The sequence below is a fragment of the Lepisosteus platostomus genome, chromosome 13 (genome assembly GCF_059453375.1).
Source record: "Lepisosteus platostomus isolate fLepPlt1 chromosome 13, fLepPlt1.hap1, whole genome shotgun sequence".
NCBI lineage: Eukaryota > Metazoa > Chordata > Actinopteri > Semionotiformes > Lepisosteidae > Lepisosteus > Lepisosteus platostomus.
The window spans coordinates 4367247-4655604 of NC_142623.1; the positions used below are offsets into that span (position 1 = coordinate 4367247).

General features: G+C 40.9%; 7 protein-coding genes and 3 long non-coding RNA genes across 40 annotated transcripts in view; 6 read left to right on the forward strand and 4 right to left on the reverse strand.

Annotated features, from left to right (window-relative positions):
* Positions 1–1173: 1173 nt before the first annotated feature.
* Positions 1174–5116, reverse strand: LOC148649682 (uncharacterized). Its single transcript, XR_015926228.1, has 2 exons — positions 4698–5116; positions 1174–2575 (listed from the first exon to the last, which is right to left on the reverse strand). It is a non-coding gene; the product is annotated as an uncharacterized LOC148649682 (long non-coding RNA).
* Positions 5117–6714: 1598 nt separating this feature from the next.
* On the forward strand, positions 6715–56495 carry grhl3 (grainyhead-like transcription factor 3). 4 transcript variants are annotated; one of them, XM_088602693.1, is made up of 16 exons: positions 6715–6870; positions 10916–11096; positions 11463–11527; positions 12791–13103; positions 13342–13427; positions 13623–13779; positions 14743–14854; positions 15467–15561; positions 17944–18102; positions 20579–20657; positions 21540–21679; positions 22704–22735; positions 23154–23242; positions 23781–23866; positions 24252–24316; positions 55343–56495. In XM_088602693.1, the coding sequence occupies exons 1-16, from the start codon at positions 6854–6856 to the stop codon at positions 55455–55457; spliced, it is 1791 nt and encodes a 596-aa protein (XP_088458819.1). In that variant the 5' UTR covers positions 6715–6853; the 3' UTR covers positions 55458–56495. The 4 variants fall into 4 exon arrangements, with proteins under 4 accessions (XP_088458819.1, XP_088458818.1, XP_088458821.1 ...); XM_088602692.1 differs by lacking the exon at positions 55343–56495 and adding an exon at positions 25968–27132; XM_088602695.1 differs by lacking the exons at positions 6715–6870; positions 55343–56495 and adding exons at positions 8946–9357; positions 25968–27132.
* On the reverse strand, positions 29870–86105 carry nuggc.1 (nuclear GTPase, germinal center associated, tandem duplicate 1). 14 transcript variants are annotated; one of them, XM_088602684.1, is made up of 20 exons: positions 85479–86054; positions 85317–85377; positions 78761–79229; positions 77434–77535; positions 47634–47742; positions 46567–46792; positions 44374–44574; positions 44008–44199; positions 41487–41665; positions 41232–41277; positions 40765–40866; positions 37797–37917; positions 36753–36886; positions 35289–35462; positions 34864–35018; positions 34587–34719; positions 34182–34290; positions 33229–33362; positions 32692–32779; positions 29870–31410 (listed from the first exon to the last, which is right to left on the reverse strand). In XM_088602684.1, the coding sequence occupies exons 2-20, from the start codon at positions 85338–85340 to the stop codon at positions 31343–31345; spliced, it is 2766 nt and encodes a 921-aa protein (XP_088458810.1). In that variant the 5' UTR covers positions 85341–85377; positions 85479–86054; the 3' UTR covers positions 29870–31342. The 14 variants fall into 14 exon arrangements, with proteins under 14 accessions (XP_088458810.1, XP_088458804.1, XP_088458805.1 ...); XM_088602678.1 differs by lacking the exons at positions 77434–77535; positions 78761–79229; positions 85317–85377; positions 85479–86054 and adding exons at positions 49136–49237; positions 49860–50415; positions 54017–54077; positions 54187–54274; XM_088602679.1 differs by lacking the exons at positions 77434–77535; positions 78761–79229; positions 85317–85377; positions 85479–86054 and adding exons at positions 49136–49237; positions 49860–50415; positions 54017–54051; positions 54160–54264.
* A 2556-nt stretch (positions 86106–88661) lies between these two features.
* Positions 88662–95894, reverse strand: stpg1 (sperm-tail PG-rich repeat containing 1). 3 transcript variants are annotated; one of them, XM_088602703.1, is made up of 9 exons: positions 95622–95894; positions 94585–94677; positions 94293–94414; positions 93524–93622; positions 92656–92835; positions 92156–92267; positions 91746–91914; positions 90294–90484; positions 88662–89531 (listed from the first exon to the last, which is right to left on the reverse strand). In XM_088602703.1, the coding sequence occupies exons 2-9, from the start codon at positions 94670–94672 to the stop codon at positions 89458–89460; spliced, it is 1035 nt and encodes a 344-aa protein (XP_088458829.1). In that variant the 5' UTR covers positions 94673–94677; positions 95622–95894; the 3' UTR covers positions 88662–89457. The 3 variants fall into 3 exon arrangements, with proteins under 3 accessions (XP_088458829.1, XP_088458827.1, XP_088458828.1); XM_088602701.1 differs by lacking the exon at positions 95622–95894 and adding an exon at positions 95398–95588; XM_088602702.1 differs by lacking the exon at positions 95622–95894 and adding an exon at positions 94882–94935.
* A 436-nt stretch (positions 95895–96330) lies between these two features.
* On the forward strand, positions 96331–122204 carry LOC148649686 (mitogen-activated protein kinase kinase kinase 5). Of its 4 annotated transcripts, XM_088602696.1 has the most exons (28): positions 96391–96915; positions 98006–98145; positions 101513–101700; positions 103126–103294; positions 103796–103902; positions 104610–104780; positions 105671–105783; positions 106365–106524; positions 106960–107110; positions 107329–107436; positions 107809–107858; positions 108855–108950; positions 109811–109895; positions 110333–110466; positions 111432–111559; positions 113025–113161; positions 113967–114072; positions 114157–114314; positions 114496–114697; positions 115280–115451; positions 115700–115865; positions 116220–116405; positions 116908–117013; positions 117522–117756; positions 118140–118258; positions 118930–119039; positions 119859–119935; positions 120492–122204. In XM_088602696.1, the coding sequence occupies exons 1-28, from the start codon at positions 96591–96593 to the stop codon at positions 120577–120579; spliced, it is 3987 nt and encodes a 1328-aa protein (XP_088458822.1). In that variant the 5' UTR covers positions 96391–96590; the 3' UTR covers positions 120580–122204. The 4 variants fall into 4 exon arrangements, with proteins under 4 accessions (XP_088458825.1, XP_088458824.1, XP_088458823.1 ...); XM_088602699.1 differs by lacking the exons at positions 118140–118258; positions 118930–119039; positions 119859–119935; positions 120492–122204 and having other exon boundaries at positions 96331–96915; positions 116303–116405; positions 116908–116970; positions 117522–117644; XM_088602698.1 differs by lacking the exons at positions 118140–118258; positions 118930–119039; positions 119859–119935; positions 120492–122204 and having other exon boundaries at positions 96333–96915; positions 116303–116405; positions 117522–117658.
* Positions 122205–138536: 16332 nt separating this feature from the next.
* On the reverse strand, positions 138537–142173 carry LOC148649687 (uncharacterized). Of its 2 annotated transcripts, XR_015925908.1 has the most exons (3): positions 142018–142173; positions 140026–140877; positions 138537–139297 (listed from the first exon to the last, which is right to left on the reverse strand). It is a non-coding gene; the product is annotated as an uncharacterized LOC148649687 (long non-coding RNA). The 2 variants fall into 2 exon arrangements; XR_015925907.1 differs by having other exon boundaries at positions 140026–142173.
* A 176-nt stretch (positions 142174–142349) lies between these two features.
* On the forward strand, positions 142350–205374 carry map7d1a (MAP7 domain containing 1a). 5 transcript variants are annotated; one of them, XM_088602704.1, is made up of 19 exons: positions 142350–142774; positions 168731–168829; positions 174444–174512; positions 175375–175395; positions 183497–183660; positions 185340–185448; positions 188419–188529; positions 191738–191860; positions 192190–192335; positions 193155–193285; positions 194061–194296; positions 194892–195168; positions 196463–196634; positions 198475–198579; positions 199893–199943; positions 200068–200140; positions 201753–201864; positions 202575–202810; positions 204817–205374. In XM_088602704.1, the coding sequence occupies exons 1-19, from the start codon at positions 142717–142719 to the stop codon at positions 204825–204827; spliced, it is 2304 nt and encodes a 767-aa protein (XP_088458830.1). In that variant the 5' UTR covers positions 142350–142716; the 3' UTR covers positions 204828–205374. The 5 variants fall into 5 exon arrangements, with proteins under 5 accessions (XP_088458830.1, XP_088458831.1, XP_088458833.1 ...); XM_088602705.1 differs by having other exon boundaries at positions 194064–194296; XM_088602707.1 differs by lacking the exon at positions 188419–188529 and having other exon boundaries at positions 142351–142774.
* Positions 205375–221298: 15924 nt separating this feature from the next.
* Positions 221299–228432, forward strand: LOC148649689 (uncharacterized). Its single transcript, XR_015925909.1, has 2 exons — positions 221299–221506; positions 227786–228432. It is a non-coding gene; the product is annotated as an uncharacterized LOC148649689 (long non-coding RNA).
* Positions 228433–239399: 10967 nt separating this feature from the next.
* Positions 239400–262626, forward strand: LOC148649690 (thyroid hormone receptor-associated protein 3-like). Of its 5 annotated transcripts, XM_088602711.1 has the most exons (12): positions 239400–239549; positions 239949–240070; positions 248393–248559; positions 251691–252608; positions 253913–254689; positions 254855–255027; positions 256138–256243; positions 256625–256709; positions 257967–258154; positions 258999–259182; positions 260214–260363; positions 260731–262626. In XM_088602711.1, the coding sequence occupies exons 3-12, from the start codon at positions 248426–248428 to the stop codon at positions 260962–260964; spliced, it is 2949 nt and encodes a 982-aa protein (XP_088458837.1). In that variant the 5' UTR covers positions 239400–239549; positions 239949–240070; positions 248393–248425; the 3' UTR covers positions 260965–262626. The 5 variants fall into 5 exon arrangements, with proteins under 5 accessions (XP_088458837.1, XP_088458840.1, XP_088458838.1 ...); XM_088602712.1 differs by lacking the exon at positions 239400–239549 and having other exon boundaries at positions 239648–240070; positions 260217–260363; XM_088602710.1 differs by lacking the exon at positions 239400–239549 and having other exon boundaries at positions 239652–240070.
* Positions 262627–265360: 2734 nt separating this feature from the next.
* mnmip1 (manchette microtubule inner protein 1) overlaps positions 265361–288358 on the forward strand; it is a 25299-nt gene continuing 2301 nt past the window's right edge. The window contains exons 1-14 of the mRNA XM_088602715.1: positions 265361–265569; positions 267648–267805; positions 268004–268061; positions 270225–270337; positions 271330–271414; positions 271792–271865; positions 272741–272789; positions 276115–276209; positions 276753–276851; positions 277542–277593; positions 283605–283685; positions 284610–284727; positions 286112–286182; positions 287562–287689. Of these exons, the coding sequence (XP_088458841.1) occupies positions 265566–265569; positions 267648–267805; positions 268004–268061; positions 270225–270337; positions 271330–271414; positions 271792–271865; positions 272741–272789; positions 276115–276209; positions 276753–276851; positions 277542–277593; positions 283605–283685; positions 284610–284727; positions 286112–286182; positions 287562–287689 (1185 nt within the window). The 5' untranslated portion in view covers positions 265361–265565. The remainder of the gene's footprint in view (positions 265570–267647; positions 267806–268003; positions 268062–270224; positions 270338–271329; positions 271415–271791; positions 271866–272740; positions 272790–276114; positions 276210–276752; positions 276852–277541; positions 277594–283604; positions 283686–284609; positions 284728–286111; positions 286183–287561; positions 287690–288358) is intronic.

The window sequence follows — 288358 nt, forward strand, 5'->3', positions numbered from 1 at the left end:
TGGAAGATGTTTGAGTTTGTCTTTCTTCTGAGCTTTCAGTATAAACACCCTTTATTTGATAGACTGGGGCACCTGCACAGGATAACACATGGGCTATGTTTCTTGAAAACCAGGATATGAATGCTTTGTTTTTGTCCTATTCTATTAAGCCTACCCTAATTAGCACAAGCTCTTTCAAGGCGCCGCCAATCAGATCCACAACATTTAGCCAGAGGAAGAATGCAAATATATAGCACTCAACACAGGCTATTCCTCCAGTGCTCCTTTATTTCCAACCCATGTTTTATCTTAGCTGGAAGAACAACAATTTTGGAAGGTTTACTTGGCATTGTTTTCAGAGGCCTGAGGGGTATTGCAAAACCCTGATTTAAAACCAGGAACCTGGAGCGGAGACAGCCTATGTAAAGCGGTAGAGATCCTTTTTCTAGCAGAACATGTTGAATGGGCTTCTTTGAAGTCACTTCAAATTCTGCACATTCCTCTACAATCCCACAGCACTCCTGGAAGTACAGGTGGGGCGGGAACGTGTCTTTCCCTTTTCTCAAGAATTATCTCTCTAAACAAACTCTGGCTCTGGACTCCCAGACCACTCTCTAACAGAGGACAAACACCTGTCAGAGACCAGTTTCAGCAACCCTTAAGAGGCAAAGGCCAGGCTCCAAATGTCGTAGTGTTCTGTACTGGCTCATTTCAAACATACAGGCATTGTGTCAGACTGGCTGAACTATTACAACAGGTGCTCCGCTCTGTCTTCTTAAAGACAGGCATGACAGATTTTGTCAATCTGCAGCTCTCTGCCCAGCCCACAGAGGAATCTGTGCTTTTAAATGGATTATCAGGGGGATGGAGAACATGTTCAATGTATGTCACATTTTACTTTGTAATCATAGTGCTCTGGTTAGAAAGAAGACGGTGCACTAATAGGACTCCCATGTATTTGCATACCTTTAAAATAAAAGGCCAAGCAAACAGTTTTTAATAAATGGGGGAGAAATTAAGCAGATGCTTCTCCTTACAATATAAGACAAAAAGGCAATATCACCCTACAAGTGATACAAGTTACCTCGTTAATGGTTAAATACCCTGCAAGTCACTTTTGTCACATTTGTCATTCTGTGGTTAAGATGTCATAGAAGTGCAGGCACTAGGAATTTAATCACTACAGCCAAGCCATTTGTGAAACCTCTTCTCCCTGAGAAAGGTAAAACCTTTAATGTCAAATGAAAACTGGCAACACCTTAGCTTAGGGGAAAAGTGAACAGCTAAAGCATAATCCACATATTATCAGCACTCGAATTAGCATATCCAGGCACATTAGGATACATGCAGAACTCTAACAAAGCTCCAGTACACAGTGAGTTACAATTAATCATTTCTAATGTCTGTAGATACCGCGTAGGGCAGTTTAGCAGAAACTGAAATTCTTGTTTTGGAACACCTTAACACTTCAGGTCGGCTATGCGTGTTCATCTCTGGCTAAGAACATTTTTTTTTCAATTCTGGTAAAGAAAACATGTAAATGTTTACCAAGTCAGGTGCCCCATGATTTTGCCATAGTGATACTATGAGTTAGATTTACTGTCAAAGCTGCACTTTGTTGGAACATGTTTCCACCCTGTTGCTCTACATGCCAGGATTTTCTACAAGGTAAAAAAAAAAACTGGGTTTCTTGCTTTTATATCAGTGCTCTACAGGACAGACCTAAAAAGGGAAACCCTATGTTGAGCCTTGGGAGTTTGTAAAGAAAACGGGAGCAGAAGAATTAGAAGTAAAGACACCGATTCCTCTTTCAGATTTCTTTTTTCCTGCTACTTAGCCCTTAGAGAGCTGATGATCCATGGAGACAACAGTCTCTGAACACACTGCTTCTGTAACGTAAATGATAATGAATTGCTTAATGCCACAGATAGGTTTCTTCAGCCTCACCTAGACTGTCAATGTATCCCCCATTTTGTAGTGCTTCTATTTGCTCTGAAAACAAACAGGTGACAACAATAGGAATATAACCCCAATATTGTAGTTTCTATCTGAGTATTTACCCCTTTAAGGGCTACCATTAACACCTGCTATCCATTTACAGTTCCCAGAACAGGCACTTTGCACACTGATTCTCTTAATATGTGCTTCTGGTGAGACATTTGCAAACAAATAAAGTACTGTGGTAGAGCACTGAAAATGCTAATGGTTTAGGTGGGTTGGAGTACTTTCATGGAGATTAATATATTTTTCAAAAGGCCCCCAACCTAGCAGAGCAGTTAACCATCTCATTGTGCCTCCCATTTGCATTCCAAGGGCACAATGACACTGCAGACAAACAGGTGTCAATGGTGGGGATGGTCTCCGGCTGCTCACTGCCAGACAGTGAAGACCAGCGGAGACTTAGGATCACTTTATTGGCCATATACAGTTTCTTGCATTAGGAATTTGTCAGCTGGTTTTAAGGGCCTTGCTCAGGGGTCCAACGGAGTAGGATTCCTCTGCCAGCTGTGGGATTTGAGCCGGCAACCTTCCAGACACAGGCGCAGATCCATAGCTGCTGTGCCACCGCTCCGCCCAAAATGGTCTCTTTGCAAGCCTGAAACAGAGAAAGTGGGAATATCACAAAATAATGGATGGTGTGGTAAACTCACAGGGGAAAAAATAAATGTCTTCAAAACCACAAGGGAGATCACTTCAGGGTGTTGCCATCCTGTGATCACGAGGGTTGATTTTTTTGACGTTTCGTGTCAGCGTGCTGTCAAATGTAACCTGGGAGTTTTTTTTTTCTCAGAAGAGCTTTACTGGAATTGCCCAGTGCCTAGGGTGTCAAACCATATCAGCTGAGTTTTGAAACAAATATGTAATTTCTTTCATTGTTCTTTCATTATGAGGGTGATAAGGTCTAACTTCATCTAGGACCCTCGATACAAATCACACACAAGAGTCAAGGGGCAAGATTTTCAGATTTGCAATGCAGAATATATGGCATGTGAGAAATATCCACATTTATATTCAATATCTCTATGTATTAGACAATAATATAATGCCTTTTGGAAAAAAAAAGTTTTTGCTTTTCTACGTGGAACCTGCTCTCTTACACATCAGATAAGGAATATGTCAACATTATCAAAGGTTTTGTCCGGATAAAATCCCGTGTTGCAACAGGGTGAGATTATTCACAGTATTTATTTGCATCAAATTAAACTAATTATCTTAATTCAATCCTATTTATTTGTAATTGAAGGAAACTTCTCAGTATTAAGCATTTTACATAGAAATCAGTTTTGATGAGATATACAGTGATAAAGGATCCCAATATTCGCAATGCAGAGATTAATAGTGAATTGTATTGCAAGGATAATGGTGTCTTCTTTAGAAATAGCATGCTGCTTTCTTTGATGCTCTGCCACCTTACTCCGTAGACACATCACATCTCTGTCTGTGGGCGCCCTGGCATGTATCCTTTACCAAATAGAGAAGATAAACTCAATGCAGTAGATGCCAAGGCATACATGTAAGGGGTTTCAGGTGACATCGTAAACCATGAATCTTGGCATGACTACTGGGGTTTGCTCAGCACGGGGCAGGGTACTCTACCCTTTCGAAGAAAACGAGCAGAAAAAAATCAGTCTTTACAGAGAGAGTGGGGTTAAGGCACTGTATGGCAGAGACATGGTCCTATGAGCTAAGGACATTTCTTGAGTTGTGTTACATATTGTGCGTTGCTTCCAGTTTTGGGTCATGCCAGGCTAGCTGGATCTGGTTTCAACATGAGATGATTGCCAGCATCACAAATAACTTGCGAAACAGCATTTAACACTAAAATGACAGCAATTCAAAATCGTAACATATCCAATCGTAAGCTTTTGGATATGTTGTGCGAGGTGAATGGAAATGTATTTGTGTGGATTCATGAACATGCTTGTGTTTTGTGCCTCATTTCCAGCAGATCTTGCACAGCCAAGCCCATCTGAAAATTACAGCGCATTATAATTTAATACATTGTTCATAGGATTTCAACCAAATTTGAGCAGTTTTACCCTGGAAACTGCACTGAAAATTATAATAGTGAAATCGTGCAGTTACAGCTGATGTAGTGCTAATATTTAACAATGTTTTTGATTAGAGATTTTGGAGTGCAATGTTTAGTTATATATTTTGGATGTACTCCACAGGTTTTCACAAAGGGAGTTTTCTCTATAGGCCCCTCTAGCAACATCTACTGAAGGTGAACATAGCCTGAGGTGCTGATTTAAAAGCCCTTATCAGAAAAACTGATCAGAGAGTGTCCAAAGGCATCATCGTCACAGAGCAGAAAAGCAAATCAGACCTCAGGTTTCAAGGAGAAGCTCAGGGCAATCTGGTCAGGTTATAGACTTGGAAGCAAGAAAAAAATCTATTATTCTGTGTGTGTGTTGGGGACATTGGTCATTTTTCTTATTTAAGTAGCAGACACGTAGGGAGGTACCCTGTCGATAAAATGTTGCAGTAAGAGCTGTTCCAGAAGGACAAGGTCGTAGCAGATGTAATCAAAATTACAATCCAGTGCAGGTCCTCTCAAATGGGCAATGGAAATGCTGCAAGAGAGAATGAAAGCAAAGGAAATTCGTGACAGTCGCTGGGATCCGATATAGTATGGGACAGAGCAGTAATGTAGATCCCCAGCTGGTATGTGTTTCATGTTTTCAGTGAATAAGTGTAGTGAATAAGAACCTTACCAAACCGAGAATCAGACTCCGTCCCGATCAGCGCCGTGGGAGTCACTGAAGTGGACAGCTGGAATCGGAGAGGCCACAGGTGCTGACTGAACCGATGTGTTTTGGGGAGGTGCGGAGAGAAGGCCGGTGACTGAGCTTGCCAGCCTTCTGCTGCTCGTTCATTTTGAGTGAAACAATTCTCCACTTTTGATTGGCGGGAAAGGATTATTTGTTTTCTTTTCAACTGTCTCTTCTATTTTTTTAAAGCACTTCTACTTTCTTTCCACAGCAGTTTGGCTCATTAAGCAGAGCAGTTTCTAAGAGTACAAGGACTTAGTTCCCATAACTGGTGGTGTAATAGAAATTCAGTAAATTATTATAGAAATGTGCACTTAATACTACAAAAGATCACTCATGTTGTGTTTGTCTATGAGCTACAGAAGGCCAGTTTGTGTTGACTCCATACACGATATGGCTTATTTACCCTGAAAATCAATTTCAGTTTTAACTCTTCAGCGCCATACATTCTCTTGTAAGCTCGTAAGTGGAAATCAAATGAGATATTCATATTGTTATCTGAAATACTATGAAACTTGTCTGTCTGCAGTAAACCTTTTATTCAGATGAGGTCAGATGAGAAAGAAAATAGCAATATAATACAATGAATTGCATCTGCACAAATGAGGCAGAAAATCTGGCAGGAAACATTGGAGCAAACAGAAACTTAAGACAATGGCAAAGTAGTAGATTATTATATAGCAACATACCAGCAGGTTGAACAGTATACAGTCTATAGGCTGTGCAAACAGGACAAATGCTTAGGGAGTTTTTGTTATAGGAGTAATAAGTTATTTTCATTTAGTATGCAAAATATACGGTTTACTGAAGACAGATGAGGGTCTTCCTCAATGGTAAATTCTAGTTAAAGCTTTGTTTCATATTATTTAATTATTGAGGTAATATTATGAAGGAACAAGTAATGGGTTTATTCCATACTGAAAAGAGAAGAAGGCTCCATGGCCAAAACACTGTGCTTACTTTCTTCTCTTTTCAGCATGAAATAAATCCATTAGTTGTTCCTTCATAATATTACCACAAGCATAAAATAATATGAAACAAAGCTTGTTACTTGTTCCTTTGCAGCCTATCCATGCTGACGCAGCTACCCCACCTGAACTATTAGAAATGCAATTCAGGCTTTAACTATTATGACTAAAATTATTGAAAAATAGGATATAATACTGGTGTTCTCTTATACTGTAGCTCATGAAATACAGGTTTAATAATTGCTTTGTATTATAGCTGAAAAAATCTATATTTTGCTAAACTGATTGAGAAATGTTTCACACCACTGCTTTCTGTTATTGAAACTTAAAGTCCTGAAATTAGCAAGAAAGTATTTTTGCAATTTCAACTCAATTCCTTGATATGGTACATTGACAATATGAAGTAAAAAGAGAATCAGTGCTGTGCTCCTGTTAAAGGGATACTAAAGCAAGAGGAAAGCAAATACTAATAAATAAATCAGAAAGTACTGAAAGTTAGAAAGTACACTTTTTTTGCATGTGTGATCCTGAGTATCATCTCCCAATTAGGAACCATTGATACCGAGTATCAGTTCTCAGACAGGAGCATTTAATCCAATCCAGAAGCATTTACACCTTTCACGCTTTTTGAGAAAGACACAGCAACCAGGGAACAGAAACTGCCGTATAAATGTGCCTACCTTTTCAAAAAGGGAAAAAAACAAATGCATTTCATTCATATGTTAATGTAGACTCCAGCTTTTCTGAGTCTTATTCTAAATGAGATCTAGGTAATGCTGTGAATCAAAAAAGCTGTCTTTAACAACTGGCTAATGTGATGCAAGGAGTCACAGCCCACAATTGTCCTGCAAAGTATCCTAATTGTCTCCCAGTGATTGGCCATCCAGTAGAGAAAGGGTTAAGAAAGCTACACCTGTCCTGTCATAGACCTGTCTGCAGGCACCTGTTTCAAGCTCTCAGCCAATCAGACATGTCTGGGGCAAATTTACCTGTCAGCACAAAAAAAACCTCAACACCCAGGTGAGCATAAATCAAACACTGCTCTTCCAGGACATGACTGTTTCATCTGACTAGCTGCTCTTACAAGTTGTCTGTCTTAAGGAATCTAAACGGTCTCATCTGGACGAAGCCATGACCAAAGAGATTGAGTAAGTAATCCTTCCTTGTAGTCTTTTTCTAAAACAGATGCACATTATTTTTCATACTCATGTATATACAGGCTACCTGTTGAATTATGCCTTCATGTTAACTCCTTCTTAATCCTGTGACAAATCTGTACACCTGAATCTCAGTATTGCAGGATGTAAACTGTAGTATGAGAAGCCGTGCTAGAGAAATGAAACATTTTTCATGTATTTTGTGACGGAAAAGAAGTAAAATGAAGGTCTTAAAAATCCGTAGCAGAGTTGAAAAAAAAATAGATTTGGAATATAATCACACCTGTGAAAGATTGATTAACAGCATCGTCATTAGACTAAGAGCTGTGAGATCGTAATTCCTACTGTTGGTACTTGTTTTTGTAATTGTGGTGGATTTCTTACTTCTTCTTGAATTATGGTATGGAGACCCATTCCCAAAGAATGTGCGTTAAGAAAAATAAGCAGGGTGCTGTTTCATAGAGAAATGTGATACTGACGCAGCTTGAAAGGACTTGGAAAGGGAAAACATGGTCTCACAGTTATCAGTCTTTTCCCAGACATTCTGCTCACACTGACCGCAGGGGCAAGAGAAATCCTGAACAGGGATTTGAACCTTATTAGAGTTTGAGTCTTCTCCTGGGTGAGAACGTACTGCATAGCCCCACAAGCAATAGGAAAAAAAAGCAATAAATGTATAAACATATACAGTAACCTAAATGGAAATTTAACCCTGGCCATCACAAGCACCATGAGAAAATTGAAAAAATATGCCAATGGTCTTTAGGTATCCATCTGTATAATCTTTCCATATTGACCTGCAAATGTTACAATATTGTGTGGCCATTAAGTGTTATAATGATTGTACAGAAGGAGCTCAAAAGATTCTGTTTTGAGAGCTGTGTTTTGAAATAGTTTAAGGCTCTGGATGATGCTGCAGGTGCCTCTTTTTTTCTGGCAGGTGTGCTTCCCCTACCTGCAGTGTAGGAATTTGAGTACACTTCAGAGCTATGAAACCAGTGTGCTGTAATCACCAGGCCCGAGAATATGGGACAGGCACTAAAGTTAGCATTAAAGACAGTTAAAAACAGTGTTAACTTTGCAAGAGCAGCAAATTAGTCTTTTTTTCTTCACATAAAAATTTGCCCACTAAAGCAGTCTAAGGCTCCTTTCTGTCAGCACCTTTGCATTTTAAACACCTGTAAGCCACTGAGATTGTTTGCTTGTTCTTTTTTTATTACGGGATCTTACCTTCGTCAAAGGGTGGGTGGGTGGGGGAGGCTTATCTCGGTAGCTGTGAAATTTCCAAACAAATACAGGTTTACTCTTGTATATCCAAGACTAAAGGAACCAGATCCTCAGTCAGAATCCCCTGTTTACTCTGCTCTGTATTGACAATTTTGAAGCCTAGTGCCTTTCAGCGAGGAGCTGGTGGGATGACCTCTTATTCCATGCTCGCTCACCCTTAGAGACAAACTCCCTGTGTGAGAAGAAGAGTCTCAGCTCAGCTTTTTCTAGAAATGGGTTAAACATGGACATTAAACTATACGTAGAAGTTCCCTTTTGTTTGTTCTGAATGTGTATTATACTAAGAAATAAATCTCATCATACACATTTTGCATATTATCTATATGTCCTACCATAGATCCAGTGGGATTGGCTGTTTGGTGTAGGAGCTGAAACCAGGATTTGTGCCTAGGCATTACATCAGTCTAATTTATCATGTACATTACATTTAGAATAATTTATACTGAGGCCCACAGTGTTCTCCAGTGGCCTGAGGGTCTCTAAAGTTGTCTGAGCTAATGTGCCGAGAGCTGGTGCAGTAGACAGGTAGTCAGTTAACCTCATGATAGAGTCCTTTTACATGAGTATACCTGTCTGACGAGAAAAACACAGTGACCAGTGTAACGCAGTGTCTTCTGGCTTCTGAATTGCCCTGGGCTCTGCCCTTTAGAGATTCCTCAGGCAGTGAATCTCACAGACACTAGGGGAAGACTAGGAGAATATTTCCAGTGTGAAAAAAGTGTTCTTCATACTTGTTGGTTTCTGGGAAAAGTGGCTCTGATTTAAGTGTGAATGTGGGCATTGTTGTGTATGCCCTGCGATAGACTGGTGTCCTGTCCCTGTTTCTTGCTGTGATAGACTCCGGGTCCCCCGTGACCCTGTTTTGGGTACTGTATAGTGGTTGGAAAATGGATGGGTGGATAACTGGATACCCCAGGAGCATATTATTGCAAGAGCTGGATAAAACTTTTTTTTTTCTGGATACTAGCTGTTCATTTATTGCTCAGCCTTCATAATGTATTGATTTAAAAACTCTTGCATAGAACTGGGGTGAAGGTTTGCTTAAACCTCATTAAGCTTCCAGTACAGAAAGCTAATAGTCACTTTCACAAAAGGCTTCAGAATAAAGATTTACTATGATGGAGTTTTCCCACACTGGGAAGGTTTTTATAAAGACAGACACCTCTACCCCTTCCCTGAAAGAGAGAACAGGTAAGTCTCCTTAATTGAATTGCCTTGGAAAATACATGTAAAAGACTATTAGGACAAGCGCTTTTTTAAAGTCAATATTTAAACACAAACATAATTACCAGAAAATGTCTAAATTGACAAATGTCTTGAAACCTATACATTTTAAAAAGCTACCCTATATTTTATGATGGCAAGTGTAAAGATAACCACAGCAAGACTGTCTTTTCACAGTAAAATCAGTTTAATGTTCTTCTGGATATTTAGTAAAACATGAAATACAATACAAAATGCCATTATACCCAGATATTTACCAATTTTCATATTATATTTTCACCTGCAATATATATGTTTAAATATCACTATTGCACTCATTCTTAGAGTCTAAGTTTGATTTTCTATTTAACTGACTTAATTGCACAATTCTCAGCTGGTGTTTCAGAGTGGCCTCTACCTTTGCCCTCAGAGTCCAACTTATTCACTGAATACAGTAAAATGTTAATTGATTGACTTTTGGCTAAAGAGTTTATTTAATGTTTCTGTGGAACAAACGAGATGTTTTTGATGTCCTTATTTAAATAATACAATAAGTGGTGGGTGAAGAAAAAAAAAATTCTGTATTTTAAATTAATTGTGTGATGTGATGTTAGACATACATATAACATGCCTCTGTAAATCCGATTAGTTTTATGACCAAATGTGTACAATCAGAACTGCAATTGATAGAAGGTTACAACATTACAAGAGTGGGGGTGTTGTTGCATGTAGAGCTGTGGCCATAAGAAGCTCTCATGAAGTCAGAACTTCCCTGTTCTGCCTTCATTTCTTTAATAAATGCTGCGGATTGCCAAGTATCATGTAAAAATCCTACTCTTGTGTCTTTCACTTCAAACAGCATTACGACATCCTCTACCCTCATGCGTTATTGTTTAAAAAAAAAGGTCTGTGGTTTTGCAACCGAAACCATCATAGCCAGAAGCAAATATCTCTCATGCTTAAGGTGTGTTATTATAATGCAGCTTGACTTCCAGCACAGAGCCTGGTCCTCAAGCAGAACTGGGACTGCACTTACGAGCAAGAAGCTCCATTTGGAAAGACAAATCGCACTGTCGCGGCACTTTCAGGGAAAAGGTTACAAAGTAAAATAGAGACGCTCTATAACTGTGAAGGTGCTGTTACCATGCCAACAACACTGATTTGGAATGTGATCTCCTGATGGAAAAGAATATACTTTCCCTTACAGCAAAAGAGGGAGTGTTTCAACAGCCAAATCAGTGTTTAGTCCAAGCCATTATTATTTAACACAGTCCTTTAATTATATGTAGCGTCCTAACTGACTTCTGTTTACTTTATAACTGATTTTTTTAGAAACAATCATCTAGCGGTTCACAAAAGGGTTTAAAGTTACAAATGAACTGATTCACGATGAAGAGCCGTTCACTGTTTTAATTTATTGAGCCAGGAGTAAATGCTGATTGTTTAATTTAATATATAAAACAATTGTTGCATGTTCATTCTAATGCACAGAAAACTTTTATTTTGTCAGGATCATGACATTCATAAGCAATTTTTTTCTCCCCAGCTTAAGGTCTGTGATGGTTCTTCAGAATGATAGCTTAAACTGCCAGAGGTACTCCTACAACAACCAAATGGATGCTTACTCATACGCTGACAACCAGCTGATGGCTTCGAATAAGAGGATGAAATCAAACAGTGATGACGACAGTATTGCCCTGAGCTTCTTTTACGACTCGTACAACAAGGTGATGCCCTGGATATTTGAGAAAATAAATCTATTTGGGTCATTCTGTGTTAAGGGGAATAGGAAAGGTATCTCTGTTAGAATTCTAGATAAATTACATCTACATTTTGAAATTAGAACTGCTGTTTTCATTAAACTGCAGGTGTAATAAATGTATCACAATCCTACTGTCATTAACAAATGCAGACATTTTGCCAAGCTAATTATTGAGTTTGTAAATAACATTTGCATGGGTTTTTTTAGTAGATTGTAGAGGATTTGTAGCACAAAGGAGCAACCGAATGCAAAAGTGTTAGTTGCTTTGACACTAAAACATGCATAAAGTGCTATATAAATGATGCTGATTACTTGAGATCTATATTTTTAGGCCTCAAAAGACCAGAAGATGTTCCATTCAAACAGAGGAAATGGCCTGTACGAGCCAATTAAAAGGTAAGGCTCTCTTCAGCTGACTTGTTTGTTTAAGCCGTGAATGTCAGAGTAGCATTATTCTGTCATCTTTTAGAGAAAAGATTTATGGGCTGCCTTGCATTTATAAAGAAGGGTGGGAGAAGTTGAGAATTAAAAAAAAACACCTCTTAAAAGAAAGTGGGAGAGACACTTGACAGCCATTGACAGATAAGACCTCACTGAGACGAGAAAGAGGCGTGTGTTATTTTAGTGTCCCGAACAAGAAAGGCTGCCATTACTCTGCTTTCATTCAGCACGAGTATGGAGCAATTCAGCCAAGGCTGAAGTCAGGGTGACTGGATAATCCACAGTGCAAACAGGGCTTGAGCCGAAGTAGAATACCTCATCCCTGTGCCTATGTGTTTTTCGCAAGAGAAGACGCCAATTTCAGTAGATGAATTCCAAACACATTTCAAACTGACCTCGCTCTTGCTCTTTTTTTTTAAACAAGATCACAAGGAAAATCAAATGAAAAATGAGCAAGGTCTTTCAGTGAAAATTCTGCACAATGGAGTGCTGTTTAAACAACTCAAATGCTGTATGCATTGTATATATTGATATATAGATATATAGATAAGTCTAAATAGATTCTGGAGCACTGCAGCAAGCTGTGGCCATATTGAGCAGGTGGAAAGGCATCATTTGACAGCCACATCAACATAGTTATCAAACATGCCTGAGGCCTGCCAGTGAAGACTTCCTCATACATGTTGAAAACCACAAGCTTACTAAACCACTAGCATTTTTGCAGTTTTTACCATGAACTGTCTATACTTCTCTTATTACTTTACATTGTTTACTTGGCTTTACCATGCTTTTACCATCATTTACGTTATAAGTATACTGGGTGGCACAGTGGTGCAGTGGTTAGCATTGTTGCCATGTAGCCCAGGGGCTCTGGGCTCAGCTCCTGGGGTGCTGTCTGCACGGAGATGGAGTTTGCTTGTTCTCCCTGTGTTTTCCTTGCATGCTCGGGTTTTTTCTCGAAGTCCAAAAGCATACTGCTAGGTTATTTGTTTTCTGGGAAACACATTGGGTCCTGGTGTAAGCGTGCATGTTTGAATCTGTGTGTGCCCTGTGATGGACTGGCATCCCGTCCAGGGTGTATCCTGCCTTGCACCTGTTGTTTTCCAGGATAGGCTCCAGTTCTCCCACAGCTCTAAATTGGATAAATCGATATAGCATATGGATGGGGATTTTTTTGGGGGGGAAGGGAAGGAGGTCTAACGCTTTAATCTCTTGTAGGAGTTGCAACGGAGCTGTTCCAGAGCTGACCAACCTGGAGAATCCGAATCACCTCATGAAGTTTCTAGTGCCTGAAAACATTTCTGCGCCTCAGGAAATTTCAGAGCTGAATAAGAAGCCTCAGCTGCTGTGTCTGGAGACGGAGAAAATGGAGAGGCAGCGCGTCGCTCCCTGCCCTGTCAAGCAGTCGCACTCTGAGGACTTCCTCATGACTTCCAGCGAAGTGTATGACAACTCCATCTTCGACTCCATCCTGCTCTCGCCACAGCAGAAATGGGCGGCCGAGACGACTTTTAAAGAAGGTCCCCACGAGGTGAGACACAAACCGGAATTCTGCCATGCATAACATTTAAAAAACCACGTTTCAGTTTTACAATGCCATATGCTTGCTGACAGACACCCTTGTCCTCCATTGGTTTCTAAATCTATAAAACAAAAAAGAGGGTGTTGACTTCAATTAAATGACATGGAATCCCAATAAACAAACACTGAATAATTATACGGCTCCTGTAGGGTGTTTCTTCTCTGACATTTTTATTGTTCCTCTGCAGCCTCTGCCCTGCAGCGATTTGTTCGGAGAGCCAACCAGTCCAGTTTACTCCGAAACCTACACCAGCTCTCCTTCAGACAAATACAGGTATGCTGTAGCTCTCAGCTCTAATCTCAGCTCTGAAAAGATCCAATTCATTTTTAGGAACCTAAACAAGGAAGGTGCCTCTATATATCAGTTTGATTTTTTTTGTCTAAGAAGTTTGCACTGGTTAGAAGCCTTTTTAGGGCTTGACCTGAAAACCCAACCTTTCTCTCTTCTAACGTCTGCGCTTTCGTTCAGGAATGAATTTCAGTACACGCTGGGTACTCCCCAGGCCTCCCAGCACAAATCCTCTGAGATTCCAATGGCCTACCTCAACAAGGGACAGTTCTACCCCATCACTCTCAAAGCCACAGGAGGAGAGGGCTGTGCAGGGCTCTCGTCCAACAAAGTCAAGGTCAGACTCTCAACCATTCTGTCTCTGCTTGCTGTGCCGTACCTCCGTCAGGCCAGCAATTACACTCACAATAAACTGGGTAGCGATTGTCATTACCCATCAGGCCGTGTTTACTGGTGTAATGCTTGAACTGGTGTTGTGGTCATTTTGGTAACCTCAAATTATACCTCAAATATACAGTACCTTCAGAATTTGGGTCTTTGGTGGCCTGACGATGATAGTGGATACCTGAGGGCATTTATACCACCTTCACTCAATGATGTGTGGGTGTCCATTTTTGAGATTTTAACATCTCAGTAACTGAGTTTTTATGGAACTCAAGAAAAAGAAAAAAACAGGCATGTATTTATTTAGACAGAGCAGCCCTCGGTGGAAACGTACCGTCACTCTGGGGTCTTGAGGTAAGCGATTGATTTGGCCTAAACCCAAATCGTGATACAGGACAATGGAGTTCTTTAGGCAAATCCATTCGTGTCTGTCTGTACGCAGCAGAGCTCCGTAACACGGGATGCTTATGGGTAACCCACATTTCTCTAATCAGCAATGCAGGGGTGTGGTGTCTCAGCTTCATGACAAATTCTCTTTGCAAAACAACAGAATTTTACAAAGAATTTACCAAAGTTGTAACCAAAAGAGGGCTACAAACCGTTCTGTTACCCTCCAAATTTAACGGCTCACTGTTTTGTCCTTCAATCTGTGATTTCACTATTATTCAGTTAATTTTTTGATCAAGTTTAAAAATCCCGATCGTAAAAGCAGTACGGCAACCGCTCCATGTGTCACAAAGACACACAGTTACCCAGAGCAGCAGCAGCTCTCCCAGTGCGATGTGCAGCTTTAACATGGCTTCTGAGCGTGAAGCATCGTCACAGAGTCTGGGACTGCTGGAAAGAATGGTGATTTTTTCTCATCCACTTGGGTCCCATCCCACTAACAGCGGGTCCGGTGTCTCTTTTTCCGCAGACGGTAGTCATGGCCGTGTTTGAGAATGAGAAGAACGCAGAGACGCAGCTGAAGTGCTGGAATCACTGGCATTCCCGACAGCCTACCGTTAAGCAGCGGGTCATTGACATAGGTATGATGTCCTCTGGCATGAAGCTCCTATTCCCACAGCTCTGTAGAGAACTGGGCTCCAGTACAGGGTCAGGTCAGGAATGAACACAGTGAGGGAGATGTCAATCTTCTTAAACGCCGTCCTGCAATTGCTTACTTTGCTGCGCAGACAACAACCTCTGCCACCTCCTTCTCTGAATCGCGTCACTGCTGACTTCTAGAGAGTGCTAAAAGTCATGCCGTGCAATGACAAATTCAGCTGATGTCTTCATTATTTAAATCTTGAGCCCTCTGCTCCAGCTGATATGAGTCATTCACAGGCGTGATCTATTTTACCTTTATTTAGGTATTACCTATGATAAAGATTTACCTATAGGTTACTCATACCAACTCCCATTGTAATTACTCATTTTTGAAAAGCGTTTTTCTTTTCCATATGCTTTATCCAATTGCTAATTCCAATGAAACCTGCAGGCCAGTTGCCCCAGTTAGATAAGAATCAGTCCTCTGTCACCAGCCTTTCAGAATCTCTTTAATTTTTATTATGGTATAAAAAAGTACCAGCGAACCAAAGTAGTGAACAGGAGGCATTCCTGCAAATCAGGATAACAAGACATGTTGCTTTCTCCTTCAGCTGACTACAAAGAGGTCTTCAGCGGTGTGAGCAATGTGGAAGAAGTGGCATTCAATGCCTTGTCATTCATCTGGAACACCACCGAGGAAGCAAAGGTAAGGCCAGTTGAATAGATAAAGGGAGCAGGGTTGTCTGGCTGTCGAAACACTGCTTTTACTGTCGCGGTGTCATGACACCGCTGGGGTTATGCGGTACATTAGCCGTTTATCTTCGTTGGTATGTATTCAAATGTCCAGAGCCTCCAGACTCAACCTGTCCACTCCTGGCTCTCCTGAATGCTGATCTCTGGCACTCCTGTCACTCTGGCTGGTTTTAATGTGGTGACACCCCTTGGAAAAAAACCCAACGTCTTAACTATTCGCAATCCCACCGAATGAAAGAAATCTGTGCCGGGTTCACACAGGCTCTCGCCGGGATGCTGTTTTCATCTTGTAGCCTGCCAACATACCGGGAAATCTAATAAAGAAGAATGTCCTCATTGCAGAAAAAAACACCTGACTGAAACCAAATGTTAAACTCCCTACGTGGAGTTTTTACTATGGGGTAATTTAGAAATCTTCAGCCGAAGCAATAAACCTCTTTTTCAGGATGATAATCAGCATTTTAAGGTAGAAGGGTGTCAGTGGGATTTAAAAATTCTAAGCACGTAGCACCCTGAGGCGACTGTCATCAGAACACACTCTTTGAACAGCACTCAGTCAATCTGATCTACAGTTCGCCTTGGGCCTTTCACGGGTGGGGACAGCGAAACTAGGAGCAGGTGGAAAAAAAGATTGAGACAGAGAGAATTCTGCCTTCGTTTTGTCCACAGACACCTGCTCCCTGAGCTGTTATCGCAACAAATCTACACAACCAACCAATTGGCTGAGCTCCAACATTTCTCATGCTATGCCGGAGTTTCTGAAAGGCAATACATCACCCTTAGAGCCTGTGACAGTCCATGAGAGAGAAATATTAAAGCAGCATGAAAGGTTGATTGGCCCAATTGAGTCTGGTGACTTCTGCCCCCATCTTTTTCCTGTACCTGTGTCACTGGCTGAATGCAAGGCTTAATTCCTAAGGGGTCAGATGCTCAGGCATGTATGTTTTATTTTAGTAAGTAGATTAGTAGCTTCTATTGAACAGTGGATATTTTATTCAGAGCATTAAACTACCTTAAAAAGCCTTAGATTATGGATATATTTACTGCTATACATTCAAGATTTGCAAGCTTTCCTATGCAGCTAATTCTTATAGGTTTGATCTCTAACTGCTTTTAATTAGCTTTTAGCGGATGCATTATTTGTATTTTAATTACCTTAACTCCTGTTAAAGACTGGTTTTCACTCCCTTCATCTACACACACACAAACCGTTAAGCTCAGTTTGTTTCCATACTGACTTCCATTATGGATACTGAGGGAAATGGAATATTCCCCTTGCACAGACTGACATTCCCTCATGATCTGGTTTTGCTCATTTCCACTGAAACTGAAGACAAAGCCGAACGGTTTCCCATTAGGTCGACTCAGCAGCCACGCAGTTTCAGCATGGACAGGTCTCTGCTTGCTCTTTGCAAGTGCTCTAGGAACAAACTCCCGTCCAATCACCCCGGTCAACGAGACAAGGAGCCTAATTAGCGGGCGGGGAGCGGCAGGGCTCTTTTGTGCTCTGATGGGTGATGCATGCGAGACCTATTGCTCGACAATGTCCTGCCGTTATGTCACACCTCTCCTCGCCCACTCTTGCAATTTCAGATCATTAATAACAGGTGTGTCCTGATCTCCTGCCAGGGCTCCCTCTCATTTTTTACAGCACCGTTAGGTAAAAAAGAGATTTAATTAACATATTTCCAGGAAACTAGAGGCCATAGGTTGCCCAAGGCTTCAGATGGTTCACAATAAATGCCCTTTTGGTTAAACTGAGCCATATCTTGGTTTTCAGCATCAGATATATATATATAAAATATTAAAATAATGCTTTTTGGTATGATGGGGGTTGGTGGATCAAATGCTTGTAACATTTATTGGACACCTGAAATTCTGTAAGGAGAGTTCCATAAACACAGGAGAGGAATGGGAAGTGTTTGAGCACTTGAGAAATAATAGAGCTTCCTACCTGGTGTGTCAGCTTTCACCTGGTTTTTACTGCGTCACTCTTGTATTTGGCTCATATTTTTATTGCAGTTTTACAAGTGGGACACTTCATCAATATAAACAACTGAAAAAAAGTTACTCAGTTCTGCATCTCCTAAATTACGGACCCTAGTCCCCCCTCCCAGCCACACCATAAAACCACAGAGCCTCAGAAATATGGCAAAAAGTCGCGAAAGTACAGGTAACACCACCTTTTAAACAAAACGAAGCATTAACAGAGATAAAAATCAAAGGAAAGATACATCAACTAAAATCAAATGAGGATAAGAAAGCATAGCAGAAAGTAAAGTAGTGGCTGCCTCTCTAGTATTACTAGTATTTAAACTCTACTTTGCTGTTCCAGGTTTATGTTGGGATCAACTGCCTGAGCACAGACTTCTCCTCGCAGAAGGGAGTAAAGGGGCTCCCCCTGAACCTCCAGGTTGACACCTACGACTACGGCACAGGGACCAACCGCCTCATCCACAGGGCAGCCTGCCAGATCAAAATCTTCTGTGACAAAGTAAATATGCCTTTCTCTCTCCCTCCTCTCCACCCCCCCACTCCCCCACCCCGCCTTTACGCTGGTATCGGTGGAAGTCTGCGAGCCTGTTCACACACGTTTAAGAGCTCTCTGTTTCCAGCAGCACACACACAAAAGCAAGGAGGACCCACAGTGGAAGAGCTGTCGGTCTGCACGGTGCCTCTGCTCATGAGCGGGCACTCCAGTAAGGGGGCTTGTGAAAAACATGGACACGTGCAGTACATAGGAAACCCAGAAATGTTTTGAGCAGACATGACTGGAGATCCTTTCATTTTCATAAAGATGCTTATGTCTGGTAAGGGTCAGGACAATCCAGGGCTTATTCCAGAAACAAAAACACACACACACACGTATAGGGACAGTTTACTTAGCTATCTGGCTTTGGAATGTGGGAGTAAACTGGAGCACTTGGAGAAAATCCATGCAGACATGGATGCAAACTCCACACTGAAGACACACGACCCAGTCCAGAAGCAGAACCTGAACCGCAGAGCTGTGAGTCAGCACTAATCACAACAGCACTCTGTCAGCCTTAAGGAGAGACAAGTATGGCTAAAGTTGTCAATCCCTTTTTTTAATTAAAGAAAAAGAATGCTTTGCTCAGAGCCCACAGAAACAAGGGCTTTAAATATCATGTTCTAGTCACTCGCTTTTCACATCCAATCAGTGACTAAAACCTAAAAGTGCCGCTTCACTGATTGTGCTTGTGGTATGAATATCACCATACAACTGAAGTCAAAAAGCTAGCTGATTAAATCATATCAGTTGTTTTTTGCTCCTCCATGAAAAGATGATCTCATTAAGACACCCTGTGGGCACAGAACAAGTAGATAAGAACTGTAAAAAAACACTCCATCTTGGCTACAATCCCTGCCTGTACCTTCATGACCTCCTAACTCTTTCTGTGTCTGCATTTCCTGCTGTATAGAAATGTCTCATTGTGATAATTCTCCACACAAAACAAACACTAGGTACCTTATAGTAGGTTTTATTCGAAGAGGTTTCCTTAGTGTTTTTATACTGGCTGGCTGACATGAGGAGTCTGTATTAAATTTGAGCAAGATCAGAGATGGGATTGTGTAAAACAGAATAATTCTTTCCTTACCCTTATGTGTGGGCAGAAAAACGCTTGCAAAGCAATAAAAAGCTCTCATCACGTTGTCATTCATGACTGCTCTGCAGAACTGAAGGCAGTTTTCTTTGTTTAATGTCAACTGTGAGAAGGCATAAGACCGAAAAGAAAATCAGAGTTATACTTCAAATCACCCGGTGCATCCTTAGTTGGAACTGAAAAGGGAAATGAAGATTTTATACTGTAGAGAAGAAGAAGAAGTAATCAAGCTCTATTCTTTGGAGATATAGTGGTAATGTTTGGCTAAACAGGTGTTGTGTTTGGAACTCTAAATCCTTTACCTTAAGCTCATTGAAATTCCATCTGAGGTGTATATTCAGAGATCGAACACAGCCATCATTAGCTTTACATAACTTATTGCTTTTAAAAGTGTGATGTTCTTTTTAAATTATGAAATGGGTTTTTGATTTACACAGCAGCAGTGTAAAAGAAAGAACCTGGGGACGTGTACTTGATATATGTGTGATATTTGTTACTGTGCAAAATCACTCCTAAAGTAAAGGCGGCAAGCCCATGTCTGGATTTCTGGTGGAATCAGCCATTGTGGTCTTCAGTCACTGAGCCGCAGGCCTGCAGGGAGAAAAAAAATGAAAAACTGGAGCCATTTTAGACTCCAGATCTGTGGAATTAGCCTTAGGCTGCAAAATGATTAGAGTGAAACAAAAACTAACACCTTTAGCAACCCCCCGAAACTAGGGAGTGCACCTTGGGGATAATGCAAATGCTTTTGAAGGTAAAGTATTTCTCCTGTAGGTTTCAGGCAGGTAATTTATGATGCAGCTCAAACGCCTGCTGTCCTGGGGGGCTCAGTTCGATTGTGTTCATTTGTGGGGTTTGCCATTGAAAACAACCTCAGGGCTCCATGCAAAGTTTTGTTTTAGTTAATCACAGAACACCCTGCTCCTCATGTCAGCAAATAATTATAGAACCTTACTTCCTGTTTGAGCTTTATAGTTGTTGAGTGGTAGAGTCCCAAGTTAGTCTGGGCTGAGAGAAATGTGTTTTATACTAATCTGATGATTATTTTTAATGCATTAAGCACATTAACATTAAGCAACATTAATGTTACATTAAGAACCTGTAAGCAAGTCCACATGTTGCATACCTAATAAAGTAACAACAAACATGAATACATGAATAATATTGTTTGAATATACTGTTCAGAAATAATATATACTGAATGTATTGTTTCCTGAAATATTCTGAAATGATACAACAGATTCTCATTATTTATATACCCCTGCTAAGTGTACTACTGGCATGTTTTGTCAATCTGAAAATCACAAAATTATGTGAGGTCTGATGATGTGTTTTGTCCTGCAGGGGGCAGAGAGGAAGATGAGAGATGAAGATAGAAAGCAGTCAAGAAGGAAGGCCAAAAGCGCAGATTCTAGTAACAGCGGTAAGACATCAGCTGTCTCCAGTGTACTCCATGTATTTTGAGCATTTCAAGTTAAAATAATAACAACTTGCATCGCACGAGGGGTTTACACATTTCAAGGAAACATCCAAGAAGTGCATTTAAAAAAATTCAATTGTAACATGTCTGTGCCTCATGCTGACTATTTTACTTAGGAGACTTCCTATAGACTTTGTCAGATTTACTGTTGTGCAAACAGGCCCATATTTCAAGTTAACCTTTCACTGACACAACCATTTAAGCAGAAAGCTGGAATATATTTATTGTGTTGTGAACTGTAGATGAGTTTAATCTTCCCGCGGTGCTTTTATCTAATTTCTGAGTTTCCAGTTCTGAATATGACATCATTTTCCTTAAAGGCACATTTTATATTAATCTCTCACTGTTGACTCCATAAATGATCTGGCAAGTATAAAATTATCTTTTGTCCCTTTAAATACATTCCAAAGCCTTTACATTTCTGCAGGGAGGGATAAATTGTCTGAAAACATACTGGATTGCTCCATCTCAACTAGTCAGGATAGTGAAATACCAGGCCTCCCTATGCATTCCAGCACAAATCTTTGACACAGTCTGTTATTTGATCATTATAAATGCATTGATTACCTTGTTAATGAACCATCTAGAGACAGGGTTGTACATAAATCCTATTGAATTGGGAGGTCTAGTATTTGAGTTACCCTCGCATTAGAAAACCTCAACTACCTCTTTGCAGATGCTCCAGACCTGGACAATTTATTGGTGATCTACAATATATGTAAAGCTGTACTTTCAACATAATTCACCTTTTTGATGCTCTCACGTTTTCAGACTGAAACGAAAGTGAAAAAATGCAGAGTAATATGCATACTATCCTGTTTACAGGTGCACATGGGAAACAGTCAGTGGTGTCAAGTTCAAGTGGCAGCGACTGCACCTATTTCAAGGCATTAGAAGACCTCGTCACACAGCCTGTCCTCTTCATTCCAGAAATCCACTATTCCAACATGCAGAGATGTGGCCTGGTAAGTCTTTTCGTCTGTTTGTGCAGGACTTCCCAATGGGTACACCTGAGCTAAAACATTATGGAATATTCCCCCTGGCCTGCTCGGCTCTCAGTGGACAGCCGCTACTGAGATGTTCTTCAGTGTGTTGACAAAACCCAGTAAAGACGGTCCGGGAGGTGTCTGGGAGTTTCCCACAGTCTCAGGGTGTGTGCTGTTCACCTGACTGATAAGGTCTGCATTCTTTGCATGGGACCTGATTCTCGTTGCTGTGCAAACAAACTACTGCAGGGAGGAACTGGGCAGACCTTAGTGGGAAGGGGGAAGATCATCTCTATCAACACATTACTGTCACTATCTTGACATCACAGATTCTTTTTCTGAGAGCGGCCTCTACATTCAGATTCAAATTCAATTATTTGCCAAAACATTCTTATTTCCATGTGCACTATTTGCATGTGAATCCAGTCGTCCTATTCGAGCAACTGTACGGACACACTCCCATGCATAAACCACTTTCTGCATGTGGTGGCATGCCCTGACCTCTGGTGTGTCCTGGTGTTATTCACTTGAAACTTGGGGTCCAGGTTCTTTGTGGACTGAATTTTTGTGCTCCAGTGCACATTAACTGTTGTTTAAGGGAAGTCTGTGTACATATGGACAGAAGCGATGGGAAAAAGAGATGCTTCTGATAAATTTCCATGAGCATATCAATTATATTGTTTGTACTTCTTTCTACTCACAAGCATTTGTACAATGTGCACTGCAATTCTACAGTTTGCCTGCTTTTGGGAGATAGTAGCCTTCTTAATGAAACAAAATGCACCTGGCAAGACATCACCTTAAGCACTAGTTCTTTTCCTGCCCCCTCTGTTAACACTCTGCCTAAGGTATCTTTTCAACGATGAATAAGAAGATGTTTCTGTCCAGATAAAATGGATCTGCTTGGTTTCAGATGCCTTTGTGAAAAGCATGTTGTGCAATGGTTTGTCCAGAAAAACACAGATGGTATCTGATTGCAGTGTTATCTTCTGTTTTTATAAAGGTACTTCCTGTGACTCCAGAGGAGACAGAAAGGTAACGACACTGGTTTATCCCTTCATTTCTTCTATCTTGATTTCCTTGAACTTAATTAGAAATTGGTCTTGGCCATAATGACAAACCTTCTATATAAAGAAATACACTTTAGAAATCAACTTTCTATATAAACACCTTTGACACAAACCCTTGTTACAGTACTGAAGAAATTCAGTACTTATAAAAAAGTAAAAGTATTTTAACATATTTGTATACATATGTACAAATATTACATACTAAATACTACATACAGATGCATACTAGTCTTAGAAATGTGTATTTCTGTACCACATTGCATACATTTCACACAGATAATGCGTGTGAAGAGATGGCTAGATTCTGAATTAGTGTTTCGAAAGAAAAGGTAATGTTTCATGAAAGGTATTTCTCTCGCTAAGTGTCTGTTTGTTGATTCCAGGGCTGCTCTGAAAAGGAGCTGTCCCCCATACCCAGACACATACAGCCCACCTGTCTGCAAGCAGTCCAAGCGCGAGGAACAGCAAAGAGGTAAAAAAAAGACACATCTTTTATCAAATGGTCCCAAACAAAGAGCAAAACCTGTCGGAGTGCCCTGGCAAGGAGGGGTCTGTTACGAGAAATGAAAGCCCATTCCACTCCAACAATTTCAAGCAGGAGAGATTAACAGTAGAGCCAGTCTGGATTAGTTCAGTTTAAAGAAACTCTCACTCAGAAACAAAGGCTGTCGGAGTTGGGGGAAGCTACCTTTAAAAAATAATCCATTAGAGTTAAAAATTACTAGTGTAAGGGAATATTTTTAAAGTTAATTTTTTTTTAAATGTATAATAAATTACACCAGTATTTGGAAACATTTTTTTTTAAAGTAAACCCTTACAACTGGTATCTGCCTTAGGCTGTAAATGAAATTGAAATATGTCCATTTCTCCCAGATCATGGATTGATTCTCATAGTGTAGCAATAGCCCTCTCACCTCATTACAGGGCAAAGGTTTAGCAACGCTTGTGTTTGCTGAACTGTTCTTCATGCTGCCTTCAGATCTTTATGGTCTGTGTCCCTCTTCTTACAGTTCTCCTGTATGTCCGGATGGAATCAGATGAAGTCTTTGACGCTCTCATGCTGAACACCCCAACCCTCAAAGGCCTGAAAGATGCTGTAAGTCCATTGCAGTCAAGGCACATCTAAACCACACCACTCCTATCTGTAACACCCTGTACTTTAACACCACAATTCCAGAATTATAGATATATATATATATTACACTCTGGAAGGGAGATAAAATTGAAAAGCAATACGATTTTTAATTTAACATTCTATTTATCCTGATAAAGCTGAAAAGAACTTTGTTTTTCAGATCTGTTATGTACAACATATCGCAATAGTGAAACCTAAATTAACGTAGGTCTATTTAATAACACAACATCAAGCTTGAACAGAATAGTTAAACGGTGAAGTAATACTGGTTCGTTCCAGTCTTGCCAATGACAAAATGCTGAGTGATTATATGGCAGCTGACTAAAAGGCCACTGGTTGCTTTCAGATTTCAGAGAAATACGGCCTGCGGGAAGACGCCATCGGAAAAATCTACAAGAAATGCAAAAGAGGGTAAGTGCAGTATCAAACATGAGTCCTAGCGACAGCACTACATTAAACTTAAATGACACATCTATTTTATTATTTACTGTCAAACATTTCTGTCTGGAGAAAAAGTGCTTAAGGACCTGAGGATATAAGGGGTGTATCTTTAGGAATGTGATAATTGTAGCTCTTCAAAGAAAAAAAACAGAGAACACGGATGAGTCATTTCTCGTTGTTTTTTTTTTCATAATCTGATGAACTGGAACTCCAGGAAGTGTCTTGGTTTATTCCACGGGCTGAAAAGAGATACTTGCTTTGATTTGCGCAGATTTGATTACCACAGGAGAAGGCATGTCATTGCGCAAAAGGTTGTCATTGGAGGACGTGGTGTGCTAGCTGGAATCGGTCCAAGTTGTTTTTGGCTGCAGACGGAACCACACGGCCGGCGGGGCGCTGCTCATGCGTGGCACGACGCCTGCCACTCTTGTGTGCTGCGGCTGTCCTGTCTGTCATTCACTTCTCCTGCCAGCGACTTAACTCAACCTAGATTCTTGAGGTCTTGGCCCTTACTTACGCGGGTCGGCCAGTTAGGACTTCAGCCTGGGTGGTCCAGGTGGCCTACATTATTGGCGTTCAGCTTCTGGCTTAACATACAGAGCACTGGTAACAGGTTGTCAATTTGGATGGTAGTTAGTGCAGTATTACAGTGCCCATACTGTAACGATTACAAAAATCGCCAGGAAGTGCTGAAATGGTCTGGTTCAGCTGGCTATTTAACAGCCTTGGTGAATAATTTCAGGGCACTGACGCTACTGTCCATATACTGAAATGTAATCAATTGTGTTTTGGTCTTTAAATATGACGGGATGTTTAAATATCCAAGAGAGAGGGAGGCAGTGGATTTGGAGTCTTACCAGTTCTATGAAATTTTATCTCCACCTCTGTCAAGTAGTCACTGTCCTCGAGCACTGTGAGCTGACTTCTTCAGCAGTCCAGAAGTAGCAATAACAAGAAGACTGGGGTGGAGAAATGCACTGAGACTTAAGCAAGCTGTTTACTGGCAATTGAAGGTGTGGAGAACTTCAGGCTGTCTTCCCCTTTCCAAGAATGACTTTCCTTTGGGTACTTACACCAGCTTGCAATACAGTAGGTGGGAGAAGAGCAGTGTCATTTATCACGTTATTAGACCTTTGCCCTGATACCTGCCTTGCATTTTCTTTTACTGTGGTTCACCACAATTCAGGGTTTCTGTTCTTAGCTGGGACCCAGAAATGGAAAATTGTTGTTTCTGGAATTAAGCAGAGGGCCTGTGTCTAAGTACAGCAACATGAACAATTAGCCAGGACTTGTGTGTTACACAGACCCGCAATGATAAAGAGGAGAAGGAGAAGCTCTATGGCTCTATGGATCTGAACACCCTTAAGGGCAATACTATTCCCCCCAAAACAGCCTCCCAGACTGCTTTCAAAAACTCAGCCGCTTCTGATACAGTGTGAGCCCTTTAAGCATGAGAGAATGTTGAACTAACTACAATAATAATCCTTTTATCACTCATGATGTCATTTTACAAATGATGGAGGTCGTTTTGTGCCTTCTAGTGGTAGATCAGCTGTTACTACAGTCTCCTCACACATGCAAATACAAGCCTTGGACTGACAAAATCCTTTGTCTCCCCCAGGATCTTCGTGAACATGGACGACAACATCATAGAGCACTACAGCAACCACGCAGCCTTCTTAATAGAGATTACTGACGTCATGGGCCAGTTCCAGGTCACTCTGATGGAGTTATAACCCAGACACCCCTGCCAGGAGCGCGTACTCCGGTCGCTGAGACGCACCGGGGTCCTCCAGGGCCTTCAATTTCAAGCCCTCATAGCACTGCCATGACATAGACAAAGAGATCAGACTGATCGAACCTGTATAAACCCCACGGATCCAGAAAGACTGTTGCTGAACTACACGGGGATGTCGCCTCTGTAAAAACTGTTGGTCCTCTTCAATACTTTTATGTGTTTTTTTTAGGTGTATTTTGTAAAACGAGCAATTACAGATGTTTTGAAAATGCCAAATGCTGTATATACCTGTAAATAGACATCATTAACACATGGGCACTCTGCCGGGGAGATGGATAAATGCAGAGAACTCTGCCAGAAAATGTTGCTATTTTAATATCCAAAATTGTATCGACTCACAATGTGCATTTCCTTGTTTTTGCTGTACACGCTACAATTGTGACAGACCTTACGCTTCGAATGAGTATCATTTCCTGTTTTGCTCCTGTCTAATTTCATTGAAAGTGTGGCAACGTTACTGCTTCAGAAATGTTTGCTTTCACTCTCCTGCGTGTGTTTGGGCGCTCGGTTTTTCGCCTGAAACCCTGCACTCGAGAAACACCGTGCTGATGTACCACTGCCGCGTAGCAACTTGCTACCTTAAGGATCCTGTCCTGGGTCCTGTCACACTTGACCGAGCCAGCAAGACGTGTTTAGAACCACTGTCACACATTTCCTTTTTCAAGGTATCCCGGGTGAAACCTGTTTCCCTTACAAAAACTCTGGCCAGGTTCTCCATTCTGCATTCGCAACTGGACAATTGTAGCATATTGATAGGAAACGGCCACGTAAAGTGCATTTACCTACGCAGATTAAAAATGCATTATTTCACCCACAGACATTAAGGGGGAAGTGGATTCCTGAAAGATAGTAAAGGTTTTTGTAATGGATATCAAATATAGTATTTTGCAACATTTCAAGACTTTGTATCTCTATTATTTTTAGTATATTACTAAAGCTATGCATTTTTTACTATTATCTTTGCAAAAAATAAAGATTTTAAAAATCAGAGCACTTACATTGTGTGTTCATTATTTCCACACTGATGTCAATACAGAAAAAGGAGAATCAAATTCAAACACAGGTATCCAGAAAAGGCAAACCTCATGGTTTGGGGGCTAACAAAACAATGATGATAAAATATTTTCTCAATACGTCACTTTTCCATGGGTAGATATACAATGAAGTAAGCTTTAGGGAAAAGAAAGACGTTTGTGCATGTGAAGGAGTGATTTGCATTGGAAAAGAATGGAAAAGGATTGGATTATTGTGATAATCAAGTAACTTTGTTAATGTTTTAGTACATATACCATGACTAGAAAAAGTATTGACCCTCTTTGGCATTTTTCACATTGCATTTTCTTTATTTTCTTATCATGGAATAAAAATGGATTTCTTAGTGAATTCTTACCACAGCACAAAATACTCTATAATGTCAAATAAAAATACAGACCAGCCAGGTGGGGCTATGTATTATTCTTATTCTTATTATTCAAACCTGTCTTCACACTCTCTAGTGTTCTGTCTACCTGGCTGTATAACCAACAGGGTGGATAAGGATTGGTGGGTAAGGTGTTGCCTCCCAGTATTGCTCTAAGAACACTGTCTCACTACGATGAAGAGCAGACTTTCTCCCTTCGTTTCCTAACAGCTTTACAGATCTCCTCAAACATGGAAAGAGGGAACAGGCATTCAAGAGGTCCAGAAGGAATCTGAGAGGCGCCTGGGTGACGGGGGGCAGTTTGTGTCCAAATGATTGTATCAGTATTAGTCGTCTGTATTACACACAGATCCGTTTGGCCTAGATCAGGGTCTTCAGTGTCCCTGCTGGCTTTGTGTTGGCAGCTCTGAGTGTGTGTGGCGTCGAGCGCCTTGTGTATGTATTTGCTGACGAGGGGCGAGTGTATTAAAAGTGTCTTGATGGTCTGGGTGAAGGTGGTGGTGGAGGGGAGTCCCCATTATCTGTAAAGCGCTTTGAGTGGGAGTTTGTAAGGAATTTTATTATTATTATTATTATTATTATTATTATTATTATTATTATTATTAAAAACAACTGTCCATCTGTGTACAACTAAAACATTTCAATTCATTCCAAAAGAAATACCACTGTCTGTGAGAGTGCATTTCCAAACAAGAGCTTCTTCATAAAGATCACAGCACTCAAAGACAATCTGAGGGAAGGCTCATGAAAAGCACCCGTCAGGGAAAGGATATAAGATAGAAAATGAGATATAAGATGCAATGAATATCTCACTGTACTGCACTTTTCCAAGTATACATCGCCTATATGTAACAGAACTGAATCTGGTACAGGAGTGGTGTCACTTTCACAGACTCGGCACAGGTGAATGGCACCATGAAAAGTTCCTGCTGGGACATTGAAAACTATGCTGTTACCAAAAAGCAAAAGTTGTTACTGTCTCAAATTCCTGATCTCGAGATCAGAGAGGTGCACTTGTCACACCAGACCATTTCGCTGACATTGTTCTTAGACTTCTCTATCTGTATAAATCTGTTTTGGATATTATGCTTTCTGTTTTGCTAAAGTGATACTCAAAAACCTGAATTCCAGTCAATACAGTGGAATGGGGGACCACTTTCTTGGGGTGTTAATCAGTAAAGAACCTTTCATTTATCTGTTCACCTCTGTTTACCTGTTTCTGCATTTATTTCTTGGTTTCAAAAATTCCTTCCGACAGTTCCAGCATACAGAATATTACTGTCTCTCTTCAACTTATTTATTACGATTTTGCTCTCTCACCCTAAAGTACTATGTTTCTGGTGAAGAGACGAGGGTGGGAATGAGCAAGTGTCAGACACTTCCAGGATTTCTTTCCTAAGGCTGAGGACCAGTTTGTTACGTTTCAGCAACGTGGTTAAATAAGTGAAGGGACAACACCAGTTTAAAAAAGAAAACAACTTCTTAGGATAGAAAATTGACATAAAATATTCTACAATCAAAAATGTGGTTGTGTCTTTGTTCAACATAACCAGAAGACGTGGGTTGGTCAGGACCAGGATTTGGAAGAGTGAACTAGGATATAAATATTAATAGGGGTAGTGAAATCTGGCACTTCCATTTCCTGGGATTACAGAATTGTGATCCTTCCGATAAATTGTTTATTAAATTGACCCTTAAGTGCCTAATTATCACTTTGATGGTTCATGATTAGCTGTAGGAAAGTGTTGTCATAGCCAGCCTGGAATCCAGGTGCCAACTTTTGACCTTGTAATAGTATTACAGAAGAAACATAGAACAGCAGTTCCACCTAGTGGTTACATGCTGTACCTTGAAAAAGTATTCAGCCCCTTACACAGTTCTTACATTTTGTTGCTTTAAAGCCTGCTGTTATCAGGACACTAGAAATATATATTTTAATATTTGTTGTGTACACAACACCACACATTTAAAGCAAATAGAGAAAAAGAGAAGTAAATAGGCAATATGAAACACAAATGGAAAAGGCATGATTGCATAAGTATTTAAACCCTTTACTGTCAAATCTAAAATTATTTTGGTTGCACTAAACTACTTCAACTAACTGGGTTGCTTCTTTGTGAGCAATTATATATTGTACTTCACAAGATTTCAGAATAAAAAAGAATTGCGCTATAACGACACACAACCAGGTACTTTACAGATGAAGGAGCTTTTTAAAACAACTCAGGGATAAAGTGGTATAAAGACACAAATCAAGAGCACAGTGATGTTAATAATTAAGAAGTGGAAGACGCTCAGACACTGCCTAGATATGGAGTATTTTATTATTTTTTAACAATCTTCTTTATGTTAACGAAATGAACAAAGATGAATGAAAATATTTAACATATTGAATAGAACAATTCATAAGTTCCCATAAAAAAATCAACATAATGGTAAATAACAACCTTAGTTTACACTTAATTGGACTAATTGCTCTGATTACCTCCACTAAAATGTTATTTTATTCCTAAAAACAATAAAGTTGCATATTAAAAGATTTATTATAAAACACATTGATTAAAAAAATATTCTGATTTTATAGTCACTCAGTTACCCATATAGTCACCAAGTACAGTAATTTCTGTATTGCCACGTTTCACTAGGAATGACAACGCCCAAGATCAAAGCGTGATGAACTGTTATGGAGCGGAATTTGTCTTAACCCGCTTGGCTGAGGACCAACCTCCTGGCCACAGGACGAGGGGGCCAGGACCCAAACGCTGGGCAACCAAGGGGGCGCCACAGAGGTGGAGTTGGGGTGGAGGTGGGATGCAGAAAGTCGCACGCGAGGGAGAGAGATATCATGTTGGTATTTATAGCATTTGGTGGAGGAAGGATGAAGGGCGTGATTGCTAATTACTGACGACTGGGAACGATCGAGCGTGGTTGTTGTCACCCCTCCCGAACTTTCGTTAGATAAACTCTATATATTGTTTTGTTAATTCTGACTAAAAAATACAGGAAAAGATCATGAAAACAAAATACATCTGCACTTTATCTAATATTGTTTCAGATTGTAATTAGCTGCTTACTCTAAAATAAGAAAGTACATTTATTATGACCATGAATAATGAGATCTGAATAACTAATCTATTTTAATCAAAAATAAAAAAAACAATTCTCCGAGGTGTGTGTAGATAGTGATTGTTGTGTAGCACACTTCAGTTAAAGAACACACTTTAATGCTCAGCAGTGACACTAATGTGGCAGAATAATATAGAGAACATTACATAGCACTGATGCAAAATGTAGAATGAAACAAACTGAAAGATTGCAAAGAGAAGTATTTAACTGGATACTCAATCTTAAACTGGCCAGCAGTCATATCACCCTGCAACTCACAACTAGCAGCCCACTGAAGCTCAGCAGGTGTGAGCCTGCAGGTGTGAGCCTGGTCAGTACCTGGATGGGAGACCTCCTGGGAAAAACTACGGTTGCTGCTGGAAGAGGTGTTAGTGGGGCCAGCAGGGGGAGCTCACCCTGTGGTCTGTGTGTCCTAATGCCCCAGGATAGTGACAGGGACATGGCTGCTGTCGCATCATCCAGGTGGATCCTGCACATCGGTGGTGGTGGAGGGGAGTCCTCATTACCTGTAAAGCTTTGATTGGAGTGTCTGAAAAGCCCTATATAAGTGTAAGCAATTATTATTAAATGAAAAATACAGAGAGCACTGCTCTGTGTCCTGCAGTCATTGGACACAACACATGTTCATTGGTCTTCTCCAGGGGTATGATTTCTATGTAAAAATCTGCAGGTTCAAAGCTTTACAGGACTCCTTCATCCTCTCAAACTCTTCTGCAACATCTACAGATAAAAGCAGTGAATTATTAAGTCAAAATAAACAAAACAGATGTCTTAAAATAGATATCTAGTGTAAGTCAGCAATACTGTGAATTTATCATAATCTATATACGATAGATCAACAGATGACACCATGACATTAACTATTTTTTGACTCAGCAGCTTTGGACTAAGCTAGAATTAGGTAGTTCAGTGGGTGACCAATCTGAGATACTGTTTGATGTGGCTTTAACTAACTTTACTGAGGGAATCACATCCCAGCCATGAGGAAAAGGCTACTTACAATGCAATCTGAAAAAAAGCTGCTTTTTGTTGAAATCATAGCAATCTAGTATTAATTTTAGGAAGGTTTTATATGACTTGTTCTGAATTCCTCACCTTGTACTCTAATCTCTTTACCCCTGTCACATGTATTACATGGGTCTGACTCTCTCTTTGGTGCTCTCTCAAACTGCCAGTCTGCCACAAACACACTGGTTTAATTCCCGCTCATGGAACTCATCTCTTTCATGACTTTCTCTCTCTGAAACCTCAGACGACATCAGCTGCTTCTCTCCCTCATACAGTAGCTCCTCTCTCACTCTCCTGTCCTTCCTATTCTCAGCTTGCTGGCACTTGTCTGCCCTCTACTGTCTCTCTCCAGCGATACAGTGGAGTTCCAGGCTGCAGATCTCCCCACGGCGAGCTTCTTCAGTGTCCTCTGTTCCCCCTTCACTCTTCCTCTCTTCTGTTTGGGGTATTTTTAGCATTCACCTGTCTGACACCCTTCACTCAGAGAGCTCCCTTTTCTCTCCTCGATTCCTGTTTCCTTTCCACAGGCTGGGCGTCAGCTGGACTCTCCCAGAGACGGCTTTCCTTCCTCCCTCTGTTCCTGCTGTAGCCTGACCTGATGGTTTCTTCATCTCTTTCACCCTCCCTGAGCCTGCCACAGGCACTACAGATCCCATCCCCCTGTTCCTTTCCTCAGACGCAGTCTTTAAAGATGTGACGTACTCCACAGGCCTTCTCTTTCCTTTCTAATCCATCAGTTTATACAGTATTTCTCTTGACCTTCTTTCCCTCCACCTTCTCTTCCACTTCCACGGCCTACAATTTTACCTTAATTCCACCTCATTTTAATTTTCCTTTTAGCATATTTCCTGTCACACTCCTTTTGGGATTTTCAGTTCTTCCATGTAGCTGCCTGGTTTTCACCAGCTACCTAACGGCTGTCTTTAACTTCACGTTCAGCCTGCACCAGAGCTGGCTGTGGATTATATCAATAAATGTGATTCACTTTCTTACCTGGGAAAGAAATATCTCCTGGAATTTGTCTTAGATACAGAGTAAGTGAAGTACTCATTTCATTCTGCAGTCTGTTTACAATTATCTCCTAAAGAGAGCAGAGAAAAATCTGATGTATCTTTAAAATGAATATGATGTTATTAACTAATTTCTGTTATTAAATAAAAAACATGAATAACAATATTCCAAACAGGAGATAAATGTTTAGTCTTTACTTTGTAAATTCAAAATACTGATAGAAGGTTGAATGACTACTTCTTGAACTCATCTGGCATTTTGTAAAAGAAGTGAAGGAGGACTGGCAAAATCCAATACTGATTCAATAAATAGGAAGACAATGTGTTTTTATAGTTACGAATGGTTATAATTTTATAACCAAGTTAATTAACTCAGTTTTCATTATGCATATATGTAGAGTTAAAATATCTTCACCCATCAGTTATTTTACCAGTCTTAGTAGAACTGAGCAAAGTCTCAAACACTGCAATCTAAAAACTTAAATTGGCAGGGTGTACTGTACGTCAATTGAACACAAACCTTCATGTCATTAAACTGCCTCAGCATCTCTGTCTTTGCTTCCTGAAACATGCATGTTTTCAGTGACTCAATCTGGGTTTCAAGAACTGCTTTAATCTTTGATAAAGTAAAGGTTCCAGTAATGCATGCTCCCTCTGAAATACAAAAGTGTCGTATTATATTAGTTTTGTTAGTTTCATGTAGTATTTCATGTAAACATAATTTTTGTATAATAGCCTGTATCGATTTCATATAAATATTTCACTAGGAACAACAACATCCAAGAATTCAATGCTTGTGAATGCTTGGAATATTTGTTGCAGTAGGTATTGTAATGGGAGCCAGTCCTGAAGTGTAGTTCAGGACCCTGTGCAGACAGTGAAATCTGGAAGTAAGTGGAGAAGGACACCCAGGGAAGGTACAGAAGGATTGGATGGGTTGACAGACAGGGGGGCGTGACGACAGTGATCTGGTGCTCAGGGGTCATGGCAAGGGCAAAGTGGTCCAGACAGTCCAAAAGGGGGAATCCGGGGCGCAGTCCAAAGTCCAAAACCAGAGTATCCAACCAAGACGAAACAAACACAGTTAAAAACCTTAACAGGGATAGGGAATAAAACCAGGCTAATGAGGCCAGGCGCTCCGAGCCCCGGACTCAGACAGTCAGGACTCCGTGATGAAGCCTGTGCCGTCGGGTCTCTCCTGGACCCGCTGGTAGGCGGGCTTCCGGGCGTCCATCTCCCAGTGCTGAGCCAGGAATAGCAGGAGCACCAGCATTAAATAATGAGACACAAAACAGGTGGCAGGTGCACATAATCAACCAAAATACCAAAGGGTTGGAGCGCCCTTAAGAGGAGGGATTACGATCATGACAGGCATCCCTTAAACTTTTTTATCATCAGCTTTTGTCAATGGGATTTTATAGATATATATGTGCATCAAAGTTTTAAAAGATGCTGTAGCTGTGTTCTTCTTACCTTGGTAAGCTGAAAGCATGGCATTCTTGACTGAATCACTCAGGGAATTATAGATGTTTTTCTTCTTATTAAGAATAATCTTTTCCAAGTCACTCAGTAAATGTCTCAACTACAATAAAACCAGAAAACACTTTAGGTTATAGGATATGTGAAACAGAAAGGTCTGCTCATCTGGTCATTTTATTTGAACAGTTTTTTTAGTTTCACAGTGCATTATTAGTACAAATTATTGCAATTTGTACAAATATAGCATTTGATTTTTGTATAACATTTGCATTTCATATTTCTATTATGTAAGCAAGCAAAGGTTACTTCAGCCTAGGTGACTCAATATATCCATCATCTCATGAAATCTTTCTTAAAAGAATTCTCCAGTGTTTTGCCGTGAAACAGGCTGCCCCTCACCTCAGTCTTAATGCACACCAGACGCAGGTAAGTTGGAGAATTCTTGTGATGCTTCAGCCATTCACTTGAGACAAAGTCACACTGGAAACTGTCAAGGTTTCCCTTGATTGATTTTCGTGTGCCTCTGTCAAATCTAAAGTAATAAATACATTAGTATTATGTTTGTAAATAAAAATTAAATACCAAATTTTAGTAAAGAAAATAAAATAGTAAAATGCATCATAAAAGTTGGGAAAACAGAGCATATTATCAGTAGAGATATTCTTAACGTACTCACCTGAAGGTGCTAATAAAGATGTGATTTACCTTCTCATACATAGGTTTTGACAGAGTGTAGTTCAGATCAACAATATTTCCACTGGCAGACCTGAAACTTCCAGCATTCCTGCATAAAGCTTTGAGAGTCTTGTGATAACCTCTGGGGTCTCTATGCTGCCGGAATTAAAAAGATAAAACACTCATAATATTCTACAAAACCTAAATTTTCTGACATCATCAAGTCCAGATACCTGAGAAAAATTGTCAGTTGCAGATTAATTTTTAATTTTAAATTATGATATGCTTCATATGGCAAGAGTTAACCCAGCCAGACTGCTGCTGGAAAAAGTAATTATTAGCAAAGTCTTATTTAAAGAAAAGCTAAGGGGCTGCACTTTCACAACCTGCAGAAATCACAGGCGGTGAAAACATCACTTGTCTTACTGGCTTCAGGACTTCGTTATTGGCAGTCTTCACGCAATTTTTTTCTGCTAGTTGTGCTCCTTCCTGTAAGTGCTTCCCAAGCTCACTGTAAGAAGTGTTTAAAAACTTTTTCAGGGTGTCACACATCTTCTCCAGGTTCTTGCTTAGCAGTTTGAACAGTTTATCATCTTCATTCTGAAAATTTACATAATGAGCATTACAGACATTGGTGTGCACAAGGAACTCATATAAACTTTACATTTAAAAGATTTAAACGTTAGTAGTAGAATATAAATGACATGCTGAAATATTTACTTAGATTAGGTCATTTATGAACATAAGGCTGCAAACTAGTGGAAAAAGCTGCTTGGCACATCTAGCTCTTTTGATAGCTTTTTGATAGCTCAGTATGTAAATGAATCTGAAATCTCATCCAGCCTTTTGTTAAAGGAGTCCAGAGTTTGATCCTCAAACTACTGGGTGGGAATTCTGTTTTAGATACCAACTCCTTGTTAAGGAAATATTTTATATTCTGCATCCAATTTAATTATATTTTCCATTTGAGTCAAATGCAATGTAACATTGATCATTTCAAAGTGATTCACACAGGAAGTAAGAACATTCAGTATGTATTACATGGTTGTTTTTTTTAGTTGTCTGAAGCTCTTCATGAAAGGGATCTGGGTGCTACATGTGGAATCTTCTAAGTCTTATCAGGATGATGTGTGAAAGAAATGTTTATATCAAAGGAAGTACTGCTCAAACTTTACAAGCCACTGTTAAGACCTTGTATTGAATTTTATGCTCATTTTAGTCACCATAATAAATAAAAGAATCTAAAGAAAATGTTTAAGAGTAACAAAGATGACTCCTCGACTCCTTATCATGTACAAGTCAAAAGAATTCTAAGAGTCCAGAAATAAACGAATGGGGATGTTCAAGTAGGGAGCTGCGTCAGCATGCGCAGGCTGCAAAGGAACAAGTAAAGGTTTATTCCATAATGAAAAGAAACAACATTTCACCTTTGGAGCCTTCTTTCTGAAGAACTTGTTCTTTACTTTTCACCATGGAATGAACCCTTACTTGTTTACAGTGAAGACACACAGTGTAATTAACTCTGGGGACTATTTTAGGCTACATAGTGAAACAAGAACTATAAGGCAAGAAAATAAAATCCACATTATATTATACGTCATATAATCCATGCTAATTTCTTGATCACATTGTAAAAATAAAAATAAGAGTTTTGCACTCCCTATACTTTCTCAGGATACTGTATTTTAAAAAATTGAATAATTCATCATCTAAATGGCATAGCAGTTGTGTGAGGAAGACACATCTTTAACTGACCTGCTTGCTCATTATGGAGACATTTTTTAGAAACCTAACATGTTATAATATTATGTTTACTTGTTATTCATTTGTAACCATGAGTTACACTAATATATATCTAATAGGAATGTATAAAATATTGCACATTTGTACCTTTCTGCTGCGTTTCTCCTTTGCCAAATGCAGATATGAAACAATCCCAGAGACATCTGACACATAGTCCCTGACAGCTTTCTCACAGTGTGTCACGTACAGCTCCTTGATGTGTTCTTGAAGTAAAGGTATTTCTAGAAAAAAATTAACATATTCTAAAAGGTGGCATGTTTAATCTCGCCTTTAAGCTTTTACATTATTCTAAACAGAAAATTAATCACTGTACCAGCCTTCCACATTATTTACTCATGTTTCAAAGACAATTGTTTCTGTTTTTGACTTCTTACATGACGACAAAGTTGAAAGTCCAGACAACTGTAACCTGGCATTTCAATTTGTCTTTAAAGCAAAGTGACCATAGAAAGTTAATGATTAATGGTATATTAATGATACAATGTATATTACATTTCTTAAAGTGTCATATGATTACATAAACTACTTTGTCCAGTTCAGGGGCCAGACCCAGCACTTCCAATGCAGGGACGCTAGAGCCTATCCTGACAAGGCAGGTACACCCAAGGCAGGTACACCCTGAACAGGACACCTGTCCATCACATGGCACACACACACACCCAAGGGCAACTTTCCCAGACCAATTATCCTTTTTCTGGACAGTTTCTGGCCTGGGAGAGAAACACCTGGATGAAACCCATGGGAACATGACGAGAACATACAAACTCCACACATATAGTACCTGAGATCTGGAAATGAGCCCAAGGCCTCTGCACTGAGAGGCAGCAATGCTAACCACTGTACTACCATGCCACCCCATATGATAACAGTATTTCTATAATAATATGATAGTAATTCTGCTCCTAAAAGGTAGTGTTTGAGCTACCTGAGACAAATTGAGTTGAAAATTGTAGTTGTTAACCTTAAATTGTATTATTCAGACCACCATTATTTTTTTAAACAATGATAGGTTTCCTGTTTCCTATGAATTATATATACACACTATTCTTATAGTACAAGATGAAAATCCTATGTTACTCTAAAGTTATCAAAAAGCCTACACAACCTGTCCTACAGACTCTAAATTCCTACCAGTGTCGTTGAGATCCAGGATTGCAGATTTTCCTTGTTTATTTTTCCAGAACTCTTTGGAACTCACTGTATATATATCAAAAACATTGTCTTTTTCTCCACTTTCACCAAAGAGAAATCTCTGAAAGAAATAGGTTTAAATAATAGTACTTTTGGTTTTCAGTGTAGTAGCAGAAATAATGCTGGTCATAAAGAAACAGTTATGGAGGAAGTACAAGATTTGTTTCCTGCAATTTATGCTTGCATTAATCTCCTAATATTGTAGTTACTTCTCATTTCAAATCAATGGAAAACTGCAATTAAAGTTTAGGTCAATTGTTTACAATTGACTAAAGGTGAAATTAAGTTTTGATTTAACCTGCTCTCATAATCAATACCTTTAATAAGAATTATAATTTCGCTGTGGCACGGCTCTTTACTAGAGGCAGCAGCGGTGTTCAGGCCGAAACCCAAGAGCCTAGGGGGGCTCGGAGGGGGTTTCCGAGGTTTCCGAGGGAACCCAGAGGCGGAGGGATTCGGAGCTTGCCGGAGAAAGCCGAGGACACAGCAAGGAGAAGGGCTGCCGGCTGGCTACAGGCTGGTGTGTCTGTATGATCCAGAGACTGAATGCCGACCTGCAGCAGACTGGTTTTGCTGTTGAAGTCGCAGCGGGCTGCTGCGGACAACACTGAGCGAGGGCTCATGGTCCGGGGTTTCGCGATCCAAAAGAGTGTGGCAGCACGTCCAGTGGGAATCACTGCCTCTGGTAGCCCAATTCATTTCCAGTTGGGATTAGACTGGAAATGAGTGAATATGGATTAAGTGGATGATTGGGCCCCTGACAGGCAGGGGAAGGGAGACTGGGACCAAAATGCGACTGGACCGTGTCCCGAGAGCCACGGGACTACCCGTCTCCTGGGGCAACCACGTGCAGCCCGGTGTGACAACTTTCTATACTTTTCCTGACCCGCTAACTGTAAATATCTGTACTTTACAGTGGGTGTAAATGATGAAGTGAAAGTTACATACAGTACTTCAGGTCACTGAAACAGCCAGTTAATAAAATCGTTGCAATTTTGTTCTTGTTTAGAGGTGGGGATATTCTGACAACAATTGATTTAAAGACAATCTGTCAAAGTGCAATGAAACAATAATTATGCTGGGTGAACGTTCCGAGGTCAAATTCTTCCGCGACAGGGGTACCTTTAAAGCGCAGACACCGGCACCGAAAAATTTTGGCGCGCCCTCTCTTTAAAGCCCTGGCCAAATACGAAGACAGTACGTACAGTTATAATTCAAACTGAATTAAAAACTACTCCTGCAGAGAGTGATGAAAACCGCGCAGCGTCAGGCAAATGCACATTAATATGTTGGGCTTTTGGGTTCGGGTGGATTTGCCCCCTACAGTTCATACATGTACAGTACACAGTCCCGAACGTGTTATTTTGAAATACACCACATTATCTTCTGTGTCGCATTAACATTGGAATGTTTTTTTTTTACAAGTGTCAAAAGAAGCGATACACAACATGTCTCCTCTATAACTGTTCAGTTTACAAAGAAATTCCACCAGAGCCTCACAACATTGTCCAATAATATTCTTCTCGCGTCTAATTTTTAGTTAAGCAGGATTTGAGCTACAGACCATAACAGACCAAAAAACAGAATTCACCTGCGATTCGGGTGTTAACAAAACGTGTTTACAAAGAAAGTGAAATACAGTAATACTACCACCTATATAGATACATAGATTTGGAAATTTAGATCCTTAAATTAATATCATGATTAATTTATTTGGATACGTATTTACATATTCTCGATTATAAAACAGATAATTCCGGTCCTGGAATCTGACTGGCTGACACCCTTCTGAAGGGGTACCATAATCTCTGGTATACGGACGCTGTAATTTGACTTGTTACTGTGTGATAAATTTTAAAGACGTAAATAAAAAAGTTTGGATTCTCATGTATCTGGTACAAGTATCTTTTAAAACAGTCTTTGTTGTGCTCTTGAGGATCCTTGTGATATTTTGAGCTCTGGTTGAATGATAAGTGTCGCAGTTTAAATAATTTTCGTTGTTAGAAATTATGAAACGCTCTGTTAAAAGCAAGGGAGTTTTTATGTCTGTTATACTAAAAGAAAATGCCCGACGAACTAGGGATTGGACAGTTTTTCAGTGCTTGTACAATCGATGGAAATGTTCAAATAAATGTGCTAAAGAAATAAACAAAAAAAGTAATTTATTCCTTTATCATATTGGCTAGCTAATGTCCCGTCCTTGTTAGTTAGATCAACGAAATGCTGTGTTGTTACTTTTTGTCGATTAAAAAATAAAGTATTTTCATTTAAAATGATGGTTACAAATAATGTGGACTAGCGTAATAATTTGAGTTTATTAATATATTAATATATTAAATATCATTATTAATAATATGAGTAATATCTTTGGTAAAGGCTTTGATGCATAAAATATTTCTGCATAATTAAAATATTTACGATAAAGGTAGGTTGTGTACTTTTGCCCAACTGAGCAATCTTGCTTTCATAAAATATACCAACTTTTTAATGACTGATGATTAACATGCTGTAATACACAGTTTAAATTTAAAAGCTCAAATGCTGTACATGAGAGGTTAAGCTTTATTGGCTCCTCCTGGCGGTTTTACAAGGTGATTCCGGATACTTCCCGGTATGACGTCAAATGACGCGATACACCGCGTGATACTGCGTGATAGTGCGCTTTGATGCGACATGCTCACCGGGGTATACCGCGAAATACCCCACCTGTTTGGAATGGCTGCATCTGTAGGAAGTGTATGAATTGTTTTATCTCTGGAAGTTATAAAAATGTACGAGCTAAAACTATTTTAAAACTTGAAGGTCGTGATATTCAAAACACATACACTTATCGGCAGATTTCTCTTGAATAATCTTATAAATATATACAGCTATCTCCAAACTGAAACTGTCCCCTGAGATCTCTTACCTGAGCTTTGGAATCAAGGAGTTGTTGTAATTCTTTCTTAATCTTTTCATTGCGGAGCAGTATACACGCCTCTTTTTCCTTTTTCTCCTTTATTAAAGGGTCCTGCAAAGAGCTTGTTTGTTTATCAGTGTACTCATTTATAATTCATAGAATAATCTCTTTAAAGATTGTCATTAAACCTTCTTTATGAGGCAATTTAAGCTAAAATTAGAATAATAAAACCAAGAAATAATATCAGTGAATTAGTGAACTGTGAAGTGCATGCATACAGTGGGTACACATACACACACACTCTCAGTTAAGTTAAAATATCTAAAAGGAAGAATGCTTGATTTGGGGACTAAAAACTGACTATACACTCTTAAAAATGTTTAGGAACTGTCCTTGATTTTAGCAAACTAAAATTGTGGCACCAAATTTTTACTGGGAGGAAATATTTTTAAATAAACCACTGCTTTTATTTTTACCTCAATGTCTGTGAGTCCAAGAACTTCATCACTGAGGTCATAATTACTGAAAATAGAATATTTGGTTGTTAGAAGACCTGCATTTATAAAAAAAAAAACTTTTAAAAGTGTGTTTATTTTTGTGAGATTAGTATACAGACACTACATGTGTTCATGATGTATTGTGTCTGTATACTGATCTCACCAGTATATTTATTTTTTACATATATCACATATATATGTTTATGTTTGTATATTTATTATTTATCAGTTTACCTTTTAAATTCATCTGGCTCGATATCATCTGTTTTGGTGCAAATAAAAGTGATGTTGTGACACTCCCCCCCTCCAGCGATGTCTCGTAAACTGTTCTCAAGGATTTCAGCTGCTGTCTTTTCAGACAATGCCCGGTTGATTTCATTAACAATCCAGACTGAAGAACATTTGCTAAGATACTGTAGAACAAAACAAATCCGAGTCAATATTGATTAATTTGTGCAAGTATAAAATATAAAATGGACAGTGGCTATGTTTGCAAGCAGAATTATAAACTGTACTTAATTGAGTTTCTTTGAGAGACTTTCTGTATCAAATACGCTTAATCAAAAGCTTATGTAACACTAATGATCATTTTTGTGCTCTCATCATTTCAGAACAATTTAACTGGGTTTGTTGTCGTGTTCAACCCCGCTGCTGCTCTGTGGGGTGACTCCAAGCTGGTTGCACTTGAAACTTATCACCTGGAGACTAGGAGCATCTGGAGTCGATTTATGACCAGGCTCATTCCAGGTGTTCTTCGGAATGAATAGTGAAATCCGACAGAGCTTGTGATTCTGCCACTGACCTTCAGCCCTGACCCTCTCGAGTCTTGCTCTCATTGTGACGCCACAGGTGTGGTGGCCTCCACTACGGATATGAAACAGGCATTTCTGTTGCACCCCACAGCCTGTTGGGGAACTTTTTTACTCTTTTTATTTCTCTTGTCACAGCTGGCTGCTGGCACACCTTTCTCTCATGCCCAGTCAATACTGCCTTGACCCCGACATACAGCATCGGGGTGCTATGTTGTCACGGCATGCAAACCACCAGTCACTAATATCCAAAAAGACCCTTTGTTCTCCCCCGACACCATGCGTTGCCAGGGGGAGGGACCCTCAGCTACACCTGACACTGCAGTACACACACTAACACACTAATTCACATAAAAACTAAGTCACACTACTCTCGCTCGTCAGACTCCCCGTGCAGTTTTGTCCCTACACTTTCAAAAAGGTTGTCATCCCTTTAAAGCAATAGATCTTTTAAATCACACAATTCCCTCTGGAACTGCTGCCATCATCCTGTCTCCTCTGGAGCATTTTCTTCACAATCTCTTCCAACATTGTAGCTCCCATTTCTCTCCACTGGAGTTTCTCAAGCTGCTGCTGCTAGTCTGCTCTCACATGTTGTGTCCTACTCCTATTATTAGCAGTGTCTCACACTCTCTGCTGTCACAGCTTCGTCCCAGCAACTCTCACTGCCATGGCGTTGCATGTATGTTAATGGGAGACCTCATCTCGTCTCTGCTATGAAGCTAGCTCAGGACTAATGTGCTGGCTAGATCTCTTTCCGGCCAGCTTGGTCTTATAGTTACGCCCCTATCTGAATCTCTTTAATTCAAAGCACTATTCAGCTGTGGTCGCATACTATAGTAACACATAGCACTCTATTGAGGGCTCTGCCTCCCTGCCAAACACACCCCACATAACTGTGTTTCCCACACTATGCTTTCCTTGCTTTTTCTTTTAGCTCTGCTTTTTTCAGTACACTGACGATTGCTTGCTAATTTTCCTCGTCTCTCCAAGAACACTCCTTGGCTCTGGCCCTTGCTCATCTCTTCAACCTGTCTGTCAGATTCCCTCGACTTCAAAATCCTAATGTTCATCTATAAGGCTCTGCGTGGCTTGGGACCTCAGAACCTGTCTGAACTATTATTGCCCTACTCCCCATCTTGCAACCTTTGGTATTTTAATTCTGGTCTCCTAACAGTCCCCCAAGCCCGTCTATACTCTTGGGTAACAGGGCCTTCTCCTGTTACGCCCCCAATCTCTCTGCCCAACGATATCAGAAAGTCATATTTCTGGAGTCAGATCCAGACTCAACACCTTGTTCTTTAGAAGAGCCTTTCCTTAACTGGTTCTATTCTTTATCCCTCTGCTCCTATTGTATTTAGTGCCACCGTCTAGTGTCTGCTGAGCGCCTTCTCATCGGGTTTATCTTGTGTATTTTTTATTGTTTATTTTTAATTGTTGATGTTGCTGTTGTCATTCTGTAAAGCGCTTTGAGAAGCCACCTTTAAAGGCGCTATATAAAGTTTATTGTTATTATGGCTTGTTACCTCCCTGTTTCCTCCTGGCTTTGGAATTAGACAAATTCTCAATCCTCACTTCAGACTGAGCTTCTTCATCTCCTAGCTAGCCACAACACCACAGTGTAGGTACAGTATATGTCTGTGGTTACTCAGCTTGGTTTACTGGATGTGCCAACAGCTTTTGTTCTAAAAAGTACAAGTAATTAAAAACTATCCTTTTCATGAACTCACAGCAGCTATATCTAACTGAAAATGAACATGGTTACTGTGGAAAACTGGAACACCTTGTCAGCACATTTCACTTTGTACACATAGGATTTTAAACCTGTCCTGAGGTAAAGTGCTCAACCTCAAGTGCAAGCCTGCTCATTACTCACTTGATAACACCACAAGTCATGTTAGGCAAAGAACTACACAAATCCATGAACACTGCAACATCAGTATTACCATTTTCCACATCTCATCTCTGATTTTATTGGCGTCTCCAGCTCCAGGAAGGTCCACCAGCACTATGCGTTCCAGAAGAGCCGAAGAGCGAGGTACGTAAATCGTGACTGTCTTTACGAGAGGCCAGTACTGTGTCTGGCCCTTGCTGTCACTGCGAATGTAACAGCTTATCTCTTTACCAAGACTTGATGCCTGCAGGAGAGAATTACTGGTATTCAGATAGAACATTTACTGGAAGTCTACACAAACCAGAAATTATGAACACATGAACCTTATTTCTACACTGAAAAAACAATTTGCTTCTGAAGACTACTAGAAGCAAGAGAACAAGATTGAGAAATTGCATTATCAAAAAACTTTACTTACATCATTGAAAGAGACAACTTTCTTAAGAGAGTCTGGGATTTCTGGAATGTTTTTGGATCCCTTCAGTTCATCAATGTTTTTCAGTGCATCTGCTCCATAAACTGCTTTGATCTTTTCTGCTGCTATTTGTTGCATGTCATCACCATCATTTGTCTTTTCAGAAATTATTTCAAGCAGGAACTGTTTTTCTATCTCCCAATCCTAAAACAACAATTGTTAAAACCTTAAAGGTTCTTTTTGTAGATGACAGTCAGAAGTGTTCTTTGTGGTTGTTTGTGGGTTATAAGTACATTTAAATTCCAGATACAGGAAGCACTTTCCTTACACAAAGCTGAATTTGTCTTTAGGTTTGTGGCTCATCACTGCCTTTCTGCTATTTAGGCAAACCAATTCAACCAGTTGGTCATTGCTTTATTTTCAGGTCCAACGTTCTTCCTCCTACAAGGCCAGACTGATGTGATAACTCATGTCATAAAAATTGTTTGGCCAAAGATTCAATGCTGAGTCTGATTATACAGTTACTACCTCTTGGGGAAGAGTAATGTGCAAGCGTGGGGGAGCAGCCAGAGAAAATAGCACCAGAGTCTGAAATTCACTGAGGGGGGAATTGTATTCACAACACTGACTACATTAATACATGAATTCATGAAGAAATTGAATAGCCCTGGAGTGTAATGTTTATATCTGAGAAGACGAAGTGCATGAAAATTGTTGGCAATGTGTGAATCGTTAATGATTAGGAACAATAGTACTGGCATGTTCCAGTTAGATTTGATAGTCATCACTGGCTACATTGGGATGACTGTCTTCAATAAACCTGAAGGGGACTGATAAGGTCAATATGGCTCACACACACTCTCTGTCTATGCAGGTGTTATCTTAGTAGTAATTAGGATGTGTACTTCAAAATCCTGTCAGGCTGAGCTCTCTTAGACACTAATTTGATTCCTCATTCTGACATCTTTGGATATAAATCTGCTGGACTTCATCCCAGATATTATTCCACCATTTAATGTGGCCATGGCTGTAGATACCATCTGGATAAAGCCAGAAGTGCCCTTCCTCTAGTAATTTCCAAAGGGTACCAGTCACACTGAACGTGAAAGAGAGGATAGGAATGAATCCCCATCAGGAATGCAAACTTTGAGCAATATATTTTATATCCAGAAAAACTACAATTGTCATATTGTATCTAGAACAGGGGGTAAGTAAGCTAAAAACATCAACAAAAGAATGTCATCAACATTAAGTGAAATAGATATAGATTAATGTCACTGGGCTGTCTAATAGTGGCTCTAACGAAAGCTCACACAATAGAGGTGACAATGCACAGCCCTGTCCAGGGCCTCTGTCTCTGCCAGGGCAGATATTATAGCTCCAGTGGAACCCTGCACTGTAAGGGTACTGTAAAGAGTAAAAAACCATGCTAACAAATTACCAAGATGTGCAATAGTATTCCAAAGGCAGTTTCATTCCAAACAGTAAAATGCTGTTTCTGCATCTGAAAAGAAGACTGCAAAAGAAACTGGTTGTGGAGATGATTGGTTGGTTAAATAGAAATAACGTTACCTGAAGCAAACTGGCATTTCAGAAAGCCTGCCTGATCATAATGTGTTATGAGGGCACATGAGTGCTTCTATTTGCATACCAAAAATAAATCATTATGCTCTTAAGGTTTGTTCTGCAATGTTACCGTGTTTCATATTTATTTCCAATTTAGGACTATCAGGTTTAATCTAAATAGATGGGAATCCAGTTTCATTTGATTATGAGAGCACCAGCAGGGGCAAAGCATAAACCAGCATAATGGTCCTATCAAAGCACAGACTCCCTAGAACACACTTTACATCCAAGAAAGAGACCCGAAATCAAGGGATCGTGCCAGCATCACTCCACCTGCATCACCTGGTCCTATCTAACCCTCCTCTGGAAAGATGATGCACTGCTGTGAACCCAAGTCATCATGTGTGTAAAGAAGGAGTTTGTAAGAGGCTGCAACAGAGGAGTGTTAACGAAGCCAAGCTTGATGATTTGCATACCATAGCTCACAGCATTGGTGTTGTCTGTTCAAATTAAAACAACAAGAATGAATTGTTGCAGCACGTTGATATAACCAAAAAATCCAGTCAGAATAAACTTCTCAGGCTACGATGATGATCAATTCACCAAGACACTGGGACTCATGATGCTCACCTCTTTGCTGATGAAATCAATCTCAGCCTTGTATTTGGAGGAGTTTTCATTTATCTGCACATGAACAAAGACTGAGGTACAAGCGTGCCCACTTGCTGAAGGCACCAACTGTCTCTCATCCAGAATGGCATTTATCAAAGAGCTCTTTCCCACTCCTGTTTTTCCAAAAACTCCAATGTAAATTTTGTCTGTTGCCTTTCCGTTTTTTAAAGCTGAAATTCTTTTTCTGTAAATAAAAAACAATTTATTAAACTTTGAGCATGTTTTCTCTCTGGGCTCTGCATCTTCCTTTCAAAGATATACATGATAGATTATTATGTGTCTTTATGTTGTCCATGGTGTGTATGCATGTGTGCACTCTGACGGACTTGTGTCTGGCCCACGGTGTACTCCAGCCCTCTGATGATGCTTCTGGGATTGGCTCTGGGCTTTTCCAAAGAATAAGCAATTTTCCAATGCTTGATGGATGGTTCAAGGAAAGGACATCACATTAGGTCACTTTCAATAACTGCTTATCCAATTCTCTGTCACTGTGACTTGAAGCCTATTCTGGGAAGCACTGGATGCAAGGCAGGATACAACTTGGATGGGATTCTAGTCCATCGCAGGACACACTGTGCCAGACTGTGGGAATATGCTGGAACACCCAGAGGAAATCAACATGAAGATTGGGAAAAGTCCATGCAGATAGCTCTCCAGGAATTATTAAACACAGGATTCTAGAACTGTGAGGCAGCATTGTTAACCACTGTATCACTGAGCCACCCAGGGCAGGATATATTGAAATAAAAATAACTCACAAAATATTTGCATAAAATGATGAAATGCAATTGTTAAAAGTCACAGCATGTCACAAAAGAAAAGGTTATACATTTCAAATATATCTTTTATATATTTATATTATATTTTATGTTTTTAAACCTTTTAATTGCAATCTGTATTAATTTGAGCAATTAATATTTCTTCTGTGTGAATATAAATATTAAGTTTTGAAAAGCTTTCAATTCATTTGTCTTTAATCTACTTACAGTATATATTATATAAATAAATAAATAAAAGCTTATTACTTCAGTGTATCCAGGAAATCCATGCCTTCTTCTTCATTACTTCTCACACTTTCAAGGGCCTCAGAAAGCTCAGAAATAATCGTCCTTGCTTCTTCTTCAGTGTCATGGCCTGTGAATAAGAGTATAGAACAAATATCTGAAATTATATCATTTTAATTCCCCATGTATATTATATATAGTATTTGACTTTTATTCTCTTCCCATATATACTAGTACTGAGACAAGTTTCTGTTCAGCAGGACTGGCTGCACCAGATATCATTCACCACACAGAGGAAAGTGTTTGGGGGAGACTGGTGGCTCTGTGGCTAATGATCTGTGCCTGCAACTGGAAAGTTGCTGGTTCAAATCCCATAGCTGGCAGGGGAATCCTACTCTGGTGGGCCCCTGAGCAAGGCCCTTAACCCCAGCTGCTCTAGGGGTGCTGTGTAAATGACTGACTCTGTGCTTGGACCCCAAGCTTCTCTCCCTGTCTGTGTGTACCATGGAGAGCAAGTTGGTGTATGTGAAAAGACAAATTCCTAATGCAAGAAATTGTATACGGCCAATAAAGTGATTTTATCTTATTGACAGTATATAAAGGCAATCTTTTAATACATTGGTGTGTGTGAAGTAATCTCTTATAGATTATCTACCATCAGGGGGAACAGCACAATATTTTTGATCACCCATCAAATGCTTATGGAAAACTGTCCTTTTAGTATGACATCTAGCATTAATTAACACCGAGAGTGAGCCCCATGGGAATGTATAGTGGAAAATGTAGTCATACTCTTGATAAACTTTAATTAAAACATGATCTAGTGATGAAGATGTAGGTGTATATCACCTACACAGGTTTTTAAACAAAGAAACATAAATAAAGAAATTAATATGTGCTAAGAATGTATGAAAGGGAATACTGAATGAAACTATTGCATTGTTCCACGTTTTAACAGCTCTATCCAATTCATGGTTGCAGTGGAGCCGGACCATGTCCCGGAAAACAACAGGCACAAGGTGGAATACAAGATACCGGTCCATCACAGGGCACACACAGACAAACACACATGCACTAGCAGCAGGCCCAGCTTTCCAGAAGCCAATTAGCCTAGTGTGAGAGAAAAGAGGAGCACCCAGAGCAATATACAAATATACAAACACAGTGATATACTAATATACAAACACAGGGAGAACATTCAACATAGAACAGAACATACACACCAATAGCACCTCAAGCTGGAACTGAACCCAGGGTCTTAGTGCTGAGAGGCAGCAATGCTAGTTTATCACTAGCATAGCTCATTGAAAAACAAATATTCAAAGGTCAAATATATTCATACCTTATAAATATGTTAAAACTAAGTTCTGTGTATTTATTATTTTTGCATCAAAAATAGCATACACCTAGACTTTCCTACAGAAAATACTTTTTTTACTTTATTTACTTTTCATTTGATTCATAAAGGGTATGAATAAACTTGGATATTGTTTATGCACAGTACATATTCTTAAAACACTTACATATGTTAAGCCGGTTTTCTATTTGATGTGAAAAAACAGGGTGTCTTTTCTTTTTCTTTTTAGTTGGAGTATCTGGGCCATCCTCACGTTTACGTTTTCTCACTTTAAATGAAAAATACAAGTCCTTCATTTCACAGTACAGTGTTTTTCATATGGTTTGTTTCTATCACAGTTTCCAGCGGTTTTTATAATAATTTATGAAGGAGACGAAATCTTTCAAATGATTAACTTAATGTTTTTGGACATGTAATTTAACAATTATTTATAATCGTATTGATCATACAAATTGCAGTTTTTAATTATTTTAGTTTTCTTTCTGTCATCTGCATTATGCGACGTTCTCTCTGCTGGTGTTCCTATATTTTTATTGTCCAAGTGATTCCTGTTTCTGAAAAGCTTCCTTCACTTCATTGAGTTTGAGGGAAGCGTTCTTCACAGATCTTTATACAATAAAAAAATCTTAAAATAAATTAATTAATCATCTATCTTAACCCCTGGTCCCCGGAGCAATGCTGACCAGTCTGTGCTGTAACCTTCAGTAACATAACAGACTGAATTCTATAAAAGCTGTCGAGAGATGTTCAGCCTAAGTGTTTCTCAAAAGCAGACTTTTGGGAGCTGGTTGAGAAATATTGAACTACAGTACTTCAATAACAACACAGAAATTGTATTCTTCTCTCCATTTCATTTATCTAAATTAGATTCACCTCTATTTTCTAATTACCTTCTTCATATGTCTCCAGATTCAGTCCATCAGGCAATAGCGTACCAAGCTCATTGATCCAATGTGTCTCTCTTTCTCCCAAAGTTTTCTGATCAATCACTTGTTCAATTGGAAAGATTGACAGGTCCTCCAGAGAGTGATCTTCACTGTTGAAATGCTCAGCAACTGGCTGCTTGTATTGGTTTGTTATGTTGCTTTTATGACCTCTGAATTTTATGTGCAGGGAGCTTGTAGTCTTCCCCACATACTGTATGCCACATTTTTTACATTGAATAACGTAAATAATATTAGATGTTTTGCAAGTTAAAATATCTATAATGGGATAGTCTTTGTTTCTAGTTTTGCTCCTAAAAGTATTAATGCATTTATGCAAATAATTACAGCAGTTGCATTTGTTTGCATTGCATGAGTATACTCCTGGAGGAGGGTTTGATTGATTCTGAGGAACTGCAAATGCTACAGCACCAACATGTGCAGAAGGAACAGGCTTGCTCATTGTGACTGTTCCTTGTAATCAGCTCAGTTTGTCAAGACACTATCTTTTCTGTTGAGGAGCCTAAAATACAAAAATAAGAATTAAAGATTATATAAGTATATTCTTCAATTTGATTGTATTGGGTCTGTTAAAACTTACACTTATCAGAGTAGGAAAGAAAAAGTAAATGTTACTCTCATAATTGTGGTTCACCTTCTGCACTTGAAAAATGAAATTGAATGGTTACATGAAAATGTGAAAACAAAACAAATGCAAAACAAATATTTCTTTTATTGGATTTGCATGGTGTATATTCCCTGTTAAATAAATGTACTAGTACAACATAAATATAAATCAAACTGCAGAACTAAGTAAACAGGTTCTTGTTAGACCAAAAGGCAGTGGAATATATATATATAAACTCCAGCAAAAACTAATTTTAATAAATGTTTTTTGTTTGTTTTCTATCATAACATTCATTGCTACTTACATGTGCTGCATTACATGTGATCTTCAGACCCTATGCTATCTTTTTTCTGCTTCTGTAACATTTCATATAATGGTACCCCTGCCACCTCACTGTTTTGCATGTCTCTCCTGTAGACAGAGGAAATAACCTTTTGTGGCTCTGAAAGAATTAGTGAGACAACTGTTTTTGAGATTAGAAGCATGGCATTGCAGATATGTTTTAAAGTGTAACTGTGTACTGTCATTGTCATAAAATTTGTAATTCCTTAAATTTTATATCATTTGTTTCATTCCTGAAAGCCACTCTAAATGTAGTAAACTGTTTTTAAAACTTTCTAATAGTTTAAATTTGGGTAAGAGATGATAAGGAGCAGCAGTTATATAACATTCTATTTCTTTATCTTCTCTCATCTATGCCCTTTCTGATCAACTCAACTATCGCCAACTTCCATATACTGTACTAGAAACTGCTGTCATCTTCAGATTAGATATTCTGGGTGGTTATTACACACAATTATACTATTCTCAATAAGAACTCTCCTCCCATGACAACAGAGAAAAAGCTATCTTATCACTTCAATTTATGGGTTTGCAAACTACCAATACGAAATGTTTTCATTTGAATTTATTTCCTTCTTTTGACATATGAAATATGAAGTCTGAACAATTCAGAAGTGAAAGATTATTTTTAGTGCAACTTTTATTACAACTTTAGTTTGTGTTAATGTGATAATTCCGATAAAATTCAAATCAAATTGTGAACTCAAACTATTATGTACCAGAAGCAAGAGACAAAATAAAACAAGTGACCTGGACAGACCTGTATTGTATGGAACTATAACTGTATTGGCTAATCCTCCTCACCTCCATTAGTTAGTGCAGTTGTAACAAATAGCAGAATATGCGGTATTGTGTAACTTCCTGATACACAATATAGATTGTGAGTTAATTATTCTCTCCATTCTGAACCTGAAGCATGGGTTGAATTATTTTTTTCCAATAAAGGTGACTCTTCATAAGAACACATCCATGAAGCTTTATTTTACGAGTGAACAACTGTGTGAAAACATTTCATAATCTCTACTGTCTGTATAACCACGCCCTGACCCACACCAATTACTACTGGCATAAACCTTCTAATAGCAATTTTAATTTTTAATCTAATATGTTTTTAACACCACCTTTTTATTCAGTAGTTTGTCATTTACTAAACATGTAGAAATGTCAATATTGTCCTTAATGGTTATAATGCTACTGAAAGCCATATGCTAAATTCAACCTGTATTTATAATTCCTAAAATGTTTTGTACATACTAGAATTTAATGTGCAATACATATATAAGGTATATTCTGATATCAACGTGGAATAACATTTAAATGATCAAGCCTTTATGAAACCTGTACTTCATTTTCTCCTGCTGTGATTTGCGAGTTATGATAATGATCAGTGTTAATCAATCTGAATTGCAAATACTGAAATAAACTTATTCAAGACTACCATATAACCTGTACCATAAAAAAATAAAACACAAAAAATACAATTATTTTACATTTCTTTTACTTAATTACATAAAAACCATGTTTGCACCTTATCAGGAAAGATGCATTTCTCCAAATGTCGCTATTTTGGCATTTTTGCCTACAATTAATGTTACAGCCCAGTGTAACTTTCGCTTGAAACCTGGCTTCCAAAGTCATTTTTTCTTCCTAGCATAAAGACACTACATGTACGATAAAAATCAATTAATAATTTTACAGAACCCTCCTTAAATGAAGAAAACATCCCAAAATTGGTATTCATCATATATTTCTCACAAACTAAAATATGAAGGAGTTATAAGTTACTATGTAGAGATGTCAATCATAACTTCAAACTATACCTCAATTTTGAATGTACATACATATGTACATACAATGTATATATATATATTATACTGTATGCTTGAACTTGAACTTGAAACGTGAAAAACTTGATATTGCTGTAATACATTTCAAAATAAATGAAATATTGCAGAAGTCTGTTAGCACAAAGGAGAAAAATAAATATATTGCATATAAATGAGATCATTTTGCATTTAAACAAGATAATGCTGCTAACATATTGCCAGCAACAGGACTCTTTAGAGAAACGTATGATTCTGTTGTGACTCTGTTGGTTGTGTGACAGGCTTGTGTCATTTCCTGCAATAGGATGTGGTTTTGGTTTGCATTTACACAGAGATTTTTGTTCTTCCTGCACACAACATCTTTCCTGTCATTCTAAATTCAAAGGTATTCTTTTGGCAGTATAAGCTGAAAGCTGTTGAGTTGTTGTGCTCATATCCATGCACCTATTCACATATTGAAAGATCAACCAGCTGTAAGAGTAAGGCAACAGGGGGGTACTGTGGGTATAAGTCTTACTGTTCAGTCTTTGTAAATGTATCGTGTAAAAAACAGCACAGGGGATTAAGAACAGGCTTAACTAGTTGCCCTGTTCAATCTGAAAGGTCTTTAAATTGGCCTGTTTGTCATTGCCAAGGCTGAAGGAGAGCAATACAGATACAGCTGTACATTTGTGAATCCATTATGGTTAAGACTGTAAAATACAAATTGTCAAATGTTTTGTTTGCATCTAGAGAGAACACTGCTGTGAAGGAGCTCGTCTTGATACATGAATCAAAGTATTATTGAGTCAGTTTTTACCTTTAACAAAGTTACTCTGATACAGATGAACTAATAGAGGGGTAATTAATTGCAAACATGCTGCTAGGGATTTGCATATTATGTTAAATGTTACCCTTGAGAATAATTTTTATTCTGTTTTAATAATTCTTGAATAGTGTAGAGTTCATTGATTGAGGTAGATGAACGCAAAACAATGACATGTTCTGCCATTTAAATTATCACAGTAGATACAAGCATCCAGACAAAGTCTGCCAGGAGACATTAATTCCTGTGATTTCTTATTTTGTAAAGTAAACATTGCTATAACTATTCCATGGAAAAGGAACTTTGCAGGTAAGAATTCAGTCTTATCACCAATTTCAAAATTCACATATACTTTTCAATACTAAAGATAACAAAAAATTACGTTACAACATTATGTTCAGCTGAAGGCTGTTAACGCATCTACACTGTGTATGAAATTGTGCGTTTTTCTCCAATTACTCAGAAAGTTCGACAATATATTGCTTAATGGGTAATAGAACTCTCACAGTAAAAATGCACTTACCTGTCTGCATTGATCTTCAACCATTAACTAACAAGCTTCGCCCACTCTTTTCTTCAATGATCTTAAAAAACAAGCTACAGTAGGTCAGATTGATCAAAAACAATTATCTCTGTAAACAAAAGAAACTGGAGAACATCAGTTACTATCAGTTACTATGAAATGAAACTTACTGGGGATGAAAGTAATATGAGTCTGGAGAGGATGAACTGCTCTGTCCAAGTGCCTTAAAAGGCAACATAAGGGGTGTCTCTATAAGCAAATAGTCATCAAGGCAGAGCAAAGGCGTGGAAAACAGAAAGGGCCTGCATAGCCACACCCCCTGTAGAACAGCAGGGCGAACATAACACTGAGTCAAAAGCACGACGTGATTAAAGTGCAACATCAATACAGACCAGATAACAGCAATTGTGTCCACCAACAAACAGGGAGCACTCAGTCATGTGCTTCTGGACACTCCACTCAGAGGGATTTACAGGTAATGGGGACTCTCCTCCACCACTACCAATGTGCAGCCCCACCTGGATGATGCACCGACGGCCATAGTGCCCCAGTACACTCCCACAAACCAGCTCTCAGTGGGGAGGAGAACAGAGTGATGATGCCAGCTCATACATGGGGAGCATTAGAAAACTGTTATATGTGCAAGGAATTATTAAAGAATTACACTGACCAGAAGACTGGGGTGGAGAAATGTACTGGCATTTAAGCAAGCTGTCAGCTGCACATTGAAGGTGTGGAGAACTTTAGGCTGCCCTACCTTTTCCAAGAATGACTTTTCTTTGAACAGTGACACCTGTGTGCAATACAGTAGGTGAGAGAAGAGCAGTGTCATTTCTCAGGCTGTCAGTCCTTTACCCTGATACCTGACTTGTATTTTCTTTTACTGTCGTTCACCACAATTCAGAGTTCCTCTCCTTAGCTGGGACCCACAAATGGAAAATTGTTGTTTCTGGAATTATGCAAATGCCCTGTGTCTAAGTACAGCAACATTAACATGTGTGTTACACAGACCCGCTATGATAAAGAGGAGAAGGAGAAGCTCTATGGCTCTATGGATCTGAACACCCTTAAGGGCAATACTATTCCCCCCAAAACAGCCTCCCAGACTGCTTTCAAAAACTCAGCTGCTTCTGATACAGTGTGAGCCCTTTAAGCATGAGAGAATGTTGAACTAACTACAATAATAATCCTTTTATCACTCATGATGTCATTTTACAAATGATGGAGGTCGTTTTGTGCCTTCTAGTGGTAGATCAGCTGTTACTACAGTCTCCTCACACATGCAAATACAAGCCTTGGACTGACAAAATCCTTTGTCTCCCCCAGGATCTTCGTGAACATGGACGACAACATCATAGAGCACTACAGCAACCACGCAGCCTTCTTAATAGAGATCACTGACGTCATGGGCCAGTTCCAGGTCACTCTGATGGAGTTATAACCCAGACACCCCTGCCAGGAGCGCGTACTCCGGGCGCTGAGACGCACCGGGGTCCTCCAGGGCCTTCAATTTCAAGCCCTCATAGCACTGCCATGACACAGACAAAGAGATCGGACTGATCGAACCTGTATAAACCCCACGGATCCAGAAAGACTGTTGCTGAACTACACGGGGATGTCGCCTCTGTAAAAACTGGTGGTCCTCTTCAATACTTTTAAGTGTTTTTTTTAGGTGTATTTTGTAAAACGAGCAATTACAGATGTTTTGAAAATGCCAAATGCTGTATAAACCTGTAAATAGACATCATTAACACATGGGCACTCTGCCGGGGAGATGGATAAATGCAGAGAACTCTGCCAGAAAATGTTGCTATTTTAATATCCAAAATTGTATCGACTCACAATGTGCATTTCCTTGTTTTTGCTGTACACGCTACAATTGTGACAGACCTTACGCTTCGAATGAGTATCATTTCCTGTTTTGCTCCTGTCTAATTTCATTGAAAGTGTGGCAACGTTACTGCTTCAGAAATGTTTGCTTTCACTCTCCTGCGTGTGTTTGGGCGCTCGGTTTTTCGCCTGAAACCCTGCACTCGAGAAACACCGTGCTGATGTACCACTGCCGCGTAGCAACTTGCTACCTTCAGGATCCTGTCACACTTGACCGAGCCAGCAAGACGTGTTTAGAACCACTGTCACACATTTCCTTTTTCAAGGTATCCCGGGTGAAACCTGTTTCCCTTACAAAAACTCTGGCCAGGTTCTCCATTCTGCATTCGCAACTGGACAATTGTAGCATATTGTTAGGAAACGGCCACGTAAAGTGCATTTACCTACGCAGATTAAAAATGCATAATTTCACCCACAGACATTAAGGGGGAAGTGGATTCCTGAAAGATAGTAAAGGTTTTTGTAATGGATATCAAATATAGTATTTTGCAACATTTCAAGACTTTGTATCTCTATTATTTTTAGTATATTACTAAAGCTATGCATTTTTTACTATTATCTTTGCAAAAAATAAAGATTTTAAAAATCAGAGCACTTACATTGTGTGTTCATTATTTCCACACTGATGTCAATATAGAAAAAGGAGAATCAAATTCAAACACAGGTATCCAGAAAAGGCAAACCTCATGGTTTGGGGGCTAACAAAACAATGATAATAAAATATTTTCTCAATACGTCACTTTTCCATGGGTAGATATACAATGAAGTAAGCTTTAGGGAAAAGAAAGACGTTTGTGCATGTGAAGGAGTGATTTGCATTGGAAAAGACTGGAAAAGGATTGGATTATTGTGTTTCAGTACATATACTATGACTAGAAAAAGTATTGACCCTCTTTGGCATTTTTCACATTGCATTTTCTTTATTTTCTTATCATGGAATCAAAATGGATTTCTTAGTGAATTCTTACCACAGCACAAAATACTCTATAATGTCAAATACAAATACAGACCAGCCAGGTGGGGCTATGTATTGGTGGTGGTGGAGGGGAGTCCCCATTATCTGTAAAGTGCTTTGAGTGGGAGTTTGTAAGGAATTTTATTATAATTATTAAAAACAACTGTCCATCTGTGTACAACTAAAACGTTTCAATTCATTCCAAAAGAAATACCACTGTCTGTGAGAGTGCATTTCCAAACAAGAGCTTCTTCATAAAGATCACAGCACTCAAAGACAACCTGAGGGAAGGCTCGTGAAAAGCACCCGTCAGGGAAAGGATATAAGATAGAAAATGAGATATAAGATGCAATAAATATCTCACTGTACTGCAGTTTTCCAAGTATACATCGCCTATATGTAACAGAACTGAATCTGGTACAGGAGTGGTGTCACTTTCACAGACTCGGCACAGGTAAATGGCACCATGAAAAGTTCCTGCTGGGACACTGAAAACTATGCTGTTATCAAAAAGCAAAAGTTGTTACTGTCTCAAATTCCTGATCTCGAGATCAGAGAGGTGCACTTGTCACACCAGACCATTTCGCTGATATTGTTCTTAGACTTCTCTATCTGTATAAATCTGTTTTGGATATTATGCTTTCTGTTTTGCTAAAGTGATACTCAAAAACCTGAATTCCAGTCAATACAGTGGAATGGGGAACCACTTTCTTGGGGTGTTAATCAGTAAAGAACCTTTCATTTATCTGTTCACCTCTGTTTACCTGTTTCTGCATTTATTTCTTGGTTTCAAAAATTCCTTCCGACAGTTCCAGCATACAGAATATTACTGTCTCTCTTCAACTTATTTATTACGAGTTTGCTCTCTCACCCTAAAGTACTATGTTTCTGGTGAAGAGACGAGGGTGGGAATGACCAAGTATCAGACACTTCCAGGATTTCTTTCCTAAGGCTGAGGACCAGTTTGTTACGTTTCAGCAACGTGGTTAAATAAGTGAAGGGACAACACCAGTTTAAAAAAGAAAACAACTTCTTAGGATAGAAAATTGACATAAAATATTCTACAATCAAAAACGTGGTTGTGTCTTTGTTCAACATAACCAGAAGACGTGGGTTGGTCAGGACCAGGATTTGGAAGAGTGAACTACAGTAGGATATAAATATTAATAGGGGTAGTGAAATCTGGCACTTCCATTTCCTGGGATTACAGAATTGTGATCCTTCCGATAAATTGTTTATTAAATTGACCCTTAAGTGCCTAATTATCACTTTGATGGTTCATGATTAGCTGTAGGAAAGTGTTGTCATAGCCAGCCTGGAATCCAGGTGCCAACTTTTGACCTTGTAATAGTATTACAGAAGAAACATAGAACAGCAGTTCCACCTAGTGGTTACACGCTGTACCTTGAAAAAGTATTCAGCTCCTTACACAGTTCTTACATTTTGTTGCTTTAAAGCCTGCTGTTATCACGACACTAGAAATATAGATTTTAATATTTGTTGTGTACACAACACCACACATTTAAAGCAAATAGAGAAAAAGAGAAGTAAATAGGCAATATGAAACACAAATGGAAAAGGCATGATTGCATAAGTATTTAAACCCTTTACTGTGTCAAATCTAAAATTATTTTGGTGCACTAAACTACTTCAACTAACTGGGTGGCTTGTTTGTGAGCAATTATATATTGTACTTCACAACATTTCAGAATATAAAAGAATTGCTCTATAACGACACACAACCAGGTACTTTACAGATGAAGGAGCTTTTAAAAACAACTCAGGGATAAAGTGGTATAAAGACACAAATCAAGAGCACAGTGATGTTAATAATTAAGAAATGGAAGATGCTCAGACACTGCCTAGATATGGAGTATTTTATTATTTTTTAACAATCTTCTTTATGTTAACGAAATGAACAAAGATTAATGAAAATATTTAACATATTGAATAGAACAATTCATAAGTTCCCATAAAAAATCAACATAATGGTAAATAAGAACCTTAGTTTACACTTAATTTGACTAATTGCTCTGATTACCTCCACTAAAATGTTATTTTATTCCTAAAAACATTAAAGTTGCATATTAAAATATTTATTATAAAACACATTGATTAAAAAAATATTCTGATTTTATAGTCACTCAGTTACCCATATAGTCACCAAGTACAGTAATTTCTGTATTGCCACGTTTCACTAGGAATGACAACGCCCAAGATCAAAGCGTGATGAACTGTTATGGAGCGGAATTTGTCTTAACCCGCTTGGCTGAGGACCAACCTCCTGGCCACAGGACGAGGGGGCCAGGACCCAAACGCTGGGCAACCAAGGGGGCGCCACAGAGGTGGAGTTGGGGTGGAGGTGGGATGCAGAAAGTCGCACGCGAGGGAGAGAGATATCATGTTGGTATTTATAGCATTTGGTGGAGGAAGGATGAAGGGCGTGATTGCTAATTACTGACGACTGGGAATGATCGAGCGTGGTTGTTGTCATCCCTCCCGAACTTTCGTTAGATAAACTCTATATATTGTTTTGTTAAATCTGACTAAAAAATACAGAAAAAGATCATGAAAACAAAATACATCTGCACTTTATCTAATATTGATTCAGACTGTAATTAGCTGCTTACTCTAAAATAAGAAATTACATTTATTATGACCATGAATAATGAGATCTGAATAACTATACTATTTTTATCAAAAATAAAACAAAATCAATTCTCCGAGGTATGTGCAAATAGTGATTGTTGTGTAGCACACTTCAGTTAAAGAACACACTTTAATGCTCAGCAGTGACACTAATGTGGCAGAATAATATAGAGAACATTAGATAGCACTGATGCAAAATGTAGAATTAAACAAACTGAAAGATTGCAAAGAGAAGTATTTAACTGCCTACTCAATCTTAAACTGGCCAGCAGCCATATCACCCTGCAACTCACAACTAGCAGCCCACTGAAGCTCAGCAGGTGTGAGCCTGCAGGTGTGAGCCTGGTCAGTACCTGGATGGGAGACCTCCTGGGAAAAACTACGGTTGCTGCTGGAAGAGGTGTTAGTGGGGCCAGCAGGGGGAGCTCACCCTGTGGTCTGTGTGTCCTAATGTCCTAGGATAGTGACAGGGACATGGCTGCTGTCGCATCATCCAGGTGGATCCTGCACATTGGTGGTGGTGGAGGGGAGTCCCCATTACCTGTAAAGCTTTGATTGGAGTGTCTGAAAAGCCCTATATAAGTGTAAGCAATTATTATTAAATGAAAAATACAGAGAGCACTGCTCTGTGTCCTGCAGTCATGGGACACAACACATGTTCATTGGTCTTCTCCAGGGGTATGATTTCTATGTAAAAATCTTCAGGTTCAAAGCTTTACAGCACACCTTCATCCTCTCAAACTCTTCTGCAACATCTACAGATAAAAGCAGTGAATTATTAAGTCATAATAAAACAGATGTCTTAAAATAGATATCTAGTGTAAGTCAGCAATACTGTGAATTTATCATATCATCTATATACGATAGATCAACAGATGACACCATGACATTTACTATTTTTTGACTCAGCAGCTTTGGACTAAGCTAGAATTAGGTAGTTCAGTGGGTGACCAATCTGAGACACTGTTTGATTTGGCTTTAACTAACTTTACTGAGGGAATCACATCCCAGCCATGAGGAAAAGGCTACTTACAATGCAATCTGAAAAAAAGCTGCTTTTTGTTGAAATCATAGCAATCTAGTATTAATTTTAGGAGGGTTTTAAATGACTTGTTCTGAATTCCTCACCTTGTACTCTAATCTCTTTACCCCTGTCACATGTATTACATGGGTCTGACTCTCTCTTTGGTGCTCTCTCAAACTGCCAGTCTGCCACAAACACACTGGTTTAATTCCCGCTCATGGAACTCATCTCTTTCATGACTTTCTCTCACTGAAACCTCCGACGACATCAGCTGCTTCTCTTCCTCATACAGTAGCTCCTCTCTCACTCTCCTGTCCTTCCTATTCTCAGTTTGCTGGCACTTGTCTGCCCTCTACTGTCTCTCTCCAGCGATACAGTGGAGTTCCAGGCTGCAGATCTCCCCACGGCGAGCTTCTTCAGTGTCCTCTGTTCCCCCTTCACTCTTCCTCTCTTCTGTTTGGGTTTTTTTTAGCATTCACCTGTCTGACACCCTTCACTCAGAGAGCTCCCTTTTCTCTCCTCGATTCCTGTTTCCTTTCCACAGGCTGGGGGTCAGCTGGACTCCCCCAGAGACGGCTTTCTTTCCTCATCTGATGTACTAAACAGATCATCTTTTTTTCTTTTTAATCCATCTGTTTCTATTTCTCTTGATTCTATAACTCTCCTTTTCTCCTCCCCCTCTTCCACTTTCAAGACTCACTTTCAAGAATCATAATCTCACCTATTTTTTCTTTTCCTTTTAGCATATTTCCTTACACCCTCCTGTTGGGTTTTTCACTTCTTCTATGTAACTGCATGCTTTTCACCAGCTACCTAATTCTTCACTTTAGTCAGCACTTGAAAAGGTTATGCTGCCTGTTAGATGTCTTGATAAATCCAAACTTGAGAAATGCATTATCTAATGAGGTATTACCTGGGAAATCAATGTCTCCTGGAATTTGACTTAGTGACAGGTTCAGTGAAGCCTTCATTTCTCTCTGCAGCGTTTCTACAATCATTTCCTGAGGAGGGTGCAGGAAAAATGCAGGCACATTTGAAAATGAATATGATGTGGTTTATTTCATTTCTTGAACACAAAAACAGAATAGCAATATTTCAAATAAACGGAGATAAATGTTTAGTCTGGGACTGTACATGTGCTTTGTAAATAAAAATACTGAAGGAGGTTTGGAGGACTACATCTTGAACTCATCTAGACATTTTGTAAAAAATGTGACGGAAGACTGAAAATGTAATACTGCTTAAACAATTAGAGCATTTGCTTACAACAGACCTAAGATGCTTATAAATTGTTGCCAATGGACAATGTATGTTATAGTTATTTTAGAACCAGGTACACCCGGGTTTCATTGGGCATACTGTATACTGCATATTAAGTAAAAAATATCAGCACTCTTCAGAATTTCTACAGGGTCCTAGTAGAACTGACTAAATTCCCAGATATTGCAATCTGCTAACAATAATGGCAGGGTGTGCATCAATTGAACACAAACCTTCAATTCATTAAACTGTCTCAGCATCTCCTTGTTTGCGTCATGAAACATGTACATTTTCAATGACTCGATTTGATTTTCAAGAACTTCTTTAATCTTTGATAAAGTAGAGTGTCCAGAAATGCATTTCCCTCCTGAAACACACAAATTGTTGGATTTTATTAGTTTTTACACGTTTATTAATTCTTTCACTAGGGACAACAACATCCAAGAATTCAATGCCCATGAATGCTTGGAATATTTGGTGAGATACTATAGTGATACAAATGGGGGGTTACGAAATTGGTGAAAATCAGGAATTGAACGAGTAGTTTAGTCAATAAGTGAAATAATTATTCATAACCCCCAACTTATAAGTGATTTCTAGCAACATACCAGAGCAGCTGGTATAATTAAGAAGCATGTGAATTCTTTGTTCTCTGGCACATAAATGGGAGCCTATATCCCTATCCATAAAATACATCCTTAGCAAGAAAGATGTTTCTAACTGAGGTATCTTTTACCCAGGAAACCCAAGTTCCCTAAAACACCGAAAAGGATGCTCTCTCTAACAATGTTCAAATACTTGGCTCCAGTCAGGATCTGCTTTGGTTGATCAAGAAGTAGGGACTCTCGCCTGGCGCAAGCTTCAAGTCCCAACTCCTCTGGACTCCTCTCTCTTCTTCCTGCTTCTCTTCATCCTCCTGTTTCTTCTCTGAGCTCTATAATGTGATCTTATGTTGTCTGTTTCTGTCCTGCTCCTTTGCAATCATTAACCCACAACCTACCCAGGTATACTAGATAAACTTCACAGTTGTTTCTGCTCAAGGGATCCCCCTAGATCTCAACAAACATCATCTCTCCATGGAAGTTAGGAGTGTTTACCCTTCCCAGGGTCATAAACTTTATCGAAAATTGAAGAGACACTTCTCAGTCCCCCACAGCTGTAAAAATAGGTTAGGCTTAACCCGCTTGATAAATGGGCAGTCTCTTTGCCACAGGACAAAGAGACTGAACCCTATTCAGTGTGAACCAAGAGCAGCTCCAAGGTGGAGACAGGGTGGAGGGGGGAGGCTTGAGACAAATGGGAAGGGAGGCATTGAGTTCAGTAAAATAGCTAATTTGGTAATGATGATGAGGTACAGTTGTGTGAGACAGACTTGTCGTTGTTATCCCTCCTGAATTTCAGTTCATAACATGACTGCAACTGATAAACAACTAGCATATGGAACTTATAACCAGAGTTTCTTTCCTTATATTAAAGTGTTTTCATTTTACATGTTTCTTATTAATCATTAATTAATAAATTAATAAATACTGCTGGCATCCTTTAAAATATTGACATATTTTATTATCAACTTTAGTCAATATGCTTATATATACAGGATGTGCAAGTTTTAAAATGTGCTTTAGTTGTATTCTTCTTACTTTCATAAGCCGGAAGCATGGCAGTCCTGACTGAATCACTCAGGGAATTATAGATGTTTTTCTTCTTTTCTACAATTATCTTTTCCAAGTCGCTCAATATGCGTCTCAACTAAAAATTAAAAACAGTAAACATTTGAAACAGAGAGGTCTGCTCATTTGGTCATTTTAGTTTGAATGTTATTACTTCACAATACACTGTCAATATAGATTATTTCTGTTTGTTCAAATATACTGTAGCATTTAATTTTTGTATAGCATTAATCTCTAACATTTATATCATGTAAGTAAAAGGCTTCTTCTGCTTAGGTTCTGACTCAAAATATCCATCATCTCATGAACTCTTTCATCTAAAAGAAATGTCCAGTGTTTTGCCGGGAAACAAGCTGCCCCTCACCTCAGTCTTAATGCACACCAGACGCAGGTACTTTGGAGAATTCTTGTGATGCTCCAGCATTTCGCTTCGGAGAAAGTTACACTGGAAACTGTCAAAGGTTGCCTTGATTGATTTTCGTGTGCCTCTGTCAAATCTAAAATAATTTAACAAAATAATAAATACATCAGTATTATATTTTTGTAAATAAAAATTAAATGACAATTTTCTGTAAAGAAAATAAAGTCTTAAAATGTGTCATACGAGCTGTAAAAACAGAGGTCTTCTTAACGTACTCACCTGAAAGTGATAACAAAGATGTGATTTACTTTCTCATACAAAGGTTTTGACAGAGTGTAGTTCAGATCAACAATATTTCCACTGGCAGACCTGAAACTTCCAGCATTCCTGCATAAAGCTTTGAGAGTCTGGTGATAACCTCTGGGGTCTCTATGTTGCTGGAATTTAAAAGATAAAACACTCATAAGATAACAGAAAATCATTTTCAAGATACATTGTAAAACCTCATATTTATGACCAGGTACCTATGAAACATTGTCAGTTGCATTTTCTTTTTAATTTTAAATGTTATATTATAATCTGGTTTATATGGCAATATTTGACAAGTCTTATTTAAAGAAAAACCATGGGTTTTGCTCTCAAATCCTCCAGTAATTACATGCAGTGAAACTTGGCAGGTGGACCAGGGATTCAAATATCACTTTACTTACTGGCTCCAGAATGTATTTTTGGGCATTTTTCAGGCAGTTTTTTACTGCTAGTTTTGCTCCTTCCTGTAAGCACTTCCCAAGCTCACTGTAAGAATTGTTTAAAGTCTTTTTCAGGGTGTCACACATCTTCTCCAGCTCGTTGCTTAGCAGCGTGGACAGTTTATCATCTTCATTCTGAAATGAGATATTAACATTAACCTATGAACATAAGGCTACATAGATGGAAGAATGATTCCTGACTTCAGAGAATTGTCGTCAACTAGAAAAGTAAAGGACTACCAAGACTCCAAGACTACATCTCTGAAGCCAGATAAAATTCTATTGTGCATGGCCAAGGGACTATCTCAGACTCAATAGCGAAACAAGGACAATTAGGTAAGAAAATAAAATGTATTTTGTGTTGTCGTTAGCATTCATATTAATTCAACGTGCATTTGGATTTTGGAGTTATGCTAATATATACCGTATCTGGTATGACACTCAGGGCATGATACTTTGATAAATGTGCTTGTCAAAATGCTGTAACTCAAGGTCTGGAAATGTAATGGTGGAATTTCATTTTTATTAGTTTTAACAGCTGGTTGATTTGGTGTGGGATGGACACATGCTAAAATAGAAAAGCCAAGTCTGTGTGTACCAAGTATAGCGAAGTTATACCTTTCTACTGCATTTCTCCTTGGCCAAATGCAGATATGAAGCAATCCCAGAGACATCTGACACATAGTCCCTGACAGCTTTTTCACAGTGTGTCACATACAGCTTCTTGATGTGTTCCTGAAGTAAGGGTATTTCTAGAAAAATAAACATATCAAAGAAAAAGAAGAAAAAGAAGAATATTTTCCCCAAATTTGTTGCATTGACTAAAATGGGAATGAATATTAACATATACTGTATTACAACAATAGAGGAGATGTACTGTAACTGTCTTACAGCTTCCCGTTCTGACTTTTCTGTACATACAGTATAAGCCAAATTTAGCAGGGACCTGGAAAATATCTCATAATAAGATATCGATGTGTTTAAAGTGGAAATAGTTATAATTTCATGCAGTTGTTAGGCCTTGTAATGGTTTAACAGGAGTTCGGAAATATCCCATTCGTAGATATCTTACTTTAAGGGCTAGTCTGTAGGTGGGTTTGCTTACTGTTTAATTTTTTTATCTTAAATATATTGACATCCAAGTACAGTATCTGTCTTCCCCATGCTGATGTTGGTTTATAAGGTCACATATACATTCTAGTAGGTTAACTGCTAAAGTCCACACACTCTGGTTGGTGTCTGAGCAGTGTTATTAGCTGACTTTGACTGGGATTCCCTGAGCAGTAATGCATAACCACTCAAATGTTGAAGGGATTAAAAGTTAACCAGGGTATCCTTGGTGGCGATGAAATGGTGACCACTGTCCCCTGCAATTTTATTGTAAGTGAGAGTCAAACCATTCCTTAAAAAACCTCTACAGACACTATAGGACGCACGTTGTGAAAAATAAGTGATTGTAAATTAAAGGAATATTTCAGAGGATGAAAGTACTGAAATCATATCACTTATCTTTCCAGCCATTGGAAAGATTATACAGCCATTATACTGCCCCAGTATAGTGAGGATGACACAAGGTCCAGAATCTCCACGGTCATTATAAATCCCAGGGTGTTTGTGAAAAAAAGAGGGGTGTTACCCTTGAGTCCTGGCCAGATTTCTCTCTATCCTTTACCTATCATGGCCTTCTAATAATCCCCATCTTTGTATCTGCTTCATCAGTCTGTTCTCCTCTCCACTAATAGCTGATGTGTGATAAGCATACTGGCTCACTTTGGCTAATGTCGCATCATCAAAGTAGGTGCTACACACTGATGGTGGAGGGGAGTCCCCATTACCTGTACAGTGCTTTGAGTAGAGAGACCAGAAAAGGGTTGTTTAAGTGTAAGGATTATTTATTTATTGTTTATATGCTGTAACAAGGATCAAATTGATAAAATGAGCAGAATAAGCATTCTGGTTGGTTTTAATTTAACCTACTTTTATTTTAATACATTTAATGAAAATGTTTCTTTAGCCTCTAACTGTAAATAGCCACATCTAAAAAAATACAGGTGTAAAATATATGGTGAAAGTTCCATAGGCACTGTATGAGTTGTGTGATTTCTGAAAGTTATACAAATTAAAACAGAATAATTTTAAAGGCAGTAATTGTCACACTCATTACACCTAGAGGGTGCTCTACTTCTCTCCTGTTCCTAGTTCCCTGTGATTATTCATGTCTTTCTGGTGTGTCTTGTTGTGTAGCCTATTTATTTCCTGCTTCTGCTCTGCTACTCGCTCAGCATTGTTGTTCAGTTGCCCTGAGACCCGCCGAGCACCAAGTCACTCCTGTCCTTGGCCTGAGGACATAGGTTTCTATACGGCTTCTCCTGAGCAGCTGAGCCCGGGCTGACCCCCGTCTCGCCACTACGCATAGGGTCTGTTCGCTCTCCTGCCATTCCACGGTTCGTCCTGTCGGACTTACGTGACAGAAATATTGTAATATAGTTGTTTTCGTAAGGAAAAATAAGTAATAGGTTTATTCCATGCTGAAAAGAGAAGAATGAAAATACAACGTTTTGGCCGTGGAGCCTTCTTCGGGTGTCACCTTGAATTTTTGCATTCACTCACATCCTTCCATTTTCTAACCACTTTCTCCAATACAGGCTCAAAGAAGACACTGGAGCCTAACTCAGCAAGCAACAGGCAGGAAACACCCTAGACAGAACGCCAGTACATCGCAAGACACACACTCACACGAGGGACAGCTTTTTACAGAAGCCAGTTAATCTACCAATTTGTCTTTGAACAAGGCTGTGGTTCTCCATCCCGAAGAAGCACATGGTCCAGTGGACAAACACTGGGCCCAAAGCAGAGAGGCGACTGGAGACCTGCACCCACGCTGTCAAGTGGAGCAGGTGGTACGAGGCCACGAGTCAGCAGAGCTCTGCACCAACCACAGAGCCCTGTACAAGGTGGTGATGGGGCAACTGTTTGCAAATGAAAGGCTGTGGGTTCCGAGAAAAGTCTGGAATGCAGCCAAAGGAATTACATAAGAAGCTGAAGGACCTCATCTGGATGGCCATGCAGCAGAGGCTGGCAACCAGAGAGGTTTATAGATACTCGCTCACCAGGAATCCCCATTGCCCCCGGGACACGTGTTTCGTTAAGGAGACTCAGGAGCACATGTTCCGGTGCTGCCCATTCACTAAAGCAGTGTGGGGCAGAATGGACAACATTATTCAACTCCTGGGAGCGGGAGTGGTGCTCAGTTACCAGTGCATCCTGCTGGGGCTGGCACCGACTGGCCTGGACAAGGGGACAACAGCTCCTGCTTTGGCTATGGGTGTCCCTAACAAAGCAAGGAGTGTGGAACGTGAGGAACACTCTCATCCAGCACAACACGGAGTGGGGAACGAGGGAGCTGGAGGAGAGGATCCTTGTGGACCTCAGAGGGAGGATAAAGCAATGTCCCCAAATGGGGCTTCTCCACCTCTAGGGAGCGCTGGAAGGGAATGTGGGCTCTGTACAGGGACTAAAGTGCAAAGCCCTGCAGTTTCAGAGCCTGCACAGGGAAATGGACAAAAGCAAGTGCTAGGGCTATGTAAAGAAATGCCATATACTGTAATTAAAATACTAAAAAAATAAGTTTTGCTCCTAAATCTGAAGGAAATATCAAAATGTTTGTTTCAATGTCTAAAATAGTAGCAAATGTATTTGAGCTAAATGAGACAAATTGAGTTAAAATGTAGAGGTCATCTGTCTTATTATTCAAACGATGGTTTATATTTAAAATGTTAATATGTTTCCCATTCTATAATGCATTATATCACATCACATATTCTAGATTAAAAAAAAACAGGCAAATTCTTATGGTTTAAAATGAAAATGCTATGCTAAAAAGAGCTTACGTAAACTGTACTACAGAATCATAATTCCTACCAGTGTCATTGAGATCCAGATTTGTAGATCTTCCTTCTTTATTATTCCGGAACTCTGTGGAGCTCACTGTATATACATCAAAATAATTGTCTGTCTCTCCACTTTCACCAAAGAGAAATCTCTGAAAGAAACAGGTTTTAAAATGATTTAGGTATTACCTTTAGTAGAGAAAAAATGTTGGTTATAAAGAAACAATTATGCAGGAAAGGCAAGATATGTTTCTTGCCATTTATGTTTGCATTATTCTGTTAATTGTTAAAATCAATGGAAACTAACATTAAGGTTTAGATTGGGTTTAGAATTTACAAAGTATGACAAGTTGTGCAATCGTGTGATCATATACGGCACATGAGACTATCTCGTAATTATGATAGATGATAATAACAATAATTGCTTACACTTATATAGCACTTTTCTGGACACTCCACTCAAAGCGCTTTACAGGTAATGGGGACTCCCCTCCACCACCACCAGTGCTCACCACACACACCAGCTCTCAGGGGGAGGAGAATAGAGACATGAAGCCAGTCCAGAGATGGGGATTACTAGGAGGCCATAAATGGTAAAGGCTAGGGGAAATTTGGAAATCTGACTCTTTTCAAGAGACAACCTGAGATTTTTAATTACCACACAGAGTAAGGACATTGGTCTTACACCTCATCCAAAGGAAGGCATTTTTTTTTTACAGTATAGTGTCCCAGTCAGTATACTGGGGCATTATGACCCACACAGACTGCAGGGTGAGCACACCCTACTGGTCCCACTTACACCTCTTCCAGGAACCTTAGCTCTCCCAGGAGGTCTCCCAGCCAGGTACTGACCAGGCTCACACCTGCTAAGCTTCAGTCGGCTGCCAGTTGAGAGTTGCAGGGTGATATGGCTCCTGGCAGCATGTGATCACGGGATAGCACAAAATGACATACTACTGTATATGGAACAAGTAATAGGTTTATTCCATGCTGAAAAAAAGAAAAAAGAAAACACAACTTTTCTGAATCGGCTACGACGATCATGCAGCGACGACATCGACTTCGAGAACCAAGCCCTCAAAATGTACTCCTTTTTCATCAACAGAGAATACCCCAGCAGTGGTATCACTGACAGGGGCCTTGCCCGAGTCAAAAACACCCCTCGGACCATCAACCCAATCAGGAACTCCCACCGTAACAATCGCATTCCTTTGGTGCTTCCCTACCACCCCAACACACTGCCTGTCCCCAGGACTATTAATGACAACTTTTCCGTCCTACAGGATGATCCCTCCATTGGGGCCCTCTTTTCTGATCGCCCCATCATCTCATATCGCCGATCACCCAATCTGCGTAACCTTCTTGTTCACAGCCTCCTTGACCGCCCTCAGCAACCATCCACAATCAGGCACTTTCCCTTGCAACAGAGCTCACTGTATCACCTGCAAGTACACATCTAACACCACACTCATTCAAGGCCCCTCAGGACAATTCCGGATCACCCAGATGGCATCTTGTACCTCCAGCAACCTTATTTACTGTATCTCTTGCAGTAAATGCCCAGCCATCTACATTGGGGAAACAGGAAGGAGACTCGGAGACTGCTTCAGAGAGCACCTCAGGGCTGTGAAGATTAAAGATCTCTCCAAGCCCATTGTTTCTCATTTCACCTCTGACGGCCACGACCACTCTAATCTCTATGTCTGTGTTCTCAAAGACGGTTTTCTGAACTCATACATCAGAAAGACTACAGAAACCAAAATTATCCTGCAGCTAGGATCACACCTTCCCCCTTCTCTTAACGACAGACTACTTTTCTTCTAAATTCTCTCTGTTCAATGTAGGTTTCATTTCATACCTCTCTACACCTATCCTGACTTCACACCTCTTGGTTGGCCTCTCTTTCTGTCCCCTGCTCCCGCCCCTCTCTCCTCCTCCCTCCCAGCCTTTGTTCTCCCGCTACATTACCTTTGCTTACTGCCTTGTCTTTCTCACACCTGAAGAAGGCTCTACGGCCGAAACGTTGTGTTTCTTTTTTCTTTTTTTCAGCATGGAATAAACCTATTATTTGTTCCTTTGCAGCCTACGCATGCTGACGCAGCTACCCACCTGAACTACTACTGTATATGATTAACTGACTTTCACTTTTAAGCAGTAGGTTCGATTCCAGGGCACTCTTGTTCCTGTTTGAGTATATGTACGAGTGCCCTCCTGGTTAAAGCTGTGTTTGCATGAGGTACAAACTGAAACAATTCATTCGGAATAATCTGTAGGGGAAAATCAGTCTGTGTGCAATTCACAGCGTGCACATTGTCAGGAACACTAAACCCACAGTGCCAGCAAACCTATCGATAGCGGCTTTCATTGCATATGTAACAGGTTGTGTAAACACTGTTTTGACATTTGCGTTTGTACTTCCGATATACAAAATTATCGAGTTAAATCAAGATTTAGTTTTTTTCCGTAATGGCAGCAACGCGTTTCCGTAACTTTGACTACCTCGTCTAAAAAGGCAGGCACGCAACTCAACAGCAGATGCTCGGTGAATTCCGGAGACTGACGGAGATAGCCACATGCAAAGGGAAAAACATGGCAGAGAGGGAAAATACGAAAAGTCAGCAGGCAGCCTGGACCCAGGCAGAATGATAAACCACTGGGAAAATTCCAGCACGTAAGTGTCGAGGCAAGTACTGGTAACTGAAGCTCGGGATTAGGAATCAGGAACAAGGTTTTAACTAGAATGAAGACAGGGCAGAGCATAACAATAACTAGTAACGCAAAAGATAGAGCATGTTCCCCATCCCTGTTCAGGTGTTTTATAGGAAGTCAGTCCGGTTAATTGGAAGATGAGGAGCCGGCTTGGTAGAAGGAGGGGCGAAGCGACACGCAACCTTCTCTCGTGGCTATCGCAGGTAGCCTGGGTGTGGCAATTTAAACATTAAATTTTAAAAATGCATATTTTCAAAATGAAACTGTGCTTTGCGGTCTCATACCTTAGCTTCAGAATGAAGGAGATCTCTTACGTCGCCCTTAACCTTTTCGTTGCGGTACAGTATACATGCTTGTTTTTCCTTTTTCTCCTTTATCAAAGGGTCCTGCAGAAAGCTTATTTGTTTATCAATCTAACCCATTAACTTATTCATATAATATATATTTTATGCTCATGAAGCTGAAGATTAAAATAGAAATATTACTGTAATGAATACACTTTATTAAAGCATAACATCTAAAAACAGATTCAACATGATTTAACAGTGAGATAAATTAAGCTTAAAGAAACCTAGAAATATGATAAGTGAATTAATAAACAGTGAATTACACAAATACATGCCTCTCATTGAGGTTGATGTATCTAAATGCAAGATTTGATATTTGATTTTGAGAGTTAAGACGCACTATACAAATTTAAAAAATGTTCAGGAATGGACAGGACCCAAATCTTTAGCAAACGAAAATTATAGTTAGATTAAGTGCAATATGTTTTTAAATAGACCAATGCTTTTTTTACCTTAATGTCTGTGAGTCCAAGGTGTTCATCAGTGAGACTATAATCACTGCAAATTAAAGAATTGTTTTTTGAAAGGCCTGCAACTTTAGATCTGCACGTTACAAATTTTTAAAGTTACAAGTAGATTTTTAAAAGTCTTTTTTTATTTTCTGTTTATTTTCTGATATCAGTATACAGACACTACTGGTGTTTATCATACTTGTCATTTATTAGCTTACCTTCTAATTTCATCTGGAGAAATAACATCTGTTTTGGTGCAAATAAAAGTGATGTTGTGACACTGTCCCCCTCCAGCGATGTCTCGTAAACTGTTCTCAAGGATTTCAGCTGCTGTCTTTTCAGACAGTGCCCGGGTGATGTCATTAACAATCCAGACTGAAGAACATTTACTAAGGTACTGTAGAATAAAACAAAACAAATTAATTAACAAAAAAATTAATGATTTATTTATTTATTATATATTTATTACACTTTGTGTTTCTTTGAGTTTCTTTAAAACACTTTCTATATAAAATGCTCTTAAAAGTTTATGTTACTGATAATTTTTTTAATTTGAAGAACTTTATATAGTATAATATAACTATAAACTAACATTATAGTGTTATCTTAAAATGGGCTTGCACACTATGAAACTGAACTAAGGACTTAAGAGCTGAGGCAGTAGTGCTTGTTCATGTTATTACCTATTTTATTGGTCTTAATTTTAATCAAATATTGGTCTTTATCAGATTGTATACTAAGTTTTAAAGCATAACCCATTTCCTAACATTATTGCTAAAGGAGGAAAGGAGGAATATTACTATGAAACTACAGGACAGGATGTTCCAATCCTGGTCCTGGAGAATGTTAATCTGGATAACCTCATATTTTATCCTGAATTCGTCAAATACTTATCAATTAATGATCAGCAAGTAATATTTCATTTATTTCATAAGTAATATTACTTTAATATTAAAGTAACACTGGTCTTTGAGAGCGGAAGGACATTCTGATTTTTTGTTCTAGATTTTATTATTTCTGCATGTACATAATTGATAATAGTTAAATTGTTCCACGCTTTTAGAAATTGATGATGTAAAACTAAAAATGTAACCAGCTGGACTAGGTCTCTGCAGGACCAGGGCTGCAGACCCCTGCTGTAGGAATTGCTTGACATCACATCCAGGATGTGGTCTATTTCTCCTGTGATAGACTTGGTGTTGTAATGACAAGGGACAGTTACCAATTATTTAACTGAATATTACTTTCAGGAGCTTTGACGTTTGCTTTGCATTTCCAGACAGGGGTGAATGATCTCTAAAAACCATTTTGAAATCTTAATTGATAAAAGAGGGTTACTTATAGTGTATATAACATATGGTAGGTTTGAAAATAGATTTTAGCCAGAACAAAAATGAATGCTATAGATTTACTACAAAGGTTTACTGGATATGCCAGCAGCCTTAGTTCTGAAAAGGTGCTCAGTTTGTGAAACAGTACATGTACTTAAAGGCTATCAGTAAGTGTTTCACTCATGAAATTGTGTAGAAAAAACAGTTACTACTTTAGACTGGTAACATCAGTATTACCATTTTCCACATCTCATCTCTGATTTTATTGGCGTCTCCAGCTCCAGGAAGGTCCACCAACACTATGCGCTCCGGAAGAACTGAAGAGCGAGGTATGTAAATCGTGACTCTCTTTACGAGAGGCCAGTACTGTTTCTGGCCCTTGCGGTCACTGCGAATGTAACAGCTTATCTCTTTACCAAGACTTGATGCCTGCAGGAGAGAATTACTGATATTCAGATAGAACATTTACTGGAAGTCTACACAAACCAGAAATTATGAACACATGAACCTTATTTCTACACTGAAAAAACAATTTGCTTCTGAATACTACTAGAAGCAAGAGAACAAGATTGAGAAATTGCATTATCAAAAAACTTTACTTACATCATTGAAAGAGACAACTTTCTTAAGAGAGTCTGGGATTTCTGGAATGTTTTTGGATCCCTTCAGTTTATCAATGTTTTTCAGTGCATCTGTTCCATAAACTGCTTTGATCTTTTCTTCTGCTATTTTTTGTATGTCGTCATCATCCTTTGTCTTTTCAGAAATGGTTTCCAACAGGAAGCGTAGTTCTATCTCCCAATCCTAAAACAACAGTTGTTAAAATCATAAATGTTCTCAGGAGATATAATAATAATTCCCATATAGCGTTTTTCTGGACACTCAACTCAAAGCAATTTAGAGGTAATGGGGACAATCACCACACATCAGCTGTCAGTGGGGAAGAGAATAGAGTGATGAAGCCAATTGGGAATTTCCAATGGGAAATTTGGCCAGGACACTGGGGTTACACCCCTACTCTTTTCAAGAAATGTCCTGGGATTTTTAATGACCACAGAGAGTCAGGACATCGGTTTTAGGTCTCATCTGAAGGATGGCGTCTTTTTTACATTATAGTGTCCCTGTGACTATTCTGGAGCATTAGGACTCACACAGTCAGCAGGGTGAGCGCCCCCTAATTGCCCCACTAACACCTCTTCCAGCAGCAACCTTTTTTTCCCAGGAGGTCTCTCATCCAGGTACTGACCAGGCTTACACCTGCTGAGCTTCAGTGGGTTGCCAGTTGTGCACCAGCAGGAGCAAAGCATAAAGCAGTATCGTTGACCTATCAAATGCCAAAGCACGGATTCCCAGTGAACTCTTCACTTCCAAGAAAGATGCCCAAAATCCAAGCATCCTGCTATCACTTTGCATTCTATGCCAGGCCCTGTCTAACCCTCCACTGGAAAGATGATGCACTGCTGTGAACCCAAGTCATCATGTGTGTAAAGTAGGAGTTTATTCAGTAGATGGATAAAAGAAAGGGTTTTAGATGAAGCCAACCATGGTGATTCATATAGATCACAACATTGGTGTTGTCTGTCCATATTAAAATGTGCTTTCTCCCTGAAATAGAATAAGTTCAGCACTTAGAATGCCAAACCTCCTGTCAAAATACACATGCAGCACCAGATGTCAAATGGTCTGGATCAAGCTAAGAAGATACTGGGATTCATGATACGCACCTCTTTGCTGATGAAATCAATCTCAGCCTTGTATTTGGGGGAGTTTTCATTTGTCTGCACATGAACAAAGACTGAGGTACAAGCGTGCCCACTTGTTGATGGCAACAACTGTTTCTCATCCAGAATAGCATTTATCAAAGAGCTCTTTCCCACTCCTGTTTTTCCAAAAACTCCAATATAAAGGTCTTCTATATTTCTGTTTTTTAAAGATGAAATTCGTTTTCTGTGGATAATCAATTAAAACTTTGAATGAGCTTTCTCTCTGAAAGCTACATCTTCCTTCCAAAGACATGCATGTTAGTTTAATAGGTGTCTCTAAATTGTCCATGTGTGTCTGACTTATCCACGGTGTACTCTTGCCCTGTGATGATGCTTCTGGGATTGGCTCTGGGTTGCAGTGACCTTTGCAAGGAATAAGCAGCTTTCCAATACTTGATGGATAGTTCAAGGGAAGGACATCAGATCAATAACAATGCTAAATTCAGGGTCACAGTAGCCCAGAGCCTGTCCTGAGAGATGTTTGGTGCAAGACAGGGCTTAAATGGGCACCAGTCCATTGCAGGGCACACATAAACACTGACATGTACAATCCAATGAACATATTAGTATGTCTTTGGACTGTGGAACAAAATCTGAGAATATATAGACATATTAACAGAATATGCAAACTCCACCATGGGAATTGAACCCAGGTCCCTAACACTGTAAGTCAGCAATACTAACCACTGTTCCAGCCAGGTTAGAATATCTTCAAATAAAAATAAATCATTTAATTATTTGCATAAAAAGGAAACAATCCATTTAATGTATTGTACCTAATATGAACACAATCGCAACAGTGAGGACAATCACATTTATCCTGAAACAAGAAAAAGTGTACCGAGTAATTTATTTCACTGCTTTAAACTGAAAGTCAGTTAAGATAATGTAGTTACTGCATGAGATTTGTGTTATCATGTGAATATTATGAGAATATTATTATGAAAATGTACTATCTTGTAATTACAATATAATGTACTATCTTCTGCTGTGTGAATATAAATATTTTTTGAAAATCTTTAAATTTATTTTCCTTAAGTCCTTAAATAAAAGCTTATTACTTTAGGGTATCCAGGAATTCTGTGCCTTCTTCTTCATTACTCGTAACACTGTCAAGTGCCTTGGAAAGATCAGAAATTATCTCCCTTGCTTCTTGTTTAGTGTAATTGCCTGTGAATATAAAGTATAGAACAAATATCTGAAATTATATCATTTTAACTCCTCATATATATTATATACAGTATGTGACTTTTATTTACTTCCCATATATACTAGTACTGAGACAAGCTTCTGTTCAGCAGGACTGGCTGCACCAGATATCATTCACCACACAGAGGAAAGTGTATGGTAGCCCATATTGACAGTATATAGAGGCAATCTGTAAATACAGTGGTACATGGGGAAGAGCTTGCAGAAGTAATCTATTATAGCTTCTCTTTTTATCAGTGTTCAGAGGGAACAGCATAATATTTTGGTCACCTATCAGAAACTTACGAAAACTAACCTTCTAATAATGCAGCATTATTTAAGACCAAGAGTGAACCTGTACCCTATAAAATGCATTGTAGTGCTTTCTTTCATTTATTTTCAAATAATTTATTATTTTCAAACCACTGTAGCATTTGGTTATAGTGTAGTCTGATTATATAATGGAAAATGTAGTCATACAGTACTCTTGATGAAGTGTGAATAAGCACAAGGCAGGATACACCTTGGACTAGTCCATCGTAGGGCACACACAAACATAGACACCAGGGCCACTTTTTCAGAAGCCAATTAACCTACAGTATGTTTTTGGACTGAGAGAGCAAACCGGAGCACTCAGAGGGAACCCATGTGAGCACGAGAAGAACATAGAAATTGCACAGAAATAGGTTGGAAATGTTATCCAGTACCCCAGGTCTTCGAGGCAGCAGTGCTAACCACTGCCCCAGCATGCTGCCTTGTCTATAGCATACCTACATGAAATGCAAATATTCAAAGTACAAAGGTAATCATGCCTTGTAAATATGTTAAAAATTCTATGAATACAAAGCTATAATGGCTTTAGTCATCTGGTAGCTCCTCAACGTCTCAGAGTTTTTAAAAGCTAGGTTAAGGGAGACTGAACACAAAGGCAAAACTCTCAGCAACACCCTTAGCACCCACACCAGTTTTTAAAAACTGGTGGATTTCAAGGATATGAATTCATTTAAATCTAACTCAGAAATATATATATAACTACATTCACAGATGTTCTGTTTAAACACAATATTAAATATTGTTCATTTTTTTGCAATTTCATTTACAATGAAAAATTATACACACCTACTGAATATTGGGCAATACGGTATATGCACATTTACAGTATATTCTTAAGACACTTACATGTGTTAAGCCATTCTTCTGTTTCATGTGACAAAACAGGGTGTCTTTTCTTTTTCGTTTTTGTTGGAGTATTTGGACCATCGTCACATTTACGTTTTCTCTCTTTAAATGAAAAATACAAATCCTTCATTTCACAGTACAGCATTTTTCACATCATGTTTTTCTAGCAAAGCTTTCCACAAGCAAGCAAATCTTTTGAATCATTACCTCATGGACATTTAATGTACTTCATTATTTAATACATTATTTTTACATACTGTAATATATTTATGTGACATTTTCTACATTTCATTGTCTACGTGATTCCTGCTTCCGAAGCCATTCTTCTGATTCACTGAAAGAGATCAGGCTATTGGGCTTGTGCCCCTCCCGCCCCTGCCTAGTTCGACTCATCTCCTCGGGATCAAACCCGGGTCTTTGGCGTCCCACAACAGGGGTCTTGCTGGCTGAGCTAAAGAAGAGCTTCCTCAGCCAGGGCAGCAAAGATCCCTGTTATGTGTGTGGGAGTAGAGGGCAGGGCCATCACCACGCTGCAACTGGCTGGTACAACCTTCTGTATATGTCGGCCGTTCATTACAATTCTTTCCAGTCATATTTCCTCTCAGCTAGTTTTAATATTTTGTTTGCTAGAATGCCAAAACAAATTAAATAGAAATAGATAACTACACATTGTCACTCCCTCTGGAGCCAGAGGGCGCTCCTTCTCCTTCCTGTCTGGTTCTTTGCTGTCCTTCCGGTGTTTCTCTCTCTCTGGGGCTATATATTTCTGGGTCTTTCATTTGCCTTGGCTCAGCATTGACGTTCAGTTGCCCTGAGACCCGCCGAGCACCAGGTTGTCCCACGTCCGCTACCTGAGGGCATAGGTTTCTATACGGCATTCCCTGAACAGCTAAGCCCGGGCTAACCCCCGTCTCGCCGCTACGCATAGGGTCTGTTCGCTCTCCTGCCTCTCCACGGTTCGTCCTTTCTGACATCCGTGACACACATTGTAAATGCAAAAGTAACAATTATAAAAAGAACAAAATATAACTATATTATAGCCTAGCCTTGATTCTGGTCTCTATAACAAAGCTGACAGGTCCCTGTCGTAACTTTTAATATTACCAAATGAATCGTATTCTTTTCTGGTTCTCTTTTTAGCCTAAGCAGTCCTTAAAGGAGGAGAATCTGAGGCGCTTAGTCTCTGGTACAAAAAAGTCTGAAAAACGCTGCACTGTAGTATTTCAGAATTTCAGAATTTAACGTACTCATTATTTTTGTTATACTTGGTATTCTTAACCCCATTTAATACAAATAGATATTGGTCCAACTTCTATTTACTGATTACCTTCTTCGTATGTCTCCGGATTCAGTCCATCAGGCACTTGCGTACCAAGCTCATTGATCCAGTATGCCTCTCTTTCTCCTAGGCATTTCTGCTCAATTACTTGTTCAATTGGAAAGATTGACAGGTCCTCCAGACAGTGGTCTTCACTGTTGAAATGCTCAGCAACTAGCTGCTTGCTTTTGTTTGATATAGAGTTTTTTAGGTCTCGGAATCTTCTCTGCAGGGAGGTTGTAGTCTTTCCCACATGCTGTATGCCACATTTTTTACATTGAACAACATAAATAACATTAGATGTTTTACAAGTTAAGGTATTTTTGATGGGATACACTTCGTTTCTTGTTTTGCTCCTAAATGTAATAATGCCTTTATTAATATACTTACAGCAGTTGCATTGGCTTGCTTTACATGAGTATACTCCTGGAGCAGTTTCTGATCGATTCTGAGGAACTGCAAATGCTACAGCATCATTCTGTACAGAAGAAACAAGTTTGCTCATTGTGGATTTTTCCTGTAAGTGGAGTAACACTCAGCTCAGTATGTCAAGACACTGTGTTTTCTGTTGATAAAGATAAAAATTAAGAATTAAGATAAAAAAATAAGAATGAAAGATTCTTGGATGTATAGAAGCATATTTTTCAATATAATTGCACTGGTGTCTATCAAAACTTACACATACAGTATCAATGTAGGAAAGGAAAGTAAACAGCACACCACTCTTGAAATTTTGTTTTAATTTTGTTTCACCTTGTGTTGTTGAATAAAGGAAACTGGAGGATTAAATAAAATGTGAAAACAAAACAATCAAGTGTTTCTTTTATTGAAATCTTTTAATAATGTTTATGTCTTGCTAAAAAAATGTTACTACTCCAGTATAATAAATATAAATCTACAGAACCAACTAAACAGGTTCAACTAGATTAAACCAAAAGTCAGTAGCAGCTATAAACTCCTGTACAAATAAATTCAATTGAATGTTTGTTTTGATTCTTGACAACATAGTCAAGAAAGCACCCAGAGGATGTTTTTTCTTGGGCAACTCAAAAAACACAGCCAAAATCCAAAATTTTCTGACAACCTCTATTACAGTCTGGTAATGGGAGCTAAGATAATTATTTAAAAGGCAAACAATTGAAATAGTTACAGCAATGTTAACTTTACAAATTATGAAATCACAGGAATTAATGTCTCCTGGCAGACTTTGTCTGGATGCTTGTATCTACTGTGATAATGTAAATGGTAGGATATGTAATTGTTTTGCGTTCATCTACCTCAATCAATGAACTCTATACTTGCTCAGGGGCCCAACAAAGTAGGATTTCTCTGCTGGCCACAGAATTTGAACCAGCAACCTTCCAGCCACAGGTGCAGAGCCTTAACCACAGAGCCAGTGAAGGTGTGGCTACTGGCCACTGAACTGCAACACGACCCATTGGAAAACAGAAAGGGCCTGCATAGCCATACCCCCCTGCAGAACAGCAAGGCGAAGAGAACACTGTGTCAAAAAGCACATCACTACAGACCAGATAACAGCACTTGTGTCCTTCGACAAACAGGGAGCACTCAGTCATGTGCTTCTGGACTCCCCACCACCACTACCAACAGCAGCCAGAATGTGCCAGTATGCCCCCCATACACCCGATATCAGTGTGGAGGAGAGCAGACTAATGAAGCCAATTCATACCGTAGATAGTGATTATTAGGAAAAATATTAGTAATGGGGATTATTAGAAAACTGCTATATAAATGAAAGGAATTGTTAAAGAATAACAGTGACCAGAAAACTGGGGTGGATAAATGTACTGGGATGTAAGCAAGCTGTTAACTGGTAATTGAAGGTGTGGAGAACTTTTGGCTGTCGTACCTTTTCCAAGAATGACTTTTCTTTGAATGGTTACACCTGCGTGCAATACAGCATGTGAGAGAAGTGCCGTGTCATTTCTCAGTCTGTGTCTAAGTACAGGAACACGAACAATTTGCCAGGACTTACACAGATCCGCCATGATAAAGAGTGAACACCCACAAGGACAACACTATATATTGCAGGATAATTTACTGCAGAGGTTATGCAACAAAATGCCCCCTAAAACAACCTCCCAGACTGCTATCAAAATCCCAACCTCTTCTGATACTGTGCGAGCCCTTTAAGCATCTGAGAATGTTGTATTAACTACAATACTCTATATATCACTCATGGTGTGAATTTGCAAATGACAGAGGCCTTTTTGTGCCTTCTAGTGGCAGATCAACTGTTGCCAATTGTTACGCATTCCACTCGCGCCTCTGTTCCTTCTTGCATTCCCACGCGCACACCCTGTAAAACAAGCTCACGCCGCAAGTAAACGCCAATCACCTTTCTCTCCCGTCTCCATTTTAGTTCTCCTTTTTCCTCACTTCCCCACTCACTATTGCGGATTCTCTTCGAGCTTCCTAGTGTGCGTTTATCTCTTGCTTTTCGGTCTCCTAGCTTGTTTCGCTTTGTGATTTGGATTGCTGCTTCCTCGTTTGTACTTCCGTGTTCTGACCTACTCGCCTGCTTCCTGGATTCGATTTCGCCTAGTGTTTTTGGATTGTTGCTTCCTCCTTGTCCCTCCGTGTTCAGACCTACTCACCTGCCTCCTGGTTTTTGTTTTTGCCTAGCGTATCTGCTTAGTGTCTTTCTCTTGTCTTGAGCTGCATAGGATCCTATTGCCCTAGCAGCCTATCTTGTACCAATATGCACACTAGAGGCCCTGTGCCCTTCATATGCACATTCCTGTTGAGGTCTGTAAGGGCTTAGGGTGTCCCATTTCTAATTTGTGTTTCACAAAGGAGTGTCATGCGCTCTTCTCTGAAGTCCATATTGGAGCAGACTTTGCTGAAGGGAATTGCCCAGAATTCCTTGCAGAATGGTGATGTGCAGGGACCTTATAGTTTTTCTCACATACTGAATGTCACATTTTTACATTGAATAACATAATTGACATTAGATGTTTTACAAGTTAAAATATCTTTAGTGGGATAGTGTTTGTTTCTAGTTTTGCTCCTAAAAAATCTCATTTCCCTGTGATTATCTTTCCGGTGTGTCTTGTTGTGTAGCCTATTTACTTCCTGTGTCGGCTCTGCTCCTTGCTCAGCATTGAGGGTACAGATGTCCTGAGACCCGCCTAGCACCAGGTCGCCCCACATCCATGGCCTGAGGGCATAGGTTTCTATCCTGACATCGTCTGACCCCCTGGGCCTGGGCTAACCTCTGTTACTTGTTGAGAATAAAAGAAGCAAAGTTCCTTCTGGTTTGAAAACTTTTACTTTTTTTACATTAACAAAGGAAAAAAAACTTTGAGCTGGCTTTGAGTTGGCTTTGAGCTCAAATATATAAATATGCTGCCTGTCCTTGGTCAGTAGGATAAAGGGCTTGTATGAGGTAAGCTGCTTATGTGCCCAGAACATATGAAAGGAACTAACTTTTGTCTAGTCTGCAACTTATATATGATTAATAACCATATATGGATGTGTTGTTGTCTTATCATTCGTTCAGGATAAGGTATAAAAGACTAATTCTTGTATTGTTCAGGGAGTTTTTGTGGTTGCAAGCCGTTCTCCCATATCCCATATGCAAGATACTTCTACTACACAGACACCTGGACTTTCTCATTTGTATGACACAACAATTTTGGAACTGCGAGCAGGGTACTCCCAGTGGTTGCAAGCCGTTCTTCCATATCCAGATAAACCTGACACCTGGACTTTGTCAGTTGTATGACACAACAATATAATTTGTTTTATTTTTCTTGTAGCCTTTGTGAGAGGGAACCCCTGTGGACATCCCCACTGTACTAGTACAACATAATAAATATAAATCAAACTGCAGAACTACAGTAAGTAAACAGGTTCTTGTTAAACCTGAAACCAGTGGCATGTGTAAATTCCAGCAAAAACAAATTCAAGCAAATCGTGTGATTTTTTTTTTAGACCCCAAGCTATTCTTTTAAAAAAAAATCTACTTCTATAACATTTCATAAAATGGTACCCCTGCCACCTCACTGTTTTTGCATGTCTGTCCTGTACACTCTGTAGACAGAGGAAATAACCTTTTGTGGCTCTGAAAGAATTAGTGAGAGAACTGTTTTTTGAGATTGGACGTGTGACATTACAAAAATGTTCTAAAGTGTATGCTTATGAGTAATTGGTATCATTTTTCATTTTGTTACATACCTGAAATCCACTCTAAATGTAATAAACTACAGCATGTTTTTATTTTTTTCAAATAGTTTAAATTTGTATTTGGGTGGAAGATGCCCTTTCTGATCAACAACTGTTGCCAACTTCCATATACTAGAAACTGCTGTCAGCTTCAGATCAGATATTGCAGGTGCTTATTACACACAATTATACTATTCTCAAAAAGAGCATTTCTCCCCCATGACAACGGAGAAATTGCCAGTTTATCATTTCAGTTTATGGGTTTGTAAACTACCAATACCAAATGTTTTCATTTTATTTTTATCAAATTAACTTTTATTACAACTTTAGTTTGTGTTAATGTGATAATTCCGATCAAATTCAAATCCAATTGTGCACTCAAACTTTTATGTGCCAGAAGCAAGAGACGAAATAAAACAAGTGACCTGGACAGACCTGTACTGTATGGAATTATAATTGTATTGGCTAATCCTCCTCACCTCCATAGTTAGTGCAGTTATAACAAATAGCAGAATATGCGGTATTGTGTAACTTCCTGTTACACGATATAGATTGTGAGTTAAGTATTCTTTCTATTCTTGTCTGAACATGAAGCATGGGTTGAATTACCTTTTTTCCAGTAAAGGTGACTCTTTATAAGATCACATTCATGAAGCTTTATGTTATGACTGAACAACTGTGTGAAAACATTTCATAATCTCTACTGTCTGTATAACCACACCCTGACCCACACCAATTACTACTGGCATAAACTTTCTAATGATCTGTCATGAAAGCAATTTTAATTTTTAATCCAATGTTTTTAAAAACACCTTTTTATTCAGTAGTTTGTATTTTACTTAACATGTAGAAATGTACAGTATTGTCCATAGGTTATAATGCTACTGAAAAACCAAATGTTAAATTTAACCTGTATTTATCATTTCTAAAAAATTGTCCATTACATACTAGAATTTGATGTGCAATACATATATAATGTATATTATGACATCAACATGGAATAACATTTAAATGATGTATCCAGCCTTTATGAAACCTGTGCTTCATTTTCTCCTGCTGTGATGATTTGTGAGTTGTGATAATGATCTGTGTTAATCTGAATTGCAAAGACTGAAACAAACATATTCAGGACTGTACCATATAACCTGTACCATAAAAAAATAAAATTATTTTACATTTCTTTTACTGAATTATATGAAAACCGTGTTTGCACCTTATCAGGAAAGATGCATTCCTCCAAATGTCGCTATTTTGGCATATTTGCCTACAATTAATGTTACAGCCCAGTGTAACTTTCGCTTGAAACCTGGCTTCCAAAGTCATTTTTTCTTCCTAGCATAAAGACACCACATGTATGATAAAAATCAATTAATAATTTTACAGAATCCTCCTTAAATGAAGAAAACATCCCAAAATTGGTATTCATATATTTCTCACAAATTAAAATATGAAGGAGTAAATGCTGCTATGTAAAGTTACTATGTATAGATGTCAATCATTACTTTAAACTATACCACAATTTTGAATGTACATATATATGTACATACAATGTATATATCTTATACTGTATATTGCTATAATACATTTCAAAATAAATGAAATATTGCAGAAGTCTGTTAGCACCAAGGAGAAAAGGGAAAAAGGAGAAAAAGAAATATTTTGCATTTAAATGAGATAATGCTGCTAACATATCGCCAGCAACAAGACTCTTTTCATACAAATGTATGACTCTGTTGGTTGTGTGACGGGCTTGTGTCCTGTCCTGCAACTGGATGTGGTTTTGGTTTGCATCTATATTTGCCTATGCAAACGGACACAGAGATTTTGTTTGTCCTCCCTTCACACGACATCTTCCCTGTCATTCCAAATTCAAATGTATTTTTTTGGCAGCAGATAATTAATTGCAAACATACTGCTAGGGATTTGCATATTGTGTTGAATTTTACCCTTTCTATTCTGTTTCAATAATACTTGAATAGTGTAGAGTTCATTGATTGAGTAGATGAATGCAAAACAATGACATGTTCTGCCATTTAAATTATCACAGTAGAGTATAAGCATCCAGACAAGGTCTGCCAGGAGACATCAATTCCGGGTGATTTCTTATTTTGTAAGGTAAACATTGCTGTAACTATTCCATGGAAAAGGAGCTTTGCAGGTAAGAATTCAGTCTTCTCACCAAATTCAAAATTCACATATACTTTTCAATAACCAAAGATGTTAAAAAATTTTACATGTTACAACATTATGTTCAGCTGAAGGCTGTTACTGCATCTACACTGTGTATGAAATTGTGGGTTTGTCTCCAATTACTCAGAAAGATCGACAATATATTGCTTAATGGATAATATAACTCTCACAGTAAAAATGCACTTACCTGTCTGCATTGATCTTCAACCATTAACTAACAAGCTTCGCCCACTCTTTTCTTTAATGATCTTAAAAAACACAAGCTACAGAAGGTCAGATTGATCAAAAACAATTATCTCAGTAAACTAAAGAAATTGGAGAACATCAGTTACAATGAAATGAAACTTACTGGGGATGAAAGTAATATGAGTCTGGAGAGGATGAACTGTTCTGTCCAAGTGCCTTAAAAGGCAACACAAGGGGTGTCTCTATAAGCAAATAGTCATCAAGGCAGAGCAAAGGCGTGGAAAACAGAAAGGGCCTGCATAGCCACACCCCCTGTAGAACAGCAGGGCGAAAAATAACACTGAGTCAAAAAGCACGACGTGATTAAAGTGTAACATCAATACAGACCAGATAACAGCAATTGTGTCCTCCAACAAACAGGGAGCACTCAGTCATGTGCTTCTGGACACTCCACTCAGAGGGATTTACAGGTAATGGGGACTCTCCTCCACCACTACCAATGTGCAGCCCCACCTGGATGATGCACCGACGGCCATAGTGCCCCAGTACACTCCCACACACCAGCTCTCAGTGGGGAGGAGAACAGAGTGATGATGCCAACTCATAGATGGGGAGCATTAGAAAACTGTGATATAAGTGCAAGGAATTATTAAAGAATTACACTGACCAGAAGACTGGGGTGGAGAAATGTACTGGCATTTAAGCAAGCTGTCAGCTGCTCATTGAAGGTGTGGAGAACTTTAGGCTGCCCTACCTTTTCCAGGAATGACTTTTCTTTGAACAGGGACACCCGTGTGCAATACAGTAGGTGAGAGAAGAGCAGTGTCATTTCTCAGGCTGACACTAACTTTGTAGGTAACAATCTGGTCTTAACTGCAAATTTCAAATTCACATATACTTTATAATAACTAAAGATGTTGAATTGAAATTGTGCACTTGTCTCCAATTGCTCAAAAAGATGGAATATAATTAATGGATAATGGATTTCTTAATCCAGTAAAAACACAGTAAACAGCACTTACCTGTCAGCCTCTATCTTTAACCATTAACTACTATAACAAAGATCATCAAAGAGCTTAAAAACAACAAACAACAGTAGTTTAACATTTTTTCAAAAACAATTATCTCTAAGTCTTGGAGGATGCCAGTTGCAGGAAAACAAAACTTACTTAGGATAAAAGAAATATGAGTCAGCAGAGAACAATATGTCCTGCTCAAGTGCCAGGTGGTGCAACAAAGAGTGTCTCCATTAGTAAACAGTTACCAGGAAACAGTTACTTCGGAAAACCCTACCTACCCCTAACTACTAGCTGTACTATTACCCTTCTTAGGAAAACCTTTGTTTACATTGTTTTCAAGGCTTTCAATTTATGTCTTATATTTGTATTTATTTCAGTTTGTATGCTAACATTTTCGATAAAGTTCACATATTTGCCAAGGTCTGTTTAAAGAGCATCTCTTAACAAGCACCATCTTCTCCTTTAAGGAATTAGCTACACCTGCATGCTTTGGAAGCACTGGCCTACCTGGTCGATCCCATCAGGCCAGTCCCACTCTTACCATCTTAATTAGCCTACCGGCTGGCCGACAGGCCAACAACAGAGACTGCTTCTAGTTGTAACCCATCCCTTGCTCTCGTTAACCTTTTGCTAAGGACTGGTGCTCTTTTAAGGTCACGTCTTGTTTTTAACTGAACCGTATAATCTGTAACCTTCCAGAAACAGCAAATAATCTCACCATGAGCTCAAGTTTTGGGTCAATCCCAAAACCTAAGTAGACAACCTCTGTCTATTCTCTGATTCCTAAAAGAGGGAACCAGTGTCCAAGCAGATGAAGCCCCAATGACCTTGTGAGAATTCAGGTAATGCCTGAACTTGCTGGTTCTGGAGTGTCTCTATGCCCCGTTTACACACTTCAGATCTGTCTGCTCTGTTACAAGAAGTATTACAGTGCTGAATAATTTAGATATCAATCTATAGGTGTACTTCTGACGTTACCTGGATTTCTTCCTAACAAGTCAGTTCAAACAAGAAATTATGAAAAAAAGAGAAAAAAACATGAAAAAGTATAAATGAGAGCTAAAATGTCAGGAGAAAGAAAGAAGAAAAATGATAACGGTTCAGTCTCGGAAAAGAGTTTAGGATATACTGTATAGTACATGTGTGCTGTTCAACATTATTTGAAAATGATCAGCTTGGAGCTTTAAATCAAGCTTTTTAAAATTGCTTTATGTTTCCAGTACAAAGGTATTTTGCTTCTTTCCTGTCCTTGACCAGGTCAGGTACTGTAATGGTTTATGTTGAACTCCAAAGACACTCCTTAACTGACAAAGTTTATAGTAATAAAATAAACTCAACAAGATTTAAAAAATGCCTCACAATTAAGTCATAAACCCTGAGACACTCTGGCTCTCTTTATCTGTGATGTTATTTCCTCTAATATGAAAAGTTTTAATACAAAGTCCAAGTATTGAGAGGAAAGATGGCAGTTCAGGCCTGAACTACATCCCCCCAGAAAGCTGTGAGGAATGTCCTGCAGCCCTCAGTCACCTGACGAGCTGGGATAAGACAATTCATCAATTCATGATGCTTTAAATACCAAGAAGCTTTAAATATCAGAAGCTAAGGCTTCTAGGACAGGCTTCTGATGTTCCTGGTTGAGGTGATGAATAGCAGGGCCTGTATAGAACTGGAAATCTGTGTAACATAAGTTTATGTTTCGAAGACAATAAGTACTGTAGCTTAGCTGCCCAGTAAGTAGAAGACAGGGACTTTAAGAACCTCAAAAAGGTTTGGATTTTTTTTAGCCAAAATGTTAGTTACCTTTGCCTGAATTACATACAACTGGCCTCCACTATATCTGTATGATGACAGTTTTATTTGAACAGTACCTGGTTAACAATACTGTATTTCAAACTCATTTATATGCTCACAAATTGAAAAAGACAGACTGATTTGGACTGATAGTGTATAGTCCATTGGCTGTATAGTCCCTAATTTTGATCAGATTATAAAACCTGAAAAATGTCATTTTAGTTGTGAGTTAGCATTAAGTTTGTCATGGAACCATTTTACATCTCTAACATCTCTAGTCCAAAGCCCGGAGTTAACGTTTTCATTTGTTTTATACTGTTGTTATATTTAACAATTCTCCTCAGCTTGCGGAGTAAGCATAAATTGAAAATGATTTCAACAATGATTAGAATTATAGAGAACAATCTATAGTACAGACGGTGATCCCTTTTACCGCCACCTTTTGAAGTACAGGAACATGATGTGTCTGCATTAGTTTTGTATATTCACAAAATATCACTACTACTGCACTTAGATGTCAAATAATAACAATCTTTTGTCAAACGTTTTCTGTTTTTTTATTTTGAACAATGTTTTTTCCTGTATTACATCTTCAACTAAATACTGTACATCTCTTAAGGTTATGGTATAAAATGAACATCTTCATTCTCCAAGCAAGAACAGTTTTCGGATCTATCTTGAGATCTATATTGATCATGTGTGAAACGGGAGAGGCAGTTAGTGAAAACAGTTACAGTTCCTACTATTCTGCAATGTCATTATTTCCAGATTGAATTGTTCATAATGCTGCTATTCATTAAGGCATCAATAAATACTCATGTGGAATGGGAAGGTGACTGCATTCTGATGATGCTGAATGTGTAAAACTGTGGACTTCTGCCACCTGAATTCAACATGATGAAGCAATGGGTTCCATTAAATTCACTGAAAATTCCACACATGGTCTGTGATCTGCAAAATTAATGGATCCTGTGATCCAAATGTACAAACACAATTTTTATATTGATGTTCTACTTTTTAATTTCTTTATAAAATTGGTTACTGAAGCATATTAAGTCAGTGTTTCTTTTGTTAAAATGCAAATAGTTCTATGACCATTTTAAAAACATAAGGCTGACATTGTACTGTATATACAAGCTGCTAACTGGCACTATCACTGACTGAATTTGCACCTTTACAAAAATAAATTAACAGTGGGTTCTTACATTTAAAGACGTTAACCCACAATTCATCCTGCAAGTAACTGCCTATGGCTTTGAAGGTGAGAAGTGTCGTGTGTCAACCCTCTGATAATAAAATAACAATCCATTTCTCGGTCTTCAGACTGTCTCAGGCAGGAATCCATTTGTTAGAGAAATTGTACAAAAAGGACTGTTTGGTTGGCTTCTCTGGATGATATAAACCTGTAAAAAAAAAACATTAACTTAAAGTTTGTGTACAGCAGTTTCAATGAATCAATATACTTTAATTATAAATAAAAATAAATGTTAATTTAATTTAACACTTTTTAATTCTTATTGCTTGTTATTCCAATTTTTTATTTTTATTTTTTCTGGAAAAAAATATTTTTAGTTGACATTATTGAAGTGCAACACCTTATTGGAACAGATACAGTAGCAGCAGATGTCTTTTTACAAACGGGACACTCTGTCGTGTGCTTCTGTTCACTCTGCCAGCCCAAGCCAGGGGCCGACTCTGCCTAAATGACGGTATGGAAGACGCCCGACCAGTCGAAGAAGTCACTACTGGGAGGGGGCAGCAGTGTGGAGTAATGGTTACGGCTCTGGACTTGTGACTGGAAGACTGAACACTGCTGCTGTTGTACCCCTGAGCACGGTACTTCACTCAAGTAGCTCCAGTAAAGTACCCGTCTGCATCAAAGGACAAAAACGTAATTTGCTTTGGATGAAAGCATCCGCCAGTCCAATTAGTCATTGTAGTGTGCTGAGCACACTCCTGTACAGCTCTTCCCAGCATGGCCTGGATTGCATACCATCCCTTGTGAGCACCTCAAAACAATCAGTTAGTGGCACAGCAATGGATGTGATCCTGCAACCTTCACAATCCTCTGCACTCTAAGGGTAAGTTTCCATTAGCTGGCTCCTTGAAAGACTCCTCTTTGTGAACCGCTCGGTAGTGGTTTTGAAATCAGCTTCAGGTTTTACCAGGTCCAGGCAGGTCCTTGCTGTGGTTGTCTGCGGTCCACCGGCTTGTGTTGGACAGAAACACTGCACTGGACATGTAGTGTCTGGGAGCCCCTTCATAATTAACAACCTCATAATGGCCAGGCCCTGGAGGAGGAAGTGTCTTAGGAACTGGTATCGGGGGTGCAGAAATACACAGGTAGTGCCTCTTTCTGTAGCAAAGAAGAATTAGAAATGCAATGGTAAACAAACTAAGAAGGCTTTCCATAGGATATGATACCAAGCCAATAAAACCATCCAAAACTGATTTTATTTTCCACTCAGGGCAAACTTCATGATCGTAACATTTTTTTAATGGCCAGGTGTCTGGAATGAAAAAAATTGTATTGCAGCGCCACCTGCTGGCTTACATTTCAAATTGTTTATTTTGCACATTTCAGCAAAATTAGTTAAATGTTGTATGGTAGTGTCTCCCTTGTCCAAATAGGATTGAGAACACAATAAATACAAAATGTACAATATTTTCTTTTTTAAAAATCGACACTTTTATATTTTGTTGGCTGTTTAAACTCTGTACAGAACTATTAAAGACAATGAAAAACATTTAGAGTGATGTGTATTTCATAGTTTTAACGGTACCTTACCTTTCTGAAATCCCATTACATTGCACAACTGTGGAATTGTGGAACAACCTACTGTGGCTACCCAGCTATAGTGCTGAAGGAGATACACTGACACTTCTTTTCAGGAACAGGTGGATGTTATCCTTGAATAAGTAAGCTACCAACTATCAAATGGACAATACAGGCTGAATAGCCTCCTCTCACTTGTAACCTTTCTTCTGTTCTGAAGAAGAGTAATAATAATAATAATAATAATAATAATAATTGCTTACACTTATATAGCGCTTTTCTGGACACTCCACTCAAAGCGCTTTACAGGTAATGGGGATCCCCTCCACCACCACCAATGTGCAGCATCCACCTGGATGATGCAACGGCAGCCATAGTGCGCCAGAACGCTCCCCACACACCAGCTATCAGTGGGGAGGAGAGCAGAGTAATGAAGCCAGTTCAGAGATGGGGATTATTAGGAGGCCATGATTGGTAAGGGCCAATGGGAAATTTAGCCAGGACGCCGGGGTTACACCCCTACTCTTTACGAGAAACGCCCTGGGATTTGTAATGACCACAGAGAGTCAGGACCTCGGTTTTATGTCTCATCTGAAGGACGGCGCCTGTTTACAGTATAGTGTCCCCATCACCATACTGGGGCATGAGGACCCACATAGACCGCAGGGTGAGCGTAAAGAGTTAAAGTGCCTAATGCGCTGTGGGAGAACCAGAGAGGTACTGGATTGTGAAGCATGAGGTATGAGACGCCGATGCTGCTGGATGTGTGCTGCTCCTTCAGGCTATAGCTGAAGAACTGGAAGGCTGGCAGTGATAAGCAGCGAGAAGAGGAAGGACTCACGGAAAGATGGTCTTCTTCACAGGCCCTGGTGCCTCATAGGGGCTGTAGGCTCCCGGGCCTGGGACCTGGGCTGGCACTGTAGTCTGTATCCTCTCGGAGGTTGACCTGAAGCAGGAAACTGGGACCTTTGGGCTTTCCTTGGTGAGGGAGTCATTCACCCTGTAATGGCCTTAAACCACAGACGTAGACAGGCAGCATAAAGACAACGATGATTCAGAGAACGAAATAACAACAGGTGAAAACAATGAAGCAGTTTTCTAAGTGGCATCTTTTTCATCATCACTCAATAAATAAAATAAAAAAATAAAAGGAAGTACTGTAAAGTACTCCAACGATTTCCATTCATTTCCATTAACGTGTGTTGCATTGCAGCAGAGACGATAGGCGGGTCAGTCATAGTAAAAGCTTACATGGAGACGGCACTTTTGAATCTCCTGGAGGAGCAAACTCTCGTTGGGTTTTCGATAGGAAGACTGACTTTGCAGAGACCGTGGTGCTCTTCTCAATCCCTTTGAGAGACACCTACAATGCACATTTTAAAAATAAAGTAGCACCTCTTTAGAACAGCAACAAAAAAGAGGGGCATTCCATACAAAGACAAACCTATGGATCTGAACCAGAATGTGTCCAACAAGGAAATCTCCAACAATCAAAGTTCAACAAGACATGCTACCTCACAATGAAGCCCAAGATGGCATTGTGATTCTCATGGTAAGAAACTGTAATTCCCATAATTATACCGGAGGGTGGCAATTTTTTTCTCAGCACTCTATGTGCAATTAACACATGGTAATCACAAGGTTTTATATGTTTTCAAAATAAAGTCAAGGTACCATGCTTGTAAGAGCTCAACGCTAATAAGAAGTTTGGTGTAGCTCATGAATACATACTGCACCTGGTTCAAACCTACATTGTACTGGTTGGGGGCTGGAGTTCTGCTCTTCACATCCTCGAGCTTAACAGCGATGGGCTGCTGAAACATGCTGGAACTGCCCAGGTTGAAGCTGTGTCTCTCCAGAAGTGTGGATTGCAGCGTGTAGGCATTGGGTGCAGGGGTGGGTCTGAGGCCATTCCGGGGAACTCTGGCTGTCTGGGGAAAACAGAACACGTGCCCACTAACATTTACAGCTGGGAAATCCCGAGCACAGTAACACCGGGCATTTACGGCGCCTCTGCTCCTAAACTCTATATGTTCCTCAGCACTGCTGCCTTGGAGTGCTGAGGCCCTGGGTTTAATTTCAGACCCAGGGTGTGGTCTGCAGGGTGCTTGTATTTTCCCTCCACTGTGCTTTGCTTGGGTTTCCTCCCACAGCCCAAAAACATACTGGCAGGTCAATTGGTTTCTGGGAAAACTGGTGTGTATGTGTGGACTGGTGTCCTATCCAGGGTGTACCCCGACTTGCGCCCCTATCTTGCCAGGATAGGCACCGGCTCCCCTGTGTCCCGGAACTGGAAGGAACGGTCTAATGGATGGATTAGACTGCTTGCAGATTGTCGACATGGCTGTTCCCACAACAAATCATCTGCCCTCCTGAGCTGCTGCATGCTCCTAAAAGGAAAAATCTGATGCTGTCTGGAACAACGCTTGTATGATCTCATAATAATTCCGTCTCCACCCAGCGGGAAGTGAAATTGTTTTTAAAAAGCTGGCTCGACAAAACCGCACCACAGTTGGAAGCAAGCGTTCACAACACCCTGCAGCGTGGACTAAACTTACAGTACGTGGAACCAGGATGTGGTAAAATAATAATAATAATATATAAAAAACAGGAACGGACTCTGGAAGCGAAGCTGCCAGTCCCTTTCTTCGAGAATGAGGAGCTGTGCGGCTCAGCAGGCTTGTGGGAAATATAAGAACCGGGTCCGGGATTTTCATTCTGAAATGTTAAAAAATAAGAAGACACATGAGTCTAGCCATGACATATTACGGGCAGAGAGTATTTTTACGCACCAATGTTCTGTGTTATATAAGATGAACCACCCTGAGATAAAGAGGTAACACAGCTCCGCTATGCAGGAGCCCCATCTTCCTACAACAGGTGAGGAAGAGATACAAGGAGACTGGCCGGCTCCTCATGGGGTGCTCATTTTAATCCGGGCTATTTGATTTAGTAGTTAAATTTACTGTGCTTTTAGCAACAAGGGGGTTTTGAAATGAAAGGTCCGTGATTCAGTGAGATTTCCTTCAGAATCCTTCTTTATCTTAATGCTTCACGCTGCAGTACAGGGGTCCAACAACCCACTCAGAGTGTAGGTCAGGGCCCCCTGGGAAATTGGCAGGAGTTTCTGCCAATTTCCCAGGTTTCTTTACAGCAGCGGCAACCGAAGAGCTCAGAGCAGCTGTTAAACCGGTCCAGTTAAGCCAATAATCACTTGAATCAGGTTGTCAAGAGCCCTGCTGACACGCCAGGAATTGAGCTCAGTGAGACAAAAAGTATTGGCTGCTTACCTTGATCTCTGTTACGGACATTAAAAAATGAATTGGCTCTTTGTTAAAAAAAAATAACTCACACTTCGGATTTGCAGCTATCACATAACATCATTTACCTGATTGGTTTCGGACAGAAACCTTTTGGTCTGCGAAGAGAAGCCCTTTTTTTCTGTGTTGCAGATGACCACGGTCTGGTATTTAGTAGGAATGGAGGACACGTTTGCAGAAATTCTGCAACCTACAGTAGATGGAATAAATGATCGGAATGAAAAATCGTTTTTTCACGGAGTACTGTTTCCACTGCACCGTGAAACATTACAGATTGCAATACTAAATGAACCAGTCACACGCTGTTTAACATTTTATTAAGTCCTTAATGAACATTCAGCGGCACAAATGCCTAGATACCTCTATAGAGTTTGCCAACTCGGTCGCAGTGGGTGTTCTTGTTTTTTAGCGGCAAGGAGAGTTCAGCAGGGAGAGATTCGGCTGCCATTGAATCTGTTTTACAGAAAAACAAACAAATCACCAGAACACTAAGTACTAATCGTTATAATAATATAATGTATAATGTTTCTTTATTAGCCCTATACAATTTCTTGCATTAGGAATTCGTCTTTTCGCATACCCCAGCTTTTCTCCAAGGAATACAGTGACATAGTACATACATACATAGTACATACATAGTACATACATAGTACATACCCCAGCTTTTCTCCAAGGAATACAGTGACAAGTAACGCTGGACATCACTGCGCACTGAAGGAAAAATATGAAACTGAAAAAGCACAACCGACCCTTCGTGTAACCAGCATCAAATCTGATGCTTGGAACATTAAAGCGCTTGGAGATCTTTCGAGGTACGGTGCGCTATATAGAGATTAAAAACAATTAATTCAAAGTGGACTCTGGAGAATTGGAGGTATAATTTCGAAAATAGCGATTTGATCAAAAAAAATAACATTTATAAAATGGTGCATGTAATTAAAACAGGAATCGTGGGTCAACCGCTAAGGATGAGTTTCCCTTGTGTTTCTGAAGGGCGCCTGCAAAAATCTACAGGAGAAAAGAATAATACAACATCCGCGGTTCTGTAAGATAAATAACAGGAGCACCCCAGCGTCCTTGAGCCAAAGCGACACTAGGGCAAACGTTTCGGAGGCTCCCGTAAAAGACTGCAGACACGAAAGCGGCGTCTCCCCCGCGGAAAGGAAATCTCACCCGGGTTTCTCAGGTGTGCTGCTCCGCTCGGTCTTTCGCCCTTCGTGGCCCTGAAAGGTGGGATTGTTAAACATCGGTTGCCCTGGCAACCCAGGAACTGGAACGCTTTCGGTGACAATAAAAGCCCGGAACGGAACTCCTGGAGTTCGAGTGTTCCAATAACCCGGAGGGGGGGGGGTCAGTGTCGCCCAGTCTGCGGACTTATGCAGTATTTATTCGCTCACCTCTTGCGTAACGTAGTCTTGGAATGCAACATTTAACGTAGCTGGATAAGCGCTGCACATATGTTCAGGAAAGCCGCTTTTAAAACCCCGATTACAGTAACAAGCTCCGGTTTTGAGACTTTTTCAAAAGTAAGTTCTTTGGCGGGGGAAATTAACTTTTAAAAAAAAATCAACAGTTCTTCCGTGTGAGGGAAGACGTTTGAAATCCGAAACTCCTATAAAACTTCAGGAAAACCCTGGAGATAGAGCAGTTGACCTGAAACGGATTCATTTAAGAGGCAAGTTTTACCAGTTAACCTGCACGAATAATTCCAAGCAGCGCTCGTGCACTAAGGAATTTCGAAATCACGCACAAATGATTCATCTCCATTAACTGCTCCGGAAGACTGCAGGAATTAACCCAGCATTGCTTTGCTTTTCACACCAGGCGTTTAATTATTCGGGATATTATAATTATTGTGGGTTTTCCATCACAGAAGACGCATAGTCTTAATCTACACGTAGAGAAACTGTAATAATAGCGCACACTTCGATTTAAGAAGGGATAAGCAGAATGTTCCTAATATTACTTGCTCTCTTAAACCTAGCTGTGATTCATTACTTTTTTTTCCCCCAAAAAAGCAGATAAGAGCTGACTAGTGGAATAATGAATAAAAATATCAATCCTTTTTATCTCTTTTTAAGTGCATGTATAGTATGACATATCCAGCACTCTATTAACTTCGCTTCGCTGGGTGTGTGCTCGGAGAGACAGCAGAGGTCGCCTGTCTGTGTTAAACTTCGCCTCTCAACTCTCAGAGAGGCGGGACTGGTGGGAACGGGAACAGACGCAAGTTTAGTTTTGCCTCACCTGAGGAATTAAGAGAAACATGGCTGTGGAGGCGACTCAGGGAGTGCTGACCTGACGCACTTTTGCAAAGTACTTTTTTTCCCACCCCCCCTTTTAAGAAGGGGAGCTAGGTTGTGCGGATGGAGGCGTTTGATAACAGCACGGCTTGCGCACACGGGCTGAGGAGGGCCAGCGGGGCGTCTGCGGGGTGCTTTTGGCAAGACCCGCTGGCGATTGAAATGAGCAACTCGGTCAAGAGCGTCATCTCCCCGCGAAGCCGGACGAGGGCTGTTACGGTGGTGTACGTCGAGGTGGAAGATGCGTCCTTGCCTCACATGGAGGAGAATCTCTCGCTGGGGAGCTTGAAAGAAGCGTGCGCCGAGACCCACGCCGTCCTGACCGCTATCCCGTTTGAGAGAATTGCGCTGGGGGCGACGGAGGTGTTAGACAGTTTCTACAACGCAGGCAAGTGTAGACCAGCGGGCAGGTAAAGGTGTTTGCACGGGTTATGTCGGCTGTGAACGCTGTAATCTTCTTATTCCAATGCTATACATTGAAAAACGACTATTTCATACGCACCTTATTAAAATGGTTTCAGTAATACTAGAGTAGTTTACCTAATAGTAAAAAACTTCAAAAACGAATTCTGAGTCTTACATAGATCATTAATCTTTAGAAATGAAGCCTTGGTGCTAGTTGCACCTGAACTCTAAGGTCGTCCACTACATCGCTTTTACTTTGTGAATCCGATAGATGCACGCAAATTTATTAAACGTATACAACATTTTTTTTCCTGTAAAGCCTGGTAATGAATTATTAATAACCGGAAATCCCCTGGGAACTTACTGCTGATGTTATCTGTCAGACTGCAGTTGCAGGGATGAAACTGAGAACTGAACTGGCTTTGGATTGTATCGGTTTTGTGTGTTTGTGTGGAAGGGGAGGATATTGAGATAGTTTTGCACTGGTCTCTGAAAGTTTCTGCTTTAAAAGTAAAGCTCAGCAGATGTGACCCTGCAGTATCTTGATGGGAGATCTCTTGGGAACGCTAAGGTTGCTGCTGGAACAGGTGTTAGTGGGGCCAGTAGGAGGCGCTCACCCTGCGGTCTGTGTGGGTCCTAATGCCCCAGTATAGTGACGGGGACACTATACTGTAAAAAGGCGCCATCCTTCGGATGAGACGTGAAAACTGAGGTCCTCACTGTCTGTGTTCATTAAAAATCCCAGGGCGTTTCTCGAAAGAGTAGGGGTGTTATGCCTGCCCAAATTTCCCCCAGTCTTTATCAGTCATGGCCTCCTAATAAAACCCATCAATCAATTGGCCTCATCACTGATCTCCTCCCCACTGAGAGCTGGTGTGTGGGGAGCGTACTGGTGCACTATGGCTGCTGTTGCATCATCCAGGTGGGGGGCTGCACACTGGTGGTGGAGGTGGTGGAGGGGAGTCCCCATTACCTGTAAAGCACTTTGGGTGGAGTGTCCAGAAAAATATTATGGAAAGTGTGGAGCCCTCCGCAAAGCCCAGCAGCCCCACCAGCGTTTCTTTCTTCCCCAGACGTGGCTGTGGTGGAGATGAGCGACTCCTTTTGCCAGCCCTCTCTCTTCTACCACCTGGGCGTGAGGGAGAGCTTCAGCATGAGCAACAATGTCATCCTGTATTGCAACAAGCAGCAGGCCGATCTGCAGGCGCTGAAGGTGAGAAATGTGCTCTACAGCTGTGCTTGGGCAAAGTCTGTAGTGCACTTAACCGCTTAGCCAAACATTGACCTAATTGTTCTTTATTGACCCAATTGTGAGTATACAGGGCTCTCCAGATTTTCTTTTGTGCTTCTTGATTATAGAATTATGAGGGATAGTTGATTTGACATTTCCTGGGGAGGTCAGTCTGTAGTGTTACCTCTTCCCAGTATTTATAATTCTTCCCTTTTTTCCTAAACAATTCATTTAGTCATATACCAACCTATTTTTTCCATATAGAATTGAAATCACAGTTTTATTTTTGGAAAAATCAGACAATTTATAAACCGGTTAATTGACAGAATTATCTTCTTGTCGGTTAATTTATTCATTTATTAAGTAGGTTGCAACATGTTTAGCTCACGCTCTGGGGTTAACTCTTGATCTCCCTCAGTACTCAAGCATAGCAGAAGTACAGCATAAACTGTTACTGGAAAGTGGCAATAACTTCATAAACTGATCACCGCATGCAGCATGCGAACACTGTGCAGGAGGTCTTGCCACTGCCCCACTGTGCTGACCCAATGCACTACAGTACAATAAATATACAATAGTACCATTTGAACAAACATTGCAAAAAGCGTCAGTCGCCACTACTGTGTCGATGTGAATACGAGGTCGAGCTGTGATTTAGTGTAGGAATGAGGAAATACACCAGCCAGGGGTGAGGAAAGAACAGTAAATGTGAAATAATATCAGCAGTTTCACTGACAACAGTCAGAACATGTGACCGCCTGACCAAGGCTACTGATCTGTGACAAATTGTCATTTGGGGTTCAGTTTTAAATGTTCACAGCACACGGGAAGGAGTCACCCATTTGCTTCTTGGAAAAGGTAGAACTGATGGATGGCTTTTAGTTTACAGGCAGTTTAATTCCTCCTGGCTGGAATGTCAGTGAATGCAGAGTCATACGGTTACCCAAGATAGCTTTGTTGTTATTACTAGTCTGAAGGAAGGGCATTAAATTTAATCATACCTGTCAGTCATTATCCATATTGCTGCTATGTTTCAAATACTGCTACTTTAAACATGTTAAGTAATAGGTAGTGTTCACACCTACCTCTGACATGCATCGCGAACCAGTTCTAAGATCAATAATGTTAATTATATATTTTTTTTGTTTAGGAAGTTGAACTCTTTAGTTGTCAGTACAACTCCTAACTTATTCTAGGGTTTTCCATGGATTTCCGTATGTTCTTGCCATTTGCTGTTGATGGTGAAGATGCTTGTTTGCTTTCGACACAGAGATCGGGCAGATTTTGCATGAATGGACTCCACTGTCAGCGGAGGCTGTCAGGTGCTGTTGTTTGGAGCTGTACAGAGAGAGTGGGGGCCAGTGGCTAAGAATTGCTCAGTCAGTCCTTGTCGCACATGGATGTCAGAGATGGGAGCAGTTGCCGTCTTGGTGGTTAAGAGGCGCTATCGCTCAATCAGACCAACAGTATCATCCTGTACTGCAGGAAGCAGCACGCCTTTCTGCAGGCACTGAAGCTCAGCAGGAGGTTCCTGGAGGAACCAGTTTTGTGCTCTTATCTCTCTGCTCTTAATGCATTTCTGAAGGGCAATTTTGGGGCATGACAGCTTCTATGTTGAATGTTTTGTAACGGGCATCATGGGTAATATAACCACTGAAGTAAGAACATTAGAGAGTTGCAAATGAGAGGAGGCTCCCCAACCCATCTAGCCAGTTTGGATTTTAGGAGCTAATTGTCCTGTGGAGCTCGTATAGCCATTTCTAGAAAGTGCACAAGGTTGTCTGGTGCATTCTTTGCATGCACAGTTTCAGTTTTGCTTTATATGCGACTGTTGGCTCAAGCAGCATGAGAAAGCCCCACGACATCTTTCCTGGCCAGAGTCCCTGGATGCCAGTCCCACTGGGAACTGGTGGAATATGCCAGTCAGCATATCTGACAGACCCACACTCTATTACCCTCATCGCTGTCTCGGGTGATCATGCTAGGAGCCTGCCATGAGATCAGCCTGCAAGTATTTCACGAAGTTGTGAAAATCACACATCTCCTATACAATCTGTTCCTGCTGCTCGTAGAAGCTCAGCATGCTCATGGTAATCGTTTATTTTATGTCATACACTGGTCACTAAGCACTTCTGAGCTGTGCATTTCTGCTAAAAAGCTTTTGCTAAGTGGTTGTGCTCCAAGTCACAGATAAGATACGGGCCTGCAATCTTTTACAAGATCTGCTGGATTTACTTATACATTTATTCCAATAAAAATTATCTGATAACATTAAACAGTCAGTCATTTTTAGTACTTGCATTCAGCAAACTGTTGAGCTACTACTTTTTTTTTTCAAATGATGGAAAGACAGGAGCCAAAACCCCCCAGATGTCATTTATTGGATCTTTCAATCTAGGATTATCTCAGTAGCTGCCAGTTTGCAGACTGTGGAATAAATATTTTTATGGGGGTTATCTAGTCCTTAAAGGATCAAGAGACGTCACAGAGAATCATTAGAGGCAGTGGAGGACTTTTGATGCTGCTGTACGTCTGAAACGATCCATCTGGGGAAGTTTAATTTTAGAAACGTGCTGTTGGTTTGAGAACTTGCTAGTGCAGACGCCAAGCAGGATATATCGCTGTGCTGCCATGTGTGTGCCAATGAAACCGGGAAGCTGGGAGTTCTTATACTTTGCTGTCCGCTACTTCCTGAGGTTTTCTTGTACTAGTAAGTTTGTATTAAATTTGTGGTAAAAACAGAACTAAACGAAAGCTTTCCTTTTCTTGTTTAAAATGATGAATCCCATTGTATTGGTATTGTAAGTTCTTCAAATAATAAATGTATTTAATAGGGTGACATGTTTGTGCTTTTGTGTTTTACCATTTAAAGGTTAGTCTGCACAAAACCTGCAGAGTAAACTGTAGTGAAGCCCAGTCATATTCACAGTAAACTTTCAAAGCACACAGAAATGTGAAAGAAAATCATCATGCACATACTGTAGGAGCAGCCTTGTCAGAGTAAAAATGCATGGCATAGTCAGTGAAAATACGGTGCAAATTGTCCACAGTAAATATTGAATAAGCTCTGCAAGTCTTTGAAGTGCAGCAATGAGCAAAAGGCTAATTTTACAACATGTTCCTGAATCTCTGGTACAGTACATGTGACAGGTGTGACTGTTGTGTGGTACAGACAAAAGGGAGCTTGGACCAGGTCTGTGAGTCTGTATACATCCTGCATGCTATTACCTTCCTTTACAATGGCTGATATCGAGGAGATCTTCTTTTTCTGGCCTCACTTCAGGATCAAGTACCAGTGTGAGCACAGGCGGAAACACAAACACTGACCTGGTCTGTCTTCCCTTTTCAGGAGCAGTGTGGAAGCTACACCTTCATCCCCTACATGGTTTCTCCCCAGGGCAAAGTGTTTGCCTGTGACGTGGGCATGATGAAGTGTCTCTCTGAGTTTCTGCAGCCCAGTTTTAAGATCGAGCCTCTTCTCACCCCCCTGGTCGACTGCCTGATCAAGCTGCTGGACAGCGTACACATCCACTCCTGGTGAGCGGTGCCTTCCAGCGCCGTCACTCAGCGCAGCTTGAGTTCTGATCTTGTGTTCCACAGTAGGCCGGCTGCCCGTTCTGTCGTCAGCTGGGCTGAGGGTTTGGGTTAGATGGATGGATGGACAAGGGAATTTAAGGGCTGGTTTGCAAGTTCATAAAAACTAAGAGAGGTTACAATCGAGAGGAGGCCATTCCACCTGTATAGCCCTTTTGGTAGTTAGTTGTTAATTGATCCAAGAATTGTATCCAGCCCTTTTCTGGAAAGAAGCAAGGCTATCGGCTTCAGGAATATGGCCGGGTAGTTTCTTCAATACTATGTTAACCCATTAGGTAAAGAAGTGCCTCCTATTCTCAGTATGAAATGTTCTTCTACATCGTCTCCACTTGTGCTGGCGGGGTCACGTGTCGCTGTGCTCTGCACATTCTCCGTGTGCCGGCTCAAACCTCACAGCTGGTTTGGCCAAGCAGCTCATTACTCATAATAATAACTCATTCACTTAAAGAAGGTTTTCCAGTGATCAGCAAGAGCATTCCCAAAGTCTGGGGATGCAACATCCTTGTTTTCTGGACTCAGTGTGTCTGAAAGAGCTACAGCTCAGCTGGACACTCCCCTGACCACTGGTACAGCACGGGCTGCAGAATGTTCCCAGTCTTGACATGAATTAAAAAAATAATTGCTAAATATGGGTGCGGTTTCTTTAGTATTAACTACTCACTTGTGTGTTTAAGTATTGTTTTCAACATTCAGTTATGTAAGGCACGTGTAAAATTAAATGTATTATTATCAAAATTATTTTAGGCTGTTTACTTATCAGCAAGGAAGGTGGGACAAATCATTTGTAACCTTACATTCTTATATATTCCTCACCCTGGAGTTTACTCCAGTCAGGTTCTTAATCACAGGCTCATTTTATTTCAGTTCGAGGCGCTGTGTTCAAGATATTTTAAAAAGGCAAATGAGGCTAAGGAAAGTGAGGTTCAGGACTGCCCTCGTTCAGGTGTGCAACCTGAAATCCGGCCAGTTGGATTTAAACAGTAGGAATAACATTGACCTACAGTAAGAGGTGTCCAATGCAGAGTTATTCCCATGTGAAAAATGTCTCGGCAATTACAGGCTCCAGTTAACACTCGTAATTAAGAGATCACTTGGAACAAAACCAGCAGGCACAAGACTGCTCCAAGACCAAAACAAAGACTGAGAAGCACAGTTGTAAATTATTGATTATGATCTCCTGAAAGCCTAGAAATTCTGTTCTGATCAGTCGAGTTGCTCTGGACTGTTTTTCACTAAACCTTGATATGTTATTCCCACCTACTGCCCAGCAGTGATAAGGATACTGGGAGCTGCTGATTATTCACTGAAAGACTGGGGATGTGTTTGGGGCCGTAGTCCTAACTACACATCATAACTATCGTTTTGCAGTGAATATTTCCGGGAGACGATTCAGCATGACATCCGTGTTGCGAGGGAGAGGTACAGTGGGAGTGAGCTGAGCCAAGAGCTGGGCAAGATCCAGCAGCGTCTGGACAGCGTGGAGCTGCTGAGCGCCGACGTCGTCATGAACCTGCTGCTGTCCTACAGGGACGTCCAGGTGCTGTTTATTAGCATTGATCACTTTATTCGCCATGTACAATTTCTTGCATTAGGGATGTCTTTTCACATACCCCCGGTCGCGAGGCTGGAGTAGCGTTTTCTAATCGGCGTCGCAGATGCTGTCACTGCTGGGAAGCTTTACAGTGACAGGGTGTTACTGCTGGGGATGTACTGAAACAACCACCTGGCTATGTTCATTCTCTCTCAGGACAGAAGAGATGACGGTATCCTGTCAGTAGTGCCTTTTATTTCCTGTTGTATGAGTAAAGAAACATCGCAGTAGTCGTATTTATTTTATAGCATTTATTTACTGTTTTTGGTACAGTAATAAATGATTTCATTCAGTAGATTCATATGAAATTAACTTATATCAATTTGCCAAAGAATGTATGCCAAGAATATGGTTTTGTTTTCCATTACTGAAAAATAAATTGTTTATAAATATCTATTAGTTAATTGCTGATTTCTTTTGTGATTGTATTGTTTTTTCTGTCTATAGGACTATGATGCCATGATAAAACTGGTTGAGACCTTGAACAGCCTACCAACCTGTGTTTTGGCTATGCAGCTGAATATAAAATTTCACTACGCTTTTGCACTAAACCGGTAATTGCTGTGTTTCAAACGTGATATTTTTTACCATGTACAGGAAGCTTTAGGGTGTTTTCCTCTGTAAATCTTTATAGAGATATAGAATATGAGATGAACCTACAATCCCACATAAAGGTGCCTCCAACAGTCAGTGTTCAGCTTGTTGAGGCTGATACCAGGGCGACAGCCTGGTGCTGGAGATCCCCTGTGTCTTTTGGTCTTCATGCCAACTGAGCTCTTAACCATTTAAGACGAAAGATTCCTGTGACTGGGCAGCATTACTGTAACTGGGCACATATTGAGAACGGCTCTCTGGATTGAGGCAGAGACCTTTCCTCCAGCTGCTTATTGGGTGGGGGGTATCTTGAAACAGAAGAGTAAGTGCAGAAGCAAGTGAGCAGTTTCTGATGGAGGAAGAAATTCTGTTAACAAGGATCAGCTGGGATGAAGTGGAGAAGAAACAGGGGCCTGTCAGGGTAAGGAGGAGAAGCACTGCCTTACACAACTTGTGTGAGATCCATTTAGTTTTTACAAAATCAAGCCCTGTGGCGAATTGCCCACTTCATGGTAAATGATTTTGCTTGGCAATTTGATAAGGAGGCATAAATAGGGGCTGATGATATGTGTGCTTGTATTGGGAGATTGTTACATGCTGTAGACAGTCGATGGGTCCATTCTCTGTAGATGCCCTGGCGTGCATTCCAGTGTGTTTGTGTGTGCAGGAGGAACAGCCCTGGGGACAGACAGAAGGCCCTTGCGGTGATTCTTCCTGTGGTGCAGTCAGAGGAGCGCGTGGCCTCTGACCTGTACTGCCTGTGTGGACGGATCTATAAGGACATGTTCATCAGCTCTGGGTTCACCGACCTCAGCAGCCGAGACCAGGCCAGCGACTGGTAGGCAAAACCGCGGCAGGTCCCAGCCTGGCCAGTGAATGCTGTGCATGTTTTTTAAAAAGTAACTACTGCCATCTACTACAGCTTGCTTTGAATCAGATGGCCATGTGTTTCTTAAAGCCTCAGCTCTGAACCGAGTGGTAATATAGTATATGCCAGGTCTCAACTGTACACTGAGCGTTGTATCTCTGTTGTACTTTATTCAAATTAAGGGACATTTTCCTTGTTTTTCTTCAGGATTTAAATGTTACCCTTTAACAGCTGTTTCAGTATACTAGAATTGCCACTGTTGTGGGAAATTCTGCATCAGAGGAGCAGGACACAGTCTTGTGCAGATTCATTTTTAATTGAGCTCAATAAGTCCAACAATGCGTGCTGGGTCTGCCCCACAGAACAGACAAACTGCAAGGGTTTCCCAGCTCTTATATACAGTCAGAAGAAAGTTTATTTCACAATCTGAGTGCTTGTCCTGTTCTTTGATATGTAATAACCTCTTGTCCTACTCTGTCTTGCTTTAGGTTCTGTCCTTTGATAGGCAGCAGGCATTGGTCTGCTTTGTCCCGTTTGTGGGTGTTGTCCCTGTCTTTAATTATGTAGTGTTAAGTCACTGGAGCTGCTAAAGCAAGTCAGCTTTATGGCATCTTAGCGTGACTTTTATTGAAGGCTAAATTAACAGACCCCAGCAACACCTCTCACAATGTGCTTAAGTGGTGATATTTGCGATGCTGGGTAAGTGAGATGTATACATGTCCCACTTCATTACACTTTAACAGCTTTTTCAGTGTACCAGAATTGCCCCAGGAGAAGGTGTGCACAATGCTGTCACAATATGCAGACTAACCAAGCTCTGGGGTCTCACCCAGTTTTTTTTACTTGGCCTTTACTTTCAGGTACAGTAGAGCATTTAGAAGTGAGCCAACTCTGCACTCGGGAATCAACAACGTCGTTCTTTTAATGGCAGCAGGTCATAAGTTTGAGACTTCGATTGAACTCCGGAAAATCGGTATGTAAATTGTCAGTGCCTGAATAACATTGCCAAAAGGAATTAGCAGCTATCGACTGGACTTGCATGTACTGAAACATTAGCAGTAGACATTCAGAATTATATGCCTGGGGTCAGGAATGCATCTGATAAGACAGGACTAACAATTCCTTAGAAAGACACCAAATAGCATGTGGTGTCTTTCTAAGGAATATAGATCTTATATCAAAGAATGGGAACATCCTGAATTGGCACCAAATAGCATGTGGTGTCTTTCTAAGGAATATAGATCTTATATCAAAGAATGGGAACATCCTGAATTGGCTCCCACATACTTGTAAGAGTTAGTGTTTTCCCTGCTGTGTGTGTTTGGAATATGGTGAGCCAGGGATGCTATGCCTCATTGCCTCTGTGTGATATTTGTTTTTCCTTGCTGATAGCACGCTTATTTAGACAAAACTCGGGGTGGTTTCCGGATTTACTGGAAAATCTTGTAAATGATTTTTGTTACGGTTGTGCGTGAAGTGGACACCCTGTTGCTCGGCTCAAGTGTGCTGTGCTGTACTGACTTCCTGTCGTCCTGTCTGTGTGGCACATGACAGGGGTGAAGCTGAGCAGCCTTCTGGGCAGGAAGGGCAGCCTGGAGAAGATGCAGTTTTACTGGGATGTGGGGTTTTATCTGGGAGCCAGCATCCTAGCCAACGAGCACAAAAAAGTCATCCCAGCCTCTGAAAAGCTATACAAGCTGAAAGCCCCAATATGGTGAGAAATACCTCCGTCATTTATAATATGATTGACGTGAGAGAAGCAGGGATTTGAAGAGGCATTTCTTCTTATAGTCTTGAACCCTTCTAAGGCGTGTTGGGTTTCCAAGTCCTGCCAGCGGAAAAGGCCTATGAATTTTCAATCTGGGCTTGAAGCTTGACAGAACTGCAAACTCAAGTCAATTGATATTAGGCTGCAGGGCCAGGTGTGGACTGTGCGGCACTATACAACAATTGCATATGGACCTCAGCCAAGGTGCACACTCTGCCTCTGCGTTATTGGGGGGAAAAAAAAACTTTTCGGAGTTTCACCGCACATAAATAACATGTTTTTGTGGGCACTAAACACTTGATTCATTGTAGTTGTAGTTGAACCATTGTTCTGTCTCCTTGAAACTTTTGACTCCTGATTCTGTTGTCCGTTGCTGCTCAGGTTTCTAGGGTCTGTCATGGAGACGTACCTGATGTTCAAGCAATTCTCTCACCCTCCTGAAGAGAAATCTCCCAGTCAGGAGATAGTGGACTTCTGGATGAACTTTTTACTGCAGGCCTGCAAACCTTCAGTGAAGACTACCAGGTGCCCTGTAAGATGTTCTGATTATTTGTTTGCGAGAGTGTGGTTGAATGAGTGAGTCAGAGACACAGGGGCCCCTTCTTGGTTTCTGAAGCAACACAGTTGGCATTTACTTGTCTGTGTTGCAGTTCTGTGTTACACTTACTCTTGTCTGTGTTTCCTGGCGTTTGTTAGAAATTTAGAGCAGGGTCCAATGCAAATGGCTTTTGCTGTTTTTCTTTCTTCTAGGTTCTTATCTTGGAGCCCACTAAAGTATTCCAGCCTGCCATTGTGAGTTTGAGTGAGGAAGAAGAGAACAGGACTGTTCAGTTGGAGCATGTCTCTCCTACAGACAAGGTACAACATGCCTGTCCGTTGGCACATGACATCTAAACATTTTATATTGTGACTTGCGTAAAAAACATAATGTTGCTTTGATTGGAAAAATTGTAGACAGTCTCTCACTGTGTGTGCACAGAAGTATATGTATTTTTTATTTTTGTATAAAAAATACTACTGCATTCACAGTAGTAGAAAGAAGAGATCTTGTTAGGAAATGATGCAATCTGAACATCTGCCCTTTTCTTCTTGAATGGTTCCATTGCATGAAAATATGAACTTCCAGAATGACCAAAATGAGAAATTTCCAAGAAATTAGAAACTTAAAGGCAATCCGACATTAAACTGTGTGCAAAATGTGAAAAACATCTGTTATGTCCAACTTTCCAGAAAGGTCTGCACCACTGGCGTTTCCCAGCATCCGCAATTCGAGGAGTAAGGTACTGTATGTGCTGCAAATACTGACCGCCTTTTACTGTCTGTGTTGCTTCAGCAGATTTCTGCATCACAGGCAGCAATCTTGGGAATTTTCCAAACAGACTGAAGATACCGTTAGAATGTTTTGCCCCTTTTGAATCTTTTGAATGCTGTGGGTCATTTCTTTCCGTCATTTACAAATAGCTATTTGTGCAGGCTGCCAAGCTGGTATGTTTGCACAGGCCTGTTCAGCCCAGTCAAACCCTTGTTTTTTTTTGTTACATTAATGTGTTGTTACAAAGTCACTCCTTCCTGGGCTTCTGAGGTTGAGGTTAACCACTGAAAGTTTTGTGGACATGTTTTCATGAAACTTTAAATATCTTTATTAATTTTCCTGCTCCGTAGGTAGTGAGTGTCTTGGAAAAACATTTGATGTTTTAGAAAAATAGTTGAAAAACAGTTGCAATCAAGTTTTTGCTTTTAATTTCCTTGAATTCTGGAATTGTGGAATGAACAATATTTGTTGCTTCTTCACAGTTGATAAAGTCCCTGGAGACTAGAACCTGTACAGAACAGCTGCTGTCTCAGATCATATCTTAAGTTTGTTTCGCAGTGGATCCCAACCACCAATGTATCTTTCATGAAATGTTACATTTATGCAGCATCTTTTTATGTGCTTATTCTGGACAAGAGTCCTAGCAAACTGGAGCCTATCCCAGACACATGGTGCAGTATAACACACACATACATGTACAGGGACACTTTCTAGACATTAACTAAGTTGGCCAGTATGTCTCTGGGGGTGGGAGGAGGCTGGAGTACCCTGAGTAATGTGTTTTTTGGGAAAACACTTTGGAGCACGTGTGCTGCCCCTGCTGTAGTAGCAGATGTTTCATCCTAGTGTTTTTTTTTTAATCCAACCAGTCGTTGAAAGATCGTTCTGCCTAGTTTTCCGCAAAAGTGGAAAGGGGTCGGCTCTGATAGCTGAACAGTGGCCTTTATCCTTTCTTCTTCTCCAGTGTTTCGAAGTTTGATGAGCGCTGCTGCTTCCTCTATGTCCTGTACAACTCCGACGATTTCCAGCTCTACTTTCCCAGTGAGCTGCACTGCAAAGGGTGGGCCACCGGAAATCTTTCCTTGCCAAAGACGCGGGCGTGTTAGTATGTAAACCATTAGCAGTGCGCCACAGTCCCAGCTGTTTGCTGACTGAGGGCCTGATTCTTGTCCCCCCCACATGCAAACATTCGACTCGCTCCTCTCAATCTTGTTGTCCACGTGAGACTCCAGGGGCAAGAGGGACGTGAATGTCTGCTGTTATGCTTTTAATGTTGTAAACAAGCAATTAAAAGTAAATGTGTTTAAAGAAAATGTCGTGACAAACTATACAGTTTTAAATCTTTTTTAGTAGCCCATTTTAGTGGAAGACTCATTTTCTAGTATTCCTCCTCCCTCTGAGGAGAGCTGCCACAGTTTAGACAGAAATCGAGAGCTTCAGAGCTGGGGTTTCTCTGGTGGTGTATACCATATATTGTGGATAAAGCAGTTTGAAAATTGGACATGCACTGGGAGCAGTGAGAAAACAACTGCAGCATACAGCTGTGTTTTATCTTTAAAATTTGCTTAGTCATTGCATCACCCAATTGCTGATAAGGTTTACAATTTATTTTTGGCATTTTTTCACGTTGTAGGGTTTTGCCAGCAGGGTTTTTAGTATTTTTAGATGAACACTGAAAAATAGATATAGACTTCTTGTGTTGCGTTCTTTATGTTGGGATTGTGTGTGTCATGTTCTGGAATAGTGGGAGCAGTTCAAGGTCCTCCTTCCACATGGGCAAGGAAGCCGGGGGCAGAGGGGTTTGTTTAAGGGGGCAGGCCTGAGGTAGCAGCTCTGCAGTAGGTGTCGCTGTGAAGCGTTACCCCTGTTGCTTAGGTTTTTGTGATGTCGCATGTCACTTGACTCTTGTGTTGCCTGCAGGTTTTGTGAAGTGGTGAACTCCTTTGTGGAGCAGAATGAATCGCATCTGGAAGATCCTGGCCTCTGCTCTGGGGGTGTACTGGAAGTGAGTTGGACTTGTTGCGAATTGGCGCATCGTTTTTTAGAACCTTTTTAGTCTTTCGTAGTTTGATTTAAAACAAAAAGACTAAACTAAGGCTCTGATGATAATGGTGCTTGCATAGTTTGCAGACTGGACTGGGAATTGACTGATTGCTTATAGGACAGTGCTGGGATTGGTTGGCCAGTGCTCTCTCTTGGCTATTCAACAAAGTAGGCTTGTGGTGGCATGAGTGTGAAACTCTTCCCTCATTCGTCGATTCCAACTCTTCTGTGGGGCAGGTGGGGCTCATGATGTGTTCAAATGCCAGAACACACTCTGCCAGGGATAATAAATAATGGGAGACCTCCAACTGGGGAAATGCAAAATCTAACGTATCTAAAAGGAGAGGTGTCCTAAAAGTATGACCTGATCTACCCCCACCTCTCCCCCTCTTCCTGCAGTTTGCCTACGAATACGACGAGTCCGGCCAGAAGGTGGTGCTGGGAAAAGGGACCTATGGGGTGGTGTACGCCGGCAGGGATCTGAGCAACCAGGTTCGAATTGCCATCAAAGAGATCCCAGAGAAGGACAGCACGTACGTACCGTTTGTTCCAGTGAGAGAGAGGGCAGCGGGAGCCTCCTCTTCGCTGAACTGCATGCTCATCTGCTAATGGAGGACGAGCAGGAAGTGCGCAAACAGAACAAGACCCCTGTAGGTTTCAGCAGGTTTCGGTAATGTGACAGGAACCGGAAACCGTTCTAATTTCACGGCAGGATAGTGAGCCTTAACGTCCCGCGTGCCAGTGTGCAATAGCGTGACGATTCACAGTACTAGACCGGAAGTACGGCACTTTCAGGAGTGGGTTTCGGTTGGGCTTTTTCTTAAGCCTCCCCAGAATTTGCCCTGTCCTAAGTTTTCATCGTGTTCCTACATTTACACTTGTGAGAAAAAAGTTTGTGAACTCTTTGGAATTATCTGGATTTCTGCATGATTGGCACCTAAAATGTGTAACCATAAAGATTTAGACATGTACAATGTTATGTGTGTTATTTGTTAAATAAGGCTGTCTTTATTTATTATTATGACTTGGATGAAGATCACATCACATTTTAGGAGCCGTTCATGCAGAAATCCATATAGTTCCTAATGATAGTTTCACAAATGTTTTCTCACAACTGTACATGGAATGTAGATGTAGAAGGAACTTGCTTTTTTTCTCGGAAACCGTTTTGCATTTTAGTTTTGTTTTTCACTGTTGCATAGAAAAACAATGTAGGAAAACAGGTCTGAAATGAAAACATGTTGCGCAAATCAGCTGTCTGGGAAATGTAATACTACAGTACTGTATGTCATCTAAGCGATCCTTATATGCAAAGTGGCGTGTGCAGACTACAGAAAAGGGTGTACTTTGCCAAATTGCTTATAATGAGATCTCGGCTGTGTCTCATCTAGCAGACTCAGAAGAAGGAGGTCAAGAAACTTGCTTGGCTTGCAGAGCCTTAACCACTGCACTGCCAGCCTCCTCCAGACTCATCGGTTTTGCTCGTCTCCTCTCGCAGGTACTCACAGCCCCTGCATGAAGAGATCGCCTTGCACAAGCGCCTGAAGCACAGAAACATCGTTCGGTACCTGGGTTCTGTCAGCCAGGGTGGCTTCATCAAAATCTTCATGGAGGAGGTCCCAGGAGGTATGCCGTGCCCACACAGGGGGGGTTTGGAGTTCAGGTTAATGCACCCCAGTTCATTTCTGTACACCCATTAATATGCAGTCTGGCCTATATTGTGTAGCAGCGATGCCTGTTGTGGAAACACTGTTATGTTAGATGTGGTTTCCCTGTGGCTTAGAGAGCCTTGCTCTGTACATGCAATGTATCGTCCAGGATGCCACTCAGACAGCATCCACATTTGCATATTATTAGTACACTAATTACAAAGTTGTTGTTTTTTCCCTCTTTGTAAAAATGAAACGCAACAGCCTGGAGGTGGATTAACAGGTATGGCCATGCTTTCAAAGTGCTGGCGGATTGTATTCTTGGTTCTGCCACTCTGAGCTGGGGCTGTCATTAGAGGACTGGGGCTGAGATTTCCAAGGAAGTTTTTTTAATGTTTTTACAGTCGCTGTGCTTCCTGTCCTCCTGTGTTTGTCAGTAATATCCCATGTGGTTCTTTTTCATAAAATGAGTCATGGTTCTGTTTCTACATTTAGTCCATTCATTGGCTTTTTAAAATGTTTCCATGGTTTTTACTTAATTGCTTTTTTACTTTATTGCTTCTCTGAATCAGTGATGTCATATATTTCTTGCCTCGCCCAAGATTAGAACTGGTTTGGAGTCTATAGCTGTTATATACTGTATCGGTGTGCTTTACGTTTTTTCAGTCTAAACAGTGATTAATGTTTTTGCTCAAAAAGACGCAAAACACTTGACTCCAATCTGAACGTCAGAGCAGATGTAATGATAAGAGTGGAAAACTGTTTTTTTTTTCTAGTTCTATTTTGTGTGCCAAGTGATTTCCAAAGAGCTCTGCTTAGAGGGAGGGAAGTTAGCTGAGAAGACGTTATTGTGAAATTCTGCCCATGACAGGAAGCCTGGGGTCTTCAGTCCACAAGAAGCAATGCCAGGGGATTTATTTCCGTTTTAAACTTAACCGAGGAAAAAGTGCTGATTGCACCATTGTGCCGAATTCAAACATTGTCACAAAATTCTGCATTAAATATAATCAGTTTAGGAGAGCCCGAATTGTTAGAAGTATCATAGCATCCTTACAAGTATTTACTCATGTCAAACAAATCTCTGGGGCCTGTTGGTTTTGCCAGTTGTCCTGAAAGAAATGTGTGAAATTTATAGCTTTCAAAGCTGCTTACATTATGTGAAAAACACAGGTCCGCAGGTGAACCCCATCTAATTTTCAAACCTCAATCAATGAGTTTTAATAATGCATCATGTTCATTGTAAATTAAATTTATATATAACAATTGTATACATTTCTAAAAATATATGCTCTGTTTTATTATATCCTGTATTCCTGTTAACATTCGCTATTTTGAAAATTCTGCAGATCTTTTTGGAAAACGCACAGGCAGTGTCGTTCTGTAAGGCAGCAGCTGGGAAACCCCCCCATTCACTCATGCTCTTTACCCTCTCGTGCGTGCAGGAAGTTTGTCCATGCTGCTGCGATCCAAGTGGGGGCCTTTGAAGGACAACGAACCCACCATCATCTTCTACACCCGGCAGGTCCTGGAGGGGCTCCGCTATCTCCATGACAACCAGATTGTTCACAGGGACATTAAGGTGAGGTGCCAGCAGCCACATCACCCTGCAAACTCACCACTGGCAGCCCAGTGGAGCTCAGCAGGTGTGAGCCTGGTCAGTACCTGGGTGGGAGACCTCCTGGGAAAAACTACGGTTGCTGCTGGAAGAGGTGTTAGTGGGGCCAGCAGGGGGAGCTCACCCTGCAGCCTATGTGGGTCCTAATGCCCCAGTATAGTGATGGGGACACTATACTGTAAAAAGGTGCCGTCCTTCAGATGAGACGTAAAACTGAGGTCCTCAAAAAGAGTAGGGGGTGTTACCCTGGCGTCCTGGCCAAATTTCCCATTGGCCCTTACCAGTCATGGCCTCCTATGAATTGGCCTCGTTACTCTTCTCTCCTCCCCACTGATAGCTGGTGTGTGGGGAGCGTTCTGGCGCACTATGGCTGCCATCGCATCATCCAGGTGGGGGGCTGCACATTGGTGGTGGTGGAGGGGAGACCCCATTACCTGTAAAGCGCTATGAGTGGAGTGTCCAGAAAAGCGCTATGTAAGTGTAAGCAATTATTATTATTACTTCTGCTGTGAGGATGATGATGATAATAATAATAATAATTGCTTACACCTATATAGCGCTTTTCTGGACACTCCACTCAAAGCTGTGCCATGCTGAGTTTGAGAGGATACTTTATACTGTCCCCAAGTTTTTTTCTGCATTCCAGTAAGAGACTACTTATTTTCATTGCATTTCACCTTGATTCTTTATCTCCAGCAGACGTTTTTTCGACCACAGTGACATAATTAGTGCAGTTTAGCGATCATCCTTTTTTTTGTTTTGGGTCCAGGGTGATAACGTGTTGATAAACACCTACAACGGGGTACTGAAGATTTCCGACTTCGGGACCTCGAAGAGGCTGGCTGGGATCAACCCCTGCACGGAGACCTTCACAGGTAGGGGGAACGCGTGCGTCTGGTCAGCCCTGGAATGAAACGAACCGAGCTGCTGTGAAGATTAACCATGCACGCTCGATTTAGGCACCCTGCAGTACATGGCTCCAGAGATCATAGACCAGGGTCCTCGAGGCTATGGAAAGCCAGCTGATATTTGGTCGCTGGGATGCACCGTTATTGAAATGGCCACAGGGAAGCCCCCTTTTCACGAGCTGGGCAGTCCCCAAGCTGCCATGTTTAAGGTAAGAACATGCCTCCTTTTAAACATGACGTACCTGTTCTATGCTTGAGCTAGTTACACTGCTGGTACACGTGTAAATTATTAAAGGACATTTGCAGTAAATCCATTCCTTACAAAAGGCAAAGTTGGATTTGATGGTGTGGGAGTTTTTTCAGTGATACGGTGTTGTTCTCCTGTTCCAGGTCGGGATGTTTAAAATTCACCCCAGTGTGCCCGAATGCATGTCTGAAGAGGCCAAGGAGTTCATGCTGCACTGTTTTGAGCCGGACCCTGACAAGAGAGCCACAGCCTCTGAGCTCCTCATGGACCCCTTCCTCAAGGCGCACAGCCGGAAGAAAACCAAAACTGCCCCTGGCTCATCCCAGACTGAAGCCGGATCAGCAGGTGCAGTGTCTCTTTTTCCAGGGAGGGAACTTCATAAGATTGAAAGCATTCTAGTAGCTAGAACTTATCTAGGTGAAAGTCATTTTAGGAACTCTGAGAGAATTATCTTTTATAGCAGAAGTATTTTTCTAGAATAAAATAAAAACAAACTTTCCTCTATTGGCAAAGCTGTTTTCATACCCTGGGTAATTCTGGTTTTTAAATCCGTTGGTTTTGGGGGCTCCCTAGTGCCTCATCCGGTAAAGGTTGGAGTGTGCATTGAACCCTGGGATCCAGATGTTGACGAGTTTGAGGCTGGGTACCTGCAGGTTCATTGTGATGTCAGTGAGGGCTGCGCCTCTCCTCCAATCAGCACTCACCTTCCTGCACATCGCTACGGAGCTTGCAGTGTGTCAGAAGATGACTGGCTCCATAAGGGGCAAGATTTGTCTGACTTGTCTGTACTCATTCTCCCTGTGAGAGGGGCTGGGGTTGTCTCTGTGAGCGAAGTAGAGACACAGATGCTTGTTGCGTGTGGTGCTGAATGCAGCACTCATATAAGAAGGCTGTAACATCCAGGTGATCTGAGTATTTTGTTTCCAGGAGATTATCAGCGGAGCATGTCTGTACCCATAGCCACGCACTTGGGCGCCGGTGCCACCAAACAGCTTGACCTGTCCAGCTCCTTTGACCTGAGAAGGACCAGGCCTGCCCAGTGCGGAAGTGATACTCCCACGAGTGCCACTGCCAGCTCCCCCGGCAACGGATTTCTCATGTGAGGACCGCCCTGCCCTGCTCCGAAGGACAGCTTTGATTTTATGTTGTGTTGGATCGATTTGTGATGCAAGTAAAGGAAATGAGTCCAAAGGTGGGCTTTATGAAGCAATGTGTGTATGATTTGCAAAAGGGCTTTTGCAGTAAGCACCCTTTGCTTTAAGGGCAGATGTGTGCTGAGATTGTACGTCTCCTGCTCTCCGCACGGGTCAGTGACTGCCGGTGTTGTGCTCGGTCTGCCCTCCGCAGGGTGCCAGAGGAGCAGCTGTATGACATGGGCAGCCCATCCAATCTGGGGGAGAATGAGGGTCTGTACATGCTGAGGAAGGACAGCGAGCGCAGGGCCACCCTGAATCAGATCCTCACGGAGGATGTTAACAACGTGGTCAGCAACATCCAGCTGTCCCTGAGCCAGGTACACAGAGCACAGCAGCTTTTACACGTGCATGCATCGATAGTGTTGCACACTGTCTCTTAATAATGCTCTGTATTAACAGGCTGCACATAGCCCTTTGTCTGGCCTTCCCTGTGATCATTTTGTTTTTTCCTTTAAACCTCTTCTTATTCTCTGTTTTTGTTTTTAGAAAGGCCTATTCTAATTTCAAAGACAAAGTTTTCGGTTTTCCTTCTTTGTTCATTTTTCTTTGGGAGTACTTTAGGGTCGCCAGAGATAGTAGCACACAGGAAGCAGTTTTACGCTGAATCGCACATTATGAGAGCTTCTGTATAGGAGAACATTGTTGATAAACAACTTCTGCTTCGTATGCAGAACCCTGAGTGGCCTCAGGTCACAGCAGAGCACATCTGTCAGCTGATCACCTCCCTGAGAGAGAACATCCGCTGTCCCAACAGGAAGAACCTCACCAGCAACCTGAAGCAGCTCAGGATGAGCCTCCTGTCAGCTGGCGTTCCACTCGGTCACCTGCAGGTGGTGCTGTTCAGCTTCCAAGACGCTGTGAGTTTCCTTCTGCGGATGTACTGGGAAAATGATTATCTGAAGAAAAACGCCAGTGAAAGCATTTACGTTCAGCTTAAGAATAAATTGTCATTACAGAGTTAGAAATTTCTTGTTTGGGTCTATTCTGTACAGTACAGTTTCTGCTGTACTATGTCCAAAAACATTTGAAAAAATGAAATGTCATTACAGTTGACCAAGTAATAGAAGGGCCAATAATATCGATCATTCAGGATTGTTTAAAAAGTTGAAATAGATGGGTGGAAGGGCCTGTTCTCATTGTAGACGCCTTCAGTAATGTTGTGGTACTCTCGGTAAACCAGACTGCTTCACCACTCATGTTGAAAATATGTGTTTTTAAAGGTCAGGTAATTTCCTGTTGCTGCTGGGTTTTCTTTCTAGAAAAAAAAAAAGGCAAAACGAGAAAAGGAAATTAAACCCAGGCTCAAGCCGTGACAGAAAGGTCTTGCTCGGCCCTAATCTGTGCGGGTCTCTCCTCCAGGTCCGGAAGGTCCTGAAGAGACAGAACGTGAAGCCGCACTGGATATTTGCCCTGGATAACCTGGTGAGGCAGGCTGTGCAGGACTCCATCACTGTCCTCCTGCCAGGTCTGTTTGCAAGCTCTACTGGCTCGAGGCCATTCGCAGCTCCTGACTAATACATCGCTGCCGCTAACGCATCCTGTTTTAGAAGCACCCAGGCTTTTTAAAAATTTAATGAATCTGCTCTCATATTTATAGAATGGCCTTTGTTCGTTAAGGAGGGGGGGACTTTTCGGTTTAGTTAAATATTAAATTGCAGGGCGTTACCGTAGCTTGAGAGTAACAGTGTTTGCATTGTCAAAGTCATCCCAGTGGTCTATTTTAGAAGCCTCAGTGAAACGCCACCCACAGGACCCACCTGGGAACTATGGGGAAATGCATTTAGAGAGGCGGACAGGAAGCACTGAAGGGGTTGTAGGAGTCTGGAACAAGCTGTCCAGCCACGTGTCAAAGCTGCCCCCGATTTCTCAAGCAACAGCTGGGCGATGTCCATGGACCGATGAGCGGGATACAAGCCTTACGTGTCGAGAGTCTTGGAGACCGGTGCGTGGCAACAAAGTCTTTTGTTCCTCAGAGCTGAGGCTCCAGCTGCAGTCTTCGTTTGAGACGGACGGACAGGAGTCGACGGGAGAGGAGAGCCCCCGAGCGGAGGAGCCGGGGAGGGCCGACTCCCGCAAGGAGCGGGAGGCGCTGGGAGCGCAGGCTTCGGGCTGGGCCTCCCTCAGCTCCCGCCTGGCGAGTGGGTTCCAGTACGGCAGCAGCTGCAGTCTGGCTGAGCAGCTGACGCAGCTGCGCGTGGAGACGAGCCGGTACGACTGGGCTTCAGCTCTTGCACAGGGGAGTACCCAGAAACTGATGATGATAAGACTCGGGTCCTCTTTAGCAAAGACATTTACATAAAGAGGGCTATGAGAATCTGGACCCAACTCACAAGTCATGTGGTTCAAGAAGACTGTGAGAGATCATCTAAGCTTTATCAAGTACGAGGGACTAGGCATAGTAATCCTTCTCCCTGACAAAGGATTGGGTTTCTCAGAACAGACTAGGAACTCCATCTTAATTCCTGGACTGCTATGATCTGTTGACCAGCAGAGGGGGTTGCAACAACATGAGACCTACGCTTGCATGTGTATCTCGTAATGCAGTTCCCATCCTGAATATGGCTTTACTGTTGTCTGGATCTGTGTTCTAGGCTGCTGGCCCAGCTAAATGAGAAGGAGCAAGAGTACCTGGACCTGCTGAAGGAGTTGATTTCAAGGAAAGAGAAGGAGATTGAGGCTCTTAAAATCAGAAAGTCCTCTTCCCCAGTAGGTGAGGTCCTCAGATGTTCAGATGGGTCACATTTTTAAAAAAAGGCACTTAGGCCTCTCTATTATCGGAGTGGGGAATTTTGTGATTTTTCTGACTATCTGCTCTAGCCAAACCATGGGATTTTCCCTGTCAAGGGGAAGAGTACTGGCAGACAGATCCCTGCTTGTGCAAGAAACAGTAGGGATCAGAGTGCTGGATGAATCATCTCCTGCAGGATTAGGCGTGTGAGGAGAAGCAGACAAAACAATTAGCCCTGCTAGCAGACGTATTGTACAGTCAGAGTAGAGAGGGAAGAAATCTTCAGGTACGGGCATGTGTGCTGCGCTATAGGATGAAATGTTTTTTCCTGTTATCAACACACCTTCTGTATTACTGTACCATACACCCATCCCTGTATTGGCTGCCTCCTCTGTCCGTGATTAGATGTGTAATGCTTAGCCTTCAGGTACTTTTCAGTTAAGGTTTGACAGGCCACAGGCAACAAGACCATGGCTTCTGCAGGTTAAATATACTTCCTGAGGAGAAGCCAGGAGTTTGGCTGTGGAGCTAGAGGTCATTATCTCAGGATAATGTTTTTGCACAAGATGTTCCAACAGGCTTTTCCACCTAAAGACCTCATTTGGTAAAAGGAAAATAATCTGTGAGCAATAAAACATCTTATCTGTTTACAGATATACCTTCCATCTCCCCTCATCACCAAAACCAGAAAGCAGATGCTGAGAGTACAGCAATGATCTGCTGGTTACGGTCCATTCAGACTAATGAAGACACCATAGACAGGGTAAGGACCTCAGTAAGGACATCATGCCCTCAGTCTGTAAGCGCTGCAGCTACTGGAGTTATTAACAGCAGTGGCTCTCTTGTTTTAGAGTGCCCCTGTGTCTTCTGTTTGTTTTTATTCCAGCTGAATAATGATTCCAGTTCTTAATTGCAGAGGCTACCCTAGCTCCTTAATTAAACTACTTTCTACTACTAAAAGACCTTTATTTAAATTGTTTTGACTCGGTTCTGCAATAACACTATAGATATGTTGTCATTAAGAACCTTGTCACAGGGTGTTTCATAGTTTATTGGTTCAGAATGTTCTTTTTGAACAGCTCTTAACAGGGGAACCAGTTAATGATGTGCAGAGAGCAGGTGGGGATGCAGCTTTCTGACACCGATTAATAACCGTTGATTATTCTGCAGGGGGCCAGCTGCTCAAATTCAGACTTGTGCACGAGGGAAGCTTTGAAATTCAGAAATGATCACTGAGAGGATGTGTCTTTTTACCCCATACAAGAGAGGTTTAATTTTCTTCGGTTTCTTGGGTAGCTCAATTAAGTGATTTGTAATCCTGAGTGATAACGAGCTCATCGGGAATGCCCCTCACTGAGACATCAGGCACCTGCTGTTATTAAGAAGTTGCATGACTTGAGCTTAAGCCTTATATTATCCTCTGGAATACAATTTCTGGAACAATTAGCAAACATTTGTGCTCAGTAGTTAAAATGTAAATAACATTACGCGTGTGCCCATCTAGCTGCGAATGGCTTTCACTGCAGGATACTTTTCTTTCACAGAGGATCAAAATTGACCTATTTCTCCATTGTGTTTTCAGTTACTTGCTCATGGGTTCACTCTGCAAAGCCTGTTGTATATTGCTTCAAGGGATGACCTGAAATACTCCGGGATACGGTGGGCTCTAATTTTAATAATTTTGTTTTTCTGGATCTTTTGGGGGGCAGTAGGGGATGGGGATGGGGACCTGGGGCTCTGGACCCATCATCAGCAGGTCTTCGCATCAATGCTCTGATATAGGCACTGCTTTACATATTGAAGCCAAATACTATCCTACTGTGCTACTATACTGTGATGCCACTAATGCTGTACTACTTTACTATAAATACTGATTTATTATGGTAATCAACTTTATAAAAGTACCTGTTCTGCCAGGGGGCTAATCCAAAATCTTGGCCAGGAATCTTAGATGTTTGGTTCACTTAACACCATCAACACTAGGTTAAGATCCAGTTCTGTGAGATTCATGGGTTTGTGGATTATAGTAGCAACCCCATGTACAGTACAGCAGGTACATTATTTATCAGCACATCTTCTGTGGTTTGTTGTAACACAAACTCATCTTGTCTATTGTGGCAACTGATAATCTCAAAAGCATGTACCAATGTCTTTAATTAATAATCTGCTGTGCACTCTTGTAATGTGTAACCAAATAATATGATTCTTTTCTCAGGGGTGGCATGCTCTGTCGACTATGGGCAGCAATCTCGGCTCAAAGAAAATCTCTGATCAAGCACCATCAATGCCAAAACACTTTATAGGGAAACACAACCCACTGACACTACCTCTGGGTGACGCTACCATCTAGAGAGCCCCGATTCAGCAATACAGACTGAAAACTGCTGAGCACCATTAAGACTGCTTTCAGACATTTCCGAAGAGGAGAGTCCTCTATGTTCCGAAAGATGATCCTGACATTTGTTCCGTTTTGCTGGGCTTTATTTAAAAAGATTTAAGTATTATTTTCATGACCAAACTGAAACTGGAAATAAGAAACAGAATCCTAAAATATCAGAACCACCTAATTTCCTTTGGCAAGTAAGTTACCACGAATCAAGGGCAAACCAAGTGGAAACTACCAGTACCTCCAAGAGACATGGAGACAATTCTTTACACAAAGGTTTGTGGGACAACGTACCCAGCCACACTCCTGAAGCTGAGACCCGTGGCTTCTTTCAAGAAACAGCTGGATGAGATCCTGCCATCCCATTAGAAGAGTTTCTTGTGTTAGTATGTTCTTTCCGGCTTTGTGAACATAAACATTGTGGTCCATATTGCTCTTATGGAAAATGCGCCTCCTTAATGTTCAATTAATTCACCTGGAAATGTGTAAAAATGAATTGTGTTGTTTTGCTCATAGCATAGATTAGATTTGTTTTTCCAGGCTCTTTGAATGCATTAATGAAGCGGGTTACACACTAAATCTTTGAAGATCTGCAACTTTCCTTCTGTTGCCTGCTTTTCAAAGAGACTGACAACTGCCTAGGGCCCTGTTCAGAGGCCTTTCCCAGGAAAAAAGGGATATGAGATGTTGAGCAGTGTTAATTCCAGGATTCTGACTCCTTTAAGTGCTGCAGGTTGTTCTAACAAAAAATCTGGGATTGAAAATATGTATTGACTGTGACAAAAATAAGTATTAAGATAAAAATAGCCTCCTCAGCTTTAATGCCATTCTTTTATTCATGCATTAAGTAAACACCGATATCTGACCATAGGGGATTTAGTCAAAATTCCATTTCAATTTGAAAAGTGTTGCATTTCTACAGGATACTGAGTTTGAGGAGTTTAAAGACAGGTTTCTGTAAAGTTATACCAGACATTGCTTTCAGAACTGTAAATACCAGTCATTTTTAATTTTCTGCTGGGTTGTAGTTGATAGAGTAGAAGTGGCTCTGACCTCTGACTTTGAGTATCTTACTTGCCTGTAAAAGAGGATCAGTGTTACTTCACGAACACATCCTGAAGTTGTACTGTATGCATTTATAACTGAAACAAATTTAATGTAGATAAACTGTATCTCTTATTGACTTGTTGCTGTGCAATGCACAGAATCTAATCCAAATACTTAAATGTAGCAGGCTTTTTAAAATTAAATATATTTTGGTACTGGTTTTCTATAAGAGTATTATATTTATTTAAAAAAAATTGGGTTTGGAATTGTTCTCTCTTTGTGTGCTGCATATCTGTGATTCTGCTTCCCACCTGCTTTGTGTTTTATGCTTGGAAAAGGGAAAATTGATCCAAGCAGTTCATTTGTATTGTTAGAAAAAAAGTAGTAAAGAATACCAGGCTTCACACCTCAAATGCATGTCATGTATTGTATGTAATGAGTAACTTCCCTGTAACAACAGATAATTTTAATAATAAAAATGATTATTTTTGCACATTTTCATAGCTCTGGTCTCAGTACATGAGCAAAAAGGTTTTGTAGCAAAACACTTAATAGTACAAACACTTTACATTGTAATTACAGTGTACAGTATGACAAGCATCTCTTACAAGTTGTGTAGTTGCACGTAATTATAATTTGAGATTATTCACACTTAAAGGATAGAGTGTATTTTCCTAGTTTGTGTTGTAATTGCATGTTTAATGATGGGCTCTTATGTTTCTTATAAGGTAAATTATAAGTTATATTCCTCCTAGAGCTGAGATAACAATGACATAAGATCTCTGGAGAAATGCATAAGATATTCATATGTTATTGAAGTGACATCCAGTCTCAATTAATGTATTTGCTGTAATTATTTTCTAGTATCTCCCTCACAACGAAGGGTATAGATCACTCACCTCTTTTATAATGTGTCAACACATGACTCTGTTCTGTTTCATCCATATTACTACTTCATTTTGCTGATATATTTATCTGAAGCAGCTTACATGAGCAACCATTTAGGTGGTAATTTGGTATAGAGAGTAATTACCAGAGTAATTTAGGTGAAGTGCCTTGATCAGTGGTACAGCTGGGGATTTGAACCCACAACCTCCAAGGTACAAGTCCAGAACTCTGACTGCTACTCCACACATGTGCATGAGTGTTCACAGCTCAAACAAAGCCCTGGCTGGGTTCTGTCTACTTGAGTGGATTTTTCCTGGAAGGAGCAGACGAGCTGTGAATGATACTTCTCACGGAGCCGATCAGTTGTAGTGATTTTGGATTGTCTTTGGTTTTCGCTGGGCGGCAGTGATGTGGTTGGAAGGTGTCGATTTGATTACCCTTCCACCCGTCCTGCGTCCAGTTTCCCATGTGCGCTTGAAGAGGGAGGTCGGCCTTTCCAATATTTCCACACGGCACGGGACGGGAGAGAGAGTTTTCTCCTGGGTCCGTGCATGGCATAATGCCAGCCGAATCCTGTTGCCTGTTATGACTTCTGGGGTGGTGTAACAGTAATCGTTGGTAGGAGTCTTTTTTTTTTGCTTTTCACTCGCCAGAGAGTGGGAAGCTGGTTTGATGTGCCGAATCCAGCACTGCCCGGGGTGTGGAAGGAATGATGCGCTGGAAACCAGCATTCCAGGCATTCCTTTGGTCTGTTTCCATTCTGTTTAGATCACCTTGGAAACCAGTGTTTTCATCTTCCCGTGTTTGCCTGTGCGCATCCAGGATTACGTGTGCTGTGGCCCGGTCTGAGTCGAGAGTGCTCTTCACAGTGTCCATGGGGAGCAGGAATGATGTTTCTAGTTGGAAATGTACTTGGCGAACAGCTCCACGTCTTGCTTGCAGGGGACCAGCTAAAGGAGGACTCAGGATTGGCTGGTCCTAACCAAATGCATGTAAATGGAAAACTACTGGTTCTCTTCTGCTTTTCTGATACTTTCCTCTTCAGGGTCAGTGGCATTCCCAGTCATGTGCCCGACTCGCCTTGGATCACTGGTTTCATCCCTGTCCACACTGTCCATCCTTAGACCACCAATGTTGTGTATTGCATTGGTCTTATATTAACTAGTATATATTATATAGTTATTTAGGTTGCTGTCAACTATAAAGCCTAATTTATACCTAAAATGTTAATCTTGTCTTTTTCCCTTTTTAAGTTCCTTAGGTTCATATTTAGTTCCTGAAAAAGTATATAAACTGGCAATTAAAACAAGGCAGAATTTACGTCAAAGGTCCCTACGCTGTTAATACTTTCAGGCCTGTCTTCACTGTACTGGGTCAGCCAGAGATCAGCCCAGCAGTGAGTTATTCAGTTGATGTCAGGGTCTGATTGTTGGCTATTTAAAATCGCAAATGTATAATGTTTCAATCTGTATCTTTACAAAAATATAGGGTAGAGGTACACATTATGTTTTAACAGCTTCTGTTTGTTTGTTGAAGATATTTTCTCGTCATTGTTAACCTACAGTAAGCTGAAGAAATTATACATAAGTATATTTCAGAAATTGTAAAGGAACTGGTAATGGGTTTATTCCATGCTGAAAAGAAAAGAAAGGAAACGCTTCCTGTGGAGCTGAAATGTTGTGTTTCCTTTCTTCCTGTTTTTACCTGTTCCTTTGCAGCCTACGCATGCTGACACAGCTTCCTCCTAGAATGTTTCTTAAATTGTGCTGTTTTCCATATAAATGGAATGGTCAACCCAGCGAACCTCTTCAGAATACACAGTGAAACTTGAACAACAGGCGCCACTTTTCAACGCAAAGGTTTGTGGCCGTATGGGACAAGCTGTCCAGTAATGCTGTTGATGCCGATATCCTGACTTCTTTCAGGAAACGGCTAGAGGAGGTACTCCTGAATCAACCCCACATGGTAGAGGGGACAAATAGCCTTCTGTTTGAAGACAGCCTTGTAGGATGTCTTCTGCTCTAATGGGTGCTGCTGTGATCTGAGGAGCTGATAGTAGGAGTAACTTTGTAGTTACAAATGCTTGTCAGAAGAGGGAGTGTGAGCACAGTGATCTCATCATCTACTCGTTGCCCAGTCTCACCCTGCTGGCCTGTTGTTGGACACTCCTGTAAAATGCAACTGATTTCTCCACTTGGTGCGCAGCACCTGGACATGGAAATGAAGTCAACCCAACACGTATAAAAATACATGGTTTAAAAAAGATTTAGGGGCTTATTTTAGTCTAAATATATTGCCCATTATTCATGTGAATGAGAATAGCTTTAGTGGTGATACACAGCCTCTTTATAAAGGGTAATGTCAGTGGACTCAGAAGAAGTTCACTGTCTCAACAAAGAAAGATGACGGGTAACTGTGTTAGCTTGAGTTCCTCGTGTTCCCAAACTTGACACAGGATGACTATGCCTGCTTGCGCTAATTATCTCAGGAATGTGTTTGCACTGCCTTGAATTCCCCGGATAGTTCCTGTGCTGGAAAGAGGCTTCTGAAGAGGGTTTCTTTGCTTCTGCTCTTATTGCATTTTAAAACTGCGGAGGTGGATGTATGGTTTCTGCCAAAGCAGGACTCTTGTTTGATAATGTCTGCCGTGAGAGAATTTAATTGAGAGACAATAGAGAGAGAACAGCGTGCCTGTGGCAAAACCGCACAATACCATCTGCATGCAATTATGCTGTAGATGTTTTCTTGTGACACGGGTAGAGCTTCAGAAGAATGTGTGTTTTAAATACAGAGCTGCACATGATGACGTGTTTGAGAGGGATCGAGAGCTATAGCCGTTTTTAAAATACAGAGAGATAAAACAGATGAAAAGGAGAATGATCTTCCCTTGCTTTCGGGCAGGTCTTGACTGTAAAATGAGGTGCTTCATAGGACGCAGTCTGTGTGCTGCAAGGACAGCCCAGCAGTGATATACTTGTTTTGCTGATGTCAGGGTCTGATTGACAGCAGGTTTCACAGAAAGTGAAGCCAGACTAATGTGACGGTCAAGTGGGAGGGAGATCGGTGCCTGGAAATAAAATAGAAATGTCCTGGGCTTGACATCAGATGGACTGGAAAAACAGACAACTCTCTCCATTTCTCCTGTTCATCTTCAGTAGGATGCCACTTCTAAACCCTAATTGGTGTGGGGGGTTGTCCTTACCCCTCCTCCCACAGCAGGACGAGAGCTTTTCTATTGGGTTCAGGAAAATAAGCGTCGAACAGTGATGAACCCTGATGTACCCTGATGTACAGTGCTACTACGAAGTACCTGACACATCGACCTTCTGAAGGAATGTTTTAGATAAGGGCTTCTTTCTGAGGCTCACACTTTTAGAGGAAAGGAAGTTTCAGTCCTAAAAGTTTTAAATAATATTCAGAATTTTTTAATCATGATTGTTTTTCTTAATTTCCAGTCATGAATGAGCTGTTTATGCAGATATAGATAATGGAGCTCTCTGCAATATGCTCTAAATCTAATAAAAATATGAAAAATAAATCAATTTGGAAAGTATGTATCCTAGACAGAATAATAGTTTTATTATTCCAAACAGGAAAAGGAGACATTTTTATTGGGGCTTGTTCTATGATTTGATTAAAAAAGGTACAAAATACTGGAGCAAGCAGGGTAAAAAAAGGTCAACTGATGGGAATGTCGAATCAAAATGATCGAAACCCACATGAATGAATCAACATTAGAATTAGACACGCTAAACTGATGACAAAGACGCCCCAAAGATATCCAGTAACATTTCGCCCTCGCCAGCAAATACCCAACATCCCCTCTCCTTCATTCCAAGCCAACAGCTTGCTTGAGCCACTCCTTTGCTGAAAACAGCTGGGGATTTATGGGATAGCTAAAGAGCAGATCCTCCTAACATTCCACACAGCCAGTTTAGCTCAAACGAGCTCATCTTTAAGGATACCTAAACTTTTGCTTCACCATCTCTATTGTGATCATGAAGGTTCTGAAATCTCAAGTGAAAAGTAATCTTAAAGGCTCCTGTGAGAAGAGTGTCTCACTGTTTTATTTACGACACGAGGGTGTCAAATGAATCACAGTTTTGAGAACTAAAGCATATTATATCTGTCACCAAGCTGTTAGCACTACTGGACCTTTGGAGATATGCTGACTTTAGTATATCATGATCTACTTTCAACTATTTTTTTTAAAATTTTGCTTGACTTTTGATTGCTTGACTGCAAAACAAGATTTAGTTTTTTTAGCGACATCCCATGTAGAACACAGCGTCAATATCAAACTTATTTACAGCATTACTGCTGTAGTCAATATTTGCAATATACTTTACTCATCAGTTCATCTGCAAAACATGAAATATTTTTTTTAATTCAGTCCCTCACTATCTTTTTTTGTTTTTTATTGAAGCAGACAAGCACTGTGGACATATTAACACCCAGAATGAGCAGAAGTCAGAAAAGGACAAAGAATAACTTCATTCTTTCCTCAGTGTGTGCCTGGCAGTCAGTTGTTCTGTAAGTACACACAGCCATGTGAACTGGCCGTTTACTTTATGACTTATTTCATTAAACAGAGGCTTGTGGGCAGTATGTGTGAGAGACGGAAACAGAGAGAAAAACTAACAGGCTCAGGAGTTCATTTTGCTTTCATGAAGCTGGCAGACGCAATGCACTTCTAATGAGTAGAGCATCTTTACTTGCCTCTGTAGCGATACAGCAGAAGTTATGCTGCCTATCATAATTGCATTCATGCTGGGCCTTGTTAAGCATGGTGCAATTTAAAGTTTTTGTTCTTAGTAAGTGCTAACTCTGTTAAAGTGTCAAAGTGTATCCAAATATTCACTGCTAATATAAAGCAAAGAAGATATTTTTAATTACATGGTGGACGAAAGACCAGTTTCTCACCAACATGACCCCTGAAATAAAAAAGCAGATTATGTGTAATGATGGAAAGTACTGGGATATGGCTCCCAGCAATCCTTTCTTGCAGCACGAACGTTCAAGAGAAACATGAGAAAATATCCCTGCTCCCTTTTAAATAGTTTTGCTTTGAATCTCTGGTCAGATTTCAGCCCTCGGCCACATTTGCTGTGTAATGCAGCACTGAGCAGCATTTGTTCATTCCAGGAATGCTGGAAATGTTGCGCCCGATGTGCACATTCTTCTTTTTTTACCACCCATCTGCTTGTGGTTTTGGAATGAACCAATGATCATCTCGCAGGACAGGATCTCCAGGAAGCTGGGTCTCCAGAAAGATCTCGCTGTGATTGCCACTCCTCTCCTTGTTTTAGAAACCCTGTGGGGAAATGGCTTATTGGAGTGCTAGATGAGTTGAGTTGTCTGGGGCGTCAGTGGTGACCATTCTAGTTTTCTTATAATAATAACAACAACAACATCACTTTATTAACCCTTTACAATTTCTTGCATTAGGAATTATCTTTTCACATACCCCAGCTTACTCTCCATGAGACACACAGACAGGGAGAGAAGCCTGGGGTCTGAGCGCAGGGTCAGCCATTGTACAGCGCCCCTGGAGCAGCTGGGGTTAAGGGCCTTGCTCAGGGGCCCAACGGAGTAGGATTCCTCTGCCGGCTGTGGGATTTGGACCAGCAACCTTCCAGCCACAGGCGCAGATCCTTAGCCACAGAGCCACCACTCCACCCCTAGTTAGGAGCAACTGACTGAAACTGTGGGTTTATCAATCACACCAGTAAAGTGAGGGATGGCATTAAATTCTGAACTTATTGTGATTTCAGTTCATAATGAACTGTTTATTCCCGTAACAAAACCAAAATTAACACAGCCATGAATCATTGACTGATGAGACTTCTTTCTAGTTCTTATCTCTTTTTGAATTAACTTGAATTCCACTTTTCCAAATACAGCTCAATGTAGCGTAGTGTTAGAATAACACATCCCAGTAAAATCCAGGTCTCTCTCGATCTTCAGCATTAATCATCTGAAGGCTTTTGTAAAACAATTCCAACAGAGAATAATTGAATTACAAACTCCCGATGTTTCTCTGTAATTAGAAATGGCTTTCAGTACAATTAGAAATGTGAGAGGTGCTGTCACACAGTCATCCAATTTATTGTGAAATCCTGTTTATTGTAACCAGTGACTATACCAGCTGTGGTAAACCATTTATTGGTATTAGATTATTTTGCAGTGCCTATAGAGGTGGTAGGGTTCCGGTTTATTTCTCAGTAATTGTAGAAAGAGATTGAAAGCAGCAGGATAATTGGTTAAAGAAAACGGCAATATGATTTGTGTTTTCACTAATCAGTTCAACATAAGCTTGTTTTGCCAGATGAGCTGCACAGAGCACCTGGACGACTTCATCCAGGCTCGGGACTCGGACCTGATGCATCTGGCATAAGGAAGCTGTGAGTTCCAAAGACAAACAAGAACGGCGAGAGATAATTTAAGGGAGGGTTTGCAAAAACAGAATTTGCTTTTCTTGACTGCCCCCTGAGCTCCTAATTCCACTCCTTTCGTTACAGTCCGTTATCAGACAGCGGACTCCTGCCATGACACTGATACTGGGTACTGTTCAAGCAACAAGGCGGGGAAGTTAAATCAGGGGTATGGAAGACCAGTCTTAGATAAGCTCCTATTTCTATTTATAATGGCTTGCATCTGTACAGTACTTTTCACCCCACAGGATCGTAGAGTTCTTCACCTTCAGAGCAGATCATTTTCATCTACCACAGAGTTGCAGGACCCCCTTGTGATCCATGATAGCCTGTGTTTGCCAGCAGTCCCACTACACAGCAGATGAGACAGAACTAAGAAACTGTTTCACCAATTGAATTAAGGTCATACTTTAGGTAGGCAATATTGAACAAGCCCGAAGCAGAGTTTGGTCGGGATGCCAGGGTTAACGTGCTTACTCTTACAAACGGTGCCACGGGGCTTTTAAAGACCATGTAGTCAGGACCTTAGGTTAAGGTTTCATCTTAAGGATGGCACTTCCTACAGCTCAGTGTCCCCTGTCACCATACTGGGGCATTGGATGGGAAATTCTCATCCAGAGAGAAGAGCTCCATTTACAGTAAGAGTCCTGACCAGGCCCGTCCTTCTGAGATCACTCTACAAGATGGTAATGCTGCTACCAGCATTCTGCTTTTGGACAGGCAATGGAAGGCTTTCCTTAACCTCAATTTCTTGTTTATATGTGTGCATTTTCAAAGGGGTGTAAATCGTAAGAATTTGGTTTATCAAAATGTGTTCATCTAGGTTCAAATTTGATGGAGTGGGGAGAGAGCTGTCCCATAACATCTTGTTTTTTATGAATGTTTAAAACTCAATTTATCAATTTATGGATGAATTACATTTCTGGGCCTAAATATGCTTTGCTGTTTGGCACTGAAATGCATTTGGCCTGACAGGTATGTCAGGGGCTGCGTCTGTGAATGGTTCCTGGTCTTTTTTATTTCCTCTTCGTCCTTCCAGTGTTCGGTGGGCTTTAAAGCTCTATAACTAATCCATTAAGTGGGGAATAATGAGGATTTCTGTCAGGGACTTTGCGTTTTCACTCCCTGGGAGGCCCAGTCTTCTGGGATTAGCGAGCCTGGCCTGAGCACATCCCGATCTGCCCTCATTTCCAGTCTCTCCAGGGCTCTATAATAGGATGCAAAAATGGTAATCGTGAGTCTCCTGCTCTAAATCTACTGTTCTGCCTTTCTCTGCCAGTTTACCCTATAAACCAAACATTTGATTACAAAATGGTATCACCCTCCCACTTTCCTATTACTTTGTGCACTTTACATCTGTTCAAAGGCTTTTCTGTACCTTCATTCACCATCTTAAACCCACTTGTGAAGAGTAATTTCTCATCTGACTACTTAATAGCATGGAGCAGTCTGATGGTAAAACTTGTGCAGGATTTAATCATATTCAGGATTTAATCATATTCATGTCTGCTCCCTAGAATCTTGTGGAATTCAATAACTTACTTGGCATTTCTGTACCAAAAGAATTGGGTTTACATTTTTAGCACAAGGGTAGCACAATCGTTTTTCAGTTGATTTCCAGACCTGACTTCTAGGTACTCGGCGCTGATTTCTGCAAGAGATGAGAAACGAAATCCTAGCAGTGTCTTTCCAGATGTGATGATTTTCTCCACTGTCACAGAAATAAAAAATAGAGTTTGCAATTTACTGAAAAAACGGTTTACCTCCAAGAAACTCATTCTATTATCCAAACCTTTCCAGTATGTTTTTCCACACTGTTGTCCTCAGTTCTGAGGAATTAAATGCCTTTATGTGTCTGGCTGTTTGGAGTCAGTCATTGGTTGGCGAAGCTAGCTCATTGTTTAGACCTCGCAGATGTGAAATAACACACATCCATTTTTTAATTTCACAGACCTGCTGCAGAATGTAGAATAATGCTCACTGGGAACCTCAGTGAGGGCATATATATAGAATCTATATGCTTTTCCACCATCTTAACAGTGAGGTCTTACACACGAAAAAGAGAAGCAGACAGCTCATGTAAAGACATCTAAAGTCACCTGAAATCTTATATAACGTTTTAACAGGATTCAAGAGAAGCATGAACACTAATTTAGCACTGAATGCTAATGTGAATTTACCTGATTCATCTGGTGATTTATTGCCCATGGAGTTCTGTTGCTGTTTGACAACTATTTGATTATATACCGAAGATCATAAATATCCTTCAGTCTGTGAAGAATTTCCATCCTCGAATCTGAGCTGCTCCTTGATTATTTTTTTTATCTGGTCTTAGGGGATTTTTGGACCAGGCAGATATACTTAATTAATAATATTAATCATTAGAGTAATAATAACAATACTACTAATAATAGGGAATTTCCATCACCAATGTGTAGCATAAACCTGGATGATGAATATATACTCGGCAGGCAAAAACAGGAAAAAAGTACTTCTGACAGTCTTAAGATCCTCTTTGCTTCTAAGCATGGAAATGTTCTTGCTCGTTAAAAGTAAAGAGATGGAGGCCTTCTTTGGGAGTCTCATGCCGTTGGAAGGCAGGGCCTGACTCCATCAGGGGGTCCCTTGTTTGTCATGGTAATGAAGGGGTCTTGGCTCCTGTGGGTCGTGCAAGGCTGAACAGCAACAGGAGACGTGTGCGGGGGGCAGGAGCGTGTCTGCGTCACTGGGGCCGGAGAGGCGGCGGTCTGGAGCCTGCCTGCGCCCCACACAATGGGCCCCCAGTCGCCCCCCGCGGCTCCAGCCCGCGCCCCTCTCTGACTCCCCGTGAGCTTCTTCCCCTCCTCTTCCACTGGGAGCTCGGCGGCGGGCTCCCTGCGTCTTCCACTTGTTTGTCTCTTCGTGCCAGAGGCCGCCAATCGCTCGGCCAGAAAAGAAACCCAAGAGGCTAGCAGGAGATGGGAGGAGCAAAGGCAACAGCCCGGGGATGAAACCCTTCTTATTTTCAGGCCAGGAAAAGAAAAGCCATGGTCCATGCTGTGGGGCAGTTGCGCCTTCATGGGGGCAGCCATCTCAGCCAGGCGTTTCTCAATGAGCTGAGAACATTGACTCCCTTAGAGCAACTTCAGGGCGTCATCAGTTCTTCTATAAGTGGCAAATGTGAATCAGCGTCTTGGTTGTTCATTATTGGATATACATCTGCAACGTTAAAGGAATATATGCTTTTTAAAAGCTGTCAATCTATAATGATTTAACTAAAAAATACAAACAACGAAAAATGTGCCACAACAAATCAGGACTTTTCAAAGTTAATAAAATCTTCCATAAACCAGTCTCCACTCAGTTGCCAAGACTGGTGTTTGTTCACTTATGTGAGACATCCAGACCTTGCCAGAAGAATTCCCACAGTGACATGCATGACAATGCCTGTGTAGCAGAATTGGAAACTTTTCAGAAATTAAGATTCTGCGTGTGCTGATGAGCACAGGCGACCGGCCACTGACTGCACTGCTGGGTGGACAGGGAAGGGCTTCAACATCCCTAGAGCTCTTCTGAATTCTGCAAACACAAGAAGGAAATGTAAAAGAAAAGGAAATGTAAATGTTCACTTGCAGAAACAGCAACGCCAATATACATGATTCAATTTCCCAAAAGGATTAATTTTACATTATTTTGAAGTTTCTTTTCTGAAGGTACCATTTTTTTGGAATTTAAAAAATCCTTTGATTCACCTCTTTCAATAAACATCTTCCTGAGATCCTCAGAACAATGAGCGACTAGCAACCAAACAAGACAGATGGGTTGAACAGCCTCATCTCCTTTGTAACCTTTCTGATATTTTTAACACAAAGAAGGGGTTTGTCTCTGGGCCGATTAATACCATCAAACTGATATTCCATCCATCCATTCTCTTTCTGCGTTTTCTAATGTGGGGTTGCAGGGGAGCCAGAACCTATCCCAACAAGCAACAGGTGCAAGGCAGGATACACCCTGAATGGGATGCCAGTCCATCGCAGGACACACGCACGCACGCACGCACACACTAGGGACAGTTTTCCTACAAGAACCTACCAGTATGATTTTGGACTGTGGATAGAAACCAGAGTACCTGGAGGAAACTCATACAAACCCAGGGAGAACATGCAAACTCCACGCATATAGCACTTTGGGAATTGAATCTCAAAACTGCATGGCAGCAATGCTAACCTCTGCACCGCTGTGCAATCCCACCAAGTTGATAGTGTAACGCATAACGCATCAGGGTGTGTAAGAGCCGGCTTACCAGAGCAGTGACGTCACCGCCCTTCCCTGTGATAGCAGGACCACAGCCCCTGGGCTGGAGAGAGATCTCTCTTTGGCTCACCGGGCTGGGTCCCTGTTGAGTGACGCAGGAGTCCCGGTTTCGAGCCCCCGACGGTGCGGGGCCGACCTAATCTGGCAAGGGCGCCCGTCTGAACCCCCGTTGCGTTACAATATTAACTACTTCAAATAAACACATACGCTGTACAGTTAAGTCACCATTAACAACACAGGTAAAAGAATAGCCTAACTACTGTTTTTATTTTCACAAAGCCTTCTAAGGAACTGTTTGGAGTTATTGTTCTGACTATTAATACTTATATTAATTAAAGAGTACCAAAGCATTTGTAACAAAGGACATCTTACACCTGTGTAAGCAATGCCTGTGCTATAAACAAAAAAGCAGAGATTAGCGAGCACTACCGCAGTAGTGCTCTGTCGCATGCTCGACACAAAGAGTGTGACCAGTGTGTTTTTAATCAGAATGAGTTGGGTATATTTACAGAGCAAAGAGCAGCACAGACATGGTGCAGCTGTTCTCTGCAATTAACAAGAGCCGTCCTGAATGAACGGGGGCAAGCTTAGCCTACTTTGTCCTGGTGGGTTCGAAAGCTCTCTTAAGCTATTTTCCTCCTCATTGCTGCTCATGAACGGTTCTTTCCTGAGCACAAAGCATAGCGACGTGAACACTCAAGTGTACGATAAGCCTCTGAACCTCTACCCAGACTGACGGTACTTTCAGGCCTTGCCCAACTAATAAGCAAAATTTGTACTCGTTAGGAGTCAACCCCACAAAAGCTTTCAGCACTCCAGTGCTTTGTTCCAGCCATGCTGGCCTTCGTATTCATATTTTGTCATTTGTATTCTGTTGAAAGTCTCTTGCTGCTTCATTCAATTCATTTTTCCAAGCCATGTTTTTTTACACAGTCGTGTTGAATTCAGAACTGACCAGTCTTCTCAGTGTCCTGCAGAGATATTGGCTCACTCTGTGAGGAACATGATCACAGATAGCAGTTTATTTCTGCTTTGCTTAATCTGGCTTCAATTGCAACTAATTGCTCTATTAACGCCAATGCAATTGACCTGACTCAACACTTTCAACACCGGACACACTGATGTTCAAGCTCGAGGAACAACTTCTTCTTTATATAAATACACTCACACCAACTCTAATTAATATAATAATTAATGACAATAAATTAGTTATGAATAATAAAAAACAAAACTGCATTGTTTAGCTTCCATTTGCTGTTAACATGATGCAACTGAAAAATCATGTTAATTTCCATTGCAGTTCCCATATCTAGATTTATATTGAGATTTTTTAGATATTTAGAATTTATGTATATTTATGTATTGATTTCTATAGTTTAATTGAAAATATACTTTGTTATCATTTCCAGAAAGCTATACTAATATTCTGCCTTTTCTGCCGTTCTCATTCTTGGTACCTAAACATAATTGTCTACCATTTACACCTCACTTTAGATACGACCTAGAAGTATGCATTTGTACTTGAATGTGCCCGTGCCTTCTGCAATTGTTTCTGCAGAGCTGATCTCAATCCATTTTGGGGAATCCCATAATTTGTGCTGGGGATGCAGGCTTTCATAGAACAGGATGACCAAATGGGGAGGGGTGGCTGGTTATACAATTGAGCTTAGAATAAGGATAATTGGAGTAAAGAGCTCCTAGCCCACATGAAAGGCATGAAAGTATGAGGATGGGAATAAAACTGGCAGACAAAGATCCTGAATGGCCCGACTAGTGAGAAGAGCTCTTTGAAAAGAACTGTGCTCGGACCAAAAAAAGGAGAAACGGGGGATGGATTTTTAGCTTTAAATAAAGAGTTAACCCTAAAAAAAACGAATACCGTGGAAGTCTTTTAAAACGCAGTTTAGTCAGCGAGGCTCTTAAGTCTGGTTTAGTCAGCATAGTCTGAAAAATAACCGTTCAGTGCTATGTTGCACTGGGCCTAAGCAAGGGTATGCAGTTTCCCTTCTCTTAAGATGTCTTTTGCGTGTTAGCAAAAAGGCAAAGCTCCAGGCTGATTAAAAAACGGCTAATTTAAAAACGGCTAATTGCTACAATATCAAGCATTTCTGAGTTCAGCTCCTCTTGCTTCTTTCTCGTGTTTGAAACAATCTGCTTTTCTCGTTTTTATCTTTCATATTTTCATACGTGTGGAAAGGGGCAACGCACGATAAACAAACATAGGCCCTTAGGCAGTGTGCGCAGAGCCTAAATTAGCAGTTATTAATCCCCACATTGACTTTTTTAAACTACAGTTCTTTCAAGGTAAAAAAGAAAAAGTCGTGTTCTTATTTTATAATTGTAGAAAGTAAATTGAAATTGCTCTATCATAGCACACGCGGGGTTAAATGTACTGGCTGCCACCACAAATTCAGTTCACATGATGTTTTATTCAAGACAGAGCTGATTATAGTATAAAACTCACAGTGTCAGGGGAAAAAAATCAGGCTGGCTATTTTTATACGCGCTCTTTAAAAAATGAATGCATTTCTTTTTTCACCGTGGTTTATACATATTCAAAAATCTAGTAAACTAACACAACTTCAGAAAACATTATATGTAAAATGTTATTTAGTAAGGAAGCACATTATACCGTACAGAAATTCTTTATTAAACTGTGAAGCAATCTAGAAAAAGCATGCTTCCTTCCAGTGACTTAGTAGTGAAGTCGTAAGTTCTCAGGCTGTATGCAAGCTAATCAGGATACAAACTGGCATAGTGTAGAAAACAAATTATGTCTTCCTGTGATAGTTAATAGGTTGTGTGCTTCTGAGTTCTGCATCTCATTTTGCTGAAAATTATGCTGTTTTCGTATGGTTGGGATACATTGTTCCACTGGTACTTTCGGCTTAACCTACTGTAGGCTAACCTTGTGTTCACTGTTCTCAAGTTGAATGTTCAGCAAGCTTTCATTGAACTGCAAGTATGTTTTATTGAACTGTTTTACACTTCCATAAAATCTTATTCCAAGAATTCAGGGAACGAAGCAGATTTATGAGGACATGAAAAGGTAGTGAAGGAAAGACCATTTTAATCAGGAAGCATCTGTCACCTTGCTTTACACAGGAATGTCTGCAATGTAATTATACGATCATACACTATACCCTTTCAGAAAATCGAATCTTTCAGCTTTCAGTGTAAGGAGTGTGTTGAACCCCACAAATCTTTAGGAACTCTTAATTTCCCTACATACAATGTCACAGCTATTACCTCTATTCCATTATGTACAGCTTTAAAATGACTATATTTCCAATTCTGTGGCTTTTGTTTCATAGATCTGCCTGTATAGAGGAATTCTGGAAAAGTTACATATCGGCCAGTCCAGCATGAGGATAGATTTCCTTCTTTTCAGCCGTTTAGAACTCCTCCGTCAGCAGTCTGCCATGAGTCACCCCAGATACAGTTGGGGCGACAGGTGGCTCTTGGGTTTGTGGGCTAACGCAGTCTAACAGCTGCACAAAGAATCCCTGCCGAGTGGAGACAGGAGAGGACATCCCCAGTCCCGATTGTTACTTTTGTGAGTGTCTTTGTGTCAGACGCTCTTAACTTGGTGGAGTATGAGGCACAGGTGGCCAGCTCGACACAGCGTCGCACAGGGGGCCGTCTTTAAAAACTAAAAAAGAACTCAAGCATGGAGAGTCTTTTATTAGACCCAAACCTGCGTCTTGAAAAGCAGAAACTCGAGCAGTGTAGTATAAATCGCTTGTGATGTGTACTTAAGGAAACACAAGTGAAGGGGTAATTCCACACATGAAACAAAATATACCGTATGGTTCAGTTTCTATATATGTTTTTGTTATATAAAATATGGACCTTTTGCTAGTTCGTGCTGCTGCTTCAAAGTACTATGTGCTCATGTACTTACCTATCCCCTGGAAGGAAAGGAGAAATACTTTGTCCAGAGAATTACCCATCCTAAAATACATAACTATGCACAATCAATCATGAAAACAGACCATGTGTTTAGTAGATGAAATCAGTATTGCACGGTAGATTTTAATTAGTAAGTGGTACCATGCAAGATTACAGCAGTAAAGTGAGGCTTTCATTATAGCTTAATGAAATTTAACTATACTGTTGGCGAAATCACCTATAGCAGACACCAGCTCTTTTTATTTCTCATTTTATTAAGGTAAAGCATCGTTTATTTGAAATCATGCTTGCGTGTGTGAGTGCCCTGTGATGGGCTGGTGTCACGTCCAGGGTGATGTCCTGTCAGCTGCTCTCATGCTTCTTGGTTAAGCCCCAGGTTGCCCTTCCCTTCTTCTGCTTTAGAATTCTATTGATAAAGAGAATCCCCTTAGACATTTCTTCTTGAAGGAATTATTGGTGATTTTTCACACCAGATGAAATCTGTCTGGCTGCTGTCCCAGAACCACTGGAATCCTTACAGATCTCTTTGGAATAATTTTTCTCTTAAAATGAAGGGTCTTGCAAGGAAATAGACATTTGGAGGAGAATTTCCATAAGCAGTGGACTAGAATTTAAAAAAATGTAGTATATACAGTACAGAAGGAAAACAGTCCCCTATAGTCTGTGAATTTTAAGACTCTCTCCTTGATGTGTTATAGAAAATAATTAATGTGTCACCCGTCTCACTTGCCTTTTTCTTAAATGTGAGGTTAACTTTGTCTTCCGTGTAAATCTCTCTTTGACATCAATGCTCCACGTTACAGGGGGTCAATGTTCTGATTTTGTGTTCCCACAGCAGAACCAGGGATGCTAAATCACACCCACCAGGGGTTTCCAAGCTTCGGGGGGAGATAAATCTAAACATTTGGTGATAATTCAAGTAACTTCTCTTAGGCTTTGTGCTCAGCCATCACTGCAGGGTGCAGAACATTAGTGTAAATCAGGGAAACAGCCCTGAGGATTCAGGTTGTCAGAATCACTCCAGCTCACTGCTGAGCCTGGAGTCATTGTTCGTCCCCTCACTGAGTTGGCATGCTGGATCGCGCATGAGGCAGCAGGAGCTGTCTCTCTGTACAGTAAGTGAGCAGGAAAGTTGCTGTTGCATCTGTGTGCTGTCTGAAAGCGTGTCTTGTGCTTCGGTACTTCACAGGTCCATGGTGTCCTTGTTAAACAGTTCAGAGACTCCAGGCTTAAACAAGATGTCTGGCACATATTACTCCAGTATTCAACTGGTGCTGTGAGAGTGTCAAATAACAGGATCTTGCAGGGAATATTCTGGGAATTTATTTCAGTTTTTTTTTTATTTTCTACAAACATGAATAATCAAATAGATTAATTTTGGTTTTAAGTCCAAAAAACAAAGACTGATTTAAAACAAAATTAGAAGACTAACTAGATACATCATCCATATTAATATTCCTTTAGAAATCTGTATTTCTATGTACATATTTACTCACTGAAATGAAAGTTAAAATCAACAATGTAGCCAGTGGTACACAACTCCGATCCAGATGTCCAATGGGTTGGCAGATTTTCACGATACCTCTGTAACTGAGATGATCATTAGCTTAATTGGACCAGTGTAACACTGTTCATGGGTCATCAGCTGATACCATTTCCAACATCCCTACATGTTACTACAGCCATTGCAAGCTTCTTTTTGTAAGAAGGAAGGAAATAAATGAAAGGAGGCCATTCAGCCCATATAGCTTGGTTGGTTCCTACTTGGATACTAGAAGCTACGTCTACATAGCTGTGTCCTGAAAGAGATGCCATCAGCCAGGACATCAGCTATGAGGCTGCCCAGCTTTATTCCAGACTCTCAAAACTCCCTGTGGAAAAAAAAACTACATCCAGTTTTAAGTTTTAAATGTGCGTCTGCATAGTTCTCACTCATCTCCTCTGGTTTGTGTTTCACTGTTGATTCTACGGTGTCCTGGAGAATTGTCAATCTTTGAGTCGGATGCTCTTGAGAGTCTTCTCTGTTCAAGACTACAAAGATTAAGATGGAGTTCTCTGTACCTGAAAATGCAGGATTTCCTTTAAGCCAAGGGATATATGCGGAGTTTATACATCTTAGGGTCTAAGTTTCAATCACTTTCAAAGCAGAGAAAAGGAATCCTGATTTTGAAAGTCTCCACTAATAATTACGAATGTAGCTTGAGAGGATCACCAAGGTTTTGAAAATGCATTGTGATAGCTATTTTGAAACAGACCTATTCAAAACATTGTTTCAAAAGCACGTTGGAAAAAGCATTGGACATCGGTCTGTTATCTTTGCACTCTATTAATTAAGCCCAATTCATGACAAGGAATTCGTAGTATTTTCAGCAACGTAAAGGCATTAGGGTTGGTGCAATGGCTTCAAGAAACAAGCAAAGGGACGTGTTAGGAGTAAGTGAGTAATTCTTTCCACAAGCTTACAGGCCTCTCCAGAGGGTGTCGAGTTCCACACTCTGTGAGGACTTTGTCGCGTGCAGTTCTGCTATCTGACTGGTAGCATAGACGTTTTATGTGAAAATGGCTTAGTGAGAAGGGCACAAACACCAGCACAGTACATATCAACACCACCAACCTGTAGGAGTGCTGCAGTAGCTGTAATTGTGTGTGCCTTGTGTACATCACTTGGCATAATGCTTACTGTTGGGTGCTTATGGGAAAAGAGGCACAACAAACAGCACTATTGTAGTAATAATACAAATAATATTATATTTAGCTTAAGAGACAAGCTTAACTTGCAGTATACCTACCAATAGTACTGAGCCATCCTTGGACACCTGGAGTAGGGTGTGTGCTAAGGGAGTTTCTTTCCTGAAAATGTCATCACATATTATAGGCAGTCAGAGTACTGTATTGGTTAAGAATGTGACGGAAACATATTAATAATAGACATCATCATCCACGACAAACTCAGAAAACGAGAGCTTTTACCTTGATGTACCAAATCCGTTAAAAAAGGACTTGTGAAGGAGGACATCCCTCTCCGTTTTGTAACAAAAAACAAAAACGTCAGCACGCTCTGCAACATTGTAAGAAGACGTCTGTGAAACTGGACATATGCAACGTTTTCCAAATAATCATATTCATCTATCAGTTGATAAGAGTGGAAGTATGGCCAGCCTTCTCGGCTTTGCAGCTTGAGGAGAGCCAGTTAAGACTCTTGGCTCGCGTTGTGAGAGACAGCAGTCTGAATTCACATGGTCCAAACTTGTAATAACAGAGCAGACACACACAGCAGGCCCAGATGAGGTAGAGCACTGAAATTAGAGCACCCCAACCATCACAACTGTTGCCAGGATCATAAAACAGAGGTTGGAAGCAACTACCAAAGTTCTCCATTAAAATTGAAACCTTACGATTTACTGTACAACAACCCGTTTTCACATTGCTGGAAGAACTTCACACGATACAGCAATAAATCCATCAACACAAATGAGAGATTCTGAGCCTTAAAGATTTTCTAGAATTTAATAATGGAAAATTAACAAGATAATAGGTTTCGTGATTTAAGCATGTTCTGTTTCTGTGAAATGAAACTGTTTGGAATGAAACCAGATTCCAGCCTTGCTCCTTCACTCTGAAGAACGGAATAAACAGGCCTCCTGAAATAAATATTAGAAAAAAGATGCAGCTCTGTGAACTACTTCATCTTGTTTCGCATGTCAGGGCAATAGCGAGAGAGAATATGCAAGAGCAGACACAAATTGATAAGAAAGGACGGACAGCAGGCAGGCAGTTGTGCTTCAGTGTGAGTACATCATTGACTTAACCTGACCCACGTGATTTGATTTTCTCCGTTATCAATAGGCTTCCAATAGCACAAGATGTCCAAATTAAATTCTGATTCGAAAGAAGGCAAAGAAATGCTGACATCTGTGTCTGAAAGATTATTTTTACTAAATCATCGCAAAATCTAAATGTGTCAGTAATGTTTCAATACACGCTTTGACGTGTGGTTGAAAATTAGGACTCTGGAATCACTGCTGGTCTTTCATTTATAACAGGAGCACAGTGCAGACTCAAACCTCCTACATTGCTTAATTTATTGGATTAAAAAAGGAAAATAAGCATTAAGAATATATATGTTTTGATATCCTTCTCTAAAAAGGCATAAAATAAAGTGCACGTTTGTAATAAGCAGGGTTTTTACTTTATTTAAACACGTTTGCATAGTGAATTATTCTCAACAACAAATCTTTCAAAAAAGATTACTTGAATTCCCAAAGCTTTGATACTATACATTAGAACAATTAAACTTTATTTTTAACTTACGTACTTACTGAAAACAGACATAAACAAGCTTCAGTACACAGTTCCCTGATACAATTTACTCTTAAATGGCAACTTTAAAGAAATTAACCACCTTCGAATTATGACGGTGCGCAGTGCTGACGCCTGGCGGCGAAAAGGAGAATTGCCACGCCTAAGTAATGAACAAATGATTCTTAAAATACTGCAATGGGTTGGGAATTCTTAATGGGATAATCGCTAAATAAATAAAGAATAAAGCAGAAAGTTAACAACACTATATGTAATAGCGATGCTGTGCTGTATACGACAGCAACACAAGTAAGATGTATTCCGCAGGCAATGCAGACGTGAACAGCAAAAATGTCCTAGAAATGACTGATAATCGCTACGACCTATGAAACATCATGAAATAATAATTATATACAATTTTCCAAGCTGTCGCTTTAAAAGGGTCGGGTTTAAATGGTCACGATCTGCTCTAAGTGACTCACCATCTGTGCACGCAGCCAAAATAATTCAACTTTCGCCAGATAGTCTCAACATGTTGGGATCCTCAGAGGACGCAACCATTCCCCCTAAAAGGGGAAAGAGTCGTCTTAGCTGTGGAGAATTACCCCCTCATCTGTGACGGTGTAAGTAGATCAAAAATCCTATGGCTCAAGTTACACAATGATGAATTTTGAAACCCAAATAAAACCTTAATTGGAGGAGTCCGAGATTTTAACTCTGTGCACCAACTATGGAGATCTCCCCAAATTCTCATGGTACAGTCTTCCTTTAGAGGCCGAGCAGGGACTGTCCGTACAATAGCAGTCCCATCAGCTGTTGTGCTGGGGGGTGAATGGGGTTTCTTTCTCCTGCGGGGTTTTCGAAGTTTTGAGAACACCACCCCTGTAACACCGGGATCCTCGCGTGTTTCGGTGACGAGCACACACCCCCCCAAAAAAAAACCACAACTGGGGGGAAAAAAAATCTTTCTTTCTTTTTTTTTCTTTCCAGAAATCGACAAATCGGTTTTTTCCCCCCCGTTTCCAGCTCGTTCCATTTGGAATTGGGGGGTAGACTGTGAGTGTGCATGCTGGTGGCGAAGCGACTGAACTGGGTCTTTTTTGGGGGGGTGGGGGGATTTCTGGAGGAATGAGCACACTGCTGGAGAGGGAAAGCGAAGAAGCGCATGGTTGAAGGAGAAAATGGAATGCAGAGAAATCGGAGCCGATGTGGAGGAAAAAACGCCACCAGTTGAGAAATGTAAGTTATCTTTTTAAAGATGAAATCCCCCGGATTCGTGGTTATCATTTTGGTGGCCTGCGCCGGAGCGATCTGATGCCCTTGGTCCAGTGGTTGAATGTTGAAAAAGAGCTCTTTCAACAGCAGTGTGTCGGTATGCTGCGTTTAAACGCTTATTAATATTGTAGGAGAGTGTGGTGAGCCGGAGATCGGGAATAATACCCTGTTTACAGATGTTTTATAAGGAAATCGGATGATAACCACTCAACGAAGTATTTTCCTGCCTTCTTATAAGTACTTGCTAGTTTTTGTTTCATCTCTTGCAACGCTTTCGATATGGAAGAATATGGAATTATATGTAATGTGGATTTACTTGAAAAAGAGGGATTATTGACCGTCCCACGGAATGCATTTGAGGATAAACCAATCCCCAGTATTTGTAAACAGGTTTAAAAGCAGTTTGAAATGTTGTTCAACGCTGATGAGTATTGTCATTTTCTGAAAACACAACCCGTGTACGTTTTTGTGCCCAGCAATACACAAGTGTAGCGAAAGGTGAAGCAGAGGAAGTCTGTGACACAACACCGGTTGGATAAATTGTATCTGAACGCTTCCGATGTTCGTCATAAACCACAACATTGCTGGTCGCTTCATCTGCTGCACCACGACTACGGTTCACTGTTTCTTTTACTTTGCTTTTTCTTAGGAATCCGATAACTTGAAATGCCCGTGATCTCACAGTCTGTTTATTCCGTTGCATTTTTTTGCCGTGTCTGAACCCCCTCCCCCTTCTGATTTTACAATAAACCTCATGGCCCGTTAAATCCAGTCTAGGAGCCCTGTGGCCTCCACACCGGTTGCTGGTGCGGCGCACTGTGGCTGAACACCTTCGTAGGGTTAGGACTCGTGAAAGCACATTTCCAGAGGTGCTGTTGAGTGTTGTTTGCCGATGAGGAGAGTCTTCATTCATTCCCAACCTTAGAGATGCAGTTCAGCCGGGAGAGGAGCACCTTCTGAAATACGTAGCTTGGTGCATTTCAGAAATTGTTAAGAGGACAAACAAATATTGATCTCTCCTACTCCTCGATGTTACATTTTAAGGGATCTGTCGAATTTGTCTGTTGTGTGAGATGTATGAGACCGAGATGACCTCAGAATTGGTCGCATTCCTAGCTCAGCACCGTATGGGTCTCTTAATACAGCAGATGACTGGTGATTGTTTTCCTGTTCCATCCCAACAGATAGGCTACAGCCAGGAGAATCTGTGCTCTGTGGGAGCCACGTTAGACCCTTTGAAAGGAGTGCTGGGGAGTCTGGTTGTGGCTGGCTTTAATTCTTGGCAATGGCAGGTGTTTTCGCCCCACAAGCTGGGTGTCTGTGCAAAGCCCTGCTCTGAACGGTGCAAGTATGGACGTGGCGTGTGGGCTGTGTGACTCAGGATGGTGTAGGCTCTTGAGCACACCAGCGGGTGGTTGCTCAGTGTTTGAAGGTGTGTGGAGGGAGGCGGTGGTGTAGTGGGTGGTTACAGAACCTGGTGAAGGATACTGCTGTGTGGCAAAAACCCACCAGGTGCATGAACCCATAATGTTCATGCACAGGCATGAGTGAGTGGGGCTGTAAGTCTTAGGTGGGTAGTCACTTGCCAGAGGTGGGTTTGATAAGCGTGCTTGTTTTCAGATGTTTTGGAAAAGGCTTTTGCCACTTTCTGACACTATTTTCAAGGGGATGGGGAATTTTATTCCAGGAAGCAAACCACAAAAACAAAAGAAAAGCCAGGAAGCATTTTTTTTTCTTGGAAACACACAGAGCAGGACAAGATGCACATATAATCAAGTAATAAAAGACCGTCTAGGCTCATCTCTGAAACCTAGTCTTCGATGTACTGTACATACCAGCCAGTTTTAACCTGGCCCTGGTTTTGCAGTAATGTGCCCTGTCTGTGTGCATTGTTAACATGCACACCAACGGTTTTGCTGTTAACTAGTTTCCATTTGGAACTGGGTTTTGTGTTATTTGTGTTACTAGTTTTATGTTTGTGTTATTTTTCAGTGTTGTTTTTTTGTGGACAGCAGCACGTGCATTTTTCATGTGACAATGTTACCATGACGGAGTTATTTGACCCACTGAAGTGAAGCTGTATGAGTCTGGTCAGGTCCTGGATGCAGACCTCCTGGACAAGACAAGGATGCTGATGACAGAGGTGTTAGTGGGGCCAGTAGGGAGTCTTTATCCTGAAGTCTGTGTGGGTCCTAATGCCTCCATATAATGAGGGGACACTATACTGTAAAAAAGGCACCGTTCTTCAACCGAGCTTCTGACTCTCTGTGGTCATTAAAAACCTAAGGGTTTTTCCTGAACAGAGTAGGTGTGTTACCCCAGTGTCCTGGCCAAATTTTCTCCCCAGCCTTTACCAATCATGGCCTCCTAATAATCCCCATCAATCAATTGGCTTCATCACTGTTCTCCTCCCCACTGATAGCCAGTGTGTGGGAAGAATACTGGAGCATCATCCAGGTGGGGCTGGACACTGGTGGTGGTGGAGTCCCCATTACCTGTACAGAGCTTTGAGTGGAGTGTCCAGAAAAGCAGTATAGAAGTGGAAGGAATCATTATTATTTAGAAGATCTGAGGTAGGATCACCTTAGGAATTTGCCACACACCTCTCCGTAGAGGTGACGCTGGTTAGAAACCTACACGTTTCTCTCGCCACGCTGCAGTTAGGCTTGTGTTCCTGTCTTCAGTCCTGGACCCGGTCCTGCTCTGCGTGTTTTCTGATGGCAATGGAGTGCGGCAGTGGGTACCTCGCAGATCTAAACCACTGTCCTGTAAGCACGAATGCTTGCAGGATCACAGGTTCAGATCCCACCCTTGTCTTTAGGCTGTATTTAACTACGTCTCTGTGGAGCTGTCTGACGGGGAAGAGCACAGCTGTAGCACTGGATTTCCAGCTCAAGGTCAAAACGGCGAGCGAGACAATCTGCCACAAGCCGCGTGTGTGAGCTCATTGTCCACCTCGTCTCCGTTCTGTGAAGCCCGCTACTGGAAGCACCAGAAGTGTGTGCTTCCTTCCTGCCTCTCAGAGGTCAGTGGGGGGTTCTGGCTGAGCGTCAGGAGCTGGGAGAGAGGAGCCCCACCCTCGCTGTGGGAAACTTCATCTGGGACTGCCAGACACAGCTGCCCGGCTCTCGGGGGAGAAAGCAGATCAGTTTCCTTGGCTCTTTTTTCCCTGGGTCCACTTTGGGCTGCTTGCCTGAGGGTCCGAAAGGAAAATTAAGTTGAATGTCCGGCGGTTTCTGGGCTAAATTCGGATAGCCTGCTTACTGGGCATCTGCCTTTCAGAGGCATTTCAGTCCCTGGTCTGTTCACAGAGGGCCTAGCCTGTCAAGAGCACGCCTGCCTGTGGCTGTCGTGTGCAGAAACCTGTAAAGCACCCCAGCTGTTGGGGAAGGTCAGCCAAAGATCGTGGCAGCCTTCCTCTCTTTTCAGGTTTATCCAGCCATCCATTTTCTAAACCACGTTATCCAGGACGGGGTCGCGGGTGAGCCGGAGGCCTGTCCCGATAAGCAACGGGCGCAAGGCAGATTTCCCTGTACGGGACGCCAGCCCATCGCAGGGCACGCACACCTCCGAACACGCAAACACTCACACCAGGGCCGAGCTGTGGGAGGAAACTGGTGTACCCCGGAGAAACCCACCCGAACATGGGGAGAACATACAAACTCCACACAGACTGCACCCCAGGAGTTGAACCTGGAGCCCCAGCGCTGCCAGGCAGCAGTGCTGACTACCATGCCACCCCTTTTCAGTTCTGTGTATGCCAACTGTAATAACACACGTTTGGGAGCGGTGCAGAAAATCCCACAAGCCATATTTGTTGAAGGCTGCAGAGTCTGGGCTGAGTGTCTTGAGATGACAGAGCGGGAGACGGATTTGAGGAAAGAGTTTGTCAGCATGTTTTTTCTGACCTGGAAGGGGAGGTGCTACAGTAGAGCTCCAGATGAATGAGTGAGTGTCATGCGGCCGTGTACATCTGCTTCTTATGAACAGTCTGGAAGCAGCAGGATGTGTTTTTCTGTTAATTTTTGCTTTGTCCTTTGGAAAGGACACGTTGTTTCTTAAAAGATGTTTAAATCGTTGTCCATTATGATGTAGGACAGTAGAGCAAGTCGTTTGGCATTGTAGCTTGCTGATGTGGACATGTGCTGTCCTCTGGAGTCGATTTTTTTGTTTCTAAAATCATTCTACCTGCTACAACGTCAGCAGCAAATACCATATCTGTGTTGTCGTGTGAATAGCATTTGCTTCTGGTCACTTGCATGAATGTAAGGTATGAGTGGAAAATGAAGTTTGAAATACTGTCAGACACCTGTACCAGTTTGTTGGTTGTAATACTAGTGTGTTATTCTGGGGTTTCAATGACGAATACTATAACTGAACTCAAGTGAGGCGTTGTGAGGGGGCAAATTATTCTCCACTTTAAAGACGAAGGATATTGAGGATCTAGGGTCAAATTCGATGGCATAACAAGGCCTGGCATTTTCTATGTTTTGTTCTGTTATTACCTCTTACGAATGTGAAGAACATAAGAAAGAGGAAGTCATTCAGTCCTTCTAGCATGTAATTATCAGCCACTTGATCCCAGCATCGCATCCAGAAGTTTCTTGAGAGAAGAGATGGTACTGGTTTCAGTGACATGGCTGGATATGTTCCATACTACCAGATCATTCCACATTCTGACGGCTATTTACCTTTCACACAGTACCAGCTATGGACTTATTAAAATCATGCGCTTCAGGTTAGTTTTTTTTTGCTTCAGTCAGCCTTGGGTCGTAAAGTCACTGGACCGGGACCACTTACTGTAGGTTCCTGTCATGACAAGCTGTGGAGCACACAACACTCATACAAAGACTGAAGAGCTGGTTCATTCTGTATTCAACAGTGGTGTCTGCTGTTGTCTCAGTTATTGTGGTGGTAGAATTTCATTTCACTCTTTTTAAAGTGCCTGGAAGAAAAAAAAAGCAATTTCTTTAGACAAAATGAAAAGATATTTGACCCAGTCATTCTGGATTTCCTAAAGAAAATGATTGAATTTGGACAACTACTTCTCCTATCTCCAAACGCACTTCCTATTATCCGAGGAAATGTATTGGTAAGATCTTCATTTTTTCTTAAATACAGCAGCAGTTTGCCAGACATTAGACTACATCTGGGTGGTCTAACTCCCGTCCTGCAGGGCCAATGTATCTATAGGTGTCCATTTCAACTTGGCTCTTAACAACCTAAAGCTCATTAGTGGCTTAATCAGACCAATTTCTTAGCTTCTTTCGGGTCTTCAGGCACAGCTGCTTTAACTAATGCCAGTCAAACCTTCAGACACACGAGCCCCCCAGAACTGGATTCAGAAAACTCGATACGTTTTCCTCAAAAATGAATTCTCTATTAGCAACCCTGCATTTTGAGTGAGGATTGTGTCATGCATTGCTGTTATCTAACTTGTCAACCTCAAACCATTGTGAGTTAATTGTGTTTGTTTTCTGTCAACACCAGCCTAGAGTGCTGGCTCTGTAAACATGAGACAAGCCATCAGCTTGTCCCTGTTCTGTTGGGTTTGACCCTGAGTAATGTTAGGAGTGACCCCCCAGTTCAATAATGAGGGAGTCTAAACTTGCCACTTTAGACTAATCTAATTCACCTGAGGCTATCTTGTGAGTGTGAATGGTACAATTTCATGAAATGAAATATTTGATTGGTCTGTCAGATTCGTCGGAGGAGGCTTGATCAGAACAGGTTAATAATTCATGTTTGTAAACATTTGCTTCAGATGTGAATTGACACACAAAAAAAACAAAGAAGTAAGCAGTAGGGAAGAAGGAGAAGCTTTTTTGTCTAATAAAGTGTAATTGTAGAACAGGTTCTGCAGTGCATGTGTTATTCAAAGCACAGGAAGTTGCAGTGCTTGGTCTTTAGGAATCATTACATAATAAGAAAGAAACTAAGTACTAGGGTTCTTTGTAACATAACATTAGTTTCTTTGTAACTTTGTGCTGGGCAAGTAACCAAGACCTTACAAGATATGTTTGTTTTTTTTTTCAAAAACACCCTGCTCACTGCAGCAAGATTTCCAGTTTTTCAGTTTTTCAGGAGGTTACATGTGTTCTAACATTGAGATGTATATCTAGAAAGCTGTAGGGCAGTTTTGAACTTTACTGTCAGTGTTGGCAACACATTGATTATTCAATGAAATTGGCTCTTTACTTTTAGTGCTGCATTTATTTGAAATATTCTTCTGTCCTGCTGATGCCAAGAGGAATAAAGTAAAAGTAAAATGTGTATTTTCTCAAAAACAAAAACTCTTTTATTCCTGCCTGTTTCAATAGAAGCAACAAGTATTCTAGCGAGTCTTTCGCCTTCCAGTGTTACTGGTAGCTATTACTGTGTCTAGTTCAACATTCAGGGTCCTTCAGTCTGGAAAGGCACTTTATAATTAAAAGTTTTTATTATTTATTATTGACATTTGCAAACCTAGGAGGTTTTGGGAACAAAGTAGACTGAAAAACGTTTCCATTAGAATTTTTTTCTTTCATCTGTAAGATCTCTATAGCCTCTCTGAAGTTCTTGGTTGACTCTTCGAATAACAAGAATTGAAATCTCAGTTTTTAGGCCTGAGGGGGAAACAGTATCTTGTCACCTTGTATTCCTTGCTTCTGTAGTCATTTGGTTTTTTTCCTGCTGAATTGAAGAAGTGGAGTGAAAAGGGATACCTGCTGGGAACATAATTACATTAATAACACAGTACACAGTTTCTTTTTCTTAATCACATTCCTTCTTTCATACAGCACTTTGTTCCAAACTCTAATCCTTATTTTTTCCTAAAAGAATGGTGTGAAAAAATATTCATTGTCAAATGAGGTTGTAAAAATCCTCTATGACTCTTAAAGTAGAATCTATTTTATTTCTAAAGCTCCGGAATGTTATTAGGCAGCACAGTGGTATGGAGGCTGCTTCCCAGCTATTAAGGCAAACCGGTTGCTAAAGAGAAGTCTTTTGGCACCTCGTGCCCATTTGGTAGTTAGTAGCTAAGTGATCCAAGGATCTAATTCTGACGTCTCTTGACAGAAGCCAGGGTGTCGTTTTCAACAACGGGGCTGGGTAGCTTGTTCCACATTCCTACGCCTTTGCATAAAGAAGGGTCTCCTCAGTTTTGAATGCACGTCCACCCAGTTTCCACTAGTGCCCTGGGGTTTGTGTTTTCTCCAGGTGCAATAGTTTCCTCCTGTTTCATGCTGTCGGTGATTTGTGTGTGTGGTCTGCTATCCCATCTGTCCTGTTCCTGTGATCTGGGATAGGCTCCAGGTTCTTACAGTGTTCTCCTGGAGTAAGATGGAGCAATGGAGTGAGTACTGGGCACCATCATTATTTTACTTGATGATGTTCCCAGTCTGATCTTGTGTTAGTGAGACATAAATAAGCTTACTTGATCCTTCATTCAATAATGACAGGTTATAGAAACATACATTCCTGTTTAATTAACTGTTTTAGTAGGGCATGTGTGGGTCAGGACAGACAAAATGTCACTATTTAATGTGAAAAATTTTTTTTTAAAAAGGCTTGATTGCACCACTTTTGTGCAGACTGAGGTTCTGTTCCTTACAGCTCCAGTTTCCTCCAAGATCGCACCCATTGCTTGGGATTGTTAAGCAGATCTGTTGGAAGGTATCTGAGCAAGGCAGATATTTTTTTTTTAAAGAAAAGGGAAGGATGTTTCTTTTGGAAATGAGCAAAAAATTAACTTAAGAGGGAGTTCCGCAGTACTGCAGAGGCTTCTGCCAAAAACTGTGTTTGAAGTGTGTCTGTAACCACTTGAGACCGAGCTGAAAAAGACAAGTTGGTGTTTTTGGAGGGTTAACAGAGTGGGTGGTACTTTTTTCTTTATATTGTCGGAATGAACAGGGCGTGCGTAGGAGTGCGTGTGTGTGCGGGGAGAGCACTCTTAACGAACCTCGCTCGAACCCTAGCCCCCCCACCGAGCAGTGCGTCTTCACTCTGCTATACCCTGAGTGGAAAGGGGGGGTGCAGGTTAGGAAAGGGGGGGTGGCAGGGTTTGAGCGAGGGGAGGGCGCCAGAGCTTCAGCTCCAGTGCTGCTCATGCATACAAATAGCATCAAGTGACGCACTGGTTGCCCTGCGAAGCGCACAGATGGTGTAAATCACAGTGATCAGCCAGCGACCTTTCAGAAGGAAGAGGCGGAGGAGGAGAGGGGTTTTGGAACTAGGCCGGGGAGGAGATGATCCCATTTCAAGTTTTCCCCTGCTTTGCTGTACAGCGTTTCATCCAGCCGCCCGAAATGGTTCCAGTTCCGCAGTTGTAATCCCTTTTTACTCTGTCGCATTTCCCCCCGCTCTGTTTTTGTGTGAGAAGGGCTCCCCACGGCTTCTCTGGCCGTGATCTCTCCTGAAAAGAGGTGCCAATTGAATCTGACTCGGAAAGAATCTCCAACTGGGACGTCCCGAGTGGGGAATGGCCAGAACAGTCCCATTAATCAATTACCAGATGAAAGATTGCATGAATGTCACTTGACGGCTGGTTGCACAGAACAAGGAGGCTATGTCTTGTTAATGTTCTGTTGTGTTTTTTTTCCTTTTACTCCCAAGCTTTACATTTGAAATGGTAATGTTCTTCTCCTCGGGGGGAAGCTGTATGCAGATTGTTCCTGATGCAGCGTTTATTATGTGCTTAATTAAGTACGACTTGAGACTGGCAGGCTGCACGTCGGGTTTCTTGGGTGTAGCAGCTCATTCAGTCCTTACCTTGCCTTCACGCAAATGAGAAAGCAGGCCTGACCTTCTGTGGCAAGAAGGAGACAGCTGTAAGAGGGAAGGAGCTTGTTCCTATTTCGGAGAATGCTTAAGACTTTTTTTTTTTAATGCTTCGTTGTGGGAGACATATGTAATTCGCTCTTCTGCTGTGACTCATGAGGGCCCTGCAGGAACCTTGCCCAGCTTGGCGAGGACTGACCGACAGCACATCAGCCTCTGAGCGCAGCTCCTGCAGCGTCCAGCCAAGGAGACCACAGCACAGGCAGAGTGTTTCTTCCCTCCGTTTGCGTCTTCCTTTTTGCTGCGTTCACAGTTTTCCCTGTATCTTCTTTTTAATTTCAGAACGTGATGTAACCCTTGCTCCTGTGGCAGCAGTTAACCCCTTACTTAGGGGGAAAACAAATACAGGCTCTTTGGCAACTGTGATGGTTCGGACCGTTTCTTCGGCAATGCTGCTGACATTAGCGTGCTTACACTGTTTCTGTGCAGCGTCATGTCATGTGGTTGTTGTTGTTGTTCAGGACACCCTTGAAACATGGTGTCCACACTTAAAGGCAAAGGGAAGCAAATATTGTGACTGAGCAGAAAGATCAAAGATTTTATTGTTTTAATGAGACACTGCAATTGTCTCAGCCCTCCACATTAGGTTGAAGTGCACAGGGTATTGAAGTAGTTTGCTGCCATTTTAATAGACTTATAATTGTTCAGCCCAACGTTGAAAAGTAATGATTTGAATCCAAACTAAATATCTGTTTCAGACCAACAGAATTTCTACATTTCTTCAAAGGATCCAGATATAGAAGACCCCTTTATATCAACATAATTTATCATGTCCAGCTTAAACATAGAGATAAGGAGGGGAGGGGAGTCCCCATTGGCTGTAAAGTGCTTTGAGTGGAGTGTCCAGAAAAGCGCTATATAAATGTAAGCAATTATTATTATAAGAGAGTATCAAGTCAAAATACATTTTTAAGAGATGGTTTTTTGATTAGTCACATGTGTTCCTCTTAAGGATGCACGGTGATCCAGTCACTGAGAAAGCAGGAACAGATTCTGAGACAGATGTTGTGTTTTTCCTGACTTCAGTGTCCCAGAAAGGTTTGCTCCAGAGAAATAGTTGTAGCTATTTTTGAAAGCTTCCTTTTGTCTCTCTCTCGTTGGAGTTTCTGTGTTCTGACAGAGGCCTCTCGCAGTTGTTCCATGGCCTAATTTGATATCCAAGCAGCTGTATCCTAGAGTCTGACTGGAAACAGACTGAGGGAGTCTAGTATAGACTTTAGAGCCATGTTCTGCAGCCTCCAGCCCCATCTTAAAATAATCCGGATGGGCTGAGCGCACAAGAATTCATCAGCACTGAGTCTGACCGTCAGGTGACTGCAGAGCTAATATTAGATACAGAGGATAGGCCCTGTCTTTCACATGGTAGTGTTCCCCTTTTCATCTTTAAACCACAGTGTTAAAATAACTGAACGAGAAGGGCCATAATAAGCATAATTTCTTCTGCCCTGTGCTTTTTTCAGCTGAATATCTTCTTAAGTAAATAAGAAAATAATAATAATAATAATAATAATTTTGATTTATAAAGCTCCTTTCCAAACTCAAGGATGTTGTACATAATAACAAAGAAAAAAAGACAAAAGTAAAAGGAAAAAAATAAATGCATTAAGCACGGAATGCAGGGCAGTCAGACATAAACCCTGGTAAAGTGAGTTTTGAGTTTAGATTTTAAGAGAATCGAAAAGTTTGTCTCTTGAGGAGTCAGAGAAAGGACTTTCAATAACAAAGGAGCCTCTTCTCCTTAGTTTCTCCGTGCACTGACAGTCAAATACAGGCATTGCACAGATTAGCTTGACACTGGGGGACTTGGTCTGTGCTGGTTCTTGCATGAAGGATCAGAGAACTGTGCACAGCTTTGCTGTCTAGGCCACAAAGTGCTTTCGGTCACAACCTTGAGAAATGCCAGGGGATTTTAATTTTATCGGTGACGGGAACATATCCAATTTCAGTGGGATCTTGTGCACTATAAGCTCCTTTATCATTTTTCACTGATAAGTTGAATGTATATTCGTAAAAGGAAATGTTTTTTTTTGTCCCGAAATGATTGTATAAAGGTCAGCAGAAGCGTCTATCTTGCTATGATAGATGAAAGTGAACATGAAGGTGAAAATTGTTATGGCAGCTCTTGTAATTTCAGAAGTTCACTTGGTCATTTTTGACTTGACTGTGTAAGTCACTGTCCATGTGCTGCATGAGATAGATGGGAGAGTGCACTGGCATGTGATGTAATACTTGGTACATCCAGGGCACTCTTGGCAGAAGTAATTTTTGGGTCAAATTCAATTACAGGATGGTTGATTTCTTGTTAGAAGAGCAAGAGCCAGTCTCACAGTTATGCTGTCCAATCCCTGGAGGCAGAGGTTGTCACGCCAGTCTTTGGAGTCCCATCCTGCTGGAGGGGTGGCAGCCTGTCAGTATTCATTAACCTCCTGCACATCCACAGAGCCATGCTTCAGATAGACACAGGTGAATCGGACATTTTTCATTATTTTGTTTCATGCAGGGCTGTTGCCATAATTTCGTAAATTCACTTGAGTCAGAATGCGGCAGCAGTGGGTTTTTTTTTACTTGCATTGGAATGCAGAGTGAAAACTGGAGGATACAGGCCTGTGCCGGTCTCTCACTTTGTACTTGTTTATACGTTTTGTAAATCCAGAAAAGAGTTAAGACGCTGTCAGCAGGTTTGGCAGGGCAGTTCCATTGCTGGGTGTTTTTTTCTGGAACTGACAATTAGATTTCCCAATTCTAGATGATTTTTATTTCCATTGGGTGTGGCTAGTCAGCCCAAAACAGAGTAATTATGTCTGGAGAATTATATGTACATGAGCTGCTTATTTAGTCACTGCTGGAGGGTTTAAGGTTTTTGCAGAGTTGTTCACAATGTCTTTTAGCTGTTTTGTCTCTTTTGAATGTTTTTTTTCTCCTGCATCTTTTAGTCTCTCTTAAGTTTGGTTTGTTACCCAGATTCCTCAGCTTTAAGATGGCAGTTTTAAAGATTTTGGGCCTGACTAAATTCTACTCTTTTCAGCCACCTAAATGTTCTCTGGGACCCTCAAATGTCACTTTTATCTTTGTACAAATGAGATAAAGGCAATGTTTGCCAGTTTTTCCATTGAAATGGAACTGAAGTCGATCAAGAAATCGGCCATGTGTTTTATAAGTGAATTCTGATGTAACCATTTTTCTTTACATTATGTAATAATGTGCATAAATGTGTATATACAATGCTGTGCAAAGGTCTAGTATGTTTTGTGTTGTTCTATTCTTTACTTTATCTTCTCTAAGCAGAAATGCAGTACTATGGTACTACTCTACTGAAGTTGTTGACATATTTTGTTTTCAGCTGCAAGTCCTGATAGATCTATATTTTGTAACCCAAAACCCATGACTCAGATTTGATTAGTAAATGTGATGGATTAGCTACTACAGCACTTCACAGTGTCTGCTCTCATATAGTGTACCTTGTACACTAGTGTTCAAGTTTTTAAAGATTCTGATTGTGATTGTTAAAGATGCCTAAATAATAACCAAGTTCAAACTGAACCCCTTTGTAAGTCTTCTTGGTTTTACCAGCAATATCGTAGTTACATGTTTCAAATGCAGCGTACATGAAAAAATATTTTTTCTCTCCCCTTGGGAAGATGATTATAATTTCAGGTTCTTTATGCAAATTCCCCGGGCTTACAAGCTCTCAGGCGTGTGGCATGAAAATGAAGTGTGTGGGAGTGCTTGATTACACATTAAAACTATGAATTGTGTTGCAGGTTCTTTATTCAGCAAGAGCATGAGAAGGATTTCATCCAGCTGTTTCTTGAATGAAGCCAAAGTATCAACTGCAATCACATGACTGTCTAGCTTGTTCCATACTCCCACCACCTTTTGGGTAAAGAAGTGCCTTTAGATTCAAATCCACCCTGTGACTCTAGCCTCTAGCCTTTCAATATTTCAGTTGCTGCAGGAATTCTGAAACTTGAGTAGGTGGATTTTTCAAATTGAGGATGATTAGATTTGATTAAGTTATTATTTCCAAGATTGATTGCATAACCATATATTATGAAGAAGCAAAAGTAGAGTTAAGACCTGGCGTACGGAATGAAGTCTTGAATTATGCTTGAATTCAATTCTGGTGCCGTTCAGCTTCTATTTTTTTTCTCTTCCGTTACAGTTGGTTAAATGCTTCTTGTCTTATAGAAATCTAAAGGGTAATGCGCTGGTTTGAGCAGGGTTAAGTCGTGGGTGGTTAAGAATGGCGTCCTACCTCTCACGGATATCTGGGGCTGTCTCATTAATATCATTGACTGCTGATTCAAAGCAGAATCCAGTTCCTTTCATACCCAGATAAGCAGCACATTCAAAGGGGAATTGTTCCACTCCATAAAGCTCACAGCACATTGAGAAGACAGTCGCAGGATAGGAAGTTCAGCTGTTGTTCGGCTACTTGTGTACTGCAAAGCCAGTAGTAAAGCTGCCTTGTAGAGTAAAACTTGAAGATTTAAATGGTGGTAACAAACATCGCTATAGCATTTGCAAGGAAGTGCATGTATTACCTGTCCATTGATTTGAGGTTCAGTTAAAAATTGATGCGATGGACGGAAGTGAGTTTAATATATTAAGTTTTGTTTCCTGCATTATTGCCCCTCTATAACTCAGTGAAAGGGTTCTTTTTTTGCATGTTTTAGAGAGATTAACAGCTGACCATTTATAATATGAAAGCATGAGAAGCATTTCTTTTCTTTTTTCAGTTCTTGGAAATATTGCTTCCCACTGAACACTGCTTCACTGGAATCGATTGCTGCCGCTGTTCTGCTCTTTAAACTGTTACCAACCTCCATCGCTCTTTCTTCCTCTGAGAAAACACTACCTCAATAGCTGAATTGTTGCTGCACGCAGCTCAGCCTGTGAATTAAACATCAAAGCGAAGGGGATTGATGGCAAATATGGGAAAGACGATGGCACGGCTGGGTGTATATACAGCACTGCGCCAGGGCCTTTCTGTCCTGAGCTGTGAAGTTCGGGGTGTTGGAAAGAGAGCTGTGTGGTCAGTGGGGTGTATGTCCCAGGTCTGAAGGTCCAGCAGCACCTGGACATAGGAGCTGTGTGTTCTTCACAATACCGCCTTTCCTGTAGCTCAGGCCCCTGTCCCAGCTCAGAGAAAGAGACCCTGTAAGGGCCGGAAAACATTGTTGTTCGTTCCATATCTGTATCCCGAAGGAAGCTGCTTTATTCCGTGAGGCTTGCTATGTTTCCAGGGGGCCTGGTTCCCTGCTCTGCCCTGCAGAACGGTGACAGGGTTTTCCTTCGACAGGTTCTGTCATAACAGTCCTGGATCAAATGATGTGCAGCAGGCAGGGCCTCGTGCCTGTTTGAGAGCACTCGTCTGTGGTGGATATCTCCATCCCAGCCCCCTCAAGTTGCACATCGGCATTGCTGGCGATTTATTGGTGCTTTATCGAGAGGACTAGTGTGCCTTTAATTTGACCAGGCCAAAGGCACAGTTTTTATGTTTGTGCTTTACAGGAATTCCACCTTCACAAAAGACGAGTGAGACACTAGGACATGCTGCACCTTAAATACTGTATATAACCCTAAAGCTTGGGCTCTTTGTAACTCCCTTCGCTTTCCAATACGCCGGTTCGAGCGGAGTTACTGAAAGTAGGGCTTGTTACAAGGAGGTGCCCACTTGCTGTGTGTGACTTCACCTAGTGCTCCGTCTTGCATGCTGGACTTCACACTGAGGTCCTATTGGAGGTGGACCTGCAGATGCCTAGTTCACCACATTCTCTCTGCGTGTTGCTTTTGGAAAAAAATCGCTGCATATTTTATTGATCCAGGGCGGCTTTTGTTCTTTTTGGTCTTCAGTCCAGACCAAAGTAACCGGATACATTCCTGGGCTTAGAGGAATGTCCTCCGCTGACAGGCTAATCTCTTCTTCTCTGTTCTGGTCTTGAACAGAGACAGCTAGGATGGGACCTGATCCAGTATTCAGAATCCTCCTTTTCGGTATCAACAGTGAATGATGAACCAGACCTCACAATGTGCATTTAAGTCTGATAGCAGGAGCCATTTCTGTCCACAAAGGGATGTGGGGGTACAGAACAAGCCACCTAGCTATGTTGTAGGAGAAGATGCTCTGTCTTCTTTAAAGGCTGGATGAAATCTTCAGCTCATTAAGCTTATAACCTTTACGTTCTTCTGTTTTAGTGCTGTTTGCCGATACAATCCTGTATCTCATCTGTCCTCCGCCACACTGCATGCATGTAGATGAAATGTGTCTGGATTTGATGCCTTTGCTCAGAGCCTGTTTTCTTGGCAGCAGGACTTTTCTCAGCTAATGCAATCAGAACCTTTGGACTGGTACACACAGTCTGATGTTGACAGTCTGGTCTCTGAGTGTCTACCCCCCCCCCCCCCCCCCACCCCTTCACATGGGCTGCTCAACTTCTGGGCCAGACAGCAATGACATCACCCCCTTTCAAGCGAGCTGTTGATTAGGTAATGGTTCAGTAGCAGAGCTCTGCCCTTTTCAGATCGTTCTCCGGAATGCTCCCTTGATTACCAAATGAGCCGCGCTTCTCACTGTTACTGCGTTTCTCTGCGTGTGTGTGTGGGGAGGATGATGTCACCACAGATCCGGTGAACTTGAATTGCTCAAATGAGCTTTTTGTCGTTGTTGTTTTTCTCCTTCAGGTCGTGATGTACTTTCAAGCAACTGCAGGGAAGGCGGTATGAATGTAGTGGGAGCTTGTAGAAGGCATTCATGCTTTGCAGCTTTTCTGTTCAATAAGACAAATGATCGTAAAATATCAAAATCACCCCTTCTTGCTGCATTAAGGCCAGGACAGCTTGCTGAGGCAGAGGTTTTTGGTTGTGGCTTCAGTAATAGGTTCAATGTGTACTAGTTTAAAGATAAGTGAGCCCTATCTGTCCCTCAGGCTTTTCTGGTTGTTCTGAAATCGGATGTGTTGAACCCACAGCTGCAATTGGTTCATGAGGGTCTGACCTGTGCAAAGCTCTCGCATTCTGACACAAAGTGTGATCCCTCTCTGGGCAGTCTGGAATAAGAAAGATGCTTTGCAAACCCTCATCGGGTCAGCAGTCCACCCTTCACCCTGCCAGAGTCCAGCACAGTCCCGCTGTCTGTTGCTCTGTCTGGAACAGCAAGCCTGAAGGGTGCCATGTGGTAGTAAGTAGTACTTTGAATACTTCTAGTTTGTTTAGCTGATATACAGTAGCTGGTTTTAGTTAATGAAAGTTAAATTAGTGGAGCTTGGTAACAAGTGTACACATGAAATGCCAGTTATTTTTACAGTGAACTGTGAAGTGCCGTCCGTTACCTGTGATGTAACTTGTTAATGTGCCAGTTGCAGATTTAGTGGTTTGCTACTCCTTTGCTGTAGATGCTCTGTTCGTTGGCTGTTGGCAGAATACCTTGCTAAAATGGTTGCTCTCTTTCTCTTCCCATTACATTTTCTTACTCTGTTCTGACTCCACCTGCATGGCGAGACGTGTGGGTAATGTGAGCAGGATCCAGCCTGGCCGGGTGCGAGGATGGATTTCCACCTGGAGGAGAAGGCGTCATGCGCTTGCTGGGCGCAGTCAGGTTACCAGCTTCCCTCTTTCCAGAGCCACAGCGGCTGTCGGATCCTGGTTGCGTTGTGTTGCCGAACAGTGATTTTGCTCGTGTGTGACACTCCGGGGGGTTCTCTTCTGGGAGAGGAGCCTCAGTCCATGTTCTTTTTTTATCTGAAAGCGTGTTTGCTCTGCCAGAGGTGCTGATGTGGTGATTTATGATTGCATAATCAAATCCACATATGCAACATTACAAAGGTCTGTAATAGTATAATAACGCCCTACAGATTTCAGATTAAAGCTGTTTTTTTTTTTTGTACGTTTCTGCTTCAACTTTGGATGCCAGAGTAAAGTGTGTGGCATTAGGTGATGACAATACTGATTGACATGCAATGCCTGCTGGGAATTTTCTTCGGTCTTACCAGGGTGTATCCACAGAGATCCGGTGTTGATGGGTCCTGTGAATGACTGTGATTTGCTTGGTACAGCAAAGGCCAACTGAGTTTTCAATCTCTCATAACACTGACTAGAGTCTGGGGTTACCCCTGTGTCTAGTTGTGAAACACTCTGTGTGTTACATGACTTAACATGGCTAATACATGTGTTCAGGCGCCCTTTGGTATTGATGAAGGGGTGTCTGTTTTGCTTAGACTTCTGGAGTGTGGGGAAGGGAGGCAGAAAACAGTGTTTTGTTTGTTAGACAAGCAAGAAATTAATTTAATTTGATGCTCTTGAGGTAGGTAAATAACTACACTTACTTACAATCTATACATGTAATGTGCATGTGTGTCAGTAAGGTCAGTTTCTGCATTTTGATAGGAGTCAACCCTACGATATATTGTTTCATAATTGTGCTGGTCTTGATATGCAAAGCTGTCTGTGGCAGAATTGTGCTGCAGGAGGTCTGACTGTGTGGGTGTGGGGTGATCATGTACAGTCAGCACAGGGCATGAATAGACACCAGTTGTGTGAAGTGTGCACGCCAGTACCTTTTTCCATAAGGTTACTCACACAGGTGAGCAAATGTCTTAATATTCAAAGACACACCTCATAGATCCCAGTTGTTCCATTTTCTCTCTTGCTTTTTAGCAGGAGCAAGTTAATCATTACCGCAGCCTCTTGAGTTTGTCTCCTCGCCTCACATGTGAAACTACAGCCACACCTTGCATTGCAGAATACAAAGATCATTGATCGCTCTTGTCAAAAGATGAATGAGCTCCTGTTTCTTCTCGCCTGTTTACCTTCGAGCAGTTCCTGTTCCCCTGTGTTGCTGAGCTCCTCTTCTGTGTTTTTGGCTGGTTTTTAGTTTGTGGTCACCATTGCTTAATCCTGGTTGTTAGCGGTGTCTGTATAAGCAGAATTCTAGCATTTCTGGCATCATTCGTTCTGTTATAGTATATTCCTGTTGTAAGTCGCCCAGTTGTATCCCATGCTGAAGAATTCATGTGTATATATACAGTTCAGAATAAAAATACCAAATCTTGTTTACAGACAAATGAACTTGGTCTTATCATACACTGTGCTATTCAAAATGTGTTTCAATTGGGCTTTTGTACTCATTTCAGGTCAGGGGTAGAGCTCTTCTCTTGGAGAACAATCCCTAACAGCTGAGCACGCATTTTCTGCTTTTTTAATGCAAAAGGCTGTGAATGAACAGCGTGAAGGAGCCCTAATGGAAAGGGTGTTTGATAACCTTTTATCTCTGTTCCTCTGAAGTGCAGCGTTTACCTTGATTCTCTGGGTTTTGCTCTTGGCTGCGACCCAGAGCCAGTTCTGATGAAATCTCTCGGAAAAGCAGAGCGTTGTTGACTGCATGCTGGGGGAACGTTTCCTGAATCCAGGTGAACTAGCCTGGCACACAGTGTATCCTTCAAGGAGAGCAGCTTCCCTGACCCAGCTGTGTGTGTGTATATGGATTCAAAAAAGAGGGAGCAACGACAGGGATGTATCCTACTATCTGATCCAGTACAGTTTCCATATGGCTTCTAGACAAATTCTCCATGGCTCCTGCACTGTTGTCCCTTTGAAATGAGACCAAAGAAGTAGCAACAAAACCTTTTAGGTTGACTCTATATCCACTAAGAAAGCTTTGTGAAGTCTGATTCATTATCTAAATGTCAAGCTGTTTGTCTGATTTTGTTTCATTACGTACAGCCACTAGTAATGTGCGTTATCTCAGACAAAAAAAAGTGCTGCCAGTTATTTATCATGCAGATGAAACCCCAGAACAGCATCTACTCCCTACTCATCTACAGGACAGTCCATCAAACAGGGTGTCTGCGAGGTCCTGGCCAGTGCCTTTATTGATTATGCTGTGTGGCAGATGGGATGATGTATTTGGTGACGTGGCCTGTGCCCGCCAGGAGATGCATGGATCCTTCATGGCTTCCGTGTCCGTGTCCCAGTGGGAAAAGGGACCTCCCGCCTGCTGTCTGTGGGCTGGGCTTTCCTTTCTCTCCCTCAGAAAGATCAGATCACTTTATTAGCCATATACAATTTCTTGCATTAGAAATTCGTCTTTTTCACATACCCCAGCTTGCTTTCCATGAGACACACAGACAGGGAGAGAAGCTTTAGGTCAGAGTGCAGGGTCAGCCGTTGTACAGCACCCCTGGAGCAGTTGGGGCCTTGCTCAGGGGCCCAACAGAGTAGGATTCCTCTGCCGGCCGCGGGATTTGAACCGGCAACCTTCCAGCCACAGGCGCGGAGCCTTATCCACAGTGCCACCGCTCCGCCTAGTGGAGTTTTGATCTACTGTTCTGATCCACATTTCCATTTGTTTAAGTTGAGGGATTTTTTTCTGATGGTAGTTTTATTTTTAGTTATTTATATTGTGAGCGCTTGTTTTCTCTGTACTGGTATTGGTCCTGCTGGAACATGGGTAGATCGGGAAACCCTTGCAGTTCTCTGTGCCCCCCATGGTAGCGGAATTCTTCATGTAGGAAATGTCATGGATGATGGTCATTCCCATTTTCCTCGCATTTGAATAGGTGCTGTTTGTGGCATTATTTTGCATAATGGTTTTCGCTCAACCAGAACCTTTTCTGGGCAATATCTGATGCATATTGTAACTCTAGTCTGCTTTATAATGCATTTATGTGTTTTGTTATGTAGCCGATTGGCTGTTGTCATAAATTACTGCTTTGCCATTAAAGAACTGTGCACATTCTACACTACAGCAGAACTTTTTCTGTATGTCACTGGTGATATGAAGATGCTTGTTCACTTTAACCCTGTATGTACGTTTTCCACTGTGGAAAGGGCTGATGTGCATTTTCCCATCCATTATTAACATCTGTGCAGGAATGTGAGGTAGACTGTTCTGCAGACCAGAAGGTGCTTTTTCTTTTTTTTTAAATTCCATCCTCTACTGCTCAGCACCCCTTAGGAGTGGAAACTCTGAAGCTGGAAGGCCTAGGCAGCTCCTAAGTATTTATAAATCAAAAACAAGTCCTGCAGAGTGGAATATAGTGGGCTTGTGGGTCCAGGCTTTCTTATGTTTTTTACAGGAATTTGGCAAGACGTATTCCGCAAGGCTGGATTGGGAATGTACTTTACTGTGTTGCACATTTCGAACACATCCTACTTATCTAAGTTTTAAAATATGTAATTGTAAATGCAATGCACTTTAAAAAATAATTTCATTATCTGTCATTCTGTCTGTTGTACTGTTATTTGTGAATGAAATGTATGCACATGATGATAAATTATTAATATTCAGTCTTTAATTCATGGGTTATTCCCCCTAATTGTTTATTGACTAGGTCTAGTTACTATACAGTCCAAGAGTTTCTGAAACCACTGGACAGTTTCTTGTTTAACGATTTTACAATTCTCATCCCATTCAGAAATTGATTCTAATCTAAATGTAGGTGTCTTTCCGACATCATACCTCAGGGCAGCTCAAACTGCAGGGCCCTACAGCCACTGACACAGTGCAGAGCTCATTAAGAGCACAGGAACGCTGGAAGGGTTATGAATAAGGAGAGCTCATTCAGCCTTGGTTGTTTTGTTGCATGAAGATAATCAATCCCAATTTTTTTTTTCTATGCCATTTTTTTCAGGATCCCAGAATGACTTCCCATGTGATTGGTTGTTTTTCTCTGACTTCAGCTATTTCCTATTATTGGTTCTAAAAGCATGTCCTCTGGTGTCATTTGTGAGCCTGTTTCTCTTCATCTGCAGCCGAAGAGCACAGCCCATCTTGTTTTCAATCATGCTTTTTCGGAAGAGCAGGGCTCCTGGTTCCGTTCTAGAGCTCTGATGTCATAACGAGATGAGCTGATGTCATAATGAGAGAAAAGGGTGGAATTTTTGTAGACTCTTTGCACCATGTGATTTCACTCTTCTACCTAAATGCCACATGTATGTGTACACAGGACACTGGAACAGAGTACACCTCCACAAAGATGAGCAAATATTTGCCCTGCGTAACTATCATAAGACCTAATGATGTAATTCATCCTGTAGACTGTTGGCAGAATGAGCTATAGGCAAGGTCTTTTGTTATGACATGCTGTGACAAAAACTGCTCAGACAAGGAATCTGTGTAGCAAAATTAAGCACTTTGGTATTTGTCAGGAGTTGTTAACTTGGCAGAAATATGTTCAATAAACCATTCTAGGTAACACTGCAGGCTTTATTTTGAATCATGTTGTTGCTGCCTTTGTAGACTGGACACTCACAAGCTACAGCTTAAACCTGTAACAGATCTTCTTTTTGCAGACGATTTGTTTGTTTTTTCTATTGGTAAATGCATGCTTTGTCTCAGTCTTGAACCCAAAAAAATGACCAGGTGTGGCATTATTTGAAGTTGATTATAGGTATGAGGATACTGTTTATGCTTTATTGAAGCAACACCTGTATTTTGTGGCGAGTGATCAGAGAACAGTGACAGTGCTCACACGCCTGGCAGCTCTGCTGCAGCTTGGGGGTTCAGAGTAGGTGTGGAGCGAGCCACGCCTTACCTTCACAGAGGATTCAATCTGCTCTCTCTAATCAGAGGCCCTTGCTTCTTGCATTTGGCATGGATCCTGTTGCTGTGCAGAGGCTCCACAGTGCTGCATCTTCTGAGCACATTCGCTGGCTTGGATCAGCTTGTTTTCCAGCCCCGAGCAATGATCAGAGTTTTGTGTGCAGTATTTACCCCTGGGTAGGCTTGGGTATCTTTGTTATTGTGAATGCACACAACTAGTACATTGAGCAGAAAATAAGCCTGAGACTGATAATGCAACCTTTGTCATTGCTGCTTTGACCTGATTCAAGTGTAGCCGAGTAAACATGTATTTTGTTTTTAGCTTTACCATGTTCTGCCATTTTTTTTGCCGGTCGGTTTGTCATGTGGTAATAGATCTTTTTTTTTTCCCATTGTTTCACTCTGTTTTCACCTTGACTTGCTGGTAAAGCAAGCTGTTTAGAGCCATGAGAAGCACATTTCAAGAGCTTCTTGAGCTAAATCCTTTGCTTTTTCTTCTGGTATTATATCACAAGGGCTCTTAGTAACTCTGTCTGGAACCGAATGTGCCTTGTCCTAATCTCTGCTTGCTGCCAGGAGCTCAACAGGATAACATGTTGCTGAAGAAAAGGAAAAGCAAGGGATACTTCTTAAGGAACCTTGAAGGAATTACTACCACGCATGCATTGAATGTGTAGCCTGTGTTGTTGTATTAGGGGTTTCATTGATGCTGATGCGCAGTATTGCAAATACCTTAGGTCCTGTGTTGTCAGCTGAGGTTGAGGTCATAGTCACATTGCTTGTTAGGTGTCTCTTCCTCTCACGGTGCAGTATGTCACAATATGATAAGTGGAACAGCTGCAATTTCCCACTCTGCACTGTAATATTTTTCTGTTGTAAAGTAAACTAAAAAGCTGAAACGATGAAAAAGAGAAGAGATCGATAAGAGAATAATACCACAAAACGTGTTTTTAGTTCTAATTGCTCACAGAGTAAAAGCCACGCAGACTTGGATCTTTTTCTGTAATCAAAGCAGCAATCACACCGGTTAATGATTAATGCTCGTCAAGCTGCGTGCTTTGATCCACAGGTTTGCTTAAAATAAAATCTCATGTAACAGGCAGACAGTGGAGTCAGACCCCTTGTGGAGTCAAATTTCCACGTGGAACAAAGCAGGGTGAAGACGCTGGGAAAAGTATTATAAAAATATACTTTCAAAATCTTCTGCTTCCAATTTTCCAAACTTCAGTAGTAGTCAAGAATGTTACGAGATGTGTAAAAAATTCAACTGGAAGTTGAGTGAGAAAATTCCTCCTTCATAAACTGTAAATGTGTTTTTTACAGGAAGCTTTTTGAGGAACTGTCTTTTTGCCCTGTTGTGGGTTGAGTTACTGTGCATGACAACTGTACTTAACTGCTCCTCTGTTACAGAGCTCCTTCTTTTCACTTGCAGGTTCATTCCTGTCTGTGTGCAGTTATAGGTGTCAGTAAGTACAGGGTGCTTCTCTGGCAGTTCATCACAGTTTGTCAGACAGCGTCCAGTATATTCCACCCCCCTCCACCACAAGGGCATGCATCATTTATACACAGCCCAGGAATGGCTCTCTGGTATCAGCAGTTGTGCTCCTAAAAAAGACTGAGGATCCGTGACAGCACAGGAGACATGAGGACTGTGCAGATAGATTACAGGCTATGCTAAGGATGAGATGACAGGCTTGTCTTAAAACCCTGCCACTTTTTCTAAAGGTTTTTTAAAAACTGACAATTAGTACTCACACCCTCCCCCCACACACCTACAGAGAGATCTAGTTACATCTGGCTGTGTAAGATGGATTGCAAGTACCTTTCACACTCTCTCCTGGGGGTGGGGGGGAAAGGCAGAAGATTGAAATGAAATATCAGAAGGGTAAGGAAAAAATGAACAGAGATACAGGTTTTGAAATTGATCTGAAGTCGACAAAATAAGAAAAAAGTAAAAACACGTCTGTCTTCCCTGGCTTGTGATACTGTAAATATACAGAGAGAGCCAATAGTGAAGACGATCGACCAGGGAGAGCATTGTGACTCTGAGGCCTTGTGTAAATCTCTTTGCTTGTCTCAAAACAGCATGGAGCCCATGTCGGGCTGTGCTGCTAAGCTATTGAGTAAGAAAATGTCTCCATGTAGCAACGTAGCAGCTCCAGAGAAGAAGGAGCTCAGGCTTCACCATTGTCTGCACACTGATTTCTCGGATAATCACAGTACAGTCCCTAGCATAGGCCTCCAGCCTCACAGGCAGCCCCCCCTCCAGAGTATAAGCACTGTGTTATCGCTGTGGTTAGAGAGATGTCTCCCACTTATTCAGTCACCTGCTGCAAAACAAACAGCAAACACCCGTGTGAGTGGGCTCCTCCGTTCTGTCTGCCCTGTCCTGTGTCACAGCTGCTCTGGGAAGATCTCAGTACCATCTCAGTGGGCTCTGTCTTGTCCGGATGAGGGTTGACTGGTGTGGCACAGACCTTTTTGCCTCCTCTGTCTGCTCCGATTTCACCATGTTAACTTCTGTATTGTAACACAGTGAAGGGGTTGTTCTATTATGCAGCCCGGGAGACAACTTAAATCATTTTCTGGGTATTTGGTTTAGAGGGACAGAAATACGGTCCTCAATGCTCATCAGCTGAACACGTTTCAATTCATAGAAGCTGCAAGGTCTTTCACGAGTTGTACTCTTGATTTGGAAACGTATACTATGTTGAAATTCTAAACTTCTGTCTTCTGATCTATGCTGAAGATACCCTGCAGTTCATAAAATCTTGAATGACCTCAACTGCTATGTGATGGGGGTCCGATTTGCATCACCAAGCTTATTATGCTTTTAGAGTTTTGTGTTATCTTGTTTAATTTCGCTGGCGTCTAATGGTGGAGAATGTTTGAACAACTTAGAATCTTTGCAAGACCAAACCATTCCTCGCCGCTGATATCGGTTTCCATGGTTACCATTATTCCCAGTGTGGAGCTGTACAGAGCTCCTGTTTTTGTGTGCCAGTTCAATATTGTCCAGAGAAGCTGGGCTTTGCAAACATTGCGTAAGCTGTAGTGTCTGTTTCGTTTGCCCTAAAATAAAGTGCAATTTCACACTATGGGGCATAGCTGACGTGTTGCAAATGAACTTTGTTTAGTAGGTCACTGCCTCGGATTGCTATACACGCAGAAAGGCATTTATCAATAAAATGCACACTAAAATGTCTTTTATGTCTTTTTTGGAGAAACCATCAGTTTTAACCGATAAGGCACTGTGTTACTCAAAAACAGAAGGAGGCAAAATGAGACAAGAACGTTTAATTCAGGCTCCAAGCATTTGTTGGATAAAGTTGCAGGCAGTTATGCAGACAGACCCGGCATTTTCCACAGAGAAACGCAAGCAAAGACCTGAACTGACCAATCAAGACCTGTTAAACCAGTGAAACCCAGGCCTCTCCGGGGAGTAAGAGTTGAGCACAGTTCTGCTTGTGGAGACATTCAGGTTTTCTCAGCGTGTGGGGCAGTAGTTGTGTTTCTGGCAAAAATGAAGGGGTTGGAAAAGCTCTACTGCAGCAGCATGTGTGTGTGAAAGTCAGGTGGGCGTGTGGGCATCGAAAAGCACGGTCTGTTCCCGTAAGGGGTGAGCACCTAGCATCTGAACAGACTACCCAGATTGTCTGTTTTCAGCACGGCTTGGATGAGGTATCATGGGAGGTGGGAGGGTGCAGGTTAGGGTTAGTATCATGTCAACCTCCTAGGGTTAGGAGGTGGGAGAGTGCAGGTTCTGTCCTCGAAGATGGAGGAGCTGAGTGTCACTCTGACTTGAGTGAATAATGGGATGGACAACGGAGTTGCAGAGAGGAAAACCCCTGCGCTGAATGGCAGCTAGTTTCAGGCCACATTGAGCAGTCATCGCGCTTGACGCAGCCATGAGGCTGGGCCTCTAAAGCAGATAGGCAGGCAGGCTTCTCACATTTAGTTTCTCCTCACTCTGTGTTGTCCTGTGTTGTGAACTGGGTTATTTAAACAGGCCACATCCTAAATCTATAGAGATTTACCTGGACTATTCCAAATGCTTCTGATTCTCATTACAGTTCATTTGCTTCCTGTATGTCAGCTGAAGTTGTTCTGCCCTGTTAAAATTCTTGTTATTGGCCCCTGGCTATATCTGAGCTTGTAAACATCTGTAGGTCTGGAAACGTCAGTCTAGAGCCTGCCGTCTTCGAGAATTACAATTACAGCGGCACTAGATGTGCTGCTCTGCTTCTGTTTTCTCAATTGTAAATCATTTGTGGAAAATAATACAAGCAGTTACCTTTCTAACTTGACTGGTTATGCAAAAAAACTTTACAGCCTTCAAATTACAAGTTGGAAACTATTAACTAATAATAGGCGTTGCCTAGGCATACAGTAACTGCACTGTAAACAGTCCATTATTTGAGGTAAAGGATATCATGTTTATGAGCACAGCAGTGCCACAGTTCTCCTACGGCTGCACTGTCATTAGACAGCTACTGTATATTTGTAGGAGACCCCTGGCCTTGGCTGTTCTCACTTACTTCTGTCTTCTTCACCCTCAGCTCCAGATGTGAACCCCAAAGAAGAGGTGAAGAACCCCGCGAGAAAAGATGCCTCTCCCGCTCCCCCAGGCATGAGTGTCAGCCCTCGACCCAAACAAGGTACAAGTCACACACTGCATCAAGAGAAGACTCCTGTTGCATAGCAGTGTAGTCCATTCCAGGTTTTACAAGCCACAGACTCTTGTAACTTGTGTAGGTACTTCACCTCCCACCTGTACTTTAACAGCTGTGTTTGTAAGGTGACACACAACATCCAGCTTCTAGTATTGGTAATATAAAAGAGATACAAAGTATTGTACATCCTTGTGGGGTGAAAAGGTCTTAGGCTCACATTTAGATATTGGTGGGTTTATCAAGTTTCAGCCTTTAATTAAACCTTCTTCTGCTCCCTTCTTTAGCATACAAAAAACCTTAATTATCTCTCCACGAGGCTCCAGGGAGCATTTATGGAAACTATAATAACACTACAGCTGTAACTGCTTTTCCTGTCTGTAATGATCATCTAGCAGAGATGCTTCAGTCCATAAAATCAGGTTTCTGTGTTGAAGAACATTCCACTGGTTTTCAGGAGGCATTCATTTTTTCTTTAAAAAAAAAACAGCATTTTCCATTTGGCTAACAAACAGCTTTCAGTCTCAGGTGATGTATGGATGACCCATGTGCTGAACTATAGATAGGCAAGGTGTCTGCGGGTGTCCAGCCCTGGTCCAGGACAGTGTCTGCGCGTTTTCAAGGTCTCTTTAAAGCTGCACTACTTGAAGAGCTTGAAGAGCTAGGAGAAGCAGTGAAATCGGTCCAGTTAATCCGGTAACCAGCTGGTTTAGCTTGTTAAGAGCTGAGTTGGCATGAAAGCCAGTAGACACAGCGGGTCTGCAGGACCAGCGCTGGACACCTCTGCTGCAGACCAGTCCAGCAGCCTTACTGAAGTTAATAATCCCCTGTTTCAGCACTGCTGTGGGGCAGTGTGCAGGCTTGTGTCACCTAATAGTGCTATTCCACCCAGCACAGTGATCTGACTGCAGACCGAAGAGCCTTTTCTTCTAAGCAGTTTATCCTTTAATGCCTGTGAGAACACGGTTTTGTTCATAACAAAGTGCAGAAGGCTAGCTTGCAGCATGGAATTAATCTGCCTTTCCAGGGTTTTACAAATTCCCAGATAATCTTGTCTTTAATAGGCAGCAGCAAAGCAAGTAAGGTTTTCAGAAATAATAATCAGTTTAGTGGGCCCATGCTCAGGTCCAACTGAGATGGAAGCTTGAATCCCCAGACAATTTGGATGATTTTATTACAATAATGGCATTACCACATTTTTTTCAAATTAATTATGAAAGGCTTATCATAAATATCTGTAAACAATGTAACAAGCATGTCTCTATTCTCTTTACCTTAAAAAGATCCTTCACCCCACCTCAATGATTCATTAAGACAAACCCACTGATACCTTCAAGTGCTTTTAGAGCAGCACATCAATCTAGGAACTACATTACATTGTCGTGATGGACGTCAATGTTCTAAATATGTTTTCCTTTCGATTTAATGAGTATCATCCACATTTTTTGTGCACTTTCTAGAAAACAGTACTCTGTTTTTGCAGTGTATTCAGAACTCAGCAGCTTAGATCATAACAAAACATCTGAGTAAATATCTCACTGTTTTAGATTCCTTGCACTAGTTCCCTGTGGATTTTAGAATAATTCTCAAAATACGGCTGCTCATCTGTTAGGTCTTTAAAAGCCTGGCTTCTGTGCATCAGTCAACTCTTTCCTTTTGACAAACATGAATGTCCTCTGTGCTCATTGGACTGGATTATAAATTCCCCAACTAGGCCCTGATCCCTGGGAACTTTCGTCATTTAAAATTGTCAGTTTCTTTGTCGTGTTTATGCTTTATTGTGTTGCAAAGCTCGTTGCGATGTGGTGCCATGAAAGCTTGTGTTGTTCTTCTTGTTGTCTATGGATCTTTTCAGGTTTTTGACTTTCTGGTGAACTTGAACTTTATTGCCATGTGTAACCGGTACATGTACTGGTACAAAGGAATTCTGACTTATGGTTAGCAAGAGTAAAGAAAGGCCTGTTTTGCATTGCATATGCATTTTGTACATAAGCGCCAAAAAGGACCATCAGGCCCACAGAGTGCAAGCTGACAGGAGCCACCCCGTCCCGGTTCTCCCAGCCAGCGAGATCTTGTCTTCTTGCCCGTGAACGAAGTCCGCATGGCGAGCTGTTGCCAAGCACGTGTTAGGGAGGAGACACGATATAGCCAGCCCATGTGAAGAGCCACTTGCTAATGATGGCTGGCTGTCTGTGGGCCCAGAAGGCCCAGTTTGTGTCTGCCTTCAGAACCTAGCCCAGTGGTTCTCAATCCTGGTCCTGCTGGACACCCATATATGCTAATTTTAGTTCCAACAGGGCCCTTAATCACCGGTGTTTACTGCTCTTTGGAAATGATCGATCTGCCTGTTGAGGTTTTTTTTTTTGCGGTAATGTCATCCATTTCCTAGTGCCAGTATTTGCTTCTACCATAAGTTACAATTTGATACATGTTTGTTTAGACTGGAGAAGCCAAACCAGCTCCGATACTGCACCGGACTCGAGTAATGGGTTTTATACATTTAAACCATTGCAAAGCGAACATAAAAAACCCCACAAAAACGCTTAAAAATAAAGCAATTCAAGCTCTCAGGTGAAACGCCGGGCAGAGTTAAACGGTCATGCAGTTTGTGACACAGTGTTTACCAGCGGCAGAGCGAAAGCGCGGGACCGCTTGACAGACTTGCAAAACAAAACGGCCTTTTACTATTTATCCTTTTTAATTGTAAATACCCCCGCGGGATTATCATGCAAGGAAGGAACCTATTTCAAGTTTCCTAATGAACTGCGGCATGAGCAAGGCTGGTGGGGGTGGGGTGGTGGTATGTTAGAATAATAGAGGTTTTAATTAATTTTTACACTCCTCTGCCGTCATCAGACAGATGGCCAGCCCTCTCCTTCAGGGAATCGGTCAGGCCTGCCCGTCACTGAACTGGCCTTCATGCGAGAGGGAATAACACGTGTTTGACAAAGCCCCAGCCAAGTTCTGTTCTTTTAACGTAGAAGTCATTTTAATCACTGCCTGGAGTATTTCCTGCGGTAGCATCGCTGCACCGGAGACTGATGAAGCCAAATTCGCCAGTCGCCTTCATAGGTGAATGAAACGGTGATGACGAAGATGCGGGCACCTTGTTTGAACATTTCGATTGTTCCTATTTTTCCGAGAAAAAAATTCCTGAAAGCGTGTCCTGTCGTGTTTGCGCCCCCATACAAAGTTAGGCTTGCATTGTTCCTTTTTTTATAAAAAAAAAAAGAAAATCCAAATAAGATGGTTAGCTACAATCGTTTATGAAACTCGGCGAGATGAGAAGGGGTTCTCATTTATGCGATGACGACCCTCCCACTGCTTCACAGAAGAGCAAACAGAAAGGAAAAGACAGAAAGGGGCAATTAAAATGACTGAACGCGACGCAGCAGAGTGAACAAGTGCAGGAAAGAGTTGAACATGCGTCTGGAAACGCTATTGGAGGTGAAGGTGGACATCTCTGCAGGCTGCCCCGGTCGTTGGCAGTGGCAAACCAGTTTGCTAAATTGAATTGCGAGATGGTCCTGGGAGCTGCAGTAGTTATTAAGATAGCAAATGATAGTTATTAAGATAATGGGTGTTTTTTTTTTCCAGGCCTTAACAGCTCAATATCACTGACCTTCCATGCGATTTATCTACTTATTTATACAAAAGTAATGACTGCAACGAAAACCATTTTATGTTCTTTTGTGGGGTTTTTTTTTTGTGCTCCGCCAGGAAATGTGTCTTAGAGGCTGTCAGGCTTGAGAATCTCACTTTTCAGAGTTTTGTGTGAGAAATTCTTTCTTTCTTTTTTTCTTCTTCTGCTGCACGCGACATGGCACAGCTACGCTGGGCCCAGGCGGCCCGGCCCGAGTGTCTGTGGGCCCAGGCGGCTGGAACTCATAAAGCTCTATTGTATTGTCGCAACTTTTAAACATGCTTTCGCTGTCAGAATGGCCAATCTGGTTGTTCAAGTGGGATGAAGCTGGGGGACAGAGCCCAGAGTTGCTCGCTGATATTGTTGGAGTAAAGCTCAGAGGGGCAGGGCTGTTTTAACTCCATGTCGTTTTTTGTGAAAGTCTGCTAGAGGTCTTGACAGAGTACTTTTTGCTAAGCTTCTGCAGAATTCGGATGGCAAGCACAGTACAGTTTGCCTTTTGAAATGCCAAGGAGTATAGTTTTAAAAATTCAAGATTGACTTTTTAAAGAAAAAAAAAACTGAACCAGAACAGGGCTACAAGGTTTATTTTCTGTGGGATCACCCTTTATGTTGGAGTAATATGCCCTTCAGAAAAAGAAACTTCTTGTCACTAACCCTTAGCTGTATAAACTGAAATGCCAGCTGCATCGAACAGTCATCAAACTAGAGCAAAACTGCTAAAGAATGTAAAAATAGACACCAGAAAACTATTCAAGTAAAATTAGGCACTGACGCAGAGCCCGTTCAGTTATGCCTTCGTGAAATCCATCCTCATTAAACTAACCTTTTAATGACCTCATCCAGAACAGTTTGATTTTTTCAATATGGGATTAGAATTAAGCTGACCTAAGTAATTAAATAGAAAGCTGAAGAAAAGCTTTAAGTATTTTTCCTTATTAATTAACGCTCTGCAAGATGAAATGTAAAAGAAACTTATTTGCAAGGCAAGAGAGAGGGAGGAGTTCTTCACACGTAGACTCATTGTTCGGGTTTTCCTTGTTAGTCAGATTCAAAACCGTTTTTAATTCACAGAGTAATTCTTTCCTGGCTGCATAATGGAGAACCATGAGACCTGGATCACAGAGAGAATCAATGTATCATTATTCACCCCCTGCTAGCAAACCCCAGCCATATACCTAAATATCCCATTAACCATTTCATGGCTGATCTTGCAGATAGTGCCAGGGAAGATCAGGTATCGTAGGTGAAGTCCGTATTTTTTCTTTTTCCGTATCGATTTGTTTTTAGCCTAAGTGGTCCTCAGATGATGGAGACCTTAACGACTGAGAAAGGTTGAAAATGTTGTCCTTGTCTCCCTCCACGACCTTGTAGCTTACGTTCGAAATTATTTTACTAAATGGTGTGATGAGTTATCTTTGAAGTTTAATGGTTTGAAAACAAAGGGATTGGTCATTGATTTTAGAAGAAATGCAACACCCGTCCAGCCTACTGTAATTAACGGTTAGACTCTAGAAATTGTCAAGAGCTACATAATTTGGGAAACAATTTAAATCAAATCTTAAATATCCTCCACAAACAAAGGGTTGTTAAGAAGACCAAGAGCATTATGGAGTGTGTCTCACCCCCTCTATTGTGAATTTACTTCCATCTGGGAGATTCCTCTGAGTTCAATGGTGTAAAAGTAATAGACTCAGGAACTATTTCACCCTCACCTTAAAAATAATGTAAATAATGTAAAATAACTCTCTTTTATCTCCTGTAGCAGTATTGTACTGCCTTCTCTGTTGGTCCTGTCTGCCTTCCTTGTTGTATCGGACTATGCCATAAAACAATATTCCCCTAGAAAAGCTTGAGTTGAAAAAAATTGCACAGCATTTTAATACACCTGTAAGTCATTTGCCTTCTACAGGAACCAGTCCTGGTCAGTGCTGACTGCGTAATTTTCTTTCCCCACAGATGGCCTGAAATCGGAGGACAGACAGAAACTGGCCAAGGAGAGGAGAGAAGAGAGAGCCAAATATTTGGGTGAGGAGAACAAGGTGGAAGAAATACACCTGAGAAGTACTGTCGTTACTGTGCAAGAGGAGCCAGCTGCACAGGAAAAAATATTTCTATACGTTTGTGGAGGGAGGCCGTTCCTTGGTTTGTCTTAAATCCTTCTCCGAGAATGTTTCAGATTAGCACCAAAATCCTTCATCGGTTGGAGTGCTGCGTTCGCGCCTCTGGCTGATCTGTGTTGTGGTGAGAATCCAGAAATCTCTCGGAAGGAAAATCATTTTTCCAGCTTTGGGGGGAAAAAGCGGAAATGAACAGGAAGCGTACAGTATGTGGCGTGTGATCCGAGGAGCTGTTGGATGTGTATAGAGTTTTGTGAGGTTAATTTTTTCCAGTGTTATCTTGATACTGCGTGTAATCATTCAGAAATACCACCCCTCCACAGAGGAGCGTTTTTAGATATTTTAATTTGCCTTGTTAACTGATGCCTTTTAATAAATTAACAAAGATATTATGTTGCATTCACTAACTAGTACCTCTCAAGATCTCATTTTGTTTCTGTGTAACTGATACTGGCATATGTATGAAAACATTGAGTAAACTAAATTCCATGCTTTCTTCACATTTACCTAAATATTTGGACATTTCCTTTAAAGTGCTTGCATTTTGCCAGACTAGACCCATTTTCATCTTCTGTTGTAACTGTGGTCATTATCTTAAAAATCAGAAGCTTAAAAAAAACAGAATAATTGCTATTTTTCAAAAGGCTGTCATTAACGCTATGGCACCTAAGAAGAGCGCCTTTTTTGTGTCACTGGTGATGGGCACAACAAATCCCTTTTTTCATGAAATGAAAACCACTTTCACTTTGTTTTTTTTTTTCGTTCCTCAGAGCAACGTAGCATGACGCAAGGTAAGCAGACCACGTATTCTGGTGTCAGTAGAAATCTGTGGTGGTGGTTGTTTTCATTTGTAGAACAGTGGTTGTGGAGATCTTTGTGTTGTGTTTGTATCTTTCCAGTGATCACCCACCTTCCTCTTGCCTTTTGTTCGATTTCCAGTCTCCTTTCAGTTCCTGTGTAGATTGCTTTCCAAATCTCCCCTCTTCTCTTTATTAGTGGTAATAAAAAAAAGTTCACTTTAGCTCGAAGAAAATAGGTCTAAATCACAATTCACTTTTTCTTCCGATCTCCGGCACACCTAATTAAACACTCTTAGAGAACACTGGGCTGAAACATTGATCTTTTTACATTTGATTTTTTAAGTGTGATGGACTTTTTGTTAAATTATTGTTTCATGTTACCTTTCCCAGTATTTAACAGTCAGCCATCCTAGTAAAAAATACTTAATGCGTTGTCGACCCTTGAAGAAAGCTCTACAGCTGAAATGTTTTATTTTTTTCTACTTTTCAGTGTGGATTTGACCTCTGCTTCTCCCTTTGTAGCCAACACTCTCTGATGCAGATCCTAGTTGTAAAAGCATAGCTCTGGTTATTAATAAAATGCTCGTAGGTCAGAAAGCAGTCTTGCATTGGGCATGCAGGATGAATGTATTGTATAACACACGTTTGAGAGGACTGGAATAAACCATTGACTTTCAGGTCAATGAAAGTCTGTATTGGCGGTTTTCTCAGCTCATTTTGGAGGCTCAGTGCTGATTGGAGGAGAGGCGTGTCCCTCACCAGCAGCAGCAGGTGAAGGCAGGGGTAACTTGTGTCACCAAGAGCTGAGACAGCCCTGGCCGAGCAATCCCAGCCTACCTCTGGCAGGGCTCAGCCAATCCTGTGCCATTGCCTGGCTATCCCAGTCAGTCAGCTAGTGACCATAGTTCTGTGTCCTAGAGTGTAGTTTTCAAGAAGGGAATGAAGAATGCAGCTTAGGAAACGATGTAATTCATGAATTATCAAATTTTAGTCACAATAATTAACGTTTGGGTTTGAAGTCACAAAAATCTCATAAAGCTTTAGAAACAAAAACGTTTTACTGTTGTTTCCTCAGAAGAACTTTTCTTCAGAGGGTGAACAGGTTCATGGAGGCAGTTTAATCCTCCATGCTTCATTAGGGTAATTATCAGTTTGTTTTTCCACCCTCAGGAAACCTTACTGACAATGCATCATTTTACTCCAGACTGAGGGTCTCAGGAGTGCTGCTTTGCTTTCTGCTAATCTATGCTTGAATAATTTGTTAATATCAAGGCTCAGTCATGGATTTTAAGTATTATGTGGTAAAAAAGTGATTTACACAGAGATCCCATTATCGCAGCTGTCAGAGGTCAAACTTGATAATGGCACAGTTTTAATGAGAATATTTCATCTGGTTCGTATTGTGGTGTGCTACAGTAAATGTTTCTTCCCCCTCTAATTTGCATAGTAAAAATTGCTGTTGACGGACAGCTTGTTCTACATGAGTACATGAAATGTAATCATTAACCAATGTGACGGCTGTTCATGTTGCCTACTTTATTCTTTGAAACTAGGCACTGAAGTATTTAGCTGTGCTTGTTTTAGTAGCTCCTCTTAACTTAAAGAAGGGCATGAGACACTTTTCAAAACAAGCAGTAAAAAAAGGCTTAAAACACAAGGAGTAATAGACTGGGCCTTATGTGCAGTCAAGTAGACTTGATTAGTCAAAGCCTGAACTGAGTAATGTGTGAAATAACGTGGATTGTTTTCCAGTTTGGGCCATTTTTTATAATGGTAAAAAAATAATGCCGGTTTCCCTTCATGCTGGCAAGGGTGTAGAATTCATGCTGTTTCTCTCTGCTTCCCCCAGCTGTATGTAGGCGAACAGAGGACAGTTTGTCTTTCACAGGCAAAGCTGCAAGTTTTGCTTATATAAGCTGTAGACTCAGAAATACAATTCCTCACCTACAGTTTTACTTAGTACTTATCTTAGTGCGCAGAGCAATGTTTAAACCCATCTTGGCTTAAGTGAATTAAAGTTTTTTTTTTCTCATAGGGCATCTCTTTTCAACTCTAAATAAAACAAAGGTTTTGGTAAATCTATAGCAAAGTGCAAAACATATGCAGATCATCCATGGAGTATCTCCATCAGAACTATTAAGGGATTAATATTCCTTGCCAGAATTAAAATGTAAGATCAAGATCCCAGATCAGGATTTCAGCAAGAGAATCTTTACTCCTCAAGGAATTGTGATTTAGACAGCTCGACACACAGCTTGCATGCTCTTTCATCTCCTTATCTTCATCTCCTGTTCCTGTCCAGTGAGCCAGGTATGCAGTCAGAGGAATCTCCATACCTCCGCAGGAAAACCTGTTGTCCGCATACTTCAAGTTCACTGTACTGTACTGTTCGTTGTGCTTATGTCCAAAGGGAATTTCATTATTCATATGCTCTTATCATTTCTGGACTAATGCTGTTTTCATAGTGGTGGTGGCACAGGGGATTATGTAAAGTCTTGTGGTAATTTTAATGTTGAAGATGGTGATGTTTTATAAAAGGTATTTTGGTGCAGTGAGCTTCTTCTCTCTGTTTCAGGCATTGAGCATTCCATTTCTCTCCATTTGTTTAAGGTTGTAGTGGGTTTTTTTTATTATAAATTTATAATTGCTAGGTACTTGGGTTATCCACTGACTTGAACAACCAGTTGTATTTTTTTTTTCACATCTCGGCCTGTGGCTGCTAACCCCATGTCTCTGCACAGGAGACTCACTGACCGTCCCACCTTCGAGCCCCTCAACTCAACACATTATAGACAACACAGACCTGTACTGAAGGCCCAGTGCTGATTTTAGGAGAGACGCGTCTCTTGTCAATAGAACTCGTACCTGGGGGGTCAAAGCTGAGTCCAGAGAGCTGTGCCTGAGTAATCCCATCCTACCCTCACAGGTGCCACCCATTGGAAGATCCCAGTCACAATTTGTTAGTGACGAGACCCAGATCACCCTTGGGTGATTGGCGTTAATGATTGAGCCACTAAGGGGGCTCGTGTAACTGGGCTTGTGCTTCCATGCTGCCAGCAAAACATCCATCCATCCATTTTCAAACCACAAGATCCAATTCAGCCAGAGCGAGTCCCAGCAAGCAATGGGCGCAAGGTGAGATACACCCTGGACACCAGTCCATCAGAGGACAGACACACTCACACCAGGGCCAGGTTCCCTACCAGTATGTCTTTGGACAGTGGGAGGAAACCCGTGCAAGCATGGGGAGTACTACAAACTCCACGCAGGTAGCACCCCAGGAATTCAGTCCAGGGACCAGCGCTGCGAGGCAGAATTGCTAACCACTACACCACTGCGCCTCCCTTTCAAACAAAACAGTGTTGCTTGAAAAGAGTAACGGGAATTTGATGAACGCCACAAAGTTCGGTTTCCTTTGTGGAAACCTGGGAAACAAATTCTGCAGTACCTAAGGAATCCAATCCATGTGTACATTCACCATTAGGGCCTGAGAGGTGCAGGAGCAGATGGAACAATCTTCGGTCCCTTTAGAGAAGGACACTTAAGGAACATGCTGCTGAGTCTGAAGAGCTCATATTTACTCCTGGAGCAGATGGCCCTTGATCACGTGGCAACAGTTGACATCATGTGGTCCCCAGAGATGCTCTATGACATATAGACAAATAAAATGTGAATATTAGCCACTTTGTCTTGACTTCAGTACAAGTAGCGAGTCCCTCACCCAACAAATACAAGAAAGTATGATAACCGGCTTCCCCATCGGAGTGTAGGAAGTTAAGTGTTGTGTAGGATGTAGGTGTTAAACCTCTTGAGAAATGCTATAGATCTTTGTTGTGGCATGAGGAGCAGCTACAGGATGTACTCTGTTTCTAGTAATATGTTTTGGAAAATGTAGAAAAAAACAGGTGTGGTGCACTGTTACCACAGATGGAGTTCCTACCCAGTCTTGAATACGGAATGTGTTGTTCTTTTCTATTCAGACATGTAAGTGAAAGAAAATGCAAAAGCACTGTGTTTTATGTCCTGGCAGTTGTTAAGGAAGAAGCTCTTTGGAGTTCTTCTAGTTCCATCTTCCAGATCTTTAACTTTTATAAGGGTGCCCTTGAGCCTAGAGATTAGAAGTTGTAGTTCAGCTTTTACAGTTTTTATTTTAATGACCCAAATAAGAACATTAGAAAAGTCCTCAAGTAAGAGAAGGCTATTTGTAACCCTTTTAGCTCATGTGGTTTTGAGTAGGTGATGGAAAAGATCTCACTGCGCCATTTCTTGAAATACACTGGGTACTGCATAGCTTGTTCCAGACCACCACTGCCCCCTGTGGCACTGAAGTTGGTGCCGTTATGGCTGGTATGTAATAATTCTATTAGGTGCCTCATTTTAGTTATAAACTTCTTTACAAACCTATGATTAGAGATATTTGGTCAAATTAGTGTCACAGAAAGGGAAAAGATGAAGCGTGTAAATCATATGTCTATGCATCTGCACTTAGCATTTACTTAAATTAGAAAAAATGAGACTGAAACTGCATTGCTAATATTAGGCTCCATATCTAGACCGAGATGGTCTCTGTTGGCATGCTTTAGAGGATTATAAATGTTTGATGAGGGCTGAGACTCCACGGGGCACAGTTCATGACTATTTAATGGCCTTTTAAGACCCAGATGCAGTAGGAGTGCTGGATTTTAAAAGACGAGCAGTCAGGAAGATGGGATTTCCTGCTCCCTCACAGGAGAAAGGCTCCTCTTTTCTTTCGGACCATAAGGAAATCCAATTGTTGCCAGTGGTGTAACCCCGGAAAAGCTTAACAGCAGAAGCATAGTTTGCCTGACTCTTCATCCGCTGACTGTGGGATCAACTTTGACCTGTTAAGAATTCAGCAGGCCATTTTTCTTCTCTGTTGCGACGAACAAGACAATTGAGACAATTGAAGCTTTTTTCATTATTATAAATGAGAGGAGAAATGCTTTTGACAGGCATAGGTCTGCAAATTGCAGTTTAAATTGCATTAAGTCCAAATGAGAGCTTTTAACTGGAGACATCTGTGGTGTCATGGAGACCTCCAGTAGAGGATACCTTGTCTGTACCGGAGAGCAGCCTGTTTCTGAGCAAGCGTGATGCTGATTAAGACTCTCAGTCTGGAGGCTGCTGATTTTCAGAGTCACCCCAGAGCCTTTGCAGTTTCTCTGCACACACCAGACAATCTCATCTTCCCTAAGGGGTACACTTCTAATCAATCAGCTGAAGAGCCATTAGAAATTAGGAGATGCCTCACAGGGAAACCCCCTATTGATAGTTCTTGTCTCGTGTGGAAAATCAGTAGTCATTAAGCTTTACTGAAATATCAGCTCCTACTGATTTGATGTAATTACTAATTTAATTAGAATTAGGTCTGAGCACATTACTGCCATTAAAAGCCTGTCATGTTCATAAGCTTTAATTACATAGGACTTGCATGGGTGCTGTAAAACTGTTTAGAATGCTATTTATCATCAACCTTTGGACCTCCACTCTCCATTAAAGACAGTATTTTGTACATTTTACTGGGTTTCTGCTGTGGTAACCACATGACCCCCCCCCCCCCCCCCCCCACAAAAAACTGCAGGAAGCTTTCTTATAAATGTCAGCTTGCTTCCAAGCTTTGTTCTGCGAGGTAGGAAAAAGCTGCTTTAGAAAACTCGGGATAACTGTCATATTAATCTTACTTTTTCCGTCCTACATCTTTGAGCTCTTCAAAAACAGATATGTTAAAAAGTTAAAATCCGGTAATTGCCTTGTTTAGGGCTCTTGATAGGATTAAAACATTAAATTGTCAATCTAGTTACATTACCCTAACTCTGTTGTAAATCCTCTTAGTGCAATGAAAAAATGGATATTCTATTACGATTTTGTCCGCTTTTACTGGTTAATGCAAAGCAGAGCTAGGTTTCATCTAATACTGGGCTTTGGGGCACTGACTGAGGGTCACTATTTAAATTACAGATAAAGCACACAGTGTAACCACCTGGAAAACTGATGCCAGTGGGAATTGCCTTTAGACTGTGTGCCGATGGGCAAAGACTCATTAAGAGCTACATCTCCCTGCAGCTCACAACTGGCAGCCCACTGAAGCGAAGCTGTGTGTGAGCCTGGCCAGTACCTGGATGGGAGACCTCCTGGGAACACTAAGGTTGCTGCTGAAAGAGGTGTTGGTGGGGCCAGTAGGGGGCGCTCACTATTATTATTATTATTATTATTATTATTATTATTATTATTATTATTATTATTATTATAAGTGTGAAGGACTAACTCTCTGCCATTATCTGCCCAGGCGTAAACAGTAACAGAGTAACAGACGCTTCTTTCCCAGTGTTCATTGTTCTGTGTCCTTGAAGGCACTCCTTAGGTCATTCCATTCAGATGGGAAGGGGGGGTTCCCAGTAACTGTTCCTAGGGGGAAGGTTGTCACTTCCTCTGCCAAGCAGAGTTTGAGGCAAGTTCAAGGCAGGTTGTGAACTGTGGTCCTGTTCTCCTTTGGCATTCATTCATTCACATCTCCTGTTTTCTGAATGGAACCTCTTAATTAATCTGATCACTTACTTATTAGACATTTGGGAGATTTTCAAAGTATGTAGACCACTTAGAAATCATCAACTTGTTATGAACTTTCAATACCCAATCAAGCAAAGTCTTAATTCAGTGAAGAGTAAAATAAAATAATGGGGGACTTTTTTTGTTTTACAACGATGACACTAATTAGTAATAGATGACTAGGTTTTTTGTTTTACTTTGTTTACAAAAGTGTTTTTTCTCATTTTTTTACTTTTCTTCTTGAGTCAGTCTCTAGGCAGAATACCATGCAGCAGCAGATAGAGCTCCCAGCTGTGAGGGGAACTGTGTGATTCACCCATGCTGCATTTCTACGAATCACAAAAGAAGCATTTAGTAGCTTTTGGGGGGCAAATAAAAGGGCATTTATTGTCTGAGTACATGATATCCAAATATATTGATTCAGTTCTGTCTTAAGGGGGAAGAAAGTGAAATGTAGTTGAGTGCATGAAGAATATTTTTCAGTCTGATCCGTTTCCAGTAGTTGCTTGCTCAGATTCCCAGATTCAAACCAGACATTAAATGCAGGTCTTTAATCGCCTGACGAGTTCTCTGTCCTGCTTGAGCCACCTGAAATGCAGGAGAGAACATCAGGCATTTATCAGATCCCAGTAATGTTCAAAGGAAAATAATGATCCAGTGTATTTCACAACTAAGACTCCTGCTTTCTCGTGAGTAAAGAGATGGAAAGGCAGTCTACATCTTCACTTCATAGTTTCGTGTTTGTGTTCTATGAATTTGTGACATCTGGCCTCCATCTGACAGCACAGCACCCACTGGCGTCTGGAAGTGTGTTATATATATATAAGGACAGAAGACAATGCTACAAAAACAGGAAATTACCCTCTGAGGCACACTGTCCCAGCACACAGGCAGCATAGCTAGAGCAACAAATATACAGATGGTGTGAAGCAGGAGTTTAATTCAAGGAAATGATAATGAGAGTTTAATTATATTTGGAACTACCAGGGAAGAGAAACCTAGTCTCTCGAGGAAAAATAAACTGATGTCTAGGCTTCATCATGTGATCATTTGAATGTTTTAGCATGATGGTAATTCATTCATTCATTCTTGCTTGTAACTGTAATGTAGAGAACTGTCTCTATAATAATATATTTATTAATAAATATTAATAAAAATAATATTTTTTATATGGGCAGTTATTATTTTAATTTATTTGTGTTCCATATTTATCTCAAAACGGTCTGAGTAAATTGTATCCAAGTATGTTCTGTCTTAAGGGTGAGGAAGGTAAAACATAGGAACAATATTTTGCAGTATGAATTCTTTCTGGTTGTTGTGTGCTCTTAGAAGTGGTCCTCAGATACAAAGTGTCTTCTGTAGTATCATATGGACATACGGCTGTAACTTGGAAACCTTCAATGTCCGTCTGTGCACTGAAGCATTCTGGTAGTTGTAGTTCTGGAGGCGGAGTTTAGCTCTCCCACTTACCTTAAGGAGCTAAAATGACCGTGACACAGTGTAACTGTCCCCGGTTTTTCCGCAGCTGCCAAGAAGACGCAGTGGCTGGAGAAAGAGGAGAAAGCCAGACAGCTGCGCGAGAAACAGCTGGACGACCGCAGAAAGAAGCTGGAGGAGCAGAGGCTGAAGGCCGAGAAACGCAGGGCGGCGCTGGAGGAGAGGCAGCGGCAGAAGCTGGAGAAAAACAAGGTGAGGGGCGAGACGGAGGGGAACTTGGAAAAGTACATTCGCTCTGGCCGGACCAAAGTCATGATCGTTATTTGGTCGGTTATGTGTTTTTCATCTTAAGTGAATAAGGGGAAAATGGAATACTTTTGCTCAGTTAATAACTGGGAAGTTGGAGCCTACGAACCTCTACATCTCCTGCTGCTAACAAGTTATAAGTCCTGCTTACCAGCATCGTGAAGCGATGCTCCTGCTGGCTTTCAGCACAGGACAGGAGCGAGGCGACGGAAACTCTGTGGGTCTGTCCCGCTGCCCACAGCTTCCTCAGGCATGGAAGTGGGTTCCTAAGCCATGGTCAAGGGGGAAAAAAAACTGAAGCAGAATGAGAGAAGTGATGACCGGTGATTTGTTTGTTATAAAGAAAACCCAAATGTTCATTTGAGTCTGAGCTAGTTCCCGTGACAGTTGAGGATACAAAGATGGTTCTCATGGTTTGCCTTTTGATTTAGAGAAAAGAAGCGTCAGAAGAAGAAATACTGAGCCCCGTGGTCTAGTTTTTGCCCATTGATGGTGCTTCCTCGCCGCTGTGGTGGCCACGACGGCACGCTTAGTATTTTGGGGGCGATGGGAAGGGGCTGGAGTGAGCCCCCGTGAGGAAAGGCTTGGTTTCCGTTCGGCTGCCTTTGCACTTCCTCAGGAACTGTCACTTCCATGAGTGAGGTGTCACATTCCTTGCATTTCCCCGTCGAGCTGCATTTCGAGGGCTTTCCTTGGGCGTGGAAAGGCTGGCTGCTGTGTTCGTAGACCCATGCTTGTGAGAATACAGACTGAATCTGTCCTTAAGAGGCCATGCCCTATGACTAACACTGAATATAAAGTTGAAAAGCGGGGGGGGCATTGTTCCCTTCGTCCATGGTGGAAGGAAAACTTCTGGGATTTGTTTTCCTGGTATGTCTCAGCTTTGTTCAGGGCATCTTCATTATTGTTCTGGAGCAGAGGTTATCAATCTTGTCAGCTAAAGCACCTAACAAAGGGGTCTGGCATGAATTACTTTGTCTTTCTGGTTGTATCCTCCCACTTGATCAAATGTGCATTTTGGGGTGGGGCCCTCAAATAATTTAATTTGATAAGAGTGTCAACTTTCATCGGTTTTTAATTCTACTGTGTTTAAAAAAACTTGTCTGCATAACATTTATTAATAATAATACCCTTACACTTCTATAGTGCTTTTCTGGACACTCCACTCAAAGCGCTTTACAGGTAATGGGGACTCCCCTCCACCACCAGTATGCAGCCCCACCTGGATGATGCGACGGCAGTACGCTCCCCACACACCAGCTCTCAGTGTGGAGGAAAGCAGTTCAGAGATGGAGATTAGGTGCAAACATCACTGAAGTGAGCAGATGAGATGTTACTGAACGTGACTTTCAGTAGCAGGGCATCGTAGATGTGGAACAGGGGAAAGGGTGTGGGCAAGGTTTAAAGATCATGCAGCTGGTAATCGGTGTCATGTACCAGTGTAGACTTTCTGTGGGCTCTGGACCACTAGTCCTGCACAGAGGAACGCCGCAGAAATGGAAGAGCTGATCAATGCCCGTGTTAGAGACCAAGAACAGGGCTATGTTTTCGAGAAAAGCATTTCACCTCGAAACCTGTCCTTGCTTCTAGTCTGTGCTGAGGGTTTGTGTATCTTTGATCCCCAGGAGAGATACGAAGCCGCCATTCAGAGATCTGCGAAGAAAACATGGGCAGAAATCCGCCAGCAGAGGTGGTCTTGGGCAGGAGGCCTTAGCCAGAACTCGCAGAAGGAAGGTGAGTGGTGCAGTCAGGAGCTCTGCTTTAGAGGCTCACATCACAACCGTTTTACAGGGCAGAGTTCAAGGCTGACGTGCAAATTTGACTCTTGCTTTCAAAATCTCCTAGTAAAAGCTTAACTGAAGCTAAGCTACAGCTAAACTGTAAAAATATCTCCCTTAAGTATTTTTTCCTCTTATCTGTGCATATTTGGAATGAGAGCATATTTGAATCCAGGGGCCTGTGAAAGCTATGAAAACCACCATCTAAGACTTCAAGTGAAATGCATTTTGGAGTCTTTTTAGAGTAAAACACCTATAATTCAGGTTTCAGCATGCACCTCGAATGTATTTTTTAACTATAATGTCAAGCAAAACTCTTTCTGCCACTGAGATGAATCAGCTTCAACCTTAGCTGTGGCAGCATTTTATCATAAGACCCTTCCTGAAGACAAACTGTGAAGGCACTCGTTCCTCCGGGCCAGAATGTCAGGATCTAATGCTGCAGTGTGTTGGCAGGGGCACTGTGCTGTAGAACGTGCCATCCTTGCCATGATCCTGACTGCTTGGCTACTTATTAACATGCGTATGTGCACATGGCCTTAAGGGTCCTGCAGCCCTGACATCTTTATTATAGTTTGTTTCTGTGTGCAGCTAATTTTAAACCCTGTAAAGTTATTTATGTCTCTTTCAGGAAGTGAGATGTAAAGGTCTTCGATACTTAATATCTGAATTACAGCATTGATAAGCACTGTGTAGTTTTTCAAACTGGGTGCTTACAGTACCTTTTTGGGTGCGTCTTTGTTCTTCTGATGCTTGCATTATTAAAGTGGTATTTTGTGAATTTCCATGAATCTTTTGCATGACTGATTCCTTTATTCACTGTCTTTGTCTGGTTCTTGGGTGTGGCAGTATGACAATGAATTGCTTTGGTTTCCTGGTGGCAGGTATTGAAATTAACCTTCCTCTCCTGCAGTTGTTTAATGGTGCTTGCCTAATTACTTACTTAGCTCATAACTGGATTGTTGTGACTCTGTTCATACTGGTTTTATGTACTTAAATTATGAGGAATTTCACACTGATATTTCCAGTGTGCAGTGGATTGCTAGATTTCTTTGTAGCTGACAGCTTTAATAGTTGATTTCTTACTGCTTCCAAGTATATGAGGTGTAAAAGGAAATGCTAAACGTTATTACTGTTGCACATCATGTTCTTTGTGAGAAAGGAAACTTAACTGGGTGCACTGGATTCATCTTCTCTCCAGTTCTTGGAAACAAAAGTAATAGACGTGACAAGGGACGTACTGGGTCAGAGCAGGGTCTACCTCCTACCAAAACATGGCACGTGAAGACATCTCATTCGGCATGCCAGCCCTTTTCACATTGTGCTCTTCACAGATCATTAACCTTACCAGATCTCCTCCCTGCCTTGGCATCTTACTGTGCCCATATCTCAATATTGAACATTGCATTTGGTTTTTTTGGCAAAAACGTTGCTGACTCCTGGGCTATCAGCTAAGGACATCTAGCTTAACTGATAGGTAAAAACCAAGGCTACAAGAGATCTGAGCTGTAATACAACAAAACAGGACAAAACCTTGAGCCTGCATCACTGTTACCGAAATGACTTGGCAGTTGTACTTGGGTGTCTATGCATTGGAAAAACTGGATGAGTTTAAATCTCCCCTGCTTATTTTCTCTCTGACATAGGGAGAAGACTCTCTCCTTCTTTTAGAGTTAATATAACTGCACAACATGCATTAAGAGCTTTCCCTGTGTGATGTCACTTTGACTTCCTGTTTTTGAAGAGTGCCGAATGCGGACTTGAATGGCCACACAGCAGGGCTGGAGTTGGGAAAGGAGCCATGGAGCATGCTGGGAAATCTCCTTAAATTATATCCCAGGCCTCTCAGAAGAGAAAATCAAAGAAACATGCAAGTGGAAGGCTGCCTTTGCTATGTATAAAGTTCTTCACTGAAAACAATTTGGTGTGACTCAGATGTAACGTGTCACACCCTTTTTAACATCTGGACTCTTTCTTGATATGGTGCAGTAAAATGTGAAGTTGGAGTCCCCGAGATCAGATTTCAGCTATAGATTTTATGATTCCTGGACCAAGGTCCTTCTCTTATTGCTTTTGCACATATTTCGATTGATCACATGTTGGGTGGGACTGGGATGGGGGACTGTGTCTGGCCTATTGCTACAGAACACCACAGGATGTCAGTGTATCTCCAGTCCAGTGTTAATGAGGTTACAAGTCACTCCTCTTTATTGGTGTTATATTACTTGCCAATCTGTATCGAAAGCCGTCTTAGTTACATGGAGTTCTTACAGATGTTTCAAAGCTGACCAAGAACTGATTTAATAATGTCACTGGTCGTACTGCTAAAGACTGTTGCTTGCACTTCAAGTCTTTTTTTCTTTTTGCATTCAGGGGTGTGAGTCATTTTAAAATGGGTAATTCTGGGTGGTTTGTTTCTCCTCTGTGCTTTGTTTCTGAAGCGGTCTGTAAAAGGCCTAATCTTTCTTTCTGTGACTGGGAGGGTTTCGTTTCTACTTTTGGCAGCTGGTTTCCTCTCCTGTTCTGCGTGTCCTTTCTCAGCGATGGTTGTGCAGCAACCAGTTTAAACTGATAGCTTGCAGGCCGATCCCGGGCTGCCCTGTTTCTCCAGCAGGCTCCTTCTCTTCCACATCCTTTTTGTTTTTCTTCTCTTGGGATAGGGCAGGGGCCTATGGCACACCTTTACCCTACAAGTGCTGGCAATCTGGATCAAATCTAACCACGGGGTTGAAGCCGATCCCCTGGCTTCTTTCACTCAATGGCTGGATGAGCTCCTGTCCTTAAGGCTTCTGAAACTCTCCTGAGGAAAAAGCGTACTTTTCATGCCACGAAGACCAGGTTACATAGTGTGAGGACCCCCCTCATGATCACCCCTTTCCCCTCAGAGGCCAGTGTTGTGAACGGTGTTGTTTATACGTTTCCTCAGGTACAGGCAGATGTTCGATGTCAGCGGTGAACCTCCCTAAACATGTGGATTCCGTTATAAACAAGAGGCTGTCCAAGTCCTCTGCCACCCTCTGGAATTCGCCAAACAGAAGTAAGAAAAGCTTGTTTGGCCCCCCTTCCTGCTCTAATGTCAACTTCACCAGACTTTCCAAATCCCTCCTACCTCCATGATTTTTTTAAATCGCCTGCCAATGCTCGATGGTGATTATTTTTCCATTCCCATCCCTGTCTTCAAAATTGTACCTGCATTGTGATTGTTTTTTTTTTAGAAAAAAAATCCCGCACTTTCCGTTTTTTTCCAGATATATTTTAAGTCCTTTCACTGCACATTTCCTATTTACATTTTTGGTTTCCTCCTGCATTTTTTTCACCTTGAATGTGTTGAGCTGGTGTTCGTCTTATGATATTCGTGGGTGATGGTGGTGGTTTGTAAATCTGAATTTAATCATTGGATTTAACCTGGACAGCAGTAAGCTGTTATGCATCTACAAAGCCCGTTACACAATGGGAGTGTGAGATGTGCCACACGCCGAGCTGACAGGGGCCTATGCCATGCTGTGGGAGGTGAGTGCTGACCGCTCTGCGGATGACCTGTGGATTTGGAAGGGCCGAACAGCACCAATTTACTCCATCACGTCTTCAGAGGTTACAGCCTGGGAAAACGAAGGAAGAGAAACGAACAAGTCTCTCATTTCTGACTTTCATTTAGCTAGTGTGAAACCTAAAAGCCTAAGAAGATTTTATTTCCTGTGTTCAAGGTGCATGCAAACAAAGAATGGTACTTGTTTACAGACTGAGTGGTGTGTGAACATGTTCACCATGGGAAACGACATTAGAAAAATTCAAATTGTAGATGAAGCAGACCTGTAATACGGTTCATTGGATACAATTGCAATATTTAACCCATGGTTAATCTCACTGAGGCTAATTATCTTAACTGACTGAATTGTTACCTCAGCTGTCCAGGTCTGAGTTTTAGATGTGAAAATAACACATCGTAGAAAGCAGTAGCCATACCAACTAGCCTTTTTTTCATGTTGCGGTGAAAGCCTGCATCATTAGAAGAGACATGAGAACTAAGAGGGGTCACGAACAGTCAACTATCATCCAGATCTTTATACTCGTGGCTTTCCTCCATGTTGCCCAGCAACCAGTGAAACATATCACAATATTTCCAGTCTAAAAATATAGAACGAGCTGGCCAGGAAAGTTTTCCACAGGGCTCTGGCTCGTTCGAGGAGCATGGATGATGGGGTTTCCAACTGATTTAACAAAGCAGGTGGCACTACCTGGGGGAATTCTTGTGGGCCAGGCCGGTGTTTTTCACCTTTTGGTGGCACTTCAGTTAATCCAGTCTGCCTTCAGCGTCTTTCGAATCGGTATCTGCTTTAACAACCTGAAACGTTAGCTGACCTCTGGCGTTTTTTTCAGGGTGATGTATGTTTTGCACTGCCTGAGGACTCTTTAAGAAAAGAAGAAAAAAAAACAGAGTCTTCCCCCTGCAGAGAATCGCCCGAGTAACCTCTTATCGATCTCGGCTTTCTAGACATGCTCTTTCTTTCTGAGGAGCGCCGACAGTTCCGTTCGCTCCCTCGATTTCTTGCTGCCCTTCAGCTTCGTTTCAGACGCGGTCGAGACGCACACTCTGTCGGGCCCCGTCTCGAGACACTTGAGCCTTGACGTTTCTGCTGGAGCATTGTTGGTACAGTTGAAAGGGAGATTTGGCCGGTTTTGAAAACTTCAGTTCTCTTCATTTTCTCCTTCCCTTTTTTGGTTTACTCATAGAGGTATTGGTTCCAAATGATGAATCTCAGGGTAAAGTAGCTTTCAGGTTGGTCTGTATGATAGCACCTGAATTCAAGGCTGTTTTTGGCTGCAAACTGCTATGGGTTCCTTAGTAGGAAATCCTCAGGAAATGATCGTATTGCAGTGGGCACACAGACAAGTTGACTAAGAATTTTAAATTAAGGAGCATCCTGATAAAAACCTTAAAGAATAAGGTTTGGAAAAAAGTACATGAATCATACTGATGCTGCATCAGTAAAAGAAAAAACATCCAGAGTGGATACTTGTGTAAATTAAGAACAGGGTTCATCAGTAAAGCAACATTACTGCTGTATAGTTCCTGTAATAAAATGCTAACTAGGCCAGACTGCTTGAGTTCATTTTTCTTTTTGGAGTCAAATACAGCCTGAAATCTTTCTGCACCATCTGCAGAAATAGTATGTGAGAGGCAGTGCACTTCAGGATGTGATTGCTGGCAGAGTATATTAAGAACAGCTCGAAGGTGACCCTTCTGCTAAAATACTTCAGAGCTGCTGTTCAGTAAGGCTTTTCTTCACTTGGCAATTAGCGTTCATTAAACAGTGCCTCTGGTATTGACTTTTTTCACTTCAGGTTTTTGAACGAGACGGACAAAAATTCAAAAGCTGAATATGAGCTTGGCGTTTTAATGGCAATTGATCAGCCTGTCTTTCCCCTACTGTTCCCTTGCATTGATGTAAGGTTTTGATTATTTGTTAATGGCGTTTTAATGTTGCCAGTCTGTGGGGCTCTTTTAAGTGCTCCATCTGTGAGGACTGAGCAAGCTGTTGTTTTTTTTTGTTTTTTTTTTCTGAAGATATTTTATAACCTCATTAAGGAACCTGCTCCTTAGTTTGTTTAATTAGGACAATTTATTTAAAGCAGAATATACATCTTAGTATGTGGCAGAAAACCGATATTAAGAATCATTTTTATTGAATAACCATTTTGCGAAGCTGTTTGTCTGTTGTTCCTACATGTCCATGTGGACCAGCTTACTCTCAGTGAAATCATCTTCTTTCGTTGTTTATTGGAGATAAAAGGAACAGGATGCACACTCAGTTCATGTAACTGTAGTTATTAGTCTCTGGGATTTCACATCCCTGAACTGCTAGAATGGTGGAATTGCTTTGTTATGAAGTAGAAATCTGTGTTTTTCGCTCATCCCCTGACAGCACTGAGTATCTGTAGGACTTGTAGTGAGAGACTATTGATGTCTGCTTGAAAACTCTGTCAGGTTTTCTTACCTGAGGGGTTTATTTCCGTTGTAAGGGAGGTATTTCCTGTGTACAGCCATCCCTGAGTGTCTGCACCTCCGTTCGTGACGGGCTCCAGGGTTTGGCGTTCGGGCTCGGGGGTTCGGGCACTGGTGTTCAGGCTCTGAGGTTTGAGCTCTAGGGTTCAGGGTTCGGGCTCTGGGCTCTGGGGTTCAGGGTTCAGGGGTGGATACACTGGAAAGCCCTGCACTCCATGTTCATTGTGTTGCCGTGTCTCAGCCCGCAGCCTACAGCTCAGCCCCTGGGAGAGCAGCATTGTGGACCGGCTGATGACACCCACCCTGTCCTTCCTGGCCCGCAGCCGCAGCGCCGCCACCCTGCTGGGCAGCGGGAAAGACGCGCGTGAGTCCGTCTCCGACACGCACACTGCCTGAGCCTGGTGTTCAGTCTCATCGACTTCATCATTTAGTGGAGCAGGGATACTATAGAAAATACTCATCTGTCTTAATGAGGCATCCCTTCCTTTATTATTCATTAGCTTTTATTTGAACAATTTTAAAGGCAACTATTTAGTTTTGCGATGAGAAAGTGTTTTTTTTTTTGGCGGGGGGGCATGAAATCATATTCATAGTAACAACCCTAGTTACCGTGGAGATAAGACCAAGCGGACAAATGTGGGGCCCCATAGGTGATGGTCTCCATTTTAACTGGTCGCCCCGTTTCCTCCACAGTCTCGCCCCTGTGTCCTCGGTCGGCGTCCGCCAGCCCTCTCGCCCCCTGCAATAACCACAGAGCCCATCACCGCTGCTCCGACCGCTGGAAGGTGTCGGCCAGCACCCCTGACATCACCCAGCGCCGGAGGCGGGACTCCACACCGGTGAGTGGCGCCGGGCGCCTTGCTAGCCCAGTCTCTCCCAGAGTCCGGCAGCCGCGGTATGGACGGTACGCACCTCGGAGTCTCTCTCAGGCTGGAGTCAGGATGTCCACACACACACGTAGTATACAAAACACCAAGCACAGCAAGGGCGCTTCTGAAGACTGCGCCAGGGGTTCTTACAGGTGTTTCCACTGTAAAAGGCCATTTCTTCTGCTGTAATAGGCATAGCTCTCTTCATCGCAGATGTTCTGTAAGGTTCACTGATTCCCACAGAGAATTCGCCTCTAAGAGCCTTATTCTGGGAAAGAAGGTTAAATCTGTTTTAACCATCTCTACAGTCTGTTCAGCCCCAGCTCTTCTCTCTTCGGTGTTTCAAAACCAAACTGGCTAAGCACATACATTTATAAAAGGGCTTCCACACAAACTGAGACAATTCGTGCCATTTAACGAATATCAACAGCAGCGGTAGCTTAATCATTTTTGACCTTTTAATGACACATTACCAGTGTAACTGCCCAGAACGTCAGGTTGACGTGAGCACGCTGCCAACAGCTGTATTAGCACCAGATTGAAAAATAGCTAATTCTTTGAGAAAACCCTCGTTTGCTGACCGTGTATTCCCCAGGGCTTGTTAGAGAATTCCGGTTTATTATCCCTGTGGGTGCGGACAAGGTTCCCAGTCACATTAGTGGGGATGAGAGGGTTTGTCTTCCCTTGGAAAGGTTGGGATTCTCTTGGCAGACTTCAGCGTGATGCCGGCGCTTGCTTACTTAAGGGACCCGTTCTAAAAGGATTGCTCTCGTTTCCGGTTTCCGAAAGATGGAGAAAAAGAAAAAAGAGAAGAAAGACAAGGAACGGGAAAATGAAAAAGAGAAGCACGCCCTCGCAAAGGAAAAGGTGCTGAAGAAGAGGCAGTCTTTGCCAAGCATGAAACACAGAATAGAGACCAGGTACGTTGCTTCTCTCCTGAAGAGTTGTCAGACAGGTATTCCTTGCGGACTCTGTTGCTTTAATAGGAAGCTGAGTACAAGAGAGTCTTAAAACAATAGGAAGTATTCAAGAACAGCTAATTATTTTGGTTACTGCTCTTTAAGTTATTTGAGCTTATTTAGATAAGTATCTACAAAATGGTTGAGTAGATTCATCTAGACTCCTACTGTACATCTCTTTGTGTTTTTAGGCAATAAAATTATGTACAGAAGGCATCTCCCATTGTATCGTAGAAATAGTTAAGTCTTTATTACCTCTGATTATATGATTTACGAACATTTTCAGGAAAAAATAATGTTACTCATTCCTAATGAGGCATCTCTTCCCTTGATTGACGTTTGCGTCCATTGTAATCTCACAATCAAAGGGATTTTTATTTAAGCAATACTGACTGGACTGGAGTTTTGTTTTCCATTAGATTCCATTGTCTGGTCTTTGCTTCCATTACATACCGCTTAAATTAACCAGGTGAATGAGTGTTAATTTCCTTCGGGCTCTCAGTAAAACTCTCAGTAAAAGCTGCCGTTTTGTCAAATCTGACCCCATGTTTTGTTACAGCCCTCGTGGAGTTTGCAGGTGTGTGGATTTCAGCCACATTTTTGCGTTGGGGGAAGCGGTTTTTTTGCGTTGATTTCAGAAACGGGAGTCTGTCCTTGTTTTTTCGTGTCTCGGCTGTCTCCTCCTACACGTGACGTTATGGAGTTGTGTAAAATAACGCGGCGTTGTCTTCTTCAGCAGTCCAGCGTCCAAGAACCGTCCTTCTTCGCCGTCGACGCCTAAGGCGCGGCCTGCTTCCCCCAGCCCCGCGGTGTCCCCAAAACCCCCCTCCCCCCGGGGCCCCCCGCCGGTCCCCAGGACCCGCGGCAAGAAGCCCAGGACCCCAGGCCGGGCGGAGGAGCTGGCAGCCTCTCCCGTCGCCGTGGAGAAGGCGAAGGAGTCGCGCAGGCCCGGCACGCCGGAGGAGGCCAGAGGTGAGGTCTTTTCAAGTCCTAAAATTCCTAGTTGCTTAAAAGCACGTGCTGGGAGTCTCTCGTTTTCTTTCCTAAGGAGATTGCTGAACAAAAAAACTGAACAATCTCAGACGTCTGGCACACGTCTGGCAATTAGTGCCATTTACAGCGGCAGGTATTAATCAGTGGTTTACCAATTACTGGAAACGGAAATCAGCTGGCTTTGTTATTAGTGGGGAAAACGCTCTGCTGTTGTGTTGATGCAAATTGCTTTAATAACTTAATTCAGGATAATATTGAGCTGAAAATCTCTAGATTTCTGTTTTAGACTAATTATAGTGCATTAAAACTACATCAAACACAAGTCACAAAGGATTAATTGTTAGACGACAACATTGCATTTCCAAATTAAATTTGAGTTATTTTAAACACTAGGGACTTAAACAGAGGGCACTACATGGAGGATTTAAGACCCAGAAATGTTTACACAACTGTAGGGAAGCTATGGCCTAATTGCAGTACTTTCGGCCATGTAAGAAGGATCTGAACTTATTACACCACAGACAACAAGAGACGCATTGTTTTTGTTTTCTTGTCCTATCTTTGGCCTTCCCAGGCTTGCCCACGGTCCCAGCCATTGTTGTGTCCTCAGCCCCGGGAACGCCCCCTTCTGTGGCTCCACGAATCACAGCCCCTGCCTCCGCCCCATCCCCCTCAGTCCCTGAGCAAACCCCGCCTCCCGTGGCCACGCCCACCACTCCGGCCAGCAAGCCCATGGCTGGGACCACTGACCCGGAGGAAGCTGCCAGGATCCTGGCTGAGAAACGCCGGCAGGCCCGCGAGCAGAGGGAGAGAGATGAGCAGGAGAGGAGGGAGAAGGAGGAGAGAGAGAGGTAAGCAATTCTGTTCTAGTACTAGGCTGGAGAATTTGCTTACAGTAGGAACAGTAATGGCTTTTTACCAATTTGTTGTCATACAACAGTCTGTTACTTACCTTTTTTAAGGGGATTTGATTAATATGAATAAGTTCATTATAGGTTAAGGAGTTTCTAGAAGTGAAACTGCATTAGCAGTAGTAGTAACAAAAGGGATTGCATCAAAATAGCTGGTTCTTTTCATTATCGAGTCTAATATCTAATTATCCTTCTGTGAAGAAAGATGAATGTCACTTCACTTTGAATCTGCAAAGCGTTAAAATGTTAGCTTTGAAAACCAAGAACATGTGTCATACAGGTATGTCATTTAAGATTATGTTTCTACTGTTTGCCCCGGACTGAGTCTAGCTTTGATCACTGAACAGGTAAATGTTATGAAAACACTACCATTGAATGCTTCTAGACTTCATCTGCTCTGGGATTGGGCCAGACCTTGTCCCTCAGTAACCCCTTGCCTTTGAACCTCCAGACTGACTGAAGCAAACCCGGTCTGGATTGAGATGGAAACAGGCAACCAACTATTTTTCAAACCAGTTCATCTCAAATGCTGGTTAATCACCCTTTTATTTAATGGTGTAGTTAAATTGTATTGAGAGTTCAATGTATTTCCAAATCCAAAGTCTTCTGAGGTTAGTTCCTAAACTGGTCATCTTGGCAGTTTATTCTTGTAAGTGCCTTGACTTTGTTAGGCCCTGTTTTTGTTGAAAACACACCTAGCCAAGAATTGACTTGATTTTACATTAATTCATCGGGCAGGCAGGTGCATCTGGTCATGATACAGAGGGTGCAGATCATGGTATCATAAAACAGCAACAAAACCCCCCCGCCAAAAATAACAAAACCAGTAAGGGCAGTGATTTTTAGGCTCTTGAATCTCACACAGTGCTGCTTGACAGACGGGAAACAGTAACAAAAGAGCACAGTCAGTAAGTGAGGGTTAGTCGCTGGCCCCTGGAGTAAGGGACATCCTGAAGAGATGACTTTCCAGCTTCTTTCAGGCCTTGGCGAGTCTGCGGTTCTGACGGTGGCAGCTAGGTTGTTTCACCACTAGGGGGCAGCACAGAGCATAGTCGGGGGCCTGGGATTTGCTCGCCCTTGGCCTCGGCAGTGCCGGTTGGCCTGAGGAGCCGGATCTCGGAGCCGCAGCAGGAACGGAGGGGGAAACGAGGTCACCCGGGGGGCCGAACGGGTGTCCGGCGGGGCAGGCCTCGCGCGTCCGCTCACGCCGAGGCGCGCTGTGCTGCTCCTGCAGGGTTCTCCGCGAGGAGCGGGCACAGCAGGAGGCGGAGGAGCGCGCGCAGCGCCAGGCCGAGGCCCAGAGGCTAGCGGAGGAGCGCCGGCAGCAGGAGGAGGCCCGGCAGCAGAGGGAGGCGGAGGAGCGGGCGCGGGCCGAGCAGGAGGAGAGCGAGCGGCTCCAGAGACAGGTGAGGGGGAGCTCGGCTCGCAGCACTTCCTGCTTCCTGGGCGCAGCCTCTGCGTCTCCATGGCAACAGCCAGCACACCTCTGACATCACCGCTACTTCCTTCTTGGGCCTTAAGGGAAAGTCCAGCACCAAAAGGCAGAAGGAACTGAACTTTTGTAGTCTTGAACAGAGAGGAATATGAGGAGACCTGATACACCCTGAAAAGCCTCATAGATATCGACTCCTTCAGAATGAGCACTGAAGTATGAATTTTAGTGGAAACTACAAGGAAGCGCACGTAAAACTGAGAACAAGAGTTAGCTCATTACACAGAGGGTCATGGGAGTCTAGAACAAGCTACCCAGCGGTGACACTGAAATCTGGACCACGGCTTCTTTCAGCTGGACAAGATCCTAGGATCCTTTAGCTCCTAGCTGCCAAACGGGCTAGATGAGTTGAATGGCCTCTTCTCGTTTGTAATCTTTTTTTTAAATCTTTAAAAAATTAACTAAGATTAACATCAAAGGGGATTTTAGAGGAAGGTGAGGTTTTTTGAAATATGCATTTTCCACATTTAAGTACTGGTGTTGAGTTGGAAAGGAGTGATTTAGGTTCCATGCAGCTTGTTTTGAGTCTTTGGACCTGACAGATTGGATGAGATGAAGATCGAGAGTTTTCTTTTTTTAATGTTAAGGAGTTGGTGCTGAATGTTGATTAAATGTGCAAACTAGTTTAAAGGGCGATACTTTAACACATGGTTGGCGAAATTCCATGTAATTGGAAGACTTGGCTGAAAATGACCCTGATATTGCCAGAAACATTGTGACTCAGGATCTTCTTCCTCGAATCTGGCATTGGATCAAGACCCTGACCTTGTCTATCACTGAACTCATACCTCTTTTTCCAACCCCAAGCCTCCTCCAGACTGAAGGTCTGAAAGTGTAGCAGGGTGGCAGTGCCCAGTATGCACAGAGAGATTGCCTGTGACTCAGGTTGTAGGATTTATTTTGTAACATGAAGCAGTTGCAGTAGCTGCTGTTTTTACTGCTTTAACACATCTCTTTCCTGCTGAAGCCTGAAAGGAGTGAATTACCAAGGCAAGAAAAAAAATTAAATTGCTTTCTTGTTTTGTTTTTTGACCATGTTGGTCTGGTTAGGCTTTCAAGCGTTTGTGGAAACCTTAACAATGCTCACGTGCTTCCACCTAGTGGGAGAGTTTAGAATTGCAGCTAATGGTCTAGTGTAATTTCTCACTTCTGGTCCAGAAGATACAGTATGACTTCTTAGCTGCTTAATGCAGCCAGTAGTTAAATCAGGCATTTTAAAATTATATTTCCAGCTTTGAAACATGAAGATGGGAAGTATGTAAAAACTCTTTCATATTCTTAATTTTGAAATATCAAATCTATAGGAATAGTCAAGAATAAAAAATATAATTTCTTGCATTAGAAATTTACCTTTTCACATACCCCAGCTTGGGGTCAGAGTGCAGGGTCAGCCATTTATACGGCGCCCCTGGAACAGTTGGGGTTAAGGGCCCAATGGAGTAGGATGCCTCTGCCAGCCGCAGGATTTGAACCGGCAACCTTCCAGCCACAGGCGCAGATCCTTAGCCACAGTGCCACCGCTAATTGTAAGCTAAGCTGAAATAATGAGTTTCAATTATCGGTGCGTACTTTAACCTCTTCTTGTGTCACAGGGATATTTCAGAGTGTAAAATGTTAAGGGAAAATCATTTTGAAAAGCCAGAGTTTGTACAGTCTCCTCGCTACACATTCTGTTTCACCTCGCCACCTCGGCTGGGCTTCTCCTTGTGAGCAGAGCGGGGACAGCGCTTATCCCCTTGTCCCCCTCGTCCCAGAGAGAAGAGGCCGAGGCGAAGGCCCGGGAAGAGGCCGAGAAGCAGCGCCTGGAGAGGGAGAAACACTTCCAGAAGGAGGAGCAGGAGCGCTTGGAGAGGAAGAAGGTGAGGAAGGAACCAGCCGCGCAGCAGCAGAAAAGAAATCCCCTGGTGTAGACAGGAGACTCGGTGTTCCTGGCAGGGGCACACAGGGGCGCTGAGATCACCCAGCTCTGCAGTCTGAAGACACAGGGACAGCCAGTCTTTGAGTCTGTTTTATTATTTACTTTGAACCTAACCTCTAAAGGCACAGTGAAACATAAACCAAAGGTCAGGGGTGCACACTACGTTTACAGTCATTTAATTGCAAGAGGAGAGGAGGCTCTTCTTGACCCAGATGGTTGTGGGAGTTAGCTGTGGTTGAAGCTGATTACCTGGCTTCTTTTCAGACACAGTTGGACGAGATCCAGCCCCCCTTTTGTTTGTAGCCTTTCTTTTCTGTTGTGCTGGTCAGTGACGTTAGAAGACTGCGTATGGACTTCTGTCCATTCTCATGGCTTAGCATTGGGAAATGTGATCTTTTCAAACGAGAGTCCCCCCCATCAGCTGTTTCCGAATAAGAATTATTTCTGCTTACAATCAGGGAGCACGGTTTTTCCGAGTGACTCAAGCAGTAAAAGCACAGGTTGAGCTCTGTGATTCTGGTGTCAAGGGTTCAAGTCTGGGGAGTTCCTACGCAACAGTGCACAGCTGGCTGAGCACCTCAGAGGGTAGAGTTGGGATTTAGGGTTGTCTCAGTCCCAGCAGCAATGCGTGATCAGTGTAACCGTTCAGGTGTTTGCAACAGGTTAGTTTTGACCTGAAGTAGGTGAATGGGCAGGGCTGTGAAGGGAGTAAATACAACAGATCACCTTGAGAAAAGGGGACACCTCCTTCTATAGTAATTGTGGTAGGTCTCTCGGATTGTGGGTTTTCACTTGTCCCAAACAGGCTATTGCTGGGACAGTGGGAACAAATGGCCTGATCAGTCTTGCCCATGTGTGCCAAGCAGAGTGAATCTCTGCAGTGCTTCTGTGCTCCGTTTCAGTGGGAATAGTCTGCTGGAACAGCATGCACATCTTCAAAGGTCTGTAACCCACATCCCTATACAGCTCATAGTGTCCTAAAACCTTAGCATTGGTCCTTCCCCAACCTGCTGCAAGTGCCTCACTACTGAGAAACTCCTACAGCTAAGTACCTTTTATTTGTGATTCAGAAAAGTTAAAATACTCTGACTTTTACTTGAATTGCAAACCATCTGGAATCACGATGGAGGAAATACACATTTGAAAAGGGTCCTGAAATGTGAATAATAATTTGTTTTTCTTTCAGTTTATATCCAGATATGATGTGAGGAGTACAAGCTTGTCTGACTGGTGTTCCTTGTGTTTACATTTTAGCGTTTAGAAGAGATTATGAAAAGGACACGTAAAACGGACGGTGGAGAAAAGGTATGCGTCCTGCTCATTTTATTTCTCAAATTTGCAGCCTGACCCCCCCCTTCCCCCCTGGTGCATTTGAAACATTTTCCAAAGATGTCCAGGAAACGAACCCTTGACCTCTTTCCCCTTGCAGAAAGACGCCAAGTCTTCCTCTTCTGCTCAAGTGAACGGCAAAGACGCCAAGGCGGATCCCAAGGGAAGAGAGGGTAAGGGCAGCTGGGATGTCCCCTCTCTATTACTGCACAGAGCTCCGTTGCATTGGCTTCACGGGTCCTGTCAGTTGTAGTGTTTTGGGTGTTTTAACTGCAAGTATCACCTTTATTACGGGTTACAGAGTCCCAGACCACACCACCCACTCTCCTGCCGCCCTAACCTGCTCACCAGGCATCGACAGAGCCAGTCCTTCAGACTTCTTCAGTATCAGCAGTGAAGCATTCAAAACTGAGAGCAGAAGGAGACACGCCTTTACACAAAGGGATGTGGGGCTGTGGAACTGCACACCCAGATTTCTTTCAGGAAACAGATCCTTGGATTAATTCACTCCGAAATGGCCACATGGGCTGGATAAGCTGAATGGTCAGCTCTCTATTGTCAGATTCAGTTTAATTTAGCTCAAATTCTGCCTCCTTTGCATAGTTTTATTTCTTTATTAGTATAAGGCACATTTTAGTCTTGGAGAGTCAAAGCCTGCAGCTTTTGTAGGTCCCATGAATCCCTCATCTCCTACAGACACCTAACAGCCACTGTAGCGGTCCAAGATTGCAGTGCCTCAGCTGTCATTCTGTCTTCATGTGGTACATGTGAACCAGCTATTCCACAAGAAACCAGGACTCTTGTTGTTACTTTGCAAGCACAGCTGTAGGATACCGGTGGTACATTCTAATGAATACTTTCAGACTTGGAGCAGGATGTGTTTTTATGTGGTGTGATTCATAAATGGCTAATTAATCTGTGGGCTGCCTCGCCTCACCTGTTTTTATTCACTAGAGTCTTCTGTTGCATGGCATAGCAAATAGCTGTCTGGCTTTTGTGCAAGAAGTTGCTCTGTTGGCAGAATAGGGAGGAAACACGGTCTATACGGGAACACATGGACAGATTGAAAGGCAATTTTGAGATGACGTGGCAGCTCTTGTGAGGCGAGTTACAAAGAAAGTTTGATGTGGTATATAGCCCTAGAACTGGCATGTGTCCATTTTTAATGACGACCTAGACCAAGCCACACTTTAAACAGCCTGACCACAGCCTCATACAGTTGGGAGCACTTCATTCCTAAAGACCTATTGTGGATAAAAATGGAAAGAAACAGAAGTCCTGAGGGACTGCGAAATACCCAGTAGTCTTAACGAAGAATGCAGTTTGACTCACATTCCTGCCCAGGCTGATTCAATAAAAATAATACACACTAGTTTGCCAACAAATATGGCTTTTTCAGCCTTCTTTAACAAACTTCTTGTATTTCTGCCTTTGTTCTGATTTCTTGGTACTGTCACACTAATTTTCTTTTGGTCTAAACTGCCTCTCAAATGCTTCAGTATGTCTTCGTAATGGCCTGAAGGAGAGAACGTCTTAGTGCTGTCTTAGATATCTGAAAGAGCAGGCACAAGGGGCTTACCTACTTCAGTCCACAGTGCAACAGGGGCAGGTTTTAACACAGAGGAAAGCTAGCATGACAGCCCCAGAATGTGATTTTCTTTTCCATGTTCGCTCATACTCAAAGAGGAAGGTGTCTGTTCCAGAAGTTCCAGAATATTGACAGAACTACAGCACGTGGAAATAATGCCTAATGAGAGCCTGAATGTCTTCCTTTTTTCTCCTAAGCCAATTCTCGGCAAAACACAGAGGCACAACTAGTGGTGTCAAATAAGGAGACGGAGGAGGCCCAGTCACAGAGCAGCATAAAGGAGAAGCCTGGGGAACAGACCATAGAGAGGTAAACTAAGAGACTTTATTGGCCTTTCTGATGTTGACGATGATGCTAATCAAAAAGCACACCTACCCAGTGTACCTGAGTGCAGGTCTTAAATGAAGTCAGCTGTTCTACAGGGCATAGTCAATAACTGGGTCAATTAATGATCAAACCATTAGCATGCTTATTGTGGTAAGATTCCATGGTGGCGCATGCTAGGCGGTCAGCTGTTTCGCTGAGCTGTTTTTATTTATTGATTTCTACACGGTTCAGCCACTCTGTCTTTATCAAGTAATTAGCAACTTTTAATTGATCCCCAAACCTCAAAAGAATTGCCTTATTTTTCAGTTAATTTATTTTCTTCAGAAAGCTTTTTTATTTGATTGGGGTGCTTGTTTCCTGTCTGTACCACAGACGCGTTGACAGAATTCAAGAATACAAATGCAAAAGTCGGGAGAGTTTTTCGCTCCTGAAAGTGGATAGTAGTGAAATCAGTCTATGGGGTAAACTGTCTGAATAAAACCAAGGTGACAGATGCCAAATCAGTGGATCTCACAAAACGTTGATTTTTTTTTTAGTGCTGATACATTGAAACATTTTTTTTAATAAATTTAAAAATAAATTACATTGTTTTGTTTCATTGTCTTCATTTGTATCATTGCGATTTCTTTTCGAAGTGAAAAGCCATTGTCTGACAGGAGTTCACGTCCCGTCTCGCCTGTCTTTTTCCTCAGCCTGCCGGTGCCGGTCTTGAACGGCGTCCAGCCCACCAAGCATGAGAACGGCCTGTCCATGAAGGGGGAGGGCCCCGACTTTGAGGAGATCATCGAACTGGCCAATCACAGCAGCGGCAGCCATGGAGGGCCGGAGAAATCGGCGAGCGAGATCCCCAGTGAGCCAATCCTGGCCTTCGAGGGGGCGGAGCCCTTCCTGAAGAAAGCCGGCCCCCTCAAGCCCCAGCAAGTCGCAGGTACTGAGAGCAGAGCGGCCCTCCTTCGGGTGAACGGTGACGTTATCGCAGCACCATGCGGTGAAAACAAGGTTCACCACAGGAAAAGCACTGCAAAATGACGGTAGATTTGGGGTAAAATGTTTGGAAGAACAGTGTAGAAGGTAAAAAAAGGCAAAATATGTAACATTAACATGTATTTATAAACGTAAACGTTTGGAAGAAAAAGGAAAACACCTGCTCAGGAGAATATTATTTCCCTCAAATTTTTACCCACTTACATTCTTAGAGCACTTTGAATGTGCAGTCAGATTTCCACTGAGAATATGAGGGCACTGCCTGTACTTTGCTTTTTCAGGGTAAGATATCCGATAAAACAACATAACAAGGCTGTTTGTCATAATGCTGTCATACTGCATCACTCTTTAATTACAGGGACTGAGTATTAAAACAAGCTTTGTATTCCAGTTTTGTATAATAATTATTGTCTATAATTAACTGTGTTTGAAGGAGAATGTGAACAGAACACCCATATTGGCTGAATCTTTTTTATTTATTTATTTATTTTCTTCAGTGAAAGTAGTATGTGAACTTAGAACAGAGGCAACCTATTTGTGCACATGATCATGGAAACCAGAATTCCACTCCAGTGGAAAAAACCCCACTGTTTGGAGTTAGTGTGAGCAGAGGGGAGTGATACCGAAGAATTAGACTGGGTGCTTTGCTCATCCAAACTATTTCACTGTAGTGTTTCGGCCCCAAATTCCCACATTCTTTGCTCATGAGTCTCAGCAAGCAGAGGGTCCTGGGAGAAGTCAGTGCGAAATTCCCATCTGGATGTGGGAGAACCAGTCAGCAGTACTGCTCCAGACCTGGCATGCTTTCCTGGAAAGGGGATCCTGCCCCAGGAATCCCAGTTCCTCCCTGGCTGGGATTCTTGGTATCGCAGCCACATCGAAGCAGAGTCACTCTTCACCTGTCGCTGCTGAAGACAGCCTTGTCATTCATAATCAGCTAAATGAGCCTGAGACATGGCAGTCTCACAAATTGGAGGAATTCTGAAGCAGGGAAAGCTAATTTAATCATCCCTCAGTCTTTAGCACACTTATCCTAAGTGTGGAAAGAGACGGTAAATTATAAGGTGCTTAAATGCTCAGTGCCTCCTTTTAATTTAAAGTGTTCTGTGACTGTAAAGCAGAACCTTTTAGCTTTTTTCCCATCCTCAAGCAGCTTTCCAACTTATGAAAACTACAAGGTGCCAAGAACAAGCAATTGATTTAAAGACCTCTGACTGGGAAACAATATTGAAGCTCCTGTTGGACTAATTCAATGTATTTTAACTGAAGATGAGTGATAGCATTGTTTATCTGCCACAGCTTTATACTGTCATTTCACTTGTCTGAAATGTTCAAGATTATGATTTTTTTTTTATTGGTACTTAAACAGCACTTTTTAAAGCAAACATGTAAATGTTTTCTATGTGTATTTGCTAATTCTACAATCTTAGTTTGCTAGCAACGGTGCTCTTGTCTGTACAAGAGCTTTGAAATAACAGCCTCTATGAGAGTTATGTTCTAGTGTCCACAGGTTTCCTCACATAATCATTCTAGTAGTTGTTCAAAGGTGGAGAAATGGGTGACTTGAATAGTGAGATGTAGACCCCCCCCCTTAAATGAGGAATGAGCCAGGGAGCTGCTGAATGGCGGTGGAGAGAGGGATGTGGGAAAGAAAAGGACAAACAAGTCTGGTAGAAGTGTTACCAAGTCTGTCGGAAAGTGTTTATATGTAGGTGGGCAGAATTGGGCAAGCATAGTAATTTTTCTTAAAGGTTGAGTCTTATATTTTTGTCTTCAGCTGTGACAGTGAAGCAGAGATTCTGCACGCTGCATTTATGCCTCTTGACTTAAGAGCAAGCAGGATGAAAAGGCCTATTAAGGCTGGAAACCACGTGTTTGAACAGGAGCAGGCCATATCCTGTTTTTCACAACACTGGCAAAAACACTCAGACTCTTTCCTTTTCTTTTCAGAGGTCCTGTGAGCTGCACAGCCACCTACCACTTGCAACGGTCACCACTGGGCAGATGAACAACTCTACACAGCACAGCTTCAGGAGAGAAATGTGCAGAAACAAATAAAGACCAGCGACGGCTTTTTAGGGTCAACAAAACTGTAAAAGCAGAAGAAGATCGAAACGACGCGTACTTCCAAGAAGAATGAGGAATAACTCAAGAGAAGGAATTTGCAAAATCAGAGAATTGTCATACATGTCAACTTCACTTCAGATGAGTTTTATTTTACTGAAAGGAATATCACATGCAGTTTTTAACATGCACCATAAAAGACTGACAGCTTAATCCATTGTAGAAAACACAAAAGCAGAACAGCCACAATATTTTGACTATTATTATAATTATGAGTTCGACAAAGAAGTGTGTTGGTTATTTTGTCTTTAATAATTTAGTTATTTAACTTGGAAAATGTAAGCAACTACTGGGTACAGTGTATGTGAATAATGTAAATAAACCTCACAGTGGTCCACCAGGATACTTCGGTGAGCTACGTCTAATAAAGGTTTATGAACAGGACTTGGCATTCTGCATCTCTTGTAGCAGGAGACCTTTCAAACAGCTGTTCTTTGAGGCTAGGACCCCCACCCCTTCCTGCCCCTGAGGGCCACAATCCCAGCAGCCTTTTCTTGACCCATTTAAAATGAGCAGGTTATGGAAATCACTCTAAGTGAGCCTTATTTGGATTAATTTAAACCCTTGTAGAGTCCACATCCACTGGAGACCTTTTTGCTGCGCAGAAGAGGTGTTTATTGTATATCTGGGCACAGGGCACCCTCCTTGCAATTGGGAAGATGGCTCCAACAAGAAAAGTTACAGCTGACCTTTTATACACTTACTAGATAAGGAATACAAAGAGCTTAAGTCTCAAATTGGGGGGAAAAAAAACTTGTCTTAATTTCTATTGGTTAAACAAACTTCTGCTTTGATCGGAAGATGTCTACGTAACTAAGCTATATCAGTGTTTTTTTCAAGCAGGTAGTTATAATTGGCCTTCTACACAAAATAATTCTTTGAGATTCTTAAAACTAGCATTCTTTGTGTCTGCAGGCCCCTAGTCTTATCAGCAGACGATACTGAAATGTAGCAGCTGGCATTTTGCTGAAACAGAGAAGAGAATGTTTAACCCTTCACCCTCAAGTCTTGCATTGCTGCTATGTGTGTCCTCCTAAGGATATAAGAACAGCGACAAACTAAAGAAGGCCTTTAGGCAAATCTAGCCCCTGTGGTAGGTAGTAGCCAATTGATCCAAAAATCTCATCAGGGCATTTCTTGTGTGAAGTCTGGCTTCAACAACATGCCTGGCCAGCTTGTCCAATACTCCCATAGCCCTTGAGCGTAAAAGAAGTGCCTCCTGTTCTCAGTTTCAAAAGCACTTCCATACAGTGTCCACTTGTGTGCTCACTACACTGTTCATACTGAAGAAGACCGCTAGGTTAACTTTGTCAAAGCCTTTGAGGATTTTAAATATTAGTGTGTAGTTCTTTGTAATCTTCTGTGATCAAGACTAAAAAGGTTCAGCTGCTTCAGCCTGTCAGAGTAAGACATTCCCGTAAGCCCTAGTATGTATCTGGTGGCTCTTCTCTGGACTGATTCCAGAGCAGCTATGTTTTTTCTGTAACTTGTAACTTGACTGAAAGGGTTCACAGTATTCTAAGTGAGGCCTTACTAGTGCATTATTCAATTTTCAATATTCGAGGACTGCAGTCCTTGAGCCCAGATGTGTCTTTTCTCGCCAGGGGAATGACTATAAGTCTGTCTGTGACACTGCTCTTCCTTTACCTCTCTTCCTGTCTGGGGAATGAGAAGCGTACGTCTAGGCAAGCAGACAAACAAATTTTGGAGTTTGATACAAATGTGAATTTTAAAATCTTGATGCTCTTCCACCATGAAATGGTTCAATTGTTACATACTGTGCAGCTTGCAAGTGCAAAACTGGCCATCTATTGGAAACACTTGTCATTATTAAATACGTTTAGCAAACAGCTGCTGTTAGAGTTGCTTTACATTTTTTTGAACACTCCTTCATGCTGGCTAGTGTTAAGCAGATGCCCTGGTGAAATCACTAGTTTTAAGATAGAGGGGCTTGAATGTGCGTCTGTTTGCCTAGGTATCCGTGCTGGTGTTAGATGTCTTCCTTTTATTACAATCGACTCAGTGTGCTTGGGTTGGGGGCTGTGAGTGCGCACAGATGAGAGCCGAAGAGAAAGGGCTGATGAACAAGGTGCAAGTGTGTCTCGACGGCTCAATTTTAAATAAAGTTTAATAGTTTATTATTAATCCCACGATCTATATCCCACACTTTTAATACTTACACTTTGGGGAGTTAGACTTTTTCAAGCCTGTGTTTCTCCCTCCTCAGTGGTAGGAAACATTTTTTTACCTTGTCTTGAATGTTATCTAATGCTATTGAAAAATGAGTTATTATCGTGAGGTCCTAATTCTGTTAAGTGTGCTGTGCGGAAGTCAATAATATATTGATTCAGTGGGCTTTGTGGCTGACAAGTGGAAAGAAACATTTCAGCCATTAAGCCTTCTTCAGACGTGAGGGAGAGAGAGCAGGGATATAAGCCAGAGAAGTACAAGGGACAGGGCAGTTGAGAGTGGATAATGGATTATATCCCTGCTAATTTCTTCTCTCTCCCTCACATCTGACGAAGGCTTAATGACTGAAACATTTTTCTTCTTGCTACTTTCCAGCAAGAAAGTATTGATGGTATTGGTCTTTATTTAGTCCTTTGCACCAAAACATGCTCAAGCAGCCTCCTTCTCATATGTATTAATGTTGATATTAGAAATACTTACCCCCTCGTCTATCTCCAAGTTTTGTCCGAGATTTGAGAGGGAACTTGGCAGGGCTTCGAGGGAGAGGATAATCTGTGCTTCGGTTTATACTTTACTGTTATGACTTTGCCTCTTGATCAGTTTATTAAACTGCAAAAAAAATGTAAACATCCCAAAATAAGTCATTTTTGAGTGTCAGGCGTGGTTTGCAAAGGACAGTTAGCAGTTAATTAAAACAGGAAAGCGCGTGCGGCCCACTCACCAGATTCCTTACTACAGCAGAGCTGTGCGGCTCATTGTCGTGAAGCAGCCTGTGGCTCTGATCACACATGCCTGTCCCCTGAAAGAGTGAGTGGGATCTGATACCTTTCATGGCAGGATAGGAGAAATTCAGACTTTAAGATGATTCTAAAAAGGGTAACAGACGCATCTTTTCCCGGCCTGGTTACAACGGTTTATTGCCTGATAACTAACCCCCCCTCTTGAATAGGGATTGTACTGGGAAAAGCAGCCAAAGGGATTAGTCACCCCAGACAGGAGCTGTTCCTCAGGGCAGGGAATGGCGAAAGAATATTTCAGCTGTTACTTTACACCCTGTCCCATTGTCCACGTTTGTGCAGAGGCCTCCATCCACTTGCCAGCTGGTGTGACCCTCTTGTTTTTACAGGACAATCAGCTGTTCCTTTAGTTCATAGAAACACGTTTGTAATTGCCTTCTCCGCTCCTGATAAGACTACGTGTCCTACAGCCACTGTGCATGCACTTCAGAAATGTATCATCTCAAAGTAACTTAAGGTTTTTTATGTTTCTTGTGAACTAGACAGAACCAGTTTTGTGTTTGCCGAATTATTAAGCCACAGACATTTACAACTTGAATACAGAGAAGTAATTTTCTGTTCTAGACGGTTGCAGCTTGGTTGCAATACCTGTCATGTCCGTGTGGTGACGCCATGCCTCTTCACAGTCCAGTGGAATCACCAGAACCACATACTTCAAAGTAGCTTTCATGTTATAAAAGGTGTTTACTTTTTATTTTACTACATTTTATGAACATAAAGATGTTAAGATACAAATTGTGTTTAATATATAAATATTGTTTGACAAACAATAACAGGGTCTTATCTCTCTCACTGCGATATTTGGTGTCAGTACTGTAGGTCTCTCCAGACCTGCATCCTATTTTTAGTAGTGTGTCAGCAGCTGTTGACTAATGGCTCTGGGCAGTGCCAGGCTTTTTAATTCATACAGCATTGTAAGAATGAGATTTACAGGGCTCTGATGGGCACATGTGAACAAATCTCTTGATTAATCACCATAACCTTATCCCACGCAACAGATAGTTTTATTTTTCTAAGTTCTTCTCATGTGAAGAGTGGTTTGCACTGTGGTCATCTGTGTTTATGCACACAAATAACTTCTTAGTTTTGTTAAAAAATGGTTAGAAGTAATTACTGCTCATTATTTTGCCATGCACAATGTGTTCCTCTTGGACCAGTTTACTCCTGAGGTACAGTATGAACCCACTTGCTGTAAAGGCAGGCATGGTAGCACCTCTACAAATGTCAGGTCTGGTTTTGGTGGTTTTAGAAAGAGGCTTAATGGACTGTCCAGGTGATTTATATTCTTGTGAAATGTCAGCATGTTAGTCTCGGTTTCCTATTTCATAAGCTGAGATTTGTCACCCGGGCCAGCGAATTCTTCCTTCTTCTTCAGGAATTCTTACTTTTCTTCTCTCTCTCACCTGCAGACCTGTTGGTGCTTAAACATCTGAAAAGTCCTGAGCATCTGAAGTAAATGTGTCAACACAGAGAGGTTGTGGTTGAGGGATCCCTGGGGGCTGTCTGGGGGCAAACTGACGTTCATCCTCTCAGCTGCTGCCCTGTGAGCGCAGCACAAACGTGAAGCTCGCGAATCATAAAGCACCCAGCAGCTGAAGTGTTAAAATCAGTTCATTTTAGTGCCAGGCCATTATATCTGCACAACAGTAGACCCGAACACAGCTGTTATCTGAATGAGACACGGGTGGCTAACAGAACGGAAAGCATTCACAATTAAACCCAACTGCTGTCGCATTGACCAGTACATTAACCCACCGTGGTCGTCGTTAATTTCTGCCAATGACCCCAAAGGATTTTGAAATCAGCCAGCGACCCCAGCTGTCCTCCCCAGTCTTTTCAGCAGGCACAGTAAGGTTAGTGACTAACATGGATTCAACAGTTTCATGGTTCAAGGTATACAGGATGTTATGATGTGTTAAACAAATGTCCGCTGCTCGCGGGATTTATGTTTCTTGTTACTTCATCATCTGTTGCTGATGAAGGCCTGGGGTGTAACTTATCCGTTGGCAGTTCTCTAAGGTCTCGCTCCACGTTGGAGATCAGTGATGGCCTAACGGCTACAGTTCAAACCACTTGCCTAAAACTGCCGGACTCAGAGTGGACACTCTTCTTATGTTTACATGCTTTTGACGGAACTTTTTAGGAACTTGTATTGCCAGAGCCGCATTAGGAAAACATAAGCAAATAGCTCTTGTGGGTGGAGGAGAAAGATTTAGAAAATAATATATTCTACTTATACTATTGACGGTTTAATATAAAAATGTTAGGAGAAATTGCACTTAATGGTATTATTTTACATAGTAAACATACAGTACACACACTACATAGATCAGTGTATCTGATTCCTTTTTTAAAATAATTTCCCCCAGCTTACTTAATTACTTAATAGGTAATGTAAATGTAACAAATTAATTTCCCCCATGACTAGCTATTGTAGGATTGTGTACCCACCAGATTGCATCAATGCGGGTTTGTCAGTGCCACTTGATAAATTTAGGCACTCAATGTTGTTTAACTTCTTTGAAGGCCAACAGTTTAGAATGTAACTGAATTTTGATTCCCAGCTTCCTCAAAGTTTACAGCACATGGCCATGAAGCTTCTCTCTGTGCAAAGAAAGAAAAGGATAACCTGTGGATTTGAGCAACATTAGATGTGTTTGCCTGGTTTCAAACAAGGGGGACATTGTTACCTTCTCCAGTGCTGGACTCACTTCGTGGCAAACTTTCTTCTGTTTGGCACGTTTTCAGTGACATCATGGTTTACTTTGTTCTCTGCTTTTTTAGCTCTGTTCCAGAAAAAAAAAAAGTACTGTAAAACCAGCTTCAAAACTTCCTTAAACGATGTGTGTGCCAGGAAAAGGTCTTTGTGCTGTGTTATACTTGTCCCAAGACAACAATTTTCCTTACCCATTGTGCACAAGCTAAACAACAACAACAAAGAAAGATCTCTACCAGTGGTAACAAAAAAAAAAGTCCAGGATGACTGTTGCTTCTTTTCAGAGGGAGATTTCCAATCAGGGGCAGATGCTCTTGAGTCATCAAGGAGCAAAATGTTTGAGGCAGGAGATGAAACCACACAGCCATTTTGTTCCTGCTTCTTTTAGGGACCCTACAGTAATATTCACTGACAGGGAGCCAAACACTATACAACTGGGCACAAGCAAATATTTACAAAGAACTGTGCAGGCCCTGTTACTCCTGGAGAAACAAGCTGCTGGGTGACGTTCTTAGCAAGGAAGGAAAAAAGATCTGGTTTTAAATTTAAAATAATATTCCCTTGATGAAGAGACCTTTTGACTTCTAATTAAAAACAGCAGCCATAATTGTAATAATTCTAACAATAATATTGCCACCTCCTGAGTGATTACATACACAATAGTTTAGTGTTATGTGGCCTACCTCTGTCCTGCATTTTGATTTAATTTCTTCTGTAAAGGCAGCAGTGTTGCATTGTGGCATCTGGCTGCTGTCTCACAGAGGAAAAGTACAGAATTGCTCTGATAACACAGTGAAAAGCAGAAAAACAAGGTAGAGAGCTTGAGCGATTTGCAGCTAAATAGAGGTAAGAAAGACTGGTTTCACTTGAAGGCCTTTAAATGGATCTGGAGCAGTTTGAAGTGTCAAAGAGGCAGCATGGTGACAGTAACTTGCCAGCCAGTTTGCCCCTGTAGCCTCCCTACAACACCAATGGGCAACAAAGTGAGTGCAGCTCTGCGCAGAGCTCAGATCAGATTAGTCCTGCTTCAGTCGGCAGAGAGCCCTTGCTAATTATTTTCTTCATCTGCAGTTAAGATACTGTAGGCGCGCCCGGGGCCTGCTGAAATTGGAGCTGTGGGGTTATGCCAGCAACACCCCCCCCCCTTCCTGACTGCTCTGGAGCTGTGGTGGCACAGGAACGAGCAGGCATGCGCTGCCAATGTGCAGCGCCTCACAGCTCCTGACTCTCGCCACACCTTTGAAAACGGCAAAGGACCCGAGCAAAATCTGCACTAATAAAACAGTGGACGTCTAGAGAAACAGCTTTGTTTCATGTTTTTGTGCGTGTGTGGAAACCTTTAAATGTTTTATGAAGGCACGCCATCACGAATGAGCGCTGTGCTTTCACGTGTCTTTCCATTACGTTATCTTGTTTGCTGCCTCTCACCTCCAGCTTCCTGGGTTCCGTTCTCACCTGGAGCTCCAGTCTGAGGGGAGTTTGCATGGTCTCCCTGCATTTGCAGGTGTTTTGTCCTGAGTTTTCTCTCTGGGAATTCTCCTTCCTGAGAAAGAGGTGCTGGTCTCAACACCTCAATATTCCTGACCTTGTACAGAGGGCCCTCAGTGCCTTTCTTCCCTAAAGCCTGTACATACAGTAGGTTTGGAAGTTGCATAGATACAATGTGTTACTATGGCTTCCTACAGATTGGATTATGTTGATTGTACCTCACAGAATTTTACTGAACTTTGTTTCAAGATGCACCCCTATAGCTTCTTCTATCACCCATGATAGCCCTCAGTTTACAGATAGGTAGTCATTTTTCCCAGCCAGATGAGTTATGCTGATAACTACTTGAATTACACTTCTCCTCCTTAATTAGGGATTGACCGAATTGGCGATAGATGTTATTAATCTCACGCAGGGAGCTCTAGCTGGGGGTCTGTGGCCCCTTTTTACTGGGTTTTGTGCCTGTCTAAAGTTTCCCAGGGGTGACTATACTTGCTCGATTAAACTGCAGTTCTAAGTGTATTTTTCTTTCTCTCCTCTCTAAACAGTTTTCCACATTTTAATGACGACCTACAGATTGTAGCATGGTTTTCCTGTTCAGGTGAGCTGAGCTCCGTACCCAAGGGCCATGCTGATCAACAGAGAATACGACTGAATAAATGAAATTTAAGATGTACATATGCTGTGCATTAGGCAGTGGCCTTAGGGTTTTTAGCAATGATCCCTAATTGATGTTGAAATACTTGTCTCCTTCGTCAAATATAAAGACATAGTCAAGTAAACGTGCAGGGAATAACATCCTTTTTTTAAATGAGAAAAGACCCATCCATTGTCAGTACATTAAAAAGATAATTAATGTTCTGGATTACAGACACTTACAATCTTATCGTTGTCAGTGAAGGTGTTAGAGCTTGTCTTACCGACAGGTGTGTGGGTCACTGGGAGCAGCATTGGGAACCACTGCTGTAGAGTAATCCAGTTCTCCATGGCTCAGGAACTGATGGATTAGTTTGAACTTAATTTTTTGCAAACCAACTTACCTGTGAAACCTGCAGGGCTCCTACAGAACTGTCAGTTCCTGCTCCGGGGAAATTTCTGAATTTTTCAGAAACACAGAATGAAATTGAGTATGGTGATTATCTTGAAAACCATCTTCTTCTGTGCGAGACTAAAGAAGACAAATCTGAAAACAAATCTGAAAACGCTGTGTGTATGTTTGTAAGCTTTTCCCATGCTGATTGACTCTGACCCTCAATATCTTGTTTTGTGCTGCAGTTTGTCTAGGCACTGTGCCTCTTTCCACTTCGGGTCTCATTAGGAATTAAAACTATCAACTAATGTTTATCTGATACGTGGGATCTCCCTGATTACAATGTTCAAATCCTTCCAGAGAGAGCAATGTTTAGTTAGGAGAAAGTATAAACCTAAAGATAGCAAGGAAAATAATGCAGAATGTTTTGGCATTCTGCCCAAGGCAAGTAACAAGTTCTCTCAGCTATTGTGTTCCATTATTTCAATTTGCACACAAGAAATAGGAGTAGTGTATACACTTGCATTTATTTTTCACCATCACCAGCATCAAAACTTGCCTTTTTTTTTTACTGCAAGCCAACCTTTATATCCACTCATTTAACAATTTAATTATTGAACAGTGCTGGGGTCTTAACACACTGCTCTCTATGCACTGGAGGAGTACTGAATGGACTGAAAAGGCCAAGAGGGAATTATTCCAGCCTACATCGCGACAAAGTTTTCTTCTTGCGCGCATGCCGGCACTTATTAAAAATAAACACACTCCGGAGCACCCACAATGCGTGGCAGAACAGCAATCTAACACCGAACTAGGGTTTCTAACAGCACGCTTAGAATGGGAACATTATCCCCTGTTCATTTGTTTTTATTCACTTATAGAATCGTCCCTGCTCCGGGAGCAGTATCTGAAACCCTATATTGCTTTTAACTTGCAATGCCTGGAGTTCATGTGGTGTTTTTTTTATTTAATCTTGCCTGCTACAGTTAATTATCCTTTCGTTTTTTCATCTAGGATATAAAATGTATGTTTAATCACCTGGCTTTTTATGGTAAGCATTCCACAGTTGCAAGCTATCAGTGATATAAATAAGACTTGGCACTGATTTGGCAACATTAGGAATTTATAATAATACTTAAGAGTTATAATAGTTTCTGTAGTCACATGAAGAAGAAACACCTGGTTCGAGCACTGCCTCTGCAGCTGTGTCATGGTGTGTTACACTGAGAAAACTACTCCCCCTCTCTATGCATCTGCCTTAGCTGAAGGGGTAAGGAATTAAACCTCTTTAGCCACAAACACAGGAGACTATGAGAGCACCTAATACCAATATTTAAAATCATGAAAGGTATTGACTAGGTAAGTACTTCAGAACCAACAGGGAAGGGAGAACTTTATTACACATGTGGAAACAAAGAGGGAGGGCATTTAGGACTAAAATAGGATAGACATCCTTACGCAAAGAGCAGTGGGTGTCTGGAACAGAAGAATACTGTCTGGGATCCATCAAACAATCGGTGGACAAGATTCTTGGATCAATATGCCACTAGCATACTAGAAGAATTCTCTCATTGTAGCCTTCCCTGTCCTCTTAGGTGACATTTGAGGATGCTCAATTCATCTTCTAGTGTCAGTAAATTACTTAATTTGATAAGTGACAATACACATACTACAATTTATTATAAGAAAGAAGCATACTTAGCCATAGGAGCTGAAAGTGTACTGCAGGTGCAGTCAATGAAACTTAAGTTCGGACACTTAAGCAGAATCGAATGGAATGGGAGTTTTTCAGAAGTGATTAGAAAAGGCTTGGCTGTTCCTGTCGAGCCTGACTGGAAGCAGTGAATGAGAGGGGAAATGCTCAACTGGCTCGGTGTCCCTGTGTGCAAATGTGCACAAATGCAGGCCTGGATCCCACCCCTGGCTCAGCTTCATCTGGGGATTTGGATGTGAGGGACTTGTGTCAATGCGTTCAGCTCAGGCTTGTAGCAGCATGTGCCAGTTCTCTCCAAGGAGAGCACATGCTTGGAAGTGGGACACTAAGTTCTGAGAACTTGAAAAACAAAAGTATTCACACACTGTGCAATTAAATTAATCTGACTCTGAAAAAAATTCAACAAGGGGTTTCAAGTATCAGAGACAAACACATGACATAACTTTATGTTTTTTTTATCACGTTGATTGCCTAATTGACAGACTAATTGCATTTTAGCCTCGCAGAGTGATTTGAGAGGGCATGTCCTGGGATATGTGCTATTTAAAATAAATGTACAGTATGTGCTATCAAATACTATGTAGACCCTGGAGATAAACTTCCTTGAACCAGAGAGCATACAAAGGAGGGTATTAGGTGGTCTGGAGTTATTCTTGGAGAGTGAGGAAAAGTGTATATTCTAAACCATGTCCATTCCAAAGCACATACTCACGTTATACACAATTCATGGGAGAGCAGTAAAGAACTGTTGAAAGGTCATTAAAGGGTTTGGATCATCTTGGGGGCTGCCAAGCTCCTAACCAAGACTGTTTTAGCTCAGGCTTTCTGATGATGGATAGACATTAAAAAATAGTTTCAGTCTAATACTAATTATTATTGTTCTTTAACATGTTCTTAATAATTTAAGTGAAATTTGCAGTACAAGGTAGCCATGGTTATGGTTGGAGAAACACAAGAGATCATTGTTTAACTTTTATTTCTTACTAACAAGAAAGAAAAAAACATATGTCTTTCCAAGACATATGTTGCTCATTTCATGCAAGAGAATCTCCCAGCAGCACACCCACAAGTAGTAGTGTAAAAATATCCTCCAATTCTCATGATCATTGTATTGTCATGCTGGTAGGGGGTCTTCATTTGTGATTTTGAACATATGAAACATATTGTGTTGAATAAAACTTTCAAAAATATACACAGTGTTTATGAGGCTGTAACACAGTAAGGGGTAGCTGTGTCTCAGAGCTCTTGTTGTACGTGTTCAGCTGTGCATTTCCGCACAAGACAGCAATAAAAGAACAATCCAGCACTGTTGCACAAGATATTTTCAATATCAAAATAGAAGCTGAGATGCCTGAAAGAGAAAGTTCAACTCATGCAGCTTCCTCAAACCAACAGAAATTGGTGAAGACAAGGAAATTATCATCTGGAATCAAAGCATTGTCAGTTTGAATCCCTAGAATTAAATAATGCTATTAATAATTTTTGTAGCTCAGGCAAGAGCTATCAAAACAGCAGAATAGCATAGCTTATATACAGTAGCAAATAAAAGTAAACTTCCTGTGTGTATACGAACAAGTAATAGGTTTATTCCCTGCTGAAAAGAGAAGAAAGAAAACACAACCTTTCAGCCGTAGAGCCTTCTTCATGCGTGAGCTTTCTTCTCTTTTCAGCAGGGAATAAACCTATTACTTATTCCTTTGCAGCCCACGCATGCTGACGCAGCTACACACCTGAACTACTTCTTCTTGTATGTATGAATGGCAAACACTAGATGTGTCAGTGGTTTCGATTGCTGTTTGTCCTTCAAATTCAAATTATTGAAAGAACTAATACACAAATTAGGTAAAGCTCTCCAGGGCTTCTATGAAATCTCTGGGATTGACAATTTTGTCATGCCTATTCCTGTCTATAAGTACTGCAGGGCCTTCCAGTTTTAAAAGCTCAGCGAAACTTGGATTGGATTGTAGCCGCGCGAGGGGGAGAGTTTTGTACCACCACTCCAGGGGGCAGACTCTCCTTTTGAAACGCTCATGGCCGGGTCTGACAAGCTATTTTCATCACTGCAGGATGCTGGGCAGGAGTTTCGGTATTTCACAGCTAGGAGCAAGCTGACGTAGCCTCCGCTATGTCTTGTAAAAGGGGTCTACAAAACATCAGAACCATGGTGTGAGCTCAGCACTCTGGGATAGGAGGACAGACGATGTACTCCCGAGTTTCCTTCTCTCTTTTTTGCATCTTTCTGTAGGCTTTAGCTGTCTCCGCAAGGCATGCTGGTGTCTGTTTGCCTGTTGCGTTTGCATTGGCACTGATTTGCATACAGGCAGCTGGGCCAAGGCCATTGCACGTAAATTTGCAAGTCAAACAGGAATGCACTCTCTCTCTTGGGCTCTTAAAGCTCTTTCACAAAATATGTTTTCGGGATGAGCAGTCAATATGGATATGGAGCCATAAAGACGAATATCTCCAAGCTCATTCGCATTTGCTAAATCATATGAATAAAATATCAAATGTGACCTGAAAACATGCTTATTTTATAAGCCTACATCCTGAGCTCAGGTGAACAGCAAGCTTTGCTTTGGATGTAGCTGCAAGAAATGTCTGGGCTCCTATTAGAAAGTGGTGTGTGAGCCCTCTTGCAATTGCAAACCCGAAATGCAAGGAATTTTAAAAAGAGCACGACCTGTCCCCACCGGTTGAACCCAGAGCCACACGTTCTCTCGGGGCTCATAACTGTTTTATGGGAGGTGATATTTCAACATGGTCAGCGGGGTGACAATTGTGTCAACTGTCTGTAAACTATTTTTAAAACGGCGGCCCCCTGCAGCTGAAAACCAGCTAAACGGCACAAAGCACACCGAGCACTGCCATGTCCTGTGGGCTGTGTGCTGGCTGCTGGGCTCTGGACGGATCAGCCTCTGTGTGCCAATGTGGAAAGCTCTGTTGTTGCATTGAAAATTGAAAGAGAAAAAAAAAAAGGGTCGCATTTTGGAAAACACCCAAAAACTACAAGAACACTTCGAGCCCCAACAACATGAACTCCAGGAGAGAGAACAGTGCAGCTATTCAAACCAAACAAATTCCCCTGGCGTGTTTTTATATTCAGGGTTATAAAATGAGATCACTCAATTTTTTACCCTATAAATAGAGGAGTTGAGTGAAATTAAAAGGGACAGAGAAGAGAGAAGTTAAAAAACAGCCTGAAGAGTAGCTGTGGGTTACTTAGTGGCTTTCTAATTCAGTGTCTTACAGAGTCTAACAGTATTCCCAGTCTTAATCCTGCTGCCAGTCAGCAGACAACATAGTGCATTCTCCTTGAATCTTTCATGCCTAAGCTATCAAAAAAGCTTTTGAATAATGACATTTTTTTCCTCGGGCAGATGATGGAGTTTCCATGCAGCTCAGGAGCAGTGACTAGAAGGAAGAAACCTATGGCAAGCAGAAAGAAGGATAGAATTATCTATTTTAATTTTGCAGTAAAATTAAGAGTGCACAGTCTTAGGATAACCTTACAATTCCTAGGTTTGATCAAAAACAATGTAGTTGTACTTAAAGTACTGTACATGCTTGTGCTTAATTTGTGTTTCTCACCAGTTTACCTTCTGAAACAAATCTGGCCTATCTCTCTGCCCCTAGGGTTGTGTGCATCAAGGTTAAGAACCACCAATTTAGAGGCATCCAAAACACAGCTGTACTGTACAGGACCAACCCTTTAGACCAGTAAACAGAGAAAAGGGAACTGAGGATCTGGACTGCTCACTGGTGCTAAATAGAGCCCAGGGAACTTCTGGCAGTTTTGTTTTTTGGTAAAGGAAGATTGAACTAGCTGAAGCTTGGTACAGAAATGACTTTGTTCATTTTCCTGTTTTCATTTCTTTTCTTCTTTTTTCTGTCGGTCCATGTTTTCTTCTGGTTGTGGAAAGCCAGCCTGCTGACTTCTTCAGACTGGCTTCCTGTTATTGTTCCTGACTCTGTGCTGCTGCACGGTTTGCTTTCAGTTTTTCTTGCAGTGGTCAGTGGTGAGGCCAATATGTCTCATTGGTTCAGATTTTTTTCTTTAATTCTTTTTTAGGCTCTTCATTTCAAGCTCCACTCTCCCTGTAAGATACTATAACAACAGGAGTATGAGATTTGAGAAACGTGGCACTTTAAAACAAAATAGACGTCGTACTGCTTTAAAATTTCATTTAGCACTGCAGAGGAGAGGTGAGGAGAAATTTCAGACATTGTTTATATTTCAGAGGTACATGTTAAGTGGGATTCTTGTTTCAACTTCCATAATCTTATAGGACAGCTTTCCATCCAAATGTGTATTTTTTCCAAAACGTTTGTTTAAAATCCTGAGGAGTTAATATACTTCTTTTTTTTTATTTTCTCCAAACGTTTCTAAAAGTGGTTACCCATTACTAAGCAAACGGTGCCAGTTACTCTCTTTGCCAAAGTAAAACAAAATTGCAATATGAGTTGTGCCATTGCTGGAATTAATTTATTATCAGCATCCATTTTCAGTTTTTTTTTTAAGGGAAAAGATTAATTCAGATTGATTTAGGTATTCGTATCCTGAAGAACAGTAAAATAATTCTGTCATATTCGGAGCCTGTGGAAGAGAATATGCCACAGGCTTTCCATCAGTGCTCATTTTGGACTGCCTGAAGTATTTAAGTTAACAATAGGAAGTCCTAGATTAGTCCTAATAGGGATTTACTAGACCAGCCCATTCAGTTCTTTGGTAGGGAGTAAGTGAGTTGTTTTTTGGCTACAAGACAGGCCCACTGCATTTGACTAAATGCTAACACATTTGGGCAGTTCTATAAAACATGTCGTCCAAACCAAACCCAGAAGTATTTTTTCAGATTGGAATATTATGTTCAGCCTGATTTTATATGCAATGTATTCGTTCAGACCTTTTCTTAGCATTCCCAGACTTTGTTTTTATTTTTCAGTTAAATGACAGTGTGGAAGACAGGCTTTGCGAAGAGCTCAGCAAATCGGACTGTCTTTATTCGTTCACAATCATCCACATCGAGAGATAAATGAATACCAATTATAAGATAAAAAAAAACAGTCGGACAAGCTCTTTAAGTCAATATTTAAGAAACAAGTTTCATTTTTAGGCAGGGCGGAGGTTGTGGGAGTTGCAGGTAAATGCAATTGCATTTGACAGGACCAGTTCACTTAAAGATGCTATTTCTGAATTGGGACCTATCTGCCATATGGGTACCACTGTGAAACATAAACAGCCCCAGCCATTTGTAATTAATCAGCCCCTCTCCCCTGATAGAGTACAACAGCAATCATGTATTAACAAGCCCTGAAGACTCAGGAGAAATGTAGTAGATATAAACATGTTTGTGGTGCACATCTTACACAAGTCCATCACATCCAAAACTTCATCTTAAAAACATCACATAAGTACTGTAAATTGCACTTCTCACTATCATGCCTTCATCTTTTAAAGATACTGAGATAACCATGCTCATAGAAGCCTGCTGATTGTCAATTCCACATTGAAAAATAGAAGAAAAATAGAAAAGAGAAACAGAACTTTATGGCTGTAGAGCCCTCTTCAGGTGTGTAATTTTAAAAGTGGTTTCCTCCAAAACTTCACACAACCATATACTGTACATATACCTGTATAATGTATATTGTAAATATATGATGAATAACACAAGGTAACGTGTTGGATGTATGCACCATATTCTTGTATAAATGAGGCTTCAGAATATGTTTAAGGGTTAAAAGTGGGGTACCGTGTGTTATCATAGGTGTTACCTCATTTTCGATTTTTATGTAAATGCAGAATTTAAGTACTTTTTAAAATGTTCTCCTAATTTACAAGCGGTTACCCACTACAGAGCACATGGTGCCAAAGTTACTCTCTTTGCCAAAGGAGAACAAAAAATGCAATTTTAGATGTGCTACTGCTGGAATCAATTTAGTATCTGCATCCATTTTTCATTTTTGTTTTTGGAAGAGATAAGATGGCTTCAGATTGATTTAGATATTCGTGTCCTGATGATAGTAGATACTACAATGGCACTGCAAAATGAGAAAGAGTATAGCACTTTGGAGACAGACAGGAATTTAAATGAAAGTGCTTTTTAATGAAGGAAGCATTAGACTTGTGCTCACAGGCCACAAGATACGCAGGCGAAGCAAGTCCTACACTCCTCGCCCAGTCTGTGATCTGGTCCAGCCGGTTCATGAACGACGCCAGGCCGTTGTGTTCGCTTGGCTGGGCACCCTGTTCCCACAACCCTCTGTTCAGTGACACGCTTCCTCACTTCAGTCTTGGATGTGCCTCCCTAGCCAGAAACCCATCACGCCCCTGGTGGCTGTTTCATGATAGGGCTGGATGCGATAGTTGCGGTTCTGTTGGAACGAGCCCATGCTGTTGAGCACCGGCACCGGCAATTCCTCCCTTGGTCTCAGGAGTAACGAGGTGCAAGTTCGTTAGGCACCTCGTCTCTCAGGGTCAACTGGACGGCGGCCTCCTGCACGGTGGATCAAGGCTCCGGGCATGGGAACCAGAGTCATTCAAGAAGAAAACAAGATGCAGGGCAAGGCCAAAATGCCTTTATTTGGTGTGTATCATACTCTGTGGGATGACTCAGTACGGGGATGTTGTTCAGTGCATCCACCACAAATGCAGTTTGTGGGAATGTGGTTTAATTAAACAGGTCATCTCAACGAGACAACGGCTCCATTCCTCCAGATGGCTCAGGCTGTTATTCCTTTTTCTTGGCGTGAGAGTAGCAATTTTCCCTGCGACTCTGATGAGCTGGTAACCACTTAAGAATAGAAACTGAGACTTTGGAAAGACATTCGCTTAATTTGTCTCTTCATTTCATTGTCTTGTTTGGATGCTTCTTAGGATTGTGCTACTGACATTACAAGAACACACACAGACAAGCCACTGTGTATGCCACTGTATTAATGGTTTCAGAATCATACATTTTTTGTCAGAAAAAAGATTCCTTTTTTTGTCTTATAATGACCCTTACAAACAGTTGTAGGCACATATCTGTGTTGTGGATTTCAATAGGTGGAATCTTTGTACTTTAGAGTGGGTGGGGGGTGTTGAGACACTTTCTTGGGACAAATTTGGTTGATTATATCCTAAAATGGTGTCAAATTTTATTTGTAAAAGTATGTTTGTTTCTGGTGTGCTTATAAAAATAATTACCTCCTGGGTGAAGATGAATGGTTCCATATGGTATATGTTTATTTTATAAAGATGTACTAAACATGAGATAGTTTTGTGAAACTGAAACTTTTACAGATGTTGTGCACAGATTTATATTTAGTCTTCTGGACAACACAGATTTCATAATACTGAGTCAGCTGGCACAGTTTTCAAAAATGTTTTGTGGTTGTGCTTCTCAGTTGATTTGGGGCACTGGCATGTAAAATGGCATACAGAGCTCAATTTCCTGCAAACAAGAGCCATGTGTACATGTTTACAGTGTTGTGTCTCTGGCATTATCCTAACTTCTTCAGAGGTACTGGAACCTTCTTGACAAGATGATAAAAAAAGCATAAAACTGATATTTTATTGAGTTACTCTGCTATTTAATACCACAATGAAGTAAGTTACCATTTCATCCTACCTCAGATACAGACGATGCAAGATTTCTTTCACTGTTTTGTAACTCCAAATAACTTTCCCAAACTGTTTTATTAGACAAAAGCATAGATTTCATGTGTCTTTTCCAGACTTTGACTGTGCTGTCTCTTGCACGCATTTCAACATAAAACGTTATAAATGCAATAACTTTCAGGAAATGAGGGAGCAACTTTAAGGTGGTGGGGAAGGAGCCTTTGAAAATCTACCTTTTTAATAACACCCATACCCTTTTCATTGGCCATTTCATTAACTCCCTGATTTAGTTCCTATTCATGCTGATCCTTATGACTGTTCCAAGACATGCACTATAATGGCATACAGTCATAGTAAGAATCTAAGAAGGGTTACTAACAAGAGCAACCTATTTGACCCATCGAGTTTGTACAGCTGCTAATAGTTTATTGCTATCACATCCTGCTATTTTGTGAATGTGAATATTGTGACTTTAAAATCTTAGCTGGATCGTCGTGTTCCATACTCCCTTAACCCTCTGTATATATAATTGTCTCTCACTAATCATAATTATTATCACAATAACAGTTGATTTTATCGTCTGTTGCTATGTGTTTTCACTGTATTTGTAGATATTTGCTTTCAGACGGTTGTTTTGTTCCCATAGAAAAATTATGTAAGTAGCTCCTAATGAGCTTAAATAACTCAAGACTGTAACTTCTAATCATACAGGTCAGATGGAGACCACTCGTTACTCAGAGACAGTGAAGCTTTTTCTAATTTGTTTGGTTTCCTAGACTTGAAGATGGAGGGACTGCAATTCCTCTGCCCCCTGAAACCTCAGTGAGGCCCCCCTAGGCCTGGGCGGGAATTAAAACTGTAATTTCTTCTCTGCTTTGATGGGAAGGCTCAGGGGGTTTGGGACAGTTTGTTTATGTTGTTTTTTATTTTTTGTATGACCACTATAGAACAAAAAATAACTCCCAAAAACCTAAAGCTCGGGAATGAGACACTACCTAATGTAAAACATGCGGGCTGTGAATATTTATTTAAAAGGGTTTATTCAGTAGAGTATCATCAGCGCATCTTTCATCGCTGTTGTGTGGCTGGTTTTCATTGTTCTCATTGTTTTTGTTTTTCCTTTTATGCTGGCCCAGAGAGGTGGCACGGTGGCGCAGGCAGTGGTTAGGATCACTGTCTCACTGTCTTGCAGCCCTGGGTCTCCGGGTTCAATTCTGGACCCAGGAACCTGTCTGTTTGGAATGCTCTGGGTACTCCAGTCTCCTCCAACAACCCAAAAAACATACTCAATTCACTTCCCATAAAACTGGCCTTTGAGCGAATGTGTGTGTGTCCTGCGATGGATCTAACAAAAGAGGGTAACCAGTCTGTCATTTGGAAATCCCAAAAAACTAGCTTCTCACAGATAAGGCAGATAAAATAATACAACTAGCTCATTTTAGGTGGTTTCCAACCTATCTTTGTCACCTCTTCTTCTGCAAGCGAGAGTCTGATGGTGTTAATTGTGGTTTCATAGCCCGTTTTGTGTTCTCAGTGTGATATGAAGTCTTTTCTTGTAGGTTATGTATGAGTCCTTGATCTGCGAATTATGGTAGTCTGTCTGTGTGCTGGACAGCAGCCATTTTGGAACACCTTCTGATTGTGTCTAGGAGAAATTATATGAGCAGCTGACTCTGGGCCTTCAATTTGTTTGCAGGTTCTAATATCAACATGATTTGAGGTTGTCAGTGTTTATATTGTGTTGAAATTACAGCCAAGGAGATGATTTTTCAAATGTGTAAACCCTTAGGAAAAACCTTAATGGGTTTTCCATAAATACCCTGTCAGTTTCAAGGGGTGAGGGAAGGGAGACAAAAAGAGAAAATAATGGTTTACATTTGTGAATGATCTAGAATAATGTTGTAATATGGAAAGAAACTGGTTGTGATCATTCTTAAAGATTTTCACCTCAAATGAGTCACAGGAGAATGTTTTTGATAAAATAATATGAATATATTTAAAAACCTCAGTTAATATAATAGGACAAAACAGCTTTCAAATTGCTCGTTCAGATGTACTTTAAGAAATCTCCTTTGTTCACTATCTGAGTCAGCCTCTTTAAACTTCCTTCATAACGATGGTTTTTTAGTACCATAAAGATACCAGATAATATATAATGTATGGCCTGTGTTCGAAAGAATGACATGGCGCCATATGTGTGTTTTACTGTGGAATTGGTAGTAGCTGGAAGTTCCATGACATGTTGCAGTGTTGTGATTTCATTGTAAAGACTAATTGAAAGTGAGGAAATCTGCAGGCTGTAACATTGACAGGCAGAGATGAAAGCAAGGCATCTGTCTTTTTTTATTTGCACCTCGTTGAATTAACTCATGCTCAGCCGTGCTGTGAACAAAATAGCTTGTTTGTGCTAAATCAATGGAACTGTTTCTTCATGCCTTCGAACAGGGATTCCCTTAGATCACTTTTAAGGCAAACAGCAGAATGTGGCCTTGGGGCCTAGGAGTTGGGTTTAGATGAATGTTTCTTTTGCTAATTATCGCTTGGTTCAACTGGGATCAAACGAGGGAAAGGCAGTTAACTGTCTCTCCTGCCAGTCTTTGATGGTGTTGAACTCTGAAGGCCTCTCCTTGGAGTATAGTGGGGCAGCTGTGCCCAGGCTTGTTGATGAGCACCTGTGAACTAAACAAGTGTTAGCAGAGCACACATGCTGAGGCAGTCTGGATCAGCCCATTGAGACATGTCAGTCGAACTACAGTGGCAGCACTGTAAAGCTACATTCCAGCCTGCTGAAAGACCAGCATTGATTTGTCTGATTGAAAGCTTTTACAATCATTCAATCAAGCAGTTATTACGACGGAGTTTGTGGTCTTCAAGTGCTGCAAAATTTTTCTTTAAAAACCACTAGGTATTTTTGTGTAATTGCATACTGGTTAACCGCCAGTGCTGCGTTCATGTTTTTGGTATCTTTAGACCAAAAAATAACTTTGCTATAGATGAGTGAAAAATCATTATTGTGCCAATTATGGCATTGTGCTGTAACTTTGCGAGAAAAGATTATCCCGCTAAAAATTCAAACTTACTTTCCAGTTCATAAGGCGAGGCATTGATTTCCCCTAATTCCCTCTCTTTAAAATAATGACAAATAAATTTTGATGGTACAATATGCTCAACTTTAAAAACAACAGAGCAAGCGTAAACACCTGCTCATAAATAAAGGAAGTAAGCGGACTGTTGGGATGAATGGCAAACATTCATGATAATTAAAAAAAATGGATCTGAGTTCAATGGAAATAACCAAAATTTTGGGTGAGTCAGCAACCACAAGAGAACAAATTCTGTTGCACATCTGTTAAATATTAGCATTTTACTACTGGCAGCAGGACTGAAGCCCTGTGCATGTTGCTTTTGACTCTTAAAACATTACCTGCTGAAGTGCTGCGACTTCATAATTACAGAAAACTGTCAGGCTTTGAACCGATGTGCCTTGGAGCCTGTATAATTCCGTTCATGGTAAATATTTCTAACTGGCAGCACCGACAGTATTGTCCTTAATTGGTTCATTCATTTCCACTCAAGGAAAAGAACAGAAAACAATCCTGGTAGGTTGCACAAGACAGGAACAGAACAGATTTGACACCACAGCTGTTCCCTGCTTCACTGGGAGAAAATGACTGAGCAGCAGTCTTCCTCAGATTAATCTAATTTCTCTCCCTTATTAGCGCACACCATTAGGTTTAACCCAATGTCATTATTGCAATCACATATATTGTAATTGCAATGTAAAAAACTCTGTCTGTAGCTGTTTTGTTCCTCTTTCTCGCAATCATATAAATTCTAATTAGGTGAAAGTGTTGGAAAATGTAGGTTTGGACCCCAGTTATTAACACAAAGGGCTTGCTACCAGGAGATTCCTGGTTCAAACCCGAGCTGTGCTTCTGATTCACTCTGAGTGTGGCATTCTGAGCCAGTTCTTATGCTGTGCCCTTTGGAGGAAATTCAGCAGCAGCTTGCTTTGGTTAAAACCATCCTCTCAATACAATTCTCTATTTAGAATGATTTAAAATGACTTTTCCGGGATGGTGGTATTTTCATCCGCCTCTGGCACAGGGCATTTGCTAGTAATCTTCTCCCTCTTCAATCGTGAGCAGAGTTTAATCAGGTACGGAGTAATTCAGAAACGAAATGACGATGCAGACCCTTGATTTGATCTATAAGGGTTTATAGTATAGACCTTCTGCTGAGAAAACTTTCTGATGAGTTAACGGGCCTCCATTATCTGAGCCACAGTCTGAAGTCTGGACTCTTGGCAGGGGTTTGGTGTGTTGCTGTACAATTGGATTTTGAAGTAGATACTCAAGACACAACCCTGGAGAATAGTTCTGGCATCAGTTTAATTCTTCTTACAGGCATTTATACGTACAGTTGTCTTTGGGAATATGAATAGCTTTGCAGAACTCATTCAATAATGTTGTTTGGAACTGGAATGTTTTATCTTGGATTGTACTCTGAGACAGAAGAGACTGTTTGACGAACGTAATAGAAGAAGAGGGAGGAAACAATTCTAAGGCAAATAAAAATTAAATATTTAACCTTTCTAACCTTTCTAAAGTAGAATTATTCCCAAGTGATTAGTAAACCAACACACATGAAAAGAAATGGACAAAGACGGTGGCCTTTGCTGTTCATTTATTTAGTTGATAAAGCTAATTTGGGACATTAGACACTGCTTCCCATAGGCTTTTTGCCTAAAATCTTGAATACATTAAAGCTGTTCATTTTATAGCGTTTTAGTCCATGATCAGCTGAAACAAGAAATTCAATTCACTCTGCCATGACAGCTTTTTTTTTAGTGTTTCGGAATGATCAAATTTACTCAAACAACCACACTAAGTCTAAGTGTCTGCCTGTGTTTACTGAAAATGAAAAACGACATTAATAAATCCCCACCTTCTCTAGACTTTCACACTGAGAGGTGCTCCCAAACAGCTCAGAAAGAGAAGATGTTTATAAGCAGCATAAGTCGAGCCCTACAGTCCTGATTTCAATAGTTGTGTGGGGGGTCCTTCTTTACACAATGGGTTGTAGGAGTATGGAACAAGATACCCCATGTAGTTGAAGCTGATACGTTGGCTTTGTTTCAAAACATGTCTGGTTTAGATCCTCACAAATCGATGAACAGCCCAACCGGACAAGTGGTCTGAACGGCGTTCTCTTGTTTGTAACCTTTCATATGTTCTTAAGGTCTTATATGCTTGTGTTCCAGGAAATGTCATTAGCTTGGAGAAGCACAACTGGGAGAACATCTACAGGGTCTGGCAGCGCTGGGCAGGGTCAGGATGTCCTCAGTCTGCCACACAGGAGCAGTTTCGTCTGCGACAATCCCCCATTTCACAGTGCCTCTGCTTCATGCAGACTGTGTGGAAAGAGAAAATGGCAGCTGGCCGAGTAGCGAAGGTTTCCATGGCAGAACATGTGCAAGCTCTATCTCCACCCCGCACTTCCTGTGCTACACGGAGCTTGTAGCAGTGTGCTGAGCTGCTGCAAAAAAAGTTTCCATGCTGAGGGTGGAGGGGACATAACAAGAAAAGCAATAGGTGATTCCAATCCCTTTCTTTATGAAAAGAAGAGATCACCCTCACTATCAGCTTTCTGCGCTCCTTAGAATGTATGATCATCTGATCCTTTGTCTCCCATCAATGTTTGTAACCCTGAAGGCCTGAGTGCCATGTGAGTATACAAAAATCCCCCAAGGTGTTAGGAGAGTTGATTTCCTGGTGGCTGAACCCCACCCCCAGAGATTACTAGAAACACTGGTTTATTAGAAGTCCTCTGAGGTTTTATGATGCTTCCTGCTGATCTAATGGGGAGAACACCTCCACCTAAATAAATCGCGCCTCTGTCTGAAACACACTACCACCTTCTCACAGTTTTTTTCTGCTTTTCAACATGTGTTACCAATGCATTGGATGGCTTTCAGAGAGCACATAAACTCCCTTACAAGGCTTCAAGGTTTTTATACGATAAAGCACAAACCACTAACTGAAAATCTAATTGTGGCTTTCATTTTCTGTAGGCAATTCAACCCACATCTGAAGCCAAATACACTATGTGCCAGGTCATTTGTTTCCGGTCTGTCAATTTCCTTTAACCTAATCATGTTTTAAAGGAAGCTGAGTTTAGTATTCCTTGTTATTGTTGTAGAAATGGTTAGGAACACAGGTTTGTCTAGTAGTTTCTGTATCCTGACATGTAGCCATTTAAAGTCTTGGCCTTCAGCTTTGAAAGACCAGAGACTTGTTAAAATATTCCATAAGAGGCCCAGAAGCATGTTTGAACTGATTTCAAACCCTAGTGAACTCGGTTCCCTTCTCAATTGATAGTACTTCCACAGATACTGAAGACAGCTGTGAACCTCAATGTATGTTCTATAAAAAAACATTTGATGCCCAATGATATTTAAAAAAAACATTTTAATATGTTGCTGTTTTGGACCTGGTTATATGCTAGGAAAGACTGCAAATAAACTAAATAGCAAATAAAATATTTTAGTTTTAGATTTTGTGAACGTTTTGTGCATTTTTTGTTTATTTTTCTGCAGTCTACATAATATAGAAGAAAACTCTTTACAGTTCAAACTGCTGCTTTGATTACTTTTTGGAGGAATAACGTATGAATTTGTCAGCACTGTTGTCAGACTCACGTGGTGTATAATAACCTGAAATAGCTGAGCTACATAATTGGAGCAAACTAATGTACGTTCTTTGTCTGATGCGTGAGAGTCCTTTATTGTCTGGTAATTTATAAAAACACTATTAACATTTCTCTGTTAATGCTATCTAAACTATTATTGCATATCATTAAAAAGGTGTTTGCCGCCTTTGATAAAGAGAACTGAACATTTTTCAACCTTTTTGCTGCTTTTATCACATAGTTAAGGACCGGTAAGCTTTTTTACTACACGTGTGAGATATTAAAGGCTGACCAGTCTTAAAATAACAACAGTATAGCATCAAAAGAACTATGATACTGATTTCAGAACCATGAATCACATCAAAGCAATTTAAACTGACGGGTATATGATGCGAAACACGGTATTCCCTGTTCTTCAGTGTCTAGGATATTTATTAAATGTAATGCAATAAAAACTTTAACATTGATAGTGATGGATGCTTTCAGGATAGGGACCATAAAGAACTGACTTGTGTGAGGTCTTCTTACTTCTTAAACATTCAAACCATGCTGAACTTAAAATATAGGTTCAAGTAAGTCCCATAGGTACAGAGACCTGGTATCTTAAATTAATTCACTGGAACATCTTAACTATAAATAAACCTAGATTAAATTGTACCCACAAATAAGTGTAATTTAATATGTATACATTGATATAGTAAATTAGCAAAAACCTTAATTTCAGATACAGGCTACCACTGCTTTTGTTTAAAACTAAACAATTCTATTAGTTACACGTACAGTAGATAACAAACGCAATGAAACATCATTTTTTCTTCTGAAAAGCCATAGTAGCTTCTCTGTTTATTTCCTCGGAGAACAAACAGAGTGGATTTGCTCCTTTTTTTGTATAATTCCAGGGAATAGGCTTGTCCTTATCCTTCTAAGGACAGTGCAAAGTGTGAGCTTTAAACAACTAATGACCCGTCAGTCAGTGCTGCTGTTAGAAACCACATTTAGAGAGAGCAACTGTGCAAAGGTCATTTTCCAAGAAGGGATTAAAAGTGTCTCATAACAGATCACTGGAGTAGCTGTATTACCTCATCCAGTACAGATATTTTCCCAGATCTTTGAAAGGAATGTTATAGAAACAGATAAGCAGATCCACCTACAGCTGATATATGTGGAATGTAAGTAAAAATGACCTATTCAGCTAGCAACTCTGTGGTTTAGGTAAACTATCTGTAAGAATGTCTGGACTTCACCAAAAATCAGAACAGTTGGTCTCTTCAGAAACAGAGAAAAGCTCCCACTATGGGCAGACGTTGGTTTACATCACATTTTGACCTGATCAAGCCAGTGTAAAATCTGTAATGACAAAGTATATAATTAACTGAAGCAGTCTTTCCACTCAAATTTTACAACTAGGTCCATGCAACTACAGTTTTCTAAAATGCAATAGCATGTTATTTGTGATACATAAATATGCATATACCAAACATGAACTTAGCAGCCGTATTTTTTTAAAACTGAATCAGTTTCTGTATCCTGTTTCAATTCCTCATTGAGTCGATCGGTTATCCACTAAATGCACTGTGCCGTCAACAAATTATATGCCAATAAAAACTATATTTGCTTCACCACTTCTTGATTTCCTTCCAAACATCCCTACATGCTGACACAGTCCAAGGCTCAGCCCGGTAACGTCTAGAAGGCGTTAATGCATTTTGAACAGCTGGGCTCCCATCAGTGTCACTGACAACAGCCAAATCCATGAACATTTGTACTTGCTATCTGAGTGAGTATCCAGGTCAGGTCTCCTAGCAGACTGGACTCTGGACCTTTTTGGAAGTTGGTGGCTGATTCCAATGTTAGGATTCGGGCAGTCATTGTTCAGTATAGCCTGTATTCCATGCTGACTCATTCAGTTATTCATCTCCACCTGCATGCTGTCTAATGCAACTCTGAGACATAAAAGCTGCAACCCAAATTAGTACTTAGAATTCCAAAGTTCAGTCAGATATCCCGCATTCAGAACTAATGTATTTCTCTGTGACATGAATGAAAAAGACATTATATGCCTTATCAGACACAAGTCAAATGCCTGAATTGCTCAAATTTGCTGTGCCATGGAAAAATGCTCAATTAGTCCCCACAGACGTGCTCTGTAAACAAATTTTAAAAATCCTTAACAGATCATATTGGGTCAATTGGCTTCAGGGCATACTGTCAGTGCCTCCAAGTAGTTTGCCTGGAAACTTGCCGGTATTCCAATTGGAGCCAAAACAGCTTAGATCTTTTCCTCCTTAATGCAGCCCAGGACACAGAAAAAAGAATGACTGAAGTGAACTGTTCTGTAGCTCAACCACATTTTAATTTGTAATTGCTGGTCTTCACTATGGCTCCATTGAAGGGACTCTAATGAAAGTCTGGGTCTGTAATTAAATATCTGTGCTTTGTAAATCGGAGCAGATGTTAAAGTGTTGTGGTGGACAGGGCCACAGCGATATCCAGCTTTGGAAGCTGTCAGGAGGTTGTACTGTATCTAGCGGCCCTGTTGCCATATTCAGAGCAGTTGTTACAATGCAGCCCTACAGCTGTCTTCATGAAAAGACAAAGTGAAATCCCAAAGGCAGAACCTAATGTGTGACTTAACACAGACCACAAGTTGTGGACACGCATTTGTGTTTAACACATCTCACAGTTTTAGTGATTGCGATTACTGAAGACTGCTGGTTTGTAAAGTACGTGCTATTTCAAATTGCACACGCGATTCAATAGGTAATTCAGTCTGTACTGGGCAACCTTATCATCCCCATTACAAAGCTTAAGTTACCAACTGAAGAGTAATACTAGTACCAAAGGTGCCATTTGACCAGATATAGTTTTCAGCTATAAAAGCCCCAAAGTTTTTTTTGGGCTCCATCTAAGTAGCAGTGCTCTTCTCGTCCTTTGTGGCCTGTTTCTGCCAAGTGATGTGTTATCAAGTTTCAAACACATGCTGAGTAACAAGGCTCAGATTTTAGAAGCTTAATTGAAAAATCAGATTCTAGGAGGAGACGGAAACAAAGCAAAAGCGAGCAGGGACTGAGACTGTGTCTTGCTTCGTTCCAGAAAGTTATGTAGTTTGCGTTCGAATTATCTACAGTATGGAAAAGCACCAATAAAAGAGGTGCCAAGTTCTAAAAACCCTTTGCTGCCGAAGTCAAAGATGTTTTTTTATGCAACATACACTGCTAGCACTAGCGTCCATCAACCACCCATGTGATTTTATTTTAGGATTTGTTTTTTATTTTAGCAGAATAATATCTGTCGGTTGAGACAAATAAAAGTTTAATATCTTTACATATTAATATACTTTTGTGCTGAGGGTTACAATGTGCTGTTGGATGTGAGTAAGGAGTGTTTAGATGGGAGCCTGCTGTTTTTACTAACAAAATAATTCCGGTTAAAGAAATATCATCAAGCGCATTAATCTTTTACATGTGAGTAATATTGTTGTTTATGTAACTTTTACATGTCCTGTGTTGGATATGTATTTTTAATTGTTTGAACTTCCTACTCATAAATACATTATTTTTCAAAAACCTAGGACTAGAACTGTTAATTTGCTAAGTATTTAACTAATAATTAAGTGAGCCAATATGTGTTTGAAGGAAGCTGAATTCATCTCCCTTTTCATCGCAACCTTTAATCCAAGAAAAGGTAATAATAATGAGGCTGAAATGTACTTCTGTGGATTAATTTACTGATATTTTTTTCTTTATATTGCAGTGTGATGCTACTAGCTTATAGATTAGATATTCATAAAAATGTATTTCAATTAAGATGAAAGTAAACAATCTTTTATCATTTTGCTCATTATTTTCTAACAGCCTGCACTCTTGTATAGTCAAAAAGAATAAGTTCCTGTTTTTGAAGAAGTGATTAGCCTCGACTGCACTAACCATTAACAGATGGCAAATACTGTAAACCCATGAAAGTTAAAATAAATTGGCAGCTTTATAAAGGGGAAAATTAAGAGAAAAAGAAGCCTAGCTCAGTAGGAATTGTTCCTGGTATTTCAGCTGCATTGATATGGCAAACTCTCACACAAAGACAGCCAAAGGCCTTTGCGATCAGTGCTTTTTGTTTGTGTGTTTCACGAACGTATTTCATCTTTATTAGCTGGGATATCACTTTGTTTTAACCCCACATCCCCAACCCTTCACAAAAGAGATGCTCTCTGCCTTAGGTACTGCAGAATCCAACTCTGGGACTGCATCCTCTCAGTGAGAACAGACTGTTCACATGGGCGTGGGGAGTGGAGGTCATGTCTTCTTTTAACTGAGGACAGAGACTGTGAAAATATCCTGGGATACCTGATCCAAAATAACCGCCTGTATCTGGGTCATCATTCCTGCTGGTTTAGCTGAGAGTGAAACAATACAATGTCCCTCTCGCTCCTGCTCCACAGCTAGTTTCACACCACCTCCCTTTCTGAAACCCACAGGTGTGGGAACTCTCTGACTTTTTCTGCATTGTTGATGGAGGCCCACACCTGACTTTGGAAAACCGAGACTTTCATAAAGCTTGCAATTGAGAAGAGGCCATCTAGCACATGTGGGAATGATCCAAAATTCCTGAAATTATCCAGGCTACAGGCTGCAGCCACACCCTGGTGGTGCAGCTTAATTGTTGCTGGTTGTCGCCTAATATAATCTCAGGGTGATATTCACATGCCCAGTACCACCCTTAATTTTAATTTTTTTAATCTTTTACATTTTTACTGGTTTTTTTAAATTAAAATAATATGTATTTTTTCTCTCTTTATTCATCTCAGGGATCCAGTCAAACTGCAGTCATATCCACAACAACACAATAATGTTTGGGAAGAACACCTGTGCTGTGCCAGCCTTTATCCATGTGACATTTAGATACAGGGTATTTTTAAAGTTATTCAACCTTTCCAGATATTTGTTTCGTCACGAGGAAAGTGCAGTAGGAATCAGAGGAATTTACCACAAACACAAATGAGGATATGAGGGATACCAGAAGGGTCATAATATAAGCACTATTTGTGGCCATAATGGCTGACAAGTGAAAGAATAGAGTACATAGCTGTGTGAAGATGCGAATGGTCTGAGATGACTTTGTCTTTCAGAGTGCAGTCCCCCTAGTCTTGTTTGAATGTACACCAATTGCCTCTCTGTCTCTTGTCTCTTGTCATATTGTCTCAGTATGCAGTTTTCCCATTTTAGTTTAAATAGGTAAACTAACTTTTTTATGTAACCTGTATTGGTCTGGTCTGCAATTAAACAAACTTTTTTATGTTTTCAATGTAATTCTAATGATTAACAGCTATGATGGTTATACTGTATGTATCTGAAAGTCATTCCTCACAGCACTGGCACGATACCCAGCCAAACTGCCTTAACCACTGTGCTGCTTACAACATTTTTTTTGTTCTTCTTTATCACTTATCTGGGGTAAAAGTTAATAAATATACAAAGAGGAATTTATTGGTTTTCTCTGCCAGATCTCAAAAGGTCTTCAACCTTTTTCAGCATCCCTGTCATCAAGCCTTTGAGAACACAAAACGTCAACTGAATAAAAGAGAGAAAAAATAAATATTATTTTAATAAAAAATAAAAAACAGTAAAATAAAATGTAAAAGATTAAAAGTTTTAGTATTTTGGGTGGTACTGGGCAGGTGAATAATATATTTTAGATGAGTATTCTTTTAAACACACAGTAAATATCATATTTTTTATGGTTCTGAAAAAATGAAAAGATGGAACTTTGGTGAATCACTTTATTTTTAAAGTTACTTTCAAGGCAAAAGTAAAACATCTGTGTGCATTACAAGATAGGATGTCAAATTCCCAAACAGACATTTTTATGTTGTGGTGAAGAAAAATAGCTTTGGTTTTCTGATTGACATTTAGATACAGTATTTTTCTTAGTTGATACTTATCCTTTTTAAACATTCCATCCATTGGTCCATTTGTACATTTGGCTGATTGTACTATAGGCGTTTTCAGTGTTTTAGTGAAAGAAGTTTTGGATAGAATCAGTGTTTAAGTCATTTTTCTTTTGCTTTAATATAAATATTCAGCACTTTATGTTAAAGTTCAATTCATTTCCAGCTTTATTAGCCCCTAGGGCAGTGGTACATAACCTGGGGTGCACATACTCCCCTGGCAGTTGCAAGATGCCCTTTCTGGGGGAGCGAGACAGGCCAGATTTCATCTGTAAATCATTAAAAAAACTAATTAAGCACAGGCATGTACTGTCAATACATTGGCTATGTATCATCAAACCTGGGTATTTTAATGTAAACGTAAAATATACGTAAAACATATATTTTTTCATGTATTCTTAATATTAAGTTAAAATAAATACATGATTCTATCTCTTTCATTCTATAGATATGATGTACTGTGTCTCAGGGTTAAAGAACTGCCCTACTTGTACAGTTTTGTCAAGGGGTGAGAGAGCATATTTTGAGAACCAAGGTGCATCTCAGAGAGGAAAGGGAGAAACTCTGTGGGAATTATTTACCAGTGACGTTTGAAACTGCAGATTGCCCTGGAAATAAGTAACAACGCATTGCACACCTCAAAGGAGATGGCTGCCTATAACTATATAAGATGGAGGGGAACAGACAGTAACTATTAACAGATGCTGAAAGAGTCCTGATTCTAGGGAAGCTAAAATAAATCTGGCAGAAACTATACTACAGCAAGGTACAGTATCCGGTAGGAGGTGGTTTCATTAGCACTATCATGTGAATCGGTTTGATAGATCGTCTGTATTAGCTATGCAAACACAGACAAATTCGTTCTAACACTGCACGTCAGCAGGTGGAGGATACGGGGAGATTGTGCAGATGTTTGTAGATGGGTATTTAAAGTGTGAATCACATGTCTACAACTCACACAAAACCTTATTGATGACTTCTGGAAAGACCCTTTTTTTAAAAAAAAAACAACAAACATTCATCATCTCCTTTAAGCTTCTTCAAAGGAAATGTTCCACTTTGGCTTGAGGACTTTCTAGACAGGAATTGTTTTTTTTCCTGATGTCATGACCCTGGGTGTCTCCCAGCAGCACAGACTGCAGAAGCTGTGGATACCTTGCCAGACAAGTCTAAGTGAATCCTGTTGTATGAGCTCTTGTAGTTGCAGTAACTCTGGGCCTGCATGAAATTAAAGCTTTAACCTATCTGCCAGTGGCAAATCACAAATTCTCTGTAGCGCTCTTGGCAGGAGCCTCCTGCTTCTATCCAATAGAAGCCTATCATGAAGACCAGAGTCTGCAGTTTGTAATTAGCTATTGGGTTAAACTCTTGATGCAAAAAACTTATTGTATACATCATTTCCATCCATTCTTTTTCAGTCTGCTTTTATTGTGAGGGATGTGGCTACATGTGTCGCAATATTTGTTTAGAAAGAACAATAAGAACAATACAGAAGAAAGAGGAAGTTCTGGATCTCCTTTGCATTACAGCCCACGCAGGACTGTTATTAAGCATGCAATGGAGTGCTGTGTGTGTGTTAGACTTGTGGAGGCACGCAGTATTTGTAACTGATTGTCACTACCCTGTGACCAGAGGCAGCACAGTCGCCCCCAGAGCACCGAAAGAAAGCATGCCTGGTATTTTTCAGTGCAGCCACTCTCACGCAGTTTCTCAAAAAGCCTCTACATGTTCCTGGACAGTGTCGTGCATAAGGGGGCAGTTTAGTCCACATGCCCACTAATTCTGGACCCTGCTGTTGGCATTGCCTTAGTTTTCTGTTCTAGCTTTTTAGTGGAAATACCCAGCCTTCATCAAGTGGAGGAAAATGTTGCATAACAAGGGCGAAAATGCCAAGTTTAAAGGACAAAGTACAATACTGAGTTTGTGCTCATAAGATGTGCGTTTTGGTGCTTTGACAGACACATGCAGGTTGTAGTTACTCTTTCTTCCACTGCAGAACACACAGGCCTGTTAAGTAAAATGAGAATAAAAATCTTAAATGTTTCATTCTCGGTCACTGAATCAAATAACACCGAACCTGCTACTGGTTTCATTACATTATTTAGCAGTGCAGGCAGATGCTAGTTTCACCTGTGGAAAAAAAATAAATGTCAGCAGGACCTGTATACACAAACTGAAACAAACCACTTCCTGTTTGTAGTTGTGCAGTTTTCCAGAAAATCTGCGAATGCACCCACCTGTGAAATAAGTAAGAAATTATTCTCAAAGTTGGTGTCAGATAAAATCAACCCATTTTTCTACCCCCTCCACTAGAAGCACGGGTTAAATCCATTTAACAAGAATAACCTTTGTGCTCAACTTAATCAGTCTGTTTATTGATTTTTTGTCTGTGAATCAGATTATTATTTCATGTGTTCACAGCGTGCAGGACATAGCCTGTTCAATTAGATGATTTCTGCTTGAAAGAAGGTTTTATACAGAAATATGTGTACATGGTGTATACTGCTAAACCACAGAAACCATAAGAAGACAAGTCTCTACCTCTTTGAACAGATGCTTCGGTGTTTGTGTGTTGAATTGTACTTACAAGCTAAAATTAGTTGTTTTTTTTTAAACCCAATAATGCAGTATCTTCCCTGCTAAAACATTTTTTTTTTCCTTTTTAGAGCTCTACCTGGATTGTAGTGGTCATTGAGCTGTGCATTATTTTGGTCTGACTCCATGTTAGGAGTAAGTTGCAAGTGTGTGCCAGGAGCAGACAGTAAAAGGCATCTGACATTTTAATTTCATTGTACTTTGCCCATTTTCTACACGTAGTCAGGAAGAATCTCATTTACAGAAACAGAAAAGCAAATATTTGCCTTGGAGATGTAACCTTTTGTCAGCGACAGCAGTTAAAGCCCTTTTAGTTGTACCAGTATGTCTGCTGTTGTGTTAATTGCCTTCATATAGTCCAAGAATATTCTGGGTACCCCAGTGATTCCCAAATTATGCATCTGACATACAGTAGAGTGCACAGTCACAGTTAAGAAAACACGTCACATATTAAATACAACTACTATGGTATGTCATTCAGAGCTAAATGTACAAATCACAGAAAAAAATATCCAAATCTGTTTTTTTATTAATGGTGAGTAAAAATCTTTAATGTACAAAAATATGTAAACATTGTGAATATATTCCAGCAGCCATATCACCCTGCAACTCACAACTGGCAACCCACTGAAGCTAAGCAGGTGTGAGCCTGGTCAGTACCTGGATGGGAGACCTCCTGGGAAAAACTAAGGTTGCTGCTGGAAGAGGTGTTAGTGGGGCCAGCAGGGGGCGCTCACCCTGTGGTCCATGTGGGTCCTAATGCCCCAGTATAGTGATGGGGACACTATACTGTAAACAGGCGCCGTCCTTCGGATGAGACGTAAAACCGAGGTCCTGACTCTCTGTGGTCATTAAAAATCCCAGGGCTCTTCTCGAAAAGAGTAGGGGTGTACCCCGGTGTCCTGGCCAAATTTCCAATTGGCCCTTACTAATCATGGCCTCCTAATAATCCCCCTCTATGAATTGGCTACATTACTCTGCTCTCCTCCCCACTGATAGCTGATGTGTGGTGAGCGTTCTGGCGCACTATGGCTGCCGTCGCATCATCCAGGTGGATGCTGCACATTGGTGGTGGTGGAGGGGAGTCCCCATTACCTGTAAAGCGCTTTGAGTGGAGTGTCCAGAAAAGCGCTATATAAGTGTAAGCAATTATTATTATTATTATTATTCTATTTGTAAGCATTCTCCCCATCAACACAAACAGAAATGCTACTTCACATGTAATTATCATGGAATGAAATTGTTATCTTAAGTTTTTTTTAATTATAGTTTTAATTATATGCAGATTCTAATATATTTCCTTTTTATGGAGAGCACACGAACAACATTAATGACATGTTGTCCGAACAGTTGCTACCATGTGTGTGCCAATTTAATCTAACACATTTCTTTGGATGGCCATAAATGTAAACATTTCACTTTTAATACTGGGTGCATTCGGTAGTGCTCTTTTACGTCCTTCAATGGAGTCGCAACAGGTAAACTTTTCCAAATAAATAACATTTTGGAAGGTGTGTTTTTATAAGTTGCTCAAATTCAACGTTTGAACAAAATAAACATCAAAATCCCATTTAGTTATTTATTCTAATCCACGGCTGGGAGCCAGACTGACAGCCAACCACAAACATTGTAGTTTAGTTTAGACTTTGCTCGGACTGACCTCATTACAGTTTAAACATTAAAAAAAACAGTGGCAATCTACTATGCCTCTGAGTACAACTCTCTCGGCAGACATCTTCGCTCCCCCTTCATTTCCGCTCAGCATTTCCATGACGACGCAGCTCTGGGCCTGAGCACTTAGGTAAATCTACGCGACGCTGCGGCTAAAGGGATTAATAATAAAAATAAAACGATACACATGGCGTTTGAGCGTCCGTGCGTTTAATGTGGGTCGTAAAACGGTATTATTAGACCGCGGTTTTGGAGATTTGTTGCGTTTTCTTATTTCTTTAAAGCAAATGGAGGCGGGAAGGAGGTGTCGTCGTGAAACTTGTTTGACAGGGAAAACCAGGAAGGAAATTTGACCTCTTGTGCTGTAATGGAGTGTTGCCATTTGCACACGGCCAGGCGTTTACCAGGTTTTTAACAAACCCTGAAGTTCGTCCTCATTTTTTTTTGCTCCGCGTGGTGTCAGGTTTCTAAAGTGATAACGAACAAGTAGGCAGTATTGTAAACATACATAATTCGTATCTTTCAACAGGTAAGAAGAGAGGAGAGGATCTAACGAATGGTAGATTGGAAAGCAAAAAATACGTTTGGTAGTTGTGCTGTAGCACGATTGCAAGCTGGTTTCCAAGAAGCACATTGCAAAACGAAACTGAGGTAAGCTGGTCTTTTCTTCCATGTTTTATCTCATTTTGTGCATTTATTTTCGTACTGCATGCTTCCGCGTCGTGTTTACCAGCATATAATAGAGTACGTGTCGCACATACTTGGTATTTTTCTTTTATCTGAAAGGCATGTTTTAACCATTTGGTGTACGTAAGCTTGTTAACATTCTTAGGCTTTGGATCTGGCGGTTTTCTAACCGCTTTTTTAACTAAAAACGTAAGCAAAGATACTGCGGTTACGTGGACATGTTTTATTTTTGTATTGACGTAATGCGTATTTATATTATTGCATTGGGTATTCGCGATCGTTTGGACCGTTTGCTGATGTTATTCACACGATAATCAGGTTGACTTCCAGGGCCGCAGAAGGAAGGCCCAAGAAGAAGCCTGGATTTCACGTATCCCTTCCCCCTCGTCTTTTTTTCTACATGATCTCCCAGGGTTGCGCATTAATGGTGATAGCTCTTGAAACCGTTACAAATTAAGTATATTTTCCTCCTAAACGTATTACCTGTGTAAGTTAAGAGCAGTAATGCATTTTCTGTTAAGGCTCTGACTAGTAAATTTTCCATACCGACATACCAGTCACATGGTGCGTACTTTGTCATTAGGTATTGCATCTAACAGGGGTTGAAATGGTAGTTTACAATGGCGTTATTGCTGATACAACATATGTAGGGGGCAGGCGAGTCTCTTTCGGCAACGAAAACTAAAAATAACCGATTATACACTGGTGTCATATTTATTTGTAACTCAACAAATATAAATAGCCAAAATGATACAGTAAATCAATGAAAAGATGTTGGGAATGAGTGTGTGTCGAGGAGGGTGGGATTCGGTTGCATTTGAGCCAATCGAGATGGAAAGATTGGAGAAGAGGTTTTGCTGAGCCCTAGTAAACTACAGCAGTCTTAATATTCCCTTTTTTGATAAGAAAACGTCTTATATTTTTATACTCTATTGTAACCATGTTCAGTCACTTAACAGTACTCCCCTTTTCACGTGTATAGCACGTGATGAACTCTGGTTATGCAAATTCTAATTTGTATGCTGCATATTTTCATTTCCTTGTTACATAGACAGGGATCCTACATCTACCATTTAAACCATCATTTTTTCATATGTATAATTAAAAACAACATATAGGTAATTTAGAAGTCCCTTTTTGTGTGTATTTTCCTTTAAAAGGGATTTACCCAAATCAGTGGCAGGGTTGCTCTATACATCAGTCTTAGCAATAAGAACATGCATAGCCCTTTTCAATTCTAGTCTAGAAAACATATTTTTTGTTTGGAGAAACACTTCGAGATTTCTGTTTCTCCATTTTCTGTAGCTCTCTAGGCTGTGTTTTGCAGTGTGGTCAAAATTCAGGAATAGCCTTGGGTTATTTTATCAGCCCACATCCCTTAAAATGGAGAGAAAAGACTGGTGGTAGTGTTGGCAGAGTGTCTTTTAGCACTGGACATTCACAATGGTTTGGACTGTTTACTGATTGTATTCACATGATTGTCAGGTTAATGTGCATTGCAGCAGAAGGAAGGCCCAAGAAGGGGCCTTGAGTTTCTGCATTGATTCCCATAGTCTTTGTTTTCTACATTATCTCTCAAGGTTGCATAATAATAGTGATAGCTCTAGAAAAAGGTACGTAGTAAGCTTAATTTCCTCCTTAACATACTACCTTTGTATGTTACAAGCAGGAATGCCTTTTCTGTTACCCTGACTAGTAAATTCTTCATGTGGACATGCCAGTTACACAGTACATCCTTTGCCATTAGTTATTACTTCTGAGATGGCAGCATTATAGGCCTTCTGAAATTAAACTGAGCTGCCATGGATGGCTACTCCTACTCGAACAGTTTTAAATTCACTCGTTCACTCATCAAAAAAGTGAAATCCGAAATTCAAGTTTAAAAAGGCCTCGCACTCATCATTCCTGTTTTGGATGTAGCACGAACAGAATGTTGGTGTTCAGAAACATGACTTAATTTAATCTGTAGCCTGAAAGAATCTTACTTTGAATGCTTCTGATTTTCCTGATCTGTGGGGTCCTGTGCTGGTGAAAGGGATTAAATCTAGTAGTTCATTCTGCAAGGTCCTTAGCCCCTCCTTATAACAAGGAAGTTGTGGTTGATGCAGTGTTTTTTTTTTGCCATGCTGTAGTTTGTTGGTTTATCTGCTTAAAATCAGTAACATTTACAGAGCTACAGATCATGCTGTTGATTTCAAAGACATAAAGCATGTACTCCCTTCACTTTACGCATTTTCAGTTTTTCTCTAAAACAGTAGCCTTTATGTATAGGGTGCATAGACTTTTTCTTTCACAGTGCGTGACGTGACTATGTCAAGTATAAGCAAGTTCACAGCTGTATAAGCAAAGTTCATTGAGTAGGAGAGAAACCAAGGGCCTTCAGTATCTTTGCTGAAGCCAGTACAATTTTAATACATGCATAGAGCACAAGGCAAACTCCCAGGATGGCTGAACGCTACATTTTGCTACACAAGGCTGTGGAAATCTAGGACTGGATTTTTAAATGAGATATCAACACAAGCATCAGCCATGCCTTGTCAAGTTAAATTTGAACGTAATTCTGGGAGAAGACCATATACCTATTGTGTAAACATTCTTAGTTTTAAACTGGTTTGTTTTTGGTTAAGTATCCGTTTTTCAATAAGAAATTCCAGGAAATTTATCTTAGATCCAAGAATAACTTTCCTTTATTTACGTTTTGTCTGTGCAGCACATGGGAATGTGAAACCTGGCTCTTTAGTGATCCCCTGTTTTTTGGCATCTAGGAAAAAAGCCCTGGTTTTCTGTCTTGTTGGAATGTCCTGTAACAGCAGGAGTTAAAAGTACTGAAAGGAAGGTCTGATGTACTAGAGATTTGAGGCCTTAAACCCAATTAAAAAAACAGTTTAGAGTGTAAATCTCCTAACATCTGGGTAATTGATTTCACTCTTTAACCACTGACATCCCATTCTTTCTAACTTTTCAGACATTTATAGGATTTGGTGGTCCTATTTGGTATTTATTCATGCCCTACCTTGCTTGGCATGTTTATGATGTCTCAGTTTTGTCATTGGGTGCGCAAGGGAGGGAGGCAACTTCTAGTTCTCAATACTGCACGTTTAGTTAAAATAGACTGAGACAGAAATGTTTAATTCAGCTGTTGAAAGTAACTAAAGAACGTTTTTTATTTCTCATGTATGGTGTAAATCAAGAAGGTTTTAGGGTTATATTTTAAGAATGTTACTTAAGACCAGTGTCAGAATTTCAAGTAGCTTTAAAATAACTGAATTATAGACTTTAAATTGCCTGCCCAGTTATTCTAAGGATTTTTTCCCAATCAACCATAATCCTAAATGATGTAATCTTAAATATGAATGTTTCTGGCACAGTTTTAGGTAGTTATTCATTTTCCTTTATAGACCGCTGTCAAACTGGCTTTGCCAAAAATGAATTATTGAAAGGAACTTATGGATTGGAGTATGTTGCTCAGGAATGATGTGAGGCATGATGCATTATCGAAGTAGTGAATCTTGTATATGGAAGCAACCTCTTTTTGTACAGCTTTCCATTAAGACATGGATGGATACAAAATGTTAGTCAAATTAGTAATTGGGTATTCCTCAGCAACAATCCCGGGGTTCCTCCAGACATTTCGGAAACATTTTGCTCAATGAGAGAGATCCAAATACTTATAAAAATAATAATAACAAGACCTTGTTTGTCAAGAACCTGTTGTCCTGCAATACTGAATTATCAAAAACATTATTAGAGTTCTGTAACTTTCAGCAGTGGGGAGTTCGAGAGCAGCTGGTTCTGGCCCTGTTTGGCAGTGAAGTCCCCTCCCCTTCTTTAGGAGGAAAAAAAAACACAAACTTGAGGGTCATTACAGTGATCTTCCCTTAACAAAAGTTTGAAATCTAAAACCTGCAATTTAGAAATTTACTTTTGGCTTCCCTTATTAAGTCACATTTTCTTCTACCAAAGCTTGGTTGAGTGCAGTGAGCCAGGGCCTATGACGATAATGAAAAGGCAGTAGATGAATGTGGAAAACCAGTTTGATTTAAAAGATTTTTGTAGTGGCATTAACACACCACCCCCCACCAGACATAAAATACAAATGCCTCTTAACTTTAAATGACTTAAGAGGTATTCACTTGGAGACTGCATTGACTCACCATTCCAAACACATTTACATTTTTCTTTGCCCTAAATATGTGCTGAGTGGAAAGACTGTAGTGGATTAAGTCAATGTATGATGCAGTTTGTGTTCTGCTGAAGATTGTAACAGCTAGTGAAGCAAAAGAGGAGGACAAATCAAATTAAGATTCCCTTTTGTTTTTATTACAGCTCTGTATTCTAGTCTGTATAGCTGGTTTTGACTTTAGTTATCTTATAAATTATATATAATAAATCATCCATAGTGGATGTATTATGGTATTATTTCATGTGTCATAAGGAATCAAATTACTAAAAAATATATTGAAACCCAAGAGCACAAGAACTGAGACAAGGGCAGTGCACCAGTTTCAAATTACCCATTGATGCATAAACACCACTGTTAGAATCTCAGTGAAACGCCTTCCATGTTTTAGATGGTGGTGAAACACATTTGGTACAGTTAGTGGAGTTGTCATTTTTATATTGGATATTTCCTAGTTGCCCAGAAGGCAAATCTAAAGTTTGTTGCTTAGGCATTTGTGGACTGCATGATTTGTAGAGTGAGAGCAGTATCACATTACACTTCCATTGTTCCCAGGCACTTTCACCCTAAATGAAATCAACAGGTGAGGGGCTAAGCAACAGCTGCCTCTTTCCAGGGACGGGCTTGGATTGCAGGAGGTGATCATGTCGAGTATTTGCCACACTCTTTTTTAGATGTAAAATCCAAGTGATATGGCCATTCTATACACATAAAGCCCCCCCCCTCCACAAACAGCGACAGCTGCTCTTAATTATCATTTAAAGTACTTCACTCTGAAATCAATCCCACCATCACCAACACCCTCCCTTCCCTTCTTTGATATCTGCATAGGTCGCTCTTATTACTTCTGTTACATTAAGACTATTTCTGCTGATACCACGCATACCTCGGCAAGATAATTCTGTCATGTATAATAAAATGTAGACTTAGCACCTCTTATGGAAATACTTATTCTAGCAAAGGTGTTCATATGGTCTTAACAGTTTCATTAACTTTCTTAATCTATTCTTTACTGTCCAGTGAGAACTTGGTTTTCTGAATGAAAGAGTTTCTTCTTGAATTTAGAATGAACTGCTAAAAAGGAGGAAACACTATGCACTACATATATGGAGGAGAAAGTATCTTTCTTTTTCTAATTTTCAGTCTAGGAAGAGTTTAGTGAATGTTTTAATGAGCTGCTTGATTTACAGAGGGGGAATTTAGTGAATATTTTAATGAATTGCTTGATTTACAGAATACTTAACTGCTGGCTGTTTATCATATTGTTTTCCGTTGTGGGTATTAAGTGGTACAGAAGCTTCCCTTAAAATGTGCACAGTAAGGGAAATGGAGAGTCTGTCAGCAGCCACAAATATTGTTCTTAGGGAGCCAAGAACAACACCACCGAAAAATAAGGCAGGGGCTCTGCAGAAAAGATCCATAGCAATATCCTGAAAAATTAGAATAGGAATAATGTAGTGATCAAAGTGTATCATGCCCTGAAAAGATTAAGGATGTCTTCCAAACTGCTTTAAGGTTTGCTTGTAATTTCCCCCTTTAAAGCCCATTAGATTGCCTGAAATGAAATCTGATTTATTTGGATGACACAGTGTATGGAATCGGGTATGGTGTGTGTGGGCTATATAAGTAACATGTTGGCTTTGTATTTTAATATTTTTAAATTAAGGAGTTCAGATTGTACAATCAATAAATAGCCTATCCACCATTAAGGGAGTTAATTCTGCAGAATTTTCATAATCTTTTCATCTGACGCTGTAAATTCTGACTAAAAGTAACACGATTACAGAAATTCTAAGGCGTTACTTTGCAGGAAGTTGTTCTGTTGGAGATGACCAGAAACCCACAAATGACGTAGCTGCAGGCAAAATTACAAGCATTTTTTAAATGAATCTACTGTAAGATGATGAAATGCGGTTTAACACGGTGTGCAGAACAGCAGATAAGGATAAAACTTGACTTCGCTGGAGACTTTCTAGATGTTTTTCTAGAAACATCTAGAAACAAAATGACCTTGTATAGAACGGGAACTTGTGTATTTATTTTTCTCTGCAATTCCAGATGTGTACCTTCCACAACATGCACAAAAATCCAGATCCACTGTATCTTACTTATATACACGCATACTTTTCTGAGCTGTATAGAGAAATCATTGACTGTGGAATAGTTTAAAAAAAAACGTAATGTATATGCAATGATCTGAAGAATACAATGTAGCCAAAACATTTTTTTTTGCGTTTCAGCATGACATTAATCTCTACTTGTTCAAGTATTTAATATATTTAAAATCTTTACTGTAATACCTATAGAGAATATTTTAATGGTGATGAATATATATATAACACAAATGTCGGTAATGAGCCTGATTTGAATGCAAATGCATACAAATTTCTAAGGTTTAGTCCCGAGGGGCTTGTGATACCCCTGTAAGATTATAAATCACAATGTTTCAGTTCTTGGTGTCCCATAAACGCTTTTACGTTTATAGTTATTTAGGTAAAAACTTAACTATTAACTTTTACATAAAACAAAAGGCCAAAGGTTAATTTCATCCATGCTGTTCTTAAATTTGTTTTCTCACATGTTTTTCTTTTAAAGCAACATGTTGCTTTTCACAAGCAAAAAATGGTCTAGTGTGTAGTGCAAGTGGATAGCGTAATACTGACGTTTCTGCATTTTGTTTCTTTTACTTGTTGCACATCTATTTTTATCCTTTGCTGCTTTAAGACGGCCAGTTGCTGAAGCCATGCCTGAACCAGTGTGAAGGCTGGGCCGGAAGAGAAACAGTCAAGCTGCACACAGAGAAAATGTTATATGTTTGTCCCTTGAAATACTGTGTTTACGACTTGAACAATCCTACAACGTGACTTTCCCATTACAGAATTAAATTTTAAAGGTTCTGATCTGTGATGGCAAGTGATCTTTGTGACAAGACTTGAACTGCATTGAGTAATTTTTTTCAAATGAAAAATTAGCGTGTTTTCAATACCTTCTGCGCATCTTAGAAATTCTGGAGAGATGTCATCATCCTAGCAGGGTTGGGGTCAGTTCCAGTTTTTCAATTCCCCGATTCCAGTTTCCTTTTTTACATTTACAGAGTTGGAACAGGTTTAAAAGATGGAGTTGGAATATTATTACGTCCTTGGTTGTCATGCCTTAAAGTGGTTGTCTGTTAAATTGGACATAAGTCATTCCTATTGTTGTCCATACAGAGTGTTTTGTCCTGCAGGCAAGTCATTTTTATTTTTTCCTTAGTTGCATTCCTCATTTTGGTTGAAAACAATAGTAAACTAAGATCGATTTAAATTACAGCGCAAACTGTCATCTTGAGATAAATCGGCCCTAAATAAAGAATATTATTGCAACATGATGCAAGCATTTAGGATTTTTTGTAAAAAGGGGCAAATTTAATATTAGTCAGTATTCTTCATGCTAATATTGTATGATAATAGTATTTATGCTATAAGCATCATCAATGTAATGTGTTTTAGAGTTTTCTATAATTTTAACAAGTTTGACTGCTCTCAATACAGTTGACTTTGGGGGAAAGAGCAGCATCAGAGTGAAAAGTGTTGTCTTTTCCTGACTATGTAGGACCCACCTCAATATTCATTAATCAGTTCAGTATGATTTGCTGTAAACATGTTATATTGCCAGATCTTCAGTTAGTAATTTGTGTACAGAACCCATAGTATACAACAGTGTGACTCATTTTTTATTTTTCCAGACTTTGCTTCATTTGTAGGTGCAAATTTCTAAAAGACTTCTTGAGGAATTAAAAGTTTAAATGTAATCCAAAGGGTTGAGGTTTCTGCTGTGTAGTAAAAGAAAATATAGTTTGAAAATCTAAACCCTTTGCGGGGTCTTGGCCTCCTCTGGAATGGAAAAATAAGTACCTTGAGTGTTAATGATCTTAACCAGACATTTCTGCGTCATGGACATCTTTGCTTTTTTGATGTGAAAAAGCATTACTTACTGGGTTGTCATATGACTTTTTTGTGCTATTTTAGTTTGTTTTGGAATATATATGTGTTGCAGCTGTGCAAGTTTGTAAGTGGAAGATCTGATAAAGCTTTAAATATTAACCTCCCTTTCTGTTATACCAACAGGCAGATCCATAGGCGATAGTCCTCCCGGCAGAGATGTCGAAAGTCCCGGTGTCAAAATCTCCCTCCAGATCCCGTTCTGGATCAGGGTCCAGATCCCCGTCGCGCTCCTTTTCCAGGTCCCGAACCAGAACCCGGTCGAGGTCCCGCTCCCGAAAGCACCGCTACAGGTATCTGCTCTGTCACACTCTCGCTGGGCCTGAATACAGGCTCATGCTGTAATTGAAGTGCTGCGTCTGTGCTTGTGGGTGTTCTGCATTCAAGTTCTCATGTTTTGGTAAAGCGATTAATATTTTAAGGTGTATCATTCTTTAAAAAAACTTGAGTGCATGTGTAACGTTTGAGCCTAATGAACTTGTTAGCAGCTGTTCACCTTGGTCATTGATGACTGAAGTGCATTTAATGTTTAATTTAAATTTTTCTTACAAAATGTTTCTTACTTTAAGCTTGCAGTCTTGCTTAGATTAGTACCCTGTAACTTTTTCTTGATGAGATCCTTGTTTTGAAAATGCAACACAAATAGCGTTTCTCAAGTGGCACTTGACACATTGTGAACGTTCGGCCAGAAACTTCATAAGTATCGTTTAGTTTGTCTGTATAAGAAAGTATCCTAACGTTCAAATTGTCAGTCTTGGAAAAATTTCAGGCTCCAAAAGTGTGCTAAGATTTTAGTTGGTTTTAAATTTCATTTTCATCTTCTTTTTTTTTCTCTGTGTCGCATGAGCTACATTTGATGGACATTTGCTGGTGGTGTACTTTTTATTGTTTCTTTTTTATTTAGCCCTCTGTATTTCAAGTGTTTGTGTTCTAGCAAAAAAAAGTGAGGACAGCTTAAGTTTCTTAGCTCAGTCTGCAAGACCTGTTCTATTACTTTTTTTTTGGTTTATGCTGTAGACACACAAAATTGTATTTCCTGTGTTGTAAATTCAGATTTCCAACATCTGAATTAATCTTTACGAAAACGACTTCTCCTTAATTGCTTGAGAATGTAGCTTGCTGGAGGTCTGGATCCTCTTATCCAAAGTATGTCTGTAGCTTTGTCTTCTGTGAATGTAGTTGCTTCTGTATGACACATCTCTGCTAAATCAAAGATGTACTGCATGTAGTCTACATTTCTAAGACTGGATAAAGTCATTCATCTCCTGTCTAGACAGATGTTTGAAAATGGTGGCATTCAGACCAAGAACGTGTTTTTGATTAAGTTGTAATTAACGTCCTTTTTCCCCCTTGCTCTGCTTCATCTGCTGTATTGGCTTTTTGTATTGCTTTTTTGACAGTGCAGCTGAAGTTTCAGCTGTTTTCAGAGTGGTTTTCAGTAGTATATTTTCCTGTCCCATCTTAGTGAGATAAAAATTGTTGTAATTGAAGTTTATAGTTTACTTATCTCTACTGGTACGGCTTTGCAAAAGGCACATGCAGAGAGTTTCGAATTGCATCATTTGATTTATTTGTGCAGCTATTCAAAATTAAAATCTTCTGTATGCTGAAGTGTGTACAAAGATCTTGTAAATGGCATGGCTTTGAATTTAAAATGAGATATATAAACGTACTTGCTCCAAAACACACAGTGAAACATGTTTCAGGATAGATCTGTGGGTTGAGCTGTCATTTCTTATTTAAAAATTAAGAAATGCCAGAAACAAAAAGAGAATAAAAAATCTGAACCATGCCAATTAATTGATGAATGAAATGCGAACATGTATCTTGTGTGCTACAAAAAATGCTGATTTAGGAGTTCAGCTGTATTGATTGAAACAATGTGGTCATATTATTTTTTCCTGTTTTTAAAAATCAAAAATCTGTTACTTCAGGCACAAACAGATCAGACAACTTGAGCACTTAAATTAAATTTACAACAGGCCAGTATCTCTAGTAATTGGCAACTGGAGCCCTCCTGGGCTCGAAGGGATTAGAGTAGAAATTTTTCCCATATGGCCCACGTGACCGCCTCTTTCCACCAGAACCCTCATAAGAGATACAGATTCAGTTTCACTGCCTTGAGTTTGAAATGCTCCGCGTAGTGCTTTCACAATTTGCAGTTGATTCCAATGAAAAAACGCACTGGGTGAGTACAGGATTTGCATGGGTTGCTTTGGCGTTGCACAATCTGATGTTGTCCGAGATTAAAATAAGAAACTTCTGTATTTAAATCCCTGCGTCGGAAGATTTGTTGTATGCTTCTTTAGAGAAGATTAAGAGCGTTTTTGAGTGCTGGTTTCCTATTGCTCTGACGGTTTTGGTAGACCTTGCTGGTTAGAATAGTTTCTCTTCTCCGGTTTTATTTAACTTCGCTGAAAGTTGTTTACAAGTTTAAAGTATTTGGCTTTAGTAGGGGCTCTTAGGCATGTTTAGATTTTGATAAATGTTGCAATACTTCATGAGAATGGAAAAGCGTTGAATACTTTGCTGAAACATTTTTATGGGGTTTTTTTATGTGCTGTTGAAATACGTTTGACCCACTTTCAAAGTAATAGTACTGGTTTTGTTTTACTTTCAATAACGTTTTTTGAACCATGAATTTGTAGCCTTCTTGCTAATTTGTATTTTTAAATATAGTCATGCTTACTGGTTTGTATCTTTAGCAAAGTATCGCTTTATTCAGCTAACGCAGAAACTAGCAAGCGTGCTCTTTCCTGCCTAACCCGCAGGAACCCGGTTGTGTCGCTGTTTGGCTGATGCATTTCAAACCTGGTTCTTGGGAGCCACCTAGTGGACACAGCATGCTTTACAGATGTGTGGCAACTCCAGAAGGTCTCAAAATGTCGGTGATTTCTCCAAGAGCAGGATTCCGTTGCCATTTCTTAGTTTAGTTTTTATAGAAAGCTCCTGTCTCCCCCCACCTAAAAAGTAAAGTACATGTAAGTTTTTCCTATTTTTTGAGTTATAGCCACTGTGCAATTAAATTAAAACTGTCATTGATATACCGTTGGTGGTCCCCTATTAAGAACGAGAACCCTAAATTCAGTTTGAATGAGGAAAGAAAGCTGAAGAATTAGTTGCCTGAAAGCGTGATGTCAAGTTCAAGTTTATTGTCATTACACTCATATACATGATATATGGTATAACGAAATGCTATTTAGCTAGCTCTCGGACAGTAGTACAAAGAGGAAAAAAAACACAACAACAACAATACAATTGTGTAGCAAAAGAAAGACAGAGACAACAGGCAGTGTGCAAAAAACAACAACAGACGATGTTGTCCTTACGTTACCTTTGCAGGCGCGTCCTACCTGTTCTCCCCCAGCTGCGTGGGAAGAGCCTGCGTTTGGCCTGGGTCTAACGTGTTGTTTCCCCCCTCCAGTTCTAGGTCTCGCTCTCGCTCAAGGTCACACTCCCCGCCTCACAACAGGGAAAGGAACTACCCGAGGGAGTACCAGAACAACCGCGAGTTCCGGGGCTACAACAGAGGCTTCCGGAGACCCTACTACTATCGCGGCCGAGGCCGAGGATATTATCCCAGGGGCCGCTACCAGCGAGGCGGAGGTTATGGCAATTACAGACCCAACTGGCAGAACTACCGGCAGCAACCACAGCAGCACCATCAGCACAGTCCCAGGAGGGGGCGCTCCCGATCCAGATCTCCTAAGAGACGGTCCGGGACCCCGAGGTCGAGGAGCCGATCCCGGTATTCCGACCGCTCGTCCTCTGGTCGTTCCAGGAGAACCAGGGGCTCCTCCTCCTCCGACTCACGCTCCTCCTCCACTCACAGCCGCTCGGGATCTTCGAAAAGGAATGCCGCGAAGGAGCTGAAGGAGAGCGGGCGGCCCGACTCCGCGGCCAAAGAGGCGCAGAGGGCGGGCTCGAGGGACGAGGAGGCGGCGGGAGCGGCGGGCGGCGAGGGCGCCCCCGACAGGGCCTCGGGTAGCTGGCAGGGCTTGATCGACTACGACACCAGCCCCAAGCGGACCAGTCCTGCGGTGCGCTCGGCCATTATTGTCAGCCAGGGCACGGCCCACCCCAGCCCCTCCCTTCAGTCCGTCGCTGTGAAGAGGCCCAGCCCAGCCGTGAAGGGAGGCTCGCCGAGTCCCTCTAGGTCCAGCGCTGCAGCACAGAGCAAATCTCTAGGTAACACCCCCTGGCAGAGCAGCGGGCCCGCCCCAACAAGCAAGAGCCCGCCGCAGCAGAGCCCAACTGCAGTCTTTTCTGGCTTTGGGTTCTTTTCGAAGGACGATGTCAGGGCAGGAGAAAAACCCTCTTCGGTTTCTACAGCCTTTAAAAAGTAAGTCGAATTTTTCCCCTTCCTTTTTTTTTTGTCAGGTTTTCTGCACAGTCTTTAATGTAGAAAATGATTCCATTTTTATGACATTGCTTATCCACAGCATAAGGTTTTTGCAGTTTTGTTGTGGGTGGATACCTTTAATTGCAGTCACAGCAATTTCAATTTAAATATCCAGGCTTGATGATTGTTGGTACTAGACTTCTTGATTTAATTACTAATGTTACATCATTTTGTAATTACTTTCAAGTGTGATTTGATTTAATGTTTAGTTTTTGCTCGGTATTTTATCATAATTATTTTTTGTTTCAATTTTTAGTCTTGCTTCAAAGATCGATGGAAGAATAATATTTTTAAATGGGAATTGTAGTCCTCAGCTTTCAAAGTTAATTAAAACCAGTGCTTGGCGGCTTTTCGCGTCTTCTGCTATGCATTAGACATTTTACGCAATCCCAAATATTTAAGAGGTCTCTAAGTAATTGTAGAAGTAAGTATGACAATTTTATATGGATTGTTATGGTCAGTATATTTATGACTATAATATAATATTCTGTATACTGTGTGCATGATGTATTTTAACAAAGGTATACAAATAACCTTGATTACATTCTGCTGAAGTATTATTAACTTAATCAGCAGTATGCAATAAATTAACCCACTTGATTCCTAGTACTGCCATAAATGAGTCCTTATTTCTGAGAGATTATTCAGCAGTGCATAGTTATGCCAAGACTGTAAAATCATAAGTCACAGAGTTGTGCTGATATAGTTTTCCCTGGTTTCTGATACCACACACCTGTGTGTTGAATAATGTAGTCTTAGGTTACCAGTTTGGGTTCGGCTTGGGATACCTTAACTGGGTGATTGTAGTGTCATATGAATGTTGTAGATTGGGGAAAAACTTTAACTGTGAACGTTTTGGAAAAATATCTTTTAAAATGTTAAAAATGTCTGTAACAAGCCTGTACAGAATCCTTTTTGATCTTCTAGTGTGAATATTTTAAAAAAGAATGCATCTAAGTCTGTATGATACAAAGTTAAGAGAAAATCTATCTTCGGGTTCTTGAAAACATTTTTGCTGTACTGTAAAGTCATCTCATTTATGTGCAGGTACAATTAATATTATAATTCAGTTATTGACCTGCTCAGTTTCCATTGTGAAGTGATGAACATTACAAAAAAAAATTTGGCAGCTTCCTGCTACTCTCTGTGGTTGGCATGAAATAGAGGGTCGATCAAAAAACTGAAAGAAGGCAAGAAGCACTTGTCAGGTACCAAAAAGCTTTGTTTTTTCTTTTCATGATTAGGTTCTTGGAGGAACACAAGAACAAAATTCAGGTTGCGGAATGGGAGAATGGAAGAGAAAAAGAACAGAAAATGGCCGAGCTTGAGAGGGACAAAGGGAATGGTAAGGCTGGCTCCTTCGACAAGGGAGCTGCCTACAGTGGCCTCAAGCCTGACTACTATAGCAAAAACGAAGAGGAGAAGTACGGCTATGATGATGAGTTTGAGTTGGGCTCGGCTGCAGAGTTCCTGAAGGGGCCTCAGTTCGGTTCTGCAGAAGCGGGAGAAGACCAGGAAAAGAGACACAAAGTCCGGAACCAAAAGGAGCGAGAGATGGAAGATGAGCCAAAGCATAAGAGCAAGATTACCATCACCGCCAACAGGGATATGTTTGACGAGCGGTTCAATAAGTGGGACGAGCTGGCATACTTCCCCTCGGCCAAGGAAAAACTCAGAAAGGAGGAAGACGCGGGCGAAGACGACATCGACGATGTCGAAGAAGAGCTGTACAGGAGCCGGAAGCAGGAGCGAGCTGCAGCTGCGGCGGCCGCAGCCAAGAAAGCCGAGGCCAGTGGCTACCGGGGGTTCTCGCCTGACAAAGCCCCCAAAGCCAGCAGGAAAAAGGAAAAGCAGGGACAGAGCCCCTCCCCTCCAGCCCGGAAGAGCTCGGAGAACAGAGAGAGGGAAATGTTCAATGTCAGGAGGGATGATTCCCCACCCAGGTCTACCCCAGCGTATTCTGGGAAACGCAGTGCTGAAGTCAGTGTTAGAATGGATCCCTTCCATGAGGACTATGCAAGGTAATTTGAGAACAGACATTTTTCTGCCAGAATGTGGACTAACAGTCATTGGCCTACCTCAATAAATGTTGATGACATTTAATATATTCATAAATTACACAAAACTGTCTTCCTTGCAATATTCTAAGGCTTTTTTCTAACTTATTTTCTTTCGTTTTCATATAGCTCCTCCGGGGTTTTGGCAAACGAACGCCGGTTCTCTCGGGATCTTGTGCATCCAAGCAAAAAAGACCAAGAGTTTCGCTCCATCTTTCAGCACATTCAGTCCACCCAGTTAAGAAGAAGCCCCTCTGAGCTTTTTGCTCAGCACATTGTCACCATAGTTCACCATATCAAAGGTAAACCTTCCCTGGACATGTCTCACTGGGTCCTTAAGAGATCAAAAATGCCTGTCATTTTCCACACCATACCATCATTTAAAACAGTTATGTTTTCTTATGATGGAGATTCAGATGCTAAATAAATTCTTAAATTCAGAGGAAACTGCATTCCACTTGCAGTGAGTACAGGAACACATTCAACAACGTGTAATTTTTTACAGAGGAATAACTGTACACTGTCCATGCAGTTTTGTACTGATGCCAGTTCTGTAAAATCGTAGTCATCTTGCTTGAACTTGTGAATGGACCTCATGAGTTTCAATATTTGATCAAGAATATTGCGTCTTGGCTAAAGAAAGCTGTAGAGTTGCCAGACTGAAATATAAGTAACAAAGTTGTTTGTGTTATCAGGGATTTTGTTACAGCATTGTTTTCCAGAGAAGTAAGACATAATTAAGGGTTTCTTAAAAAAGAAGAATCCATTGGAGTTATCCCCCTACATCTCCCTCTTCCATTGAGCCTCTTCTATGATATTACAGGACGTATCCTGGTTTTGTTAACCAATATGTACTGGATTATACAAGAAACAGGGAAGGTGATCTCAGTCTATGGAAGAATGTCACATTTTGTAATTAATTTTTAATTCAAAGCATTAAATCCCAGCTATTGCTTCTGTTCTTCCTGGTAAGTTTAATTAGTTACCTTTATTGGTAATTGCATTTTTTTGTAAAAGGTCTGGTGCATTGCTGTTATATTTAAAAATTCAAATCATTATGATTATATGATCGTCAAAACGTTTTGCCATGATGATGCTCAGCAATTGGAAATTGTTCGGTAAACTACAATAGCACAGGCATTGCTATTTTGTCAGTCCATTTTGAAGATCGGTCGTTTTACTTCAGCAAAGTTTGCAGCTGAGTAAATCCATTTAACACCATGCCAGTGTTGTCAGATTCCATATGATTCAGTATTTAACCCCAAAATAATGTGTTCCACAAAATGAGCATTGTGCATGTGTTCAAGGATATTTTGCACTGTGCTTAAAGTTTCTGTAATCTCCATTTACCTCTGCATCAGCATTCTGATTCAGAATAAAATTTGAAATTAAATGTTTTGTCTGATCCACAGCACAACATTTCGAGTCCTCAGGGATGACATTAAATGAACGTTTCGCCATGTACCAAAGAAGAGCAGCTGAAATGATGAAGCCAAGAAAGAGCCCAGAAATTCATAGGTAGAATGATCAGAGATTTGTCACATGTATTACTGTATTATAATGTTTTAGGCTTTGTTTCTTTCACTCCTTAGATGTTGGGACAGAAACGTCTATTCGTCTCCAGGATTATATATGTGTAATGTGGAAGTAATTTAAGTTTCTTAGTCGGATCTGTTGTCCGTGTATACCTGGTGCCCTTTGTTTTGAAGCTCCCAGAAATCCAGACAAAATATCCTGTATGTCTATACAGTTGATTTTATTTGTACTTAGTTTAGGATATAATTAATGAATAATCCATCTTCAACTTGCCGAAATACTTTGATCTGCAGAGACACAAATGTGTGATTAAACCCAGGTAAGCATTGTCTCATATATTGTTTTTTTCTTTTTCTTTTCTAGGAGAATTGATGTTTCTCCCAGTGCTTTTAGGAAACACTCTCATCTTTTTGAGGAAATGAAAAGCTCCAGGGAAAGCAGTTCCAAGGTGACCAAAAGTTTTAATGAGGCCTTTTGAAATATGAAGTTTTGGGAGAAAGAAACAATGGGTCACATCTTAGACTGCCATCTATCTTAAGTTTGTGTTTTTCTTTCAAAGGAGGTGAATAAGTCTAAAAAAATGAACGACATTCTGTTTGTTTTATTTAAATATACCCTCAACGTTTGTGATATGGTTATAATGTGGTACATGGCCACCAAAGCAATTGAGGTGAGCTTGAGGGGGGAAAAATGGAGTGAACTTTGAACCAAGTATCCAAGCTGTCAAAGGACTCTTATCAATTTAATTGTAAGTATTTTTCTTCAACAAGCTGAATGTAAAACACTCTCCTACTAATCATTTCATCTGAATACAGAGGCATGTTGTAATTTTTATCAGTAAATTTTATAATTTATAATTATAAGTTGAAAATGCATCATTGTTTAAAAGTAATGCCTTTGAACCAAACTGAGGTTTCCCCTGTAATCCAGCGGTGTTCCAAAAACAAGCAGTCGTTACTTCCTTCACAGTCTGTCAGTTGTTTCCTTGGTCAGTACTTGTAATAACCTGTTAGTTGTCGTGTCTTTTAAATAACCTGACAGCTGTCTTTATCAGGAATTCAGAGCATGTTTCTATACTGTATTCTCTGGCGCTGTACACACCTTTTTGAACTTTTGAATCCTTACATGTTAATGTCTCCAATGTCAAAAGGCCTTATTTATCTTTACATTAAAAAAGCAATATCTCAAGGAAACTTATGGTAGTTGGCACTAGACTAAATCTTGATTGCAGCCCCATAATTTAAACCATGAGCAGCTGTAGTGGATGTAAGGTGATACCTATAGACCAGAGGATAAAAGAGCATGTATTTTTAATCAGATATAAAATGAATAGTCAGTGCAGTGTGGGCATTTTGAGTGGCTTGTTGTTTGTTCTTCATTTCCTTTATCTTATACATCCTCTGTGTATTCAAAAGCCTTTGAACGTCTTTCTAAATTAGAGTGAATGAACAGAAATAACAAAACAGTGGTTTAATCATGTTGCATAAAGTTATTTTCCCCTGTGAAGCTGGTGTATGAGCAGTTGTGATTTGTAATGGAAAATGGCAGTTGATGATTTCACTTCAGTTTCAAAAGCAGAATTTATGATCACTGCTCTTCTAATTTGTTCCATTTCAGAACAAGTTGCAACCAAAGGTTATTTATATAATCATTGCAAGTGTTTTCGGCACCATAATCATTGAAAATAAAAAAAACTGTTTTATAGGATGAAGGTAAAAAAATGAAGACTGACTCAATGGATCTCCGTCTTGATATTGAGCGTCGCAAAAAATACTCCAGTAAGGAGCGAGAGCACAAACGAGATGGGATGAGAGATTCTGGAGAATCCAGGGGATCAAGTTTAAGCAGGGAGAGATCCACTGAAAAATCATCAAAGCATCATAAGAAGACAAAGTAAGTACAATTCTGTTAACTTAGTTCAGGTGGGTAGCTGCATCCGCATGCGTAGGCTGCAAAGGAACAAGTAATAGGTTTATTCCATGCTGGGAAAAAAGAAAGAAAACACAACGTTTCGGCCGTGGAGCCTTCTTCACACCTGAGGAGCTAGATGAAGCTTAATATCTGTTTACATAGCAGAAAATATATAAGAGTAATGTAAAACATGTTGCACAGAAAACAAGAATAAAAAATATTAAAAGACCGCATCTTTGCCTCAATGATATTAATCATTAAGAGAATGCAGAAAATAAGATTTTGAACAAAAGAATAGTATACAGATTTAAAAAATCACAAAACTAAAGAACTATTCAAGATACTAAACATGCTTTAAAATAATTCTAAAAAGTTAATGTAAAATCAGGTTACGTTTAAAAAGAACTGAAGCTGCATTTCTAATAAAACCTGATTTCTATGGTATTAGGGCATTATAACAAAAGGGGGCTGCTCTTTTCCTCTTAAGGTGTACTGTAAAAAAGCATGAAAAGACAGTATCATATGACCTTAGTGTTCATTCAGATAAGGTAATAAAACATCTGTATAAAATTTATTGGATATTTAGGAGAAACTGCTTTTAGTGTTTTAAATCTAAGAATTTTAAAACTGATTCTTTAGTGAACTGGATGCCAGTGCAGTGACGCCGGCGCAGATGTTTTATCTTAGTGAGAACCCTGGCATCAGCACTCTGTTCAACCTGAAAGCATGGCAAGGCATAGCATCTATCCCAGCACATGGAGGAATTGCAAAGCGCAGCTGATTGCGGTTTGAGCAGATCTGTGTTTTTCTGTCTTTTGCTTTGCAGGAAACGCAAGAAGACCCGTGAGAGATCCAGGTCCTCCTCGGAGTCCTCCTCGTCCACCCATTCCTTCAAAGGAGGAGACTATCCTGAAGGCCCCGAGCAGAAGGAGGAGGGTTTCAACAAGGCGCGCTTGGGAGTGCGCGATTACGGCGGCCCCATGGAGCGAGGCAGAGGGAGAGGAGGCTTTGTAAGTGAGCTCATTCCATCAGAATAGCCATCTGTCAAAGGGGTCTGCAAGCCTCCATCACAGAGCTCCCATGCTGAAAAGTAAAGAGTGGGAAAAAAAACTTCACTTTTCAGCATTGGTTTACTTTCCTCCTTTGCAGCTTGCACACTGGCACAGCCCCCTGCTCTTACCTCTTCACAAAGACAGTGGAGCAAAGCCTCTTTTGACTTGTGCTAATTAAACTCCTATCGATATTTTCTGTCTGAGCCTTCCAAACGTCAGGTGGCATGGAAACAAGACTTTTGAAAAGGGCCTAAAATGCAGTTAATCTAAAAGAGCAGTTGGAATTTGCTTAACATGGTTAACTGTTCAACCTAGACTTTAAACAATAAGAGGAATTTTTTTTTGTGGAATTCACTTATTACAAACAGGGAGCCTTTCATAAAAATATAGTATTGTGCCCAAAGTCTCTCTGGATTAGCACACTTAGTATATTGAAGAAATGATAGTTCCATAAAAAATCCATTATGTATTCTATTGGATTTCTATTATTTTATTAATTAACTGGGAAACTTGCCAATGTAATGAAGCAGTTCATTTTTGTTTAATTGTTTGGCCCCATTGTGCGAGTTCTCTTTTAATCAAAATAGCACACACTTCAGTCTCTTTCTTGACTGTGCAACTCCATTAACCATTGCATGCAATTATAATTCATTCCTTCCTCTCTGAGGAAATCCACCTCCAGCTATTTCTGGTGGTTCCAGCTTCCATTTGTGTCCTCTAGTTCTGTATCCTACATTAACTTGAAAATAATTGCTCTAACGTTTAGGAGCCATTTCTTATGTATTTAACCCCCTTCCTCACTCCATTTACTACCTCTTAACCCTTAAACTCACCGAGCACTTAAGTGTTTCTCAGTTCAGAGGTTTAGTTTAGTTACTCCCGCCAGGCCCTCTCCAGAATGACTTGTAAACCTTTTTGTGTTGATTAACTGAGATCTCAAAAGGACTTGGCAGCACAACTTGGGTAATTATTCTGGTTTCTTATTGCAGCAGTTCAGAATAAGAGGCAGGGGGTGGAACAGGGGTAATTATCCAGGAAACAATAGCAATGGTAACCCCTCCAACCCTGGCAATCCAGTGCGTTCCAAGGAAGAGGAATGGGATCCAGAGTACACACCCAAGAGCAAAAAATATTACTTGGTATGTTTGTTGGTTTTTTGTTTTGAAAGGCATCTGACTGTTTTCTAGGGTAGTCTAGAACCAGAAGGGAGGATCTGAACTAAGACACAACTGAGAATCTGAGATTTTCGTGTTTATTTTTGTGTTTGGGGGGGGGTGGGGGCGGAGGCTTGGCAGCTTTGGAAGCTGGGATTTTGTCTCGTTTCCACCACCTCATCGAGCCTTTTAATGACATCATCACCAACCCTGTATATTGAAGTGCTCAACCAGTTCCAGTTCAGATCCCATTGTCATTTGCCGCATAGGATCGTTTTCATCCTATCAGGATCAGTCCGAAAGAAACTGAACAGAGGCACTCTTTTTTTTTTTGTCTTTCCTCTCCCCGCAGCATGACGACAGAGAAGGTGAGGGAGAGAAGAAGTGGGTGGACAATCGCGGAAGAGGCCGCGGCACCTTCCAGCGAGGCCGAGGCCGGTTCATGTTCAGGAAGACCAGCAGCAGTCCCAAGTGGACTCATGACAAGTTCCAGGGCAGCGGTGAGGAAGGGGAGCTGCCTGATGACAGCGACGCGGAGAATAAGGAGGAAGACAAATCGGGAGGCACAGCTGCCACAGAGCAGTAGGTTTCAGGTCAGCAGCTGACTGGAGCCATGAAGGTACCACGTACCATACCGGCTCGCAACCCTAACAACAGCATAACGTACCATCACATGATGTGACCTCTGCACAGAGAACCAAATTACTAAAGAGAGGTTATTAATGACAAGACGAAGCCATTACGCCTATCTTGTATATTGCAAAAAAAAATGACTTCAAATTGCTTTCAAAGACTGATAGGATGGGTTCAGAAAAGTAAAAAGAAATCTATTGGAATTCATTAATACAAAAAGATGATTCATTTTTTGAGAATAAAGCAGTTTCGGTATTCAAGAGGTTTAAGCAGTTGTGCATGATTTCACTTGTTTGGAATGTTTCTTAAACTTTTTATGCAACATTATTTTAATTGATTTTTTTGCTTTATGCAGTAGCACTGGGGCAATATAAAATTGATTTTTTTTTTTAATTCAAAAGACCATAAAAAGACTGTACATTTACTATATACACAACCTGTATATAGTATATGATGACTGTTTGATATAGTCAAACAACACATCACATAGATTTTTGGGTTTAAGGACTTTTTTTAATGTTTAATAATGTCCCCATAAAATAATTACTTAAAACCAGTGCAGAAGTTCCAAAAAACAAATTAAAAATTAGTTGGGAAAAATTATTCCTCCCCCTCCTTGTTTTTTCTTTGGCTTGATGGGGGTTGGGGTGGGGGGGGAAGTGTTTTTTGTGCCTTAGATGTGTACATATCTACATAAATATAAAAATGGCAGTAATCTTTTACGGAATTTGTTATGGTGTACTCAGCTGGCAGGATAACAAAACTACTTCCTTGTGGTGGCTTTGGGCAGATCTAAGGACCGGTATTAAATTCTCTGTATAGACCCTTCTTGGACGTGGGACCAATCTGTCGTGGGTTAAAGTGCATTTCAGAAAGACTGACAAGGTTTCTTTTAAATCTTGTTGTGTGTGAAGTGTTTGCTGTCCATCGGAAGTGAAGACCTCTTAAAAATTCTGCAAACATAATGTAATCCAATTAATCGGAATTGCTTTTCAGGTTAGACACCATTAAATATTTGAAGTTCGAGCCTCAGATGAAGTTTTTTTTTAGAAAATTTTACACATTTAGCGTTTATGTTGGCAAGGGGGTTAATATAAAATTTTTCATAAGACAAATGTCGGCTTTTTGCGTGAAAATCTAGATGCTCTTGTAATTGTATTATGTGGGTATTTTTCTATCAATGTATTGAACCAATAGTGCTTCTGCTTTCTTCTGTATTTTTTTTTAATTAACAGTGTGTATTGCAGCAAAGTGCAACTCGGTCTTCCTACAAATATGTATTTGTTTTTTGCTATTCAAAAGGAGAACATTCTATGTAAAAAGGCCGTGTTAATGGCCTTTTCCCATTGAAAAGGCAGTAGTGATTGAAATCAGTAAGTTTAAATACAGTTGTGTAAAAATGTAATTGCATTTTTGTCAACAGACTTTTATCAGTTGCACTGTATTCCAGTTTTGTAGGTTTTGTTCTGGACTGCACTGTGTTTTAATGTACAGGATATTCTGTATGACTATGATTAACATTAGTAATTTTTTTTAAACACTCGTTTTTTTTTAATGCACCTGTAGCGCGTAAATGTTTTTGCCAGATTGTCAATTAAATTTAATTTCTGGTTGACTTGATTTGTCCTGTCTTCATTTATTCTAGAAATACTGCAGTTTCTGGAAGTTGTGTGATATTGAGTGTCTCTTGTCATAAACACTAGCATTATATTGTAATGGTAAACAATTTAGAATAAGTTATTCACTAATGTATGTGGTAAGAGGACTAGCCTCCCAAAATTAATTCACACTGGGTGCTTCTTGTAAATGTCCAAATATAACATGGTTATTATCTGTGCCAACAGACTCGCATAAGATTGCAAACATTTTTAGAATACCAATGTGAATATAAGCTTAAAATCTGCAATATTAGAAGGATTGTTTGATTACTGCAACAGAAAACAAATGTATATCACTGCAAACCTTACAGTACTTTCAAAAGATTTTACTGTCTTTTGTTGTGCGTGCTTTAGGGTAAGGAGACAGTGCAACAGTATTGATCCTCACTTGAGTAATCATGCTTTGTCCTGTAGGAATGCTGAAGTCAATGGAGTGCCTTAGCAAAATGATAATAGCACTGTTCTTTGAGTCTGTCACCATCGCTATTTGCTCTGGAAATTTTGAATATTGGCACTGTCCTTTCAGCTTTGACCAACTTTGAAATTTGACAGAGCTTAATTGAGTGATTTCCATTAGATGTAGGCAAGTATAATTCACGTAAGCAAAATAACTTCTGGATTGAATGTTAAATACTCATGGAAAAATTAAACGCAACACCTCCTCTTCCTCCACACTCTGGCCCTCCTGTCTGCGTGGAACAGGCTGAAGAGTGACTCATGCTTGAAGAAGACCTGATGCCACTGCTGATGAGTCCATCGCAGCCTCTGTCTGGCCCAAGGCAGTCGGTGTGACGTCTAGGAGGTGTGAGCAGAGGGCCTCTGACGGGTCGCCTTGCTCTGTGGCCAGCAGCATGGAGCCTCACTGTCCTGCCACTGATGCGGGCATTGTGTCTGCCGGCAGTTTCAGCAGTAGTAAAGGTGGCAGATCTGAAACGATCTCTCATCGTCTGATGTCTTGTTAAGCGCTTTATAAGTGTAAGCAATTATTATTGTTGTTGTTCCTGCTCTGGTGTGGCCACTCGAGGGTACCGGATCTTGGACGGTCATCTGTCCTGCTGGTCTGCTGAAACCTCTGGACACAGTGGACCAGCTTAGTCCATAAGGTCTAGCAATGACATGCCTGCCTGCAGCATGCCAATGGCCCTCTCCCTTGCTTTTGGTGACATTCGAGGCATTATGGGATGCATAGAAAACGGACTAAGTGTGGCCTTTCTTTCAGTGACCTAAGCTTTGAATTAAGGCCTTTTTAAAAGTGACCTGATTAGGCATTGTTCCACCTGGACCTCGTTGCGTAAAAGTGCACCTAACTAGCTTTTGTGTGACTGGCAAGTTGCAATGCCTCACTGCACAAGCTACATAAACTATAGTATTCTCATTCCATGTTGCGTTTTTTTTCCATCAGTATACTTTAAGAAACATTTTGTGGACAAATGGGGTGTTCACATCAAGGGTTTGTTTAAGGGATCTGTAAAAGTGTTGATTTGTGATAACTTGTTCTTAAATTGCATTAAGAAATCTGTATTTCACTAGAAATTGTTCTTACTGTACAATATATACTGTATGTATTGCAGATTGTATCTCATAATGGCTAAAAGGCAAGCATGTTTCTTTAAAAAAAAGTCTTGGCAATTCTTTAAAGAGAACTGTATAACCTGGATTAAATGGGCAACAGTAATAGTCCTTCAAGCAGTGATGGTATATACAAGTGTTCTTTTTATTGGGTACAGTTATCGACCAGGAGTTCTCAAGTAAATTTTCTCAAGTTTAGAAGTAAGTAATTTATTCTTTCTCATTCAGCTTGTAGCAAAATTTCCTTATAATGGTTCTCAAAAGCTTTATACTGTTGATTGCATCCCTTTTTACAATACAAAGGTTCTTAAAACATTTTGCCATCCTTAATGTTCTCCAGACTATCAAATTAAGCACTTCCTTCAGCATAACATTTGTCTGGGGCATTTTTTCAAAACCAGCCGTGTTTAAATTTATGTAATTTTTGCAATCTTGAGCAAGCGGCCTAAACAAGATTAAGCATTTCTTTGTGGTTCTGAGCAGGAAATAAACTGCTATCACTGACTCGTGCTGAAATCTGACATTTTAAGTTTAACCACATTACAGATGCATACAAGGCTGTAATTCTTATTTAACTGGGTTTAGTCCTTTTGCTGATGAAACACAATATAAAGTTCATTCCATCTACCAAACCTACTTGCTGTCCAAGCGATGTAGGTTTCTTATTTCATCACACCTGGTTGAAAACAGATTGTGAATGATGTTCAATAAAGTTAAAATAAGCGTGGATATTTAGTCTTCCAAAGGCTAACAACTTATTAACAACAAATACATTTAAAAGGCCCTTGCTGCGTCTGGATAAATGCATTTGATATTTTTAGGGCATATCTTTGTTCTGAGCTAAATTAGAATGCTCTCCGTTCTCTGTATGCTCTATGGTAGTCTGCTTAAGTTCGTTCATTAAGTTCTATCCCAAAAAAGTATATTAAAAAGAAGCAATTGCATTGTTTTCAAGTGAAGGTATTACAGAAACCCACAAGAGTCTCTTATCCAATCACAGTGCTTCTGGAATCCTAGAGTGAATATTGCGGTCAGCTGGGTCTTTTTTTCTGTCTCTCCCTTATCTGCCTGCTTGTTCCAACAAAAACCTGTCCCACCTGTTTTTCTTTCTCGTAAACCCATCCTTCTGGCTTGCTGTGACTAGCTAGAGAACCTTCGATATGTTAAGTGCTTGATGAACAGGAAGAGCTGCTGCTGCTTTGCTTTTTGAGAGTGGAGCTGGATTTTTAGTTTTTAATTTGGCAGGAAGTTTCTGCCAACTTCCTAACAGAGATCGGCTTCGAGAGTCTGGCATAGAGAAAGGAATAAGAAAAACATTCCAGCAGCGATGGGTAAGTGAGGCTTGCTGTGCGCTTACAAAGTCTTGACGGGAGAGGTGATCTTTTAAAGCGCTCCTGCTGAACGTCCATATCACAGACTTAGTTGTACAAGATGTTTTTTTACGACACATGGTCAGTGAGACTGGGTGGTTGTTAATTGTGGTTGACAGAGCACTTGAATGGCAGTGGGATATGTTTAAATTTATGGTGGACAAAAAATGTACACACTCAGTTGACTTAAGATTTGTGTAGCAAACAATCTCTAAACTAGACTTCTCAGCATTTCTTACATTAAAAGCAGTGTACCATTCTCCACATTATAAAGTTTCAAATTATAAGTCTGCTATGAATTTTTATAGAGGCACCAAACAAAACAGGTTATAATTTCAGTTTTCAGAATTCCATAAGTTGTCCAATACATAATGACATGAATGTTTTAATCACACTAATCCGTTTGGGTAAAGTGACTCATTGGTGAATAATTTCTTTTTACTGTAGAAATTCTTCAGTGCTTTGAAAACAGCTGCTTTTCAAACTCATTGTCCTAAGAGATTGCATAGCATTTTTAAAACTTAAAAACCAATTCATACAAAATATTAATGGGTTCGCTTGTCAAATGGCTAATATTGAAATTTAAAGTTTTGGTTAGTCCTGTGGAGAGTGGGAAATGAACTGTTGTTCCATTATTTCATCAATTAAATAATAGGACCAGTGAAAGAAAATAATCCAAGTATAGGTAGCTTGAGTTGACACGAATGAGTAGGCCAAAAGCTTGGCTAAAAATTTGCCATAAAAATATTAATTAAAAAATGCAGCTGTTATTTGTATTGTATTATATGGCAAAAATTAAGAGCATTGCTGTGGTTTTGAGACAAACTATCAAGGAATTCAGGAAATTTGCCTTTTATACTCCTAAACGGATTAAATGGTTTGTTTTACTGTGAGATTGAATCTGTTTTTATACCCAAATGAATATATATATATATCATATACACACTATAGGATACAGTGGTACCGGTGTACCATTGTGTCTCAAAGCAGTTTTCAGTTTCTAAAGATTATACTTGCTAATAGCTTCATTAATATGTTTCTTTCCCCAGGCAGACAGTAAGGAATGCAATTGCCTTCTTTATAAAAATCGAGCGACAGCGAACAGGCGAGGCTAGCAGCTGACAAAATATTATTCTGTTTCTTTTGCTTTTGCAAGCTCTTTTGGGGGTTTATGGTTAAGAACCAAACTGCAGTTTGAGGCGCCCCTTCAAAACAGTGATTTAGAAGGCAGGGAAGGGTGGTTTCCACTGCCACTGTAAATGTGTTTTGACATTAATGGCTTTAATTTAAATCGAGGTTCACCAAAGCTGACTGATGCTGCAGTTAACAGATGTTAAAAAAATACAAGACTACACGCCTAAACTGAGCTTTTGCAAATATTATCATTCATACCTTTCCATCCACTTGCTCCATTTTCCTAAATTTTTTAAGGAAAACCTGAACAAAAATACTGTCAAACCCACATCAGGACATGAGAATTTCCCTGCCTGTTTCTGCAGGTCTGATGACACAATGTTGTAAAATGGGAATTTCTAATCTGTCATATCTGAAGGCCATTTTCAGGGTGTGTTAAGTGGAAAACAGTGCTACCACATGTTTGTTTATTAACACCGGATTTCTTAAAGGAACCAGATGAAATGGAATCGGAGTAAAAGCAGAACACAAAATCTGATGCCTGAAGCTGGATGTGATTCCTGGGCCTTGTAGCTCAGTGTAGAAGCAGCCTCTGTGTCTGAACACATAAGTTCCAACCGGGGAGCCAGTTCAGACATGTTTTACCTCACTGTGGTGTGCATTATGCTATAAATCAGGCCAAATGAAAGTAAAGATTTACTGTTCTGTTCACCTAACCAGGGATTGGTGATGAGGCGATTTATGCTTTTAACTATAAATCCTCGCAATGTTTGCCTTTTTAATTGCTTCCCCACCTTGAATGGCGAGCGATGACGTAAACACTCAGGGTCTTTTTTAAAAGTAGCCCTCCCTCCCCGTCTCCTGGCCACCCATTTTGTATTCATGTTGGTGCTGCTTGTCTGCAGAGGTCCTGGTGCTGATGGACTTTGTGGGTAATCTGGATGATGAGCTGGTCATAAAGGCAGGAGACATCATCAAGAACGTGAAGCAGTCGACGGAAGAGGGCTGGCTGGAAGGAGAACTGAACGGGAAGCAGGGAGTTTTTCCTGCGAATTTTGCGAAGGTACAGCTGGTCTTCTTCGACACTGAACTGGCAGTGGGTCTGCTTCTGAGGTGTATTTGATTTGGCCTGACTGCGGTGCAAAATGAATGTTTCCAATGTTTGTCTTGGTTTCTTGTTTACACCTTACAGACCACCTCACCGGCCAAAATGTCACTTCCACACAAATGTTATTTCTTGCTCATTTTTGTTTTCCCACAGGAAATACCCGTGTATTTAACAGGGGATTCTAAAAGAATACCAAGAAGCATTCGAACATGTAAGTTGATGTTAGTAACTGTTACTGTTACTACTCGATTCAAAGGGAAAGCGATAATATCTTCATTAAAGAATGCATTTTTCTTTGCACAAATTCCCCAGCATGCCACCATCGATTATCTTGTGCCAGTAAAACCTCAAAACAATCAGACACCTCTTTCAGTTTTGGCACTAATGTGTGTCAAGAACAAGGATTCGCACTATGGCTTTGAGACCAGTGTGCCAGAAAAGTCCTCTAATAACATTAAGTAAAGAATATGGGAATCCTCCCATCTCAGTACTGAAGCAGAAGAAAACAGGAATAAAAAAAGCTTCACGTACCACAGAAACAATTAGCCACACATATCACCCAAAGTAAAGGCAGGTTAGGGTGACATCATGTGTTATGTTATCATGTAGTGTGCACTGCATTTGAAGAACTCTTGTGTTTTGGTCACATATTTCTCAAATTTCTCACTGGGTAAAATGCGACACAGCTTTTGTGTTTATTTTGTCACTTTTGGAGTAAAATTGGCTTTCTTTTTCATTTTACTTTACAGTATGTACAATATTTCCTTAGCATTACGGTGACAGAGAAAAGAAAAAAGTATTGTACTTCTCCTTTCATTCCAGAGATTAATGTGAATTGGCCATTCACTTCTTAACCAAATTATTATTATTTAGGCCATTTAGTGCTATTGGGGAATCTTATATTTAAGCCCTTGCCACAAAGCAAGTTAAATATTTTAGAATTGAAACGGCTTGGGATGAAATTCAAAAGGGCGACTTTTTATTGTACAGCATATTTAATGTATTGTAATGTATGTATTTTTTGTATTCAGCCTTGACCTGGATGATATTAAAAGTTAGCATGGGATTTGTAAATGGTTGAAAGAGGAACCCCATGAAAACACAGTACCGTGACATTGTTAGAAAGTCTGCTCGCTGTGATAAGTCGTGTAGAATTGAGGAACTGGACATCTTATCAAATATTGTCACAAAACTTCAGTGCTTTTTTTTCTGTGAGGTTCTACTGTTTCTTTGCATGCCGTTGCACTGCTTGCTTTCTGTGTCGTGTGTCATCAGAGGAAGTGGTTTAGGTTTCAAGTCTAGTGCTTGGTATCGGCTTTAGGAGTAGCTGACATTATTTTTATTGGAGAGGAATCCTTTATTGTGTTACCTGTTCCAAATTTTGTTATGGTAATGGGCACAACGCAAATAACAGAGCTAGAACAGAGTGGTATTATAACTACTCTTATGGCCAATCATCCTGCATAGTCTGTGCAAATTACACCTCAAACAGAGTTGCTATGGGGCTGTTCCTGTGTGTCCTAGCCTAGCATTGGGACAATGGGACAGGGTTAAGCTACAACAGAATAAACTAAGCCTCTAGGCAAATATTTCCAAAGAACAGCCTTTTCAATATTACTGTTTTCTTTACAACTCTTGCTACATTCATCCATGGAGACTATCCTTTGTGCTTAACTGTTTAGGTTTCAGCAATTTTAAGTTGTGGTATCTGGAAATGTGACATGTCATGCACATACTGTACAGTGGAGGCCACAAGATTGAAAACTGGGTGGCATAAGTCAGCAAAGTAAAACAAAATTAGATATTTCCCAAAACATGGAATTTATTTGTTCAGCATGTGTCCTCCAGGGAATATATTTCAATCAGCTTCAATTCTAAACTAACGTTTAAAACCTTGTTTTAATAATCTCTTTACATATGTGAGGCATTTTCTAGTTGGAGGTTTTCCAAAGTACTCTGAACTTAGTGTGGTCTCCCTCTTGTCTTTATTGATTTCATCACACATGGGTCAGATAGGTGAGAGACCTAGGGACTGAGGCAGATATGCTTTTGAGATCGCTGGGTTTCTCCCTGTTCTGTTCATGGAACTGGTGCTGTTCAGGAGTGTGCATTTGGAGTTGCCACTGTCCTGTTGCATTGAGTTTCACTGATCTTCATTTACAACTCTGTTTTTAAACATATGGTCCTCCTGGCTTGTGGTGAACTCCCCTGAACACGATTCAAAGCTGAAAAGACTAATGCAGAAAGGAGCAAGTGCAGAGTTGCACAGTACTATAAAATGTAAAACAGCAACATAAATCGTAGTGGTTTTCATTGAGAACTTCTAGGAGATTGGCTGTCTGGGAAGTGACTGTGGGAATTGTTATCTTTACAGCAAAAACAGTAAAGAAGAAACCCACAAAGTATGAAGCAGTCTTTGCGTACACTCCCATGAATTTGGATGAGCTGGAGTTGACTGTGGGCGATGTGATTGACTTCATTAAGGAGGTAAGGTGGTAGGAGCCTTCCTTCCCCCACCAAGTAGAACAAGGATTATGGACTGAAATCACCGTGCTGGTGCTGGAGTTTCTGAAAACAGCCAGCACCGTGATTTTGAGCCTTTACTTAACTGGTTCCATTCTTTACCCCTCTGCTTCTACTTTTCTTAGTACCACCATCCACGGTCTCCTCTGTATATTGTAATTGTGTTTTATCTTGTGTATTATTTTTATGTATTGTTGTTTTCATTCTGTAAAGCGATTTGAGAAGCCACCTTTAAAGGCGCTATATAAAATAAAGTTTATTATATTATTATTATTAGAGAACATGCTGAAACCACATTAGATGGCAAAAGCAGCTCATGTGGTTGTGAAATGCATGTTTACCTCCTTCAGGTATTTAACAGAATATATTACAGTATGTGCCTCCCCTAACTGCAGTGTGGTTTTCATTGACCTTGTTTTGCTGGGCTCCGTAGAGGCATTGTGTGTACTGTACATATGCAGTTATTCTTTCAGAATGCTGTTAGAGGGATTTTCAGATTGCAACCAATAGAAAGCCTTCCCATTCTAAAATGAGGCTGATCACAAACTTTACAGCTCAGCCATTAAATTCTCATTTGAGGCATCAAAGGATTAATGGGTGTTTTAGTTCATACGGTAATAAATTTAGGGAGGAAGCAGGGTATGTCTGTCAAAAGGTATTACCGAGGTATTTCCAAATTTCTTTAAAAAATGTCTAGTGAGGCTTAAGAATCTAGCTGTCTGACTCTGACATAGCTAGATGCTCTTCTGCATACAGTTTATATAGGTATAATATTTTAAGGAAGTGTCATTTTATAGAAGTAGTTCTGTCGTGGAAAGATCTGAGCACTGTTTGTGCGTGACAAAGTTGATCTCAAACGAAATTCCTTCATCGTGTCGTTATCATCCATACTGTGGGGAAATCAGGCTCTGAGAGCCCACGGAGGTGAACTGCTATTTTTTCCGTCTTGACCACAGATAGAAGATGGATGGTGGCTTGGAGCGAAAAATGGGAAAGCAGGGGCTTTCCCATCTAACTTTGTCAAAGAAGTTTCTCCTAAAGGTAAGGCAGGGCGCAGGCCTAGGGTTCGTTCATCACAGCACTTTCTAATTGAAATCAACAGAGGTGAAGGACAGGTCACAGAGTGTGCTTTCAGTATTGACCCCCTGGTACTAGAGAAACCATTATTTTTGCAGCAACTAAGCTACTGTATATTGAGCATAAAAAGAAATACAGTGCAGGACTGCTCATCAAAATATGGAATGATTGCCCTCGCTAAAGAAGCAGCACTTCGATAACCTAGCTAAGGCTTGAATCCCATACTGTTATATATGTTTTTATTGAGTTATCCATATGACTTTGTGTGTATTTCAGATCAGATTTGTGTGGGTGCTACTCCAGTGTTACTGAATGACTTCTTTTCTTTGGGGTCTGTTTAGATGCCAAGTTTAATGAAACAAACAGTGGTGCAAAAATAAGGCCCAAGCTATCAGAATGTAACTTCAATAAAGAGGTAAGAATATCGTACTCAAGTTCCTTGTCCCAAACTGGTGTCAGTATCAAAACACAATACAAAAACTAACAGTTTGGAGGTGTTTAAAGAGCTGACAGCAGAATTGCTGCCTTCTAGACTGATATTGTCAGATCTCTGAAGCTCAGCAAGGCTGGGCCTGGTCAATATGCCGTTGTAAGTGGTGTTTATAGACCAATAGGAACCACTCTTCCTTCTGGACCAGAAATTATAAATCAATGCTACTGGATTGTGAGAGGGGCCACTGTACTTAAGAAGGTGCCATTATTTAGATAATACATTATTTAGCTTCTAACTACTAAATCGTTAGAGATGCTGTGGTGCTATTTGTGATGGTGTTAACCTGGGCGTCTTGTTTAATCTGGCCAACCAAAACTTTCCCTATAATTGAACTGGTGAAGCAGTTTCTCTTTCCTCCACCTGATCTGCTGCAAAGTGAAACTGCTGTCTGCCACATGTCACCCAGGTAAATGGTCGACCTGGGTCCCCTCTCACACTTCAATCGCTTTGGAATTGTCAACGGTGAAATACAGCAGTCTTGTTTAATTCTGTTAACATGAATGGAAGTCTGCAAGAAATTCAAATTAATAAAAAAAATATAACTGTGAAAAACTAACACATTTTACTTTCATACTTCCTGGGTATATATTCGATTGTATTTGTTTATTATCACTGTTTAAATATGTAACATACATTTCAATACTTAACCAGTTTTAGTAACAAGGTGGGTGACTATTGTACTGATGTAAGGTTAAGAATAAGCAGCCCACACAATGTTATTGATGAGAATAGCATTTATGGCACATCTGTGGTTGTATAAACAACAGTACTATCATACATTTTCTATTACATTTCAGCCAAAGCAGGAGAAGTCAAGTCTCAGAGTGAAGCACAAAACCAACAATGGTAGGTTTCTGTCATTGGTAGATGCAGAACACTGGGATGAGTTCAGGAAAACGACACAAAAACCTGCTTTAGGAGGACAACCTGAGGGCATTTTCATACTTCTCAGCACAGAAACACCCGTTAAACCTGCTGGACCGTGTTCTATAAAATGCCAGTCAAGCAACTTGGTTTTGAATAGTGTTAGGCAGGTTTATTCACTGCAGGATGTTTGAGAAGGGAGTCTCCAGTCCAGGTCCTGAATGGCCTGTACAGTTTATCAGTAGGTTTGCTATGTCTCATTAAAGCTGTGAAAATTAGTCCAATTAAAACATAAATTGTCATGCTTGCCCTTGCAGGAGCTGAGGAGTAGGTTAGCGCTACTGCGGCAACTGGCCACGCCTCTGCTCACCTGTCAGTCAGTGCCATTTCCAAGGAAACCCAATTTGATAGGAAACCTGTTTCACCTGCAGGCAATTTATGACCACTCCCGTCTCAGGTGAAGCAGGCTATTTAAAGTCTGCTCTGGCAGGCTTTCCAAACCAAGGACTGGATCTACCTGCCTTGTTATCTTAAATCTGACAATCATCATCTAAAGAAACAGGGAACTGACTGGAAAAACCCTTTAGTAAAAAAGGGCCGCAGGCTGAGAAGGCCTTGTTTAGATGAGAACAGTTAAAGAGGAGTGGAGGCCATTCAGCTCATATAAAAACCATTTAGTAGTTAGCAGTGATGTCATCCACATGTTTCTTGAAAGAAGCCAGGATATTGGCTTAAACAACATGGCTTGTTAGCTTTTTCTGTATTGTTATATCCTTTGGGTAAATAAGAGCCTCTTGTTCGAAGATTTAAATGCACTTCTGCTTTGTTTTCTTGTACTTTTACCCTCTGATTCATGTTTCAGTGTTCATTCTGAAGGAAAGTCCGTAATTCTAATTTAACGTACTTTGATTTGAGTTGTAGAGTTATAAGTATCTGGATACTATGGTATCATTTGAAAGTTATACAATGCTTCTGCAGTTAGTGTTAGTGTGCAAGGATAAGAACAAGAACATAAGTGTGCAGTCTAGCACAAGAAAGAAAGTTTTTTTTTGCCACCACAGGACTCATGTGACCCTTCTGAAGAAGATGAATGACTGCCATACTCAGACAAAGATTCAGAGTAAATACAGTGGTCACCTCTTGCAGCAGTTTGATTGACTGACCTTGTCATGCCTCCTCTCAGAGTCACGAAGGTGTGTTGGCTCAGCTGATAATGAGCTGATGCTGGTAAAGTTAAGTTGAGTCATGAGGAAGTGCACTGTTTTTGTTCAGATTTACTTCAGCGTTAGTATTTGTCCCCTGGCTGTTTCCTGTAAAGCTCAAACTGATTCTCCCACTACGGATGTGGCAATAAAGATAAAGATTTTAGCTTAAGTTTCAGAAGCTGCTATTCATATCACAGTTCCAAAGGAAGCATGTCAGCCTATAAGTATTAAAGTAGGTTTGGTGTAAAGAGTAAAAAACAACTTTCTAAAATTGCAAGGTTTGGAGCACTGAGGTCTGTATTATGAAATCTGAAATGTGTTTTGTTTTGACTGTTTGGAAACATTTACATTTAAAGACCGCACTCCATTAGATAATACTATAATTTGTTTCTTTGCTTGGAAATACCCACATAGAGATTCACTCCTGTTCTTCCTCCGGCATAGACGTTAGCATACATTTGTTTTGCTATACACATCCTGAACATAAATACTTAAGTGTACCAGTTTATTAATAAAATCACAGCTTTTAAATACATATAAGACAATTTAATATTCAGGCACAAGTAATCTTTCTGGAAGGTTGCTGGAGCTCGCTGTATCACCTGCAAGTACACATCTAACACCACACTCATTCAAGGCCCCTCAGGACAATTCCGGATCACCCAGATGGCATCTTGTACCTCCAGCAACCTTATTTACTGTATCTCTTGCAGTAAATGCCCAGCCATCTACATTGGAGAAACAGGAAGGAGACTCGGAGACCGCTTCAGAGAACATGTTAGGGCTGTGAAGATTAAAGATCTCTCCAAGCCCATTGTTTCTCATTTCACCTCTGACGGCCACGACCACTCTAATCTCTCCGTCTGTGTTCTCAAAGACGGTTTTCCAAACTCATACCTCAGAAAGACTACAGAAACCAAAATTATCCTGCAGCTAGGATCACACCTTCCCCCTTCTCTTAATGACAGACTACTTTTCTTCTAAATTTTCTCCATTCATTGGAGGTTTCATTTCATACCTCTCTACACCTATCCTGACTCCTGACTTCACACCTCTTGATTGGCCTCTCTTTCTGTCCCCTGCTCCCGCCTCTCGCTCCTTCTCACACCTGAAGAAGGCTTCATGGCCGAAACGTTGTGTTTTCTTTCTTCTTTTTTTCAGCATGGAATAAACCTATTACTTGTTCCTTTGCAGCCTACGCATGCTGACGCAGCTACCCACCTAATTTAATATTCAGTTTAGGGGTTTTGAAATAACAAAGCTTTTTTACGTTTCTGGCAAGAAAATGATTTTTTACTGCATCCTTGTACAGATACTATAATAGTTTCCATAGGCTGTCATGCTTTTAATGAGTTTCTTTAACTGGCTGCTGTTTTTAACTATCCTGCTGAGATCCACAAAGTTGCAACCTCAGTGGATTCAACACTGAGCAGTACGTGTATTAAACAGCACGCAAGTTAGAGAGTGCTACACCAGTTCTTAGACATCTGGATTGATTTTGCTGCTTTTGTGGAGACATTGGTTTATTGCAAGGCAGCAGTGTGGAGGTGTGGTTAGGGCTCTGGGGTATGGCAGGTTGGGTTGTAGGTTCGAATTTCCGGTTGAGACACTGCATTTATACCCTTGACCCAAAGAAACTTCACTCAGATTGATCCAGGCTTTTTAAAATAGGTCTCTAGGTATTTTTCTATTCATACTTTATAACCAGAAGTAAGTATAAATGCTGGATTTGTAATATTTGACCATTTAATGGTCTGTCCCTTTTAACAGACTTCTCTTCCCAAACATTCTAGAGTCGGAGTCGGTTGTTAAGTTGCAGTGCATGGTTCTTAAACACAGTACTCCAGAAACCAGGATATTTTGTTGTGTATCAGCCTCTTAGCTGATCAGTGAGGTTTTACCAAAGCACAAAAAATAATGAGATAATACAAAAACATTTAAAACTAAAAAAGTGCTAAATTTATATTATATCGAGAATAGGACCAATAACAATTACGCGCATACATTAAGAGGAAATCACTCAGTGTAGGCATTGAAAGACAAAAATGCTGTCAGACAAGACTTGCAATTATAATTGTTTTCCTTTTTATTTTGTCTTTTAGTCAAGGAATGTTGTCAAGTGATGTTTGATTACACTGCCAGTGCTGAAGATGAGCTGACCTTAAAGAAAGGGGAAATTGTTACAATTATCAGTAAGGTAAGATCATGGTTTTATAACAACATGTGAATGGAGTGATGATGCAGTTAAAATAAAGCTTTATTTATTGATAAAAAATAAACAAAAGTGTTCAGTGAAAGACATATGCAAGCATTGTTTTCTGCCCTTGGGTGGTAATGAATATATTTCAAACGCGTTTTTCCCTGTCTTTTCTGTTCAGCTACTTTGGACATCAGGAATGACTTTAAAGAATAATACACTGCCAAAAACAATTAATGACTCATCACCAGGAATTTAAGTGTGGCACAATTAGAATAATAAGGAAACAGCCTGCTAACTCTGTGGTCAATTAAGGGATTCTATATTTGATGATGCACACGGCTTTTCTTGCTATTTTGGGAATGTAAGAATGTAAGAGGGTAACAATCAAGAGGTTCTTTGAACCATTTTTCCAGTTTGCTGGATGTGGATTAAAGAGCACAAAGACTTAGCTCTGTTTTTCCAGCTTCAGGAAGCTGTATCTCTGACACAAGTGAATTGTGTGTTTTTACGGTGTGTGTTTGTGTGTCCGTGCGTGTGAAGACGACGGAGGACGAAGGATGGTGGGAGGGAGAAATTAATGGCAAACATGGCTTCTTTCCGGACAACTTTGTGATGGCCATTCCCACACAGCCTCTCGAGGTGAGTGGGAATTCGGGGTGATAACCTGCTCCTGCTGCTCCGCACGGGAGACTCCTGTGCTTTATCCAAAGTTTAGAAAGCCCAAAGTGAGGAAGGCCAGTCCTTCCTAACCAAGGCAGTCCAGGTATCACACAAGACTGACGTGTAATAACTCATTACAAGCCTTAAACCCAGTGCTGAAAATTAGGAGAAAGGTTCCTATGGCATTAATCTTTCAGGTAATAATGATGAAAACCTTTCCTATACAAACTTGTGTGTATAGTAAATGATAAGTTCTTTTTTATGATAAAAATAAGATATTTGTGAAGCAGGAATTTTGCTTGTAAAGCAACATTTTTGGGAAAAATAACACTTCGGTCACCTGGTTGTGGACTCCCACATGATGCTTCGTTGAATTAAAGGGATCACTCATGCTAAATTATTAAAGAACAAAAACTACAAAACCTCAGGGTCCTTCATGATCGGAGCTGAGAACACTGGTCTCAGGACATCCCCTTCTTAGGGAATCCATAAACCTCTTCAAGTTTCCAGCTGGCATGTAAACCCAGTCCTTCTAGAGGATAAACAGGCAGAGAGGTGAGAGAGCAAAAAGGGGACAACAGCATTATAGTTAAACTACTTCTTTCATTGTGCAGAGATTCATTTTCTGCGCAGACCCCTGACAATCTATTGCATCTTCCATTTTTGCAGTCTGGGGACGCAAACCATCCTCCAGTGCGCAAAGGCAGCAGGAAGGCATCGGGTAAGGAACCAGCCGGGCTCGTCTGGGAGCTGGTGCAGATCAGACGTGCACGCTCGTGTCGATATCATTGGGCTTCTGCGGTGCACTGTGACGTTAGGTCCTGTCAAGAGGGAAACAGCCTTCCACATGTGCCCAGTAGTGCGAAACCATTTGTCCTGACGTTTCAAGATTCAGGATTCAAGATTTCTTTATTTGCCATATACAACAAGTCTATTGGAATGCTTACTCATTCAGCTGTACCCAGTAACATTAGAGAAAAAAAAGGCACAGATGACAAACAGACATGGACAATAAATTTAGACAATAGACATTATAATACAGCCAAGACAGGACATAGTGTAGACAGGGCAGTACCTTAAAGTGCTGTCAGCAGTATTTGTGCACGTTTGTTTTCTCTGCATTCCTTACACTGGGTGCTGGTTCTGCGAGAATGTGCTCTGATTAACCAGCCTGTCCCTCCCCGTTCTTATGCTCACGATCTGAAATTTCTTTGTGCAATCTGCTGTACAGACTTGTTACTTAAGTCTGTGAGTTACCTTTGGACAAAACATATTTGGGCTCTGTTTGCAAAATCCTCTTGGATGTTATTAAAATGAATTACAAATCCTATGGAGCCACTATTGTAGATAATGTGTCTCTAATGTCAGCCCATTAAGAACTGTAAATCCCACAGCTCTCCAGAAAGTATTTTCTTTTACTAATTCACCTTGATATTTAATCTTGCACAGTAACTTCATTGAGAAAGCAAGGCTCCACAGCTCAAGAGCAGTGTGGGTCTACTAGTGTCGTAAACAAATCTGTGTTTTCCCCCTTGCTAGGTAGAGCTTCAAAGAATAAAACACGCAAAATCACAGACCAAAATGCTTTTAAAAAGGTTTTAGCCCATTTTCAAAGACTTTAATCCTTTCAAAGACTATTATCCAGTGAAATTTTATCAGCATTTTAAACATAAGATTCTAATCTTACATAATACATAATGCCAATGCCAATAATCATCAGAGAAACATTTTTATTTAATTAATACGTTACACTTATATAGCGCTTTTCAGACACTCCAATCAAAGCTTTACAGATAATGGGGACTCCCCTCCACCACCACCAATGTGTACCCCCCACCTGGATGATGCGATGGCTCAACACACATCAGCTAACATCAGCTATAATCAGCTATCAGTGGGGGGGTAATGGCACCATTTTATAGAAGGGGCTATGACTGGTAAAGGCCAGGCGGGAATTTGGACAGGACACCACAGTAACATCCCTACTCTTTTCCGGAAGCATCTGAGCTGTGTTTTTTTTAATGGTTATTTCCCTCATCAAGAAAAACAACATTCTGAATGTGTGTGATTGATCCTTCCTTCTGTGATCACAGTTTTTCTTGTCTGTGAGAGCGTGGAACTGTCTGGACATGTCACTGTAAGTTTCAGTTTGAAAAGTGGTAGAACAGCCAGAGCAGAGGGCTGTCTAATCTGAGTGATAAGGGAGTCCATCAGACTGAACGCTAGAAACACTCTTTTTTGATCTCTGGTATGAGCTATGTTCTGGCCAGTAAAAGGTAAAAAAAACAACTGCTGTATTACTCACAGGGAAGCTTGTGGGGCCCCCAGGAGATTTTTTTTGCTGTTGTTGTGGAAAGGTTTTTGTGTTTTGGCGTGCCTGCTTCTCTAATCATTAACTGTTTACTCATATTCATTGTGGTGAAATTCGTCAATGTTTTAAACAATCAGCCCTTTGGAATTTTTTTAACCGTCTCTGGCTGAGTGGTCTTACAGGTGTATGAATTTGCAAACATAATTGACAATGGGTAAGATAAAGAAGGGTTTTTTCCTTATTATTGAGTTTAATGTAGAAACCTTTTTTTTAAATTAAAACAAACACAGTAGATGACTTAAAATACCCTAAGGAATCATGGGACTTTTTCATAGAGATGCTTGTGGTAATAAAAGTCAACATACTATGGAACATAAAAAAAAAATGCAGTAATATTTCTGTTCCAGTTAGGGGAATACAGGGTATGAAGTATTCATACAGTATGTATAAGAACTTTAAAAAGAAGTGTGAAGGTTTTGTCTGTGTTTTTCTGAAGGGATTTCAGGGAGGTCTGATTGAAGCACAGCAGTAGTATGAAACTTGTGCTTAAACATACTGAAACTCTCTTGGTTGGGTAGAAACAAGGAGGTTTTGCTGCGCTAGCACGGTTCATTGCTGAGAGGAAGAACACTGTGAAAGTTGCTTGTGTGCGCCATGTGGTTGGGCGATAGGGTTTGGCTTAATTTGCACAACAGCCCAACTAAGTTAGAACATTGCTGACATCGTGCAACCTACACTAAAGATGTATTTTATAATGCAATGTCAATTTGAAACGAATTAAGTGAAATTTCAGACTATGGTGTGTAGAACAGATACTTGATGCCAAACTAATCCAATATCTCAAGTCATCATTTCATACAAATCCCCTTTGCCATCTTTCAAAAATAAATTACATCATCAGTAAAAATTCCATAAAGTAGCTATAGATATCTTTGTCACATTTTATCTCCTTGTAACATAAAAGTTCCAACAAATAGTTATGTACTCAGTTATATTGAAGTGTTTAATAATTATTCAGTTTTCCAAACATATTTGTTTTCTGTATTTTTCTTAATCTCTTTGATCATCATGGGATTATTTAAAAAATGCTTAGCTTTTAATTTTTTCTAAGCAGCAATTTCTCTGTTAATTTGACCCATTTTAAAGGGTAGTAATACATCACACAGAACAGAATAAGTCTCCTGGACAAAGTCCAAGAAATCTTATTTGTGAGCTATACTATGTTTCCTGCTTACAGGAAACAAAAAAAGGCGAGAAGATGTACTTGCCACGAGAGGGATATTGAGGATAAATGTCCAAAGCAAAACTGCTGCTTGCAAAAACATATTTAACAGATGCTTCCAAAAGAGTTGTGCTTGAAAACAAAACAGAAGGAATACAAAGTCAAGGCAGGGCGATCAACTCAGTGACTATCAATCCATCATGTGCAACCTGCCACTCTATGGACAGATATAAACCAAGATTTGTTGCAAGCAAGTTCATCAAAACTGATGATTTCCGATTAACACATTTGTTGTGCTTGCTTTTGTCAGTTTCTCTGCTCTGTGACATCCATACAGTACTAGCTCATATGACAGCTCCACATTGACTTTCGATGACTCACAATCGGCAAGCTACAAAGTATGTCGGGAGGAGAGCATGCTAGCTAGAGTGGTACAAAAAGAAGGAAAGCACTCCCATCATGTTGCATAACGGAAACCCAAAGCAAAGTATAAAAAGTAAAATGTCAGGCTCTGCCACAGAGTTCCCATGTTGGAGAAACTAAAGGTCATGAAATAAAAGGCACAGAATGACATCACGTTTTAACAGGGTCCAGAAAGGCAGGAAATGGAGTAGGCCCACTGTTCACTGACAGGACACACTTAAATATTCGTCTGGGTTGTCGGTTGAGTGCTGCTCTTAATCCCCCCCTCCCCAGGTGGGGTGTTGTTCATTCTGTACAACTGTGTCCTGTGTGGCAGAATGGCATCAAGAAAAAACACCACTATGCAACTGGAGGAGAATGGCGCTGCTAATTCATTACAGCCTGGATTCATTTTTAAAGCGGTCTCAAAAGGCCCTAACCCCTCTTCTTCATGATTCAGTATTTTTTATACTTACACAGTTTCTTACACAGTGTCTTGATTTCCTGTGATCCGTCCAACAGCTCTGAGTGCGAGTTTAAACTGCCTGAAGGAAGCACAAGCCACAGACTGGGGCACGTGACTCCGGTTATAGGTAGTCTTAAGCCTTGGAAACAGTTTACAAGTACGTCTTCTGTGGCTCCATTAATGACACCTCAGCTCTATCACTTCAGCATAGGGGGTTGTTCAACCCTCTTTCGGTGACAGACACAGCAAATCTTTCCATTTGTACTCCCGATGCTACTGGATTGTACGTTGTATATTTTTGCTGCAGCACTTAAATACTTTTAAGGTAGGATTTCCTCTTTTTAAAAATAATTGTACAGTTCTTTATTTTGTAACAGAGTTAAAAGTGTAACAGGGAGGGAAATGTCACTAAGAAAGGAGCGCACAAGAGTTTCTGATGCATATTTGAAGACCTATAGTTCAGCCAATCAAAAATAGAGGATAACTATATTTGGTGTGTTTTCCAGTTGAGGCACATTTGTTTTGAAATGAGCTTTTCCTTGCTGTATTGACAAAAAGGGGGCACAATTTGCTGATGTTATTACTAATCTTGAGCTCGATATCCTTTTTTTCTGAAGCCTTTTCTATTTCACTCTCCGAGAAAATATCTTGCTTTTAACATTCAGGTTCACCATGTTATAGTTTCTTGTAGCTGTAACTATCAATGCAAAGGGGACGAGTCGAAGAAAAAAACCTCTGTACTTTCTGTACTTGGAGTTCACCTCGTGTAGTAAACCGATCCCATCACCACAAATCATAAAAAAACTAATGAAGATAAAATGACATTGGTATTTACAGGGTTTGCATCTCAGTTTGGGAGTTTTAACTGAAACCATCTGTGGTTTGTAATATTTCCACTATTTCCAATATTTCAATTTTATTCCTTTTCAAATAATACATACTGCAGTAAATAAGGTGCCAACCTGTCTCCTGCGTAACTCAGAATCACCTTTAACTGGTTCAATTCAAGCAGATTTTTAACTGAACCTAAAAAAGGGCAGGCATCCAGATTCTACACGGTTGAGATTCATGAAAGATTCAGATGAAACGTGTGTTTTGTGAGGGAGGGTCACTAGCCCCTGCAAGGTGTGAAGGTCCCCTGTAAAAATTCTAAATAGACAACATGAGGTTTCGCAGCAGAAACTGTACTTGCTCTGTACTGGTCAGCTGATTTTTAGGCCCCATCTCCGCGGTCCATTTAAGCCCCACTGAGTGCCTTTTCACCAATCTGTGATGGTGTCTACATCCTAGATAATGTAATACTGTACTGGAAAATCAGACTTCAGAGAAATATACAGAATAGGTATATATTTCATTCTATTGCGCTGTTTACTTGGAAATATGGATGTTGTCATGCTGATCTATGTTTTTGGAACCTTTACTGTCCCACAATACTTGATTCTATTAGGCACAAGTATTCTGCTGCCCAGATATGGGGGTTATGCTGCCCGAGGTTGCAATAACCAATTAATTAAATTATAGAGCGAAGAGGAGGCTCAGGCAAATTTCTACCATTATCAGAAGCCGTTTATTACTCATAAAAGTCTCAGGAACTTGGAGCTCATCCTGGAAGCATAGGGCACAAGGCAGGACAACACTCTGGATGGAAAGCGTGTCACAATTCACACACACACACAGCCATCAATTCACCCAGCCTACAGGAAGCCTGACCAGCTAGAGTGCACCCACACAGAAAAGGGAAAAATACGCCATCTTCCATCTTTGATTTAAACTGATGAATAATTTCTCATCTTCTCTACTGTATAGGGAGCTGTTGGTGGAAAGATTAAAAACTCAATGAGTTTTGTCACCCCCCCAGCCGACATGAAACCTCCACAAGAGGCATCCCTTTTCTCAGATACAACAGAGGACACCAACAATAGAGGAGTCCATGTATCTGCCCTGTAAGGCTTAAAAGTGTAGTCAGAAAGGCAAGGAATGTGTGTTTGCACACATAGTCCTAGATTCCTCTTTGCAAGTTAAGACTTGTGTGTAACATCGTTACAGAACGGAATCATAGCTCTCCGGGGCATGAAAATGTGTCACAGCTGTTGTCTGTACTATAAACAAATACTGTACAACTTCCCATGTTATTTTTCCTTCACTACAATTATCTTCACGCTAAACTTCACAAACGGATTGTGGTTTCTGTTCTTCTGTGTTTTCGGCAATGCCGCAAAAAAATGTCTGTTTTGAGTTGTCTTCTGGCTCTTTCCAACATCTGCTCAAGATATAATTACTGTGATATTACTCAAACTCAAGTGAGTGCTTTGCATATTCCTTTTGTAACAGTGAAACAAGAGGCTTTGCTCATGGAGAAAAAGATATTTGAACAGGCCCATCCTATCCCCTGTGCAAAAGGAGAGGCAAATGGTAAGAAAAACCCATTTTGACGGTTTTGTTATGCTTTTACAGTATCTATAAAATATTTCTAGTTTAATTGCTCACATTGCCTTTGCATTTTTTTAGGAAAATGCCTGATTCCTACTTTAATATGTCACAAGAAACTGCATTTTGCTCTGCTCACGTCACCTTTAAGCACAGTGCAGCATATCAGGGGACCAATTACAGAAGACGTGTTTATCTACACAAGTCTAATGCCCTTGAAACCAAACTGGGTGAGCTAACACAGGCAGACCATAGGATTTTTTTTACCTACTCAATGTATAATAAAATAGCTATACTCATATTAAATGATTTAAGAAAAAAAGTATTCAACAGAGGAGCTGAATCCTATGTTGCTGTAAGGGGCTTGGGGAAGTTCATGTTGCCTGGCTGTGGAAGTGCACAGTGTATCTGCAGTCTGCAGGCAGCACCAAGACGGGTCCCTCAGGTCACATGGGTACAGGAGCTGTTTGCAGTCCAAGGCAAAATGGCACATGTACACCCAACAGTGGACACGAGATCTGCAATAGCTCTGCGCAGACTAACCTTCTGCCATTGGCAAAGGCAGAGTCTTGTAAAAACTGTAGAAGGATATTTGGAGTACGTCTTTTTTTAAGGAAGAAAAGCTTATAACGTACTTCTGCTAGGCTATAATTCTTTCATTCTGTTTTTTGTCAGAAGCTGGTTCAGACAATGCTGAAGGTCACGTATGACCTTGAGAACGAAGCAGTAATTTGGGTTTTGTTTAGCACAGCTCTCACAAAGCATGCATTTGAATTCCCAGATGGTTTCAGCTCAGTCTGGGACTGCACATACTGCATGAGAATTGAGAGCAGCAAACCTTCTTCTGTCCTGAAAGTTGCGATTGTGTGTATTAAAGAATGCCTGTGGCCACACTCTCTTTCCCCGCAGAGGAGAAACACGAGACAAAAGACCTCAGAAGTGACCTGCCTTCCAAGGTGCAGCTCCCAGTCATCAAAAAAGTTCCTCCCCCAATAAAAACCAAGCCCCCCAAAAACCTTCCCATACGGTGAGTGAATAGGTTTGACCTGTAAGCCTCAGAATGAGTTACTGTAACAGCACAATGCAAACAGACTCATTGATGGATTGGAGAGAAGATCATCTTATCATTCTTTGCTTGATTTGCACTGGTGCCTTGGCAATGAAAAAGCTGTACCTGTGTACACAAGCACAGGAACTCCAGAATCTAGCAGGACTTGATTGAAGGCCGGTCATGTTGAAAATGCCAAGATTTAATTGTAGGGCACATTCTGTGCAATGTTAACCGTTTAAATTGTTTTATATCACATTCAAACAATTTAAACCATTATTTTGTATCATAAACCAGTTCCCTAAATGTTATATCTTTAATTTTGGATTACTTGGTCATGTAATACTTGAGTAGGCACATTTGTTTCAGAGATTTTTTAATATATTACAGAATTTTAATATATTACAGAACCATCTTTTTACTTTACTGAAGTGCAGTCATTGTATAGCTTGATCTCAGCAGCTACACAAGATTGTCACTCTTACCATTGCAAGGGCATTTTGTTTTTGCACCTGCTTCATAAAATACAGACCGTACAGTCACAGATGGCTAACAGACAGTGAGCTCAGCAAAAACAGGATGTAATGGGTGAAGTGTATTTTTTTAAATTCCACCATCAATTTACAGTGCCACAGTATTTGCGTAGCATAGAACCCTTCTGTGCTTCACCATCAAGGAAGTCCACTTGAGATACTGACATTGCTATGCAATCTGAAATTTGCAGTATTTCAAATAGTGTGAATTTCCGATCAGGGGTTCACACAAACGGTACGTTGTGATTAGTGTGAATTTTAGGGTTGTATTTTACTTTTGTTTTAGCTTGTTTAGCCAAGAACTACAAAGGCTTTTTATACAATGCTAAAGTAATTAAAGGAGACAGGGAACTGTTTCATATGGGAAAGCTTTTGGCAGTGATCCATTAAGAACAAGCAGCCAGTGGTTGTAGTGTAATTAGGAGACGACAGGAGACAGCTGTGGTAGTATGTAAATTTGGAAACCAACATCAAATAGACCAACGTGTAAAACTCTAACAAACAGAAGACAGCAGGGACTAAACATTCTTTCTTCAGTCAACTTACATTTATTGCATTGACTGCAACATCGAATCCTTGTAGGGCTAGTCCAATAAATTGAACTAATAAACCTCCCACTGCTTTTGTATTGTAAAATAAAGAAGTTTTGTTGTTTTTTTAGAAAAAGATCTGTTTAATGGATTTGAACATGCCTTATCCCTTGAATTTATCAGTCTTCTTGCCCTCTTTCCACAGTTAAGACATCTTCTTTCTACCTGGAACCTTTGTTGCTATCAATTTTACTTATTTTGATAATTAGCATAGTAATTTTAATTGTTATTCAATCTCAGGCAAAATGGAGACCTGCCTCCCTTGTCACCCAAACATGCAGAAGACACAACTGACAAAGTAAAGGAAAAAGGTGAGGGTCTTTTATTCACAGACCAAGGTTTAGTGATGGCCTGGAAGAGGCTGTGTAGTTGGTGCCTGTTATGGTTATGTTAAGACAGATGTTTTTCCAAGCTATCATTCCTTTTACAACATTGAATACCTGAAGTTTCACAAAATCCCTAAACGTCTGACACTTGCAAAGTATTGAGCTTTTACTCTGGTTAATTCTTCATCTCTTCAGTCATCCTACTCAATGCACTTACCGCCTTAACTTGTAACGGCCTCCAAGCGAGAAAGTGAGAAGCCATTACAGCATTTCACATGCTCATTCAAACGTAGAGATCTGACTGAACCTTAAGCTGCAACTATTTTCTCTTTTTCCAGGATGATAAGAGCATCTGTGCACAAGTACTTACAATTGCAATCACATGCACATGAACTATATATGACAGGTGGCTCTTGGTAGAATATTTTAATATACTGACCTGCAAGCTGCAATTTTCCACACATAATTCCATGTTGTTAATGTTACCCCCTGGCCAGTGGAGGCTCTACGAGGAATCACAGTTGACCTGAGGCTCTAAGGATGCAGTCGGGTTACGTCACCTTTCGGTCTGCCCCTCCTCTAACTTTCAGGCTCCCAATCACTCAATTAATTCATCTCGTGTTTCATCTCAAAACGCCACTGGACCAGCGCTCTATCATTGAGATAACCAGCTCGGACCCCTCAGCCTCCGGGCCGCTCCGGAGGCCTCGGACCTATCCACATTTAGATGTGTCCAGATGTTTTGTGTCTTCCGAAAATGTCCCAAACCCTAGTGCTTGGAGTCCGACCTCAACACCACCACGGCAGCTTCCTGTGTACACCTGCAGAGTAACAGTTAACTTTTATATATGTGGGGAAAAAAACAATGTACGGGATGGTGTCGAAGTCCTGCAATATCTAATAGATCATGAAACAGTAGAAGATATTTTGCCACTTCATTATTACACAGAATGAATTTGATTAATCTGTCATGCATTATAGGGTTTCTCCCTTCTTCTCCATCCATCTAATTTCTAACTGCTTCTTCCAATTCCGAATTGCGGGGGAGCCGGAGTCTATCCCTGCAGGCAAAGGGCACAAGGCAGGATACACCCTGGACGGGACGCCAGTCCATCACAGGGCACACAGAGGCACAGACACAGACATGCGCACATTGACACCAGGTCCTGTTTTCCCAGAAGCCGATTAACCTACCAGCGCGTCTTTGGATTGCGGGAGGAAACCGGAGCACCCGGAGAAAAGGCACGTGAGCGCAGGGAGAAGATACACACTCCAGCCCTGGTCTGGACTGAGCCCAGGGGCCCAGCACCGCGAGGCAGCGATACTAATCTCTGCGCCGCCCTGAATGCTTTGTTTTCAAACAGAGCCAGATCAGTTTGATGGAGTGGACGTGACTACAGACAAACTGTCTCACCCCACCGCCAACAGAGCTAAGCTTCCTGGGAGGAGACCCCCCACCAACCTGCATTGGGGCGCCACAGCTCAGAAACCGGTATGAGGGCACCCCGTCTTTCCAGCAGTCTGCGCCGCGCTGCTAAGCCAGTGGCCGTGTCACTGCTGTGTGCGCTCTGAAATGTTTGATCTGGGGAGTGATTGCCCTACGCTGGAGGCTGACCTCGTTCAGCTGATGCTCAAAGGGAAAATCGTCAGAAACAGGATTGCATGCGTTTTTTGTTTTAGGCTACATTAGTCACTTGATTAAAATGTTTGACTTTGGTCGGTAAGTTTTTTTTTTTTAGCTTATGCTTGTAGAGAAAAAAAAGGAAGTCATGGTCAGTGTTAGAAGAAATGAAGTATTCACTAGCAAATCTTGTCTTAACCCAATTATATTTGTATTTCACTACTGCTTTTGGCCTTTCGTACTGAGACCGATCTGTTGTGTACACACCTCACCTGATTTACAATAACCCATATCCTATTTTCTGTAATAATGTCAACAAAACATGTCTACTGTTTTCCAGCCACAAGGGTATTTACTTGTTGAGCAGTCCTTTGTAGCAGATGACATTAAGTGAATAATAAATCAGTTTATTGGCAGTGATATATTTTGGGATTTTTCTTGCTGAAGGCTAGCTAATGTGATGTGGTTCATTACGTCACAACTGAAGGCTATTATGGTACAACAGAGGCAGTTCCCCTAAAGAACAGGGACTTTGTTGCA

Coding starts and splice junctions, on each gene's coding strand:
- grhl3 (XM_088602693.1), top strand. Junction 13,428..13,622: donor TCTCCTTCAGACAAATACAG/GTATGCTGTAGC, acceptor GCTTTCGTTCAG/GAATGAATTTCAGTACACGC. Junction 22,736..23,153: donor ACTCCAGAGGAGACAGAAAG/GTAACGACACTG, acceptor TGTTGATTCCAG/GGCTGCTCTGAAAAGGAGCT.
- nuggc.1 (XM_088602682.1), bottom strand. CDS start 50,355: ATGAGCAAGCCTGTTCCTTCTGCACATGTTGGTGCTGTAGCATTTGCA. Junction 41,666..44,007: donor GAGATGAGATGTGGAAAATG/GTAATACTGATG, acceptor TTTGTTCTACAG/TATCTTAGCAAATGTTCTTC. Junction 36,887..37,796: donor CCTGGATCTCAACGACACTG/GTAGGAATTTAG, acceptor ATTTTTTTCTAG/AAATACCTTTACTTCAAGAA.
- stpg1 (XM_088602703.1), bottom strand. CDS start 94,672: ATGGCAGCCGAATCTCTCCCTGCTGAACTCTCCTTGCCGCTAAAAAAC. Junction 91,915..92,155: donor TTCAAAAGTGCCGTCTCCAT/GTAAGCTTTTAC, acceptor CTGTGGTTTAAG/GCCATTACAGGGTGAATGAC. Junction 89,532..90,293: donor CAAGGACCTGCCTGGACCTG/GTAAAACCTGAA, acceptor TTTTTTTTACAG/GTTTATATCATCCAGAGAAG.
- LOC148649686 (XM_088602696.1), top strand. CDS start 96,591: ATGGAGGCGTTTGATAACAGCACGGCTTGCGCACACGGGCTGAGGAGG. Junction 111,560..113,024: donor CATGGAGGAGGTCCCAGGAG/GTATGCCGTGCC, acceptor TCGTGCGTGCAG/GAAGTTTGTCCATGCTGCTG. Junction 113,162..113,966: donor TTGTTCACAGGGACATTAAG/GTGAGGTGCCAG, acceptor TTTTGGGTCCAG/GGTGATAACGTGTTGATAAA.
- map7d1a (XM_088602704.1), top strand. CDS start 142,717: ATGGAATGCAGAGAAATCGGAGCCGATGTGGAGGAAAAAACGCCACCA. Junction 174,513..175,374: donor AGAGAGAGCCAAATATTTGG/GTGAGGAGAACA, acceptor TTCGTTCCTCAG/AGCAACGTAGCATGACGCAA. Junction 185,449..188,418: donor CCAGAACTCGCAGAAGGAAG/GTGAGTGGTGCA, acceptor ACGTTTCCTCAG/GTACAGGCAGATGTTCGATG.
- LOC148649690 (XM_088602711.1), top strand. CDS start 248,426: ATGTCGAAAGTCCCGGTGTCAAAATCTCCCTCCAGATCCCGTTCTGGA. Junction 252,609..253,912: donor GTTTCTACAGCCTTTAAAAA/GTAAGTCGAATT, acceptor TTTCATGATTAG/GTTCTTGGAGGAACACAAGA. Junction 258,155..258,998: donor AAGCATCATAAGAAGACAAA/GTAAGTACAATT, acceptor TTTGCTTTGCAG/GAAACGCAAGAAGACCCGTG.